Here is a 266,034-nt window from a genome sequence, read left to right on the forward strand (position 1 = left end):
AAAGCATGTCCCTCTGTCACACCTGGTAAGTCCAAACCTGGTGCACTGTGAGTTAGTGGGGATAGAATATGTGCCAAGGAGGGTGGGCTGGCCAAGGAGCCCCTATACTGGGGTAACCTCAAAGCCAAATTGTGGACAATGGCTTTCTTCTTGCTGCTGTCTTTGACAGGCATCAACAGCAGGGCCAAGGAGGCAAACCATGGGGGAGCAATAGCTTGCCCCCCCACCTTGACACCCCATGAAATTATAGAGTGCAGTGGTAAGCAAATTCAGGAAACTAAGTCACTTAGCAATTCATTAACAGTGATCATGATTGACCTCAGACTCTGTTTCTAACCACTGTGTCACACTGCCTGCAGGAGAGACTTAGACCCCTGCTCATGCCCACTGTGAGAGGCCTTGGTCAGAAGTTCTAGGAATACCCCTAGCATTCCAGTGCCTCCATGGTTGGATCAGCTCTTGCATTTGTTTGCTCCCCTCTACAAGACCCCCCAGGGTTGGCATTTTCTGTCACTGTGCTTGGCCTCCTTGGTGCCTCTGGAACCGCCCATGCCTACCTGGTCCATGGTCCCAGGCATCCTACTCTGCCTCCCACCCCAGCAGCAGCTCCTTTCCACCAAGGCATCTTTGTCCACTCTAAATTTGACCCCCACCCTCCCTGGCTAATGCTGTGTTTGGGGGTTAGACCTGAGGGCTCCAGATGTGCCTCACCTTCTCAAAAGCCATGAATGACCTTCACATTCCCACTTGCTGTGGGAAGACCATGTGAGCTGCCCACCCACTAATTCCTCAGAGCCACGAGCAGGGAAATACTACCTTAGACCCGGTTTGGGAGGTAACAAAACTGAGGATCAGAGAGGTTAAGCAACTTGTGCACAGTCACCCAAATCCAAATAGGTCTGATCACTCCAAAGCAAAATATCTACATCAAAACCTCTTAAGAAACTTTTTTTAAAAGATGCAGATTTGGGGCTGGAGGTATGGTTGGGCTGAAGAGCACTTCCTAGAACTTGTAAAGCCCTAGGTTCAATCCCCAGCAACACACACTAAAAAAGTGGATTTTTATGGCGGTGTATACATAGTAATCTGTGTATTTACAAAAGTTGCCCTGTGGGTGGAGCCTAGTACCTGCCCCACTGAGGTGTGATGTGCCTTCCCGTATCTCCTAGAGCAAGGATGCCAAAGTCAAGTACCAGGGAGGCCTGGGCAAAACAATGGTTATGACCTTCTGAGCATTTAGATGTGATGGCACAGGGCTTCATCCTCACATGGACTCCCCCTTTTAATTTTCCTTCACACCTCCCTCTGAAAGAGAGATGTTTACTGGAGAAACTGAGACTCAGAAAAAGTTGATTACAAGGCATCAAGTAAGGGAGTCAAAGCCTCTTGGAGACACTCTCCTTCCCCCAAGATGAAAAGGAGCAAGGCATGGGGTTTCTTGGATAATTACAGGTTGGAATCTTTGGGTGCTACACTAGCACAGCCTGTACCCCCCTATCATTAGACCACAGGGGGTTTGCATCCATTTCTTCTCTGCTAGGTGAGGCAGCTCCCTCCTGCTGCCTGAGTTTCTAGATCTTGAATGAATGCCCTGGGTTCATTCAGGGCTGAATCACCCCTCCTCTAAGGTCTCTAAGATCAGGAGACCCAGGGCTTCCCCCTATGCCCTCTATTGGATGCTTCCTTCTCTGGTCAAGGCCCCTGGACATGCCTATGGGGAAAGGTATGTCCCAAATTCATGTATGCCCACATATATGAACACAGTTGTATGCATGTATGTCTGTATGTTTGTGTACAAGGGTTCATATGGGAGCCTCCCAACCAGATCTTTTTAAAGGAGAGGGCAATGGCCCCACCATTATGTCAGGTGTCCATTCAGGACCCCCAAGAGTGAGGGTAGGGAGAGGGTGGAAAACCTAAGGGAGGCCAGGCAGGTCCTTGAGATGGTCACAGAACCAACTAAGGTAGTCTCTAGGAGGTGTAGGGGTGGGGCTATCAGCAGGTGAGTCAAGTCATCCACTCTGCACTCTCCCAGGAGGCAGCCACAGGAACCTGTTCGTAGCCAAAGAGTTCCCCCAGCACTTCCCTGCTCACAAGTCTCAGTGTGCAGCCCTGATAGTACCCAATAGCTCCAAAGATGGAGCCTGTCAGCACCCTAGAGAACTTCCCATGGTCAACTCCAGCTCCATAAGTCTAAGGACCCAGGGCCCAAGGGGTGTATGGCAGGTAGAATAGTGTCCAGTGTCTGCAGGGTAGCTCTCCTGGGCTGGCACGCCTGTGAAGTGGCAGCCCACCCATAGCAGGCAGACTGTGGACATCTCAGTTGGCCCAGCCCCAAGCCAGCCTCTGTCTTGGCAGCTCCTCCTCCCGCCTGCCAGAGTGACTTCACTTTGACTTCATATCTGCAGAGTGATGTGCAGATCGCTTATTCAGCCCTGAGCTCAGCCAGGGATGAGGGTGGGGCTCTGCACACAGCAGACGATAGCTTGCTCAGGGGCACCCTAGGCCCATGGTCCTGGACTTGCATACCCCAAGGCCCCATTGGCTTCCATTCCTCTATCCCTCTGCACCTAGGTGGAGACCGGACCTCAAAAGGCAGGTATGGGTTGGGTGAGAACGGTGGACTTTCTGCAGAGGCCCAGAACCCACATACAACCTTGCACCAAGACCTTCCATTTAGGGTCCAGAGGCTTCCCCTGTAAATCTATTTATGGGCATTATTTCTTTGAGGAGGGGAACTCTTTTCTGGGCTCCTGCTACCCATTTTCCTACTCTGTCATCCCCACATCCTAAGAGTTGTTCTATTTAGAGGAGGGCATGGCACTCACCCTCCAAGCACCCCATTGGGCTACCAGTGTCAGATCTCTTTGAAAGGTGTGCTCTGAGCCAGTTCGTGGTCCCATTGGCTAGACTAGTCCTAGGGAGCACAAACTAAACCTAGGGTATCCCCATTCTTTCCGCCAGAAGATATTGTAAACTAGAAACCTACTCTCCCGCGGTCCTTTCTCTCTCGTTTTCCTCAGCTCCTCTTGCCTCTGGCCTCTGAAGAGGCCAAGCTCGCACCACGCATCCCTCCTCTGAGAAATGGCGGAGAATGCGCTCCAAGCCCAGAGCCTGGAAGAAGGACGCCGGCCTAGTCTCTGAGACTGTTTGGGTGTACCAGCAGCCGGTTGGCCAGATCCTGCATTCCCACGTGGCTTCTCTGCCTTCTCCCGGCGGCCGGAAAAGATGAAACTCAGGGACCGAAAGCAGGCGCTTCAGGATGAGAAAGTGTATGTGTGTGTGCAGGTTCACGGATCCAGGAGACCGATAGCCGACCTGCACCGCACCCCATTCCTCATGCACCCGGCTCCCACATGCGCCGGGTCAGGGCTGCACAGCACGTCCCGCACCTGGCTCCTACCGGTGCCCACCCCAGCAGCACCCCGTGGTGCCCGCAACTATACCCGGAGCCCCGCCCCTAACCCGCACCCTGGCCCCGCCTGGCCCGCCCCCCCCCGCGCCGCCCCGCCCCTACCCGCTCTTCGGGCTCAGACCGCTACAGCCTTGCCTCAGTCCTGGGAGCAGAGCCCGGAGCGCAGCAGCGGAGAGCGCCCTGGAGTCGGCACCCAGGGTCCCGCCCCGACGCACCGCGCCCGCAGTGTCCGCTGTGCCCGCCGCTTCACAGGCTGGCATGGGGCGGCCGGGCTGAGCGCCGCACCCCACGGCCAAGACCCGCCGCTCTCCAGTCGCGGCCCCCGCACGCACCCGCGATGGATAAGGCGACGTCCGGCGCCGCGGGGCTGCGGCTGCTGCTGTTGCTGCCGCTGCTAGGCGAAGGTGAGTCCTGGCTGGCGTCCTCCGCGGCCCGGCTGAAGTTAGCGCTGCGCGCTGAGCGGCGGAGCGGACGCTTTCAGAACCGCGTTTGTTTGCGGTGGGCAGTGGGCAGCAGGCTGCGCGATAGCTTTTCGGTCGGCCTCAGCTGGGAGTGAGGTGGCAATGGCCGGAGGCGGGCAGAGCGCCGCGGGCTCTGTGCTGGGCGGGTCTCGGGCGAGAGCGGGACGCGGGCGGGTCGGCGAGGGGTCGGTGTCCAGAGCCCAAACCGCAGCCTCGCGTCCTAGGCTGGTCGCGCCTCCAGCCGCAGCTGCGTATTTGGAGCTAAGTGGACGAATCACGCAGGCGTTAGGGCGCAAACGGGAGCTGACGGGTCAGGTAGCCACGAGAAGCCTGCGACCTGCGCGGGGAGTTCTATTTCTGCAGAAGATCACTGTGTCCTGGTTTTCTTTTCGCGCTTCACTTCCGTGCATTCTTCCTCCAGCTCTGTTGTCCCAGCTGACTGAGTGGTGCGGAGGATCTTTCATAGAATGTTGCTTTTCTCTTGTTTTTTGCTGCCCCCGTCTTTAAAATCCTAAAAGCCTGTGGTTTCTATAGTGTCTTCCTCATGAGGGCCCGCTGTGTCCCGAGCCCCACCCGGCAACAGAGTCTGCTTGCCTGCAGGCGCACTTATAGGGGCGGTCTTTGGGCCCTAGGACGGCTCAGAGTGCTTCCAACCAACCATCTTGTGGTATATATGCTGTAGGATCCTAGTGTTAGGTGTGGCCTTGGAAACGTTGGTCACTGCCCCCACTCCCAATCCCAGACTTAATGAACCCCAAGGCTGGAGAACCATTGACGACCGTCTTGGCTGCGCATTTTAGAGTCCTTCAAACCGGTCCTAACTTGACTCTATCCTGGAGTACCAAAGCATCAAGTTTTCCGAGGAGAGGGAAAGAGTCCGGTTACCCTCCCCCACTCCTTACAAAAGGCTTTCTCTCCATGTGGGCTTTGGGAACAGAAAGCCCGTCACCCTGCCTCTATCCCCAGGTCCTGCACAGACTTTATATTCACATATCTGCCCAAGGTTTCATTTGTGGGTCTGATTCCCCAGCACAACAGAAACTGAGGCAGAATGGGTGCTTGGTAGAGAGAGAAGGCAGGGAAGAAGCCCATTCCTTTCACTGGAGAAGAATGGAAATGGGAGTCTGTTCCTAAGTTTGGGACTCTGGGTCACAGTGTGCAAGGGGAAGGCAGGCAGGAGGCTGTGCACAGTACAAAAGTAAACACAAAAGTTGACGCCTGAGTTCTGAAGCTATTCTGTGATTCTGGGTAGTAAGTTTGCAGTTGTAGGTGTGTGCTTAGTTGTGAACTGGAAGTTCATGTGCTGGGCAACCTCCCCATGCCCTTCCAGCTGGCTGCCCACCAAGTCCTTAGGGACTAGGCAGGGGGTGGGGTGGGTCTGGCCTGTGGCACTTTGGGGATGGCAGGTAGCCTTTCGTACCAAGAACCCTGGCCCTTGAGCTGAGTAATCACAGTCATCCTCCCTGATACAGGGAACATGAGTCCCTGTCACCAACCACCTGCTCTGCGATGACTAAGAAACCATGATTAGTGGCACTGGGAGTGGAATGGTGGCCCTGCATCCAAGAGGAGATAATTGGGTACTTTGGAGAGGCTTTTAGGAGCTCTTAACCAGAAGCAGCAACCCTGGAGCTGCGGAGCCTTGCTCTTATAGAGCTGCCAAAGACTGCTACTAGGGAGCCGGGGTGCGGCTTACTAGGCACACACTGATGGGGAGCAGCCTGGCCTTCAACGCCCTCTTGTGGAAGCAGTGGTCTAGTGGCCCCGCCTGTTGCTCAGGAAATGGGCTGGTTCTCTAGAGGTGATGGGCCTTCCTTAACGTACACTCACACTCACTTATGATCATCACCAAGATGCACTCCACCCTTTCTAAGGAAGACATGCTCATGATGTGTAGACATGTACTCTCACATTGTGACCTCACTCCCTACACTCTGACCTTCATGCAGGTACACCAGGAAACCCCAACCCCTCTCTACCCACTCACATATACTAGGATCTCATATGTACATATAGGGACACACGGCCCTCACCTCCTCATAAACTTGGATGCTACCCATCATCCCCAGTTTGAAGTTGTGGGCTTTTCACTGCTTAGCACAGGTACAGCTGTATCCATTGTATGGAAGAGGACGTGATCCTGGCTTCTGGGGGTCCCTTTGTATGTCCCAAGCTAACCCACTTGTACCCTCCTGCAGAACCCTAACCTAACCCACAGCTTCTCAGCAAGTGTCTTGTCCTCATCTTCCTGTCCTGACTTCTTGGATCCTTCAGAGTGGGCACCCAGGGAGTGGGTGCACTTTACTGCATTTTTACTTTGCCTCCTCTCCTGTCTTTGGCCAGGGAAGACTTGTCCTGCATTACCAGGTTTACCTGAGCCATGACCTGACTCCCCCATCCCAGCCACTGAGCCCCTCTGGTCTCCAGGAGCTGCCTTCACCCCTCATTCTGGACTAGGCAAGCTGATAGGCTCCTGAGGGTGGAGCCTGCAAACAGATAGCAAATGGGAAAGTTTATTGAGCCCATTCACTAAATTGCCTTTATTCTGTAGAATTGCTTTAGGGACTGGCTAAGTAAATCACTGTTTCCTTGGTGGTGTGAAGAAAATGGGAAGCATTCACGTAATGGGGTGCTAATGGCCTTTCAGTCAGGGGAGGAGAAAACTAATTCAAAATTATGGTATCTGTTGAAATGGAGTGTAGGGTGCCAAGGGGATGGAAGGTCTGGAAGCTGCCAGGTCCCCTGGGGCCTTCCCCTTTCTTCAGCCTAATAGAGGACCCTCCAGGTCTTGTCTTCAGTGAGAAAGGATGATGCCCGCAATAGCCTCCCTATTGGGGGCTCACAGCATACTGGTCCTTGGCATTGTACTACTGGTTTATTAGCTCCCTTTATTCTTTTGACAACTCTACAAGGGCCTTGGCTTTATTGTCCCATTTCACAGATGAGAAAACTGAGGGTGCCCCAGCCTGTGGACTCTGGAGCCCATGGAGAGCATTGAGGGATTCTTCCACCCCTAGTCCTCTACCTTTCATCAAGCCCCTTCTCAGGCCATTGGTGGAGCTGAGGAGGAGTCCTAGGAGAGGAAGTGGCCCTGAACCTAATCATCCACTCTTCAAGGCTCTAGATACCCTGGGGACAGCCTAGCTCAGATCTGGGAGTGACATGTGATACTGTGCTCATACACCTAAAGTAGGAGCCCCTATGGGTCTCAGCATAGTTCTCAGAGGGACATTGCTTTCTTTGATGGCAGAGGGTCTGGTGAACTGGGAATCAGTACAGGCATGGTCCTATGAGAGCCAGCCCAGAGAAGGGGCATTTATGGAAAACTTTCATGTACTGATGTGGTGCAGCCACGTGACCAGGATACCCAGGATGTGGCCCTCGCACCTAACATCTGCTGGGGCATCCAGCATCTGACAGAGCTGAAGAAAGGGATAGAGGGACAAGAAGTCTAGGATTCAGGGGTATAGGTGCAACTGTTCCTTGTCTGGGCCAGGCTCTCTTCCCCTGTGCCTGGGGACTGACTGGGAGAAGAAAACACCCAGTCGGTACCCAGGAAGCAAGGGCAGAGTTGAAAAGACATTTTACCTCTCCCCCACAAGGCACTTACTTCCATCATTGGGCTAGTGGCCACATTGGCATTGTGGAAGTCCCCCTGTAGGGGTGGAAGGATGCCTCCTGGTGTTGGGGCTGTGCCCCCTTCTCTCCAAGTCCTGTCAGGCTAAAGATCTCAGCTCAGACCTTCTACTTTTCCATTTCTGCTGTGCTCTCCTCCTCTTTCTCATTTCCACAGTTGTTTTCCTGTGCAAGTGACTTAATAGTAACAATAATAGTAACAATGATCAGCCAATGAGTTTGCCAAAAGAGGAAGTACACTCTGCTCAGGGCTTTTCTAGGGCTGTGGATGCACTTGGGGAGACCAGAAGAAGGACCCCTTGACTTGACATGTTGTTGCTTTTCAGGGAGAGAAATGTAAACAAAATGCTAATGCTAAGCAGCTAACTCATCTGGTGTGTGAGTGTGTGTGTGTGTGTGTGTGTGTGTGTGTGTGTGCTATTTCATATAGGTGTTTAACAGGCAGCAAGGCAAAGTTGGTGTAAGAATGAGAAGTGGGAAGCCAGTCAGGTAGCACTCTGGCCTTGAGCCACAGGTGAGGTGCTGGCATTGGGGGTCTCCTTTCTTCCAGGGTCTATGAGGGCTATCCTTTGTGTTCTGTGGTATAGGGTTGCTTCAGTCTCTGGGAGGTTGTGGAGTCAGTATGACTGACTCAGAGGTCAAACTCACAGGTCTGCCTAGGGGCTATGACTTGGTATTGCTTTCTTAGGCATGGAACCTGGGTGGGCTAGAAGGAGTTAGAAGGTTCCAGGCTTCTCAGAGTCTGCTTCTTCCTTTCCCCACCCCACAGTAGCAGCCCTGGCTGAATGTTCTAGGTTTTAGGGGAGACAGACTGTGCCTCCTGAAGCAGAGCTCGACTGCCCCTTTGTGAACCTTGGAGAACAGGGCTCTCTCCTGATTTTGGCCCTAGAATACTGGGGAGTGCTTGTGAACTGAGTCTTCCTCCTTATTTCCGTGCCCAGTCCCCCCACCATGCTCCTTCCCTGAGCTCTGGGTCCATAGACAGGTAGGTTCTGAGCAGGCCTGGGCCTCTTTCAACCTCTGACCTCATAGCTGTGTGATTGTTGCCCCTCCTGAAGACTGAAGGCTATAAAGCCAGTGAATCCCTGAACTATCCAGTGTGAGACCATGTGCAGTGCAGGGTGGGACAAGAGGAGACAGCAGGATACTTCTGTTCCTCCCCTGATGGAACTGGTGCCCCTAGAAGCTTAGCTATGGGGTTGATGACACTAATGGGACCTCAAAGGCGATTGTTCAGGCACCACCTGGACCCTGAGGAAAGCAGGTGGCAGGCCCTGAGCAAACACATGTATTTGCATTTGCCTCATGGGTAGCTCCACAAAGTACAGCACCATGGGCACAGAAAAGTCACCGGTGCACCTGGGCAAGCGCTCACATGGGGCTCTGACTGGTATAGAGTTTTCTCCTTGACCTCATTGATACCCAGTGGGGCTGGGACTCGGGCTCTGCAGCAGATGGGCTTCCTAGTTCTGAGACCTATTTAAGGGAGATGTCTATGACCCTGAGTCCCAGGTCCTGAGTAACACAAGTTCCTCTCCCAGTTTGGGTTGGTGGCGATTGCACCTCACTATGGTTCTGGACCTTGGCTTCTCTGTAACATGGAATGCTAATGTCTGGATTCTGCAAAGCCCAGGATTCCCAGGATATATCTAAGTAGTGTGACTCTGGAGCAAGAGACAGGAGAGGCTGGACAATGTTCAGCAAAACTGATTCCAATTTCCCATGTGTGCCTCTGTAATTCCACAAAATTCTTACCCTTGAGTTCCAGAGAGGGGAAGAAAAATAAACTTACCATCAATTTTATACCTCTGCACCTTTGTACCCAGCCATGTTTACAGAGCTTTGAGGTGCCAGACCTAGAGGAGGCTATGTTATTTTGCCTGTGTTCCACAAGTCAAAATCTCAACACAGGACCCTTCTTACTGCATGGGTGGCTGGTAATACAGAGAACACAGGTTGCAGGGACACATGCATGCACATTCCTTGGGGGTCTCCAGACTTTGAGTCTGTTCACAGGCTCTTCCATGTGGGCCTCTCTGAGCATTGTTCTTGTCAGCACAGCAGGGATCTGCGCTGGGCCCAGAAACGGAGTGGGAAGAGGTGGCAAATTACTACAATTTCCTTTTTTTTTTCCCCCTGAGGTATAATTCACATAATTGTTTCTCAGTCAACAATGTAGTAACAGCACTTTTAGTGTTGTATGAGCATCACCTTTTTGTGATTCCAACACATTTCCATCACCCCAAAAGTAAACCTATTCCTGTTCCTGTTAAGTAGTTGCTACCTCTTCCCCTCCCCCCTTCCCTGGCAACCACCAGTCTGCATTCTGTCTGTGGATTTGCATATTCTGAATATTTCATGTAAACAGACCTTGTATCTGGCATAACTCAGCATCTTGTTTTCAAAGTTCATCTAGTTTATAAGCATATGCCAAGATGTGATTCCTTTTTAAGGGTGAATAATATTCCTTTATATGGATACACCACTTTTATGTATCCATTCATCTGTTGATGTACATTTGGGTGTTTTCCACCTTTTGACAATTATGAACAATGTTGCCATGAACATTGACATACAAGTGTTTAAGACCCTGTTTTTAGTTCTCCTAAGAGTGAAATTGCCACCAGGTATAGTGGTGGTGGTGAATGTCTGTAATTCCAGAAGCTCAGGAGGCTGAAGGAGGAGGATACAAATCCAAAGCCACCATCAGCAATTTAGTGAGGCCCTAAGCAATGTAGCAAGAGCCTGTCTCAAAATAAATAATAAAAAGGGCTGAGGATGTAGCTCAGTGGTGAAGCACTCCTTCAATCCCCAGAACAACAACAAAAGTGAAATTGCTAGGTCCCACTATGTTTTGTTTTTTGAGGAAATATAAAGTGTTCTCTACAGTGGCATTTTACATTCCCACCTGCCACACACAAAAGATTATAATTTGTCCACACCCTCACCAAAACTTGTTAACTTTTGCTATTAAGTTTTTTGCTTGTTTGATTGATTGATTTTAATCCTAGCCTAAAGTAGGTACAAAGTGGTATCTCTTTGTGGTTTTGGTTTGCACTTCCCTAATTACCAAGGATGTCAAGCATCTTTCCATGTGTTTTATTGGCCAGTTGTGTATCTTCTTTGAAGAAGAGTCTGTTCAAGTCCTTTAGCCATTTTTTAATTGGGTAGTTTGTGATATGGTTTACTTTGATCTGTCATAGTTTCACCAAGTATGGCATCTCAGTCAGTGCCTGAGCCTCAGGTCCCTCATCATAAGGGTTCACCTGATGTCCTCCTGTGGGCATTGACTCACCATTGCCCCCTTGGAGCCTGAGGTTCTCAGAAGACCTGGACTCTAAGGCCACATTAAGTACAAATGTCCTGGAATGAATGGTGTCACAGCTAGTGCAGGAGAAGCCCGTGCCTGGAACCTCCCAATAAAGGACAGAGAAGGGAAAGTGCCAGGACTGAGCAACCTCCACCCCCACCCAACAAGGCAGACTCCATGGGGGCCCAGGACTGCCCTCTCTCACTCAGCCTCTATCCAGATTCTAAAAATAACCAGGCAGATCCGGTATAAATTGATTACCGTAATTGTAGCTGTGATGTCATGCTGCTAGCCCTGGAGCCCTGTTCCAGAGATGGCAGAGCATGCAGAGGCAGTGGCCTTGCCTTCTATGTCCCGACTTTGGAGGCCAGCATGAGGATGGGAAGGCCTTGGCCAAGGAATGGGAGGAGGCTTTTATGGGCCCCAGCAGTCTGATTTGGGAAAGGGGATTGCAGTTGAACTCTCTTGGCAGATGCAATGTGTCCAGCCTGCCCTAATGGGGCTCCCAGGAAGAGGTCCTGTCCCCCATTCATGACTGGGGATGTAGTCAGAGAGACTGAGCACTGAGCCGGGCCCCACACAAGTGGTGAAGAATGGGCTCTTCATGTCATGCTGAAATCTCTCCTTTGGATCTAGGCTCATGCTTTGTCTTATTGTCAGAGTCCTAGGCGAACACCTGTGGTCCTCATTCTATTCTGGTGTCATGTCTCTCAACCCCAAGAGGCCCCATAGGTCAGAGCCTACCCTGATTTCCCTCATACCCACCGTCCTGCCTCTCAGCCTTTGATCAGGAGGTTTATTCTGTGAATGCTCCTGCACAGATTCCACAGGGACTCAAAGAGGTGCAGAATTTGAACTGAGGGAAGCCTTATGTTTGGGTGCAACACTGATTTTGCAAATGGGGAAACAGAGTCAGAGAGAGACATGCGTTGTCATACATGGGGCATCAGTTAAAGACGTGTATCACAACTCTGTGCATGAACACTCAAGTCTTGGGGTGGGGTTCCCTTTTATTCCTGAAGTTGAAGTCTTTGTACCCAGGGGCTTGATAACACGGCCCAGATACCAATGATGTGCCCCCAGCACTGGTGTGCCTTGGTGCCTCCAGGATCCCAGCTTGTCTAGCCCCAGGTACTGGTAGGGTCAGAACCTGATGTCTTGAAGCTTCCTTATCTCTACCCTCCTACAAGAGCAGACACTCAGGCCTTCTTTGTTCCTTCCTCCCCAGAGAGACCCCTGCTTCTGCTCTAGACACTGAGGTGGCCTCCCTTCTGGAGGCCGTAGCTACCATTGTTTTTGCTCATGAGGAGGAGAATACATCTGAATCATAGGGTTGGCCTTCCAGTTACCTACCCACTCCCTGAGAACTGCAGCAGGGCCCAGCCCTGCCAAGCTTGCTGCTCGAAGACAACTTGACCCAGTCACTTTGCAAGGGTTGCCTCTTGTGGTTACTATGCCCTCAAGGACTATCTTTCCCCATTCTCCCCCTTGCCTGCTTCCCCAAGGTACAAGTTTTGTATAACTTCCCAAGTTTAAAAGCAGGCAAACCTCCATACCCAGCTTCGCAACATCCACCTTCCTATGTGTTTGGTAACACCAGGACCTAATGAAGGTAGAGGGAATAACCCCTCCATGTTTAATTAGTTCTCCTGTGTTCAGTGTGAATGGGCACGTGAGACCGTGAGACCTCTAGCATTGGATGGTAGGTGCTCCCTCCACAAAAGTGGCCATTACTGTGCCTGACCCTAGTTGGCAGGCACTACCTGAGCAAACTTCCTCCTGGTCTCACCTTCCTGGACCTTCAGCCCATTTCAGGGCTTCTCCCTCACCCCCATTTCAGTGAAATATTAAAGAGTCAGTTTGTCTAAGGAAGTTTCTAGGGGCATCTGCATTTTTGAGACTTTAGGATGATTATTTATGGTGGCATTTTTTGGCCTGGGACCTCAGGTAGGTGGGTTAGTGGCCTGGGATCCCATGTCTCAGGACCCTAGCTTCTGTGTGTACGTGTGCACAGCTGTCACTGAGCAGAGGAGCCTGGACTAGACTATAGCTTAAATCCTAGTCCACTGTGTGTCCTTGGGCAAGGTACTTAGCCTTTCTCTACCTCAGTTTACTCCTCTGTGAGACAGGAATCCTAATAGCCCCCACCTTTGACAATTGGTAGTTTTTGATGCATGTGACATGTTTTAAAACTACCCTGTAGAAATCTTGGTTAATGTCAAGCATGACAAAAAGGTACTGGGATGAGGTGTAACGGTCAGAACCAACTGTTGGCTTGAGGAGCTTCGAGATATGTGGGGGGACTGATGTGTTTAAATTAGCATGTGGACATGCTGAGTCATGGTTTCCTGCTGGGTGTATGGACAACAGCTGCCCAGTTTGGAAGCACAAGGGTCACAGCCAGTGATGTCTTGCCCCGTCACACTGGGGCTGGTGTACAATGCAGTTGACTGGAATGATGGAGCACCAGAGAAAGCCCTAGAGCCAAAGGAGTCTGGTGACCTGCACCTGGTTATTGGCAGGCCTCTTGGGTGGCCAGTCCTCTTCCAGCCATTACTTGCCCTAAGAATGAAATTAATTATAATCTAATTGGCAGTTCCTTTGCATAGAAACCGGAAGGAACTGCCAGTGAGGCTGGTGATTAAGTTGGTAGCAGCTGGGAAATCACATTTGGGCAGGAGTGTCCATCATCTCAGCAAGGCCACTGCAGCTGGTCTGGGTGGGTGTGGGAGCGTGGGTGGTAGCTGTGGTACATGCTGAGTGCAAGGCTGGGGCCCAAGCCCCTCAGCAGAAGTTAGGGTCTGAGTGCAGAGGACAGTCTTAAGGCACTAGCTCCCCCAGTGCCCATTTGCTCCCAAACCTTAGCCCTGTCCCAGAACCCTTCCTCATCTGTAGCAGAAGTGAGAAATTCTAATTGCCCCTACCCCTGGCATTTGGTGGTTTGATGCATGTGACATGTTTAAAACAGCACTGTAGAAATCTCAGTTAATATTGAGCATGACAAAAAGGGTACTGGTGTGGGGTGTACCAACTCTTGCTGATGACATAGGAGTGTAAGGAGGTCCTGGTTGCAGTTCTACAGCACTGAACAGGAAGAGTGATGTCTTCATTCTGTAAAGGAAGTGCAGGTGACATGTATGAGAAAGAATTCTACACAGCTTAGTGTAGAAGGACAACTGTGGCTCCTGGGCTGGGACTGTCCCTCCATCTCCCCTCCTCTGTCCAGCTGCTCTTCCAAGCCACCAGCCACCCTACTGGCTGGGGTCCCAATAGGACAGATGTCTTGAAATACACTGCACCCCATCCTGGGTCCCCTGCCTTACTCCATATAGAGATCCAGACTGTAGGGATGACATAGCCAGAGCCTTGAGAGTTGTATTGTTCGTGAAGTCTAGCAGATGAACTAGGAGTTTTTGGCAGGAGACTTAGAACCCTTGGGAATAGGCACATGGAGATCCCCAGAGTTCATTTCAGGAAACCCTGGCATCCTGTATGTACTAGGATAGCTGCTTGCTCCTCCCTCTGTGCTGGGCCCAGCTAGTTTGCTCTTGCCATATGCTCAGCCAAGTCCAAGATGGCCACTCAAACCTCATGGTTACCTCAGAGGCACAGGCTTCCTGCTGAGGGTCGCTCACAGAATTTTGAAAGGAAGAAATCATAGTCTAGTGCTGAGAATGTGCTGCATGATAACTAGTATTCTTATTGAGTACCAGGAAAATAGCTGCCTCTGGCAGTTACTGAGCACCCATTGTATACACTGAGCTATCTCCATCTGCAGAGGCTAGCATTCTCTTGATGATTGTGCAGACAGAGGCTTAAACTCAGGGCACCAATCCTGCTGTCAGACTTTCCACAAAGGTAACATTGGCTTGTAAATACAGCTGGGCCAAGAGCCAAAAGCCCAAGCAGTTGGTTCCCCTTTACCATCAAGTTACTACAGCCTGCCTTATGTCTTTCCTTTACACCTTCTCCAGGCCAGGCATCAGGCAAGTTTATGAGATTCAACAATAAACAAGACAGACCTACTGCTGCCCTGTGAGTCTTTACAGCCCAGCTTTCTTAACACATCTAGTGAGGGCCAAGTCTGGCAAAGTTACTTTCACTTGGAAGCCCTCATACAGCCATGAGGGTGGTAGGTGGTGATGGTGGAGGTGGTTGTGGAAGTGGTGATGATGGTGGAGAAGATGCTTGATGGAGATGATGATTGCTTATGATTGTGATGATGGTGATGGAAGTAGTGGTGATGAGGATGGTGGGAGGTACTAGCCATTGTCTTAGAACTTCATGGGCATTAACTCAATTTAGTTCCTGACAGCCCTGTGAGGTGGGAACTTTTAGATTCCTTAGGTGCCTAGGAGAAAACTGAGACACAGAACTTCTACCCCTTGCCCAGGCCTGTGCCCAACCTTGTCACACATGGTGTTCTCCATCACCCTAAACAGTCCTGTCTTACCTGGCACCCACAACTGCTCATCCTGCTTCTTCTGCCAGATTCTCTAAATTCATAACTTTCTGACCCCAAGGAGCTGGACTTCTTGTTCCAGCCAGCATTTGCCACCTGCAAATTTGCCTCCTGAACTGTCCTTACTATCTTCATTGCCTTCAGTCTCCTCAGGCCACCCCTCACACCCAGTCTTCCTGCCCCTCTGTCCCAGATGGGCACTGTCTCCTCCTCCCTGGGTGCTATACCCCTTTGGACAGCCCTCCTGCCTGCCTCTCAGGTGTTTTTCAAAATGAGCAGTTTAGGTCTGCTCAAGCCCCTGAGAGATAATGTTTTTAAACTGATAACGGAGACAGTAGTGCCACATGGAATCAAGAAAGCAGGGAAGTACCTTCTACATCAGACACACCTCCAGCCTCCACAGACACACTTGCTTCCTACACTCCCAGGCGGAAATGGCCCCAAGGCCCAGGTCCTTCAGGACTCCCAGAGCTGGTACTTCCTTTGCAGGCCCTCCTCAGCCACTTGGTGAACATAGCCATGGCCCATCTCAGACCTGCACGCAGATGGTACATCACAGAGCCCAATGCCCCTGTGAAGCAGTGTCTTCTGTGCAGAGCTATCAGACTTGGTGTGATTCTCCTCGGGGTTCATCCCCAGGATGCTTGGCGTGGAGTGCCCCCACCATCTGCAACACCCCTGGCTCCTCAGCTTGCTCCCACCCAGGGTTTCTGCCCACTTAGATGGAACAGATGCATTGACTCAGCATGACAATGCAGGCTCTGCTGACCCTTGGCCATACTACCTCTGTATCCCTTGATCAGGGTAACAACAGGGAGTATACAGACAGACCCCAGAGTCTACTTTCCTGATAGTCCTGCTGGGGGCTGGGGACATCCCATTGTCACCAGCCTTAAGTTGTAACATGTTCATCTCTGAAAGCCAGGAATACTCACCAGAGAAGGGGCTGTCTATCTGTCTATTCATCACCAGGAAGCTCCCTGCCCATGCATAGGGATGATGTGTGTTCAGGAGCCCTAGTCATGTGAGTCTGTATTTCCTGACTGAGTAGAGGCTGCCAGGATGGCTGTTCCCTTTGCTACTCAAGGAAGTGCTCAGGACCCATTTGCTGTCACTTCGTCCCATGCAGGTGGGCAGCATGGGAAATGGATGTTGGTTCTTTCTATAGGACATTCCTAAGTATCCTGGGGAGCTTTCTCTAGCTGTATCTATATGCTTAAAGGATGCTTCTGCCATGCACCAGGCCAAGAGCATTGCATCAGGGAGGGCACCCCCCAGCTCCATAGGTATTCCACTCAGTTGGGGAGGCACCAGGAACATGACCAGTCCTACCTGCTCTCATTGCAGAGACTCATACAACTCCCTGAACTCTCTAACCCTGGCTCCTTCACCCTCAAGATTAGGCTAGTGAGAGACCCCAGGAGGTTGGAGTGATGAGTGAGAAAGAACAGGTCTATTTCAGAAGCAGGGTTGGGAGACATCTGTCTGCTTCATACAAGTGCCCTGAGAGTTAAAGGAGTAGGGCTCCTAACCATCAAGGTTAGGGCTTGCAGTGGAGGTTGGAGCTGGAACAAGGGCTTGCCTGGGGCAACAGGTGGGACTTGGGTAGGTGGAGAGGATAGGAGGGAGCTGCACTCTGGAGTCCTGGAAAAGCCTGGGCAGATCCAGTGCTGAGGCCTGGAGTCAAGAGGCCTGGAGTCAAGTAGTGAGAATGTGTAGGCCACAGCTGCACATTCAGGCTGTGTGTGGGGTGGAGTGACAGGGTGCACTGGACATCTGTAAGCATGCTAGTGCCCCCAAAAGTCACAGGAAGACACCTGGGAAAACAGTTGTGTATGGTAGCTGCCCCACACAGGTGGGAAGTCAGAGGTCACTGAATCTCCAGGGTCAGAGGCCATGAGAGCTATCCCACAGGTACAGAGAAGACAGGGAATTGAGGAAATAGAGCAGGATGCAGTTAGTTTAGCATGGGAAGCCAATGCCTCGTGGCTGTTAATAGTGCTTCTGGAGTTTGCATCTTGGCATGTGTAGATAGGAGACTTGGAAGGGGAAGGATTCAGTATTAGAAGGTATTCAAGACTGACCTAAGTCTAGGCTGCCTTCTCTGTGGGACCTTAGGTGGGTCCCTACCTTCCCAAGGCTTCATGATCTGTGCTGAACCCTTTCCTCCTGGGGCCTCAGATACCCACCCAAAGCACTCAAACCAGAGCCACACCATGAGCCATGGGCTCCTTCCCCATCAGAAAGTAAAATCTAGTCAGGCACAGTGGCATACACCTGTGATCCCAGCACTTGGGAGGATCACTTGAACCCAGGGGTTTGAGACCCATCTAGGTAATATAATGAGACCTTGTCTCCAAAAAAAAAAAAAAAAAAAAAAAAAAAAGGTCAAGTTGTATTTTACCACTGTGTTGGTATAAGACAAATATAAACTGCAGGCCACTTTACCATTATATTCCTTCTCATTATATTTCTTTCTTTCTTTCTTTCCTTGGATTTTAAAATAAATTTCAACTGAAATACTTTTGTGTGTGCCCTGGGCACTGTGCACATGCCACCTGCTGAGGCAGGTGGTACCATCAGGAGCACACAAGTAGCTGCACCATTGCTGCCCGTCAGGAGCCCAGGCTGCCTCCTGTGCAGGCTTTCTGGACCCTCAGATCTTGACACCAACGTGCCAGGCCTGTGTGCCCTCAGGTCTCATGGTCCTGCATGCCATAGTCTTGTGAGCGACTAGCAGCCAAGGTAGGAACTGCAGTGGACTCCAGTGTGCGAAGGTCTTTACCTGTCCAGTGGCAGGCACCCAGGGAGCCAGGGGTGAGATGCCATATGAGCTGAGATTATTGCTTCTGCTTGGCCTCAGTCCTGGCAAATGCAGTAGCTGTGAGCACTTCTTTGAAACTGTGATTCCCCAGCAAGACACCAAAACACAGGCAACAACTATAACAACCACCACAAATGAATTGGACTACATTAAAAGTGAAAATTTCTGTGAATCAAGGATATAATCAGTATGCATTCCATATAACCCATGGAATAGGAGAAAATATTTGCAAGTCATATATCTAATACAAGTTAATATCCAGATTCTAAAAGCATTCCTATAATTCAACAGTAACAGAAACCCAATTCAAAAATATTTTTGAATAAACATTTCTCAAGCAGAGATATACAAATGGCCAATAGATCATGAAGAAATTTTCAACATTACTAATCATTAGGAAAATGCAAATCAAAATCACCATGTGATACCACTTAATACCCATTGGTATGTCTACTATCAAAAAAACAAAAAACAACAAATGGTGGCAAGGATATGGAAAAATTGAAACACTTGTAACTGATGGCAATAATGTAAAGTGGCACAGCCACTATGGAAAACAGTATGGAAGTTTCTCAAAATAGAGTTGCCATGTTACCTAGTGATTCCTCTTGAGTATATACTCCAAATAATTGAAAGCAGAGTCTTGAAGATATATTTTATACTTATGTTCACAGCAGCATTATTCATAATAGCCAAAAGGCAGAAACAATTACACATTCCTTGATGAACAAATGAATAAACAAATTGGTACATGCAGTATTTGCCATGGCATATTATTCAGCCTTAAAAAGGCAGTAAATTCTGATACAGACTATAGCCCAGATGAACCTTGAAAACATTATGCTAAGCGAAATAAGCTAGTAACAGCAAGATAAATACTGTATGATTCCTCTCATATAAAATTCCTATAGTGGTCAAAGTCATTAAGACAGAAAATTGAATGATGGTTTCCAGTGGTTGGGAGAAGAAGGAAGAAGTTGATATTTAATGGGGACAGAGTTTGAGTTTACAAGATGAAAGGAGTTCTGTGGATGGATGTTGATGATGGTTGCACAGTCAGGAACATACCTAATGCCACTGAAATGATCACTTAGAAATGGTTAAGATGGTCAATTTTGTGTTATGTGTATGTTACCACAACTTAAAATAAATTTTTTCTTTTTTTTTATTAAAATCTTTTTTTATTTTTACAGACTGCATTTTGATTCATTGTACACAAATGGGGTACAACTTTTCATTTCTACGGTTGTACACAATGTAGATTCATACCATTCATGTGATCATACATGTACATAGGGTAATACTGTCTGTTTCATTCTACTATCTTTCCATCCCCCCCACCCCATCTTCCTCTACACCATCCAAAGCTCCTTCATTCTTCTCTTCCCCCCATCACCTTCCCTCGTTATATATTGTCATGCACTTACCAGAGAAAACATTCGACCTTTGATAAAAACAGATTCTTATTACTCACTCCGCCAGATTTGTCATTTGCAATGGAGCCTCCCCTGATCTATGCTTTCTTCCTAAAAGCAAAGTTAGATTACAGTCTTGTGCAGAAGCAGCCTGCAACTGAAAAAAGCACCATGACCACAGGGTCTCTGCAGCCCTCTGCAGGTGCCCCACCTGTAGTGGACAGCTGTAGTGGACAGCTACCAGCTGGCCATGCTCCCTGGTTACCAGTAAATCATTTCCTGAGTGGTTTTATTCTCAACCTGATGCTTGTTTGCTCAGGCTGGCTGCTGGCCTCATCAAGACCACTAGTGAACTGGAAGACACTGCACGCAAGCTCAGGCGGAGCATCTGCACAGTGCTGTCTGGCTGCTGACTGTCCACCAGGCAGTGAGACCACCCCGAGTATCTGATTTTACCCACCTCCCAGGCCCCAGCCCCTGCTGTTCCTTCTCAGATTCTGATCATTTCCCAACTGTGCCCAGCCCTTTCATACCCCTGTCCATGGACTGAACCCATTTTTTAATTAGTTTATTCATTTATGGATTCATTCATTGCTTCACCCATTGTTTTGTTCACTAGCTCATAGGTGGATGTTGGTGGCTGTAATTGGAATGTGAGCTCCTAGGTAAGAGTAGGGATGAGACAAGTTGGGGGCAGATGTGGCCCAGACTCAGAACCTTGGCAAGGTATTTTATTCTGCACAAAATGGGCAGATAATGCAGGGCACTACATAGAAGGTGCCATGGTCTTACTGTCCCTGGCTTCTCTGGCAGGTGGCCTGAGGGGTTGAAAGTGGGCCCAGGAGCTGCACCTTCCCTAGGGGAGGGGATATGATGAATTGGGCTGGAGGTGGCCGTGGGGATTCACTGGGCTGGTGGAAGAGGTGAAAGAGGAGTGGCTCTGGGTGACTCAGGTGTGTGACCTGAATGGCTAGGTGGGATCATACCATGATGGGGGAGGAGCAGAGTTGGGGGAGCAGGTTTAGGTGAGGAAGGTCAGATCATCCTCCAAGCCAGACTAAGATATAGGAGTCAATGGATCATGGCTATGGAGGTACACAGCTGCCTGGGACAAGATCAGGGCTGAGAGTGAGAATGTCATGTCATCAGCATAAAGAGTAAAGGGATGACTGCTCTTTACTGGAAAAGAATATAGACAGAGAATGGACAGCTGCCAATATCTAGAGGTTGGGTCCTTATACTAGTTCATTTTTGTTACTATAACAGGATACCTGAAGCAGGTTTCTTTATAAAGAAAAGAGGTTTGTTTTGGCTCAGAGTTCTGGAGGTGAAAGGTGGAGCAACTATATCTGGCAATGGCCTTCTTCCTGGCAGAGTCCCAAAGTGATGCAGGGTACCACATGACAATAGACAGGAACACATGCACATGTGTATGTATGTGTCCATCTGGTCTGCCTCTTCTTATAAAGTCATTAAGATCCAAACATGGAGGTTCAACCTAATAACTTCATCCAATCCTAATCATTTCTAAAACACCACAGTCAAATTCAGTTTCCATCCTCTTAATACATCACAATGGGGATTAAATTTCAATGTGTGCAGACTTGGGGGACAGACACAAATCACATCTAAATAGCAGCTGAGGAGGAGGAGGCCAGCAAAAGGGGTGAGCAGACTTGAATGGAATCAGAGTAATACTGGAGAAAACCAAAGACAGAGGAGGTCCGCAGAGCAGCCAAGAGCCACAGAGCACTCACAGGGCCACAGAAGCAGAAAGTCAGGAAGCCCTACCTTCAAAGGATTAAGAAAATGACCAACCACGCAGCACATTCTCTATCCAGGAAAAAAAAAAAAAAAGGGCAAGACACAGGCTTGAGTGGGGATGGGGGGCAGGAACACTTTTAAGTGCCAGTTCAGTTGAGCAGAGGGTTTAAAGCTCATGAGTGTTCATTCAATGTAGACAGTCTGTAAAAATGTATTCTTTTGTGTCAAATATTTGACTATGGTAAAGAGAAAACAGAATGGGAAACGGGAGGGGAGCAGGGAGATAGATGGGTCATATCCTGAGAGGATGACTGCCAAGCTGTAGGCTGGAGGGACCCCCCACAGGGACAGCTGGTCTGCAGTGGGCAGAGCCGCCTCCTCCCACCCTGGCCCCTGAGGAGGAACCACTGGGGTCTGTTTCCCATTCTCAGGAAGATGATTGCATTAGGAAATCGTCTGTTAAGAAGATTCTGCTGGGTCATAATAAAACTGTCATCTGCATCGTCTGCCACTTGTCAAGGGTGGGAGCGAGGCTGGTGCCTGAGAAGGATTCTGCAGGAAGAGTCCACCCTGCCCAAGCAATGGAGTGGCTTCTAATTTCACCAAGTGCTTGAATTGTACCATTCTTGAAATTTTTTCCCTTCCTTCAAATTTCTGAATTCCAGCATTTATGTACCCATCCTGAGGATATTTTTAGTTGTGTGGAGCTGTGTTTATGTTTATGGACAGGATGGCATAAACCGTGTTCTCTCATGTCAACTTACAGTGCTTGTCAGAGTGACCTGTGAATGGCAGAGGTAGAACGAGGGCCCAAGAGCATGAGCAGGGAGTACCTGCCCAGGTCTGCCCTGGAATGGTCAGAGGGTAGCATGAGCAACACACAGTGATGGTGATGAGGTCCAAGGGGCTTTGGTGTGCCACACGTGGCTTTCAGTGGGCAGCTGGAGAAGCCAGGACTCTGTGCAGAGCTAGTGATGGTCAGCCCCTGCCTCAGGCAGCCCAGTAGGCATAACTGAAGCAGAAAGGGCTAAGGCCATGCTTAGTGTCTATATTGAGTGTACAAAAGAATGTATATGAGAATAGGTGAGCAACAGCATGAAAATCTCTCTACTTGTGTGGGATGGTGAATGTGCAACAGTGTGAAAGACTTGATTGTGAGAATGTGTATGAGTGTGTGTGTGTGCTTGTGTACAAAAATGAATATGGGACAGTATGGTGCAATGTCTGTGTTTGAAAGAATGAGTCTAAGACACGTGATATGTGTGTCAGTCTGGGTCCAACCAAGAGATAGACCCATGTGGTCACTGGAACTGCAGCAGTTTAGCTAAGAGTTCCTAACCTCTGGTGAGAGTAACCAGAGGTGTGGTAGATTCCTCTGATGTACCCTTGCAGAGGAAGGACACCCTCCCCAGCAGTGGTCAGAGCTTGCTGGAGGAGCTGGGTCACAGGATCAGGACCATTGTGGTGCATGGAGCAGAGACTGACTGACACACAGGAAGATAATTTGGGGGGTTTTGGGAAGCTCGTTGCTGGGCTTGGGCATGGGCTGCACAGGTACCAAGGGACTGCAAGCTTTGGGCACACAGCTAGAGTGGAGCATCCTGGGTATACCCACACCCCTTCCCTTCTGACTGCCAGGCAGTAAGAGCCAGAGGGTCAGAAGGCACATGCATTATGATAACCAGCAGAGCAGGATGCTCAGGTTCTAGCATGGACCCAAAAATGCACCCACATGGACAAAGTATATGACAAGGCATGTGTAAGAGTGTGTACATATATGGGAGGAAGGAGCTCAGGACTGGTTCCATAGGCATCCAAATAAAAATAAATTCAAAATCTCAGGCAAGTATAGAGTATTGGAAATGGTCTTTCCAGGCTGAGAAACAGGTACACAGTCAAATCAAGATCTCAGTCCTGTGACTATGTGTTATGGTTTGGATGTGCGGTGTCCCCCAAAAGTTCACATGTGAGACAATGCAAGAACATTCAGAGAAGTGGTGATTGGGTTATAAGAGTCTTAACCCAATCAGTAAATTAATCCCCTGATAGGGATTAACTGAGTGATAATTGAAGTGGTAGGGTGTGACTGGAGGAGGTGGGAATTGGGGCTTGGCTTTGGAGTATATATTTGTATCTCTCTGCTCCCTCAAATAAATTTTTCCTCCCCTACACTGGTTCTGGTCGGGTCCTATAGTCACAGAGTAAAAGAGCTGACTAAAACATTGTGTGTACCAGATGAAGTCATCAGTGCTGGCTAGCAGGCACTGTGCTGGGTTTACCTGTGAAGGTAGTTTTAAGGAGGCACTACCCCATCATGATATCCCATTGAATGCTGGAACTGAGTCCTTAATGAGGTGGGGCAATGTGGAAGCAGATGGTATCTTGGGCAGATGTGCTTCCATTTCCATTTCTGTCTGCCTCTTGTACCCAGCAGTTGTGAATCTACAGTAAGAGGTTGGTAATAATACACATATATATGAAATAAGGGCTATCTGCACCTGTACTGGCTAGTCCTCCTGTCCCCAGCACATCCTTCTCTGGTTCACAGTGGGAGAAATTAAGACCCAGAAGGCAGTACTCTGCAGAGGCCACCCATCCCTACGATGCTGAACACCAACTGCTCTTCCTGTGTGTGTACACACGTCAGTTAACTGCTTCATTTGTGGGGCTCCTTGTTCTAGAATCATGCAGAATTTCAAGACGGTGGTATCAGAGCATTAAACCTGGCATGAACCCTCTGAGAGTAGGTCCACTGGATTGTGCAGGCTGCACCTCTGAGACTGGCCCTGCACCCACCTCCTCAGTTCTCCCCTTGGACCATGTGTTTCCAACTAGAAGTGTCTTTGACAAGAAAGAACATTATAACTGTCGAGCCCTGCCACAGGGACTGCCTGGGAGGCATTCTAAATGCATTTAAGACTCTTTCTGTTCATAATCATTGCCCAATCCACAAATCCCTTCTGGCAGCAGCAACACTGGACCCCACACAATCCTGCAGGGCCCAGGTCTGCAAAGCGAGGGCAGGCTGGGCCCATTCTCCCCACACATGTGGTTTTTGTAAGGGGGTTGTGGGAGGGTGAGTCTATCCCACCTCCCAGCCTCTATACTACTGAAGGTAAGAGTGCATTCTGAAGGAATCATTGGGAGACTCCCAGATTGAATTTACCCTTATGGCAGGTGGGGTGTGCTGAGCAGGGCATCCCCGTGGCATGTGCCCAGCCCCTCTTCTGCAGCCTCCAAGCATCACAGAGCTCTGTGCCATTAGCTGTCCTTTCCCTGAACCTGCCCTGAAGCTGAGAGTCACCTGCCTTAGGTCAGAGAGAGGGAGGAATCTGTGGTCCTCTTGGGCCGCCTCAGCCCACTGAGCCATCTGCCCGTGCTTCCAGCTATTAGATCCCAAAGAGGTTAGCCCTAAGTGCCACTGGGGGTAAGTTTTGTCCTCCTAGGCCAGTAAGAAAGGAAAATAGCATTGGGCATGTTTGGGTAGCTTCTGCTGTGTCCCCTCAGTGAGACTTTGGTGGTTGGGGCCAGTGAGTAGTGGTCCAGTTGTGGTACTTTCTATCTAGAATTCCCCAGTGTGATTTTTTTCTTGGGCTCCCTTAGCTTCCCCCACCCTTGAAATTCTTGGTGAAATTCTTGGTGGCTGCAGGGGTAAGAAGGCTAGGGCTCAGCCCTGGCTCAAGTATAAGTCTTTGTCCCCAGAGGTCCTAGCCCTCCCTTTCCCCATACTGAGACCCAGCTCTTCTATGGAGGGACTTTCCATGAATGAACTTTTCTTCCATTCTTTGGCCACAATCAATCTATTCATTTGCCATAAAATAAATCTGTATGTGTGGTAGGGGGTGGCATGGCAGCCTTACCCTGAAGGGACAGGACCAGATGAAGGCTTGCTTCAGGTTGCCTTTCCCATCCCTGCTGTCTTTGAGGTTCTCTTTGAGAAACATTCCACAGTGCAAGAAACCTTCTCATTTTCTTACCACTTTGGAACCCCAAATGGTCTTACCTCTTGTATTTGCTTCATGGCTGTTGCACTTGAGTGTTTTCCCAAATCCCAGAAGAGAACCCAAGCAGTGGCCTAATAGGAATCCTCTGCTGGTGCCTGGAAGAAAGGCTGCTGTGAGGAAAGGTCCCTAGGTGGGAACAAACCGATTGAAAAGATAAGTCAGTCACGCAGGAGCATAGGGTTTCCCCTGTCTGCTTTGTGTGTTGGTATTTTTGTGCATTGTAGAATTATTTGCAGTTTAACAATGCCTTTTAAGAATTTTTGCCTATTTACCCATTTTTTAAAAATTCTTACTATTTCTGGTTGTGGAAAAATATACATTACATAAAATTGAACATCTTAAACTTAAATTTTTAAGGGTACAGTTCAATAGCATTAAGAACACCTATAGTGTTCACAATGTTGAGTAACCATCACCACCATCCACCCATAGAATTTTTCCATCATCCCAAATTGAAATTCCAATACCTATTAAGTGATAATTCTCCATCCCACTCCCAGCCCCTGGCAACCTCTTTCTACCTTGTGTTTTTATGAGTGTGACTACTTTAGGTTTCTCATAAGTGGAAACATACAATATTTGTCCCTTTGTGACTGGCTTATTTCACTTAGCATAATGTCCTAAAAGTTCATTCATGCTAGAGCATGTGCCAGAAATTTCCTTTCTTTTTATCTTTGCCACCTGCACCTCAGATAGGGTACTAGTTTTCAGGATATGTAAAGAACTCAAAAAACACCAAAAATCAAATAACCCAATCAATAAATGGGCAAAGGAACTGAACAGACACTTCTTCTCAAAATAAGAAATAGGAATGGTCAACAAATACATGAAAAATATTCTCTAGCAATTAGAAATGCAAATTAAAATTACACCAAGATTTTATCTCACTCCAGTCAGAATGGCAATTATCAAGAAAAGTACAATAAATGTTGTCAAGGATGTGGGGGAAAAGGTACACTCATACATTGCTGGTGGGACTGCAAATTGGTGCAACAACTCTAGAAAGCAGTATGGAGATTCCTCACAAAACTAGGAATGGAACCACAATTCCCAGTTTGACCCAGCTATCCCACTCCTTGGTGTATATCCAAAGGATTTAAAATCAGCACACTGCCACATCAATATTTTATAGCAGCTCAATTAACAATAGCTAAGCTATGGAGCCAGCCTAAGTACCCATGAACAAATGAATGGATAAAGAAAATGTGGTCTGTATACATGATGGAGTATTACTCAGCCATTAAGAAGAATTACTTCATGACATTTGCCAGTAAATGGATGCATCTGGAGACTGTCAAGCTAGTGAAATAAGCCAGTCCCAAAAAGCCAAAAGTTGAATGTTTTTACTGATATGTGGAAGATAACCCACAATAAAGCGGGTAGAGAAAGAAGAGAAATTCAGTAGACTAGACAAAGGGGTATAAAGAGAAGGGAGGAGGGATAGGAAAAGGAAAGATAGTGGAATGACTCTGACATAACTTTCCTAGGTACACACGTGAATACACCACAATGAATCCCACCATCGTGTACATCCACAAGAATGGGGGTCCTAAGTAGAATAAGATACATTCCATGCTTGTGTAATTATATCAAAATGGATTCTACTATCATGTGTAACTTAAAATTTAAAAAAATAAAATAATTTTCTTTTCAAGGTAGAATAATATTCCACTTTATGTACTACATATAGCACGTTTTGTTTTTCTGCTTCCACCTTTTGGCTATTATGAATAGTACTGCTATGAGCATGGATGTGCAGGTGTCTCTTTGGGACCTAGCTTTCAAACCTTTTGGGTCTGTTCCCAGAAGTGGAATTGCTGGGTCTGATGGTAATTCTGTTTGATATTTTGAGGAACCACCACACTGTTTTCCACAGCTTGCTGTACCATTTCATTCTCACCAGAGGTGAGAAAACTCTTACTATTAAACAAAACACTCTAATTATGAACATTATTGGACATACCCAAAATTAGCAGCACAGTTCATGAAGCTCCTTTGTAGACTCATCCAGCCATAGCCAAGGTCAATATCCCTGCTTCCTCACAGCAGCTACACTTCTGCCCATAGCCCCCTTGGTGATTCATTTTTCTGTTTTTTAAGGTAAAATTTGCATAGTTTGAAATGCACAAATCTTAGCTGCACAATGTTGACAAATGGGTCTGGCCACATGACCTACCTCCCTATCATTTACATTACCCATAAAGCCCCCTCCTGTCATTCCCAGGCTGTCAACCCTATCCCAATCCAATAGATAACTGGTCTGATAAATTACCTAGACTCAGTCTAGAATCAGACCATGTGTGTTCTTTCTGCCTGGCTTCTTCAGCATGGCATGGTATCCACGAGACCCACCCAGGCTGTTAACACCAGTGGTTCATCCCTTTCTATTGCAATGTAGGATCCCATGGTGTGGCATCGAGGCTGTTTCTAGCTCTTGGCTATTCTTAATATCATACATTTACGATTATGTCATTTGATGGATGGATGTTTTTCATTTCTGTTAGAAAATGGAATGGGTCATATAGGAGGAATATGTTTAAAGATCCACTACTTTGTTTCAAAGTTCTTTCTTTGTTTCTGTCAATTGTTGCTTGTCCTGCTTGTCTGTCAACATCTCATACCTTTGAAAACTCTGGCTCTGTGTGGTTTATTCAGAAGTCAATGTGAACTCTCCACTTGCATGTGATTCAGGTGTTATGACACTTGGGTAATTAAAGATGATATTGCAACCATTTACACTTTTACCCCTTGGTCCCTCCTTTTCCTTTTTCTATTTTAACATAGTATAATTTTAGTCAGTGTTTAGATATACAGATAATTCTGTGTTTACATTCTTTGGACTAAAAGTTAGAAATTCCTGCTAAGCCAAGCTATAGAACCAACCTAGGTGCCCTACAACAGATAAAGGATAAAGAAAGTGTGGTGTGTGTACACAATGGAATGTTGCTCAGCCATAGAGAAGAATGAAATTATGGCAATTGCCAGTAAATGGATGGATGCGAAATAAGCCAGTCCCTAAAAACCAAAGACAGCATGATCTTTTTTATATGTGGTTGCCACATATAAGGGAAGGGAAGATTAGAAGTTCATTGGACTAGACAAAGAGAATGAAGGAAAAGGAGGGGGGATGCGAACAAAAAAGACAGTAGAATGAATTGGACGTATCTTTCCTATCCTTATATATGAATACAAAAGCAATGACACCCCACATCAAATACAACCACAATAATGGGATCTGATTTGGAACAAGTTATACTTACTCTATGTATGTATAATATGTCAAAATACACCCTACTGTCATGTATATCTAGAAAGAAATATTTAAAAGACAGTTATTAAAATATCTGATCATTTAGGAAGTACTAATTTCATGACTTACAAAAACAAATTTTTTGGAATTTGGTAATATTCAGGTAATATATTAGTAGAGCTAAAATATAAGAATTCATATTGCTTTACACATGTTACAAAAAGACTTCAAAATAAATTCTGAATATACAAAAAAAGAAATTCCTGCTAAGATCATAATTTTAAATTAATGATCTTTTATTTTCAATTCATGAAGAAACCATTATTTCCACCCTCCCTCACACACCTCCTTGCTTCCTGCAGCCCCCCTGGGCCTCTATTTCTCAAGAGATGCTTACTGGGAGAGGTTGTATGTGGACCAGCCAGCTGGCACACCCCTGCTCTATGTCCATGCCCTCCGGGACACCCCTGGAGAGGTACCCAGCTTTCGCCTGGGCCAGCATCTCTATAGCGCCCACCGCACACGACTTCATGAGAACAACTGGATCCGTGTCCAGGAGGACACTGGCCTTCTCTACCTCAACCAGAGCCTGGACCACACCTTCTGGGAGAAACTCAGCATCCGCAGTAAGAGAGCACACCCCACCTCACCTCTGCTTCATTCTCAAGCCACCCTCACCAGGGCTCCTGTGGGTAAGGGTCTAAAGGGCAAGGTGAGGCTGGCTGCTCTGTATCCAGCCTGGCAAGGGACCCCCACAAGTTTGAGGGCACTGATGATCCTTGGACCTCCAGAAGTTGTTGCAAGCTCAGAGACCACTGGGAATGATTTGGGTACTCTCTCCAGGACCCAGAGGCCTTTTCCAGTGAGGTTAACAATGCAGTTATAAAAGAAGGATTCAGAAAAACTGGGGAAAAAATCCCAAGGATTTGATTTAGCTGATGACCTGGACCTTGATGGAGAAGCAGCAGTGCCAGAAAGCCTGTCTTCCCACTGACAGCAGACTACCCTTTTACCTGGTGGGGACTCGGGCCTGGCTTAGGTATCCAGGGAGGGAAGCAAAGCAAAAGGAAGACCTGGCCAGCTGCACAGGCCAGGGGTCCGAGTTGGAGTCAAGGCCACATGTGACCAGGTGGGGTGGAAGTACATCAGAGTTCTTTGTAGCGTGAAATGGTGGTTATGCACCCAGTAGCTCCCACCTTCCTAGTACAGCCCTGGGGCCTGGCCTCACTCAACCTTACAATGGCCCTGAGCCCCTGTCCATAGGTGAGAGGCAGGTCCCATGTCATGAATACAGAACAAGCAACATTGCCCAGCATTGGAAGAATGACTGACCAGTCTTCCAAATGCAGCCAGGGTCACACAATCCATTGATGGGGGTAGAGGGGAGGGGTGGGCAGTTCCCTTCCAGGGCAGTTCCTGGAGGAGGTGACTCTGATATGGGCCTTGGTTCCATATACACTTAGTTGCCCCATCTTAATCTTAAGCCCCCAGTAGGAAGCTTGAGGAACTATAGAGATTCCCGGTGGGGGTCAGGGTAGAATTTGCTATGGGCCTGTGTTTCTTCAGAGCCCTGAGCCATCCATGTTTGGGCACTGCCTAATTGAGCTGAGACCCGGACCTCACTGAAGTTACTGTGGTTCCTCGGTGGTAGAACTTGATGGAAATCCCCCTTCTAGGGGCTATCCACAGGGGGGTATGTCAACAACAAAACCACCTGGGGAAGTTTGTGGTGTATGGGAAGTGCTGCTAGTCACCACATGCTGTAGGAGCCAACCCTGAGAAGTTGCCCACCTGCAATGCTCAGAGGACCTCCCTGAAGAGGATCATTTGAGATGAGATCTGAATTGCAAGAGGGCTGAGCTTGGGGGGCACTGGTGCTCCAGGCCTTAGGGTTCTGCTAGAAAGAAGGGGAGGTAGCAACTGCAGCTGGGAGCCCGGCAGAGCCCCGTGGACCACAGTGAACCCTGGAGCTCTTGCCCCCTCCCATTCCCCATGACTTCTTCTCTCCCCACAGATGGCGGCTTCCCCCTGCTCACCATCTTCCTCCAGGTCTTCCTGTCATCCACACCCCTGCGTGAGAGTGACTGCCAGTGGCCAGGTTGTGCCCGCGTGTACTTCTTCTTCATCAACACCTCCTTCCCAGCATGCAGCTCCCTCAAACCCAGAGAACTTTGCTTCCCTGAGACAGCCCTCTCCTTCCGCATCCGGGAAAATAGGCCCCCTGGCACCTTCCATCAGTTCCGCCTGTTGCCCGTGCACTTCTTCTGCCCAAACATCAGCGTGGCCTATAGGCTTCTGGAAGGTGAGTGCTTGCCTCATGGCACTGTATGCCAGATGCAGTGCTGTAAGCACTTAGCATAAGCCATCTGGTTTACTGTCCACCACTGTTTAACAGTCCAGAAATATCTCTTGCATGTCTGCCATGGGCTGGGTACTCTTCTAGGAGCTAAGGAAGTAGCAGTGAATAAAACAGGCTGACATCCTGCCTGCCAGGAGCTTCCTTTTCTGTGAGAGATAGAACCCATGAACATGCCAAAGAAATAAGGTGGGAGGAAAAGCGGGGAGACAGGGAGTGGGGAGTGGTAGAGACTACTGTCTTTAATTGGGTGGTTGGGGCAGGGGCACTGGAGCAAAAATGAGTCAGTGCCAGATGGGACAGATGACTCCTTGGAGGGTATCACAGTGGGACACTGTGTAGCCCAAGTGGAGTGCAGAAAAGCAGAGGTTGATGGGAACAGGGTAGGTCCAGGTCTGGGAGCAACTTTCAGATCTTTGTTCCCTGAGGGACGTGGGGAGTCATGGAAGGTTTAAGAGGAAAAGTGTTGATAGGATTTGACTTACCTTTAAATGGGTTAATCAGATTCCTGTGTTGGGTATGGCTTGGAGTCAGAGGTATAGGGCAGAAGCAGGGAGAAAGAAGACTTAGGAAAGCCAGAGGACTGGGTTAGGGTAAGGCTAAAAGCCAGTGAATATGAGAAGCAGGCAGCCTGGGCACACTTAATGGGAGACTCAGGTTGATTTCTCCCTGGGCTGGAGGTGGAGTATTAAGCATGGTTCAGAGATTCCACCTGAGCAATACAGCTGCAGGAGCTGGCCTGGGAAGGCCAGGGCTGGAGCCATGGCGGTGTAACCAAGTGGGATCCCCTGCAAGATGAGAGAAGCCAGCTGAACAGCCACACATGGAGAGAATGTTAATGAAAATCTAAATAAAGCCACCACTCACACTTCATCAACATATTGGGGTTTTTTTGGTTTTTGTTTTGGTTTTTTTTTGTTTGTTTGTTTGTTTGTTTGTTTTGTCCTGGGGATTGAACCCAGGGGCTCTTAACCACTGAACCACATCCCCAGCCCTATATATTTTTTATTTTGAAACAGGATCTCGCTAAATTGCTTAGGGCCTCAATGTTGCTGAGGCTGACCTTGAACTTGTGATCCTCCTGCCTCACCCAGTGCACTGTGCCTCAGCCTCCCAAACTGCTGGGACTACAGTGGTGTGCCACTTTGTCCAGCCTTAACATGGTTTTATCATCGCTGGGGCAGGGATAGCTATCTTTCAACCAGATGGTTGGCAAAGCAATGATTTTGCATGCAGCCATTTTTTCAAAACAATTGCATAAGTAAATTTTGTTTAGCATGTTTTTGTAATCACAAGAAATAGAAGGAAAGGTTGATAAGCAGTTTCACCTGTGTGTAATTCAGGTGTAATGAAAAGCATGGCTCTGAGAGGCTGTGGAGTTGATCTTAACCTCCCAGTGGTTGACTGTGGAGGTCTTCAGTGTTGACCTTCAAGCCTTCAGCAATTTCCCTTTTCTGGGTTATTCCTGAGGGTTGGTTGAAGTGTTTGTTTTGGTTGCTGGCCCTCCCCTCACAGTATGCTATGAGTCACTCTGTAGAGCCAGGCATGTAGCTGCACTTCAGCCTTATCCCATCTGCTGGGGAGGAAGCGGAGGCAAGAGAGACAGAATGACCCAGCTGAAGTTACAAAGCAAGAGGTATAGAGCTGGAATGCAAACCACGAGTTGGGAAATCATACACCAAATGTTCACCGTGTTTGTTTTCAAGTGGTGGAACTGTTGGCTCTATTTCTCATTTTTTGAAATGAGCAAATATTACTTCCGTAATTTAAAAGTTGCTAAGTATTTTTTTTAAAAAACCAGCCAGTGCCTGGAACTGGCTCTCTGGACCTGCAACCTCCCACTCCAGATGGAGGATAGGGGTCAGATGCTGTTTGTGTGCCCCAGGCCCTTCCTGCCTCATCAGGGAAGAAGCTACTCACACTGCTTCCTCCCCATCAGCAGGAGTTAAAGCCAGAAAAGAACAAACTCATACATGACTGGAGATCTGGGCTTGGGACACTGGCTACCTGTCCCTATGGAACCAGGAAAGTAGCACACAGAGCCCTCCCACCCACCTCTGTCTCTGCCAGCACGCCTATGAGTTCTGGCAATGACTGCAGTGCCCCACCCACCCGTTCAGCTGCTCTGAGTGGGACCCTGAGGAAGGCAGTTCATCCTGTGCTCAGGCAGGCGGTTACTGGGGGTTCTGCTTTGCTCCGTGTGCAGGTGAGAGTCTGCCCTTCCGCTGTGACCCGGACAGCCTAGAGGTGAGCACGCGCTGGGCCCTGGATCGTGAGCAGCAGGAGAAATATGACCTGGTAGCCCAGTGCACCGTGCGCATTGGAAAGCGTGAGGAAGAGGTGATGGTGCCCTTCCCTGTGACCGTGTACGACGAGGACGACTCGGCCCCCACCTTCCCCGGAGGCGTGGACACCGCCAGCGCAGTGGTCAAATTCAAGCGGAAGGAGGTGTTTGTCTTGCGCCTGCATGCGCCTGTTGACCGGCAGTTCGCTCTATCTGTTCGTTGTCTTTATCTGTCCACAGTTTATTCCTTGATCTTTTAGCCATCCAACCATGTGACCAGACTTTCGTTTGCCCCTCTGTCAGGCTGGCTGCATACCATCAGCCTCTGGATCCCAACTCCACAGCCAGGGAGCCCCTGGTGACCAGCCTGAGTCTGACAACCTGGACCAAACCGAAAGGGCACGTCTAGGGCACACCTTTGATCACCTGTGTCTCAGCACTCCTGCTGGGCTTGCCAGGGGGGATACACTTCCAAGAAGGCTCTCCATTCCATAAGCAACCAGCCTTGCACAGGAGGGCTTTAAGGCGCAGGGGAAGGAACTGGGTATTGGAGAGAGACTGGAACGAAGATCCTACAGGGATCTTCCTGCGTTGCCCTGGGCGGGTCTGTGCCGGACCTTTCTCGGTCCGGTGGAGATGGAGCGCTACTGCCACCTGCTGGGTGCCGGGCCATCCTGCAGCCGGCCCTATCCCTGGGCGCAGTGAGCCACCCTTTGAGTGCGTTGCCTTTTCCTGATTCTTTGGGCACTGCAGATGCAGGTTTGGTAGGGGGTGGGATTGGGGGGAGAGAGGAAAGTTCATCATGTGGTAAACAGCATGTGATCCTGGCTGGGCAACCTTGGGATGACCACAGGGAGCTTGATGAACAGAGCTCCAAAGTGCCTTATGGCTTTACACACAGCTCTTTTTCCAGCCTGGTTGTACAGAAGGTGCGTGGGGGAGGACATTTTGGAGTACACCTGAGCTTGGGTTCTATTCTGCCTGCCCTCTGTCTGTAATGTTTAACTGACCTTCATTGTGAGGGGGTCCATCTTCCTCAGGGCAGAGTGAGGGTGCTCCTCACTTTGGGGATCTGAAAGAGACCTGTTAGCAAAGTACCTGAGTACCTGCTCTGAGTCTCATTACAGGAAGTCTGTAGATATGTATCACACCTGTTGTACAGGTGAGGCAAAATGGTCCAAGGAAGGTGTCTAGGCCAACTGGCAAGTGGCCCCATGGTGACTAAAATTCAGGTCTGTCTCCAGGGTTGGCTCTGACGGTGCTCATCTTGTCCATTCGTGGGCTGTGCCAGGTCTGTACCCTCCCAAGGGCACCTGCTCTGACTGACACACTCTGCATTCCACAGGGCACTGTGGTGGCCACCCTGCGTGTCTTCGATGCGGATGTGGTACCAGCATCTGGGGAACTTGTAAGGCGATATACAAACACGCTGCTCCCTGGGGACTCCTGGGCCCAGCAGACCTTCCGTGTGGAGCATTCACCCAACGAGACCTTAGCCCAGGCCAACGGCAGCTTCGTGCGGGCAACTGTGCACGACTATAGTAAGGGGGGCTGGTGGTACATAGTTCTTCCCAGGGCCTCAGGCTTGACTGAGCTTTACCTCCCTTGAGACTACACAACACACACACACACACACACACACACACACACCATTTACTCCTCACACAAATAACCCATACCATAAAAAACATACTGTGCATACACAGTATACACACCACACACACTACTATGCATTGCATACATATACCATGCACGCACTGAAACATCACACAAACACACCACACACATCCCCACACCACATACACTCTACACATAAACACAGCACACATCCTACAATGCCCTATACACAGACCCCTTTTATACACACCACATACACACAAGCACTACATAAATACACATAAACCACTTACCCCGAACACATTAACACACAAAACACATGTACCAAAATACATACACACTCTGTACATATATCACACAATCAGGACATACATACATACTCTCCACCACACACACATACTTTCACACCCATGTACAACACACACCTTATGCCTACACACATTCTCATCCACACACACACAGGCTGCCCTAGCTAAGAAAGTTTGGGCTTCCGTCTCAACAGGATGGCCAGCATTTATATATTGGCTTTAACTGAGAGCTGACCATCAGACATGTGGTTTGGGACCATGCATGAAAGTAGGTGCTTACACACATGTGTGCAGGGCTGCATGTCTGGGAGGAGGTATGCTGTGCCATGACATGAGGGAGCCCTCCCAGACCAAAGCAGCTTGATTGTCATCATCATATCCCCAACCCACAGAGCTGGTTCTCAACCGGAGCATCCCCATCTCAGAGAGCCGACCCCTGCAGCTGACTGTGCTGGTCAATGACTCAGACTTCCAGGGTCCAGGGACAGGTGTTCTCCTTCTCCACTTCAATGTGTCGGTGCTACCTGTCATTCTACGCCTGCCCAGCACCTATTCCTTCTCTGTAAACAAGAGGGCCCGCCATTATGCCCAGGTAAGCCTGTGGCCCACTGCCTGCCTAGGTGTTAGGAAACCCCAATGGTGGGGTTCTTATTTAGCAGATCAAAGGTAGCATTGTGTGGGTGATTCCCCTTCCCTAAGGTACCCAGTGAAAGTTGCCCAGGTGGAACCACGGACATAGGGCCAGGGAGGCAGTGTCCTGGATACTCAGAGAAGTCCTTGGAGAAACCAGGGTTAGGGGGCTCCTTAAGCCCCTCTACTTTTGCCTTTTCCTTCTTTATCTTTAAAACATTTTTGTACTGATATAAGAGCAATATAAGTATGAATGCTGACTTGAAAAGATGTTCCTGGTGGATTGTTAGATGAAAAAAGTGGTTTGTAGGTGTGACTCCATTTATGGAAAACCAAATCTTTCTTAAGAATTTGCAAGTGTGCAGACTGTGGTTAACAGTATGCCCTTCTGGGGTGAGGAGGAGGGGAATGGTTCCGCTTTTTACTTTCTATAAGACCATTTACTAGAAGTATTTTTCTGTGTTCATATTTGCCATTGGAAAATAATCATGAGAAGTGGAAAAATAAAAGTAATAAATATTTGTTAAAGAACATGAGGAAAGCAAAGGAATGATCCTTTCCCCTCATATCCGCCAGTGTTGAATATTTTGGTCCTGCACTTCCTTGAGAGTTTTTCGTAAGCATTTTTTAAGTTTACTTGCAATTTCAGCATGTATGACTTAACATACTTTCTCCTAAAAGAGCCACATGTGGTTATGTCTTTTTCAGAGTGTCATGTTTAGGTCCTTCTCCTTTTTCCCAGTTCCAACAGGTGATTCTGTTCCCCATCAGCTCCTGGTAGCAACTTGAGACTACACAACACACACACACACACACAAGGAACCCCTCCCTTGGATACATCCAAGCTCCCTGCCCAGTTGCTATCCCAAGGCCTTTCTTGGAGGAGGGGTTAGGGTTGGGAGTGACAAGGCAGAGGGGCCTAGGAATCTCTAAGAGGGGCTGGAAAGGAACAGGCATTTCTGGAGGTGGTTCAATTGTGTCTGTCTGACTTAGGAGACAACAGGACCTCAGTCGCAGTTCAGTATCTCATTCACTGTGGTACATCATCCCCTCCTTAGTTTTTTAAAGTGAATTGAGGTCCAGGGATCTGTTGGGCAGTTTTGAGAATCTCATGAGAAGATGGAAGTGAGCTTGCTCTACAAGGGAAAGCAAGGTAATCCAGGAGGCAGGTTTTGTTGTGGCATCAGGTGTGGGCTTGGAAGCACTGGTTTCTGCCCTAGCCGAAGTGCTGACCTCTAGGCCTGGTTCTGCACACATAAGCAGGGCCCTGCCCACTCCCAGCCTCTACCATCTTGGCTTCTAACTGCTGCCACTAGAACTCTTAACTCAAGTAGCCAAAAGATAAAAGTTAACTGTCCAGCTTCAGTCCTAGTATCCTAGGAAAGAGGCCCTTTGGTCTCATGTGGGACAAGCAGCCACACTGCGTTTCTCTTGTCAGAGTGCAGTGCTCTGACTCGCAGTTGGGTGACTGGGGTAGGTATGTTACCTTCACCTCTGGCTCCCAGGACCAGGGGCAGCCAGTGACTTGGTGGAGTGAGCAGACCTGGGCAGGACAGGACTGGGGCAGGTGTCTGGGTCTGCAGCTTTTGTGGGAGTGGAAGACTGATCATTCAGGAGGACATGAATACTCCGAGACCAAGTTGGGAACTGTTCTGGGGCTCTGACTGCCCCGGAGCTTTTCTAGCCATAATTTCAGGCCAATTCAAGTTGGCTAAGGTGTTCCCTGTGCCCTCCACCTAGATTGGGAAAGTCTGTGTGGAAAACTGCCAGGAATTCAGCGGCATCCACATCCAGTACAAGCTGCAGCCATCCAGCACCAACTGTAGTGTCCTGGGGGTGGTCACCTCAGCTGAGGACACCTCAGGGATCCTGTTCATAAATGATACGGAGACCCTGCAGCGACCTGAATGTGCCGAGCTCCAGTACACCGTGGTGGCCACTGACCGGCAGGCCCGCAAGCAGGCCCAGGCCCCACTGCTCCTCACAGTGGAGGGGACATGTAAGTGCCATGCTCCGTGGAGGGATGGCTGGGGGCCTGGGCCTGCTGCCCTCACCTGACTATGGCTTCCCTAAGCCTGTCCCCTTCCCTACAAATGAGAATAGCCAGTGCATACTGCACAACCCAACTGGAAGGACGACGTGGGGTTAGTGTGAGCCATCTTAACCCAGAGTGGTGAAATGTCACCACTCCTCGCCACATCCTGTATGTGCTCTTTCTTTGGGACTGCCAGATAAAATATAAGGTCCTGCTTACACTTAAGTTTCAGGTAAACAACAAGCGATTTACTGATACACGTTGTGTTCCTAATCTGAAAATCCAAAATCCAAGGTGCTCCAGAATCTAAAACTTTCTGATCCCCAACATAATGCCACAAGTGGAAAATTCGACATTTACCATGTGGCAAGTGGCAGTAAAATGCAGGTATAAAAAAAAGTCTAAATCTACCTTCAGGCTATGTGTTCAAAGTGTATGAAAGTGTAAGTGAATTTCATGTTTAGACTTGTATCCTACCCCCAATATACTCTTTATGTATATGCAAATATTTAAAGATCTTTTAAAAAACAAAGCATTTCAGGTCTCACACATTTCATATACAGGACACAACCTGTTGGATAAGTCTTGTGCAGCAGTTCTTGTGAGGTTTCTTGATAGTCAAACCTCCAAGTATGTCCCACAGAAGAGGTATTCATTGTTTATCTGAAACTCAGGTGTAATTGGGCATCCTGTGTGGTGTTTTCTGAGCCTGGTTGTCCTCACGTCCTCCTATCCTTACTCCCCACCCCCAGCAGCTGCCCACACCTGCAACCCTCATGTCCTATCCCTCATCCTATTCCCAGTGCTCTCAGATCACCCCAGATCTCCTGGTCTCAACCCTGTCCCTGATCTCTCCATGGGTACTAGCTGGATACTGGGCCCAAGCTGGCCCACCGTGACCAGCTTGTCTGCTCCCCACAGACGTGGCTGAGGAGGAAGGCTGCCCCCTATCCTGTTCAGGTAACAAGAGGCGGTCTGAATGTGAAGAGTGTGGTGGCCTGGGCTCTCCAACAGGCAGGTGCGAGTGGAGGCAGGGAGATGGCAAAGGTAGGTCCCGGGAACCTACAGGAGGGTGGTGCTAGTGGCTAGCAGGGGTGAGGGTAGCTGGAAAATACAGGGTCCTGCAGGCCCTACTGGCTCCTACAGTGATCCAACAACCTTATCCCTTATGTGACTTCACAATGCCAGGAGAGGAGAGGGTAGAAGGTCATGAGGGTCTTTGCCACCCTAGTACTAGAAATGCTCCAGGTTGGATTCACTCTAGGCTTGGGAAGGTCTGGGCCAACGTTTGGCTGTTCAAGGAATAGAATGGCTCTTCCAGGAGGTCTTAGCCTGGAGGACATGACACCAAGCAGGAGGGGCCATTGTCTGCCTCACTAAATGTGCCCATGACCACAAAGTTCCTGCTCATTGTGCCACCTAAGAGGGTTTGGCCTCATCTGGCCTCTCTGATGGAAGGCTATCAGCAGTCCTAGGATTGCCCAACCCCTCCAACCCTTAGAATCCTTACCCCTAGCATTCCTTGGGGATATTTCCACTGGTGGCTAAGATATATGTAGTATTTCTCTGCCTAGGCCTCAGTTCCCCTCTTCCTAGAAGGATGGAGTCAACTTAGGAGGCTCTGGAGGAATCTGACAAGGGTAGGACTCTTCCACATGGGGTGACATCCTACCGTGTTTCATGTCATAGGGATCACCAGGAACTTCTCCACCTGCTCCCCCAACACCAAGACCTGCCCTGATGGTCACTGTGATGCTTTGGAGAATCAGAATATCAACATCTGCCCCCAGGACTGCCTCCGTAAGCTGCCTGCTCATCCTGCGGTGGTGGAGTTTAATCATTGTGCATGGGGGTAGGGGGTAGCTAGCAGTGGAGAAGCTTGAATCTCCCCTGCACACAATCAGAGTAGCCACTTGATGTATTGGTTTGATACATCAAGCTGGGCTGTGGATGTAGCTCAGTGGTAGAGTGCCTGCTTAGCATGTATGAAGCCCTGGGTTCTTTCCCAGCACAGGAAAAAAAGTACTTTCACCAAGCATGATTCATCAAGCCAAGCCTCTTCCTGACATCTTGCTGGAACAAAACTTGATCTTTTTGACCCACAATATCACACTGACTGACTCATGGGGCTATAGCCCTCACATTCTGCTGGCTGCTTGGGGTCCCACTTTTCTTTTTGGATACCTAAGTACTACTTGTCTGCTTCTGAAAAGTAACCATATGTAGTGTTTTCTGGGGACTCAGCAAAGGCCCTGGGCAATCTGGGTTCCTCTCCTATCCCCCAAGTCCTGGGAATCATCTTGAGGACATTGTGTATGAGACCCCTGCCCAGCTGAGCAGGGCTTCTAAGATCACCACCATTGCTGGGTCTGACAACACCGATGCTTGCTGAAATCCAATGGGGGTAGGCTCTTGCCTCCTTGGGATGCAACCTTCACAATCTGGGGACTCAGGGTTGGCAGGCTACCCTCGGAGGCTGAATGGACTGTGTCTGTCCTCAGGGGGCAGCATTGTTGGGGGACATGAGCCAGGGGAGCGCCGGGGCATTAAAGCTGGATATGGCATCTGCAGCTGCTTCCTGGAGGAGAAGAAGTGCTTCTGTGAACCGGAGGACAGCCAGGGTGAGTAAGGGACAGAGGCCCCTGCTCCGAGCACCCACCCACAACTTCCCTGAACGTCAAGAAGGGTTCCCAGGTGCACTTCTGAGGTTCCAGAAAGGGAGGAGCTTACAGGGAGGCAAATGAAACCCTACAATTCTCCTCCATCCCTCTGAGCCACAGTTTCCCCATTGAGTCAGCCCTGGAGAAGGGTTGGGGACCCCTGAAAAGTTATTCTGGTCCTAAGTTTCCTAGTGAAAGATGGGACAGAAAAGCAGTTATTCCTCCAAATAATTTGTTACCTGAATAGACCATCCCTATGTAGGGTTCTTGCTGGGACCTGACTGACTGGGACCAACTCTCCTGGCCAAACCATCTAGTCACACCTTCAAAAGCTGCAGGTGTGGTAGGAGGTGCAGGCTGCACTGACCATGCTGGGGAAAACTTACATCCCTGAGCTCAGGGACACTTTCCTGGTATCTGAGTTATTATAGGAACCTAGGTCCTAAGCCTTAGATCCTTTTTTCCTCTCCTCTTGCCTTTTTTTTGAAAAACATTCCAAAGATATTTGAAACAGAGGAAAACCTGCCTTTGCTGTGTAACCTCATCAGGTTTCTCAGACTCTCTGTTTTCCAACCATGAGAGGGTAATAACATGTTACCCTCCTACCAGGGTAGGGAACACATACACAGCAGCACCTGCATTCAGTGTTTATCATTGGCCAGCTCACAGGACTAATCATGTCTTAATGACAGCAGCACCTGCCAGGCTGATGAAACTGGTCATTGTACCCCTGCTGCAGGCCCATTGTGTGATGAATTGTGCCGCACAGTGATTGCAGCAGCTGTCCTCTTCTCCTTCATCGTCTCAGTCCTGCTCTCTACCTTCTGCATCCACCGCTACCACAAGCATGCCCACAAACCACCCATTGCCTCTGCTGAGATGACCTTCTGTCGGCCCGCCCAGGCCTTCCCGGTCAGCTACTCCTCATCTGGTGCCCGCCGGCCCTCACTGGACTCCATGGAGAACCAAGTCTCTGTGGATGCCTTCAAGATCCCGGTGAGGGTCCCCAAGAGACCTGGGAGCAATGGGGAGGCTCAGAGGAGAGGGACACACAGGGTTTCCTGACTACTCAGTTGTATCGCACAACTTGGGGCTCAGCAGACAGTCTGCAGGTGTCCCCATGCATCCTTGCCCACGTACCTAGCATCATCACCAGGAGGTCCCCTGCCTGTCCTAAATTGCCCTCCAGTGAGGGAGATTGTCTGTGAGACAGGTAGAGGTAGCCCTGTGGGTGTAGTCTGATGGGTGCTGATTTAGACAGACTGGTATGTTGTCTGTGAGGGTCCCAGGGTGAACTGGGCCCCACCTGGCAGGGAAAGTAGGAACAGAAGCCCAAGGGAGAGGCCAAGTAGTAAAGTCCCCACAAGCCCTAAGGACTTCCTTCTTAGAGGCTAGAGCCCCTTGGGGTAGGAGTCAAGCACAGGAAGCCTGTGTTCTGCCATAATTTCTACTCATAATTTCCATAAATGGGAACTCTGGGGGAGCAACAGTCAGAGGTATGGGCCTGTGATAAAGTACTGTCCTATCCAGACCAGAAGTGGTGAAGGGCCAGGGCTCACTTAGAGTGCAGCCATAGGAGAGAATTTCTGCTGGCATGGAAGAAGCACTGAGGGTGGGGAGGAGCATGACAGCCAGAGCCCACAGGCATCAGTGCCCACTTACGCTGGAATCCCCCCACACCCCGGGTCCTGGCCAGGCCTCTCCTGGTCTTGCCATGCAGTCTCTGCCCTTTTTTTCCAGGTGGGTCTGCCCCTTCAGCATCCTGCTGGCAGGTATTCTAGGAGTTGGAAGCCAAGCTGGGTTTGGGGAGTAGCCCAGGAAAGTGCTCAGAGAGCCTTGAGTGTGTGAACAGAGTGAACCAAGAGTCTTGGGCAAGGAGTATTACAATGTATATACAACTATGCAAGAACCTCCCGGCAGGAACTCAGCACCCAGTGGCCACTAGGCCCAAGCAGGTCCCATTTCAGGCTTTGACATAGCTGGTGTCATTAGGAGGTACCACATTCCACAGGGTGGCTCTGCCTGGGGCCTCAGCCCTGGGACATGTTTGGGCAACACCCTGTCCTTGATCAGGGTCAGGGACACAGAGGCTCTTCCTAGATATGGTTCCTGCTGTCTCCCTGTGGACTTTACTAGTCTATGATTCCCATCTCCAACAGCATCTTGGCCCTTCAGTTGCACTCTCAGATGAGCCATCGGAATCCTCCACAAACTAAATCAGTGTGGGGTTAGGCTGCACAGGAAGGCTCTGCTGGCTGGGTACTGACTTTGTCTATGGGTTCTTGGGAAATATGAGGCACCACCAAGATGGCCCAGGAGCTCTGTGCTATTGAGAGGAAGCCATCTGCACTTGCCCTTGAAGATGCCAGAGAGGGAGACCCTAGTAGGTTCTTTTGAACCATCTCTGTGGTTGGGGGAACCTGGCAGAACCATCACAAGCAAAACCTTGAGACCCAGACCCAGCTTAAAGGAGACCTGGAGTGATACATGCCTGATGCCAGCAGAGAGGGAAAGAATTCCTGACAGGCTTCATCCCCAACACAGTTCAAGAACCTGGGCCACAGCTGGGTCTAGGAAGATGTCCAGAGCAATCATTAGTGGAACTTTGTTGGGAGGGCATAGAGGGTGGCATTCCAGCCAGAAATTAATTGGGAGTTTTGGTAAGCCCATGTGTGCAGGACGGGCCATGGGAGGAGCATCTGCTTCCACACTTCAGGGCAGAGATTTCCCAAGGGGCTCGGTGGCACCTTTTTGTTGTTGTTGGGACAACCACATTGGGAAGTTGCCTTGGATGTTTCCATTATAGCTTAGGGTTTCTGGGATAGCAGGTGGTCTGAGCCATGGGTGCCTATTTGGTCCTCTGGAAACCCCAGAGGGATCAGGGAAGAACAAGGCCTGAGCCGCAGTCAGCATGAGTACTCATGGGTGCCAAGCAGTCCCATGACTCACTTAAGAGACAGGGACTTGAGTCCTGAGTGCTCCAGGCATGTTCAGTAGACTGGAGCAGGGCAGGGCAGGCATTGAGTTCAGGCCTTCCCTTGAGGAACAGCCATGGAAGGGCTCTCAGGACCTGGCCATGGGCTTCTTTCCTCAGAAGAGGATACATCATTAGTTCTGGTTCCTGTGAAAACTAGTTCTGTGCACTTTGGTCCTTTTCTGTGGGAGACTCCTTGATTGCCTTTTCTTCTTCCTTTCCTGTTCCCTCATACTTTTCTCCCCTTTTCTTCTGTCCCCACCCGAAACCCCAATGTAGGAGGATCCAAAGTGGGAATTTCCTCGGAAGAACTTGGTTCTTGGAAAAACCCTGGGAGAAGGTGAATTTGGAAAAGTTGTCAAGGCAACAGCATTCCGTCTGAAGGGCAGAGCAGGGTACACCACTGTGGCCGTGAAAATGCTGAAAGGTACTCATCTAGGCACCTGCATGGGCTCATGCTGGAGCCACCAAGATGCGTGGGGCCCTACCCATTATTGTTCAGGAACAGCCATAGTCTGGGTATCCCCCATAGACACACAGCCAGTGGTCCTAGAGAAGCAGAGTAAGGACTTGTTCTTGGAAGGTGCTAAGGATGCTACATCTGCACTATTTTCCATGAAGCGCCTAGGGTTTAAAAAACTAACCCATTTATCCCATTATCCCATATGTGGAAAGCACCTATAAAAACTTATAGTATATAATATGTAATTACATAAAATAATATAATTGTTATAATAATTATAGTATCAACCAATATAATATGTGTAAGCTCTAGATTACAATTTCCATCCTATTTTAATGTACCTGTGTGCCAGTTTCATTGAAATATTTGCAGAATTGAAAACTTAGGACTTAATGGGTTAAAAAACCCCTTTTCTTTCAGCTAATGCTTGTCCCCATCCCAATCCATCCCATTCATTTCTCTCAGCCAAGTGTCTGCTAGAGTCCTGGTGAAGAGATCCTTTGTAAGGATTGGCCCCTAATCCCAGCAACCCCTGTGGACTTGCCCTACCTTGTGACCGGTCATGCCTTGAGTTTGATTCTCAATGTGCATGCCCACTTTCCTGAACAATACAGGTAGGACTCTGGACAGAGGCTATGGCTGCACTGGGTAGACCACATAGCACAGGGTGTTTCTGGATAGTTCCCTAGACCATCACACTAGATTCAACCCTAGGCCCTGCAAAGGGGCACAGTTAGACCCTTGGAGTCTTGGCACAGCCCAGCACAGTCCTGTCCCACCCACATCTGGTCCATGGAAAGGGGTTCCAAAACCCTATTTTCAGTTCTTCCTCTACTCCAGACAAGTGTGGAACATAGAAAGTGGTGTGACACATATTAGCCACATCTTCTGACTCCATCAGTCCCTCCACTCCCACGTGCCTGGTGGTAGCCTGAGCACAGCTCTGATCACCTCTGGGAATGTATGTGCTTAGCAGGCCTTTCTGTGAAGTCTAGTCATTTTTACAGTGTTCCAAGTACAGTTAGGCTGTCACAAGAAAGTGTGGCAAGCATTCAGAAGGCCCAGGCCAGATGTCCTGGTGTTCAACAAAAAGCCTAACCTGCCTTTACTCAGGTGTGTTCACATTGGTTTTCTGTGGCAACTAGCCCAGTGTGAGCTCCAAACACATGTGTGTGTTCAGGCACATCAGAAGTCCCAGAATGCCTATAGGGCTCTAGGCCCATGTCTCAGACAGAAGAATCCTAGCCTCAGAGTGTAGGGTCCTCACTTTTCTTCAGGGCCTGTCCCCACAAGCTGGTGTTTAGGGACATTGAAGAGTCTTCTTGCCTTCCACAAAGATTAAGGAAGGGGATTTTCTGCAGGTCTGTGACTATAAAGGACATGATACCACTTACACAACCCAGTCCTGACAAACTTTCTGCAGAAAGATCCAACTTACATGGAAGCTTGCTCCTTGAGTTCTTATTCCCTGGGGCACATGAAGTACTTATTGGTTGCAGGGAGCCTTGAGCAGCTTGGTGCTACTCTGAGGGAGATAATGGCCTATTCCCCACTCAGCATGGCCACACAAGGGGCTTCCAGAGGGACCCATGTGCAACCTGCTGTCTGTGCTACATTTCAGAGAATGCCTCTCCAAGTGAGCTGCGGGACCTGCTATCTGAGTTCAACCTCCTGAAGCAGGTCAACCACCCACATGTCATCAAGCTCTATGGGGCCTGCAGCCAGGATGGTAAGGCCAACCACCAGGGGTAATAGTCAACTGCTGGTCATGGGACAGGAGCTCCAGGTAGCTTCATTCTCCCTCTTCTCCGCTTTTTTGTCCTCTCCTCCCCTGTCCCATTTGCCCTACTTTGGAAGCTTGGGCTTCTGGCTCCATGTCCAGCCTGGTGCTTGTGTCTAGTTGTGTCCACTGGCTTAGCTGGCACTTCCTGTCAAAGGGGCTACCACCTGCAGCACTCCCTGGACCTGCTGGGGCTGCTCAGAGATCTCTGGTGTGACATCTCAGTTGTCAGCACCTGTTCTAGGCTGAGCATCCAGGGCCGAAACTCAGAATGGACAGTACATCCTGGCACCTACAGGGCACTAGGTGTGCCATGACCTCCTGGTAACCTCTAATAGTGGCCCTGTATAGCAGGAACATTAGTACCATCTCAGAGAAGGATACAGGATACCACCCCATCTGTTGATTTTCCAAGCCTACTGTGCTGCCCAGGGGTTCAAGTGGAGGTCATATGAAGAGGACAGGTAGCAATAGGTAAAGGGCAGTAGGCACCCTGCTAAGCATCATCACAGCTCAGGGATGGCCCTAGGACAGGATTTCAGCCCTGGGAGCTACTGAGGGCAGGTGGGAACAGGGAGATGGCCTGGGTGCAGAGCTGGACTGGACTAAGGCATAGTTATCAGACATGCACAGGCCTGCCTCCCCCAGTCCTCACTAGCTAGTATTTTGCAGGACCAAGGACTAAGAAAAGCATGAAGTCCTAGTAGCAGGGAAGGGTGTGTCCTAGGGCAGGGATGAGCACAGTGCCCGTCTGTCTCAGAAACTTGAAGTTCTCAGTATTTTGAAGGAAGCTGGTGCCCACACTAGCATCCTGAAGCCAAGGGAAAGTGAGTCAAGAGTGAATTGGGCCTTCTAGGTCCTCACAGTCCACAGAGCCCCAACTGCTCGCTGCCTAGGAAAGGACTGTGCCTGAGCCCCTTAGCTGATGCCTGTACTGCCAGAAGCCCAGAGCTGGTATGGCTTTACATGCCCAGGGATGCCTCTCTCTGCCCCCAGGGCCACTCCTTCTCATTGTGGAATATGCCAAGTATGGCTCCCTGCGGGGTTTCCTCCGAGACAGCCGCAAGGTGGGGCCTGGCTACATGGGCAGTGGAGGCAGCCGCAATTCCAGCTCTTTGGACCACCCAGATGAGCGGGCGCTGACCATGGGTGACCTCATCTCCTTTGCCTGGCAGATCTCAAGGGGCATGCAGTACCTGGCTGAGATGAAGGTGTGTGCCATCAACACTGCTGCTCCACCCCACCTACTCCAGCCCCTGCCCTCTACAGATTCTGACCTAAGAGTTCCTGATGTTTTCTTCCTCACAGCTTGTCCATCGGGACTTGGCAGCCAGAAACATCCTGGTTGCTGAGGGGCGGAAGATGAAGATTTCAGATTTTGGGCTGTCCCGAGATGTTTATGAAGAAGATTCTTATGTGAAGAGAAGCAAGGTACTTGCTTGTGCTCTCTGGGAACTCCTGGGGTTGGGGGTAGGGTCAGCTGCAGAGGGGGACATGTGGTAGTGCTGGGTGTCACAGAGTGGGGCAGTGCTCATAGAACATCTAGAAAAGATCAAATAGACTTTTAGATTACTGAACTTTTTCTAGACTTCAACCTCGAAATCCTTCCTCCAAATCGGAGTCCTCAGAGACTCCATTCAGGCTCTTACTGTGTCTGATCCTTCCCTTCCTGAGGTCCCTCGGGTGACCTCTAGCCTTTAATCATTGTCACTTTCCAAGGCTACCTAATTAATTCTGTAAAAAATACCAATTTTCCCCTCTCCACAGTTATCCCTCTTGATTCTATAGAATAAAAGGCTACCATTTCCCTTCTGTGTAACCTTATCTCTTTGCTCAAAGGGAGGTGAAATGAAATAAACAGAAGTTTGACGATAATTCTATATAGAAAGGAATGGAATGCTTCACAAGGAGGATCTCTCAAAAAGACCTGGGACCCCTGGTCTGCATGAGCTTGGAGGTACAGGAAGACCCTGGAGGATGGGGACCAGAGATGCATGGGAACTTCCTCCAAGCCTACAAAATATTTGGGACATCTGATTTCCCAGCATCATCCTGTCCCTTTGGCAGTTACCTTGACCCTCTTAGTTTTGTTTCTTACTCCTTAATCTTTCCAGTGACAGTCCTGGTGAAGTAAGATTCAAGGGTCCCATTGACTGGGCATTTAGAGAAAACTTCACTCAAAGAAAAAGAAAAAAAGAATGCAAAAATGCAACTCTGATTCAGTTTTACTCTAAAGCATCGGAAGCAGTTTGTGTTGCCACCCGTTGTGAGGATCATGTTTGCCTTCTGAGGTTTCCGTTGTGACAGCATATTTCAGAAGTGCCAAAGGGGAAGTGGAAGGGGCTGCTCCCTGCACCATGGAGGGTGTGACAGCCTTCTTGTTGACACATGGGTACTTCAGGGAGGCCTTGTGTCTTTGGTGGAGTGGAGATGGGCAAGGCATCACCCACAAGAGCCTCTGCAGCCATTTGAGAGCACAGGCTGCCAGGACTCTGCAGACAGTGTGTTGAGAACACAGTCATGCTTCATTAAGTACATAGGTCCTAAAGAATACTTTCAAGAAAAAGAAATTATACCAAATGTTTGGTTAAAATCCAAGGCATGCATTTTTTAAAAGCATAGGTTCTCAAGACTTATAGATGGTACATACCTTTAGTTCCAGCTACTTAGAAGGATCACTTGAGCCCACAAGTTCAAGACCAGAGTGGGCAATATAGCAAGAGTCCATCTCAAAAAGAAAAAAAGAGAAGAAAAAGACTTATCCATTGAAAAAGTATTCCTCAAGTTGCATTGTAAAAGATTGGTTTCCTGTCTTGGGAGAGGGGAGAGCCTCTTGTTCAGAGATGCCAAAAGGACCCTCAGAAGAGGGAATGTTCAGCCTCAAGAGATGTGAATAGATTTTTTCCATCAAGTCTTCTTCAGAAGAACCTTTAGAATTGGTTGCCACCAGAAATCCCCAAGATTGGGTTGGGATGTAGCTCAGTGGTTAAGCACTTGCCTAATATGTACAAGACCCGGGTTCCTTCCCCAGCAACAAGAAAAAAAGAAATCCCCAAGATGGGGTTAGTTTTCCAAGCATATGTGCCCTCAGAACATCGGGATGTATCTTGCATTTTGCCAGAGAATTCTTGGCCCACTGTTTGCCCCACCCAGGACTTCCCAGAGGTCTCACATCTCAACATAGGTTGCTTCCTTGGTTTTTTTCTCAGTAGAGATGTGGTTCATGACAGGTCACCCTGTGTGGCTGTTGGTAGCTGCCTGACTCCCGCCAGCATCTTGCAAAGCTCAAGAAGTTCAGGCTGGACCTCCAACTCCTTTGAGACTGTGCATTGCTGGTCCTATACTCAGGTCTTGGTACTCAGGACTCCCTCCAAGAGCTGTAACTCAAGGGACACAACTGACCTTCTCCACCCTTGGTTTCAAAGCTTCAGAGTAACATTAATGCCTTTCTTCCACCTCCTTTTTAGGGCCGGATTCCTGTCAAGTGGATGGCAATCGAGTCCCTTTTCGATCATATCTACACCACCCAAAGTGATGTGTAAGTGTGGATATTGCCATTCTTGGGTGGGGGTTACAGAGGCATGATGCCCATCTGTGCAACTTGGCCAGGGAACAAGGCTGGCTCTGCATACCTGTCTGCAATACCAGCCATCTACAATGACCCCTGAGCTGAGGGATCTTGACATATTCATTCAACAATTGGTTATGCCCATATAGCATTCTAAAAACTGATGGAGTGGAATCAGTTAGCCAAAAACCTGCCTCCCTCCCTTCACCTTCTCCATACCTCCCTCCTCATCTCTGGACAGACCTAGCTACACAGTTCCCCTCCTGTGGGTCCTTGGCAAGGTCAGTTGAGGCAGAACACCCTAAGCTGTTCTCCTACCCATAAGTGGATCTTGGGGAGCTTCCACTCAGACAGCTCCTCGTGTGCGTTTTGGGGCTGGTGTGTCTCAAACTGCTCAAAGGCGGGAGCCAAAATTTGTTCTTCCAGGTTGAACAAAACGTGGTTGATTCTAAAAACATAGCATGCTTGCTTCTAAAGTGTTCTTCAGTCCATAAACATGTAGATCTCCAATAACATGGCTGTGAAAATGCGATTCTTAAGCAGTTTTAAACAAGATTCCTGATTATATAAGTTGACAGTAGAAGAATTGGAAAATGCAAAGACAAATACAATAAGGAGATGAAAGTCACTTGGACTACACTACCTCAGTTACTCCTGCTGGTATCACAGGCTTGGCCATGCAGTGTCTTTGGTGGTGTGCACGTGTATACTTTTTTATAAGTGGGCTCATGTGGTGTATACAATTTGGTGATATTTTTATTTCCACTGCATAATAAGTTTTCTCTAACATTTTAATATTTTTCTATAACATTTTTTCCTCTAAGACTTTATGAAAATTTCCTGGCACGCAGAAATGGTGAAAGGAATATCCCTCTTGTAGCTGCTTCTATGGCAGTGGCTTGTGTGAGGATTTCAGCATCCCTGGGTGCCAAACTGGCAGTCCTTTCCCATGTCCATGCTGCATCCATCTGTGAAGCTAGACCCTGGCTGAAATCTATACACATTGGGCCATTCTTGGCACTGGGGGTTGATGGGGTCTGCAGCTGCTGGGGGGATGTATGTCTGGGTTCCAACAAGGATGCCCAGGGACCAGACAGAGACACTCACTGGTCCACTTGCTCACCACAGGTGGTCCTTCGGGATTCTACTGTGGGAGATTGTGACCCTGGGGGGAAACCCCTACCCTGGGATTCCTCCTGAGCGGCTGTTCAACCTTCTGAAGACAGGCCACCGGATGGAGAGGCCAGACAACTGCAGTGAAGAGATGTGAGCAGGGTTTGCTTTGCCTAGCTGCCCTCTAACACGAGCACACTAGGCTTTGGATGGGAGGGGACACAGTCACCATTCCTTCCCCACTCCTGAACAGCCCTGGGCCATCAACACTAGAAAATCTGGGTAGTGGGTAGTGACAGGACAGAAGTTAGAGAGCTTGGTTGTAGGTTAGATGCTGGGACCCCTGGCCCTGCTGGGAGCTAGTGGGCTTTCAGGAACTTGTAAGAATGAATAGGAGGAGGGTCCAGTATAGTGTGAGCTCAAGGCATCCTGCAAGGAGGGACATGTATTGGGCAGTGCCCAGGTGGAGGCCAGAGTCAGGCAGAGGCAGCCCTAGAGCATTAGAGCCATGATGCTTTGCACCAGTCCCAGGAATCCTGGTGGAAAACAGATGAAAAAAGGCCATCCAGTGGCAGAGATACATTGGTCCACTCCTGTCACAGTCTGTGCCCAACTTGGGGCAAGGCAAACTATGCCAGGGCAAGGAGGGATGCCCATGATGGCAGTCAGCCACCCAAACACACACCCATGTCATAGCCTCAGAGCCCTGTGGCTATGTGCAGGCTCCTGGGAAAGCAGAGAAGGTACAAGACAAAGATGTGATTGATTGCCAAAAGTTTTTGTTCCTTTCCACACCTAAAAGCCCTTAGTTGGTTTATTCTTCATAAGAGTTTTGAGGACTGGTGCTTCCTATTCAGCTACTATACTGGATGCAACATCTGGTTCACTATCAGTGTCTTTGTAATGAAAGACATGCTAGACCATGGGTGCCCCAAGCCCCTGAGTTCCCAGTGAGGCTCAGAGATAGCAACAATGCATAAACAGTGGCAGGGTTTAGGTGCATAGCTCCCTGGGACAGTGGTACCATGCTGGATGTGGTAGCCCTGTTGCATGGTCCTGGTGAGACCTGGCCTTGCTGGGTCATCGCTGCCTGTCTGCTCTTCCCCTCAGGTACCGTCTGATGCTGCAGTGCTGGAAGCAAGAACCAGACAAGAGGCCAGTGTTTGCTGACATCAGCAAAGACCTGGAGAAGATGATGGTCAAGAGCAGAGTGAGTCTCAGAGCCTCTTCCCTCAGGCAGTGGTGAAGGGGATTCCAGCCTCATCCCTAGAACACTGGATATAGGCTTTCTGAGTTCCTAGGGTGGGGTCATAGTAGGGCTGGCCAGAGAGAGAGGGTCATGCTGTGCATCAAGTGTAAGCAGCAGATTGAGCCTGCTCCTCAAGCCAGGCCCATTGAGCTCCTTCTCATCATGAAAAATACATGATTCTCGGTGTGACACTTAGGAAGAGCTCTCTACAGGCCAGCATATGAGGAGAATATTCCAAAACCAAAGGAGATCCTTTGCTGTAATGAAATATGAGAAAGTAGAATTGAAGCAGGCATCCTATATACATACACCCTGAGGTGTCTGGCTGGGGGTGGGCAGTAACTAGGGAATGGTGGGAACTGTGACACACAGGACCACTCCAGCCCTTCTAAAGACCCCTTGCTGTCACCATGTGTGGCCTACAGGAATAGGAGCCCTGGCTCTCAAGTCTTCTGAATTTTAAGAAGTTTATGTTAAAGGTGGGTACAGTAGTGCACACTGTAGACCTAGCTCCTTGGGACACTGAGTCAGGAGTATCACAAGTTTGAGACCAGCCTGGGAAACTTAGCAAGATCTTGTCTTAAGATAAAAAAGACCGTGGCTTCAATCCCCAGCACTGCACCAAAGGAAAAAGAAATTAAAAGGTTTATGTTATATTTACCAGTTTTGTTTTGTTTTTTTATTGTTAACAACTTATTTAAATTTCCAAAAGCCCAGTGTGGGCCAAAGGAAACTTGCCTGGGGGTCCAGCCTCAGCCTGCATGTCTTCAGTTTCTGTAATTAAATGAGAAAGTCACCAAACTTTAGGGCCAATGGTTATTGAATGACTGTTATGTACTATATTCTATCTTAGCTACAAATGAAAAAGACCAGCCCAGCACTGCCCTCACACAGCTTACACAGAAGTTTTATCTTCACACTGGCACATTTACTGAAAGTCATCTTCAAACTCAGACAGTAGGATGCACAATCTAGGCCTCCTATAACAAAACTTAACAACAGTCTTTACTTGGTGAAACCTCTGGTTTCTGTGAGTGTAGGATTGTCCTAAACAGAGGTAGTTGATGATACCAAGAGAGCTGGCCTTCCTAGAGCAGTGCTAAGAAACAGCTATGAAAATGCTGGAACTTTCTGGACATGTTTAAGTAGGACAGCATAGGTAACTGGGACACATTGTACTTGGAAGCTGAAGCCGATAGTAGCATCCTGTGCAAAACCAATATCAGTGACATATGTCAGATTTCTAAGCTGACATGGTATTCTAGATGGCAGAGGTTCTTGGAGGGAAACTGAAAAGCATCCAGCAAATTGAAGCTGCTTCTTGGCATGTGTTGCTTCAGCCTGAGTAATGTGGCCACAGTGAGTTCTCCCAGGGCCTGAGAGTTTGTAAATAGGCTGGTTTCCCCAACCTTCCACTCTGAGGCAGGCTGGGCATGACTGGATGTGGCAGACCACAGGCTATGTGGCACAGCCTGTGTGGGACTTCCCTTCAGGCTCTGGAGGTACAATGCTGAGGGAACACAGTTGTCTCCAGGAAGTGACTTTCCATGGAGAGAAAAGCAGAATAGATAACACCGAGGTCCAGGTAAGGTAGGACCTAGGGCTCAGTGCCTGCCTCCTGGGTGAGGGGCTTTCGTCTTGCAGAAGGGTTGAGTACAGAGGGGGATGCAGCCAATACCTCTGCCCTGGCATCTGGGGGACTGGATTTTTTCAGAAGTGACCCAGGGTGAAGGTGACAGGCCATTTCTCTCTTTCAGGACTACTTGGACCTTGCTGCATCCACCCCATCTGACTCATTGCTTTATGATGATGGCCTCTCAGAAGAGGAGACACCCCTGGTGGACTGTAATAATGCTCCCCTCTCTCGCACCCTCCCTTCCACATGGATTGAAAACAAACTCTATGGTAGAATTTCACATGCATTTACTAGATTCTAGCAACGTTGTTCCCTTCTGCACTATCTTTACTCTCTGTAATGCTTTTTAAGAGTGTTTCTGATCTGAATGAAACCAAAGACCACTCTGAACCTTTTTCTTTGTAAATGTCTGACTTTGCATCCAGTTTATATTCAGGCATTTTTGCAGCTGTGTCTTTCTAAAAGGATGTGAAAATAAGTGTCATTACCATACCGCCCAGCAACTTAATATGATAGAGAAGAAACACATCAGGGCAGAATTCTCAGGGGACATTGAGAAAATGATGAATATGTGATTTCCAGGGTGGGAAGCAAGACACAGTATTTCTGATTTAGTTACTTAGATAAATTTACCTGATCTGGGGGAAGATTTAATGTAGAAGTAAGCAACTGGCATCCCTGGCCTGCACTGAGAACACAGCCGAGGGATCCCCAGGCTCCTCCTGGGCTGGTGAGTGCCTCCAGGAGGCTTCTCAAGTCCCCACTCACAGCCATGTGTCCACTATCAAGGGCATTAAACAGCTGGAGCCAGGCAGGCCCTGGGCAGGCACACCCAGACTGCTGTTTTCACATCCTTCGCATCCCTCCTCCCCCATCACAACCGTTGTCACTTACAAAGCCAGTGCTAAACACTGGAGCCAATGCTTTTGAAAGAACGTAGTCTGTGGTGCTGTGGCCTTGCAATGGACAGTAAATATGGTTCTTGCCAAAACTCCTTCTATTGTCTTGGATTAAATACTTGAGATTTTTTCTGCTTCCTAACTTCATCATTGACCATTTTGAAATCTTGGAGTTTCAAGCATTTCTCAAGCTGAGATTGTTCTTCCTGCATGCTACCCAACTCACGGAGTCCTCACAGGCTTTGGGTCTGGCACTACATGCCATGTGTGCTGACAATGCTGTGGGGTGGCCTGTGTGCACCCTCCATGGGGAAACTCTTCTCCTCCATCATAGACTGGGACAACAGATGAAAAGGCCCCTTTGCATTAAAGAATGTTTTATGGAACGTTCCCACTGCAGTAAGCCATTTAATGCAGCAGTGTGCTGATGCTTTATGCTGCTTCAGGAAAGAGTTAAGCAGTTCAACAAATATACATCAGATTTGAAAGTCTGAAACTCATAAAAGTCAAAATTGATAGTGTCTATTAAATTACATTTATCGAGAGAGCACGTGATATTTCCCCTAAGTAGAACAGGGTTTTGGAAACCTGGAACTCAAAACCGTTACTGTAATTGGCACAGAAAGAACTGAGTTTGGTTTGAACATCAAAGGGAGTTTTGCCAAGGCCTTACTGTCTGCACATGAAGTTTGGGTTCTTCAGTGCAGAACAAATTATCTGTTTTCATTTTTAGGCATGTCAGACCCGAACTGGCCTGGAGAGAGTCCTGTACCACTCACGAGAGCCGATGGCACTAACACTGGGTTTCCAAGATATGCAAATGATAGTGTATATGCTAACTGGATGGTTTCACCCTCAGCGGCAAAATTAATGGACACGTTTGATAGTTAACATTTCTTTGCGAAAGGTAACGGACTCACAAGGGGAAGAAACATGCTGACAATGGAAAGTCCTCCGGCCCCTTCTTTGTGTACATCACACTGGCCAAGCCAAGGTCGGTTTCTAGGTGGCAGACTCGTTTTTAGTAGTTTATTGTAACTGATTTCCAAAGTGGTTTTACTTCCAATAGCTGGGAATTTTCCCTCCTAGCAGACATGTTCCCCTGAAAAAGTGTTCTGAGTCTTAGTGGTTAAATATTCCTTTCTCTTTAGCACCAGGCAGTGCCCCTGTTGGTCTGTGTCCATCAGTAACCACCACGCACTCTGTGTTCACATGTGTGGGTCTGCCACTCACTATCTTGTATAAGAAATTGTACCTGAACTGTTTGATTTTTCTGGTTGCCCAAACAATGCAACAAGGTTTAAACATGAAGCACACACACCAAAAAAGACAGTAAGAAAAAACTGGCCAAAATGACCTTTGTTCAGAATGAGAGGCAGGTGGAACCTGGTTAGTGATATCAAAGCTCCACCAGGGATGTAGGGGAAAGGGGGACCTCAGGATAGGCCTCGGCTCAACATTTGAAATCCTGAGAATGGTTTTTAAAAATCATGTAGCCTTTTTTTAGGAAGACATTTAGTTTTTATCATGATTAAAATGATTCTTAGATTTAGCACAATGGAAAGATTTGATGCCATCTTTGCTACGTACATGGTGGCTTGAGGGAACAGGGCTCACCAGACATATTCATCCCCATTGGGCTCACTGCATTGTCCTCATGTGTCTGTACTGAGCAACCACTATCCCTGGACCAGAACGAGATGAAGAAAGAGGGCGTTTGGAGTGGAGTATCCTCAGTCCCAGGATTGCTGACAGCAGAGGCCTCGTTCTGTGAATACCACCATCCTGCAATGCAACCCACCATCAAAAATCAGCACCTCATCTTCTGCATTAGGAGTAGGTGGGGCTTGAGCTCATTTAATTGATATCTTATCAGTTCACTCCTAAAGTTACAGTATGTTAGAAGTAGCATTGATAGAGACTAAGGACTTCTACACCTCTGTTACGATTCTGATGTGAAGACAATGTTTTGGCTCTTATAGAGCTCATGTGAAAAGGCACATGGATTGGCTCTTCCTGTGTTTGTCATTTAATGCTGCTATAACAAGACATTTTGGTTTCTTCAGTTCTGACATGAGTCATACATAAGCTTCTTGTCATTGTCCACCACTGGTTTGTGGTCACAGACACTCAGAACTCCCTCCAGGTTTGTGGGGGTGGCTCTTGGGAAGTCCCAGCAGCTCTTTTGGCTGTCCCAGCACTATCACTTCACAGGAAAGGGTCCCATTACCAAAACACTGCCTGGTCTTCAGACTTAAAGCACTGTGATAGGACTTTTAAATAGTCTTAGTAAATACTGTATTTTATAGGCATTTCACAAAAGCAGTAAAATTATGGCACTTTGTGGCCAACAAGGCTTAGATGAGTATGTGATAGAGCCTTATGGTATATGTGTGTACACATGTGTATGCACACATCCAGAGAGACTTGGAAAATACTTATTTGGACATGTAACATGGTTTTAATTTGGGCCATTTTTCAGATGCACTGTGAGAAGTTCTTCTACAAATATCTGTAGTTGTAAACTTTCAGTTTTCCGATGTGCTTAGTGATAGTTTTATTAAATGCAGAAATAAGGATAAACTCTCAAATTATTAAAAATGCCTACATAGTAAGTGTGAATTGTTACAGCAGGTTTGTTCTCATGGAATAAGAACTCTAGGTCCAAACGCTGACCCAGTAATGGGTAATTAATACTTGACTAATAACCAATTGTCTGTCTATTCCTGAGTTATAAAAGTACCCATACTTGTTAGTTCTATCAGACAGGATTTTCATATACATATTTACAGAAGTTACTAAGTATTAAGTATTACTGAGTATTAAGTAGTAATCTGTCAGCTATTAAAATTTGTAAAATCCATTTATGAAAGGTTATTAAACCATATCATGTTAACTTGCTTTTGTAATCAAGGTGACTAAGGAAATAATTTCAGTTGTGTAAATAAAATCATGTATCATAAGATGTGTGAATTTCTTTTCTCTTTTTAACTTCCTAGTTGGAAACATCAGATCTTTGATTCTGAAGTTTTCATACAGGTATTAAAATGTCACAAGAGAATGTATTATGGTAGCTACTGGGGAATGGATAGTGATCAAGGACCATGTCTCTTAGTGATGTTACTGGCCTCTCTTGCACAATATGCATATGGCCTGGCACATGGATTATAACTGCTAAAGCTCAGCTAACCACCATTCAAGGAATTCCTTCCTTCCAGTTACTTTCCCTAGAATAAAGAAGAAGCAAAGCTGAGTTTAGGAATTCAGATTCCCTAGAAATTCCTTGCAACTCATTTCTTGAAACTGGAGTTGAGTTGTATCAAAAAAAAAAAAGATCTATTACTGAGTATTAAGTAGCAATCTGTCAGTTATTAAAATTTACAAAATTTACATAGTCATGAATGAAGATCCATTAGAAAAGAAAAATTGCTGCCCTGAACCACTATGACGCTTAACACACTTACTGCTTCTGTTTATGTCTTCTTGATATGTGTTGGAATTCCATGAGAATCCTCCTCCAGTCCCTGGAGGCTGATCAGTTAAAAAACATGACTTCTTAGCAACAGAAGTCTGATCTGTGATCACACTGTGCATTGAATGCCAAGGGCCTGCATCATTTTCACTGAACAAGTGTGTACACACAGGCCTGTGTGTGTATTGCCCAGCAGCTGCCCTAGCCCTGCAAGGCCACAACTCCTGGCCCTCTGTTTCTGTATCTGCTCATGGTTTCCTCCTTCAATCTGGACCATGGAGGCTAGAAATAAAATGAATATTAAACTGCACCGGTGGCCCTGGGCAATATTTGTCCTCCAACTTCCAATGGACCTTTACTTATGACTATGAATTTTACATCTCTAAAGTCAGATGTTCACTTCAGCCTTTGTCTAAGAATGTTGAGAAATCCAGGCAGAGAAAAGCTAATAATAGCAGCCCCTTTTTCAAGAGCATAGACCCTCTGTGAGGAATGTATGTTTGTTTGTTGTTTTCCCTAAAAAATATTTTTTCCACTATGAAAATATATAAAATATTAAAATATTTGAAATATATATTTCAGGCTCCATGAAAGATTCCTTTCCTGCCAGCTTATTTGGGTAGAAATCTATTTGAATTTGTCTGAGAACAGGTCTTGAATAAATACTTAATGTATAAAAGAAATTTCAAAGGGAAAGCATAATTTCCATGTGTATAAAGAACACATTCCCCCACCCCCAGGCAGGCAAAGTACTTAAAAGTTCCTCTCCTTCCTTCAAGCATATTCACACAGCTGTCCTTGGAGCTGGAGGGTTTCCAGGAAGTCCTAGGAAATCTGTACTTGCATGTCCATGAACAAGGCAGAGTAAGAGTGGGGCTGAGGGCACATACAGCTGTGCCCCTCACATTTCCAGTGTAAAGCTTGACCTCTGTTCTTGTGTCCATTCAGAAAGTCACTGTCCCTCTTCTCCACAGCAGTGGCATTGGCTCGAACTTTATAGAGTCTCCTACCTCATTAGGGAGCTGGAACTCACATGAGGGACCATTTTAGCTAAGATCATATGAAACCACAACTTGTGTAGAGAATGGTTCAATTTGGGCATATTGCTGTGTCCTGCAGAGAAGTAAAGTAGGTGGTCATCTAAAGCTACAGGGGTAAGCTCACTTACAGAGTAAAGTAGGCAAACAGTGAACACCTAAAAAAACAGTTAATCTTTGCAACTGTGTTTTTTTTTGATATTATGTCAAGTGTCAAGATATTTTTGCAGATGTTATGGGCTCGTGTGAAATCACAGGACTTGGCCAACAGATCTCACAGCTGGAGACCAGACAGGAAACCTGATGGGGGCTACATCTCACTGTGGTGGCTACAGGGACATCAGCATTGCAGGAAGACAGCATGGAAGGAGCCTGTGGCCCAAGACTACCCCAGCCACTGTGACTTCAGCAGTTCCCACCACACCAGAAGAGACCATAAGGCTACATTGTCACAGATGACACTGAGCAATTCAAGTTAAAAATAATTGTCAGCAAGCAAGGTAAGGAAATTGCATTCTGAAACAAAAAAAAAATGTTTTTCTCAGAAAGAAATAATTTCTATATTTCATACATAAGCAATACTTTCCATGCAAATTGTCAACTTCTTGAATAAAAATACAAAGCTCATTTTAAGTGTCTGAGTGTTTTCTTTGTCAGTGTTGTAAAGAGTACCAAAGCAAGCACGTAAGCATATCCTTTTTGTCTGCTCTCATTTCTACCTGCCCTCCAAACCTTTTCTGCATTTGCTCATGGAGGAAGGGGTTTCTGGAGAATCAGAAAGGGTCTAAGTCCAAGTGAAAAAAGTACATAAGGCCACCCATGCCACCTGAGGCAATTGACTTTGACCAGAGGACTGTGGAAGCCAGCTGGTACCCATTTCATAGCCCTCATAGTGGAGTTTCCTCTCTCACCAAGGCATGCAACTTCTCCATGTTTCATGCCTTTCTTCTGAGAATTTTAAAGAACTTATGGAATTTTCTGGAGACTGTGGCTCCAGGGCCTGGGGACTGAAATCTTGGGTTGCTCAGAACCCCAGGGTAAAGGAATACATTGAAGGTTTGGGGGACTTTATCAGTATCTGAAAAGAAAAGTTAAATTACAATAAGTGATTTTTAAGAATAGGAATGACATTGAGGATGGAAGAATTCGTACTTCTCACATTTGAAAGAAGTAAAGGAAGCGTCATGGGAAATTGCATTTTTTAGGAGATGTTCAAACAATTTGCATATACTGTAATCACCCTTATCTGAAGAGATATGTTCCAAGACCCCTGGGGGGTGCCTGAAACCACAGATAGTACCAAACTATGGATGGATAACCAGTGACTAGTGGATGGGTAGTGTGTACAGCATAGACATGCCAGACAAAGGAATGATTCATGTTCTGGGCCAGATGGAGCAGGATAGTATGAGACTTCATCATGCTACTCAGAAGAGCACACAATTTAAATATGAATTGTTCATTTGTGGTTTTCATTAATATTTTCAGACTATGGTTGACCATGGGTAACTGGAAGCCTGGAAAGCAAAGCCACAGATAAGGGTCAACTACTGTGATCTTTTTAACTTTGTGGAAATAAAGACTAAAAGGAGAAACCCTTTATCCTGGTTTTGGTATATTAAAGGAGTCAGCCAGCACCACTTGTCACTTTTTGGCAGAGATTCAAAGGCAGACAGAAGAGTGGGGATGCTTTAAAGTAGGGGGGAAAAAAGAAGGCTTCAGGTATGCTGTGACTAGAGGTTGGTCGTGGAAGCTATAGGCAGGCTAATTAGCAAAAAGATATCTTACTGTTACTGGTTTAAGAAATATTTGACTTTCCTTGGTAAGTTTTTAGTTGAAAATGGGGCAAAAAATAAGGAAGCTGGCAGTTATTGACCAATCCCTGTTCGTTCTGAGCCAACCGTTGTGAGATTGTGGTTTGGTGTCCTGGACTGGTTGTTGTATTTTGTCATGGTTTCAATATTTACCCCTATCTTTCCTTACCCCGCCCCCTTCCCTCCCCTCATTTCCCTCTACACAATCAGAAAATGAATCAAAATGCAGTCTGTAAAAATAAAAATAAATAAATAAATAAATAAATAAAATTTTTAAAAATAAATGAATTTTTTAAAATATACTTGTCCTCTCCCAAACTTACCCTGATATTTAATTGCCATTGTAACATTGCAATATTAAGAAATGGAACCTTGAATAAGTAAGTAGACCAGAAGGACTCCTGCCTCATGAATGGGTTTCATGCTGTTGTGAGAGAGGGAACCCTGCACCCTTCTGTCTTTTTTGCCCCTTCTGCTTTCTGCTGCATGAAGATGGAGTAGAAGACCTTCATCATATGCCAACACCTTGATCTTGCCCTTCTATCCTACAGAACTATAAGAATCTGTAGAATTCATGTGCTGGGAATGGGACCCTGCTATACCTGCATGTTTAGCACTCTATCACTAAGCAGCACCTCCAGCCCGAAGATACATTTTCATTCATCGTAAATTTCCCAGTATCAGTTACTCTGTTATAACAGCACAAAATGAACTGAGACCATGGCATGAGTATGGGACTTATATCTGAGTTGTAATTTTCAGCCTTGTTGATTTATAGAATTAGGATCTCTGTGAAGACAGGTCTTGAAAAGCTACTCCTAAAGTGCATCAGATATTATCTAAAGCAAATAAGATACTTTGTGCCTTGATGCCCTGACCACAAAGGAGGTGGTGTTCAAAAGGAAGACATGGAAGCCATGGAAAAGGAGTTGTTCATGACGCTAGGACAGAACTATTAACAAGGTTACATATTTGGGTCTCTATCTGATATTGTAAGAATTTAACTCATTGACTTATGGAGGTTGTTCGATTCAAATCAGAATTACCTAAGGTCTGATCAACACATTATAATAATTGGTTCTTTTTTGAGAGGGATTTTAGTGAAATCAGAGATTATTTTGGTTGTAGTCATTTATCCATATTACTGCAAGTAGAAATTCCATCAGTTGTGATTCCTTGTAGTCTCCTTTGTTGAGACTGGAATTTCTCAGAGGTTTCCATTATGGGAGTCTGATGATGGATGGCATCTTCAGCAGTCAGGAAATTCAAGGGGCAATAGCTACTATTTTGGATACTTGAAAAATGGTATTATAATGTGTACATACTGATCTAACAATCATAATTGAGGAAAGAAGAGAAAGGAAAAGGGCCTCTCTCTCTTAGTAGGTGACAACCGGAAAATGAGGGGAAAAAAAGAAATTAGATAGGGGTCTTAATTCAGCTTCTTGGATGGAAACTGTCCACTATCCAAGATCATTGACATACCCCAAAGGTCTTGAGTCAGTTATCTGCTCCTAATGATGAGCTGTTTTAGATCTCTGAGATTTCCCAGTTGGAAACTTCTTTAGTTGTGAAAAGTAAACCCAGGATTGATACCCTGGAGCTTTACTGCTATACTCAAATATAAAACACATTCACATCCCATGAAGGGTAGAAGCTGGATAAAATCCACCTGAGGGTGTTCAAGGGCCTTTGAGGCTTTTGTTCCTGGCCACATTCTACCTTCGCAGTTTTTTCAGGATTATATTGTTGACAAGTGACACATGGCCCAGCTCTCTCTAAAGCTTCTCCTTCATGGATTTAAGCTAGTAATCAATTTAACTGGGTACAGTGGCACACACCTGTAATCCCAGGAATTTGGGACGCTGAGGCAGGAGGATCACAAGTTCAAGGCCAACCTCAGCAACTTAGTGAGACCCTCAGCAACTCAGGAAGATCTTGTCACAAAATAAAAAGGATTGAGGATGTAGCTTAGTGTCCCTGAGTTTAATCCCCAATTAACTCCCCCTCCAGAGAAAGAGAGAGAGAGAGAGAGAGAGAGAGAGAGAGAGAGAGAGAGAGAGAGAGAGAGAGAACATTCAGTTTGTCTGTATCTTAAGAGCAGTTGATGGAGAAATTTAGCTTAATAGCCTTTGAAATCATCTGGTGCTACCAAGCCACTGAAATTATCTGAGTGAAGAGAATAGATTTCTAGCAGATTTCCCCCACTCTTCCTTTTCAGAGTCAGAGAATAAACATTTGTATTTTATAATGGCTTGTTTGAATTCCACCAGAGATTTATCCTTTGAGGGTGTAGATAGGACCATAGCCTTCATTAAAACTGTTTGTTTGGCATAATAATCTGCTAGAGCATTTCCTTTAGCTTCAACATTATCCCCTTTTCATGGCCCTTGGCCTTCGTAGTAGTCACCTTTGTGGGAAGTAGAAGTGTATCTTAAAGTCATTCAGCTTGCTGTTTATTTTGGTGGGGGTTCTGGCATCCTTAAGTCATGTACTACCTCCAAAAGCATATTTCCTATCTGTGTATGTTTGCTCTCTTGTCTTTGGCTTGTGGACAAGCAGAAGTAAGTACCGTCAGTGATCTGGACTGATTTTCTCTCAGAGGACTATATTTTAAAGGAGAGTTTAAATTAATGTTTGATAACTTACAGCTTCAATTTTGAGATATGGTTCATCAGCAAATAAGTATTAGGTCAGGGTTCTCAAGAGGAGTATCTAGTTAATGCAAAAGAGGTTCAGAGTTCCCTAACCGAAGTAGAACAATCATGAGGTTTTTTTCTGTTTTGGGTAGCAGAGTATCAGGATTCATATTGCAGTGGTGAATAGTGATATGTGAGGGAGTTATAAAATTTCATCAGAGATTCATGGCTGACTGAAAAGCATCGTCAATACTCAGTAGTGATGTCTGTACTATATGAGGAATCATGAAGCCAATCAGAGAAATTAGAACTGGTTTAGTAGAAGTGTCAACAAATTTTATAACATAGCTATTACTCTAAGAGAAAATTATTTTTGCACCCTGGTCAAGGGTAACAAGAATGGGTAAAATCTAACTATACCCATCTACCAGGAAGTGCAGGATAAAAATTCTGTTGATGGTTGTGGGATCTGAAAAAATGATATCCCCATCCACATGGTTTTTTCAGTAAGGATAGGAGTATTATAAGAACTAATACAGGCTGTGATAACACCTTAGGATATGAGGCTTTCAAGCTTAGGCTGGATTCTTTCCCTGGCTCTGTCTTCAAGGGATATTGGGGAATATTGGGAAACAGTTTGGTAGAATCTACCTAAACTTTAATTGGTTCTGCTCCAATATTTTTCCCACAATAGTGGATTTCTTTTTTTAATATTGGTGGAATTTTGAGCTCATGGAATGCCAGGTACACTGTCAGGCTCCTTATCTGGGGTTTGCCTCACATGTAATGGAGAAGGCAAAAGTATAACCAGACCAATTTCAACATGCACATGCATACATGAGTCCTCTAGGACCTCCCAAATACTCCCAAAAGCTCTGGTAGGCATTTCCATTTGGAATGGAAATGCTGCTCCGCACGTTTCCAGTGGAGACTTTCTCACTCGTCCCTTCACTCACCAACAGCTGAATGACTCTACCTTAAGTGGGGGGGTATTAGTGGGAAAGCACTTGCCTAACATTTCCAAGAGGCCTGAGTTTGGTTCCCAGCACTGCATATAAATAGTAGGTCTCTCATAATTTAATGAGAACAAATTTATGCAGTGGTGACCTCACAGAGCAGGAAGGGATGTTTTGCACTCAAGGGCTCAAGGCTTGCATGTAAAAGCTAGGGAATAGAGAACATAGAGTAACATCCATGTTGTATGTTTAACCCAAGGAAGAGATAGAGTAAAGGGGGCAAAGTTTAATGCATAAAAAGTATAGGGATATCCATTTATTCTAGATCCCAGGAACTGCATCTACCAGAAACTGATGAGATTGTCATTCGTAGCTGATAGAATTGTGCCACTCAAAAGTTATGTTCAAATCCTCACCCTTGCAACCTGTTGATTTTGACCTTATTTGGAAATAGTCTTTGTAGAGTTAATCAAGTTACAATGAGGTCATCCTGAATTAGGGTGGGCCCAAATCCAATGACTGGTGTCCTTAGAATGTGAGACATGTGGACATAAGGAAGACACAGGGTAGAAGGCCATGTGAAGACAGAGATAGGCACTGTAGTGGTACCACTACAAGCCAGTCACAGAATGTTGAGGGATATCAGCAACCACCAGATATGAGAAACAGTTTAGCAGAGATCCTCCCCTAGAACCTTCAGAGGGAGTATGGTCTAGCCCACACCTTGATTTTGAACTTCCAGACTCCATAACTGTGAGAATAAATTTCTGTTTTTTTATGCCACACAATTTCTGATAATCAGTTACAGAAGTCCTAGGAAACTAACACACCATCTGTATTTATAGTTAATTCACCTTGAGTGTTTAAGGGAATGGTAGAATGTTGGCAATTTTTCTTTCCTTTAGACCACTTCATGATCTGAGTTGAGGGACTTTTCTTTTTTCCTTGGTTTTTATTTTGTGAGGTAGGATGATCTTACATCTCACAGTGTCCCTTCTATTTATAGTACCAACAAATGTCCTTGTGAGGAGATGGCAGGTTAGGGAATAGTCCACCTAGCTATTTTGGTAGTCCACAGGGCTACAAGTTTACTTTGGGTCCTGTTTTGGGTTTTCCCTTCCAGGTATTGCAGTTCAGGCAAAGGGACTGTTTCCTATTCTAATTTCTGTTTCCAGGGGCTGGGGAGATAGCTCAGTCGGTAGAGTGCTTGCCTTGTAAGCACAAGGCCCTGGGTTTGATCCCCAGCACCAAAAAAAAAAATAATAATAATTTCTGTTTCCGAAGTAGATCTTCTTTTTTTTAAATATTTTTTAGCTGTCAATGGACATTTATTTATTTGTTTATTTTTGTATATGCAGTGCTGAGACTCGAACCCAGTGCCTCACACATGCTAAGGAAGCGCTCTACCACTGAGCCACACCCCCAGCCCCCAAAGTAGATCTTCAATTTCAGATTTAACTCCATTGACAAAATGATAAAAGTGCTTCTTTCTAAATTCCTAAATGTTGCAATGTGTTTTCTAGCTTATCCAAAAATCTCCTATAGATTCATCTTTTCTCTGTTTACATGCTTAAATTATAGGTGTGACTTTTAAGAGATTTTACCCTATGTTTTGAACCTTTTTGTGAACTCTCAGATTTATCATGCACAGAGATCCTATGGGTACCTTTCTAGGTGAGTTCAATCAGCTTTTGTCATTCAGGATTTAGCATTGGTGGCTCTGATCAAGGTATATGCAAGTTGCTATAGACCAGGTAACCCTGAGTCATGTGCCCATCCCAAAGTATTCTAAATTATTTTATGAATAATTCCTGGTCCTGTCTGGGTTTGGGGAAATCCTTCATTATTGTTTTTAATTCAGTGGGGGTTCATGGTTTATATATAACAGTTGTCTGCATACCTGGCTCATGGGAGAAATGGGTCTTTAAAGAAACAATTGGAATGGAGTATTAGGAAGGATTGTTGGGAAAGGGTTGACACCTAGGCAAAGGGAAGAGAGGGACTCATTTAAGGACATGTGGAAGGAGATAGATCAGAAGGATACAGAGGAAATGGGGAGCTGGATTCAGGAAGACAACTGGAGAACAAAAAGGGAAAATCTAGGAAAGTGAATCTTTTATTGCTGCTTAAATGTGTCGAATTACTCATTAACTGTAACCAAATAATTTTTAGGGAAGCAATTTTTGAGTCAGAATTTCATTTGAAGACCTCTGACTACTAATTAAAAACTATTTCTCATTAGACCTGATAAATTATCTTCCATTTGTTTTCCATGGCATCTCTCAAATGAGCAATTCATTCAAGTTAGATGTTCCCAAATTATCTTTAGTGAAGTTAATGTTTCTCAGAGATTGGCACAAGAATTGGGGTTGTAAATAGAGTGCAGATGTCCCTTTTCTTACAATGAGGTTGTACTTCTATAAACCCATTGTAAATTGAAAATATCATAAGTTGAAAATGTATTTAGTATACCTAACCTACCAAACATTCTAACTTAGCAACACAGTGTACTGTGTTGTTCACTCACGTGATCATGTGGCTAACTGGGAGTTTTAGCTCAACGCAAGAAATCATCAAGCCCCTATTACTAGTCCTGGAAAAGATCAAAATTCAAATATGAATTTTTGCTTTTGCAGTGCTGGGGAATAAACCTAGGGCCTTGAGCATGCTAGACAAGTGCTCTACCACTTAGCTATACTCCCAGCCTCAAACTACAGACTCTACAGAACATATTGTTTTCTTACCATCGTAAAATCAGAAAATCTAAAGTCAGGGATCATATCAGAAGCAGGACATTTTTGTGGAACAAATGGAGATTTATACTTAGCACTGTGAGACCAGCTGACAACAGATAGAAATGTAATGCTTATGTTTCTTGAGACATAAAATCAAGATGGAAGGAGAACCTCAGCCAGATTTATGGATCACCAGAGCAAAGTCTGTCCAAGTAGGTTGCCAGTCTAGTAAAAAGAGAAAACTCATGAGTCAGTGAGACTGGTTCAAACAACAGACTTATAAGGCCCAGACCTGTTCTACCTTGTGAATTTCCTCCTTATGACAGATAAAACTAGTAGCTAGTACAACACAAAACAGCAACACAAAAGACAGCAAAAGGGATGAAAAAAAAATTAGCTGATTCTACCAAAGACACCAAACAAGTAGAAATTAGTAACAACTCCTGGGTACCAAGTTAAGCTTAAGCAGCCAGGCAGCTCAATGCAAAGAGCAGAGTTCAGACCCAATATTAACTTAACCACGTTGGTGTGGACTCTGTAAGCCAAGACTATCCAGGCAACAAAGGCTTCCCTGGTACCATACCTGGGGGAAGGATAGGGTCCTTAGTCATAATGAATGCAAAATATATGTTGGGGTCACCAGAAAAACTGGAAACAAATGAAGGTAAAACAAAGGAGGACCAACAAAGGATATTTATTCTAAATTTGCTATAACAAGGGAGTTGGCCATCATCCTTTGATTTTGGTAGAGACTCACAGATGGGAAGTGGAATGGAAATGCTTTATAGTTAGAATAAGGGTAGAGGAGGGCTTCACACTGGATGTTATTGGGAAGAAAGCTTTTTTAAAACTACATATGTCTGATATGTATTTTCACACAAGGTAACTTCTTATTTTACAAGCCTCGGTGTATCAACAACAATTATATACTGAATATATACATATATATGCATATATATGTATGTATTTGAATTACATATTATCCACCATACAAATTCAAATGACACATTTGGTACTTGGTTGTGTAAAAAAATCATAAAAAGCTAAGATTTAAATCCTTTGATGGAGGAATCTCTTTTATTTTAAAAACAATTCTAATCAGAAATTCAATAGCATTTAAAAATACATGATAACTGAGCCTCACCTGCTTCTTCGATTTCATTCCGGGTCCCATCCTAGAATAGTTTTGTATTTTTGTTTTCTTCGCTTAAACTGAGGACCCTAACCTACCCCATAGGGATGTTGAGAGGATTAAAATGTTCAGAGAGGCCTGGGGGTATAGCTCATGTATAGTGCTTGCCTAGCACATGCACACCCTTGTCTGGTTCAATCCATAGCACTACAAAAAAAAGTAGGGGAAAAAAAAGGTATAGAAAGCACTGGAGAAGCTCTTTTTGCTGACTGTGTTCTCCACATGTAACAAACATGTGGCTACATGGTATGATCAGGAAGGAGGAAGACAATGGGAGGAAATCAAATACCATAAATGAGACAGAAAACAGTGTCTTTAGGGCTTGTAGAGAGGGACTAGGAAAGAACATGCTAGACATGGAGGACAGTGTTCTACCCTGCATTGCAATACACAAAGAAGTGAGGTGGTTTGGAATTTAGTTAGTGGAGATTAAACTTTTCCTTCTGGAAGATTTACCAGCATTCATTCATTCATAAATCCAGGAAGGATGCCAGAGAATGCCAACAATAGGATCAGGCCTTGTGCTTGGCCTGGGGATGCCAGAGAGGTTAGGAGAGGCCATATCTGTGCTCTCATGGGAATGGACAGTCTGGTCCAATTTTAAGGAATCAGAAGGAAAGAGCAAGCCTAAACATTTGCCATTACTGGACATGAGATTAAAGGGCAAGGTCCAGAGGCCCCTGTGTTCCGTGGATTTCTTAACAATCATGGTGGGGAAATGTCAAATACAGAATCTTATCCAAGGGACATGTAGTAACTTAGACTTGGACTGAAAGCTTCAAATCTCTGACAGTTCAGTGAGCTGCCATTTCTATTTTACTTGTATTAATACTTCATATTTTGTTTTATTCTCTTTAATTTACCAATGTTATGTTAAATACTGTTTACTAGAGTCTCCCCACCCTCTAATTCTCTCAAGAGAGAATTAATACTACCACACCTTTACACTCACTCTCAAGTTGGGTCCTCAGACTTGTGGGATATCAATGGCAGCATCAGAGAATGGAGACACTAGAGCTTTAGACACTTAGTTTACACTAAGTAGATTCACACAAAGCTAACCTGCATACTAGAGCATAACCAGCCACCTAGGTAACTTAATCAGGAGGGGCAGTTAATGTAATCAGAAATGCCTTCAGCTCAAGTAGCTGATCAAGTGGCAGAGATGCTGGGTATGACAGAGATCCTTGCATTTTCTCATTTTAAACAACTCGATTTATTAAACACTTACTATGTGTTAAGTACTGAGATGAAAAAGACATAGTCCTTATCTCCTAGAGTTCACAGAATAATGCAGTCTGTGACTAAATGAATTCTTTATTCTTGGACCAGGTTGGGGGGAAGAGGTGTTGGAACTATAAATTTTTGCAGTTGCTCAGAAATGACATAAGAGGATTGAGACCTTGAAGTTTGGAAGAGACCAGATATTTAGCAAGCCTGGCTTGGCGGTCCAGACTCTCAAAGTCCCCAGGATTTCCCACAGGGCATTCAAGAACATCTGGGCTAAAGACTTCCCAGCACATGTCAGCAAGGAGATGGCTGTGATTACAACAAATCCTCCTCCCCTGAAATGCTATTTCTACAGTAGGATGTACTGCACAGTCACCCCAGCCTTCCACTTTTAACTAATGCATTTAGTGATGATCATAAGCACCAATTGCCTGCCACCTGCCAGGTACAGTGCCAGATATTTCAAATACAAAAGTGCATTTAATCCTTACAACAATTTTAGGAAGCACATATTATTTTTGTTCCCAAAACAGCTGAATAAATAGGCTTGGAGAGGCTAAGTCCAGGTGGCCTGCTAAGGTGACCCGGTAAGGAAAGTAGAACTAGGATGGAATAAATCCCAGAGGTGGCTTTTAGCACCGTGTTATTCCAAGACACAAGCATGCTCTGGTGCTGCTGTGCTCCTCTCACCTGCTCAGGCCGGTATTTGGGAAGACAAAGTGCCTTGAGGATGTTCCCGGAACAATCACTTGAATGAAGAAGGCATGGGAGAGAGTTTTTCCCCATTCACTAAAATCATACGACATTGAACTTTGAATCCGTTTTCCAGAAAGTGCACTTCAACTGTCTCATTTAACACGTGAGGAAACTCGAGACAAATGAAATGGGATTACAAGACCCAAAAGGTCCCAGGCCCCCTTAGATGGAGCTCCTGCTCAGCCCAGCACGCCTGAGAATGCTCAGACATATCTGCAGACTTCTTAGTCTTTAACTCGGCGGCGACACCTGCACTCGTGGCTCTTTGGGGCTCCCGGGACAGGGCGGCCAGTGCAGGACAGTGCTGCCAGCCGAGATCTGGCTGAGGGTATCAGCAAAGTCAGCCTACAGGCCGGGACTCACACTCAGTCCCTGCAGGTACTTGCTCTAGCAACAGCGGTTTCCTGACCCAGGCACTCTGCTGGCCTCCACAGGTAGATTTTGGAAGTCCACACCCAGATGTACTTTTTAAATTTAGCAATTCTACCCTAGCAGTAGTGAGCGGGTCCGAGCGGTGGGCGGGGCCGGGGGCAGTGGGCGGGGCACGCGGCGGCAGTCTCATTTCCTCGCGCGCGCCGGAAGTGGCCGTCCTCGGCGCGGCGGCGCGCCCGGCGGGTGGGCTGCTGAGGCGGCTCGGCCCCTGAGCTCGGGGCGCCGCCCGTGTGTGCCCGCTGCCCCGGAGGTAGCGGTGGCTTGGTGCTCGCGGTGCACCGAGAGGGCTAGCGCGGTGAGTACCTGGCCTCGCCTGCGACTCCCGCCGGCTCGGGCGAAGCAGCGCAGGCAACCGGGGCACGGGCTGGGGTCTGCGGGCGCTGGTCCCTGTCGGGTCACCTCAGACGAACCCTCTGGGCCCCTGTCCCTGTGTGGTAGCTACGCGGACCACCCTCTGGAGTCCGCTCGGGTTTCAGCTTTGGTTTCAGGGGAAAAGCTGCAGTTTCCTCTGAGATCGGTGCTGCCAGAGACCGTTGGTTTGCGTGTCAGTGTTGTTGTTTTGGGGTTTTTTTATCACTTTTTTTTTTTTTTTTTTTTTTTTAACTTTCTACCTCTCAGTGCATGAACTTTTTAGTCAGCTGTTACCTCTCTTTGGGGGAGTTAAAATCGTTTTCTCTGACAGCAGCACTCCCATCCCTGACAGACACCAGAACGAACACCTTTAAAGATGCACGTTTGTGTGGGAATTAGGGGGGTCGAGGATCCCACGGGACAGGGAGCCTGTGGCCTTGTCAAAAAATTCTAGAAAATTACTATATTCCGGAGCAAGTGGTAGAGAAGAAATTTGTAAAACACGTTAGCAGTGCTCCTCCTGTGGTGATGGTATTGACAACATGACAGTTTGTTCATATTCGAAGCTTTCCCCCTTAAGTTCTTGTTATACCTGAAGGTATTTTCTAGCCTGCTTTTGAGATATATATGCAATGTCGTGGCAGTTCACTGTCATTTGAAGGCTCCTGGGCCTTCATTTCTGGTGAAGTTAATGATATAATATTCATATCATTAATGTATTTAAAAAGCACCTTTGGTCTTGGAAGTGAGAAACTATTTTATGAGAATGTTCGTGCTCATTTTCATTCTTATTAGTTGTTTGAAGTTGTCATGTGGATAAAAAAATGCAAAAGATGCTGGATTTGCAGTATGTATGGCTCAGATAATTCGAACATAAGTAAGCACAGTTTTAGTTCCAAGCGATTTGGAAATTACATTTTTTTCTTAACTTTTTGTTGCAGTATAAAATAATATATTAAGTCAACAAGTATATAAATCTTAATTATATAACTCAGTGAATTTTTACATATTCATTACCTTGTTTAACCACTACATACATCATATTGTAACAGAACATTTCCATCAATTCCCAAGAACATTTCTATCATCCTCTGCTGCTTCTTCCAAGTCATTTATACCCCTATCCTAAAGCTATATTTCAACTTCTCTCATCATCTATTAATATTGTCCATTTTGAGCTTCATCTTAATGAAATTATATAGTATTCCATTGCTTGTGAAAGTCACCTATGATATTTCATGATATGATGTCATTTATGCATATCACAGTATGGTATCAGTAGTTTTTATTGCTACATTATATTCCATTCTACATGACTACTCTTCCCTTGATGAAGAAGAAGAGTTTCCAGTTGTGTTTCCAATTTTTGTATACTATGTATTTTGGATATTAAGAATGTTATGAACATTCTTGGTGAGCATGTGGATGCATTTGTTAGATGCAGAGTGATTGAATCATAAGGAAAGCAGAAAATTACATTTTAACTAAATGTGGAATATTCCTTATTTTAAAAAATGTAATAGCATCTTTTGTTAAATAATCTAATATTAAAGGTTGATTAAAAAAAGGTTGAACTATTCTGAGTTCAAGACTTAGGAAATTCTATTACTGTATTGTTATTTACCCCTTGTGCTACCTATCTATAACAGTCTTCTATCAGATAGTCATTGCTTGTTAAACAAGTCTGTTAGAGCTGGTTATGATCTGACTGAAATTTGGTATAACACAGTTGAGGAACTGTGTTACTCAACTTAGTAGTTGTTAGGGGAAATTAAGTAGTGGTTGTTAGGAGAAACAAAACACCACAAGGATATAACTAAAAATGGATTGAAGAATCATGGGATTGTAAGACAATGAATTTAAATTGTTATTCTCATACCACATGAATACAAAGTATAACTGTAAAATATAGTGTTAGTTACAAATGTGAATTTGTAACAGGAATATAGTGATTTCCACGTGTATGAAGATACTAGTATATGTATAATGTGAACCGAAAACAAAAAGCACTAAATAATTGTGGAAAATCAGTAGCAAGGAAGAGGAACCCTAAACTGAACAAAAAGAGAACTAAGCCCTAAAGCAGTGGTGTAAGAAATAGAAGAAAACCTTAAAGTAAATGTTAGTTATCTTAAATTTGGGAGAGTATCTTACCTGTTGAATATATAGAGGCTACCATGAAAAAAAGCAATTCATTTTTGACTATTAAAACATAGAAGGTGCCAGGCACAGCAGCACACACCTATAATCTCAGCAACTTGGGAGGTTGAAACAGGAGGATTGCAAGTTCAAGGGCAGCCTCAGCAATTTAGTGAGATCCTAAGCAATTTAGCAAGACCCCGTCTCTAAAAAAAAAAATTAAAAAATGTTTGGGGATATGGCTCAGTGGTTAAGTGCCCCTGGGTTCAATCCCTGGTACCAAAAAACAAATAGAACGTAGCATGTGTGGTGTCACATACCTGTAATCACAGCAACTTGGGAGGCTGAGGCAGGAGAATTGCAAGTTCAAGGCCATACTCAGCAATTTAGCCAGGCCCTAAGCAACTTTGAGAAACCCTGTCTCAAAATAAAAAATAAAAAATAAAAAAAATTAAAAAGGCTGGGGATGTGGCTCAGTGGTTTAAGTGCCCCTTGGTTCAATCCCTGGTCACCACCCTCTGCTAAAAAAAAAAGAAGTAGGAAAAACCAGCTATGACACGGAAAATAGATCAGCAGGAACCAATATACATCTAAAGAGTTCCAGGAGATTCTAGAGAGGAGTAACCAGGAAAAATCTTTTGTAGTCTGAGCCTGACAGGCATATGTATCAGCCAGAGAACAAATTATAGATCAACCTTTCCCTCTTTGGCCTCTGTTTCTTCATCTGTGAAGTGGAGATAATCAGAAGTATGCCTTTTCAGAAAGCTGGTGGAAAGATGTGTTCTGCTAACAGCTCCTGTTTCCCACTTTCCTCCCCTACCAACTCAGTAGATGCCAGATTTCCCATACTTACCACCTAGTAGAATGGAAACAATTAAAATACTTTATCAAGAAAACAGTATATATCTCAGCAGAATTATATGTTTATGAATGGAATAGATGCTCTCAGTATTAAAAGAATATTAATAGTGACACACTTAGATACATTCTGATGAGCAACACCCTTGGATACAATCTGATAAAATTTATGAACTTCATGGGTCAATATACAATATCATAAACTTTTAAAGAGAAATATGTTTACCTATATAGGAATGGAAAGCAGATTTCCAATTAGACTTGTGATTTGTAATGTAATGTTAGATGACAGTGGGATACCATTTTTAAAGTGCCATAGAACTTTTAAACCCAGAACTTTATTCCTAACCAAACTGTCCCTTAAACTGGGAACAAAATAAAGCCATTTTCACTCATATCCAGTAGAAATGCCTCAGGATACACTATATCAAAGTGAAAAATTAAGAAAAATAGATATTAATTTAAAGAAAACAATCAACTTATTTCTCAACTCCATGTTACATATAATTATAGCTAAGAAATTTGGAGTGTTAAGAAAGGATACATAAGCTAGAGAAGGTAGAACTTTTAAATCTTTAACAATCTGAAACAAAAATTTAATAATCTAGAGCACTATTTCAAAGTCAGGGTTTGGGTTTTTTTTTTTTTTTTTTTTCACATCACATAGGTAATGTGCCAATAATAAAGGAAGTGCATCTCACACAACACTGAATATCCAGTCATTACACTTATGAACCAAAAAGGATCTCAGAGTTGGTTTCCAATCAGCTTTCTGTTGCTGTGACAAAATATTTGAAATAATCAACTTAAAAGGAGGAAAGGTTTATTTCAGCTCACAGGTTTCAGTCCATGGTAAATTGGCCTATCACTTTGGGGCCTATGGCAAGACGGTATGTCATGGTGGGAGCTCATGGCAGAGGTGGCTTCCTACCTTGTGATAGGCAGGAAGCAAGAGTAACAGGGAGGGACTGGAGTCCCAATTACCCCTTCAAGAGCAGGCTCCAAATGACCTGAACTTCATTCCACTAGGCCCCACCTACTAAAGATTCTGCCACCTCCCAATAACACCACAGACTGGTGACCACACCTTCAACACTTAGACTTTTAGGGTGCATTCCAGATCCAAAATATAGCTATTGGGAACATGGGAAATAGGTGTAGGCATGTTGGAAGTGGAAAATACTGACCAATTATATATTGCAATGAATAATTTAAGTAAATTTAACCAGGAATGTTACTTCCAAGGATTTATCCTATAGATGAAATGACATATATTCAAAGTCATATATACTCAGGCTGTTCATGCCAAGATGTTTAATAGTGGTATTAGATTTAGAAGGATACACAAAAATTGGAGAAGGGAACTTAGCCTTGAGGAGAGGAGAGAGACATTTCACTGTATGACCTTTTATCATTTTTAATCTTTTTATCTCATGTTTTTATTTTGGGACATTTTAGAAGTGTAAAAGAATTAAAATTTGGACTTTGTGGTTCGTGCATGAGTTCCAGACCAGTCTGGGCAACACATTAAGGCCCTGTCAGGGAAGAAGTGTAAGAGGGGCTGGGCTGTGGCTCAGTGGTGGAGTGCCTGCCTAGCATGTGTGAGGCCCTGGGTTCGATCCTCAGCACTGCATATAAATAAATAAAAGGTCCATGACAACCACAAAAAATTTAGAAACAAAAGAAGTGTAAGACAAAATAAGGATTTAGGACTGGAGTTGCCATATCTGGTCACCTGTTTTTTTAATTTATCTTACTTTTTAGTTTGGGTGCCAGGAATTTAACCCAAGAGCATGTAACCACTGAGCAACATCCCTGGCCCTTTTTTTTTTTTTTATTTTGAGACAGAATCTCAGTAAGTTGCTTAGGGCCTCACTAAATTGCTGAGACTGGCCTTGAACTTTCGAACCTCCTGCCTTAGCCTCCAGACTTGCTGGGATTACAGGCAGGCACCACCACACCTACCACACCCTGCCATTGGCCACCTATTTTAATATGACCTGTGACCTAAGAGTAGTGTTTACATTTTTAAATACTTTGGGGAAAAAAGAAAAACAATACTTTCTGACATGTGACAAATGTCAAATTATGACAAATTTCAATGTCCCTTGAAACAATTGTGTACAGTAATTTACATATCATCAATGTCTGCTTTTGTGTTACAATGCAGAATTGACTGGTTATAACAGTATGTGACCTAAAATGTTTGCTGACCCCTGGTTTAAGGCCAAAAATATATTTCTCTAAATATAGGAATTTGGTTTATGATAAAGGTGGGATTTCAAATTAAGGACAGGAGCATGGATTGTACTATGAGTGACATGAATTGCCTATTTAAGGAAATAAATTACTTACTTTACATTAGAATTACTTCAGATAAGGAAACTAAAATTGAAAAGTCACATAGGAAAAGCTTGATAAATTCAACTATTAACAAAAAGATGAAACTTTGTGTATTGGGAAATTCCTTTCAGATTTTTAAAGCTATTGCTTCATTGTCTTCTCATTTGCCTTGTTTCCAAGAGTAATCTTCTATAATCTGTCATTGTTGTCTTTAGTGTCTTGTATATGATACATGGTTTTTTTTTGTCTGCTTTTAAGATTCTCTCATCATTGAGTTTGAGCAGTTTAATCATCATATTCCTTGGTTTTGTTATTTTGAGATAAGGTCTTACTCTATTATCTCAGCTAGTCTTGAACCTGCAATCCTTCTGCTTTCACTTCCTAAATAACTGGAATTATAGATGTGTACCACCTTGCCTGGCAGTGTGCCTTCTTTTATTTATGATTCTTATACTTGAGGTCAATTGAACTTCTTGAATCTGTTTATAGTTTTCATCAAATTCGCAAAATGTTCAGCCTTATTTCTTTAAATATTCTAATCTCACCATGCTTTGAGACCTTCAGTTACATGTACATTATACTATTTGAAATCATCACACTGCTCTGTTCCTATTTTTATTCTTTTTTCTTCTAAAGTAGTTTCTACTGCTATGTCTTCAATTCACTAGCATTCTCTTTTGAAATATCTAAACTACTATTATCCCATCCAGTGTATTTTTCACCTTGGCATTGAAATTTTCATCACCTGAAGTTTAATTTGGATCTTTTTAAATATCATATGTATCTTTACTTAGTTTTTGAATAGGCACATCTTTTTAAATGCAGTTATACTGTTTTAATGTCTTTTCTGTGAATTCTCGTGTTTTTGTTAGTTCTAGATGTTTTAATCAGTAATTATTTTCATTATGGCTGGTGATTTTTGTTTGAATGTCATATATTGTGAATTTTGTTTTGTGGTATTTTTGTAGTTCTATAAATATTCTTGAGGCTTGTGCTATTACTTGGAAACAATTTGATCCTTTCAGGTTTTGTTTTTAAGATTTGTTGGCAGGACCAGACCCATGTTTATAGCTTATTAGTTCCCACCACTGAGGCAAGACCTCTTTGAATACTCTACACAATTCCCCATGAATTTTGAGGTTTTCCAGTCTGTCTGGTGAGAACATGCCTATTTCTGGCCCTGCATGAATACTGTGTTCTGTGTCCTTGAATTTTTTGTGTGATCTTTTCCTTAGCCTATTAGTTTACATTGCTTAGCCATAAGCTTACATTGTCTGGGGCTCTGCTGAATATCCAAAGGCTGTCTTCTTCAGACCTGTGCAGTTCTCTCTTTTTGTAGCTGTCTCCTTTGAACTCTAGCTGCCTTAGTTTTCTCAGACTGTCAACTCCATTCTGTCAACTAACGAAATTTGCTGGTCTGTTCTTAAGTTCCCCTCCCTGGGCTATGGTCTGGAAACTAAGACATTAAGTTGGATAGTCATTTGTTTCTTGTTTCTCCAGGATCACTTTCCTTTTTTACTTGATGTTGAATATTTTGAATATTGTTGTTTCATATTTTGGGGTCTTTTTGAAGGGAAGGAATTTTTTTTCTTTTTGGTTGGCTGTTATATTTCTGAAATCTTTGATTTTATATTTCATTCCTTTAACAATTCATTTTCTTATCTCTGCAGTCTCCCTTTCTCTCCTCTGTGAATGAACCTAATCTGTGATATAAACACATTGCATAGAATGATGGTGATCAAGGTGGTATTTTTTTGTTTTGATTTTTTGTGATGCTGGGAATTGAACCCATGGCCTTGCTAGGCAAACACTGTACCAGTGAGTGCACCCCTAGCCTTTCTAATATTCTTAACATATTTAGAAGTGTTATAAACGAGTCTTCTAGGATTTGGTTGAAGAGCTCCCTGCAGGAACTAAGCAAGTAAGATTTTATTGAAATTTCTCTTTTCCCCACAGAAAATGCAACTAACATTTACATTCTGAGATAATTACAGCAGCTTTTCTTTCATTTCAGTGGAAAATATTCAGCTGTAATATTAGCCCATTATGGCACATGTTTTCAATTCTGCATATAGTGCAATGAAATTGGCACAGGTACACTAAAATAGGTTGGAAATCATCATCTAGAAATTACAAGTAATAATTAATATTATAATTATTATATAATTATTATATGATATATTGTATAATTCTATAATATCTAAGTTTTTATAGGTGTTCCACATCTGGAATGATGGAACAAAATGGGTTAAATAGCATATAAGGCATCTCAAATCAAACAGTGCTATCCTGAAAAAACTGTATGGAGAGTGCATAAAAATACATTTTAAATCAGGGTTTTTTCCAGCATTTTTGAATTGCAACCAAGTTATTCATTTTACATGAAGAGCTCATACATATGCACATATATAATCACAATACAAAACTTACTACTAAATGTGATTCATGCTTATATTTTTTATTTCATTGAAAAGTTAACCTTTGTAATGACCCATTTGAGTCATAGCTCACAGTATAAAATATATTGTCTGTATACAGAAAAAAAAAGCTATGAGGTACCCTATTAATACAAATGTAGTGGTGTTTAGATTATGTACTTTTGGAAGTTTCACTTCCAAACTAAGTATATAACCATACTATGGGTAAGTCTGTCTACCTTAATATTTTATACAAATTATGTCTCCACATTTTCAATTTTAGCCTTTCTTTTCTCTAACAAGTGGGCTGGTAATAACTTACAAGTAGTTAAAAAACTCTTCCAAGTTTTTCTTATCAAAAATGACATTCAAGTGATTTCTTATTGCTAATGATTATGGTTTGGGGACATGGTAAGTTCCTAGAACTAATATTAGCTTTGTATCCTTATTTTGAAATTCGATAGTATCTCTTTTTTTCTTTTTCTTTTCTTTGGTACTGGGGATTGAACCCAGAAGCACTTTACCATCTCTAGTCCCTCTTACTTTTTATTTTGAGACAAGATCTCACTCAATTGCTTAGGGCTTCACTAAGTTACTGAGACTGACCTTAAACTTGCCATCTTCCTGCTTCAACCTTCAGAGTCACTGGGATTGCAGGTATGTGCTTTCATACCCAGCTTAGATAGTATTTCTTAAAACTAAAAATGTCTTCTATTTTTTCATACATCATTTAAGATTTAAAATCAGTGGGAAAGAGGCTTTTAATAGTAAAAGACTGTTGTAATGAATTAAATTTTTTAAGATACTTGTTTATTATTTTACTGAAATAATAAATGATTGAAGGGAGTTAAGTCAATATTTGTGGTCTTCTGCATTTTATATAGACCTGTGTTACAAAATGTGTACACTGGAGCATTTTCCACAGAAATATCAAGGCTTTCCTAATCACTAAGAAACTGACTAAGACTGATGTTCCCCAGAACCTTCTTCCATAGATTCTGTTGCACTGGGGAAACCATTACTGTGAAATATCTGCAGTCAACACATTATCCTTCTTGGTTAGAATGGAAGTTCCTTTGCAGGGAAGGCCTCCCCTCTCCTAAGTTTAACCTTCTCTACTTCTAGACCTTTTAGCTTAGAAATAAACATGGAAGAGCTTATGCAACTAGTTGTAGCATGAAAGGTAGCATGTAATTTTGTAAATTTATAAATGATTTTTAAATTTTTTTCTCAGATAAACATGTTTAAAATGTTCATGTTTTTTTATTTATATAGATGCTAAACCTTTCCAGACTTGTAGGAAATCTGTTGCGTAATACAGTGGAAAAAATTATGTGATCTAACGTTCCAGTAGTCTACCAGAGAACTTTGGATATAAAAATGTTTTCTTAATGGTTTTCAGCTGTCTGTGACCTTTTGCAATTGCCTCCTCCCCAACACACACTTAATATTAAGATTCCTAGATTGGCTAAGTTGAACAGCAAAAATTAATGAGGTAGAATATTTGAATCAAATAAGTTGGAAGAAACTCTCTTTCTCCAGTAAACCATTATTACTATTATAGAAACAATTTATAGAAATTCAGTTCCTAAGTGTCGTAGCATTAATTGAAATATTGTGTTAATAGTTATAAGCACCCTACAGTTTATGCAAAAAAAAGATGACACCCAGTGGGGCCAGCCACATCCATAGTCTTAAGGTGGATCCTGGCCATGCTGGAAAGATAATTGTGTGATTGGATACTTGGAACTTTGAGACAGGTGATATCAGCTAACTTCCTAAGGGATGGGGCTGGGTACTAATAAACCACGTAGACTGTGATTCAGTCAATCCTGATGATATAATGGAACCTTGGTGGACAGTGAAGTCCACTGAGCTTTCCTGCTTGCCAAACATCAATAACACCAGGAGAGTAATGTGTATCTGAAGACATGCAAGTTTCAAGTTGAGTCCTCCCTTTACCAAAGTCTACCTTTTACATTTTTCTTTAACTGGTTCTAATTTGGATCATTTTCTTATAATAAAACTGTAATTGTAAGTATGGCAAAAAAAATAGTTATAAGCAGTACAATTTTAAAATAATTAGAAAATAGTAGAATGTACGTAACAAACTATAGAATACAAAGCATGAATATAGTCTTAATGTTTCTGTGATCAGGAGATTAAGGGTGTATAGACATACTGTTTAAAAGTATTATATGTAATATTTTAGTATTTTCAAAGGCACTTTTCTTAATAATTTCCCCCAGTACTTACCAATTATTCTAAATTATGTTAGCATCTCTAGTGGTGCTCTACATATAGTAGTTATTTAACTAAGTTTATTTAAGCCATCAACAGTTTGATGCATTTAAGAAACAAGATTCTGATTGATTATGATCTGTTTCTTCCAGAATATTCATCACCCATATAATGGATTTTATAGTTCAGATTGTTTTATTCTGGATTTCATGGTAACAAAACAGGAAGCATTCTTAATTTCTCATTTCTGCAAGTAGTCATGACTACTGAGAAAATAATTTTTTTAAGCTACAACAGAATTCATTTTGGTACCTTTTATGGAAATCCTGATTTTGTTTTTAATTTTTAATAACTTTTTGCTAAAGGTATGAAGAAGCAGCTTATCTTGTTAGGCAAATACACATTAATAAGAATGTCTAGAAGAGGATCAATCCTTCATACCCGGACCCACTGGCTATTGTTGGGACTTGCTTTGCTCTGTAGCTTGGTATTATTTATGTACCTTCTGGAATGTGCCCCTCAAACTGATGGAAACGCATCTCTTCCTGGTGTTGTCGGAGAAAATTATGGTAAAGAGTATTATCAAGCCCTCCTACAGGAACAAGAAGAACATTATCAAACCAGGGCAACGAGTCTGAAACGCCAAATTGCCCAACTAAAACAAGAATTACAAGAAATGAGCGAGAAGATGAAATCATTACAAGAGAGAAAGAATATAGGGGCTAATGGCATAGGCTATCAAGGCAACAAAGAGCAACCATCTAGTGATCTTTTAGAATTTCTTCATTCCCAGATTGACAAAGCTGAAGTTAGCACAGGAGCCAAACTACCCAGTGAGTATGGGGTTATTCCTTTTGAAAGTTTTACTTTAATGAAAGTGTTTCAGTTGGAAATGGGTCTCACTCGTCATCCTGAAGAAAAGCCTGTTAGAAAAGACAAACGAGATGAATTGGTAGAAGTTATTGAAGCTGGCTTGGAGGTCATTAATAATCCTGATGAAGATGATGAACAGGAAGATGAGGAGGGTCCCCTTGGAGAGAAACTTATATTTAATGAAAATGACTTCATAGAAGGTAATATGAAAACTAAATTGATAAATAGTTGTTATGACAAAATGCTAGTGTTTATGCTAATACGTCAGTTATTATGGATGGTATTAAAATGTTGAAGTTCCTACCTACTTCATTCCATCAAGAATTTGAAGTGACTTTTTAGAAAAATGTTGTAATGAGATCATAATAAAATTGAGAATAAGAACCAGGCAAGTACAAGAATATGAACTATTGAAGTTGAAGAGCTCTTTTGAGCTCTGTGTATATTTGCATATGTATGATTTGCATTCCTCTCATCTGATCTCAATATTCCTTTTTATGGTTTAAAAACATATAAACTAAGGCTCAGAATTTGAAAACCGTTGGTAAGGAAAGAGAAAATCTAATTTAATAGTCTAGTGGTTATTTCCCATGTGGGAGGAAGGAGAAGCAAAATATCAAGGGGGCATACACAGTTTTGCATTTGGAACATTTGGATAAGGAAATAGCCTATTTTCCTAATAAAATTCAAGAAAAGCTATGGGATTTTTAAGGTACAACATAACTCAAAGGTAAAGGAACACTGCTATAAATTTAGAATTTTTGTTGACAGATCTAAACATGAATACTTACCTATCCCTGCCCATTTTCATCTTGACACCTTCTGCTAGATATTTAATTGCAGGCTTGAAGCCATATTGGATATAAATCTTTCCTAAAAGTTCTTTTTGCTTGATTCCATAAGCAGCCTACCACATGCAGGGGTTTTTGTTGTTGTTTTATTTTTACTCCAAATTATCATTACTGTCACTTATTGTACAGTAGTATAATATATGGAGGCCATTGGAAGCTATCAGTCAGGGCATAGTGCTTTGCTAGGGCATTTCACCCTCTTTTTTCTACTGTCACTTCCTACCATTTTTTAAGGCTTTTTTTTTTTTTTTTTCCTCAAAACTTCTAGTTTTTCCACAATCTCAGCTTTTTGTCTTCTAATTCTGTTTGTAGCTTGTGGCAGAATTGAAAGATGCAGAGAAAATAAGATAATTAAGTAACATATGAAATGTCCACACATTAGATCAGCCTAAAAAGAAAAGAAACTGAGCCAGTTTTATATTCTGCAGCTTCTGTGTATTTTATAACTCTCCTTTCAGGATATTTTTCTGCATGGAATATATTTCATACCTCACTTTTCCTCCACTGTGCCTCTGCTCTCTCTCCCCTAAAATAATTACTGGCAACCACTGAGTAGTTTCTATTCCTCTTCCAGACCTTAGCTCAGATGTCACTTCCAGAAAGTCATCTCCAACCTCAAGTTTAAGATAGCTGCTCTTCCTGTATGCTTTTGTCATCTCTACACTGCATCCTCTTTCACAGGGCTTGTTGCAGTATGTGGTGTTGCCCATTTCCTAGTTTTATCGTTCCTGCTACACTGTAAGCCTTAGGAGGGTTGGGGCAAGTCTATCTTAGTCACATTTTATTACCAGATGTTGATTGGCTGATCCACACATCTGTATGTCTAACCTCTCTTGAGTGTTATGCTTAAAAATCAGATTACCATGGAAAAGTACTGGGGAACAGTATCAATCAAATTATACTATGTTCATGTACAAATATACCACAATGAATACCATGTTTTTATATAATTATAATGCACCAATTAAAAAAAGAATAACAGAAAGGAGACCAGTAAAGTAGAGCAGGGTATCAGGGGAAGGGAGGAGGAGAAGGAAGATATTGGGGAATGAGATTGATCAAATTATGTACGTGTACAAATACAGAATAAGAATCCCTACTATTATATAAAATTATAATGCACTAATAAAAAATAATAAAGAGCAAAGGAAAAAAAAAACAGACTGACCAGTAGGTTTCTATACTTTTATCCTAAAAGCATCTCAAATCACAGTTGAAATATATACTTATTTTTCTTCGACTTCACTCTATTCAGTGTCTTGTTACTATTTATTTTTCTGTCTTTCTCATTGCTCTGGCCCTTCCTCAAAACTGAGACCAGGTAATCTCTTTATATTATCAGTGATTGACATGAAGACACCTGATTAATTTTTGTTGTGCTGAACAGAGCAATAGAAGTTTTAACCCTTGGGCTCAGAATTTAATATTGCTTTAAGTAATTTCTTTGATATATGATTACTGTTATGATAAGCTCTAGTATTTTTTAAAGACATATGTAAAAAGGATAATTATCATTTGGAGGATATTTTATGAATTGATAAGCTGTTTGTGAGTGAAAAGCTGTTTTTCAAAAAATGTTCTTCTTTTAAAAGAATAGTTTTTACTGTCTGTACAGTGGGAATAAATATTTTCACAAGTAAACAAAAGCTCTACAGATCTGGTTTAATTTTCACTCTTTAAGTAAAGTCTAGTCCTGTTGAATTTGTAAATTTTGACATGAACGTGTCTTTGTTGAAAAATCTTTCCTTTAGGTTATTATCGCACTGAGAGAGATAAGGGAACACAGTATGAACTCTTTTTTAAGAAAGCAGACCTTATGGAATATAGACATGTGACCCTTTTCCGCCCTTTTGGACCTCTCATGAAAGTGAAGAATGAGATGATTGATATTACTAGATCAATTATTAATATCATTGTGCCACTTGCTGAAAGAACTGAAGCATTTGCACAGTTTATGCAGAACTTCAGGTAATTGTCAGGGCTTAATGATTTGACTACATTCTAAAAAAAAAAAATAACATTTTGTGCAGATTTGCTTAATTTATGTTCACTGAATATGATTACTTGGAATTATAGAAAATTTTTATGGACTTTAGGGGAACTTTCCTTTTTTATATTCGCCTATTTTTTTTTTTTTTTTTTTGTGGTGCTGGGGATTAGAACCCAGGGCCTTATGCATGCGAGGCAAGTACTCTACCAACTGAGTTATATCCCCAGCCTGCCTATTCTCCTTTTCTTAAAGAATGTGTAGTATGTTGTATTTCTTGAAAATTTCAACTGTGTTGTAAATTGAGCGTGACAACTATTGGAAACTAAAGTTGATGTCCTTTATGATAGTGTGTGAATTCATTTTCGGACTAGTTGAATTTTTAAGAATTACTTTATTGAGACATTTTATGAACAATAAAATCCATGTATTAAGGATAATTTAAAGGATATTTTAAGAATAAGTCATATTTTCACGACTTTGGACAAATGTATACATTCACAGACTACCCCCACACTCAAGATATAAAGGTTGCTATCTCCCAAGAAAATCCTCTAAAGAACAATTTGAGTTGTAAGGTTGAAATAAATTTAGAAATATAAACATTCAACTAAAATTGGGAGAAAGTCATTCCATCTTGGAGAGTGGAATATTATGTTTTAATTTCTGGACTTTAAATTTGGATATTTTAAAATACAGAAGTATTAAAGAATTAGAATAAGAAAGATATGGCTTTATGATTACACAAATGGTATGCCTTTACTCTATGTACAAACAGAGAAAGAACATGTATCCCATTTGTTCACAATAAAAAAAAAATGAGTCTTAAAAAAAAAAAGGAAATGAGGGGGCCAACTATGTTTAAACAAAAAAATGTTATTTACATTTGCTTGCATAGATTATACAGTCTTTTTAAAATAGTTTGTCATTATTTCCCTTTTAATCGTCCGCATCCCTCCTTCTCTCTTTGTCAAACTGCATTTACTATTCTTTGATAAAATTGAAAAATGAATGGCTGTGAAAGAGAAACATTTGTGAGTATTTGAAATGCAAAGAAATGTCAAGGACCATCAAAAATCCACTTTTATCTGGGAATTCTCTGAGTGCTTTAAATTTTGCCTCTAATTTTTTTAAAGGAAGCAAAGCAAATTTTATCTGCTCAGAGGTCAGTAAGAAATTCTGATTACTGCCAGGTGCATTGATGCATGCGTACAAACTCAGTGGTTTGGGAGACAGAGAGAATGATTGCAAAATCAAGAACAGCCTCATAGAGTTAACAAAGCCCTTAAACAATTTAGCAATACCCTGACTCAAATAATAGCTCAGTTGTAAAGTGGCCCTGGATTAAATCCCAAGTAATAAAAAAAGAAGAAAAGAAACAAACAAAAGAGAGAGAAAAAAATTCTGATTTTTCCATGAGATAATATAATCAGCTTTCTTGCTTTTGTTATTTATTTATTTTATTGCATAATAAATACACTTGGGGCTACAAGTGAGAGTCAATTCAATGTGATTCTTCATACTGTTAGTTGTTCTTGATCCTTCTGAAAATTCTACCCTTTTTTCATGACCAATGAAAATCAGAGCTCTAGGAATTACAATATAGTCATTTTCTATAATGATAAAAATTGACTTGTGTAGAATCATGTGACAGTTAGTTGAGTTTAAGAGATTATTTATTTTATGTCATACCAATACCAAAATTCTGGTTGTAGACCAGAAACCTAAAAAAAAAAAAAAGAAAGATATGGCTTTTATTTTAAATTAATAACTGTCATGTTTTAATTATTTTAATGCACTAGTTTTAGTTCTTTTTTAATCCTAATGTTTATTCTCATATTAAAAGATTGGTTAACACTTTTCTGTAGCATACCTGGAAACCGTACTTCTAAATGAGATCAGATGTATTAAAGCATTGATTTTTTAATCAAGTTTCTTGAAATTGCTTCAGAGGCTACCTTACTCTTTACAGTGGATAATCTCAGTGGTGGCAAATATTTGTTCCTTGATAATACATAAAATTTTTGGAATTATACAGTTTGAGAACAAAATAATTCTTGATCCAAAACTTAAATATTTATCTCTTTGGTTTTGAACTCATTGAACTTACTTCCTTAAATAGCAATCCCAAAGTAAAAGTTTCCGAAATGTTTTGAAATACAATGGTAATGTTAGATTCTTTCCACAGCCCTTCGAGGATTGCATTTATTGACATAGTTTTTGTGTGTTGACTTAATGCTTCATGTGATTTCATTCTTTATTGGTAGTAGCCTCATTCATTTTCTTGTCGAAGCTTCATGTGATTGCATTTTGAGTAGTGCCATCTAGATAATGTTCTTGAATGAACTTTATTTTTCAATTCTTTTAGGGATGTTTGTATTCATCAGGACAAGAGAATTCATCTCACAGTGGTGTATTTTGGTAAAGAAGGTCTATCTAAAGTCAAGTCTATCCTAGAATCTGTCACAAGGTTGGTGAACCATGTCCATAGTAAAGTCCTTGATATATAACATTATTAGAAAAATAAGAATTTCAGATATTTAAAGAGTTATTAATTTTGAATAGCTACTGCTAAGAATTTGGTGGATGGTGATGATTCATTCGTTCCTCATTTCACAAGCAACCCTACACAACTCATCTTCCCTTAACTGCTTAGCAGGCAGCCTGGCAAAATCAGGATGCTCTCCTTCTATGGCCCATTTACCTATATGTTTACTCCTTTTCCTATCTAATCCCTGCACTTTGATACCATCTCTGAGCTTGTCTATTACATGTCACCTTTCTTTTACTCCTTCTTCTCCCCCTATAAATGGTACTTAGATCCCCCATATCTTTAACAAACAAACAACAACAAAAACTCACCTGATTCTGCAGTATACAGAAGCTACTTTTTGTTTCTGTTCTTTCACAGCCAAACCTCACAGAACAGTAGATCTGTAACTAAGCAGTTCATATAGTACCTGGCACATGGTTGGTGCTCAGGTGTGAATGAATGAATTAGTAATTCCTTAATACTTAATTTTTCACTCTTTAACTTCTCAACCTTTTCCTCTCAAGTTGTAGGCCCAAAAGTACAACCCTCTACCAAATTCAGGCTTTTCTCTGTTGTCCTTTTTGACCACTTTTTTATACATTTGACAATCTAACCAGGGCTCCCTCCTTAAACCATGCCTATGTTTGTAAAACAAATAATTTTGTGAATGTAAATATGTCATAACATATCCTGGTTGAATGTCTTCTCTTACATACCAGTTCTGTACCCTTTACTTGTTTTTTACCTTTGTGCTAATTTTTGGCCATTCCCTAAGTGTTCAAATTTGGCTAGCCTTTCTTCTCCAACCATGCAATTAACATTCATTGAATACCCACCTATTGTATTCCAGAGTACACTACTTGGGAGTCTGGGGTAGTTGGAAGAAGACTGAGCACAGCTGAGTACACCCTGCAAGGGCTCTCATATCCTTGATGTACATGAACAGGGTTCATTGTCTTCCCCTTCTCTACACCAGTTGAGGGTGGCCCTCTTTCAGCTCAGAGTGAGACCATTTTCACAAACCTATAGTCCTAATGTTTGAGAGACAGAGTCTTTTACTCATCTTTAAATGTAATTACTTTTGAAGAGTTACTTCCTACTTACATCATAGGATCTCTTCTTCGTCCTTTCCTTGTTACTGCCATTACCTACCCCAGCTCCCCCTCCATTTCTTCTCTCCCTTTCTTCCCTTCCTACTGTTTTTCAATGGCCTACTAAGTACCAAGCATTCACCCCAATATTACTGAAGTTTTCCCTGTGTTGTCAAGACTCCTCTGTGGCAAATGGTAAAAACTTACTTTGAGCTTGCTTAAGGGAAATAGAAATAGTATTAAAGAATCTTGGACACCTTCCAGAAATGAAAGGATTGTTGCAACCAAATTTGGAAAAGAAAAATCAAAAGAACTTTGGGTCTTAGGGACTGGGACCAGAGAATTGAATACCATCAGAATTCTCTTGTCATTGTCTTGTCTGTTTTCTCTGCATGTTGACTTCATTCTCCTGTTGCAGATTGGCTTCTTCCACATGGTGAGGGATATGACTGTTGGCGGCTCTGGGCTCACATCTTCTCAGCTTTGCCATCAGAGAGGAAAGAGCTTTCTCCCAGCTCCAGTTGAGGAAATCCCAGGGAAGGACATTTTGCCCACTCTTGAGCCAATCACTATGGCCAGGTGGGGCAGGGGTTTTGTGATTGACCCCACTTGAGCCTGTTCCCCACTCCTAGGAAATCATGTGGTTGGGCTGGGTAGAATGAAGGGTATTCTGTAATCAGTGCTTCTGCTTGGTACTGGACATGCAGGGTGGTAATGGACAGTTTCCACAAAAGAAGGGAGAGATTTATATGCCATAAAATGAGGAGGAGAGTCATGGGCACCTAGAGCACTTAGAGTCCACTCCATGCATTATTTGAGCCTTTACTTCCATTTCTCCGTTACCCATGCTATACTGTTGTAGGAGTAATCTTCCTCACATGTTCCTGTTTTTGATTCAACTGTATCCTAGTGCAGTGGTTCTCTAGCTTTAGTGTCAGAGGCATCTGGAGGGCTTACTGAAACACAGAGGCTTAGTTCCACCCTTTGCCTCTGAGTCAGTATGTGAGATGGAACCTGAGAATTTGCATCTAACAATGTGCCAGGGGGTGCTGATGCAGTGGGTTTGAGGGCCTCAGGGTGAGAACCACTGTCCTAGCAGAAAACCATACTGACTCCCCCCTTGCCTTTTGGGTTCTTTAACCTTGCATGGTAGGTACACCTCAATCTGAGCCTCCTCTCATTGTTCCCATTTTAGAGACCCTTTGTTCCCATCTGATTTGTCTGACCTCTAAATGCTTTCTACTTTCTTACCTCTTTTGCTTTTGAGAACAATTATTTGGAATGACTCACCACTGCCTTCAGGATTTTAACCCAGGCATAACTCAAGTCCTGCTTCTAATATCTTCTCTAACTACTCCAGACATAGCAATCTCTTCCCAGAACTGCTGTTCATTCATTCATTCATTCAGCAAATACACATTGAACTCCTACTCTGTGAGGACTCTGTGTGCATAGTATGAACAAAACAAAATCCCTGCTCTCATGGAGTCAGGGAGACAAACAAATATATCTGGTGATACTAAGGAAAACAGCCAGGGAAGAGGATGGAAATTAAAGAGTGGGAGGTTGGACTACTTCTGAAATGGTATCTGGAAGTATCACCCTGACAAGGGGGCATTTATGCAGAGACCTTAAAGATGCCCTAAAAGCTCTCTTTGTGTGTATCATTCATGTAGAATTTATTATTGTTGTTGTTACTATCATCATCATCATCATCATCATCATCATCATCATCATCAAATATGATGGCTATTTTTCCATGGATGTATTTCCTATCTCCCTGATAGGTTTTTAGGATTTCAAGGGTCAGTGGCCAGTTGGTAACTAGAAGTCTCATACCACCAATGTATTTCCTCAATTGTGGGCATTTAGTGAATATCTGTCTCTGTTGATGGGAAGTTGATGATTTCCTTTCCCTTGTGTGAATATAAAACCAACATAATAAAATATTTGAAGTATAAAACATTTTGTAAGTTCTGTTGAAGAAAAAGTATTGTTAACTTTAAGTGGGACTTAGCATTTGTTGTATGTGCTTTTCCTCATAGTGAGTCTAATTTTCACAATTACACCTTGGTTTCATTGAATGAAGAATTTAATCGTGGACGAGGACTCAATGTGGGTGCCCGAGCTTGGGACAAGGGAGAGGTCTTGATGTTTTTCTGTGATGTTGACATATTTTTCTCAGCCGAATTCCTTAACAGCTGCCGATTAAATGCTGAGCCAGGTGCGTAAAACATTGGTAGATGAGCTAAATTTAGAATTTAGAACAGCATTGGCATGTCCCATGTTTTAAATCAAGTTAATTTGAGGAAAAGGAGGTTTTAATTAAACTTTAGGATTTTTTTTTCTTGTTATATTAGGCATAATTTAACTGAAATACATAATTTAACTGGAATAATTAAACTGGAAAATTTGACCCTCTGAAATTCATCTTTTGTTCTCTTGGAGCCAAATTCTGTTGGCTACATTTGAAGCCAAATAAAGAAGGCCAGGAATAGAAGACTGGAAATTGATGAGGAGGAAACAACTCAGGTCAGAAAAATAACCATACAGATGGTGTGGAGATAGATGTGAGAGTCAGAAATACTCGGCTTCAGGCAGATAGTGCTCCCCATACACGTGCATGTGCACACATACACACTTGTACACTCATGCAGAGGTCTGGTTACAGGTAGTGTTTGGTCTCCAGACCATGCATTTTAGAGTTATTTACTATACTTTGCTTTATGCTGTAGATATTTTGAAAACAAATGAGCAAATGACAGTTTTATAAATCAAGTTTTATTTTAAATGTAAAATGGCAAGTTTTCTGTATTAAAGATTCTCGACAGGAAAATAATTTCAATAAATATATAACATGGTGATTATAGTAAAAATGTATTGTGTACTTGAAAATTGCTAAGAGAGTAGATTTTAAATGTTCTTACCATAATAAAAAGTGTATGAGGTGATAGGTATGTCAGTTGGCTTGATTTAGTCAATTCACAGAATATACATATATCTAAACATTGCATTGTACACCATAAATAAATAAATTTTTTTCAATTAAATAATTTTTAAATAAAAGAATTTTACATTAAATGCTTTTTCTGTGGAACTCTTCCCATACACGAATGACTAATTTCTTATTAATCAGTTTGGAAAAAGTTGTCAGCTCTCTGAGAGCCTAATGAGTAAATGTGAGTTAGGTTTGTTTTTGTTACTTCAGACAGCATGAAATTCAAAACATGGAAATTGAAGGAGATATATTTGCTCAGTGTAAAAGAAATATTTTTATATCCAGAAATAGATCATCCTCTAAGAAGTTGAGCCTCCCCATCCCTTAGGAGGGTTTGAGTGAAGGTGGCACGATCATCTGTTTGGGATCTTATAGTAAAAAGGCTGCTGTGCTAGGCTGCTTGACAGTTATTGAGCACTTCATGCTACCATGATTGAATTCAGTCATAGCAGAGTTTCATTTTTGAGGGTAGATGAACCAGTTATCCTTTAAGGTCCTTAAGATGCTATCAGTTTGAAAGCTAATGCCAAGATCTTCTGCAAGGGCTGTTAACATCAGATATTTTTAACCCTTATCTAACCCCACTTTTCCAGATCTTGGTTTAAATCTGTCTGCAGTTTATGTTTTCATTATTTTCTACATATCTATGCATTGTACGGTATTCTCTGTATTTACTGTTTTGGATGATTCTGTTTGAAGGGTGGATTTAACTGAAGTTTCTAAGTTTTTTGGTGACTGTCAGATTTTAATTTACATCTATTGCTGCTAATTAAATGCAACAATGAGTAATAGGTGGCTCACCTAATAAATAGCTCAGAGAATACCTTTGTGTATCTCTCCGAAGTTGAAGGAAGTAAATATGTGAAGCATCCTTTAGTCTGTTTTTTCTCTGTTCTTTTGCAGTTGTGGTTTCATAGCCCGACCAACCAATATGTTACAAAATCATGATCATGTTCATCAAATTGACATAATGTTCTATAGATTGAATATTGATAAAATAAATATTCTTAAAATCATGTGATTATAAAAGGACTTTAATAAAATCTCAGTATATATAGTAATAAAGATCAATTCTTCATCTTACAACTTTATTGTATGATATAAACATACATTTTAACTTATAGGTAAAAAAGTGTTTTACCCTGTGGTGTTCAGTCTTTACAATCCTGCCATCGTTTATGCCAACCAGGATGCACCGCCACCTGTGGAGCAGCAGCTGGTAAGACTTTTACACTGCCAGTAAGGAAGGGCTGTTCTTTATGTTTGTTGTACAAATAGAAAACAGAGTTTCAGTGAAAAATGTAGTTATTGTAAACACATTCCCATAGTCTCTTTCACACTCAGTAAAATGCCTTATTGGCTCAAAATTATTGGATGGCAGGCAGGGGGTTGGGGGAGGGGTGGGAAGAGTTAGATCACAGAGAAAAACCTCATGTTCCAGAATTTGAAATTACACATATTTGCCAACTTATTTTTACTAATACTAAAACTTTAACTTTCAAAACTCCACTGACTCAGGATGGGTATAGCTCTGGCAGAATGCCTCTGGTAGAACGCATGCAGGTGGCCCTGGGTTCTATCCCCAGCACTTGGAAAAACAAAAACCTCCACTAACTAGAAATTAAAACTCCTGCCAGATCAACTAAGAAGAAATATTATACTAAGGAAATTACTTAGAAAATCATGGGCTGGGGATACAGCTCAGTTGGTAGAATGCTTGCCTCATAAGCACAAGGCCCTGGATTCAGTCCTCAGCACCACAAAAAAAGAAAAAGAAAGAAAATCATGGAATGAGGATGCCATAATCAAAACTTATGGCTGTTACCAAACTGTACTTACATATGCCATTAAAAAGTTTTAAATAAACATTATTTGGAATAATTTAAGTTTACAAAGAAGGAGTTCCTGTACTCCAGCCCAGCTTCCCTTAATTTTTATATAACTATAGTACATTGGTCAGAATTAAGAAAGTAACACTGTTGAGTTACTACTAACTGCACTACAGATTTTATTAGAATTTCACCAGTTTTCCTACTGATCTTTTTTTTCTGCTCCAGGATCCAGTCCATGATACCAAATTTCACATAGTATAATCTTTTAATGTTAGAATTAAGAAAATTAAAAACAAATGAACTAAGTCCTCAATTGAAAACTTCAAGGAAAGCAAGAGGAAAGAGATAAAAGCAAAATTAATGAAGTAAAAATAGGTCAACAAATTTAGGAGCTTATTGTTTATGTGCAGAAAATATTTTTTTAAACTATAGAGTGGGCTAATTTGGGGTAAAGAAAACCCACTACATTGAAAATTAGAATATGAAAAATATGAGAGAAATTAATTTTACATAGTAAGTTGAAAAATTCTAAATAGAAGGAAAAATTTGAGAATTTATAAGATATTAAACAAGATAAGTTCTTGTTAGAATTTTATAAATAAGGGTGAAGAACTAAGAGGGTTTTAAAAAATTAGAACAGTTATCAAAAAGTTATATTGTATGTACATAAATGTTTTGTTGATGAGTTTTTCCAAACTTTCAAAGAATAGGTAATATTAATGACTTACGGTCTACATAAAATATTTCATCTCAATACCAATACCTGGCAGAGCATGCACACACACACACACACACACATATACATACATATTTCCCTCCACTTTATCTGTAGGACAGTATTACTTAGGAATATAGACACAAAATCAGAATGACAAACAGCACTGACGTCTACCTTATCCAATACCCCAAATTCTTTAAAAATTAAAAAGAAAGTACATTAATATTGGAAAATGAGAAAAGCCATTAGTAGACATAAATTTTGAGAAATTTCTATCAGATGACAACAGTTGGCATACAATTGCTAGAGGAGAGAATAGTCTAGAACATGTTCAGGAGAGCAATGAGTGAAGAGGGGTCTGCTTTGCATCCATCCTCTGAACTCATAGCAGACAGAGTAGAGGGAACCCATGCTGAACAGCACTGAGAAGCAGACATTATAAGGATCCACCATTAGGCTACAGAAGTGCCCTCTAGTCCCTGGAGCTGGAGAGGCAGGTCAGGGTAGATAGGAAGCCCCGCGTAGACTCCAAAGATGAGCTACTGTGAGCACATTCTTCCTGTGACCACATTCTGCCCCTATTCTATTACTGGAGATAGTCTTCTATAATCATGACTGACAGCCATGGATTTTTGAAACAAGAATGAGTAGCAGTTAACCAAGACTAATCAAATGTTTAAGGAAAACTAGTACTATGAAATTTTAATAAACAGAAAAATTAACATGAGAATATGAATGTAGGTAGAAAATAACTTTAAAATACATATTATCTTTATGATCATTAGAGAAAACATTAAAAAATCTTATCTTATGATGTGTTGGTAAAAAGAACCAGACTTGGAAATTATGAAAAAATAAAAATCAGTAAATGGACAGAATAGCGGAATGATCACAGGTGAAATGGCACATATGACCAAGAGATAATGAGAGAGAAAGACTGAGACATGGAAAATCAGTTCATAAGCTCTCAAATTGTTTAATAGAAGTTCCAGAAAGAGAAAAAAAGGACAATAGGGAAGGGAGGATATGGAAGAAAACTTGGCAGAACTAAGGAAAGATAAGTCTTTCTGGCATTTGAGAGCAGTGAAGGGAAAATCCTGGTACCATCCAGAGACACTAAAAATAGCATAACCCAGCTTGTCCACAAAGAAGTAAGAATCAGATTGGCATTCACCTTTTTGATAATATTGGTGCTAAAAAATAAGCAATACTATGAAAATTCTGAAAAATAATCTTTGCTTATTAGGAAAAACTAAAACAGGGTGAGGTGAACTGTTTACTGTTATGCAACTTTTCTGTAAATCATTACAAAATAAAAAACTTTTTAGTAAACTTAATTGAAAAACAGACTAAAAGACAAAACTAAGTGCCAAGTAGTACAACTAATTAGAACATATTTTAAAAATAATAAATTTCTAAAAAGAATAGAACTTAGAAAGATAAAATGAACTTTTAAAAAAATTTTAACTGATACATAAAAAATTACACATATTTATAAGTATCATGCAATGTTTCCATATAGGTTTAAATTGTGTAATAATGTTCAAAACATATTTAAATATTTATTGTTTCTTTATGTGAAAGTGTTTAAAATTCTTTCTTCTACATTTTTGAAATATGCAGTACATTTTCATTATTTATGGTCACCCTACTGTGCAATAGCACACCAGAGCTTCTTACTCCTATCTATAATTCAGTACTCACTGATCAACATTTTCCCATCCCTTTCTTCTCCCTACTCTCCCCAACCTCTGATAAACCACAATTCTTCTTTCAACTTCTAAGTTAAACTCTTTTATATTCCACATATGAGTGAGATCAGAAAATGAACTTTCAGTCAGGAGCCTGGAAGACATTGTCTTAACCCAGGGATAAAGAAATACGTGACCATTGGTTCTCAAAACTCAATGTCATCAAAAACAAAGAAGACTGAGAAACAGTAGGCAAGAGGAGACATGACAATTGAATGCAATGTAGTTCTCTTGACTAGATGTGAAACAGAAAAAATACATTCCAGGAAAAATTGGTGAAATCCAAACAAAGTTTAGAACTTAGTTGATAGTAATGTGCCAACAATGATTCTTTAATTTTGACAAAATACACTGCCCCAATGTAAGATAGTAACATTAGGAAAAACTAAAACTGGGTGAGGTAAACTGTTCAGTGTTATGCAACTTTTCTGTAAACCATTACAAAATAAAAAAAAAAAAACTTTTTAGTAAACTTAATTGAAAAACAAACTAAAAGACAAAAATAAGTGCCAAATAGAGTAAACACAGAATAGTGAAAAGGAATGTAAGAACACAATAATATTCTTTTCTGGCTTGGAGAGATGTGGAGAAGAATGATTTGAATACTGATTCATTCTGCATGTTGCATAGCAAAATAAGTTTAAGCACTTCAATTTCTCATTTCACCACTTGTAATCTTTGCAGATTGCCTAACTTTTCTACACTTCAGTGTCCTCACTTAAGACAAAAACTTGCTCTGTTTAACGTTTAAAGTTACATTAAAAGTAAGTCAGTAATAAACACAATAGAAAAAATGAGTTAGAAACCATTTGCTAATAATTCACAATAAACATTTAAATAGTCATCCTTGCTAGAAATAAATTAAAACAGCAATATAATACTTTTTTCTGCTGTTTTTTTTTCTTTTTAGTTGTTGATGGACCTTTATTTTATTTATTTATATGTGGTGCTGAGATTCAAACCCAGTATCTCACACATGCTAAGCAAATGCTCTACCACTGAGCTACAAACCCAGCCCTTTTCTGCTGCATTTAAAAATCACAGCCATTGCAGTGAGGCTAGTGGGAATGTAGGCCAGCTCTGTGGGTCAGGAGGTTTTAACAGGTTCATACCTCTGATCCAGCAATTTTCACTCCCAAGAGTCTCCTGAGCAAATAATCAGAGCTATAGAATAGCAGTATGTATAAATTAACAATATTAAAGGCAAGCAAAACTCTTAAATAATAAGAAATTGAATTGTAGTACTTACTGTGGTGAATATTATGTATCAAAAGGAAAGTGTATGAAATGTAAATAAAGTACATACAGTAGTACGAATGTAGAGGATATATAAAATTAAAAATAGGAGTTGGTATGTATAGTTTCTGACACTTTAATGATAATTATAGCTAATATTTTAATGTGCCCTTTACTGTGTGCACAGTACTGTTCTGTTTTACCTACATGTTAATTCATTTAGTCCTCCTGACAACCTCTGCAGTAGGTGCTATTGTTACCCCCCTTTTGACAGATGAGGGCACAGCTGTGCTATGATTGAATGCAAGCCCAAGTGCATAGCCAGCTGGAGGGGGCCCCAGGCAGCGTGCTCCACACTGTCCACTCATGCACTATGCAGACCACCTCTATTGTATTAAGTCATCAAATATTGAGGGTCCATTCTATGGCAGGCAGTATTAACCTCTGGAACCCAAAACCCTATAGTCGTAGTGATAGCTCATAATGATCTTTATTCTGGTAATAGAAGATGGGGGCAGGGAATCATATAATAAATGCTATGCAGATCATTAAAACAGGCCAAGTTGTGAAGATTGATGAAGTGATTTCTGTGGTATGTTCTGTCAGAAAGGTCTTTCTGGGGACTTTAGAACATCAGCCATGGCCCCCTTCTCCCTCCCAGGAGAAATCTGTATTATTACTTTTAAATAAAACCTGCTTAATATGCTTGCAAAAAAAAAAAAAAAAAAAAAAAAAAAAAAGAAAGGCCTTTCTGAGATGCCACTGAAGGAACTATCCAATGGCAGGAACCAGCTAAGCAGTAACTGGGGCATGTGGCTCCAGGCAGAAAAAACAGCTGCTGAGTCTCCTGTGGTTGGGCAATAGCCAGGAGGCAAGGCACACGAAGCTGAACCAGTCTGTGTGAAGGTCCTGAGAGAAGTTTGAATTTTATGCAGAGTGTTAGCATTTGGAAGAAAATAAATAGTGTGCAGCACTAGCAAGAAGAAGCCACTTAGGCTTTTACAATAGTCAGGAGAGATGATAGTGACTTGGGAAAGGGTGTAATTGTGGAGAGAGGTTTGGGTACAATTTAGAGATCAAACTAACAGATGATGCTGATGGATCAGATGTGGGAGGACTGAGGATAAGAGGAGTCAAGGGAGGAGAGATCAGGACTTCAATTGGAGCCCTGGTGGGTGTTATTTTTTAGACATCCAAGGGAAGGTACCATTTGCCAACTGGTTTGATGAACCTAGTGTTCTGTGAGGGACTGAGGGCTAGAAACTCTGGTTATATGTGGATAACTGCATCTCCCACTTGCTTACAAGGCAAAAAAATTAATAAGGAATGCAAGTAAATACTACTAGGATTATGGTTAAATTTGAGTTTTCTTTGACTTCAGTAAAAATGAGTTACTTTAAAAATCAAACAAAACTAATGATTCTTTTCCTCTAGTTTGATAATAACTGAAGTTACAAGGTCATAATATTTATAAAATCAAAATTGGTGTGTAGTAGAGATGTCAAAGTGAGTGTTTTAGTTTAATACTTTGTACCAAGGTTATATTTCAACTAAAGAGATAAGAATATTAGAGTCTGGTCTTGTTTTGCCACTAAAATAATTCTCTTATAAATTCACTTATTCTTTCAACAGATACTTATTGAAAGCTTACTGTGTACCTGGTATTGTTCTGGGTGCTGTGGATATAACAATAATCATAACTGCGAAAGTTCTGCCCTCAGGGAACTTTACATTCTAGAAGGGGAAGAAGTGCCCCCATGGGTGAAAAAATGGAAAAGGAGCAGTTGTATTTCATCTGTCAGCTCCAACTTGAGCCAAGCCCTTGGGGTTGCCTGGTTCATTCTGTTCTCCAGTTGGTTCTTCCAGCACAGCACTATTTCAGACTGTCCCACTCTTATCAAAATTAGTCTCCTGTATAGAACTTGATGTTCCTTTCTCCAGAAATGTCCCTGTGGCTACCGTACAGATTCCTCAGATTCATTATGACCAGAACACAACTCTGCATTGTTCCTTTCTGGCCTGACCCTTCTGACCCTTTCCCTGGGCTCCATCTCCAAGAAAAACACCTTCACAGATCCTAAAGTCTTTCATATCAATACTTCTCTTTCTCTGTCTCTGTCTCTCTCTCTGTCTCTCTCTCTCTCTCTCTCTCTCTCTCTCTCTCTTCTCTGTCTCTCTCTCTCTCTCTCTCTCTCTCTCTCTCTCTTTCTCTCTCTCTTTCCCCGTACATACCTAAATAATATATACCACCTGTTTCCTATTCCTGGTTATATTTCTTGGCCTCTTAATTGGCCTCCCTTCTTACCTCTTCTAATCTATTCTCTGTTATCTGTATTCCAGCCAAAGCGATCTTCCAAAAACATCACATTACTTCTTCTCCAGCTCTTCAAAGAAGACCCATTGCCATTAGGATAAACCCAAAGCACATGACCAGGTACACAAGGATGTACCATGTATATCCTTGCACATTCTTCTAGGCCAGGGGTCAGCACGTATTGCTTGTGGTCCAAGTCTGCCCTTCTACCTTGTTTTATATTGCCTACAAGTTACAAGTTATGTTTACAATGTTAATGAAAAAAAAATTAAATAATATTTCATGACATGAAAATTATATGAAATTCAAATTCCAGTGTCTATAATAAAGTTTACTGGAACACAGCAAACTCATTTGATTATTTATGATGTGTGACTGCTTTCATAGTATAGGCACAGTACAAAAATTGTGACAGATTATATGTTCCTTGAACCTGAAATATGTACTCCATGGCCTTCTACAGGACAAGTTTGCTGAACCTTCTCTGCACTATAGTCACCTCTTCTACTGACTCTAGCATTTAGTCTCCACCATCCTTAACCTACCATGCTCTCCCATTTGCTGACCTTTGTACAAACTGTTCTTTTGCCTGAACTCTCCCCTAGCCCATCATCTTTCACTTGTTCATTTGTCTATCATATCCCAGCTCCAGCTTCATTCCTGGAGGAAACTATCTTAGTATGTTACAGTTTGTGTGAGGCACCTCTCTTTTCTCTTGTTCTCATATCCAGATTCTTGCTTCTTACCCAAGTCAAACACAATGGCCAGTCATATCCACAGCCTCTTTGCTGTGCACTCTTCTCCTTTTTTCCTTGCTCCTTCCAGTGTTCCCACAGAACTCCATCTCTGTCACCCAGACCACAATGCAGTGGATGTATAGCCCTAATCCATACACATGTGGCTTTAGAGTTTCAGGCTCCTGGACTGCTCTGTAGTCCTGTGCTTTACACTCTCTGTCCTTGAGGCCGCACTGGACTCTCCTACCATCCCAGCACCCTTCACCCTCCAGTTATCTTGCTTCCTACTTCACTTGGAAAAGAAAAGCAGCCAGTTCTCTTCCTTGTTATCATCTCAAGAGTTCTGTCACCCTTATTGTCTCAACTTAGCACATTCTCAATGAAATAACTGTTTGTATCCTTTCTTAAGGCCAGCCCATCCTTTTGTGATGATCTAGACTTCATCTCTCCTGTCTTAACAAGGACGTCCTCTAGCCAGTCTTCCCCTCTCCTGTCTTAACATTTTGCCTCTTCTAAATCATTCCCATAACCATACAAAAATAGTGTATACCACTTATCTTTAAGAAATATTAAAAGCCCCCTCTTGACTCAAGAGCCTTACTTCCTGCTCTTGCTGCAGTCCTTCCTTTGTTATTTGTTAAATGCTACAAGCATGTTTCTGCCAGAGTCATCTTGTGCGCTGCCCTCCCTGTCTGCAGTGATCTCTTCCAGGTAATTTGCATAGCCCCTCCTCCATTTCATTCAGGTTCCTGCTCAAAGTTTACCTCCTCAGAGAAGCCTTTTATGGCAATTATGTAAGAAAGACTTTTCTTTTGCCATGCTTACTTCTTGTCCTGGAAAGTATTGTCACCTGAAATGTATATGTATTTATTTGCTCATTTTCCACAAAGCCCTCATTTTATATTTCTTTCTCTACTTGGACTTCAGCAGTGACAACTTCATTTTTAATTTGACTTCCCTCTTGGTGGAAAAGAACTCAGCAGTTCCAAGCTTTGTATGCGAATCCTATACCAGGGGTTGGCAAACTTTTCTGTAAAGAACCAGATAGGGAATATTTCTATTCAGCTGCACCACTGTAAATAAAATAGCTTACAAAAGTAGACAGTGGGTCAGAGTTAGCCCAAGGCTGTAGTTTGCTGACCCCTGTCTTATACTATACAAAAAGAGCAAGTAAATTCTCTAGTAGTTCTCTAGGAAGAATAAGAGGGCTTTGTTTTCCAGTCCCCAACAACCCTCCCTTTTTAGCTTGTTTGCCTGAATTTTGTCTAATGCCTGTTGCAAACTGCTCCCTAAAGTAAATTGAATGAGACCATTTCACTGGTACAGAGTATTCATGCCTTGCTCAGAATCTACCAGGTGACAGGAGCTTCCCAAAGCATGAACTGCATGGGGCCAGGTAATTACCAGAACAAAACTGTACATCAGGAAGGGGCCTGGAAAATAGTGTTGGGTAGGCACCCAAATCAGGTCTTTGTATAGTTAATTATGGTGCATTGTAGTATATGTTTGTGTAACTCTTGTCCTCCTAGAATGTATACCTCTTGAGGTCAGGACCACACTATTTGATTATTAGTCACCAGCTTGCATCTTTTTTTTTTTTTTAAGTTTTTTATTTTTACAGACTGCATTTTGATTCATTGTACATAAATAGGGTACGACTTTTCATTTCTATGGTTGTACACCATGTAGATTCACACCATTCATGTAATCATACATATACATAGGGTAATACTGTCTGTTTCATTCTACTCTTTCTGAGCCTCACCCTCTCCCGCCCCATTTTCCTCTACATCATCCAAAGTTCCTTCATTCTTCTCTTCTTCCCTCGATATATATTGTCATGCACTTATCAGAGAGAACATTTGGCCTTTGGTTTTTTGGACTTGGCCTATTTCACTTAGCATGATATTTTCCAACTTCACCCATTTACCAGCAAATGCCATAATTTTATTCTTCTTTATGGCTGAGTAATATTCTATTGTGTATATATACCACAGTTTCTTTATCCATTCATCAATTGAAGGGCATCTAGGTTGGTTCCACCATCTAGCTATTGTGAATTGAGCTGCTATGAACATTGATGTGGCTGCATCACTGTAGTATGCTGATTTTAAGTCCTTTGGGTATAAACTGAGGAGTGGGACAGCTGGGTCAAATGGTGGGTCCATTCCAAGTTTTCTGAGGAATCTCAGTACTGTTTTCCAGAGTGGCTGCACCAATTTGCAACTCCACCAACAGTGTATAGAGTACATGGCACTGACACTTGAGAAAATCTTTCAAGTTGCACTTGAATGTACTGTTACCAGATTATTTTTGCAGTATTATTTTTAGGAAGGAAAAATGGAATCTACCTGCTATTTCAGTATGTTAGCACTAAATGAATCATGGTATATCCATAAAATGGGCTTTTTGTCCAGCTTGCATCTTGTAATGAGCTCAAGCACTTTTACCACTTGAAAGTGGTAAAAATCCTTGGCTCATACAGATTACTATATTTTTGTTTTTTGTAAGAAGTTAGTAACAAAAATCCTTTATCAGTAATATAAATAATAGGAGAAGAGTATCCTGTGGAAAAGAACTTGTTTCATTGTTGATTAAAACTTCTAGTTCTTGAGGAATTAAATTATTTTTTATTTTTTTAACTTGAGGTTCACAAAAAGGATTCTGGTTTTTGGCGAGATTTTGGCTTTGGAATGACTTGTCAATATCGATCAGATTTTCTAACCATTGGTAAGTATACCTTACATTTAAGGATGGGACTTTACATATTTATTATAGACTTTATGGCATTTTTCAAAAATATATCATATTTGGGTGTTTTTCTTTTAAATCATGAGTATCTGGGGTTATACTAAGAAATGTAAAAGGTAAAGTGAGTTTATAATTAATGTCTTTGATGAACAAAGATAAAGATAAAAGTTTAATATTTGCTAGTTCCTTTGAAATCAAAACACCAGTAGTTTTTTTAAAAACACCTGTTTAATATGTTGCCAAAATTGTAGTTGATTAGAATACTCTTTAAAAAGGACTCTCTATAACCTACTGTTGTATTCCTGGGTTGTTACAGCTGCAAGTCGTCTTACGTTATCTAGTTTAAGGATTTTCATATTTTCTTTAGAGATGAAGTTCATTTTAATTGTCTATTAACTGTTATGTAAAATCCCAGTGTTTAGGAAAAAATGAGATTTTCTATATAGCTCTGATTGAAGTGGGAGTCAGTGGCTAAGATGTCCATCCCGTAAGCTCAAAGTTATGGTGAAAACTATGATCTAATCTCCACACCCCTCCTCCAGCTTCAGTCTTACCCACCAAAAAAGTGTCAGAGAGCCAGGCTTAGTGGCACATGCCTATAATCCCAGCCACTTGGGAGGCTTAAGGCAGGAGGATGGAGAGTTCAAATCCAGCCTCAGAAACTTAGTGAGGCCTAAGCAACTCAGCAAAACCCTGACTCTAATAAAATATGAAGGGCTAGGGATGTGGCTTAGTGGTTAAGCACCCCTGGATCAGTCCCTGGTATCAAAAAAAAAAAAAAAAAGTGTCAGAGAATAGTTTAGGAAAGCATGCTGACCTGAACTGCATATCTCCTAATTCATTTAGTGATTCTCTTACCACATCATTGTGGAATTCATATGCCTTATGTACATTTTAGTTTCATATGATATTCATTTTTAAATTGGCCATTTGTTTTGAAAGTCCCTCCAGCTATCTCTTTATAGGAAGTAATGATAAAAAAGACTATTAAATGAAACTAATGCCCTTTTCCCTGATTTCTTATTTAATAAAACTGTAAACATTCACTATCTTTCAAAAACAGAAATACTAATCTAAAAGTTCTCTGATTCTATTTTTAGTTCACATATACTGTTGAGTTGTTCTAATGATTTTCTCATTTCATTATTTTAACTCCAGAATTTCCATTTTGTTTCTTGTTCTATATTTGTAATTTCTCTTTAATACTATTCTGTATTTGATGAGATTGTTATCTTACATTCTGATACGTCTTTCAGCATAAATTCTTTTAATAATTTGGATATATTTATAATGGCTGCTTTGGAATTTTGTCTGTGAAAGCCATATCTGGGCCCTGTCATAGGACCCTACTTTTTTTTTTTTTTTCATACTTTGTAATTTTTTTCTTGAAAACTGGACATTTTGGCAATATTTTATGGCAACTCTGGATACTGATTCCCCCTGCTTCCACAGCTTGTTTTTCCTTTTCCATATTTATTTATTTATTGACTTGGTAGGACTATTTAGTGAATTTTCCCATCCGCACCCTAACTCCCCCCCAATACGAAACCTCTGATGTCCCTCCTCAGGACATGTGCACAGTTTCTCCAGTGGCACTGGATTTAGCATGGCTCTTTTTGACTCTTACCATGCCCTTGTTGGTATTACTCTCAATGGTTAGGAATCATTGATTGCTCACTAATTGCTGTCTTGTTTTTGTCAATGTTTTTTTAGGGGTAATTTTTGAGGCAAGTACTTGGACCCCAGAAGGGATCTTCTTCCTGTTTCTGCTCTGGTTCTCTCTGGTAAACTCACTAGCCTACAGTTCATCTTTTTGCCCTCATGGAGTTACCAGCCTCTTAAGTGCTTAAAACCAAAATCTCCATTATTTTCAAAATCCCCCTTACAACTTGAACTTCTTTCTCTATACCATGTTTCAAATTAAGTCAGATTCTTTGGAGCAGTTTATTCTTGTAGACTGTCTCTTTCCTTAGAAAGAGACATTCCCACTACTCTGGAGCTGAGAATGGGGACAGTAGCACACTTCTCATAAAGCAAAATGAACACCCCTGCTTTATGAGTAGGATGCTGGGTAGGGGCAGTAAAGCCCCCAATATTTTCTACCTACCTTGTCCAGAGTAGAGCCCCTATGCTAATGGTGTGGACTGGTGAAAAAGAGAGTTTCCCATTTGGAATTTCACCTCTTTCATTTGGAGCTTCTATCTCTTTTCTTCATTTCATCTATTATTTATTAGTATTCCCATTATGTATATGTTACACCTTTTGTACTTGTCCCACATATCCCTTCTGTATCTGAATCTGGGTCTAATGATTACTTTCTCTTCAAACTATTTTTTTCCTTTTATGATGCTTGTATCTTGTTGTTGTTGTTGTTGAAAGCTGGGCTTTATGTACTGAGTAAGAACAACTGCACTGAGAACCTTAGTGATGTGGTGATGAGGTATGGAGGGAGGAGTGGTAAACTATAGCACTATGATTAGGTCTCAGTGTTTTAGTGAGCTTGTGCCTCTGGACTGTGAACTTCACACATCCTTTTCAGTTCCTCTTCTCCTCGAGGACCAGATGGCTAGAGGAACTAAAATTGATTATTTCCCTTCCCCCAGGTCATTTAGGCTAGGTTGTTTCTCCTGAGGTCATGCCTTATTAATAAGAACAGAATGCTCTGACATATTTCAAAATGGTTACCTTTGCCTCCTTCCCCTTGCCAGAAACATAAGAGGATCTTTATCTTTCTCTGATCTTCACTATGAGATCTTGGTAGAGCTTCTAAAGGTAAAACTCTCAAGTGTGGGGATTCCAATATGACTGGGGCCTCCTGAGTTTTTAACTCTCAGATTTGTCTACACTGAGCATCTAGCAGTTTGGCAATTACAGGTTTTCCTACCTCTGTACTGTCTCCTGCAGAGACTTCTTCTCTAGTAATCTATGATTCTTTTTATCTACCTACTAGTCTCTCCAAAAACTGTAGGGGGCAGAGTTTTATCCTATGACCTCTTTTCTCTGAGAGATCTAAAAGGAATTGTTGATTTTTCAGTTTGTTCAGCTCTTTATTTATTAGGACCAAGTGATAATTTCTAGGCTCCCAAAATGCCAAACCCAAAACCAGGAGTTCCCCATTTATTTTTAAATATCCTGCATTATTGTATTTGAAGAGCTTATTCATATCTATAAGGAAGAAAAGCTGAGATGTGATCAGACATAGCATTTTGTAAAGCTATAACAATTTAAAGCAATGGTTTATAGAGTTCTCAGGACTATTGTCTATCCTGCAAATGTGAAATTAAGTAGGATAGTTATTTGGAAGGAGATGCAATTTAGAAACTTAGCTCTTAAAGAATTTTTCTCAGCTTTTAAAATACTGTTTTCTAACTCTTCAAAAACTCCATGTGTTTTACATCCTTCTTTTAAAAGTCGTTCAGCTTGAAACCAGTTTAAAAATAATCTGAACTCTATTTCCCACATCATTGTCAGCCCACTGTTGTTAGCCTCTGCTCCATAGCTCTGTCAGAATTGTTCTAGGCAGGGTTATAAATAGCATTTATGCTGCCAGTATATTGATTCTTTTTCAGTTCTTAAGTAGCACACCTGACAGCTTCTTCCTTGAAGCACTTACTTTTTATTTTTTTCTATTTACTACAAGGTGTGTTTTTTTATTTGTTCTTCTTAGTAATACATGACAGTAGGATGTATTTTGATATATAATACATACATGGAGTGTAACTTCCCATTCTGGTGGTTGTACATGGTGTTGTACATGATGTGATTCACGTACATTGGTCGTATATTCATATATAAACGTAGGAAAGTTATGTCCAATTCATTCTACTTTTTCCCATTCCCATCTCCTTTCCCTTCCCCCCATTCCCCCCTGTCCAATCTAGTGAACCTCCACTCCTTCCCCCTACCTTGCCTATTTTGTGAGTCAGCATCCACATGGCAGAGAGAATATTTGGCCTTTGATTTTTGGGGATTGCTTATTTGACTTAGCATGGTAGTCTCCAGTTTCATCCATTTACCGGCAAATGCCATAATTTCGTTTCTCTTTATGGTGAGTAGTATTCCATTGTATATATATACCACAATTTCTTTATCCATTCATCTGTTGAAGGACACCTAGGCTGGTTCCATAGTTTGGCTACTGTGAATTGAGCTGCTATAAACATTGATGTGCCAGCATCACTATAGTATGCTGATTTTAAGTCCTTTGGGTATATGCTGAGGAGTGGGATAACTGGGTCAAATGGTGGTTCCATTCCAAGTTTTCTGAGGAATCTCCATAGTGCTTTCCGGAGTCGTTGCACCAATTTGCAGTCCCATCAGCAATGTATGAGTGTTCCTTTTCCCCCATAACCCTTGAGGCATTTTCTTCAGTTGACTACTGAGATGACATCTTCTCCAGAGATTTCCACTGATTTGGATTCATTTCTCAATCTCTTTTGCTGACTTACCTTTCTTTGCAAGAAATTGGCATTCTTTTTTTTTTCTTTTCTTTTCTTTTTGCTACCAGGGATTGAACCCAGAGATGCTTAACCACTAAGCCACATCTCCAGATATTTTTTATTTTTGAGACAGGGGTCTCACTAAGTTGCTTAGGGCCTCACTAAGTTGCTGAAGCTGGCTTTGAACTTACAATCCTCCTTCCTTGTCCTAACGAGCCTCTGGGATTATAGGTGTGTACCATGGTTCCTGGCTTAGAAATTGTCATTTTTTAGTGTTTAGACCTCAGCCCTATTTTTCTTATGAATTTCTTCAATAGTTTCATTCATTCCTGTGACTGTAAATCATCTGCGTATCTATTCTAGATTTATATCTCCATTTTGACCTTTTCTTCTGTTCTCCCCTCAGGAAAGTTTTCTGTAACCCAGAGAATAGTATAGGTGATTTGTATTTCCTTCTCCTTTATTGATAGTGTAAAACGTTAAAGTTTACGAAGTGTTCTCAAATATCTAATCTCATTCTGATAGTCTCGGCAACTGAACTTGAACTCTAGAGTTTAACTAAATTATCAACATGTAACTGAACTTCCAAAGTAATAGTTCAGGTCTCTGCATCAGTGCTTTTGTGCTGTATCATGCCATCTCACTTGAAGCCAGAACTTTTAAAATCTTTTTGGTGTCTGCTTGTCCTCTGGCTGTCAATTACTTACGGTGTCAATTTTGATCCTACCAGGTGGATTTGACATGGAAGTAAAAGGTTGGGGTGGAGAAGATGTTCATCTTTATCGAAAATACTTACATGGTGACCTTATTGTGATTCGAACTCCAGTTCCTGGTCTTTTCCACCTCTGGCATGAAAAACACTGTGCAGATGAGCTAACCCCTGAGCAGTACCGCATGTGTATCCAGTCCAAAGCCATGAACGAGGCTTCTCACTCCCACCTGGGAATGATGGTCTTCAGGGAAGAAATAGAGATGCATCTTCATAAACAGGCATACAGGACAAACAGCGAGGCTGTTGGTTAACAAAATCATTAATGCATAACAGTCTGAACCACAAACCAGCACTATTTATTTAGCCTTAATTCCAGTTCCAGATGCTGTGCCTCTTCCAGAAAAGACTTGTTTATTTTTCATGTTCTTTCTGACATTACTTTAGCAGTTCAACTTGATAGAAGAAAAAAACAAGTGTTTCATCACAAAACCTATTTTGCGACAATACTGCACTATGGAATAGTAGACAAAATGAAATCTGCTTGTCCCAAAAGTAGATTTGAATCAGTTTTCTACCTGATGCCTGTGTTCTGACTGTATGTGGGATTGCATGCTTTGATGGCATCTGGTGGAAGGATGGAAAATGCTGGGCTGATGGTGGGTCAATCAGCACATTGCTTGCAGATGGGACCGAGTGATACAGATGAGGTGCAGGAACAGATATTATATCTTCATTTCACCTGCTGACCACTACGTCAGTCAATATGATTTTTGGTTTGTTTTGTTTTTCTTTGTTTTTTCATGGTACTGGGGATTGAACCCAGGGACCTCTACCACTGAGCTCTATACCCAGACCTTTTTATTCTTTGAGACAGGGTCTTGCTAAGTTGCCAAGGCTGGCCTCCAACTTGCAGTCCTCCTGCCTCAGCTTCCTGAGTAGCTGGGGGCATGCACCACCATGCCCAGCAACTGCTTCATTTTGAAAGGAAGAACTTTCATTGATAGCTTAAATAATCCTTTTTTACTGAAGCAGATAATAATTAAATGACACATCTGAAATTCCCAACCCATCAAGAGAAGGCAGAAACCAAAACTCCTTAACTTAATGTTGCTTAACCCTCAAATGTCTGTTTTTAAATAAGTGGATAATAGTAGAAAATAGTTTAGAATCTATGACTTGATTAAAAATGTTATTACACTATCAATATGTTGGGGATTAGTAGTCAAAGTTGCTATTGACTGTTTTGAACAAACAAATGTGGAAGCATTTTATCAGAGCATTTAATTATATTGGAATGCAAGATACTAGCTATGTTTGAACATCAAGTTTATGTAAGTAAGATACATCAGGGCCTTCCTAAGGAGGCTCAGAATAAATGAGCATAGTATGTATTTTTGCTTTATATTATCTCATTTAGCATGGATCCATATGTATTTATTATCCTTTACTTTCTAATGTATTATATTTGCTGTATCTGTATTTGCATTATTATAATACTTTGAATTGAAAGAGAATTTTGGGGGAAGAAAAAAGCAATTTGATAAGGTATATACCATAAGACCACTTTGATTTGAGAAAAGGGAAGGAGGGGAAGGTAGTCTGAATGAAAATCTGAATTACAGATTGTTTTAGAGAAATATATACTTACAGATAGAATGTTTTAATTGACATATAAATTATATTCATGAGACAAGATGAATAAGAAATTATATTCAGATAGGACTATACTACATTATTTATCACACATGATCTTTTGCCATTAGGTTAATTGCTAGGTTCAGAAATTAGAAGGTGAAAGGCATGCATAAATTTTTTATCCTTTGATTTTTAAAAGGGACATACTATTTGTATAAAAACCCCTGAAAATTCACAGGAAAAAAATTAATATTCATTTTGCTCTGTAAATCATATTATGAAATGTTGGCAAATTCCAAATTTCTAGGTGCTACATGAATTAAATTTTACAATAACTTAACTAATTATTCTTACAAGTTTTAAGTTGGGATAGTTAGCTGTTTTTAAAGATCTGTAAAATGTTCTCTGCAAAAATAATTCAGGCCATTGTCTCCTTTTTGTACACAGTTATTTATTATTAAGACCAGTGAATTATGGTATTTAAAATAAGAGAGGGGCTGGGGATATGGCTCAGTTGGTAGAGTGTTTGCCTTGCAAGCACAAGGCCCTGGGTTCAATCCCCAGCACCACAAAAAGAAAAAAGAGAGAGAGAGAACTTATTTGTAATGGTAAGTTGCAGCTTGTTTTTTGAGAAAATCAAATTATTTTACTTTTACTCCTATTTTTTAAAACTATCTTTTAATTTAAAGATAGAAAAGATAGAAAGTAAGCAGTGGAAACGTAACTGTTTTGACCTTAAATGATACCAATAAAGTATTTTATTACCAAAAGTTAAATGAAAATTTATTTCTATCATAAAATGTCATAAATACAGGAAAGTACATAATCAATTGTGTATAAAGAATAATGAAGCAAACACCAGTATACTGCCACCTGGTTGAAGATACAAGATATCACCAATGACCTAGAGTTACCCTCCATAATAGTCACCATCTGATTTTTGTGATAATTTTCCACTTGGTTTTTTTTGTCATAGGTCTCCCAGCAGTGTATGTATCTCTATCCAGAATTCTGTTTAATTTATCTATTTTTAACTTTTTATATATTATTTCATAGTATGTTCTTTTCGCATAATATTTTTGAGGGTCACCCATATTAACCTCAAAACTGGTTCATTTTTAGTACTGAATAATATTTCATTATGTCAATACACTACAGTATTAATTTTATTGATAAATATCTGAGTTTTTTGCAACTTTTTGTTGTTATTCTATTGTTGGTAGTTATTTGGGTTGTATATATATTTTTTGTGGCTTGTTTAACTTACTTTCCAATGTGGACCACCTCTGGCACTGGGTAAATTTACTGCACATCCTTGGCAATTCTTGCCAATCTAGTGAGCTTTAGGCATGAATTGTAGTTATAATTTGCATTTCCAGTGTTTTTGCCCATTTTTACCAGTTCATAGAAATTCTTCACATATTCTAGATACCAGTTTTTCTTGGTTAAATATTTGCAGATCTCTTCTCCCAGGATATGGTTTGTCTTTTCCCATTCTTGATCATACTCTTTGATGAGTAAAAATTAACTTCAATGCAACTAATCTTTTTCCTTTATAATTTCTTTTTTAACAAACTTTATTTTTTATAGCAGTTTTAAGTTCACAGCAAAATTAAACAAAGTACAGAATTCTTCCATATTTAATAGTCCCACTTTATCTACAGTTTTACTCTGTAGTTTGAATTACCTGTGGTCAGATGATCCAAAAATATTAAATCAGAAATTTCAGAAATAAGCAATTCAGAAGTTTTAAATTATACCTTATTCTGAGTAGCGTGATTAAATCTCATGCCATCCTCTTCCATCCTGCCTGGGACATGAATCATCCCTTTGTCCAGCATATCCACACTATATAGTAGCTCTCCCAGTTATCAGATCCACTGTCTGGTACCCCAGTGCTTATGTTGAACTTAGAAGGTCGGTAGTAGCCTAACACTGTGTCACAGCACCTATGTCATTCACCTCATTTTATCTCATCACATAGCATTGTATCATTTCACATCTTAAGAAAGATGAATATAGTACAAAAAGATATTCTGAGACAGGGACTGGTGTGGTTTGGATATGAGTTGTACCTGAAAAGTTTCTATGTTAATGCAGGAATATTTAGAGGTAAAATTATTAGATCATGAGAGCTGTAAATAATCAGGCCATCCTAGTTTGAATGGACTTGATAGTAACTATACACAGGTAGGGCATGCCTGGAGGGGTGGGTCACTGGGGAAGGGCCTTAAGAAGGATTTATCTTGCCTAAAATCTCTCCTCTCTGCTTGCTGGTTGCCATAAGTGAAGCAGCACTCTTCCTCCATGCCTTTCCACCATGATATTCTGCCTCACCTTAGTCCCAGAACAATGGAGTTAATCCACCATGGACCAAACCTCTGATATTTTGTGAGCCAAAACAAACTTTTCCTCCTCTAAGTTGTTGTTGTCAGGCATTTTAGTCACAGCAATGAAAAACCTAATAGAAATTAGTATGGAGAAATGGGATTGTTGCTGTGACTAACCTGACCATTTAGTTCAGAAGGCTTTTAAAGCAGGTGGAATTTGGAAAAGTTTAGATATGCAGTCTGGAAGTAGCTTTAGACTATTGTAAGGAGAGCTTTATGGGAGATTCTTGGAAAACTTGGAATGGCCAGAATGCCAGTAGGAATGCAAACTGGGTTAATGAGATTTCAGAAAGAAATGAGGATTATATAGGGAATTGGACTAGGGGCCATTTGTGTCACATTCTGTCAAAGAACTTGTTTACTGTTTGCCCATGTCCTGAGACTTTGAAGCTACTTTTAAAAGTGATGAACTAATTAATCTAGCAGAGGAAATTTCAAGCCAGCAGTGTTTGGTCAGCGGCATGGATATTGCTAGTAGATTTTACCCAGGTTTACTCCGAGAATTGGGAGCAGAAAATAGAAATAAAAGATTTAAAAACTTGCAATTTGACCAAAAAAGTGATTGTAAAACTGGAGCCAAGAGAGGTGTGCTTGTTGAAGAGATTAGAACCCCTAAAGAAATACTAAGTATTTTGCACAGCAACAGAAGGTAAGCTTGAGGACATCTCAGAATTTTGCAAGACCACACCTATTGCAGGCTCAAAGGTGTAAAAAGAAAAATTCCTTTGAGAAGAGATCATGAGGGCCTAGGAAGTTATTTCACTGTACTTAACCATCCAGACACTCTGAGGCTACTATAGCTGTAATCCCAGGGAGCTCAGCTACTACATGAACTGGCAGCCGACCTTAGCATCATCCACTTGGTGCTGTTTCTGCAAGAATTCAGGATGTTTCAGTTAGGGGGTCAGGAAAGCTCCTGCTGAGATTTCAAAGGAAGACCTGGGAGGCCAGGCAAAGTTTAGCAGGATTAGGATCCCTATGAACTGCTCTGAAAGGACACAGCATGATGCTGTGAAGGTGAAACCAGAGCTGAAATGGAGACCCTAAGAATTTAGAGATGCCAGTAATGTGGGCTGTCTGCCAAGAAAAGTTGCTGGCTATAGAGAGAGCCAGCCTAAAATAAAGCCCATGTGCACTGCAACCAGGAAGGTGAAAGGGTAGGGCTGCCTAAGCTCTTTGGAAAGAACATCTCACAGCTGTGTGTCCTAAATACTGTACAAGGAGTTACAGAACCTGTTTGCCAACTTGGTTTTGGTCTTGCTTTGGCCCCATCTCTTCTTTCTATGCCCCTATTCCTTCCATTTGGAATGGGAATATCTACTGTGCCACTGTAGTTTAGATAACATGTAACTTACTTTTGACTTTTACATAGATTCCCAGCCAAGAGTTTGCTTTGGGTCTCACAGGGGAGACTTTGGTCTTGGGCTTTTGGGCAATGCTGGCACTGTTAAGACTATGGGATTCTTAGAGATAAACTAATTGTATTTTGTGTTGTGAGGTGGACATGAGCTTTTGGAGGCCAGGGGCAGAATACAGTATGATATATGAAGTATCCCCCAAAAGCTTGTGTTAATGCAGGAATATTTGGAGGTGAAAGAATTGAATTGTAAGAGCTGTAGCCTAATTGACCATCCTAGTTTGAATGGGTGCTAACTGTAGGCATGTGGGGCATGGCTAGAGGAAGTTGGTCACTGGGTATGAGCCCTGAAAGGATTCATCTTCCCCGTAGCACTTTGCCTCTACCTTCTTGTTGACATGAATGGAGCAGTTCTCCTCAACTATGCACTTCTGTGGTGATGTTCTCCCTCATCTTGGGCCCAGAACAATGGAGTTGGTCTACCATGGACTGAACTTCTGATACTATGAGCCAAAATAAAACTTTCACTCCTTTGAGTTGTTCTCACCAGGTATTTTAGTCACAGTGATGATAAAGCTGACTAAAACAGGGACCATGTTCATATAACTTTTATTATAATAATTGTTCTTTTTTAATAATTATTGTTACTAATCTCTTACTGTGCCTAATTGATAAATTTTATCATAGGTATAGATGTATAGCATCTTTTCACATGCTTATTTTCCATCTGTTTATCTTTGGTTAGTTGTTGGTTTCTACTTTGTATTATTGACTTATGACCTCATAATAGGGAAGGATTTATTAGAGATATTGTTATATATTATCTTCTGAATGCGTCATATGTAGCTTTGCTTTTCTTGATCTATAACCAAATACATTTTGAGTATGATCTGATATAAGGATTGTATTTCACTTTTTTCCAACATTACCTTATTATAATACTGGGAAAAAAGTGAAATACTTTTACCCAGTGATTTACAAAACCACTCTGTCATCCACCAAAAGTCCCTGCATATACATCTAGTTCTGGGCTATCTTCTGTGTCATCGGACTTCCTGTCCATCACTACACCACTACCACATGGTCTAAATCACTAACTTTTTATACAAGTCAACATTTGGGAGAGCTGTCCACTCATCTTGTTCTTAAAAGAAGTCACAGATATTTATAGACTTTGTACCTTCATATAAATGTTGGAATAAGCTTCAAAAAAAGTTTATGAATTTAACTGTAATCTCATTCAGTCTATAAGATCACATTGAGAAGAACTATCATTACAATGTGGAATCTTCCAGACCCTAAACATGACATATCTCTTTATTGTCTGTATATGTCTTCATTTTCTTCTAGTTAAGTTTATAATTTTCACACAGTGAACTTACAAGTATTATTTTTCCCCCAGGATACTTTGCATTTTCTATGCCATTACATCCATTGTTTTTGTTTTGTTTTTCTTGTTGTCTGCTTAGAAATCTAAATCTGATATTTAGAAACCATTGATTTTTGTTTTGTGTTCAGAAACATTTCCAAAATCTCTTAATTCTGTTAATATATTTCTAGTTTCTTTTGTATTTTTCCTGTTATACAACCATGTCATATATCTTTAAAAGTGGGAATTTTGAGCTTGTTTGTTTTGGTTTGCTTTTTGTTTCCAATTTTTAGACCTTTGATTTGTTCATTTTCCTGTGCTCATTAGGATTTGTTCAGTCATGATGGAAGTGGTAATAGTGGACTCCCTGCTTGTGTTACTGATTTCAAGGGTAACACTTTCAGTGTTTCATCTGTAAATAAGAGATTTACTTAGAGGGTGTTTGTTTTTGTTTTGTTTTGTATATACCCTTTATCTGGTTAGGAAGGTCTCTTATAGCATTATATGGTGAGCTTTTAGCATCTATGAGCATTTATCAAATACTTTTACCACATCAGATGATCATACAGCTTCTTTTCCTACTGTTAGTTAAGTCGATGAATTAAATTAATAGGTTTTCTGACATGCCCTTGCATTCCTGGGGCAAGCTCTTATTGGTCATGATGTTGTAGCCTTTTTTTATGTTGCAGATTTGATTTCATAAATATATACACATATGTATATTCAATTACATCTCTCTATTCATGTGGGTGTGTTTATAATATTTTTTCAGATGTTTTCATCTGTTCATGAGGAAGATGGCATGTAACTTTCCTTTCTCATTCTTGTTGGACTTTTCTGTTCAGGTATCCTAGCTCATAAAATAAATTACAAGTGTTCCCTCTTATTGTTTCTAGAAAAGTTTTTTAAACCGGAATTATTTCTTTCTTGAATATGAGATATAGCTGCCTGAAAACCATCTGGGCATGAACTTTTCTTTAGAGGAAGATTTGCGATCACTGGTTTGATTTATGTTATAGTTATATAACTATTCAGATTTTCTGTTTTTTCTAGAGTCAGTTTTGATTACTTAGAGTAAATTACAATTTTCTAGAAATTTTTACTGATAAATTTGAAAGTTTAGATGAATCAGAGTTGTTTACAGTGTCCTCTTATTTATGTGTGATATACACAGGATTTATAGCAATGTTCTCTTTTACATTTATGATATTATTTGTGCTGCTTTTTATTTTTCTATTTACTTATTTTTATTTAGATGGATTCTTGCTATTTTGCCCAGGCTGGCCCCAAATTCCCAGGCTCAGCAATTCTCCTACTTCAGTCTCTGGCCTTAGCCTGCCATGGTAGCTGGGACTACAGGCATGTGCCACCATGCCCAGATCCTTCTGTTTTTTCTTGATCGACCTTGCCAGGGATTGGCAAATGATTTTCAGTCCTTTTAAATAAATGACCTTTATCAACCATACATGAGACATCCAGTGGCTTCACATCCTCACCAGCACCATATTTACAGTAGTTTTAATTTAGACTCTTTAATTTTAATTTTTGGTAAGTATATACAGTTATCTCATTTTGGTTTTAATTTAGTTTATCATCAGGGAAATGCTGAGTATCTTATATCATGCTCAATGACTTTTAGCCATTTAGCTCCCTTCTTTTGTGAAATGTGTTAAATAAAAAGCCTTTTGCCTTTTTTAAAAATTGACTTTTAAAAAAATTGATCCATGGGAGGGAGTTACCTCAATATTCTGGATTTGAGTCCTTTGTCAGATTTATACATTATAAATATCTTGTCCCAGGTATGGGCCTATTTTTCACTCTCTTAAGGGTATCTGTTAATAAAAGTTCTTAATTACAAAAAAGTCCAGTTCATCAGTTTTATATCTTTTATAGCTAATGATTTTGGTGTTAAGAAACCTTTGTCTATTCCAAAATATAGAAAAAAGTTTCATGTTTTCTTTAAAATTATATGATCTTTCAAATTTAGATCTGTGATAAGTCTGGAAATCATTTTTGTAGGAGCCAAGAGTCATTCTTTAGTTTGTTTTGTTGTTGTTGTCATCGTCGTTTGGTTTTTTGTGTGTTTCTTTGTTTTTTGTTTTGGGGGAGTCTGCTGATAGTCAACTCCATTTTAGTTTGTCTGTAAATATCTTCATTTTCTCTCATTTAAACTATATTTTTGAAGGACAGAGAATTCTAGATTGGCAATTTTCTTTTCAGCCACACGGATGTTATTCCACAGCCGCCTCTATTTAATTTTTTCTGCTGTGAACTATTAACTTGACAGTTGGCCCTTCTTTGAAAGTAATCAGCCTTCTTTTCTCTGACTAACTGTAAGTCTCCTCTTAATCTTTGTTGTATATCACTCTGATATATCTGTATGTGGGTTTGTTTGTTTGTTTCTGATCCTGCAAAACTTTATAAAGCTCACTGGGTTGTGATTATAAATTATCAGTGGTGAATTTCCGTAACTCCATTCAGTGTTGAGGTTCAGAACAGACACTTTTTCTTAACCCTCTTGGTTGGGCTTTGGGTAGAGCATTTTATTTCAAGTTCACTGTTACACTGAGGGGTGGTTCTCTGGGATGCCAGCTTTAGCAGATAGGGTTTCCTCTTTGATCCCTCTTTGTTGGATCTAATGACACGTTAACTAACTCAGGCTGACTCCTTACTTCCTGGTGAGTGAGCAGGATCAAGGCCTCAAAGGCGGTTTCAATAGTTAATGACGATAAACCGGACCACCTTCAGGGATTGGTTAACAACAGTTCGCAAACATGATCAGCTTGTGCCTGCCATATAGTCCAATGGGACTCTTGCCTGCATGAACACCCCTGCCTTGCTGACCTTTAAGCTGATTGGTTCCCGCCTAGCCCCCACCCTACATAAAAGCTGTGTGACTCCCTCAATAAACGAGTTCCTGCTGTGACGGGTCTCCCTGACGCGTCTGATTGTCCTCTGCCAGGAGGGCTGGGAGCGGGCGGTCAGTCGGCCCTACCTATCCCAGTCTGACCTTGTTGGGGAGTGTCCCCTTCCCTTGTTCCTGATCAAGAAGAGCAATGGGGCTTAAGACCCCGACACCTCGTCTTCAGCAGGCTCAGGATCACCTTCTGCATCCCCCTGTGGTTTTAAAAAAATGGAAGCTTATGGGACAAAAAATGGATTCCACTCTTCCCTGACTTCTCTGGGTTCCTGCCTTAACTTAGATTTGTGCATTTTATACAACTTTAGGGTTTGTCTTCAGCAGGCAGTTATTCAGTCTTTCATGGTGCCAGAAATGGACAGGTGCATAATTTGCTTTCTTATATCCTTTATAAAACTGTTTACTCAACACTGTTGCTGAAGATCCATCTTAAGTGTCCGGGTTATGTTGGGGTAGATACTTGGAGCATTTTGGCAGTCCCTTACCCTCCTCACAGTGTTGTAGGACTTCTTTTGAGGAATAAAGATAGAAATTGTGTTAACATGATCTAAACTGGTCCTTATGTGGCTAAAGACTTTCTTTAGAAAGTAGTTTTAAATACCAAATTTGCAGAGATCTTTGTTCCTCATGTAAATTTGTATACTGGTTGAATTTAACAACTGAGTAGTGGCTCTGGTGATGATAATGTATTTTGACATTGATAGGACTTCAGCTGTTCCTGAGAGAGGGGTGCTGATCATAAGCCTTGCCTCTTGTTTCCCAAGAGTTGCTGCTCTCTGCAGAAGTGGGTGCCACTCATGCCCTGTGCCATCAATTGTTCCAAACCCTGAGAGAGGTGATCCTAATTTCCCCACCCCACCTTTTTTCCCCAACAGAGTGCTAGAGATTAAACCCAGGACCTTGAAGCTACTAGGGTGATCCCCATTTTAATCCTGAGAAAATGGAGGTTTAAAGAGCTAGATAACTTGTTTAAGCATCTAGGAGCTAAAGACCAACATTTAAATCCAGTAGTTTGAACTCCACTCCTCACTCTGACCATTACCTTTTTTGGCCTCCTTAAGGAACATGGTATACAGGTGTAGGTGCAGGAGATATGTATGTCACAAGTAATCTGTCACAGAGGTCTTGAACAGGATCTTAGCAGATCCTTGGCTCCTCTTCCAGCCACATCTGGAGCTCTAACATAGACCTATTTGTAAAACTTTGAGGTGAGAGGTAAAATTTGGATATCACAGGTGTTGTAGGGAACCATGTACTTACTGCTCACTGGACATAGCTACAGAGGAACTGGCCCCTTCACAGAAGAACCAGTACTAATACATGAGATGGACACCGTCAGCCTACATACAGTGTGGTGAGAAAATGGGGCAGCCCCAAGGAGCCTAGTCACCACTCCCAGGGAACACACCAGGAGGCTCACACAGACTGAACTGCAGTCTTCTAGCTTTGCAAGAATGGGAGCAGGGTACAGGAGTATGATGTGTTGGCCTGATGTATGAAGATTCCATGTGTGAGTAGAGGGTGCCTGGGAGAGATGGTCTGTAAGGGCACGCAGGAGCCCGCCCACAGCCCTTCACCTGCACAGAGCTTCTCCAACATGGTTTGCAGCCAGGCTCTGCTAGGCTTTCCCTGGATTTCCAATTCAGCAGATTTAGAGTAGGGCCTGAGAGTGCACACTTTGTTTCCCAGGACATTGCTGTTACTGCTGGCCTGGCACCCACACTTAAGAGCCACCACCCTGGAGAAACCACCTGTGGGAAAGGATGGTGTCATTGCTGACCACACAAGCTTGTGTCCAATGCACAGACATAATTATGTGCTGCCCCTTGTTTGGTTGAGGCAGGTGAAACCCAAAAATAACTTTACCAGGAAACTAAGAATGCCATTGGACTTAAAGATCTAAAACATATATTGTCATTTGCCCAAAGCTCGAGTATCTTCACATTACCCTGTATGCTCTACCATACCTGAGCACCTATTAGTGCTGTGTACTAGGTGCTGGGGGCACAGCAGCAAACAGGCCTCACACCCAGCCTTGGTTTGATGCAGTGGCTACCAGCTATTTAAACTTAATTAGACATTCAGTTCCTTGAACACACTGGCCACATTTCAACTCTCAATACCCACATGTGGTTAGTGGCCATTTTATTGGTGCAGTTACATTGTCACTTCAAAAAGCTTTCTCTTGTGCTGTGTTGGTCGTGTGGGAATGTTGGATACTGAACAAATTAGAAATGAGTGGAGTCTGCTGTGAAGGCACAGGGTTAGGCAGAGCAAGGACCACATCTACCTTGCGTCTTGTCAACAGCAGAGAATGGGCAGGCTGGAAGGGAAGGGGTCCCTATTTCCCATTTTTGGTGCCTCAATTCCTTTAGTTTCCCAAGTTTCATGTGCCCCTCAGCAAACTCTGCTTGAATGTTCTTGAATGCAACTCATTACAAGGACAAGCCTCATCTAGACCTGTGTCCAGCATATGCCTCGGTAGGAAGATGTTAAGTGCCGCCCAGCCCTCCCTGAGCCCACAAGACCTACAATGCCCACATTTGCAAGGGTTCTGACTGTGAAGGCTCCTGGAGTGAAGGAACCGTTGCGATCTTTTTTCACTAGGTGTCCTCAACTCACCTGACCATGCACTAAAGCAGCTAGTGTTATCCTTTGGGGCCAGCTTTGAGGAAGGCAGGACTAGAATACCATGCTGCCTGTTCTAATCTTGTGCTGCACATTGGAAAAACCCTTTGTCAGAATATGTTGCCCAACTGCAGATGAAAGCTCCCTGCCAGGTCACCCTTTGGACTCTTGGTGTGTCCTCCTCCTCTTTCTCCCTAGCCTGGGCTGCTGGCATCATGCATGCCACACTACATGGCACATACAAGAGTGGGGAGCAACATGTTCTTTTATTGATGCAAGTACATCCAGTCACACCAAAACTGACATCCTGTGCTATGGTACAGCTTTATACTCAGAGATCAGCTCCAAATACCAAAACATCAAATTGAGGGTATGAATCAAATTGGGAAAATAAAATAGCAAACATAGACACTGTTTCAAGTAGAACTGGTGACCTGTGAAGCACACACTGACATGAAGGCTCTTTAACACACATACAGAAAATGTTCTAACATCGTATTCCAAATATATATTCTCAAGTTTCAGCCTTTCTTTATCTCAAAGACATAAACAAAGCAATATGTACTATCAGTATACAATCTGGACTAGCTAGAATGTCTGAAAAGTGCAAACACACTGTGACAATACAGTGTAACTATTCATCTCCACCCAGGCTGAGGGCAGCAGCCACCTTGCCTCGTCATAAGGCCTGGCCCACTCATCTCCAGGCTTTCCCTCTGAGCTCTGGGAATTGGGACCTTAACTGGTCCCTGCCTTGGCTTCCTGACTCGTGGCTCCTGCCAAAGCCAGGCAAGTGGAGAGGGACAAGGGTGAGAAGCTCCTGCAAGGGAGACAGTCAGTGTGGATGGACCGCTTCTGGCTTTCTGAGGGAGTGAGCTGTCCAGTCCCACGGTCAGTAAGGCCCAGGGTCATGCCAGGAAGTCAGACATGAAAAATGGAGTGTTCTCTTCTGGTTTGGGTATAAAAAAATACTTCCTGGTATTGGGCAGTTCCATCTGAAAGGTCTCCAGCGGTTTCAGCCTAGCTAATTTTCTAATCTTCAGATTCCAGTGAGGGTGCCTCCCACCAGAGGGAGGAGGAGGGTCAGTCCCCTCGCACACTGACTTTGCTTCTTTCTCTTCTTTTTGTGCGTGGGTTTCAAGAACAGCTTCAGATGTCACCATCCCGAGTCTATGTGGTGTTCTCTTCATTACAGCTCAGTGTCTTTCAATTACAACCACAAAAACTGCAATGCTATGGCTCCCTCCCCCTTATTACTTTAGATTTTCTCCTGTCTAAAACACAATTGAAGAACAATTTGCCAGACATATTCTCACAGAAAATATGCCGCCAGGTGTCCCCCTGCCCCTCCCCTGACCCCATAAATCCCTGATAAAGGAAAATGAAAATGTAAACTTTGGAGAAACCGCACTCAAAGGTTCGTTTCCAGAAGCATATTAGAGACCTCCTGGGCGCCCCAGCCCTTCCCCCTGGAACCTCACGGCCTAAGCTGTTGAAGGTGGGCCCCTTACGGCCCAGGGCAGAGCTCACTGCAGGCTCGAACAATGGAGCAGGAAGACCGGACCCCCAGTACCCTCTAAGGCACTAACCCCGACATCAGAGACACTAGCTGGAAAGGCGTCCGAGCAGGCAGGGCTCACGTTGGTTTTGGTTGGGTTTTTTAAAATATTTTTTCATAAGATGTTAATAATCAAAAGTAGAAAATAAAAATCTACATTTCATTAGAATAAGATGTTATCATGGATGCCATCTCCCATGATACTCTTTCCCCACCCCTCCCCAAATCAGGGCCCTGCCCTGTTATTTAAAATAAACAAAAAACTTTGTAAGTGCCAAAGGTTGATGCATGAAATAATTACCATTTTCTTTTTCATAAAAGTTATATACAAAATGGACCCCAACCAGTGAGGCCTCCTCATCTCAACCCATATCAATCAAGATTTAAACTTGGTTTGTGCATGTGCTTCATCCAGTATGTGCAGGCTGCATCCACACCCTCAGGCTCTGTTAAGGAGAGTGGTCCTAAAGGTGGGCAAGGGACAGGACAATGGTCAGACCCCTGAGCAGGCAAAAAGGGTAGGTCCTTGACTTGTGAGGGGAGGGCCCAAATCCAGACCCAGTCCTCAGCCTCCCACTTCCCCAGGCGCCCTTTCAGAAAGGCAGATTGCCATGTCCACTCCCAGTCCTCTCCCTTCCTTGTGGGCTCCTTGGTCCCTGGTGTTTCCTACCTGAGGGCCTTCCAGCTGTCCTTTTCCATATGGTTCTCAGGACCTTCACTCTCAAAGGAGGCGATGAAGAGAGCTGAGGATGGGAAAGCCCTCAGAACCCACATCTCCTTGGGTGTCTGCCTACCATACCCAATTATCACTTCCAGGGGCAAAGCTAGTCCCAGGAAAAAGAGACTGTAACCCCTGGCTGGAAAATATGCAGGTTTTTACTGAAAGGGATTCCTAGACTTCTTGTCAGGGGACTTGGGCACTTCCTTGTTTTGGTTCTCTTGAGTGGCATCCTGTCTTCCTCCTTCATCTGTCCATCACCCACCCTCATGCACTCTCATGCTGCAAGCTGAGTAGTTCATATGTGATTTTGGGTAATGATCATGCCCACCTCCCAGGGCAATCCCAAGAGGACGAAGGGCCTAGGTGGGGAGTTGCACAGCTGGCGAGGGGGGCCTACTGCCAGGAGGGAGTCCTTACCTTCCTCACTGTAGATGGGTGCTGTAAGAAGGTAACTCTGAATCTTCTTGTCCTTCTCAAAGGGACACTCTACCTGTGTCCATGTCATGAACTCATGGATCTGTCTGGAGATCTCCCAAAATTTCTGAAGGAGCAGAAAACCAACAAGATGTTCATCTGTCGCTCTGAGCTTAAAACCCACAGTCAGGGGCAGGGGGTGTGGTTTCTGGTCTCTGCTGCTCCAGTCACTAGTGCCATGGGGATGGAGTCAGTGGCCCTGCATGGCTGACTCCAGGGCCATGGTGTCTTGTGCCACATCAGAGCCAGCAAGTGTTCCCTGATGCCCTCTGCTTGACCCATCAGACTGTAGCAGGGTCTGTGTATCCCTGTACAGGGACCCTGGTAGGATTCCATCTATGACTCCAGCCTGAGGCAGTATCCTGGCCACACTCAACATAAAAGCACCAGCCAGAACATACCATGATCTCACTTAACAATAGCCTGTTTAGGAATCTACAGTACCTACCCACCCACCCCTTACCTGTGTGAGCCCATGCCCCCTGTGCCTCCCCAGGCACCTTTGTCCTGCTCTCTTATCCTTGGTCAGGTGCTCTTTTCTGCTACTATTTTATCTGTGTTCAAATTCATTCTTGCATAAAATCCTTCTGACCCCAAATTCCCAGAAATAATCTCTGCTCTGTCTCTCATGTGGGGTCAGTGCTGAAACCAGGATTCTGAGTAAATATAGGTTCCCTGTGTCAACAAGCTCAGTGATCAGGTCCTGCCTCAAAAAGGGAAAGGTTCACTCCTCAAGCCTTATGCCTCATGGCCAAACAGTGACCCTGATGTTTCAGTCCTGAAGGCCTTTCCAAACCTCAGGCAGAGCTTGGGAAACCTGCAAATACTGCCACAAAACAACTGCCACATCTGTGGGGACACATGGTCTTTGCCTGCTCCACCAGTGCTGGGACCACAAGGGACTGGGCTCACCTTAAAGTTAATGTGCCCATTGGGTAGATGGTTGGTGTGGATTTTGTGCAGGAAATAGATGTCCTTAACAAAGAGGTTGAACACAGGGATGACAATCTTCTCACGGCTGCTATTGGCCATCTGGGACCTCTGTGTGGCCCCCTGCAGGGCAGTGCGGTAGTTACAGAAGTTGCTGGATGGGTCCATGTGGTGCTGTGGGTATAGGAAGGACCAGGTGAACCCCTCAGACCCACTCAGCATGCCCCTCTGCAGAGCACAAGACAACAGAAGGAGAAGGCACTGTCCCTAGGGGAGCCCGGGAGTGAGCACAGAATGGGTGAAGCCCAAAAGTGCCTGCTGAACACTGGGACCTCTGGAAAACTGTAAAGAAGTGTCATGTCACAGCCCTGCCCTGCTATGCCCAGGTCTCACCCTTCTTCCTTCAAAACCTTGCTTTGCTCTTCTATACATACTGACATCTTCAAGACCTGACCAGCTCCACAGGACAAATGTTTTGCGGTGGGGAGTGGAGATAGAATATATCTGGGTAGGACTGCAAATGCACTAAATAGTCTGCCAGCCTCTGGGCAATCCAGATGATCCAGAACCAGGGGAAGTTGACCAAGGAAAAGGCCAGTAAGACTGCTTAGCGGGTATCATCACTTTTGTCAAACTCTCCATTCTCTAACTTGCTTTAGGCAATGCTTGTTCTGCCCAATGCAGCAAGGGCCCATGACAGCTTAAGAACCCACCATCAGGCCAGCTTCATGCATGTCTGAATAAAAGGAAAGAACCCAGCCCTGCTGCCAACAGAGGACAAAGGTGAGCACTAGGCTGTGCTATGAGCTTGGGCACCTACCTCCAAGACGTCAAACTTGGCCGTCTTGACTTTGGACCATGTTTTCTTCAGCCGAGCCACTGGACTGAGGTTCATGCCAGCTGCAGGGACAGTGGGCAGGGGTCAGGGCATAGGGAGGCAAGTGACGTGGGCAACCCCCAGCCTGTGCCAGACACTCACAAATGATGGCCATCATGGAGTTGAAGTTTCCAATGTTGAAACACTCTCGGGCCACATCAATGAAAAACTCCAGCATGCGGGTCCGGTGCTTCTTCTTAACCACCTGGAAGGCAGCAGAATAGCCTCAGTATGGAGCCAGCAACAGACCACAGGAGCTGAGGCCACTGGCAGAGGGTCAGGAAGTTCCTCGGGACTTCATTTCCAGGTCTGGGAGATCCGAGGCTGTATCTGTGAGACCCAGACACATGTTCAATCCCTGCTCTGTCTCCTCAGCCACAAAAGGAATGGAGCCATTTGCCTGGAGAGGCTGTGAGGACCAGAAAAGCCCCACCCAGACTGGCATGGGACTGAGCACAAAGGACACATTCCACATATGGGATCTCTGTTGTCATTTAAGGATCACTGTATGTGGGAGCATCAGGGTAGGAGCACTATCAAGGCCCTGGCAATGGACACTTCATGTGCTTACTTTGAAAGATCTATCATCTAAAGGGAAATACTGGAGAATGATATTTGCCAAATTATATTGTTACATTGTGTGTAGGTACAAATATGTAACAACTAATCCCATCAACATGTACAACTATAATGTACCAATTTTTAAAGTTTGGAGAAAAAAAAAAAGTTCCATATAACTTGAGGCAGGCAGGGCAGGAGTCACAGCCTCACCAGGTCTGGAAAGGGGACAGCCACCCCACCCTCATCTGCTGTGGTACATGCTTACCCGGCACACCTCAGTAGCCACCAGCATACTCAGGCAGTTGAACCAGTTGTCATAGGCCTCCAGGCTGTAGGTCTTGGTCATGTCCCCTCGGCACTGGGGGATACAAAGCAAGTCACAGGGATCCCAGAGGACCCTGGTTGGGCAAGTCACCACTGCTCACACCTGCCTGCTCCTTGGCTGCCCAGTGCTCAGCTAAGCCAGTAGGTCATGCTAGCTCCCCTACCCCAAGCAGAGCCTGTGTCCCTCCCAGCATGCATCACTCTGTGTGGCCATTGCTGAACCCCCTAAACAGGTGCCAGGAAAGCCATCAGGTTTCATGATTTAACACTCCAGAGGTCATGTTGAATGAGGCTTGCACCTACCCCACACAAGGGTGTAGGCCCCAGGCTGGACCAGGACAATGGTACCCACTGGAGGTCTCAGAGTACACCTTGGGCCTCAGCTCACTCACCCTGTGGTTGTCCAAGGAGTCCATGTGGCTGATGATCTGCATCAGGTCCTCAGGGTGAATGCTGCTGACCCTCTCCTATGGGGGTAGAGACAGCAAAAGGAGGGTGACCAGCCTCCCATAGAAGAGGAAAGATAACTGCAGGCGAGTGTGACAAAGGCCTTGGAAGCGGTGGAGGCCTGCCCCGGGCACAGGCCCTTCTCCTCCTACCAGGCCAATCTTCCATCCTGGGGCTAGGACAGTGCAGTCCCACTCCCTCCCATTCACACAGAGGTGCCATGCTCACAGACCTGATACCAGCTAGACACACAGCCAGCCTGAGGCACAGAGGCCAGGGGTGGCAAGCCAGCTTCCCTGTGACAGCCCAGTCTGATTGGCAGGGATCTTGGCAACAATATATTGAGAGGGACACAGGTCTGGCAGCCCTGTCCAAACACCAGTGAATGTGGCCCTGGCCCCATCCTACTCCAGGCAAAGCATTCAGCAGCACTGACCAGCTCGATGTGGGTCAGCTGCTGGGCCAGCACCAGGGGGTCACAGCACACGCCCAGGATGTCCTTCTGTGCAGCTGGTGGCTTGGCCTTGAGGACGGGCCCTTTGTCCACAGCTGGTGGCCGGAGTTTCTCCCGCAGCTCTTGGAGCTGGCTCCGAGTGGCCAGGGATAGCAGCAGGCTCTGTATCATCTGGGTGATGGCCTTCTTTACTGTGCCATTCTCCTGTGAGTGTCAGAGAGTGGTGAGGATGCTGGCATGGGCTGGTAGTAAGGCCACTACCACCATGGAGAGACTCATCTCATCATCAGAGACATGGCTGACTTTGAGTCCACATGCCCTGTCCAAAGCTGCTGTGAGCCTCTGCTATGAGAGAGAGGGGTGCAGTGTGGGCTCCTGAGGCCCACTGGAGAGGGTGGACTCCATGAACTATCCTGCTGGCAGAAGGGCTGAGGGCAGGGCCACTACTGGTCTTCTGGGTCTGAAAAGTGTGACTTTCCCAGAGGTGGCCAGCTGAGCTGCTTGTCACTGCCTCCCAGCAGCAGGAGAGGCCCACAGCATGAGTCAAGGCATCAAGAAGGGCTTTTACCCTGGGTAGAGGAAGCCTGGGTCCCCAACCCCTCCCAAAGCTCTCTCAGCTCCTCAGGTTTTCTGTCTCCAGCAAAGGCCAAGAGTGAGCTAGGAGCTGGAAAGAGCATACAGACTCATACCCTCTCAACAGGTCCCCACCCCAGGAACACGGGTGCCAAGGACCAGAAGAGGGTCATAGCAACAATCTTGCATGCTGTGCAAGGCTGACTCAATTCTGGCCAGCTAAGCTGCATCTTGGGGATGTGGCAAGATCCAGTGGAGCCACCTTGCCACCCTCTTTAGGGAGTAACAGGTAAGGGATCCTACTAGTCTGTGTCTGTTTCCCCCACCTTCCCCATATATATCCATGCAGCCTGACCATGGGCTGAGGGAGGACCTCACCTCATCACACTGGGTGACACGGTGAGCAATGGCCTTCAGCTCCGCCATAGCCTTCTCATCCTGGAAGTCATAGGGGAAGGCCTCTGTCCACTCCTTCAGGAGCTGTACAATCTTGGCGGAGAAGGACTTTAGCTTGGCCTAGGGCGGTGGGGATCAGTGTGAGACCCCATGGGTCAGAGTGGACTGCAAAATGGCAAGTGGCACAGTTTCCCTCTCCCTTGGGACCTGCAACCCCACCCTCAGGGCCTGTGCTGGGAATGTCTCCCCACCACACATGCCACCTGTGATTTTGCCAGAGACTCCTATGAGACTCCTGTTTGGTTCCTACTTCCCTTAAGTAGACTTGCATTTTCACTTAAACAAATTAATTTCCAAAAACCTACCCTATCACTACTATGACATAGAAAATTAGTTTTACTTGCTATACTTAAATGTTACCTATAAAAAGCATACAATGAAAACCAAACAAAATCATAATGTTAAATGACTCTCATCTGCCCTCTGTTAAAGACAGTTATGCAAGTGCTGGGGGGCAGGGTGTGGACCTGAGGAGCAAGTAAGGTTGGACTCCTGGTCAAGAAAGGCAGGGGTACCCTTGTCACCTGTGTCAACTTGAACATGCAGCTTGGGGTCAGGTACCCTGCACCCTGGCACAAGGCTGAGGGAAGGAGGGTGTGGGTGAGGCTGCCCATCCTGTTCAGAGGATGCCTGCATGGCCTCTGCCCCCATGGAGTGTAGAGGAAGCAATGCAGGATGCTCTGTGGCCAAATCCCCACTGACCCACCAGAATGCCCACAGAGGCCAGAACCACTCCTGCACCCACCATGGCTCCTCCCAGAACCTGATCTGCTCCCCAATGCACTGTCCAACCCAACTGTTAAGACACAGCATGAATCTTGACTACCTTCATGACCCCTAATGCTCTGGGGACCCAGGCCCTCATACAACCCAGCCCCCAGCCCTGCATCTGCTTGGAACCTGCCCCCTCTGGATGTCATGGCTCACAGGTGCTCTGGGCTGGACCACCTGATGCCAACTACTCTGAGAAGACTACGAGGAGGGCACACAGCATTCACGGGCCTCTTCTGCAAACTTCCAGTGACAGAAGTTCTGACCACATGAAGCAGGGGGTGAAGGCAGGTCAGGCCACACTCCTCTGCTGCTCTGACAGCCTTGCCAGCTCCTGGACAGCATGTCCACCACCCTTTTTCCACACTGGTCTCTGAACTTCTGAAAGTCTTGCCCAAATGCCTGTCTCTGGGACCTCAGGGGTGAGCTATGACTTCCTGACTGCCTGAAACCTGGCTCAATCCAGAAGAGACTGTGGCCCCTATCTGAACCACTGAAAATAATATGAGCAGTGAGAGGCCAAGGACACTGCCACCCGACCCCCCACTGATGTGGTAATGACCCAGGCCCTGCTGGCTTTTCTGAAAGCTACAACAGAACCTTCCATACCAGGGAGCCTGGCATTGATCAGGAGGTCTAGCATGGCTGTGAGTGGAGCCCTCCCCTGGGAGGAGGTGCAAGTGTCATCAACAGTAGGGACTTGGAGCATCCTAGGAAGAGTTCTCAGCTCTGGCAACACCCCCTAACTGAGAGGAGACACAGCACCAGCATCCCTTCACATTCATACCTTCTCAGGTCCAGCTTCCAGTTGCTGCCTTTGCTCCAGGCAGATCTGCCCCACACGGGCCAGCAGGTCATGAGGGGGCATAAAGACCCGGGAGCTCAGGAGGAATGTGAAGATGTATGTCCTCTGAAGAAAGGAGACAGGCGAAATGCTGATCAGGCCTGGCATGGCAGCCCCCCAGGTAGGCGCATGCCACTGCTCTTCCTGGCTTGGCCCCTCCCAGGCCCAGCATCACCTGTGGGCTTCTGTGCCTTCACCTGCATGGTTTCCTTCACCTTGCATGCCTTGCTTCTCTCATACTGCTACTGCAATCCCACCCACCTTGCAGGAATAGCTGGGCTGGAATTCTCCAGCACCCTCTGTCCCACTCTACAATGGGGGCTGATCCCAGTCTTTGGATGATGGTGGGGCTCTCTGGGCCTATTGCTCAGCCCAAGATGCTCCCTGAGACAGGGTCCAGGCCTCTTGCTTCTCCAGATCCTTGCAAGCATTGCCCAAGATCAGTGGGGCACACCTGGGAGAGATGCTTTGATCAATGACCCAGGACTGTGTTGGCAGCAGAGTGGCTTGACTGGGAGTGGTGGGCAGAGCAGTCAGAGGGAAAGGATGGGGCCTGGCCATGGGGCTGTGGCCTAGCGGGGTAAGTGGAGCTGATGGGTTGGGTAGGACATGGCCTGGTCAGCAGAGGAAGGGCCTTGGAGGACAGGGCCTGGAAAGCTATGGGCCTTGTGACCAACTGTGGGCCTTGACCCCAAATGCCACACCAGGGCCCCTCCATCCCACATCCATGTGCCCTTGTCACCAGAATCCTCAAGGATTGGACTAAAGGGCAGGGGGAACAAAATCTGTGGCCAGGGGTTCTCAGGCTTTCTGTCTGCAGGGTCAGTGCCTATGGAATCTTTATACTGGCCCCTGCTATAAATGGGGAAGACTTTTGGGTGGGAGAGGCTGCCTGGGGCTCCCAGGAAGGACTCTACCCCACTCAACCTCACTGCCCTGAAATGGCTGCTGCAGGCTGGGAAATGGGGGGCCAGGTTCATTCACCCCAACTCGCAGGCCAAAGGTCAGATTTCCTTGCTCCAACCCAAGATAACAGGGCCAAGTTTGCAGGGAGTGCATGCCTCCTGGAGCAGGACACAGGGCCAGGAGTCCTCACTGCCTCCAGGCAGCCCTCCATATAGGGAACAAGACTAGTAGGAGTGCTCCCTGGAATATCAGGGGATTCACTACCCCACATGTGCACACTTCCCTTGCCCTATGCTAGGCTGCGCAGCATGGGAGCTTGGGAGTTCCAGCTGCAGGTGGGACTCTCAGTTCCCCCTTATAAGCAGACAACTCAGATACATGAGGAAAGGCACACTCTCACCTCTTGGCTAAGGCAGATAGGGGAGGAGACAATGCCAGCTCCAGGAGAAGTGAAGACTTACTGGGATGTGTGTGCTCGGGGTGCACATGCCTGTCTGGCCCATATATGTGACATGATGGCAGTGAAGGGGGAACCCAGGAGCTCTGCAGAGGAGCTGATACCCAGCTGGACTCTCCTGCCCCACTTTCTGCCCTTGCCATCTCTCTGTTCTCTCCTGGAAAGCAGTCAGGATCAGAGACACAGTGTTCTGTGAACTACACTGGATGACAGTGGAGATGGCTCCTCTGGGATAGGCCCATGGGGTCTTCCTGCTATGGCACAGGACCACTGCCCCACAGGCTGACTAGCACTGGAAGGCCACAGTCCTGCCTTGGGCTTCTTTAGGGCCTGAGGTTCCTCTTCCTGGCTCTGCCCCCAGGCACTCAGCAGCAGTATCTGTACCATCAGCACTGTCTCTAACAGGTTTTATGGGATGGACAGAAAAACAGGGGAGTGGACAATGCAAAGGCAAGTCTTCCCAAAGCCCCAGGAGGAGGGAGGTGGCCTGATAGGTGGGGAAGCTGAGCTGACTCCAGCACAGCCAATAGGAAGAAGCTGGAGACCAGCAATTCTGCAAACTGCATCTGAATAGCCAAAGCCAAGTCCATGACTGCCCTCAGGAGGATAAAAGGTCCAGGACAGGCCCTACCAGAAACTGGATGCTCAGCTCACAAAAGGAAGCAGGAAGGCCTAGAGAGCCACTGTTGCTAAGAGACATCACCCATCAGAGGCGGAAGGAAGCCACACATGACAAGGGAACGTTTTCTCCATTTCCAGAATGTCCAATACCATCTTTACGTTAAGAGGAGGGATTTGGGTTGATGAAGAACAGTCTTGCCCTTGAGGACCTGCTGCTCCCTGTGTTGGGATCTGTATACCTCAGGGTGGGACTGTCACCCTTTGTTTTAGATCGTGAGATTTATGCACAAAATAAAGTTTCTCAGTTCAGAGGTGGTTTCCAGGAAGCAAGCTGGATTACCCTCACCAGGACCTGAGTTCTGGACTTGCCCTTTAAACTCTTCTTCCTCCCCTTAGGGTTGGGTCCTTTGTGTGTCTCTGCTTCCAGGGCCTCCAGGGCCATCCCAGAAGCAGCAGGAAAGTCACTGCAGGTTCTTCCAGGCCTGAGCTGGTATGTGCACATCAAAGAGTGAAGAAGGCACAGGAAGTGGGATTATCTGGGCCTCCCTCTCTTCCCAGAAGCAGCCTCTCCTGGAACCAGAATACACCTGCCTATAACTTCCCCCCACACCCCAGGCACTTACATCAGGGTAATAGTCCACCGTGGGGACCAGGTGCTCCATCAAGGCTTCCAGGGACCCGGAGATGAGGCGTCCATCTTGGAAGATGAGGTCCCCAGAGCCACTGCTGGCCCCACCTCCCCGCTCCCCCATGCCGGGTTGCACCTGTCCACTACAGCTGGGCCCAAGGATGCTGGAGAAGACCACAGATGTCTGGGGCATAGTTTCCTACGAGAGAAGAATAAGGCCATTAGGCAGCCTGCATGTACTCAGGGGTCTATGGTGAGAGCCCCAGCAGTACTACCCAAGTGGTCCCTCAGCCACTGCATGCCTGATAAAAGTTTCTTCAGCAACTGCTCTGTGCACATCGGTGCTGGGGACCTGGACTCAAAGCCTGCCTCCTAGGGTTACAAACAGGGGAAGAAGAGAAATTGTGGAGAAAATGCCAGGAGGAAATACAGGGAACTTGTGGTCAAGGCAACCTGGGGGAAAGTGATACGTGTAAAATGGCGTTGGTCATGCAGCTCCTGGGAATAAGAAAGGAACATCCTAGTAATGAGAGACAGTCCTAAAGCCACTGTGTATGAAGGGGATGAGCAGGGACAGTGGACTGAGACTAGGCTGACCACATGATCAGAGTGAGAGGAAGTCACTCTGAACACACCAAGGGAGCCTTCATGGGAGGCATCTGGAGACCAGCATATGACAGAGCATGAAGGCAGGGTCTAGGAAAGATCTGGAACTTGTTTTTTGAACATGTGGAATCTGAAATGCCAATGAGATGTAGATGCCTGAGCAGGTGGGGTGGCATCCTGTTGGCCTCCCTAGGGCTGTCCCCTGTGGCCTGCCCTTATTGGGGCTAGAGGGTCCCCTACCTAACATTGCGACTAGGCCTCTTTTGGAAGTTCTCATGAAGCAGGGGAGACTCTGAAGTCCTCCAGGCCTAGTTTCCCCACTGCATCAGGCAGCTGGGCAAGTGCAAAAGGGCAATGCAGCTTTTGCCAGCCCCCCAGGCTCTGAGGCCCAGGCCTGGGAGTGTGCTCTCCCTCCTGTGGCTGCACACAGGGGTAGCCTCACCCCTCCCACCCCTGGGGGACAGGTGGGCATGAGGCATAGGTAGCTGAGGCCAGGTGGCAGAAGTGGACCTTCCTGCCATGACAGGAGCACAGACAGCAGCAAGCAGGTACTTCTGCTCCAGCACTGGCCCCCATGGCACAGGTTCAAAGCCACATTGTCCTCTCTCAGTGGGGGTTCCTCATATGAGGGGTTCCTTGTACTAAGAGGGGTGTTATTTGGAAAGCCTCCTCTGGCTTCATGGCCCCCTGCACAACCCATGAGGGGTCAGCCCTACCTTCGTAGACTAGGGCAAGCCTCAGTGCCATCCTAGCCTCAGTTTTCTCACTATGTCAAGCAGATAATAGCCACGACTACTGCTGCAAGAGGACCACAGGGATTGCTCTCCAAGGGCTTTACAACAGAGGGCCACCTCCCCATGACATAGCACATGGATCATATTGCCTGGGCCCCAGGCTCAGGGCAGCCTCCACTCCAGGATGGGGAGAAAGTCTGTCTCAGAGTTAGGGCTGGTGGCAGCAGCAGCAGCACCTCATGCACATTAGTTGAACATTCTCATGCCCAGCCCTGTCCCTGTTGCATCAGAAACTCAAAGATAAGCTTGACATTTATTTTCGAATAGTTCCTCTAGGGAATTCTGTGCTCAAGTCTGAGGATCACTGATGTGAGTGAACCCTTCATTTCTCAGATCATGCATCAGAGGCCCAGTGGGAACAGACTCAACTAAGGAAATCCTAGAATTTTCAATTCCTTCCCAGGTGCCTCCCTGGATTAAGCCTAGACTGCTGACCCACAAGGCCTCACCCCAACCCCTGGGGTTATGAGATGTTGTTTTCCCGTGGTAGAGGCAGGAAGTGCTATGGTGGAAAATAGGAGAATGCCCTAACACACTGCTAACACACAGCCCTTGCCAAAGAGAGACCTGCCCCAGTGCTGGGGAGGCTACCTGGGAGACCAGGAGCTGGCAGGGAGCCAGCCTGGGGACTCAGCTTATTGTGATTCTGCTGCCAGAAAGTGGACAGATGAGCCTAGTAGGAGCAGGTCACCTTCAAGGGCAGGGGCCTGGATGGAGGATCAGCAGGGGACCCAAGGCAGGCAAGGTTCAGTGGGAGCTCAAAACACTCCCCTGGGGAATTGGCAGGCCCCTAGAGGCCACATGGGAGGGAACACACAGCCTTAGCTAACACTCTCATTACATACTATGTGCTGGTGATGAACCATCATTTCTTATGTGACACCACCCCACACTGAGAGCATCCAAAGATGAGGACAAGGCACTGAGGGCTAAGTACACTCCAGGTCCTACAGTGAGATCACAGAGGACCAGGATTCAAGGCAACTAGACACAAAGGGTTTTGTCAGGATCCTCAGCCTCTTGGAACCTTAATAGGTGAAGGGAGCACTGACTACTGCAGAGGTTTGCTGGGAGGATCAAATGAGCCCTCTATTAAGGTGCCTGCACTAGCTGGTAATTACTTCCCTGGGAGCTGACTCCTACCTGTGAGACTGCTCAGCATCCCTCATAAGCCACATGTGTGGCAGGACTCAAGAAGCCAACCCTGTGCTGATGCTCTAAAACCAAGCAGCAGTAGCACCTGGTCATGGTTAATGCACAAATTGTTCCAGGCCAGGCCTGGTAGTCAAATCTGCATCTAATTGAGACATGCAGGTAACTCGCATGCAGAAAGGATAAAAGGTCACAAACCTGTCCGTCTGAGAGTTATAGCCTCCAAGTGTACTGTGCCAGCTAAACCAGGTGCCTTCAGCTGTGGTCGCACATCTTGGAGACTTTTCAAAACCATTTTGCCCAGCTCCCACCCCAATGGGAGTGGTCTAGGGGACAACTCAGGCACTGGCATTTTCCAGGAATTTCCAGGTGCAAATGGGAGGAGAAAGCCCAGGCAGGCTCTCTCCTGCCTCTGCTGCTCCTGGCTACAGAACCCATTGCCAGGCTGTAGACACTGCAGAGAGCTCAGTAAGCCCCAAAGGTCATGCAAAGGGATTGGTAAGGATGGAGCTAGCTGGTGTGGGCCACCCTCTTTAGGACCCACCTTCACCTCTGCTCCAAGTTAGATGGAGTTGGCCTAGACCAAGCAGCAGCCTAGACCAGCAATAGGGAGTAGGGAGCAAAATGGTACCCCCAGCTGGCTTCCTCTCATCTCCTAGCACCTCCTCCTCTGTTCAGGCAGAAAGGCAACCACCTTCTAATTATAGACCTAATCAACTCAAAAAAATGTGCTCACAGGGAGGCAGGTGCAATGACTCACTCTCTCCCTGAGGACAGACCTTGAAAGTTGCCCCCACTCCCACCAGGTAGGCATGAGGGACGGTAGGACAGGACAGGACTGAGGCTACAAGATGAGAGGGAGGGGCCCTCCCACCCACCAGCTGGGTAGAAACCATTTTCCATTGCTGGGTTTACCTGGCTCTTTGGGGCACCATGGAAGAAGGAGGCCTCTCTGTTTGAGAGTCGATGGCCCTTGAAGTAGGACCAGCAGTCAGGTGAGGAGGCCACACCCATTCCCCTGCATAGCCCTGCAGGGATGAGGGTGGGTGTGAAGAGCTGCCTGCAGAGGCTGAGCCCCAGAGGCCCTTTGCTACCTGCTGGCCTGGGTAACAACATCTGGTTGGCTGGAGGGAAGGTGGGCAGAGCAACCAGGCCAAGGGGCTACTTGCAGCTACACTGTTGTGCTCTCCCCAGAAGCTCCTCCCATTCACCCCCAGCCCATACCAGCACTGTGCCTGACTCTGACAGGCCCAATCCTTTAGGCTTGACCTGAGGTGCCCCACCCAGCATCTCTGTTCCCAAGAACTTGATGTGGCTTGTGGGATCTTACAGCCACTCTTCTGTGGGGCTCAAGCCTGCTGCCTGCCATACAAAGCCTGCTGCCCAGCAAAGGTAACAACCTGTGGGAATCCCCATGCAGCTGCAGCCCCCAGTCTTCTGCCTGTTGCTCCTTTAATGCCTTTGTCTGCACCCTCACAGTGACCATGTGATCAACACATGCCTGAGTCCTTTCCTGTGGTTACAGGTCCTGGACCCAGGACTATAGGGCACAGTCAGAAATATGGAGTCAAGAGACATGTTCTTTGAGTCCAAGGGGAAGCTTCTGAGATGCTCTGAGTCTCAGTTTCCTCAGCTGTCACTGGAGGTAGGGTTGTTTGTCCCACCTTCCTGCAGGCTGTGTGAGGGTAGAGTGAGGAGATGGCAACCGATGTGGCTGTGTCCCTGGAGTGGACCAGATGTGGTTGTATATCACCCGCATCTGTGCCTGGCCTCAATGGCACCCAAATGGCCCACTGTCAGCTATCACTGACTCTTACCTATGGCTTCTGACCTATGGCTTCTGACCTATGACTTCTGACCTAGGGCTGTAGGGCCATCAGACTCAGCCCAACTGCATGTTCTCACTGAGGCATGAGACAGGTGGACCCATCTGGACCCGTGTGTGCACAATCCAGAAGCAGGGCTGGCACAGGTAACACCTAGAAACTGTTAATACCTTGTGAGACAAACTTGAATCTATGGAGCATGAGAACTGATAGGAAAATGCCCCCTCCTCACTCCAGATGGACAAAAGCTTCTCAGAGCTCCCCAAAGACATTTGGTGAGACTGACAGATGTTGGAACACATCCCAGCTATCTATTGGCTCTGCTTCACTGTCTCCTGCTCCCCTGAGAGTAGGATCTTATATTTCCCAATGAAGTGTTCATACATAAGCTTTCACGTCAGTTCTGATCTCCAGGGAAGGTGGGCCTGGAGAAGCAGCCATCTTCTTGCTTCTGTGCCACTCCAATTTGCAGAATATCCACATGCTGATGGCTCCAGGTACCCAGAGCATGAGGGATCAGGAGCCCCACACACAGGTCAGCCTCCCTCCAGCTATTGGTTTGGGAATTACTCCAGCTGTGTGAGCACTAACTGACTCTGGCGCCTGAACTTCGTGGTGACTGTGAGGAGTGCAAGCATGGGGTAACATGAAGGGCCTAGAACAAACGCTCACATGCAGGGCATGCAATAGTACAGAAAGGGAACACTGCTCTCAGGGCTCCGCTCAGCCTGGAAGCTGCATTCTGGAGCTCTGCCTCAGTAAAACGCAGGGAAAGAACCCCTTTTGGGGGTCACAATCACAAACTCTAGCTTCTGAGTATTAACAGCTCCACTTTAACTCATGTGCACACACATGCACACACTTGCACCTTCTAAGGAATACAGTGCACAAGTGGAGCGTCAGGAAGTCGGGTTCTGAGAGACTTCGAGAACCTGAAAAAATTCAGAGAGTAAAAAGAGAGATCATGGGTGGCCCAGTGCCATAAGCCACTCTGGGAGAGACAGAAAGGAGGGTCTGGGGAAGATTTTGCAGGGAAGTAAGCATGGAGTTCCCTTCTGTAGCCTCTTCAAGGGACTTTCAGAGATCTTACTGCTACTCCCTGCACCGGTGCTTTCTCATGTGGTCCATGCCAGAGGCAGCACAAGTAGAGGAACATCTGCTTTTGGCCAAGAGCCAGAGCCCCAAGAGAAGCAGCCATACTCACACACATGTACACCTTTTGTGTGTTGGGATAGAGTCCTTACCTCCTCTCATGAACTCCAGTTGTCCCAGAAACATGCTCAGAGACCCCACCCCTCACCCTGTCACCCAAGGCTCTTGGTCCCAAAGCTGCAGCTGTCATAGAGACCCAGAGGGTCTAGGCCAGAGCTTCTGGCCTTCCTGCAGCAGGGCCAACCGTGTTTGGCATCTCATGTCCACACTTGCACTTGTCCAAGCCTGGTTCATGGCTACATCCTTTCCTACTTCTATGTGCTCTTTCTGCCTCCTATGCCGAGGATGCCCAGAGGATGAGAGCCCAACAAGATCCGGGATGCGCGGGAGGCCCACTACTACCCAGTGGCCTCAGAAAAGACTCACTCCCACAGCTGAAGTTGTAGCAAACAATTCACTCAGGTATACTTGGGTACGGAATATAAATGATGTTGACTCTAGAGGAGCATCTAATCACAGCACCATTCACATACAGGGTTATCCCTCCTCACACCTGTCCTGGGAGTCCTGTGCACCTGCACCTCTACCCCTCCCAGGAGGTGTCCCAGTGCTGAGTCTGCTCTCGAGGGACATGCCCTCATCTCCCTGCTGTGAGCCTCCATCTTGTTGCCTTAAAGTCTCTGGGTAAGAAGCTGATATGGGAGGGGAGGGCAGGAAGGATGGCCAGGCTGGGCAGAGGTCTCATCCTTTAGAAGCCACATTGGAAAAGCCACAACCTTTCCCACTCATGGGTTCTCTCAGGCCTTTAGGCTTTGGAGACCGAGCTATCTGCTTCCAACACCAAATCCACTTTCCTAGAACATCCTAAGAAGGAAAGGAAGAAGACAACAGCATTTACCTCCTAATATACCCAGCCCCAGGGTGTCTACATGAGCATCCTGTTCAGCTCTGGAAGGACAAAGGGAAAAATGTTGGAAGGCAGTTCCGGGGGGTAATGGGCCAGCCTCAAACATAATAAACCCCATCCAGTGGGTAGTGGGAGTAGTGGGGGTAGGAAGGGTGTTTCTTATACAACTGGACAGGAACAGGGTCAGGCCTCCTCCATTCAACTCTAAAGGGGGAGCTCTCTGGGGCACTGCTGTTTCCCAGCACACGTTCAGAATCCTAAGCCCCTTCCAGATTCTGGAATATGCAGTTTCAGAAATTTTTTTGAGAAATGTCAAAGTAACTTTTAACTAACCTTGTACTTAACTAACCTTGTACTTTCCATCATTAGGAGCTAGTTGAGCTGTATGCCAGGCTTTATAAAACTCATCACACATACATGCAATTCTCCCATCACCAAGAGATTCCCATTTCTCTGACGAGGACGCTGACACCTGTCTCATGAGATCTGCATCAGGCTGCTCAGGCAGGTAGCAGTGTGTGGATCTGCCTAGGCCTGCCTGCCCCAAAGCCCTGTGTTTTCTTGAACTCCCCCCTAACATTGCCCCTAAGCATTCCTTGCAAGGACAAGACCCATCTGAGCAAGAGATGAAGACTGAGACCTTTGCCAGGATGCATGGACAAATGCACAGTCCCACCACACTCTGCATGATTCCAGGTACTTCTGGACTCCCAGAAGCTTATCTGTGATCCCAAGGAAAGCAACCCAGCTTCCTGGAAAAATGGGACAAAAATGGCCCACAGGGGTCCCCCATGAGTCCCTGGGGTTCTGCCAGGGGGTGGAGGAGGGGCCTGAGGCAGCCCCTGCCTCTGCCAGGCTTGGCAGTGGGGGCTTCTTTCTGAGGCAGCATGGGGGCTTCTATTTTTTAACCTACTCAACAAAAAAACCAAGACTATTTTTAGCTCGGCAAGCTGCAGGGCATCACAATTAGCAACTGAAAATTACACATCCTGCCAGTCTCCCCTCTGCTGGCTAGGGAGGAGGTGGGGGAGAGAAAGTGTTCCTGGAGGGAGCTGGGTGCCAACACTATGTCCCCACCCTGCTGGGTCACATAACCAAGAGAGCATGCTCAGAGGCCACTGTCAGGTCCATGTTGGCTACCTGGACCTGGCCAGAAGACACAGGAGCCCAGGTCTACCACAGATACTACCAACAGAACCCCAACTGCCCTTCCAGTGTTGTCTAGTCCCCTGAAATTGTTTGCACAGGGGTGCGTAGGAGGTGAGGTGCTTCACAGAGCCCTTACTCCTTGTTCATTTATTCAGAAATGTTAATGAGGACCAGCCTAACCAATGGAAATCCAAATGGAGGAAATGTCATTGTTCTCTGGTGCTATGATTCACCCATTGGAACAGGTAAGGCTGGCACAGGATAACCACACAGATAAGGGTAGAGGAGGCTCAGTGCTATGGTCGGCAGAAGCAGCAGGTGGTCACGAGACTGGGTGCAGGAAAGCAGTAACCTTAACCGAGACCACCAATGAGGCTTTGCATTCCTGTAGAGGTGAGTTTTGAGCAAAGACTTGAAGGAGCATTCTGGAAAAAGAAGAGCCTAGCTACTAGAGGAAAGGGCAGTATGAGCCTTCACACACCTGCTGTCAAGGAAGTCCTCCCGGAGCACTTCCTGGCTGGCTCAGTCACTCCAAAACAAGTATTTATCGGTTATCTGTGTATATGTCATCCTAAATGTGGGTCTGTGGAGGTATACAGATCAAGGCCTCCAGCAGTGTGGGGCTGCCCCCATCCTGACTAGAGCCAGGTCACCGGTTGCCTCCACCGCCGGCACATCCCACCGCAGAGGGGTGCGCCCTGCCCACCACCTGCCCAACAATGCCCAGCCCTGCATGGGTCTTGGGTGGATCCTCTGGTCCACACATGAGGGGTAAGTTCCCAGTCCCTGGATCTCCTTGGATTAGGCAGGTGGTTCCTGATACCCTTGACAGTGAACAGTCTCAGGGAGGTGAACTGGCTGGAGGTGGGGCGGGGGGTGTGGAGAGGAGGGGACTCACTTCACACAGGATGTTGCAATTCAGGTTAAATTTGTAAATGAAATTCTTGTTTAAATGCACAAAGGAGTAAGTGAGGAGGGCACACCACGAATTCCTGTGCAAACGCAAATCTCTAGGTAAGCTTTAGTGGGTCAGAGGATTTGCATCAGACAATTTGCAGGGAGGGCAGAGATTAAACCCACCGACCCACATCACCAGCCCTATTTTATATTTTATTTAGAGACAGGATCTCCCTACAATGCCAAGGCTGGTTTTGAACTTGCGATCCTCCTGCCTCAGCCTCCAGGGCTGCTGGGATTACAGGCGTGTGCCACTGCACCCGGAGCATCAGACGATTTTGACCCAGTCCTTGGATGGGAGACAGCTCTAGTCACTTCATGCATCCCCAAAGGACAGGTGAAGGGTCAGGGTGTCCTCCTGGTTTGGGTGGAGGTTCACTGGCCTGGGAACAGAGTGGGCAGGAGGCCAGCCTCTGAGGACCTCCTCCCTTCCTTGCAGCAGGAGACATCACACTTTCTCCTCTCTCCCCAGCCTGAGTTCCCTGGTGACAGGTCAGATGGCAGAGACCTGTGCCCATCACCTCCCCTATCCTTCCCCATCTTATCCAATTCCCTAACTGGGTTCACAGACCAGAAAACTCAGGGAAAGGAGGGAGCTGGCCATGGACGGGACACTTCCCCACAGTCATTGAGCCCCCACCTGCATCAAGGGCAGTGGGACATTCCAGCTAGCAGAGGTGCAGAGTTGGAGAAGGAAGGACTCTTCCACTTGGGGCACAACCCACTACTCCCTTTCCTGTTCTCCTTTGGCTCCTGGCTTCTCTGATACCCCTATCATCACAATCCCACTGTGTCAGCATCCCTCCATCCATGCCCTCTCCCCCATCCCTGCTCCACCTTCCCACAGGCTGCAGTCTCCATCCTCATCTAGAGTCAGGAACCTGCACCCAAGTCCTAAATGAGAAATGAAGGGTGACCTGTCAGTGACTCAGCCTTTCTGGGCATCAGCTGCACAATACTCAGGTGAGCACCACCTGTGTGAGTGTCTTCAGCTTCGTTCTGCCTCATTTCTAGACACTGCAGTGGGTGCAAGAGGGGCCTGCAGCCAGGACCCTGCTGTGTGCTCCATCACCTTCTGGTGGTAGTTTCTGGATTCCAAACCTAATGTCATCCATCAGTTCCTTCACCCCAGGGCTAGAAGGGCCCTCCCCAGTGGTCTAGCCTGGACTCAGACTATCCTGTCTCAGGAACTGCAGGAAACTCCCCACAGGGCCTATCTATCCTTTTCCAAATCTAAGCTCCCAGATCTCCCTGTGAACTAAAATGTATCTCCTTTCCACAGAGTCCTGGTTCTGTCTGCTGGGGTTTCACATGGTGGATCCACAGAATCCAGCTGGAAGCATAGGTTGGCCCTGAGATGGTTGGCAGGCTAGCCTAACCCACCCACTGGGGGCCAGCACTCTTAAGATATCACCTCCAGCACTGCTCGCAGGCTGACAGCACAAACCAAAACCAATAAAGCTCAGGATAGCCTCTGTACCTGGTGATTTTTGGTTTTGTTGTTGTTGTTGTTTTGTTTTGTTTTTTGGTACCAGGGATTGAACCCAGAGGTGTTTAACAACTAAGCCACATCCCCAGTCCTTTTTATTTTTTATTTTGAGACAGGTTCTCGCTAAGTTGCTGAAGCTGGCCTCAAACCTGTGATCCTCAGGCCTCTGCCTCCCCAGCTGCTCGGATTACAGGCTGGGATTACACCCAGCACCTGTTGGTTTTTGATAGCATCAGAACTGCAGAACATTTCTGAAGGACACCTGTCCTGTTGGTTGCCTGGCTGCTGTCCTAAACACAGATTTTAAGAGCTGGCATTGCCTTCTACCTGGTCCCCTCTCATACCCACCATGCCCAGGACAGCCAACCTAGGTCCCCTGCTGCAGACAGAGAAAAGAGAGAAGCTGCCTACCACTTCTGTGCAGGTTGAGTCCTTGACCTGTTTGTACTGCCCTATCCCAAGGCATGTGGGATTCAGAGCTGGTTCTGGTCTAGAGTAGGCTGAAAGGTCTGGGGTGATACATTCCTTTGCCAATAGGTATATTAAGTTCTTACCCCCTCCTCTCTCTGAACGCCTGTGACCTCTGCAAGGAAAGTCCTTGGGAGGGCAAGGCTGGCCCCACCCCTGGGATAGGAACGAGGGAGCTCCTGCAGCCCCCATTCCCACCCTCCCAGCCCAGTGGGCATCAGAGGGCCAGAGGGTGAGGGGCAAGACGTTGTTTTTCACATGATCCAAGCTTCAAGAAATCATATTCACCAATGCTGCAAAAAAGGGCAGCATTTACCCCTCAGGGCTGGCCTGGGTGGTCCTCAGGCCTGACAGGGCTGCAGGCCAGGCTTCAGCAAGGAGGCGGCTGCCATGGGAACCGGAGTGCCAGCCGCAGCACCTCACGGGCGCCTTCTTCACAGAGGCCCAGGCTTAGGAGCGATGCTGATAATGAGACCTTTGTTACAAACACATGATTCATTTTTTTTCTTTTTCCCAATTCTTTTCTATTACCAAATACTATTTGAATTGACTGAAGGAATCTTGCCATCTCCTCTTCACACTCCTAAATACAAATTCTGCCAAGTCTGGGTTTTTTCCTCTTTCTTTTTTCCTCCTCCTTTTCCCCTTTTTGTCCAGTCAGCTTCTTCTGGTGGCTGCTCAGGAGACAGAATGTCATTGTCCACCAATAACTGCCCCACTATTGAAACTCAAGAGGCCCAGAGAAGGAGCAGGTGGGATTTCAGAGAATCCCTGCCCTTTCTAGCGGGCTTGCCTCCTTGCCTCCCACATGGCTGCCCTAGGGCCAGGGCAGGGGCTGGGGCCTCCCCATGCTCCCCACCTCTAGCCTCACTCACTCTTGGTTGACTCCTTGGGACTTAACTGGGGTTACTGAGAGCCTTCTACACTTGGGGACAGCTCTGGGACTCCAGGAGGCCAAGCTGGGTACAGGCTTGACCACAAGGCAAACTAAGATCATCTTGAGAGCCAGTTTTGTCATTACTAGGAGTTCCCTCAGGGTGCCACAGAGAAGGGAAGGTGGGTATACACCCTCACCCCAACTGGAGTTGCCCCTCTGGGGTCCCCTTCCTAGGTGGGGCATCCACTGAAGACTGCTGGGACAGGATCTCCTACTGCTGATCAAAACCCAGCACAGAGGCCAGGGCTCCCATTTGGCTCCAACAGAAAGACACCCCATGTCTTGGGTCAGCCTGAGAGCCAGACAAGGATCAACAACACTGCTATGAGAGAGAGGGACAATAAGCTGCCTGGCTCAGAGCTGCCGACCCTTGGGAGGCTTGTCTGAGGGAGGGACGGGTGAGGGAAGCCTTTCCAGGAGTGAGCAGCTCCCACTCTCTATGGGTGCTGAGATATGTAAAAAAGAACAGAGAGTTCTTTTATTTTAAAATGACATCTAATTAGACCAAGAAAAGATATTTCCTTTGCTCTTAAAAAAAAAAAATCAATTTCCCTTGCTTGAAGTGTCATCCTCCTGGCAGACACCCAAAGCAGCCCCCCTGAGATTCTGGATGCTATTGGAGCAGGGGGCTTTGTGTTTGCCAGTAGCAGGGTATGGCACAAAGGGGCATCCAGCTCCTGCTGGGCTAGAAGAACCATGGCCTTGTGGCACACTCTGGAACAGGACAGGACACATGTCCTGACACTTCCCACCACATGCTCTGTGGGGAATGGCTCTGGGAGTTCATCCCCTGACCAGTGGTAGAGTCACCTCTGTTCCCACCCAGAGCAGCTCACCTCCTGCCATCCTAATTTCCAGATGAGGGGGAAAAAAATGCCCAAAGAGCTGATATCATCAAAGAGCTTCAAAGTGCAAAGCAGCAAAGCTGTAATTTGAACCCTGTGAGTATGAACATCATGATCAGACATACCACTCAGGGAAGGCAACAAGGGGCTCAGGAAAAGGGAGGACAGTTGTGACATGGAGGTAGATGGGAGTGGCCAAAGTCCTGAGCGATCAGAAGGGACCGCCCTTGAAAATCGTATGGGGTGGGGCCATGAGTGTAGCACTGCAAAATGGGGATCTGGCCAGGGTCTGAGGGGCCCCCGGCTGAGCAGTTGGATTTTGTCTCTCCCTGAAACTGCCCAGGAAGCTCACAGCCATTGAGTGACAATGGCAGAGGGCTTTCCAGTACTAGAGTACCCCACACTTTCCCAGGAGGGCACTGCTGTCCACCTGCCAGATAAGGTACAGCCAAGGGGGCTAAGGATAGTGGAGAGCCAGAAAACTAGCCCAGGTTTTTACCTGCAGACTGGGACTTCCTGCCAGTGTTGACCAGACACAGAGAGACTGATAATATGATTTATAATAAGATATGGATCTAAGTATCTATATATAGATCTATCTAGTCATCATCCCCTTTCCTGATACACAGTTCCCAAACCCTCGGAATCTCCAAAGTGATATGTATTTCTGTATGCTAAGATGATTAGTGGCTGAGGGTTCCCGAGTAGCCTCAGTATGGGTCTGGTTGTCAGCGGAATCAACCACATGATTAGAAGGTTGAAACTTTCAATCCTGTCCCACCCCAACCCCAACCTAGAAGGAAGGAAGAGGGGCTGACGGTTGAGTTGATCATCAGTGGCCAATTATGTAATTAATCATGCCTGTGTAATGACAGCTCCATAAAATCCCAAAATGACCAGATTGGGAGAGCTTCTGGACAGCAGAACAGCAAAGGCATGGGAGATCCACACCCTCATGCTTCTCCCCATGCATCTCTTCCATCTGATATTCATCTGTATCCTTTATAAGAAACCAGATTTATTGCCAGAATTTTGTGAGCTGCTCTAGAAAATTAATCAAAGCAGAGAAGAGGGTCATGGGAACTCTGATTCATCCTGGCAGTTAGAAGCACAGGTCACAACCTGGGGCTTTTGATTGGCATCAGAAGAAGGGGGCAGTCTTGGTACTAAATTCTTAACCTGTGGAATAACTGCTGTCAGAAGTGCTGTGTTGAGTGATTGAAAGTAGAGAATAGGAGAAACATCTCTATTAGAGGCAAACTCCAGAGAACACAAAGCATCTCCTCATGGGCAAGGAAGATTGGCAGAACAACAACCAGAACTTGCTACAATTCCCAACAAGGAATGGAAACCCAACTAATAAAATCCCTGCAGTGCATGTTCTTGGGCAGGGGGGCAATCAGAAACGTTAAGGAGTCACATATGAAATGCAGGGCCACAGGAACAAAAGGGCACATTCATTCTACTGTTAAGAGTCTCCATCTACATTATCAGATATCATACCACCAGTGAAGCCAAATACGATCTCTAAACCTGTTCAGCCTGCTGGTACACTTCTATAATCCCAGCTGCTCAGGAGGCTGAGGCAGGAGGATCAAGGCTTTTCTCAGCAACTTAGCAAGACCCTTTGTCAAAATAAAATAATAACTTTTAAAAGGGATTGGGGATGTCGTTCAGAGGTAGTATTCGTGAGGCCCTCAATTCAGAGAGAAAGAGAGAGAGAGAGAGTCAGTCACCAAATCAAAATGTCAGATGACAGAATGATAGGAACATATCAATAAGCAAAATATATCATGTACAATCATAGAAATGAAAAGTTGTACCCCATTTGTGTACAATGAATCAAAATTCAGTCTGTAAAAGTAAAAATAAAATAAAATTAAAAATAAGCAGAACAATGAGCCAAAGCATGCACCTACTTGATTAAAAAACTTTTCTAAATAATGTTTGTGTTAAAGAATCAATGCAGGGCTAGGGAGATACCTCAGTTGGTAGAGTGCTTGTCTTGTAAGCACAAGGCCCTGGGCTCAATCCCCAGCACCAAAAAAAAAAAAAAAAAAAAAGAATCAATGCAAACTCCAATTATAAACAAAAAAAAAAATAAACCTTAAAGAAAATTCCACATCAAGTGATAAGAATGATTCAGTCAAAGCTGTACTCAAGAGAAAAATTCATAGACTTCAATATATTATAATAAGACTAAGCACTTGACTTAAAAATCAAGAGAGCCAGGCTGGGGAGATAGCTTAGTTGGTAAAGTGCTTGCCTTACAAGCACAGGGCCCTGGGTTTGATCCCAGCACCGCAAGGAAAAAAAAAAAAAAAATATATATATATATATATATATCAAAAGAGCCTCTAAATAAAACAAACTTGCCGCAAAGCAAACTAGAGGAAAAGAATTTCCAAAAAGTAAACAAGTGGATTTAATCAAAGAAAGTAGTACTGCTTATTAAATTCAAGAGCCTGATTCTTTGAAAACCCAAAACCCTGGCAATTCTAATCAACAAAGAAGGGAGATAGAGATAGGGTAAGAGGTAGGAAATGCAAAAATACATTGGTCATGAAAAGAGGAAATTAAGGATACGGAAGCTTTAAAAGAATCAATTAGTTAATCTAAATGATCTGAAAGCTCTTTAAACTGGTATATTTCTAGAAAATATAAATAACATAGCCGGGCATGGTGGCTCACATGCCTATAATCCCAATGACCTGGGAGACTGAGAGAGGAGGATTTCAAGTTCAAAGCCAGTCACCCTCAGCAACTTAGTGAGCCTGTAAGCAACTGAGCAAGACCCTGACTCTAAATAAAACATAAAAAGGGGCTGGGGATGTGACTCAGTGGTTAAGCGACCCTGGGTTCAATCCCTGGTACCAAAAAAAGAAAAGAAAAAGAGAAAGAAAGAAAATATAAATAACCAAAATAGACTTACACATGTTTAGAATAATCCCTTCCCCACCAAAAACCCCAATAACCACAGTACAAATTAAGTTGACAACCAACTAAATCTCAGGGAAAAAGAAAAGCAAGCTGTGGCTGAGACAGTTCCTAAAATGAGTTATTTCAGGCCTTTGAGAGTAAAATTATTTTATATGATATTTAAATTATTTCAACCACATGATTCACATTGAAAAATTTTCCTATTAATTTTATGAAGCTAACATAACATGATTTACAAATGTGACAAATGTGTCTCCTAATAGGAAATACATATAAATTCTTACCAATGAATATATATGAAATATAATCTAAGAAACAGCAACGTATCAGTAAAATGAACTTGGAAGCATTTTTAAGTACAAAAGAGACTGCCCCAGTGGATTTATGCATGAATAAGAGGATGATTCAGCTCAGAAAAGCTATAAACAAGTCAACACATTAAAAGGCCCAAGGAGGAAAGACATTTGATGACTTTTCTAAATTCAGGAAAGCCCTTGATGAAACTGAATATTCATTCTTGATGTATATGTTTGACAATTAATGTAAGAATAGGGCATACTGTGTATGATGAAGAATATCTATGGGAATATAGGGCCAATTTCAGACTTACTAAAACATTCAAGCCCGCCTCATTACAATGAAGATCAAACCAAGGACAACAGGTGTTACATCTTCTGGAAAACACAATAAGATAAGAAAATAAATAAAAGACATTAGATATGAAGAGGTGGAATATTCCTTATGTATATATAACATGATAATCTCTTTTGTTTTTCAGGAAGTCAAACTAAAAATGTATTCAAACTAACAAAGTTCAATAATCAATCATTTAACATAATTTTTTTTAAATCAAGGGATGACCTACCTTGCTTCTCTGGGGTGTCCCCAAATAGGGCATGTGGGAAGCTCACTCCAGCAACAATGGGTAGAATATGTAGATGTGTGTGTGTGTGTGTGTGTGTGTGTGTGTGTGTGTATGTGTATGAGAGAGAGAGAGACAGAGAGAGGGAGAAAGAGAGAGAATGTGTGTCTGTGTGTGAGTATGCATGTGTGTCCAAAAGTGTCTGGGTAAGAATGTGTGTCTCTGTGTCTGATTGTGTAACTGATTTTGTATGTGCATGTCTGTATATGTGCCTATGTGTCTGTATGTATCTTTCTATGTGTCTGTGTATGTGTCCTGTGTCTTTATGTGCTCAGTGTATATCTGTGTCTGTGTATATGTCTGAATGTCTATGTGTATGTCTATGTGTATCTGAGTGTGTGTGTTATTGGTGTGTGTGTGTGTGTGTATCTTATGTCTGTGTGTATGTGTCTCCTTGGACCTCCCACTGCCATCACCCCGGGACACTGGCCCACTGCCATGAGCCCAGGACATGCTGCCCCCAGTGGGCCTACTCTGCCAACCGAGTCAGCTATGCTGACGCCTTGGCCACTGCACCACCCAATTCTGGCCCAGGCACTGGTTTCCAGCCTTCTGGAATGGTCTCATCCCTCTTCTCAGGATGTCTGTTGTATGCAAAGAAGCAAGAGTCCTCCTGCTCCAGGGGTTGTTGCTATGACTTGAGCTTCAATAGCCTTGACTTCCTCATCTGTCAATATCTGTCACTGAAAGAGCAAAGCTGAAAGGGTTCACGGACACCTCATGCCAGTGACCCAGCTCCCACAGATTACTCTGGCCACAGAGGTTCTCTGACTCACACTCACCAGCCCCAGGGCAGGGGGCGGCTCACAGGGCAGCCACACTGACATTTGGGAAATGCCAGAGGCTAGGCCCAGGCAGGAAGGCACGAGACAGCGGGGGTGGGGTTGTTCCACAGGAGGCTGGGACAGTGGGTGTGCCAGCAAAGCCCCTAGTCAGCAATGCCCAAGAGGCCATGGTCAGGGTTTCAGGGACTGCAGAGCTCCTGGCTGCTTTCCCATTCCCAAGACCCAATATTGTCCTCACACTCCAATTGACTCCAGGTTCACCTGGAAGCCCCCCAGAGTGCTGCAACCTGTCTGCCTCTGAGCTTTCCCTTGTTCTGAAAGCCACAAGGACCCAGGAAACCCATAACCCGGCATACCAGAGGCATCCTGGAATGTGAACTAGCTCTGACCCCTGACCTCTGACCTCAGGCAAGTCACAGCCCCTCTGGGCCTCAGTTTCCCCACAAGTAAAACATGAAAGCAGGACTAGCCAGTCTGTACAAGCTAGTTTGTTCCTTCCTTCCCTCACTTATTCAGTCAACAAGCATCCACTGAAACCTCCCAGTCTATGCCACATAAGACTGAACAGAAGAGCCCGTGTACAATCACATCTGCCAAAGGACAGACTTAACATCACAGCACAGCAGGATCTCCTTGGCATTAAGGGTCTCTGCTGGGTGCCAGGGAGGCACAGGGGTGGGGAATGAACTCTGAAAGGAAAAGTCAGGAAGGGTTTCCTGGAAGAGGTGATTTTGAGGTAGGCTTCCAAATATAGCCAGGGGTTTTCCTGTGAATTAAGGGAAGGAAGGGCAGGGAGACCACAATTTGGTCTTCTGACAGATCCAACCTTCCCCTGGTCACTCTCCAACAGCTCCCCTGGAGGGCCATGACCAAGTGTGAACAGTATAGGCAGCTTCCACAGCCAGGCCAGCTCTCCCTTCCCCTGAGAATGTGATTCTTCCCGCAGACTTCCTGACTACCCCTCCACCCATGGATACTGCCACTGTGGTCCACTGTGGGCTCTGGGTGTGTAATGCTGTGGGTGGTGCTGTCCCACTGCTCCCTGCGCTGGCCAGGTAGACCCTAGCAGCACGTTCAGGCTGCCATTGTCATGAGATGCTGTGGCTCCCTCTCCTTCTCGGTCCTGGGGGCCACGACTTCCCAGGGGTAGAATCCTCACCCTGCCTCTCCTGGGGGAGCTCACTCAGAAGGGGACCCAAGCAGTCAGACCCCACCTGGTGGGGCTCAGGGGGGCACTGACTGAGCCAGCAGGGGCACATTGCCTGTGGCCAGGAGGTGGCAAGGAACCTGCAGGATAGAATAAACCTGGCTCCAAAGTAGCAAATCCAGTCCAGACCTCCCCTGAACTCTAGACTGCCCACCCCTGCCAGGCAAAACCTCACATCAAAGTGTCCCCTGTTCACTGCCTGCCTCTGCTGTACCTGCTACACCTTTCCCACTTTTGCCAAGATCAGCCCAACTCCTCCATCTCCAGTGCCATATCCCAGCCAATTGCAAGGCCTTTGTCTTCCCTGTAAATGTGTCAGAATCATTCCTCAGTCCTCTGCTATCTCCAGAGTCTGAGTCCCTGATTTGTCCCCTCTTCCACTGTGATCACCACTGCTGTCCTTGGCCCTTTCACACAGCTGGCTGCTGTTCCTCCTTATTAAGTCCTTAAGTACATGTCCCACCTCCGAGGCTTCCCAGGGCCACCCTTCCTAAGGTACAAACATCATCCCACATGGGTAGTCAGCACTCTAGGTACCAAGTATCGGACCCCTGTTTGCCAGGGTGAGCAAGACTGCCATGACTAGTCCCAATGACATAAGGTGGGACTCTGTGAACCCTCTGGATCTCAAGCATTGAGTCGAGAGACCTGCATCACTCTAGACTGAGTCATTTAAATGCCAGTGAGGGCCCTCTCTGCCTCCTGCCATGATACTTTGTCATCTGGTCCCAAAGTGAGGACCATGTGGAACAGGGACCAGGCAACTCTCAACAGGCATTACATGAATGAAAACTACACTGTGTCATTATAAGCTACTGGACTTGGGGTTGCTGTGTTACTACAAAATAATTAAACTCTCCTAACTGATGTACTCTGTGTATGTTCCATTCCTCTTTCCCATTTTACTTTTTGTCTTTAGTCCTTAATCATGTAACATTTCCTGAATTTTACTTACTGATTGTTCTTTTTTCCCCTAGGTGAGCCACATGAGGACAAGGACTTTGATGTGCTTGGTTCCTGCTGAACTGCAGTACCTGCACACAGCAGGTACTCAATAATGTATGTGGGTAAGTGAATGAAGGAAAGGAAAAATGAGTCCTGGGCTCACTAGGCCTGGGCTACCCACTCTTAGCAAGTCTGTTCCATGCTAGGGGAGCTGGGGATAACAGAGCTGCATCTGAGTCACAATGCCCAACATGATTCAAAGCTAGAGAAATCCAACAGTGCCCATGCTCAGGATTAATGCTAGGACCTTTCTCGGCTTCCTCCCTACAAGGTTCCTCACTCTGGAGCAGGGTCCTTGAAGACCCACTGCTGGGATCCACTCTTTAAATACATCTGCCTTGAGCGGGAGGGGGAGGTGGGCTCCTGCAAGCACTACCCTGTCCTCACAACCGCCTCTGCCTTGCTCTTGCTCTCACTCACACATCCCATATATAAACATGCCCTCACTCTCGCCCACACATACACATACACGCATACACACCTCCCACGTGCTCACTTCATCACAGACCACCCCCTCTTTCAGGCACCTCCTCCTTGGGGCAAACAGGTGGTTCTGTGCCCCCTCGATTCTGGGAAAGGATCCAGAGTCGTTCCGACTCTTCACAAACCTGACAGTGCCTGTCCTGACAGCCCCTCACCATCTCCTGCCTCCCTCCCTTTGCTGATGCTGCTCTGGCATGGGCGGTCATTGGCATCAGCAGGCGAGGCCAGGAGGGCAGCGGTAGCCAGGGCGCGGCCCGCCAGGCGGCAAGTGCCCCAGTGGAGACACATAGAGAGAGAGGTTCTCCCGTGGTTCTCCCAGCCCTGTCAGAGATGTTCCAGACAGTCGCTCGGCTTCCGGAGCTTAGAGGCGCAGGAACCCCACACCCGCAGTTCTGCAGTAGAAAAGCCGCTACCCTGCGAGTGCGCCCAGGACCACGCCTCCCTGCCCTCCGCGCCACACCTGCCACACACCACAGCCCTACCTGGGGTTCCAGAAACATCCTGGCTACCTGCTCTGGGTGTTGTCCCGCGACCCGGCAGGCGTCGGGCTACTGGAGACTTCTGGCGGCGAGGAGCAAATGCCGGCCCGCCCCCTAGCCGGCGGACTTCCCCAAGCCCTCAAAGCCACCTCCCGGAGAGAGGGGTGGGGCGGGGCCAGGGGCGGGGCCAGGGGCGGAGCCGGCAGACAGTCGGGGACCCAGCGACCGTAGGGGCTAGACCCTGAACAGCACAGCTGAGACGCAGGACACCGCGAGCAAGGGATGGAGTTGGGGATCGCACAATGAAGGGCACTGTGTGGGCAGGGCGTACGGTCCTGAGGTTAAGTTTGGGAGCACCGTGGGGTTGAGACTCAGCGCAGGGTGAGGCAGTAGTGGTGGTGACATCTGGCTCAGTTGGGCCTCGTGCGCCCAGGTCTCCTCCCTCTCCTCTCTCCGGACCCTTCCAACCTCACCTCATCATAGACATCCGGACAAAGCTACAGCAAGTGGTCAGGCAGCATTTGGTTTGAATGCCTCCCCTGACCGGGCACTAGCTTCACACAGCTCGGGCCTGAAGTGATTCACAGAACTTTCTGTGCTTCCATTTCCTGGAGTGAACACGGGGGACAGGCAGCTAGCTTTTGCGGGACAGCTAATCAGAGACCCCAGTGGATCCCTGCAGTACGTGGCAAAGTGAGGTGCCATTCCGCGCCCAGAAGTCCCAGCCCTCTGAAGAAATCCTGTCAGATGGTTGGATGGTTCTCCTCCACCATGTTCTGAGAGCTCTGGGAGTTTGGGTGGCAGAAACCAGGAGCAACCTGCTGGGAAGTCTGGAATTAAAGAAGCAGAGACTGAGCCAAAGAGGGAGTTGGAGCCAGGTTCTGGGGAAGGCAGAGCTGGCAGCCTGAGGGACCACGAGGGAGGAAAGGGATACTCTCAACTTGAATGGCACAGAGAAGAACAGGGGATGCCCAGAGAAAGGCCAAGACAACCTCAGGAGGGTTCACATCCTTCACCCACCACCTGCCAGCTCTGTGCCCAGCAGCCTTTAGGACAATTGTCTCTCCCCCAAGCACCTCTTTCTCCTATGCCTGCTCCCTTACCAGCAGCAAAATTAGGTACTAGACTATCTTTTTTGGGGGGATGGAGGGGTACCAGAGATTGAACTCTAGGGTCACTAGTCCACTGAGTCACATCCCCAGCCCTATTTCCTATTTTATTTAGAGACAGAGTCCAAGTTGCTTAGCACCTCGCTTTTGCTGAGGCTAGCTTTGAAGTCACGATCCTCCTGACTCAGCCTCCTGAGCCGCTGGGATCACAGGTATGTGCCACTGCACCCAGCTAGGCTATCTTTCTGTCTTGAGCAATTCAGGACTGTGCTGGGTCCATTTGCTGACCTCCCCTATTTCTGTCAGTACTAGTGCTGGGTCTGGACCCCATTTCTCATAGCTCCAGAGAACACACTATTCTTACCTCATAATACAGCTCCCAACAGGTGGGCAGTTAGGGGCAAACTCCAGGCAGAAATGGTGCATCAGTCATCCCCACCACTCCCACCACCAGCATCTTTCACATTGTCCTCTTCCCTTTTCTGTCACCACATCTTGTTTCAAGCCATCCAAAGAACACAAAGCTCACAATGGCCTCTGCAGTTAACTAGTGGTGTCAGGACCCATCTAAGCCTTCAGGCCATGGCCTACATGGCCCCCCCATCTCTTCAGACCACTCTGGAGTCCCAAGAGAGGTGAAACCTAGAGTCTTACCTCAGGGTAAATTTAGGTATCTGCCCTCTGCTTTCCTCATTCCTGTCCCATGTCCTTGAAGGATATCTGGGCCCCATGATGGTCATGGCATTGCCTCAGGAAGTTCATGTGGACAGTCAACAGCCCTACTGCCACATGCAAGCCTTCTCCTCTGCCTCTCTGAACATGACAGTCTAGAGAAGGGTGATGGGGGTGCAGCCCCTGCTGCTTCCTATACTGTTCCAGTTACTTCCCATCAATAGATGTCACCAGCATTGCCCAAGGACCTTGATAAGGTCAGATGCTTCTCCTGGAGTGAAAGAGAGCTGCTCTGCCCTGGTTTCTGGCAGACACAGTTGTCTCCTTTGCTCACAGGTACAACCTGAGCATTCATGTGTACATCTGATCCACATGCTTCCTTGTGCCCAAGGACTACGGAAAGGGCAGCTGACCCCTGGCAGCTGTCCTTCTGCTTGAAGCTGTGAGTGGAACTGTCCCTCTGGGAGGGCATGTGGAGACCAATGTGGGACCTCCACTGCCCTCATCAGCTTCAGAAAGTACAAAACAAGCAAGGTGTGGTGTGACCAGTGGACATCTGCTAGGACTTCCGGAAAGATAAGACACATAGGAGCTACCCCTCATTCCTCCAGGCAATGGGGGCTGGGCAGGAGACCTGGAACATTGTTTCCATCCTTAACCATGAGAGGCACTTCTGAGGAAGGGCAGAAAATCCTCATTCTGGGCTGACAGTGACCTAGTACATCCCCATGAGTGCACGACAGGAGGCTGGACCATAGGAACACTCCCAATGAGTGTCAGCATTTGCTGCCTCAACACTGCAGGCAGGGGATCCTCATTAGAATCTGAGTCAGGTTCCAGCCCTCCTCTGTCCACAAGCTCCAATGTCTCTTGCCTGATTACAATCAAAGCCAGAGTTCAGCTGTTACACTGACCTGCCCCCACCTGAGACCTCAGCTCTCTCTGCACTGTCCTGGCATGGAATGTGCTTCCCCTGGTATCTGTGAACACTCTCCCTTATGTCTCTGCTACTCAGAGACCTTGGATCTCTGTCATTTTTCCAGTGACATATTTACAATATCACCTTCCACCCTAGCAATTCTTCCTCTCCACTGAACTTTTTTCCTTAGGGTTATTCAATCTGACACTCCCTTATTTGTTAGCCTGCTCCTAAAAGAATGTGAGCTCCATGAAGGCACATCTTTGTTTGCTGCCACAACCCAATGACTAACATGTCTGCACACACAGGCACTCAGGGTATGTGTATGTCTGGGTGTATGCAGATATGGATATTGATAAAAAGATGGAATATGGATGTAGATGGGGATATTGATATGTACATGGATACAGATAAGACTGTATATGAATATAAATAAGGATATTGATATAGATATAGATAAGGGTATGGACAGAGACATAGATTAGATATGGAAATGGATATACATATGGAATGGGGATACAGATTTGGATACAGATATGTGGCTATCGATATAGATATGGAATATGGATATAGATGTAGACACGGATATGGATATAGATAGGAATATGACTATGGATATAGACAGAAGAAACATATGGGAATATGGATTGAGATATGGGTATAGATATGGAATGTGGATGCAGATATAGATACAGGTGTATACATCCAGCACAGGACTCATATGCACAATAATAAAGAACTGATAAAGTCAAAAAGTCAGAAGACCCAATTTTTTTAAATGGACAAAAGGTTTGAAGGGATACTTCACAAAAGGGCAATAAACCTAAGAAAAGCATCCAACTTCATTAGTCATTAGGGGGAGGGAAATTAAAACCACATTGTGATATCCCTGGACACCCACCATAATGCAAAATTGAAAAGGCAGAAAATGCCAAGTGCTGACGAGGAGGTGGCACAACTGAAACTCTCAGCTGCTGGTGTCCCTTCACTGGGACAGCCACATGGAAATACAGCCTATGCCTATGAGAGCTGAGCATATGCAGACCCAGAAGTTCCACTCTGGGTGTAAACCTGGCAGAAATGTTCACAGACTCACACCAAGAGATACATCAGTTCTGCTCACAATGGTTCCAAACTAGAAACAACCCAGGAGTCCTCCACAGAAGACTGAATTCCTGCCAAGCTGTGGTGTATTTGGCCAATGGAATGTTCCGAGATAATGAGATAGACAAAGACAGTCATACACAAGGGCAAGTCTCACCACCATGATGTGGAATAAAAAAATAAAATAAAATAAAAAAACAGGCACAGATACTAAGATAGAACCCCACATGTATCTAGCTCTGACATGGCAAAGGCACCTACTCCACGGGGAGATGCAGCCTAGAGGGAAAGGGCAGGGAGGGGCCAAGGGCTGCTGGGGCTGAATCTGGTTGCCCATTATCCAAGTATTCACCCCACAAAGCTGCACATTCTGACTTAGGCACTTTTCTGTACATATGTTATGCTTCAAAACAATTACATTAAGAAAACTGAAGGAGAGAGTGGAGTGTAGCTCAGTGGTAGAAGACTTGTGAAGCCTTGGGTTCCATGCCCAGCACAAAAAAGGAAGGGAAGGAAGGAAGGGAAGAGAGGGAGGGGGACAGGAAGGGAAGGGAGAAAATTGAGGAGAAAAAATGAGAAAAAGCATCCTAGTTGGGTAGACAGAAGCTGTCTGAGCCTCAGGGTCCTTCCAGGTCTAGTGTGGGCAACATCTCAGACAAGAAGCCAACTCAGAGGCAGGAGCATGGTAGGGGCACTGGGTACCTTGGCCTTCCTCTTGTCCCCCCAAGAACAAAGGCAGTCTTGGGTGAAAACACCTGCTCCCTCCTTTGAAATATACAGATGCCAGGTCAGATAGTGAGCATATGCAGACCCAGAAGTTCCACCCTGGGTGTAAACCTGGCAGAAATGTTCACAGACTCACACCAAGAGATATATCAGCTCTGCTGATGGTGGGCAGGAGGTGCCCACTGGATTTTGTAGGATAAAAGGTGGCCCAAGGCAGGCAGCAGAACTTGCAGAACAGAGGAACAGAATCCCTAGTGTTCCACAGGGGGCTGACAAGGATCACATCCCCCTGCTGGCTCACAAAGCCCCCAAGGATAAGCACATGGGGAATGAGGTTCAGGATGAGGGGCCAGGCGACAGTGGGGCTCTGGCTCCCAACCCTGCCCTGGAGCTGCTTTCTCATTCAAGACACCCTACCTGCCAGGAGACCTGTTTGAATTATTGGTTCCCAGGTATAAAGCCAGGCCCATGATGCTTGGTGAAACTTGAAGTGGAATGACTCAAACACTAGGGAAGCTCCAGAGACACTTTAGTCCCATGCTCCACACAGGCCTGAAGGTTCAAACCTTCTGCAGCTCCAGGTCTGTCCTGACCAAGCCTCTTGCATATAGCCAGTCTGCAGAGAGATCCCCCCTACCCAGGGCCATATCCTCCAAGTCCTCACTAAGGGCCACACACACTGTGGCCTATTGGAGGTCAGTGCTCCCCAGAAGTTGTCACTTATGACCTTTGGTTGTGCTCACACCTAGACACACCTAGAGTTCAGGGCAGGTGTGACCAGCTGCTAATGCTGGTAAACTTGATTTCAAGGGGAGACCCATAAGGCTCTGTCATTTCCCTAACACTGTCCTATTAATACTCCCTTTTAGAAAATAATATTCTTTTTAAAAAAAAAATCATTTGTAGATGGACCACAATACTTTTTATTTCATTTATTTATTTTTAATGTGGTACTGAGGATCAGACCCAGTACCTCACACGTGCTAGGCATGAGCTACAACTCCAGCCCCTGGAAAATAATGTTCTAAGCAAACAAGTAACTAATGGAACAAAAGGTTATTTGTTAGGGAGAAAAACAGAAGTCAACTGACCTTTTTGATGATCCTTCTGATGATTTTCCCCATATCACAGAGGTAACTGCTCTGCCTGAATGAATTACACAGTGGGGCAGCAAGTATTCCATGGGCCTCTCCCTATGGCCTCAGCTTGCCCTTGATATCATCCTGATGCGATAATAAATTAGGGGTGAGCTGTGAGACCGCCCTGGGTGTATATATACAGAACTAACCATGTGTATATAACCACATGAGTAACTAACCATAACTAATGCACTGACTGCTCAGGATAGCAGCTGTTCTCTGTGCCCAGGGCTGTCATTGCTCTCCTGTCAAGAGGCTAGCAGAAGGGAACGCAGTTCCTGAACATCCCACAGGCCCAGCCCTCCCTGCCACCCTTCTGCTGTGCACAGGGACCAAGTAGGTGGCATAAGAAAGAGGGAAAAGCATATATCTGACATCAAGGACTGGAAGGGCAATAGGGAATGAGAGAGAGGGGCATCTGCATCCTGCCGTCTTGCAGAAGGCCATGGCATGAGTACCACATTCCCCTGAGCACATAGTCTACCTTGGCTGAGCCCTGCAAAGAAGATCCAAGGGATTTCAGCCTTTTCTCAAAGACACGTGGCAGAGGCTGGTAAGAAACGGCCCTTCCTTGGGCCAGAGGCAGCTGTACACCCAGTCTGGGGCACTCACCTCTGTGCCTCAGCACCACCTCAGGCAGGTTCCAGAGCCTATGGGTAGAAGAGGCCAAGACAGAGGCTCTGAGGCTGAACCCTGCAGATGTATAACCTCAGGTTAGGTAGGCCTCAGACCTGAGGCATAACTGAAGCTGTGCTATTCAGGGATGAGGCCTGTCTATGGGCCAATGTATATTCATAATGAGCTGTGATCTCAGGGAAGAGAGAGGTCAGGAAGACCAGAGGGAGAAGGAGGAACCACTGAGATTGGCATAACCTTTCCTTCACTGTGCAGAGAGGGAAATGTACTGTGCCTTGTTCATAGATGCAGAGGCATCCAGACCTGGGGGAGGTTAAGAAGCAGAATAGCCCAGACCACTGTCCTCACCCTGCCCCACATGTGCCACAGCCCAGTCTCATTCTTGACTGATACCTGCCCCAGGACCCCCACTGGTCACCATGATGATGAGCATGAGCAGGGTCTCCCACAGTGGAACTTTTATCTGGTGTGGCATCAACCCAAACACCAGTGTAGTTTGGATATAATTTCTAGCCTTCTCACAGGCTGGGACCTGCTCAAGGCCTAGAAGCAAGGAGGTACAGACACAGGCTGCACTCTGAGCATCTTCACCTGCAAGATGGGCTGGAAATGCTTCTAGTCCTTACAATGCCTTTGTGAGAAATACAGAAAATCTCCTTGTCCCACCGGGTATGGCTGGTGAGCAGAGACCCAACTTGTACCTCAGTCTTGTGCCCTTAGTATGGTAGTCATGTTCTGGAAGGAACACTGAATATTGTGTTTCTCAAAGGCATTTGACCAAAGAGTTGCTTTCTCCTGATGTTCCAGGAGCCCCTGGAGGGGCAAAGGGAGACTCCTCAATGGCCCCCATGCTGGCTAGACACTCTTGTCCATCTGCCCATTTGTACCTGGTCTAACTATGAATCTACAGCACTGGCCCTGCCTGCATGTTTGCCTTGCCCATGTCCAGCTTCCTGGGTCAGGGCTGGAAGGGGTTCCTGCCAGCGTGGAAGCCATAGCAGAATTCAAAATAATGCACATCCATTCCCTTGAATATCCTCCTTGGGGAAAAACATTAAGGTGCCATGGTAGATTTATTCCTTTTTCACCTGAGGCTTCCAAAGATTCTCTCATCCACTTCAACCTCCTAGAGGACAAGAAGATTCTGATGTGCCCTGAAACTCTGCATCCTGGGGTTACTCTGAGCCAGGGATCCACATGTTTTAGCCAATCCAAACCAGTCAGGACTCAGGGCATCTCAGGGCATCAGAGATGCAGGAGGTAAGAAAAGGCAGAGGACCCAGCTGGAGGCTTTCTCCAGAGGAGCACTCTCAAAGCTGAACCACTCACCTGGGAACTTGCTAAAAAGGCAGTGCCCAGGCACACCCCCCCCACAGAGATCATTCCTGCCCCAGGCTGTATGTGGGAACTGGGGATGCGGGGCTCATTGTTTTGGGGGCAGGTAGTGTCAGATCTTGGATTGGGATGTGGAGCCCCTGATCCCGGAGTGTGGGGAGGCCTCTGCACCAAGGGAAGCCTGTGCACATGCACAAAGGGGACACATCCAGGGTAGGGAGGCTGAGACATGGCATAGGTAGAGGACACAGCCTCATTTTAAGGGCAGTGGACCCAGTAAGGGTCAAGAGCATCTACCTGGAAAGCCAGAAAATAGGCTTCCAGTCACCCAGGAAAGGTGGGGTGAGGCCAGGGCAGGGCTCAGGCAGGTGATAACTTGATATGAAGTGGGTCATGATACACAAATACCCTTCCTCACTGAGGCTCTCAACACCCACCCCATGGCCTGAACAGAGGATTGCCTATAAGAACACACCAACACAAAGCAAGATAATGTGAGAATGACCTTGATATCCTGATGAGAAAGATGGGAGAAGCAGGGGCAAACAAAGTAACAGGAAAAGTCCACCAGCCAGGAGCAAGCTGCTTCGTGACAGCAAAATGATGTCAAGTCCTGAGTCATCAATTTTCACCTGTGAAATCTGCAAAAATAATGATGAAGGTGACACAGAGTGTCAGCTTGTGTTTGGAGGAAAGGCCAGGGTCACTGGTAAGAAAAGGAGAATGGTAGCAGAGAGGTTCCCACATGTCCGCAGGGGAGCAGAGCTGCTCCTGGAGGCAGGCATCACCTAGGACATAACACATCCATGTTCAAACATGTAACCTGTGTGTGTGCACACACACATATGTGTGCATGTATGTGCATGTGCACATACACACCTGTAAGACAAGCAGATGCACCTAAACACCAATCAGTGTGTCAACCCCGCCCTCCCAGCCCATCTCTCTCATGTCCTTTACTCCTCTTCTCTCCATTTCTCCTTACCAAGTCTTTCTCAATTTTTCTCCAATCACTGTGAAGGGCTTTATCACCAGTATAACACATTGCATGCTCTTTTTCTAAAACCAGGATCGAAGGCACCCAGCTCTCTTTGAGGAGGCTGCCTGCAGGGCAGGAGGCAGGACTGGATCAGCTGCAGCCACCAGAGGGTCCCTTCATCATGGTTCTCATAGTCTTCTGGAGAAGGGAGACTTGTTCCAAATATCTGGGTGAATCCAAGAAAGGGAGAGAAGATGGATGGGTGTGGTTGGGTGTCAGGAACAGCTGCATCAGGCAGCATGGCCCCCTCACACACCTGGAACCTGAAAAGAGCTGTCCCTGCATTCTTTGTTATGAAGCAGATGAGTCTCCTCTGCCACCTCACCCACAGGGAACATGTTCCGGTGTGTTCTCAGTATTGCTCATTCATCACTCCTCCTTACGTTCCCCCTAGCTTCTCCCTCCAGCTGGCAGACCAGAAGGCTCCACCTGGAGCCACGCTAGGAAGCTAACTGAGAAGCAGGCAAGTGGGTCTCCCAGCCAGCCTGACACATGCCTTCCTCTCCATATAGGCTGAACGTTATTGTCTTGGGGATGTGTCCACTTGACTCTTACTTCCAAGACTTACCCCTCCAAAGTGTCCCTCTCCCTCCTCCTCTGCCCCAGCACCTTTCCAACCTACCTCCTCCTCCAGAAAGACTTTCTAACTCCTGAAGTCCCCCAGGGAAAGTCCCCTTCGGCTGCCAGCCCACTCACACTGTGCACTTCACACCCTATTCTTTCTCCCCTCACCTTTGATGATGGCCAGTAGCTATGAGAATCTGAGCTTGGAGCTCCTGACCAGGCTCCATGCAATCAAATATGCTATTCTAAATTAGTGATGTCTGCCTCAGGTATGGGAGGAGAGGAATGAGGCATGAGAACCCTGGATCCTAAGAGGGCCCAGCTCCTTATCATAGGTTCTTCAACAACTGGTTGGTATTTTGCATTCCTATTTTGCATTCCTAACTAGACCATTCATTTTTTTAAAAATTAATGAACATTCACCATGTGTCAAGATCTCACAGATATAATCCGTGCTCTAAGGGTTTACATTCCCAGGGGCTAGGCCATAGGAGGGGCAGAATAATAAACAAATGAACAAAATCCAGCTGGTGATAAGCACGATGATGACACAAAGCCTCTAGGTCATAGGAGGTATCACCTTAAGCCTGGAGTTAAGATGGCAATGTCAAGTTGGAATCATCCAGGAAGTGCCAGGCAGGGGCACAATAAGTGCAAAGGCCCTGAGGCCATGATTCTCATAGCTACTGATTCAAGGGACAGAATGACTAGTATTATGGCCTGAGGCAAGAGATGGCTGCCCTGGGAACTTTCCAGAAGTGCAGCAGAATTGTCAAGTTGGAAGACCAATGCTTCTCCGGGGACAGAAAGCCTTGCAGGCCTCTAAGCAGTCCCAGAGCAGCTGCGATGACCTGAAAGTAGCTATTTCCTAGCTGGATGGAGACACTCCACTGTTCTAGACCAGGTTTCCACTCTTCTAGACCAGGTTTAGCCATGACTGCAAGGTACACGTTGAGCTGGACACCTCACACCCTGTCCTAAAAGGTTCTACCAGGGATCATGGGGATCCCTTGAAGGGGGGCCAGTTTTGCAGATTGAGACTTTGTTACCATTTATTAAAGGGAAAAGAGGCCTGGGCCTCTTAGGATAGGGTGTGAATGGGGATAGAGGAAGCAGCACTAGGAATTCTTGCTTCTTTCTACCTCTCAAAATCCATATTCACCAGGGAAGTGGAAAAATGCTCCCTCTTACTCTTGGAATCAAAGGAACCAACTTTCCCATGTCTGTGACACTTCTACCCCCAGGAAGATGCACCATGACCACCAAAGATCACTGCCTCCCCCAACCCCTCTCTGAGTTCAGAGGGATGGTCCCTAGGTTGCTGGCCATTTGTTCTCTGGCCAGAGTCCAAATGCCCATGGCACAATTCTGGAAATATAAGCATGGCTTGTGTGGACTTTGGGTATTTCAATATTTCAAAAATGCTTTTGCAAGAAGAATAAACAGAAACTGGAATTCATAAATAGTTCCTCCTGGCATGAGATAAAGGGGCCCTAGCCAGCCTGGGACTGTGGATTAGGACCCATCACTGCACAGCCAACGTGTGGTGTGGGTGTCAGTCCATGGGAAGCTGAGCGTCCACTCAGCTGGGTGGGAGAGTTTGTTGTGAGGCCCTGGGAAAGCCCCTGCCCCTCCATGGGCCTGTTTCCCCACATGGACTGGTAATCTTAAGGTCCCTGCAGTTGACCCCCTCTGATTCTGCTGAGGGCAGGGGTGGAGCAGGCAGGTCTGGCAGGGGTGGAAGCAGGGCTGGGACCACCCTCTCCCATCATCTCTACTCTCCATGAAGCCTCCCACTGCCCCTCCCACCCTTCACACCCACACTGTAGCCTCTGGAAGGACTCTGCTGTATTGTTGGTGTCACCACTGCCTGTCCACAACCTGGCCCTCGGTCATTATGACTCAGGCATGGGCAGAATGTGCCTGAGACACACACAGGATTCTGGGGCCTGACCCTTCATCTCTGCACATCTGGCCTCTGGCTCCAAAGAACAACACATATGGTGGGATTCTACATAATCGTGTGCCCTGTCCTGGTGAGCAACGTAGCCCACAGCGTAGGGATTAGTGGGCTGGCCTGGATCCAAAAAGGGGAAAAGAGGATGCTGCCTTCACCTCCTGCACCCTCAGGTGCCTTTCCCCCAGGTGGGGGATGGACCAGGTGGAAGCTGGGTAGCCAGCCCTCTGGGCACATTCAAGTCAACTAGGCAGGGACATGACTGGTGTCAGTCATGGAGAGAGCAGCACTGTTGTGAGACCCTGGGCCCACACCCTCCCCAGGGCCTCTGCTCCAGCTCTCACTGTTTGCTTTGCTCTGTGGAGAGGGCCCGGGGAAACTTACAGGAGCCTGAAAGCAGCTGGACATCTGTAAAATGCTATGCCCCACACAAGCACAGCATAGCCGGGCCTCTCATCTGGCTGTTCCAAGAACTGGGAAGACTTCAGGGTCCTACAATCTTCTAGGGACAAAGAGGGTGTAGGAGCCAGGTGACCCCCCTGCCCTCTTCTGCCACCCAGTTGCTATCCACAATTCTCAGATAAGAGTCTCTGCTCTTAGGCAGAGTCTCTCAGATCCGCTGGTGGGCTGAGGAGGCTCAAGACAATGGGGGAGGGCTCGGAGGCAGCCTGGCCTCGTTGCTGGCAGGGGTGGGGAGGATGTCTTAGGACCAACCTGGCCTTGGTGATGGTGGTGGGTTTATGTCTCAGGACTAGTCTGGTTCTTGGTATGTGTGGGAGAGGTGGTGCTGTCTCAGGGCCAGCTTGGCTTTGTTTGGGCATCTCAGGGCTAGCCTGACCTTACTGGGATGGGTTGGGGGATCTCAGGGCCACCCTGGCCTTATTTCACTGGGCCTTAGTTTTTCTTTGTCCTTGGCCAGCTCCCAAACTCTTTTCCCAACCCCCTCGTCTCCTGAGGCTCTTCTCTCCCCGCTCCCCAGGGATCCTGTCCACTCTCCCACTTCATCCTCCCCTTTGGATAAAACCCTCAGCCATCCTGGACCCACTTCCTGGAGCTTACTCCATGGTTATGCTGGTGTGGTCTTGCTCCCCGACCCCGACTCCCTTCTCTCTGCCTCCTTTTCCTCTCAACCTTCTTGACGTGAGTCTCCCTGACCCCAGCTCTTCCTTCGTGACCTTTCAACCCTTCTTTCTTCCCCTCCATAGTACTACAAGCAGCAGCCTGCCTCTGCCTCTCCCCAGTCCATCCCTGCTCTACCTTTGCAGTCACTGGCTGGCCCATGATAGGCACCTCGCTAACCCAGGGTGCTACAGGTCAGGATGCCAGGCTGGCCTTGCTCTTCCCTCCTAAACTGCTCCCCCTGATCCCCTTCTCACAAAGCCCCAGTGACCCAGACCAGAGTGTTTCTCTGCATAGCAGTGTCCCAGGACTTCCAAGACATCTCTTCCTTTCCTGCAGTTATTTGGGCAAAGGCACACAGATTCCTCCCCTCATATCCATGGACAGCAGTCTGGACCCAGTACAGTCCCTGACCTACCTGGCAAGACAGTGAACCAAGCAGGGCTGACACAGGTAGTTCAAGTTCCACCCTCAGGAGGTTTTAACTGAAACAGCACCTATGCTCTTCTATACTTAGGCTTCTCAGTTTACTTCACGGACTAAAATATTTTGGATAGTTACACTACTTTTCTGCAGGGTGCGGGGACTGTTGGGGAACTGAACCTATGCTAAGCACATGCTGTACTAGTGAGCCACACCTCCAGCCCCAACAATACTTTTTTTATTTTTTTATTTTTTTTTGGTGCCAGGGGCACTTAACCTCTGAGCCATGTCCCCAGCCCTTTTTATATTTTATTTTGAGACAGGGTCTTGCTAAGTTGCTTAGGGGCTCACTAAGTTGCTGAGGCTGGCTTTGAACTTGAGATCCTCATGCCTCAGCCTCCCAAGTAGCTGGATTACAGGTGTGCACCATTGCATCTAACAGTCTTTTTTTAAATTAATTTTTATTTGTTCTTTTTAGATATATATGACAGTAGAGAGTATTTTGACATATTATACATTCATGGAGTATAACAACCTAATTAGGATCTCATTCTTGTGGTTGTACATGATGTCCAGTTTCACTGGTAGTGTATTCATATATAAACATAGGAAAGTTAGGTCTGATTCATTCTACTGTTTTTCCTATTCCTACCCTCCCTTCCTTGCCTTCGTTCCCCTTTGTTCTTCGGCTCTAATCCAAAGAACTTCTATTCTTCTCTCCTTCACCCTTATTGTGTGTTAATATCCACATATCAGAGAGAACATCCAATCTTTGGTTTTAGGGACTGGCTTATTTCACTTAGCACCATAGTCTCCAGTTCCATCCATTTACTGGTGAATGCCATAATTTCATCCTTCTTTATGGCTGAGTAATATTTCATTGTGTATATATACCACATTTTCTTTATCCATTTATCTGTTGAAGGGCACCTAGATTAGTTCCATAGTTTAGCTATTGTAAATTGAGCTGCTATAAACACTGATGTGGCTGTGTCACTGTAGTATGCTGACATTAAGTACTTTGGGTATAAACAGAGGAGTGGGATAACTGAGTCAAATGGTGGCTCCATTCCAAATTTTCTAAGGAATCGCCATACTGTGCTTTTCATAGTGGTTGCACCAATTTGCATTCCCACCAGCAATGTATGTGTGTACCTTTTTCCCCCACATCCTCACCAACATTTATTGTTACTTATATTCTTGATAATTCCGGCTAAACATTCTTGACAAAATAATACATTTTGTTCTGAGTCTGGGGGTAGGGTCTGGTCCCTCCCCAATGTTCTTGTTCATCATCCCAGTCCCAGGTCTCCATGCAGTCCTGCAACTTTGAAAAGATACCAGAGCCACTTTGAGGGTCTGGTGGGCACTACCCTCACCTCCTGTCTTTTAGCAGATCTGAGTAACATGCACAGGGAAAAGTTGAGCCTCTCTCTAATAGTCAAAGGCCCTGACAGCTCCCCTTCCCTGGACATCTGAGCAAGTAGGGATACAAATGTTCCAGGGAGGTGCTTTCACAGTCATTCCTACGATCATGGGTTCTTGAAGGAGGGGTATTCAGAATGTCAAGAGCAGTCAGGGTGCTTGGAATGATGTTACCATAGCCTCTCCCCTCATCTCAGATACCTGTGACTTCCTGGTCAAAGACCCCCAATTCTTGGCTTCTCTATCTTTGTGTCTATCCAAGGTCAGGACTAGATGGGACTGAAGACACACAGCTAAGAATGAGTACATGTCTTTCCACTGGAGCCACATCTCTGTCATAAGGGATCCTGGAGGAAGGTAAGGGGTGGAAATGACCTTACAGAGAAATATATTCCTCTTTGTGCCAGCAGACCTGGAGGAGGGGTGCTGGGCTCCAGAGAAGAGGAAGGGAACAAGTGTTGGAAGACTAGTGCTCACCATGTTTATGCCAACACACCATGAATTTGCACATTTAGTTTATTTTCCCTGTTTTAAAATTAACAATATTTGCAGATAAATGTATGGAATTGGAGAATATTATGCTAAGTGAAATAAGCCAAGCCCAAAAAACCAAAAGTCAAATGTTTTCCCTGATAAGTAGATGATGATATATAATGGGGGTGGGAGGGTGGGGGTGAGAGAATGGAGGAACTTTAGATTATGTAGAGGGAAATGAGAGGGAGGAGGGGGTGGGGGGATGAAAGATGGTGGAATGAGACAGACATCATAGGGATGTACGTGTATGATTACACAAATGGTGTGAACCTACATGTGCACAACCATAGAAACGAAAAGTTGTACCCCACTTGTGTATAATGAATCAAAATGCAGTTGGTAAAAATAAAAAATATAAAAATAAATTTAAAAGAGCATTCACAACAGTTTTATTCTTAATAGAAAGAAATGAAAAACAACTGTATGTCCACCAACAGGCAAATGAAGAAACAATTTGTGATACATTCATATAGTCAAATGTTACCAAGTGTTTTTAATTCTGAATCACAAAATTGTGATTAAATCTAAAAACATATATGCCAGAAAAAAAAAAAATGCCGCACTATCCCCCTCAAGCCACAGTTTTGCTTTCCACGGTTTCAGTTACCTAAAGTCAACCTCAGTCTAAAATTAAGTGAAAAATAAACAACTCATAAGTTTGCGATTGCATGCTATTCTGAATAACATGATGAAATCTCACACTGTCCCACTCTGTCTCACTTGGGGTATGAATCATGATTTTCCAGCATATCCAGGCTATATACATTACCCGTCCAGTAGTCATTTACTGGCTGTCTTAGTGATCAGATGGACTGTTGCAGTATTGTAATGCTTGTGTTCAAGTAACCCTTACTTTACATAATAATGGCTCTAAAGCACAGAGTCATGATGTCAGCAACTGATAAATGCCAAAGAGGAGCCTTAAAGTGTTTCAAGTGAAAAGGTGAAAGTTCTTGACTTAAGAAAAAATACCATATGCTGAGGTTGCTAAGATCTATGGAAAGAATGAATCTCCTGGTTATACACATTTGTAGAAGCAAAAGGAAATTTGTGTTAATTTTGCTGTCATATCTCAAACTTCAAGAGTTACCACCATAGTGTGTAAGTCCTTAGTTAGATGGAAAAGCCCTTAAATTATAGAGTTTGGTACAGTTTTATATATCTACTGGAAGTCTTGTAACATATCCTCCATGGAAAAGGGGGACCACTGTGTATGCTCATGTGCAAATACTCAATGGTACAAAGGATCATACAAACAAAAGCCAGTCCTTCCCACCCTAGGCTTTAGCCCATCCCGATACATCCACTATTAGCAGTTTCTTACATGCAGCTCTCCATAGTTTTTCTGCATTCATGAAAACTATTTGCCTGTGCGCACAAGATTCCTTTTCTGAACTAAAGGGCAATGAACATTTCACGTATTGTTTTCAACTTGCTCTTTTCTCTGGACAACTCCTCGTATTTTATCACAGCTGCAATATATTCTGCCTGGCGGCTGGGGTATCTGTCATATGTAAGATATGTTCTCTAGCAAATGACACTGAGGTATTTCCCAGGTTTTGGTGACTGCAAACGTTCCAACAATGAGTATCCTCTACCCAGGATCTTTATTCAAACATAACCATATATGAAGAATAGACTTCTAACATTAGATTATTGAATCAAAGGTTATGTGTCCTACAAATTTAAAGGGACATCACAGAAGTGCTTACAAAAGATAATAGTAAGATAGTAAAAATGATGAGAGTATGGACCTCCAAAACTCCCCCATAAAAGCAACAGGAAGACTAGCAAAATGTGTCAATCAACATTTTTAGAACTTTGGAAGTTAACCAAAGGCTTGTAGAATTCCAGGGAATATTTATTCACAAAATACAACTGAATATCAGTAAGAACCACAATTTTGTGGCATTTAAATTTGCCCTAGTCCCATTCCTGACTCTATTCCCCAGTGCTTTGAAAAATAAGACCCCACAATTCATCATGAAAACCAGTAGCCTAGCAGCCACTGGAGTGAACAGAAAAGAGATGGAACTCTTTCAAAAGCTTCATTCCCAGAAATTGTCATTATTTCACCTGTCCAGTGGTTCCCTTGGAAACCCCATTTGCAAAGATGCCTGTATTTGACCTGACTCAGAGCTCACCAAGTATGGTGGCGGGGGGGGGGGGGGGGGGGGGGGGGGGGGGGTGTTCCCCAGGGTTGATTGTCAAGAACAATTACAGGCATTTAACTTCACATTTAAAGCAATGGTTAACAGCTGAATCCAGGAATAAACTACCCAGAAAGATTAAAAGTTCCATATCAAGATGTCTATAGAGGCTTTGAAAAGTTGCTGTATATTCCTGGGAATCTAAAGTATGTGCATGCTCAGGGCTATGCAAATGCTCAGGAAAGTCCTTAGGAAGCACTAAGTTCTCACTTCTGGCTGACTCTGAGGCTCTGTACAAGCAGGAAGTGAAGACTAAGGCAGAGTTATTAACTGCCTAGCTGACAGCTAAAGGCTTGCCTCAAGCACACAGAGCCCTTCCTCAAAGACCAGGAGACTTATTGGCTCCACACAATGGAGAATTTTTTTGTCCAGTCATTAAAGGTCCACTAAGATAACTGAGCAGGAATTTTAGCATCAAACACAATAAAAGAATGCAATCATTGCAGAATTAATTTTCAAAAACCATGAAACAAACAACTATTACTACAAAAACAAACCCTGAAGATGGGTGAGACTCTGATTTCCAGAACTGATTTACTAGACAAAAACTTTTAATCAACTACTTTAAATATATCCAAAGAACTGAAGAAAATCATGCCTAAAGTACTCAAGGAAAGTATGTAAACATATAAATAAATAAAGAATACCAACAAAGGATACGAATTCTATTTTAAAAAGCACAAAGTAGAAATTCTGGTGTTAAAAATTAAGCAAATAAAAAAATTAAGGAAATGAAATGAAACATTAACTAGAGAGAATCAACTGCAGATTCAAACAGAGAGAAGACTCAGAGAAGAATCAGTGAACTTGAAAAGAGGTCAACTGAGATTACCCAGACTGAGAGACAGAAAGAAAAATAAATAAATAAAGCCTCACACACCATAAAGGATACCAAATTATGTTTAGGTGGAGTCTCAGAAAAAGAGAGGCAAAAGAAGTAGAAAGAATATTTAAAGAAATATGCCCCAAAATTACTCAATTTGAAAAACAATGTTAATCTCCATATCCAAGAAGCTGAACAGATTGATTTCCCATCAGAAGACATGAGGGCAGAAGGCAGTGGGATGATATACTCAAACTACTGAAAGAAAAGAACTGTCAACTAAGAATTCTTTATGTAGCAAAACTCTCCTTCAAAACTGAAAGAGAAATTAGCCAGATAAATAAACACAGAGAACTTGTCTCTAGGAGACCAGTCCTACTACAGAGAGTCCTTCAGGCTGAAATGAAAGGCACCAATCAGTAACCTGAATCCACATGAAAAAAATAAAGCCCATCAGTAAGGTTAGCTATATAGGTAAACAGAAAAGAGTGTAAGTCATGTGTATGTGTGTGACCTGTCTGGTTTCTATTGACATCATCCCTTAAGATATCTTCCTATAGTGAGCAAGTAGGAGGCTGGACTTTCTGCTAGAGAATCCTTAAATACCAGGATAAAAAGAACTTTATTCTGAAATGCCATATCAGACTAGCTGCCTTTACCTTCTCTGGGCAGATTACTTCTCCCTCCCTCCCTCCTTTCCTTCCTTCCTCCCTTCCTCCCTTCCTTCCTTCCACAAAATAAACCATGGATGCAGAGAACTGAGTTCATGTTCCACAGTTATTACCAGTTTGTGCAAGGCACTTATCTTGCTACAGTTTGTCCTATTGTTTCTAGATTTCTTATCTGCCTATTTCATTTTTCCTCATAAGCACCCAGTCAAATGTACTCTATAAGGTCTGAACATGTATGTATATATGAAAAACATAAAAATATACGTTAGTGTCATTTTGCAAAAAAAAAGTATAAGTGTACTTTAGGCTTGTAACCCTTTCTCCTATATGAATCAAAGACAGCTGCATGAGACAATAATTTAAAATGTGTTGATGAGTATACAAGGTATAAGAATATAAATTTTATGATAATAACACCACAAAGGAGAGGGGGCAAAAGAACTACAGAGAAGCAAAGTTTTTCTATTCTATTGAAATTACGTTTGTATTCATCTGAACTACATTGTTTCAAGTTAAGATGTTAATTATGACCTGCCAGGCAACAACTAAAGAAATAACCCAAAAATATATAGTAAAAGAAATGACAAGTGAATTAAAATGGTACACTAGAAAATAAAAGAAGGTAATAATGGAGGAAGAGAGGAACAAAAACAACAGAAGACATGAAAAACAAAAAGCAGACCTTATCTAATCAGTATTTGCACTAAATGTAAATGATCCAACAATGGCTTTTTGTGGGAGGCACATTTCCCAACTTCAAAACTCACTACAAAACTACTGTAATCAAGACTGTGGTCCTGGCAGAAGCACAGACATATAAATCAACAGAATAAAATTGAGAGTCAAGAAACAAACCCATAAACCTATGCTCAATCCATTTTGACAAGAGTTTCAAGATAATCCAATGGGGAAAGGACAGTTTTTTCAACAAATGCTACTAGGACATCTGGATAGCCACATATAAAAGAAAGCATTTGGGCTTGCACCACGCGTCATATACAAAATGAACTCCAGATGGATTAAAAAAAAAAACCTAAAATGTAAAACTACAAAACTCTTAGGGAAAAAAAAAAGCACAAGGCATGAGTCTTTGAGACCTTGGATTAGTCAATGGTTTGTTAGCTATGACACTAAAAGCACAAGCAACTAAATGAAAAAGAGAAACTTCATCACAATGAAAAATGTTTGTGCTTCAAAGGACACTATCAAGAAATGGAGGGCCAGGGCATGTAGCTCAGTGGTAAAGTACTCTCCTAGCATATGAAGGCCCTGGGTTCAATGCCCAGAACCACGGATGGATGAATGGATGGATGGATGGATGGATGGATGGATGAATGGAAGGAAGGAAGGAAGAGAAATTGAAAAAACTTCCCTAAGCAGGGGAGAAAATATTTCCATATCATGTATGCCATAAAGGCCTAGTATCCAGAATATGTAAAGAACTCATACAATGCAATGATAAAAATACAACCCAATTAAAAGTGGTCAAAGGCTCTGAATGGATAGTCCTCTAAAGAAGATAAACAAATGGCCAAAAGCACATGAAAAATTGTTCATCATCATAATTATTAGTAAAATGCATAGAGACCATAATGATACACTACTTCACATCCACTGAGATGGCTATACCAAAAAAGACAATTATTGATGATGCTGAAGAACTGAAGCACTCATACACTGCTGGTGATAATATAAAGTTGTATAATCACTTCAGAAAAAAGTCTGATAGTCCCTCAAATTGTTAGAGTAGTCATATGACCCAGCAATTCCACTCCTACATACATATCCAAGATATCAGAAAATGAGGCCCACACAAAAATTCATACACAAATGTTCACAGCAGAATTGTTGATATTAATCACAAAATGGGTACAACCCAAATGTCCATCAGTGGATGAATGAGTAAACAAAATGTAATAGAGTCATACAAAGGAATATTAAATGGCAATAAAAAGGAATGAAGTATTTAATATAGGTTACAATGTGGATGAACTTGAGAACATTATGCTAAGTGATAGGAACTTGACACAAAGGCCATATATTGTATGATTCCATTCATATGAAATATCCAGAATAGGTGAATCTAAAAAGTCATAAAAAGAAATTAGAGGTTTTTATCCATTAGCAGCTAATGGATATGGGATATCTTTTTGATAATGAAAATGTTCTGGAATTAAATAGTGGTGATGTTTTTCATAGCTTGTGATTGTATACTAAAACCACTGAATTATTCACTTAAAAACTGTAAACTTTGGTATGTGAATTGTCTATTTCAATTTGTTTAAAAAATGAGAAAAGACACTGGTCAACATTTTGCTCCCAAGACAGCACCAAATTCCCCTCGTATTCACAACAGTCTAATAGGTGAGAATGATCCCATAAGATTTAATTTGCATTTATTTAATTATGAGTGAGAGTGAGCTAAAAAGGCATTTTCTTCTTGAATTGTCTCTCTTTGGGCTTTCCCTTTATTCTGTGGATTTTTTTCCTTCTTCATTTATACAACGATTGTCTATTGAGTCAGTACGTTGCTTACATTGTCAGAGGTAGTGGTGAGACAGTCTCAGTCCACTGAGTCCTGGCCCTCACGGGGCTTCCATTGTCAAGGGAAGGCACAAATACTGACCAAGTAAATACACACCAGCTGTGTGGCACAAGTGCTGGGGAGAAAAGCAGAGCACGAAGGAAGGACCAGGAGTGACGGGGGAGGGAGGGCTTTGTCGTCGTTGTTGTTGTTGTTTTCATATCAACAAGGTGACCAGGGAAGCCTCCTCTGATCATGCCACTCATCAGCAGAGACCTGCAAGAAGCAATCCAAACGGGTCCAAGGGAACATCAAGTACAAAGACCTTGGAGCAGGAGCATACCTGGCTGGCCTCTTTAGGAAAGGTGAGGGGGCTAATGCTGCTGGGTGGAACAAGGGTGGTAAGAGGTGAGCAAAGACCAGGTGCAGTGGTGCACAACTGTAATCCCAGCTACTCAGGAGGCAAAGAAAGAATCCTAAGTTCGAGGCTAGCCTTAACAACTTAGCAAGACCCTATCTCTAAATAAAATTAAAAGGGCTGAGGCAATCATCAAGAGTACAGGCAGCAATAAACGTTTGCAAGGATATGGGGGAAAAGGCACACTCATACATTGTTGGTGGGATGGCAAATTGGTGCAACCACTATGGAAAGCAGTGTGGAGATTCCTCAGAAAACTTGAAATGAAACCACCATTTAACCCAGCTATTCTACTCCTCAGTTTATACCCTAAGGACTTCAAATCAGCATACTACAGTGATGTAGCCATGTCAATGTTATAGAAGCTCAATTCACAATAGCTAAACTATGGAACTAATCTAGGTGCCCTTCAACAGATGAATAGATAAAGAATATGTGGTACATATGCACAGTGGAATATTACTCAGCCTTAAAGAAGAATGAAACTAATGCATTTGCTGGTAAATGAATGGAACTGGTGAATATCATGCTAAGCAAAATAAACCAATCCCAAAAAACCAAGGCCAAATGTTTTCTCTAATATGCAGATGCTAATTCACAATAAGGGGGTGGGGGCACTAGGGAAGAATAAAGTTACTTTAGGTAGAGGACAGTGATGGGAGGGGAGGGAATATGGGGATAGGAAGGGTAGTAGAATGAAACAAACATTACCTGACAAACATATATGATTGTATGACCCATGTGATTCTACAAAATGTACAATTTAAAAAATGAGAAAGTGTACTCCATTTATGTATGATACATCAAAGTACATATGCATTCTACTGTCATGTATAACTAATTAGAAGAAATTTAAAAATTTTAAAAATTAAAAAAGGATTGTGGGTATAGCTAGATGGTAGAGCACTTGCCCAGCATGTGTGAGACCCTGGTACCACACACACACAAAAATAAGGACAGGGCCTGGTGGACCTTATGGGACAGGTTAAGGGCTTGTTTTAGCTTTCCAACCCCACTTTTCCATAAGGGGGTACATTTCAATACCTCCATGGATGCATGAAATAAATAGTATTAAGCTATCTATATACTGGGTATTTTCCTATATATACATACTGTGATATGCTTCTCGTCAGCATATCCAAATTGCCAGTGTCACTACTCTTATGATTAGGGTCATTATTAAGTAAAGTAAGGGTTATTTGAACACAAACACTGCAATACTGTGACAGTCAATCTGATAACTGAGATGGCTAGGTGACTAACGGGCAGGTGATATATACAGCATGGAAACACTGGGAAAAGGGATGATTCACATCCCTGACAGGACAGAGGGGTTGTGGTAGATTTCATCACACTGCTCAGAAGACTATGCAATTTAAAACTTACCAATTATTTATGAAATTTTCCATTTAATATTTTTGGACCATGGTTGGCTGTGGGTAAATGAAACCACTGAAAGCTAAACCACAGATAAAGAGGGACTACTGTACCACAAACCAGAGGCTTAAAACAGCTAGAATGTATTCTCTCAGTTTGGGAAGCTGGAAGACTAAAACTCAGGTGTGAGCAGGACTAGTCTTCCTCCGAAGTTCTAGGGAACAATCCTCTCTTATCTCTTCAAAACCTCTAGTGCTGGGACAATCCTTGACTGTCCTTGTTTGCAGCTGCCTGATTTCAATCTATCCCTTTGCCATGGTCCATGGCCTTCTCTGTGTCTCTACATCTTCCTCTCCTTCTATGGCCATCAATCATTGGATTTAGGGCCCAACCTAACCCAGTATGACCTCACTGTAACTTGTTCAATCTTCAAAGACCCTGTTTTCAAACAAGGTCCCATTCACAGGTTTCAGGTGGACACTATTTGGGGGGCACTATTCTCCCCAGTATAGAGTTCCTCCTCAGACCTGTGGCATCTCTGTGTCTGCAGTTGCCTCTGCCTCTTTCATGCGATGTAGTCAGAGTGGAGAATAACCCCATCTAATCTAAACCACTCTGAATGGAGAACAACCCCATGTAATCTAAATCATTCTGGCTTATTTGTAGGGACCAGCCTGCAGGGGCAAGAGTGAAGGTGGATACTGTTTAGAACCCTGCAAAACTCTCCGTTCTGCAGTGTGATGAAAGCTCATGCAATCCTTCTATGTCCCACGTAGGATGGGAATCATCCCTTTGTCCCATGTATATGCTACCCACCCACTAATCATTTAGTAACAGTCTCAATTTTCAGATGGACTGTCATGACATCACAGTGCTTATGTTCAAGTAACCTTATTTTACTTAACAACTGTCACAAATCACAATATTCCAGCATCTGTGCTGGGGAGGATGGTCTCCACCAGGGAGGTAGCTGGGCAAGTGGCAAGAAGTAGCAGATTCTGGACTTTATGGAGGACAGAAATACAGAATTTTCTCATCGATCAGATGTGGGTTTGAAAGCAAAAGAAATCAAGAATGACATTGCAGATATGGCCTGAGCAAAGGAAACAAAACCCTATGGGTTTGCGAGAGCACTTCCTGTAGGAAATCTGACTTCTACTTCAGGAGAGTGAACCAAATATACATCTACCCAACCTCAGAGAAAGAGGAGAGCACAGAGGAAGAGCCGTAGACAAAGGTAGGTCCCAGGTGATGTGAAAGCAACCTACATTTCTAGACAATGGAAGGCAGAGGGGTGGGGGTGGATGAAGCTAGAGCTAGAAACTCCACCTTTGAGTAGGACGGGAGGTCACATGGAGGTCTGTGACACCTAAGGGGTTTCCTCCCCTCCCATCACAGGATACAGGCAGGCCATTACCCAGCCTAAACAGGCATTCAGTATGGATCCCAGGAAAAGGCCCTCCTAATTCTGGCACCAGAGGGAAAGGTGCTGGTCCTGCATCCAAGTTTGGTTTATAGCACAGGGCTGATGCCACCCACCTCACCAAGCCATTTCTACCTCAGATTTACATGCAGGGGAGGGCTGTGGTGGGATATGGCCTAACCTCCAGACAGCAGAAGGAGTACACAGCACACCCTCTGGAAAGTAGCATCCATATGGTCTAATTCTTCAGGCACATAGTGTAAATCATGGAGACACGGCTGCCTCCACCTAAATTTCAATGGTCATCACATGAAGTTCGCCAGGCAATGCCTAGTGGATTTGTAGGAGTAGATCCATCCCTTGGGCCCCAGAGCCGCAGGACCACCAGTGTGCAGCCCCAGCTTTGGAGAGCCACAAGTATGAGACTCCAACGCAAGAGCTGTTGCACGGACTGAGCCCATAATGCCCAGGATGTGGGACAATCAAAGAAGATTGTTCCACAGTCTTAAAATTTAATGTTGTTCACCCCATTGAGTTTTGGACTCACTTGGGACTAGTTATTCCTTTCTTCTCACCTACTTCTCCTTTTGACATGGGAATGTCTATCCTATGCTTGTCCTATTATTGTATTTTGGAAGCAGGTAACTCATTTGATCTCACAGGTCTCATCTAGAGGAACGTGTCTAGAGAAGAACCATGCCTGGAATCTCACCCAAATCTGCTTTAGATGAGACTTTGTATATTGGATTAATGCTGGACAGTTTAAGAATTTAGGGTCTACTGGAATGAAATTCATGTATTCTGTATGGGAAGACATGAGTTTTGGGGAGCCATGGGCAGAATGATAAGGTTTAAATGTTTGTTCCCTCCCAAACTCATGTTGAATTTAATGGTCATTGTAACAGTATTAAGAGATGAGACCTTTGAGAGGTGATCAGGCTATGAGGACACTGGTGGGGGGGAATTCATGCCATGATGAAAGAGTGAGATTGCCCCCATTTTGCATATTTGTGTTTCTTTCTTTCTCTCCCTCTCCCCACCCTTGTTTCTCTTTCACTGTGTTTGGACCCCATAAGAAGACCCTTACCAGATGCTACATCTTGATCTTGGACTTCTCAGCCTTCAGAACAGTGATAAAATAAATTTTTGTCCATTATGAATTACCCAGTCTGTGATGTTCTGTTATAGCAACACAAACAGACTAAGACAGCTTCTACCTGTCTCAATTTCTTAAAACATTTCTATGGTTTCCACTGCATAAGAAGGAAGACAAAGCTGTTAACTTGGCCATCAAGGTCCAGATTCCCCCTGGGCAGCTCTGCTCCCTGCCTAACAGGCTCCAGCCTGCTCAGAATGGACCAATAGGTCAGGAGCCTTCTCTCCATAGCATTTCCCAGGTTGAAGATGTCCTGGGATCATTCCAGAACCACCTGTTTCTGCCAGGCATCAACCACTTCCCACCTCCATCCACACATGCTGGTTCACTCTGTTTTAAATTTTTTTAAATTTCTTTCACTCCAAGAAGGCCTTTGCTTCTCAAGAAAACTTGGAAATGCCTGCCATACCCCATGTTGCCTCAATTTGGAAGAGGCACTGGGAGCAAGGAGTTATGCCCACCCACCACCATATGCACTCCTCGTTGTGGTCTGGCTCAAGTTCCACCTCTGTGGTCACTGTGTGGGAAGGAGATCATACGCACCTCTTCTCAAAGGGAAGAACACAGACCTGTGATAACAAAGACAGCAGGAATGGAGTTCTGCTCCTCTCCTATCAGGCTTCACTGTGTGGGCACGTCCTTCTTCGGACTGTTACAGATTTTTGCTGTAAGGGAACCTTCTTTAGAATGTAATCAAAGTCACATGACAATGTATGCTCCATCCCCAGGAAAGGACCCAACAAACTCAGTGGACCCCAAAGGGATGAGGTCAAGAGTCTTGGGGCAAGGAGTCCCTGGTTAAGTGGGACCAGGAGGCATGTTCTGAAATGAAAGGGCCTCATGGCATGGTCCTGACTGGGTCAAACAGTACTCTCTGTCCAGGTCTGGGGTTGGGGCCATCCTGATGGGGAAGACCTTTGGGCTGCTGGAGAAGGGTGAGTTTATAGCCCTGAGAGATATCTGGTGACTACTGACAGCTGCCTGTCCAGAAGTGGCTGAGGGAGCCCCTGCTCCAGGGCAAAGTAGCCTCCGCCCTTCCTGGGGAAGTCTCAGTGTCTGTGTCCAGGTGTGGGTGGTACTGTGGAACCAAGTACTGAGGGTGCTGCTACCACAGCTGGAAATGCCCAAGGCAACATCCTGCTCTACTCTGAATTTGAGGCCTTCTACATCTGGTTCCAGGGATGTGAGACTGTCACTGGTGTGGTCGCCAGGCACACAGCAATGTAAGGTTCTGCCCAAGTCACCCAATAACACAGCAAACCTGGAGTGGAAATGTCAGTGTCTGCACACTGCTCAAACCAGCAGGGCCCCCTAACCCAAGGCTGGCCCTGGGATTACTACCTATTCCACTTGCCAGATGGCCAGGGCCAACTCTGCATCCATCAAGAAAAGCTTTCTGGGAAGTCCAGTGGGCAAGTGGGACTGGCATCTGCTGGCCTCTGATGAATCCTGCATTCTTGGAGTACAGGACTAAGGATGTTCCTGCCCCTACTTCAGGGAGCTAATGCAGATGGCAGAGTCTGAGAGTTCCTTAACCAGTGACAGTGCTTCTACAGATATCAGAACATATGAGATTAATACATACTTTTTAATATTTTTTTGATGGTAGGTGGACACAATACCTTTATTTTTATGTGGTGCTTAGGATTGAACCCAGGGCCTCACACATGCTAGGTGAGCATACTGCCACTAAGCTACAACCCCAGCCCAATACATATTTTAAAAGCAAGATTATTCAGTGTTTTCCTTAGATAAAGCCCTCTGAGGGATGCAGCATAGTGCCTACAGCAGGTGGAGCCAGGGCAAGGTCCCAACTCTCTCTCATCAAGGGAATCAGTGCAAATTTTTCAGCTGATTGTTGGTTTTTTCCTTCAGAAAATGCAGTGTGTGTGGCATGCACCTGAGAGAGTTTGCTCCCTTCTTCCAACACTGTACACCCACAGCCAAGGCAGAGGTCTCTGGTACCATGGTATGGGAAGCTAGGGAGCCAGATAACCTGAACACTGGGTCCGTGATAGCTGGGGATAAGAAGATGACAGAGAGGAAGGAAGTCAGACCCCATCACAGGACAACCCTGAGCAGCTTTAATAACTCCCTGATTCCCCAGTTGGTCAAGGGTGATATGGTGATCATCCCTCTAGTTGATAGCAGGACAAGAGGGAAGGCTGGGGAGGTTCCAGAAATCCAACAGAAAGAGCCATGGAAAGAGGCTCGCTCTTTCAATTGGGGCCTGCAACTTCATTTCTTTTTTTTTTTTTTTTTTTTTTTTTGGTGGGGGGGTGGTACCAGGGACTGAACTCAGGGGCACTTAACCACTGAGCCACATTCCCAGCCCTATTTTGTATTTTATTTAGAGACAGGGTCTCACTAAGTTGCTTAGTGCCTCACTTTTGCTGAGGCTGGCTTTGAACTTGCAATCCTCCTGCCTCAGCCTCCCAAGCAGTTGGGATTACAGGCGTGCACCACTGCAACCGGCCTGCAACCCATTTCTGAGACTCATTTCACATGGAGCACTCATGAGAAATTTCCCAGTGGGTTCTACAAGTCCCTGCTGCCCCCTGCCATTCCCCCAGGAATGAGGGGTCTGTATGCTGCCCACCCTCACCTCCCAGCTCTGCACCCAAATATCTAGAGGGGCCTCCTTATCATTCTGTGAATTGGGGCTCTACCAGAAGCTCCCCAGGAAGAACAATCTCTGTAGCATCAAGAGTGTAGCTTCCAGCACACACCCACACACGCATGAAAAAAAAAAAAGCCACATAGATTGATTTCCTGTTCCTCATTTGCAGCTGAGCATGTGTGTGAGGGATGCAGGCAGCTGTGAAAATTGAGACGTCAACCCGGAGCCCACAGCCGAGCTACCTCACCTCCACACGTGGTCAGGGGACGGCACAGTCCTGCTAATTGTGCAAACCCTGAGCAGACTGTGAAATGTGCTCGATGCGGCAGCTGGAGAGCATTAGTCCCATCAGGACTGTCAGGAATCTAGGTCGTTGACTCAGCACTCTGGTTTAACAGGATGCTTGTGCCTCTGCCTCCCCATCCATGGCCCACTCCTCCAGGACCATGGACAGGATGCTGCTCAACAAGGATTCATGGACAAGCCTGCTGATCCATGTTCCCTCCTTGTTCCTGTCCAGTTCAGAAGGAGATGAATGAACAGGGAGTCCCCACAACAAACTAATAACTAGTGATGTGGGAACAGGCAGATGGGAAGGCCCTGCCTGGTAGTGGTAGCATCCTGAGAATATACAGGAATGGCATCAAGCTCCTGCCTGACCCTGACCATGGCGTGTTGTCAGAGTTTTGAATGAGAGCACCTGTCTCTACCCATGCTGGAAGAACCAAGGGCCGTGACTTACCTGGGTCAAGACCTCAGGAGCAAGACCTTGGAGTCTCAGCAAGCTGAACTGGGAACCCCTCCTATCTATGCATGGCATTGCCACCCACTCACCCCCACATAACTCTCTCTCCATGTCAGCAGATAGACCTCCAGGCCAAAAGATGTCAGCAGGCAGAAAATAATCAAGACACCTGCGACATAGTAGACACCACCCTGCAGGCCAGGCCTGGGAAGGCGGAGGAACCAGACCTGGGGAAGTTGAGGGCCCTGACCTCGTCAGGCACTCAGGGCAAGGTGGGGAGGGGAGCCAGCCAGGCTGTAAATCAGGTGGGGATTCCACATCCAGCAGCCCTTTCTAGTGCACAGGGCTGCCTGGGGAGGAAGGGAGCAGCATGAACCCCACCAACACTAGGCAGGCCAATCCCCAGGGGGGAGTTGGGGACCAGATGGGGCAGTCAATACACAGGGAAGAGGTAGATAAGCCTCCAGGTAGGTTCAGATGTGGAGTTGCTTCTTGGTCTCTGAGCTCAACCTGTGACTCCCCAGAATACCTACTGCCCACTGTGGCAGCACACCCATCAAAACACCCTCAGGAAAGACTGGGGTGCAGGGCTGGGGCTGGTCTGGATGCCAGCACATGAGAGTAGCCCCAAGTCCAGCCTCACCCACAACACAGGCCAGCTCTGACAAGCCTGCTTGCCCTGTACCCTGAATACCCATCATCTGAACCCCATCAGAACCCACAACCTGTAGGCAAAGGCTCTTCCCCAAGACTCTCCTCATAGAGTACTAGCATCCCTTTCCTTCCGGACCACTTGACTTCACAAAAAGTCTGGTTATGGGCCAGATATTCATGTTTCTTCCATGTCCATGCCCCAGAGAGGAGGACTGTGTCTACCTGGCCCTGGGAAAGGCCCACTTCGGGGGTTTGGGAGGTTGCCTCCACAAACTCCTATCCCTGGCTGTTGTGAAGTTGAGCAACAGCTCAACCAGGTATGCTCTGGACTCTGAAGACACAAGACCCCCAACAAGAGGCCTTCCTGATACCCACACTCCCCACCACCTCACCCTGATGTGTCTTTCAAGGCAGGTACAATGACCTGTAAACTACACCATGTGCGGGTTCATGGACTGACTAGCTCCTCAGACTGAAAACCCCTACAGGGAAGAGGGCTATCTTGCTCACTGCATGGAAGGAATTAGCTCTCAGAATGGGTTTAGCCCCCAAAGATGCCCACACCCTGATCTCCAGGACCTGTGAATGTTTCCCTATATGGCAAAAGAGATTCTGCAGATGTGATTAAGTGAAAGCTCTTGAGATGGAGAGATTATCCTGGATTATCTAGGTGGCCCGCTCTAATCACATGGTGCTTTAAATTGAGGGGTCTACCTGGCTGTGGTCAGAGAAATAGATTTGATGACAGGTCAGGGTCAGACAGACAGCAGAATGAGAGGATATGACACCCCACTGCTGATCCTGCAATGTAGGGAGACATCTATGAGGACCAGAGAGAGATTCTCTGGGCTGAGAGGACCCTAGCTGATATTCCCCAAGGAATAGGGACCTCACAAAACAGGACAACAAACTCTAGGATGACCATGATTCTGCCCTGGTGCCTCCAGAGGGGACGGCTGCCAGTACCTGGATCTCAGCTCACTGAGACCCCAACCTACCTCTGACTTACAGAACCACAGTGTAAATGAGCTATTATGACAATGATAGGAAACAGCACAGCACAAGTTCCTGGAGGGCAGGGTAACCAGCTCTGCTCCTGAGCACTAGGAGGTGGCTGTGGAGGAACCAAGGAAAAGGGCTGCAACACCTCTGGAGCTCCATGCATGGCACAAGCCCACTCTGCCTGCTGCTCTGCTGTGTCTGGGATCTGGGCCTCCACACCCCAAGAGGCCCTGCTGAGAACTGAGCAAGACTTAAAATCCAGGGCAGAGCCAGTACTCAGCTTGGCCCACGCTCTGTGAAGGGCATCCCTCCAGCAATGCTGCTCCAATTATCCCCACCCCAGATTGCACTTCCTATAATCCAGCTGTGAAGCAAGTTGGATAAAATCATTGAAGATGGAGAATCAGGAGTTTTGGGGCTGCAGATGGGGCAGAGAACAGGGCCCTCTCACTAAGATACCTATGACTCTGAGACAGCTGTGGAGCCATGAAGGGCCTTGGAGGTACCAAGGACCTCCCCCTAACAGGGGGAATTGCCTCCAGCAATGCTAGCTGACCCAGACCTTCTCAGGTGGTGGCTTTTTTCTGCCAATCCACCCTTTCCTCCCATCTCAGAGCTCCCACCAGCACTGGTAGCCACACCACATGCCATTCAATTTCCTTGGCAGCAGAGGCTGTTGCCTGGAGGGTCTGGAACTGACCCTTCACACTCAGGTCACACCACTGGGACTCCTGGGTCTCTCAAGCCCCTGCTGTAGGCTGGAGTAGGGGGAGGCTCAGAGGTGCAACAGGCAGCCCCTACCTATAGGGTAATTCTGGTGGTGCCATTATGCAGGGTTTTATTTACTAAGCCAAGTATCTATGGTGAGCAGCAAGTCTAAAAAGTACTACCTCAACTTGAAGAGATAGAGCCAGTCACTGGGTGAGTTCCAGGTGGGGATTCTTCCTGGGGTCCCTGAAATCCTTGGCTAAACAGAGGGAACAAAGGAGTCAGCCCTTCATGGCACACATGCACATGCACAATAATTTCATTATGTCCTCCTCAGGTTTGATGGCATGGGACCTCTTTTGTAGCTAGCACACTGCCCCACAGAGACAGAGAACCCCAAGGACCACCCAAGGTCTGGCTGGAGACCCCTCTGCCTCAAGGGTTCCTGACACATGGCACAGCTGGGAAAGCTGGGGACTTTCCTCCTGGGCAGAGGCGCAACATTTCCAGGTATCCAGAAAGGAAACTGGGAAGCACTGGGTGTTTTCAGCCCCTCCTGGGAAGCCCCGTCGGCCTGGTCACTGCCCAACAGAGTCAAGCCCCACCCAGCCCTCTGGCCAGCTGGTTTTGGGCTTGGCTGGGATGGAAATGCCCAGAGGGAAGTACATTGGAATCCAGGAAACCCTCTGAACTCACTGCCCTGCACAGCCCCTGCCAGGAGTCAACACCCTCCAGTAACTTCACACCATGCTGCCCACCATCACTCCTTCCTGCTCCACCCACTGCCACTACCCTTGCCTGGCCCGCTGCCCTAGACCTGGTCTCTTCCAGGGATGTCCCAGACAGTAGAGCAGGCTGAGGAGGGAGAACTGACCCCAGTCCTGGTCTGATCTTAGGGCTGCACCCTGGTCAAAAGACATTAGTTGGTGAGGTCTATCCTCCTAACCTCTTAAAGGCTGTCTCCTTTGTTCCCACTGTTTAGTCAAGGATTTCAGGGACCTCAGGAAGAGTCCCCATCTTTTCAAGGAGCCGCCTACATCTTACAGTCCTGACCACAGGGCCCCACGGTTGTTAAGCATACCTTAGGGTTGGAATGTTCCAGAATTGAAACCTCACAGCGAAGTCAGTTACTCCTTAATACAGTAATCCCTGTGAGGAATGTTGCTGTCCCATTTTACAGAAGCACAAACAGGTCAGAGATGTGTTGGGGGCTGTCCAAGCTACCAAGTCCCATCCAAGTCAGGACCAGAGCTGAAATTAAAGACCAGACTCCACATCAAGGGCACCCCGTGCCAGGTGCTGAAGAAGGGGTAAGCCCAGTCTCTGACTCAGGACCACAAGGTGGTAGGCATGTAGTCATTCCTGGGAGCCCAAACACATTAGTTTCTCTGAGAAGACCCTTCTGAAGGGAGAGCCTGGGGCCACTGGGGTTGATTCCTGGCTCTATCCACCTACCAACATCCCACTCCCTAAGGAGAACCAGTCAAGCAGGGTGAAGGGGAGGGCATCCCTGTGGTCTGGACTCCTCTCTGTCATCTTCCTTCCTCCTCTGGTTGCCAAGCAACACTAAAAGCTGCAGCATGCATGAAAATTAGAAAGGCCCTTCCTGTCTTTCTCCTCCCCCACCACCTCTGTCAAATAATTTACCATGGAGGCTATTCCCTTCCTGGGGAAACACTGTACAGGAGGAGGCTGGAAGGGGACCCCAAGTGGAGCTGCAGAGAACGCACATCACTGATCTTCTGGCCACCCTGGTATATACTAGTGTGTACTACTTGTCCATATCTGTTTGGGTGGGCTAGGCTCTCCCACTCCTGGTCCTGGGACATGGGGTCAGAGCTGGGGGAGTTTGTGTTGGCCTGAGCCCAGGAAAACCTTTGCCAGGTAGTGTGGCACAGAAGACCAAAGAGTGCCCCCCAACAGTGATGGGCAGCATCACCTTGCCCTAGAGCACAGTTTTATAGAGGCAGCATCTAAGACCCAGAGAGGACAACTCCTCGCACAAGGCAGAAGGTGACAAAGCTGGACTCCATGCAGGGCTGTACCTTGCCATCTGTGTGCTTCCTAAGGGCCCTACCAGGGATGATTATGTGTGCTTTGGTCTTGGACAAGAGAGAGAGAGACAGGATCTCTGCATTTGTCAGAGGAACAGGGAGGAAGAATCGATGGGTGGGTCCATAGTAGTAGGGAGTCAGGATCTAGGAGTGCAATTGGCCAGGGAAGACACAAGGCAGGGGCTAAAGTTACAGCCAGCATCCCTGGGCAGGCCACCCGGGCACATCTCTGACAAAGGCACCAGGGACTCAGGTCTCACAAGGGAGACACTGATCCAACATCACAGGAGGAGTTCCCTAGAAAGTCAGGCCTGCCTCCTGCTCAGCAGTATGCACTGAACTTCCATGCATCCTGGAGAGAGCAGAGGAAGCCCTAGACGGACGGTCCACCTGAAGGCTGGGGATGCTGCGCTGCTTGTGCTGGGCCCAGCCAGGCTGACTCTGGGCTGACCTTCGTGCCCCAGAGTGCAGCATCCACTACGTCACAAGGACAAGAAGAAGGAGAGCACACCTGGGCACCTCACCCTGCCTAGCAATGACAGCCTAAAAAACTGGGGTGCTGCTTCATGGACCTAGCTCTATGGGGGTAACTCAGAAGCCAGAACTGCCTGGGGACTAGAGGGGTAGGACACAGGTCCAGAGGACCCAGGACTTTCCCCATGGCACACCAAAAGAGCTCCTGTCTAGTGAGCAGGGAAGGGCTCAGTAACTCAGAAAGTAGGACAGAGCCCAGTGGCCCTGGCAAGGGGCCTAAGTGAATGACTGCCCTGTGGAGACCTGCTGACAACCTCACTCCCTTCCCTGGACCTACTCATGGCATCTTACCAGATGGGTGCTTCCTGCCCCCAGCCCCTGGCACATCTGGGACCCAGGCATTGGAGGAGGTATCTGCCACCCTCAACAACACCATGGGCACCTCCTAATAGGTACTGAGAACCCCAGGCCACCAAGAGCCCCCTGTCTTGAGCTCTCCACAGCACCTCTCCTCCCTCTGGCAGTCAAAAGGGCAGCCTGGAGCCAGCCAGACCTTCTTTGCAAGCTTCATGACCCCAGTTTCCATATCTGTGAAATGGGCACCAGAACAGGGTTGTGATAGGACACACAGAGCAAACTATCTGAGCTTCAGCATCATTATCTGAACACTCTCCTGCCCCCTGCCCACATGACATGGTCTAAAGGAGACCCACCTTCAACACACCCCACAGGACAGATCTGGGCCTGCCCTTTCTGAGTTCCCTGCACTTACAGCTCTCTGATGGGTGTCCCTGGAGTTCCTGGGCCACTAACAGGTCTTGGAGTGCTGAGGGAGAAGGAAGGACTACAGGGAAGAGCCTGGCCTTGTTTCCTTTCCTTTTTTCTCTGGATCCCAGAAAAAGCTCCAGAGTCACACTGGTCTGGGTTTGAGCATCCTCTGGCTGTGCAGTGTCCCACGTTTGGTTTCCCCACAGGAAGTGGGTGGGATGAGGGCAGATGGCTCAGCTGCAGAGAAGGGAGGGTGGTCAGGAAGGGGTATAGTCCAGGGCATGGTGACCAGTGAGGGTGGGGTGGAGGGGGCACAGCTGCAGGGTGCAGGTAGCCTACAAGGCAGGTCATGCATGAACAGAGGCTGCACCTGACCAGAGTCAGGGCTCACTAAGGCCCGAGCAGGCCTGGGTCCAGTCATGGGGCCTTGATGGGGCTTCATCTCAGAACATCAGGCTATGGCCTGAGAAAGTTTTAGAACCAAGAGGAAGGATTTTTATTCTTGCCTAGGCCTGAACCCTAGGATTCTCCAACTCTCATGGGCACTGGAATCTCTAGGAGGACCTGTGAAAATACTGCTGCCCCCAGCCCTTTAAAGTATTTGATTCAGGAAGTATGGGCCAGAGTCCAATAATCCCCAGGTGCTACTAATGCAGCTAGCTACAGGACCCCACTTTGAGAACTACTGATCTACAGGACCCCACTTTGAGAACTACTGATCTAAAAGCAAAGCTAGAGGAGAATCTGGGAAGCAGAAGCCAAGAGGCACTGCACCCACAGAGCCTACATGTCCCACCTGAACAAGCCAGGCCAGCTTCAGGATCAGCCTGAGCCAGGCAAGGTGGGTGGGGCTAGGGAACAGATGACTCTGGGTGAGGGTCACATAGCACTGGAAGTCTGTGTGAAGCCCATGGGCTTGTCACACCCCACCTGCAATGGTCCTCCTCCCCTCCTAAACAAGGTGCTTGTCAAGGGCAGTCTGCCAAGTCCAACAACCAAGAGGCAAGAAGTCTATGTGTTGACTCTGCCCCTGGTGGATTCTTCTGGCCAACAAGACAGAGACAGCTATCTGCTTATTGCCCCCCAAGTCTAGCATCAGACCCTGCGGACACAACAGGCCAGGGACAGGGCTTAAATCCCCAAGGGCCAGCCTAGACAGGGCAGGTAATAAGCAAGGGTCTGGAGTTTGGGGGCTTGCCAGCTCACCCCTCACTCTGTGCCTTCCTCCAAGTAGGCCACAACCTGAGCCCTGAAAGGCTGCACTGGGCAGGCTCCAAAAGTGGGTACCCAGCTATAGTCAGTACCCCAGCCCTGGCCTGGGCCCTACATAAGTCCTGCCTCCCATCTCCTATCTCTCGAACTCTTTTATTTATTTATTTATTTTTTTTTTTTCTGTCTCTGGAACTCTAAAAGAAGCAGCCATCTGCAGACCAGGGAGGTGACTTCTGCTTACCATGCCTTCTACTCTCAACCTTGTGAAGGTGACTTGTTGGGGTCCATTGATAGGCCCACAGAGTCATCTGCCAAGCCTCCAGCCTCCTTTCCACCTTCTCTCCTAGAATACAGACAGCTTACATCCACCAAGAGAGAGGAAGGAGGGGACAGCTAGGACACACTCCCACCACATCCCAAGCAGGTCTCCAACCACACACCCCATTCATCCATCTCCCCAACAAGCAGGCATTTCTGCTATAATCAGATCTAGCATTCTGGGGGTGAAAGCCTCCCCAGGGTATCAGGTCACCTCTCAATATAGGAGGAACTGTTGGAAACACAAGTTGGGCTCACCTCCCCATGTATGCAAATTCATGTCACAACCAGAAGATAGTCAACCACAGCAACAACCACCAGCACAGCTAACAAGGTACACTGTGGCCTCCCAGACAAAAGGTACTATGGGAAACACAGGAGTGTGCTTGGAAAACTGAAAGGGTAACTTGACAGGAAGAAGCATGCTGTGCTAGAGAGATGAGGAAAAAAAAATGGGAAGATTAGGGGCAACTATGAAAGAATGTAACACTAGTGAAATAACCAAAAAGTCCTGGTTGATGAAGGAATGTCATTTACAGAAGGATTCCTCAAATGCATTCAGAAGGAATGATATAATTAGAAAGGTCCCATCTTGCAGTCCTTCATGCAACACTTGGTGCTCATCAATGGTTGAAACTGTCAGAACAAACAGATGCCAGGACACAAGGGTGCATCTTCCCCATGTTCACACCCACTGCAAGCAGACCTGACACAGTGGGGTCCTGCTGAAATGCAGTGTGAAGTACAGGGCAGCACCACAGAAGCATCCTTACCAAAATAACATGAACAGTGCAGAATGAAAATTCTGGTTTAGAAGAAACACTGAGGGTGAAGGAACTAGTGATATGACCCCATGAGGAAGCACAGACAAGTCATCAAAGTAGGGCATTCTACAGACAGTTCACAAAGTTTCTGTAGCAAAGCAATGGTAAAAGATTAAAAAAAAAAAAAAAAAAAAAAAAAAGCGGTGCAGAGCAGGAAGAGACCAAGGAGGGGCTGCTTTAGATTTAGGAGACTTAAGAAAAATAACCACCAAATGTCAAATGGGGATTTTATTTGGTTACTGATTTTATAAGCAATTGTAAAAAGGTCTTTTCCCAGACAATTAAGGAAAAATGAATAGGCACAGGGTATGTTAGATGATAGCAGGGAACTGCTGTTAATTTTGTTAAGTGTGATAATGAGTGGTTTTATAGAAAAATTTCCCCATTCATTTGTTCCTTTGTTTTAGAGATCCACATCCAAAGTATATGGGGGACCAATGACAGAGGTCAGGGATATAATTTAAATACTTCAGACAAAGTAAAAAAAGAAAAATACAAAAAAAGGAAAAGGAATGAAGAGAAAGGAGAAGGAAAAAACAGGAGGAAGAAAGCAAAAAGGAAGAAAGGAGAAAAGAAAGAGAGCAAGGGACAAGAAAGGGAAAGAAGGGAGGGAAGGGAAGAGGCAAAGGAGAGAAAAAAATGAGTACATGGACCAGGATGGATAAAATCTTTACTGCTGAATCTCAGTAGTGAATATGTGGGGGCTCATAATTCTCTTTAATTTTCAGTACATTTGAAATGTTTCAGAATAAAAGTTCAATTTAAAACATGGCATCAGTACACAAATACACAGTCAAAGCAACGAAGCAAGGGGAAAGTCCAGAAATAGCCTCAAACACATATGGCAGCTTAGTGAATGGTAAAGGTGATACTTTGAATCCGTGAAGAAAAGGTATTTAATAAGTGGTATTGGACAAATGGGTGGCCATCTGGAAAAAAGTAAAATTGGAGTCTTACCAGATGGATCAAATATTCACATTTGAAAAATGAAATCATAAGTCTATAAGAAAAACACATGAGAATTGCTTTATAGTTTCAGGGTAGAGAAGGCTTTTCTGTTGGTTTAATCCCCATGAAATTCTGATAGGCAACTATTTGTGACCCACAGAAACTAATATCAGAGGACTCACACGTATTGTGAATGTTACAAAACTCCAAAATCATTTTTTAAATGATAGGTAGATCTGGATACCTAAATTTTAAAAATTCTGCATGGCAAAAATCCTAACACAACAAAATGAAACAATAAATTGGAGAAAATACTTGTATCTTATCCTCAAAAGTATTTGTTTAATATACAAAGAGCTTCTATGAATCAATAAGAAAATGACCAATACCCCAACAGAAATACTACATTAATAATATGAACACCTCAAAACAGATGGATCTTATACATAGAAAAAGATGCTCAATCTCATTCATCACAAGAGAAATGAAAACTAAAGTTGCAATAAGTGATGAGATTGGCAAGGGTAAGAAATAGAGAAACAGGCACCATATACATCAAAAACAAGTATAAATTAGTACTGCTTGGAGGACAATCTAGCAAAATCTATCAAAGTGGTAAATGCTCCTCCATTTTGCCCTGTTAAAAACAAGAGCCCTATAATAGGGGTGGCGGGGTGGGGAGGGAGAGAAGAATAGGGGAACTTTAGATTATGTAGAAGGAAATGAGAGGGAGGGGGGTATAAAAAATGGTGGAATGAGACAGAAATCATTACCCCATGTACATATATGATTACATGAATGGTATGAATCTACTTCGTGCACAACCATAGAAACGAAATGATGTACCCCATTTGTGTACAGTGAATCAAAATGCAGGCTGTAAAAAATTAAAAGATAAATAAAAAAATTTAAAAAAACAGTGAGGTCACTCTACATGCACTGAAATAGGGGACTCCAAGATGCACCGACACAAAAAGTACACAGCTTGTGATATGGCCTCCACATGCACCAAAGGAATCCTACATTGCATGTGTGCACAGACCAGGAACTTCCAAAACATGTGACAACAGCCTCTGATAACGGTACCTGGAGCTGGCCTGGGGAAGAGAGGACATATACTCCCATAGGCACCCTTATTACTTTCTGAATGCTATTAAAATAAATTCAGTAATAGGATTTGTACACTGAGGAGGGGCAGAGGGCTCTGAGTTTCAGTTCTGGCATTGCCACTAATCTTCTCTAGGACCTTGGGGAAGTCTCTTCCCTTGCCTTCTCCTATCTGAGGTGTCTTCAGGACATCCAGTCCTGCCTCTTGCAGCAGCTTCCCGTGGTGAGGCAGACAGAAGGCAGCCCTGTCACATTTCCATGGTAGCAGAAAAACTGAGAGGCAGGAAACTGAGGCCGATCCAGCTCTTCCACCTACTTCCTGAATGCTGAGCCATTTTCCCTTTGGAATCCTCACATGGGAGATCCAAGGTTTCTTCACCAACTCTCTGGCTCTCCCTCTCATACCAATGGTTCTTGGACTCCAGTCCAGTCCAGACTCATTGCCCTAATACAGACAGAAGGAGGCCCCTGGTCTTCAGAAAAACAGCTTAATCCAAGAGTCATAAACCTAAGACCAGTCATGTGCCCTGGGACCACCCATGCCAACCCAGACCCCATGACAACTCTCCTGGACCAATCCCCCTCCCTGTTCTTGGTGCTGCTGATGTCCCACTGATAGATAACTTCCCCCCACTTACCATTTATTGAGCACTTACAACGTACCAGCCCCTGCACTGGGTGTTTAGTCCCTGGATGTTATTTCATTCTTCCAATTGTCCTAAGAAGTAAGGATTGATCCCATTTCCTAGATATGGAAACAGAGGTTTAGAAGCACAAAGTGGCTTGCCCAAGGCCTTACAAAATTTGATTGGCAGAATTAGGGCTGGAACCCAAGGGAATAATTCCAAAATTCACTTGTAGACCTGCTCCCTTCCATTCTAATCCCTCCTGAAGAGTAGATCCAAGGGCATTGGCCCACTCCCTGCCGTGCTCTCTAGGGATTCCTCTCCTGCAGCTAGCTGCTCTGCTCCCACAAACTCAGGGTGTGGGGGGCACACAGCCACAGGCACATAGGGACAAATGTCCGGGGCAGAAAGGAACAGTGTCACTCCCCTATGCATCTACATACATGCACGCACACACACACACACACACACACACACACACACACACACACAATGTATCCACATAAGCCTGGTAGTTCTCCGGCAGAGCATTTCTCAGACTGAAATAAGAAAGGCATTTTTAAATGCCTCTACACCAGAATTATTCAGATATCCAAACGAAATGCTTCCCTCTCACCACCATCTATCTCCTCCTTACATTTATTTATTTATTTAGTACTGGGGATTGAACCCTCAAGTAGGCTAGGCAGTGTCCTACCACTGAGCTACATCCACAACACTTCGAATTTTTTATTTTAAGAAAGGGCCTCACTAAGTTGCCCAGGCTGGCTTGAATTTGCAGTTCCCCTGCCTCAACCACCCTAAAGCAGACTACAAGAGTTTCCCACCACGTCTAGCCACCTCAGAGTTACTGAGTTTACTGTGTTCCAGAAACTATGCCAAGTGCTTTACATGTAAGATTAACATCGTCACAGTTAATCTTCAAACCAGAGAACATAGCTATCCTCATCTCTATTTGTCAGAGCAAACAGGCTCAGAGAGGTCAAAGAATTTACCCAAGCCACCTGCCTGGTTAGCAGCAGCCCTGCAGCTCCTGTGCAGCTTGGCCAGCCCCATCATAGCTGCACTGCGCCCCCTGCTGGGGGAGTGTCCACTGCCAGGCTTAGGCCCTGACCAATAGGACACATCACTGCCGCTGTGCAGGAGAAGGCAGGCCACAGAAGGCTGACGGGGGCCCTACCACAAAGAAAGTCTTCTGTCACTGCTTCCCACTCCACACACTGGGGTCAGGGGAGGCTGATTGGTATGTGACAACAGAATACCACCAGCAGACTGAGGTTGAAGGAACAGAGGCCAAGAACCCTACAAAGGAAGCAGGTATGCAGAAAAGGGCATGGGGTCTTAGCGCCCACCTAGGCTCAAGAGAGATGATGAGGGAGACACTGCACCTTCCAGGTCCTACAGGACAGGACCAAAAGCCCTGAAGGCCCAGGTGAAAGAGGAGAAAGTCACAGAAAGGAGTACATGAGAGGGGTCTAAGGACAATTAGGAGGACTGGGGGTAGATATACAGGAGAGAGGGACTTGAGAAAGGCCATGTGATCAGCCCCAACAGATGTCAGAACCCAAATGCTTACTAAATTTTTAGGCAGCAAGAGTTCTGTGGAGGGAGGGGTCATGGGCACACTGGAATCAGTGAGACTGAGGTGTGGGAGGAATAGAGAGAGAAGAAGCTGCTGGAGGAACACAGCTCAAGGGGGACTGAATACTGAGGCTACAAGCCTCAGTGGAGGGGGAGGGGGCAGCCAAGGAAGGCAAGGCCAGCTACGATGAAGCAGGAAGTACAGGCAGACAGGAGGCAAGAGGACAGAATTCTTCCATGTTTGAACTCCCCTAGGAACACACAACAGCCTGGATCCAGGCAATAATATGTGGAGAGCTTGGTTCTTGGCCTTGACCCAGCTACTGAAGTACTGAGACTAACTGTGATATCCCCAGTGCATGTGCTCAGAGAGATGGGTAGGGACTCTGGGAGTCCATGGCACAGATAAAAAAGGATCAGAGCACCAGTCCCGTATTAAATACCTGTAATCCAGTGATTCTGGAGGTTAAGGTAGAAGGATCACAAGTTCAAGGCTAGCCTGGGCAACTTAGTGAGACCCTGTCTCAAAATATAAAAATAAAAAGGACTGGGGGTGTAACCCAGTGGTATGTGCACCTGGGTTCACTCCCCAGTAACCAAAAACCAAAGGATGAGGGGAAGAGAAGACCTGTAAGGTGGCTGAGTGGGAACCCAGGGACAGAAAGGGTTGGGGTGGGGAGCAGCGAAGGATTCAAAAGCCAACCGAGGAGGCTGAGAAAATGAGGTATACGCCATCAGATGTGGAATGGCCTTTTCAAAGTCCTCAGCTGCATTTTGATTCAAGGACCAAGTCGCAGGGCACCTTACACTGCAGCTCCACGGATCTCAACCCCTTCCTACATGCAGGTTCCCAGTTCTCTCCTGGAGGAAGCACAAGGCCCTCCACAGTGAAGCTGAAGATGTGTCTCGGGTAGACTATCTCACACCATGACCCAAGCAGCAGCTCTTCCACAGGAGCCTCCGCATGCAGATTAGCCATGGAACTGAACTGAGACTCCACGAACACTGCCCCAGGCTTTTCATCTCAGGGCCTGGTACTGGCTCAACTGCCTCTAAACCCTTCCCAGAGGCCCACTTCCTGGCCCTTTCCCACCACAGGACCCACGGAGGAGACATGGGAACTTGTCCTCAGAGAACAGAGGATTCTTAGTCAGCAGGGAACTTGTCTGTTAAGTACAACAATAGTAGCACAAATTCCCTTCACTGTATTTTTATCAGTTGAACCTATGCTTTTTGTTCTTTTTCCGGTGATACTAGGGATTTAACCCAAGGCCCCTTTACCACTGAGCTACATCCCTAGTCCTTTTCAATTTTATTTTGAGACAGGGTCTCACTAAATTGCCAAGACTGGCCTCAAACACAATCCTCCTGCCTCAGTCTCCCAAGTTGCTGTGATTACAGGCATGCACATGGTACCTGGTTCTAAAGTTAAGCAAGGTTTTTTTTTAATAATTTTTTATTATTTCTTCTTTATCCATTTTTTTTACATATCTTTTAAATTTTCTAAACATGACTTGATTTTGGAGTTATCTGTTTTGTTACTAATTTCTTCCAAGACTGCATTGTAGTCAGAAAACGTGGTCTGAAGGATACTATTTCTTTGCTATATGATGGGGTTTTTCAGATTTTCATCAATGTGCCCACTGTTGAGCTGGTGGTTATTTGTGCCCTCAGGTACACCATCACTAGGGTGAGCTCAGGGGTGATGCCTGGGTTCCCTCCAGGTCTTGCTCATGTGGGAGTTTTCCAACGCGCCCCTACTCCTGGAGATGATTCCCACAGCCCTGGCCAATCAGTGATCAGCTGGGACCTCTGGCCAACTCTGCCAGCATGGACCTCCTGTCAACTCCTCCTCCCAAGCCCTTCAGTGTCCTCACTCTTCCACGAACACAAGTAGCAAAACAGGTAATTTGGCCCAGTACCTCACAGCAGACCTGACAGTTCTGCCTTGGTTGGTGTGAGCCTGGCTACAAGAGACATGGAGGACAGAGTAAGGAGGGCTTGCAGGGGGCAGTGTTGGGCAGGACTGGGCTCTCCTAGGGCAGCCTTGATGCTCATCTTCTCCCAGGCTGGTCTTCCAGGGACTCTACTTCTTATCCACTACCGCTGGGGGAGACACCCACTATTAACAATAATCAAATGAATAACTGACACAGCCTCTTGCCTCCTCTGAGCAATTTACTCATGAAAGCATCTAAACACCTTTAAGAACTCCCCAAGCTGTTTCTGTGTCTCCAACCTGCTCCAACCCTAATCTCCCAGCTGATCCACCTGCCCAGCCTCACCTGGCCTTCCTCCCCCTCAGCTCTGAGGGCAGAGAGTTGGATCCCAACAGCCAGGCCAGCCCTTCTCATGAGCTCAGGGCTGCACATTACCTCATTTAATCCAGACCATGCCCCTAGAGGAGAAAATGGAGGCCCAGGGGTCCTGTTCATAGCTCACAACCAGGATGCACTAGAGCCCAGAATTAGTCTATGGAGAAGTCCCAGGCAAGAGAAGTCTGGCCTCCAAGCCTAGGTTTCTACAGCAGCATACTGTAGTTTCTCACCCTGGGAAGCATCTGGGATCAGGGCTGAGCATGTCCCCCACACTCCAGGTAGGAAGCTTCATTTGTGGCTGGAAACCAGGCCACACCCCAATGGAATCCAGGCTCAGTGACATTCACATCGGATAGATATGGGCACCACAGGCCTGGAAAGTACCCCAGGCAGAAAGGGTAGGAAAGAATTCTCAAGATTTGGGTAGCTTTGGAGGGGGTAAGGAGACAGGCTGTGCTGATGTATCCATCAGAGCACACATACCCTCTCTCAGCACCCTCAGCTTCTGGGTAAGCCAGCCTCCTCCATGGAAGCTACTCTTTGTTAACAGTGTTGTCATGGCAACTGGATCCAGGGAGAAGCTCTCTTCAAGGTAGAGTCTGAGGGTGACACTTGGAAAAACTGAAGTGGCGACAACAAGCAGGGTGCTGTCCTCCCAGCCCTGCCCCCCACTATTCTTTCCCAGACTGGTCCAGTCACCAACATTTGCCCCAGAAACTCATCTGACCAAGAGCTCTTGGTCTGCACCCTTCTCCTCCCCCTAAAGCAGGGTGGAGTGCAGCAGCAAGTGGCTCCAGACAGGAGTCTCTGCCCTACCATGCAAAGCAGCTCAGAGAATTCTGCATATATCCCACCAGCACCACCACCATCTTAGATCTGGGGTCTGTCTGAGACCTGGAGTAGACAGGTCCCCAGAGAATCACAGAAATAAACCTAGGCAACACCACAGAGGTCTCTGAAGATGATCTCCCTGCACATCACACCTGCACAGGAAACCCCTGAAGAACAGTGGAAAACAACTGTGGGGAAGAGGCCCAGCAGAGGTCAAGACAGAGTCCTGTGTCAGGGAAAAGATCGAATGAGAAGGAGGTCATTGCAATTATCCAGGCCAGGATGGAAGTGGCAATGAGTAGGAAAGGTGGAGGAGAGGGTAGAAGAGAGGTCTAGGAAGCCAGACATGGTGGCACACACCTGTAATCCCAGCGGCTCAGAAAGCTGAAGGAGGAGGATCATGAGTTCAAAGCAGTCTCAGTAACTTAGTAGATCCCTAAGCAACTTAGAGAGAGCCTGTCTCTAAAATAAAATATAAAAAAGGGCTGGAGTGTGGCTCAATGGTTAAGCACCCCTGGGTTCAAACCCTGGTACCAAAAGGAAAAAAGAAGAGAGGTCTACAGCAAGGCCAGACTGGCTGATGACTCAATACAAGGGTGAACTGGCACAGGGGGCAAGGGAGACTGTGGCTGCCTACCTGCTCAGATAAAGAGCCTCAGGCTGGCAAGGTTCAAAGGTATGACGACACCTATGGTCACCTGGGAGGCATCCAGCAGGCACAGCACACATACTAAAGGAGCCCCCAGGTTCAGGATTGGGCTGAAAGGAGTTGGGATTGGTTCAGCATGGAGAACAGAAGCTGTGGCTAGGGAGAGGGTGTGGGCCCAGATCCTGAGAAACTGTGTCCCACAACAGGAGGAAGAGCTGTGGGAGGGCTATAGGAAGGCCAGAGAACTAGGGGATAGGTGGCCTAGCCTGAGAGCAAGGACAGTGAAATCCAGGGCATCTGAAGATGATCTCCCTGGACTGAGGGTGAATACCAGATTGGAGTGGGCTGGGAGAGTGGGAAGTGAGGATGTGGAGTGAGCAAGCAAAGAATATGTCTTCAAAGTCAGCATGCGCAGAGGAGGAGGGTGGGAGGGAGCTGAAGGAGACAAGATTTGTTGCTTTAAAGATGGAAGAAGCTTTACAAAAATAACTTCACGTCCGAGGCCAGTCACCTGTCAAATGGAGTGGTGTCATCCTACATGTGAGCAGATGGCCCAAGAGCTAGGCAAATAGAAAGGAGCAACCTGTGTGCCCAATACTATGCCCTGGGGTTGGAGCCAACACCCCAGCTGCACAGAGCTCACAAGCTCATGTGAAGTACATACTCCAGGCTATTCTGCCCAGCCTCAAGCCTCCCTTCCTCAAGCTAGCACTGATCTCTGTTCTCTGAATTCACAAAGAACCACAGCCAGCTCATGAGGCCTCAGAGTCCCTGGGCAGCACTGGGCAAAGACTGTCTCTGGCCCAAGGTTGTGCTCACATCCCAGCACTGACCAAGGGGGCCTGAGAAATTTCTGTGTCACGTGAATGAGGTGGAGAGAGGCTGCTAGGGAAGGACCACAGAGGTTTGCCTGAAGTCATGCTTAAAGGTGCCCAGGTAGTTCTTAGATGCCTTTGCAGAAAGAGCGTCCAGACCCCTGAGGCTATCTGACTGTCTCAGTATAGTTTCCCTCCCCTCTGTCATCCTCAGGCAATACAGCCACCAGCAGCATTCAGCCCCCACACCCACCCCACCCACCCCTCCCCACCGCCCCCACCCCCCTCTGCCATCCTGAGGTATCACAATGAAGTCTCTCACAGTACTCTCTTTATAGTGCCTAAGGCAACCACAGCCAGCCTGTCCCAGGACACAAATTCCAGAGGTTCAAAGTCTGAAAGGCCAGGAGTTTTTAGGACTTTCCCTCACATGGCTCTCATCTCACCATGCCTGCTGACCCTCTCAAACCCTGCTCTGGGGGTTGTTAGATGGAGCTTCCTGTTGTCCCCAGCTGAGGAGCATTCTACATGGGCTTATAGCACCAACCCACTCTGGACAATCCCTTGCATTCATTCTCTTACACATATCCATCCACAACCACAGGATCTGCCCAGAAAGGGCTGAAAAAGACATAAGTCTAAAAAGAGGGCAATGTATCCTCCCCAGACCCTCAAGGATCAAGGGGCCCTGCTGGTGACCAGTGCATGTCAGAGGCCCTTCTCCCATGGCCACTGCACCAGAAGATGCCACTTCAGTACCCCTGCCTACTCCCTCCCTTTCTCCCTCCCTCTACACATCACAGCCTTGCTAGGTAAACACTCATCCTTGGGGAGGGAGGTGGGTAAAGGAGGGCAAAGAACTGGAGAGGCAGCCTGGAATGGGTGGGAGTTACCGGAGGCAGAATTCTGTTCAGCATTTGGAAGCTCTGAGAGAAAAACAGCCAGAGCGACCAGGGCTGAAGCAGATGGCCTCGGGAAGAAAAGCAGGAGGAAGTGATGGAGGAGTCCCATCAGGGGGCAGCAAGAAGAGATTTGGGAGATGTCCTGACCCAGGTTTCCTTCCTCTTCCCTGGGACTCTGCCCCCAGCGGCCCAGGACCCCACCCCTGGGGTAGGGCCACGTAGACATAAGTATTCCACACCAGCCCACCCACCTAGCTTCCTGAGGCAGTATATGGACTCAAAGCCCCCTGCCCTGCCTTAGCAGTGCAACTTCACTTGACCTATTTGAGAAATTTGGCTTCTGTGAAATACATGATTCTGGGGCTAAAAATCAAAACCAACCTAAGCTATTACAATGCTGCTCTTTGAGGCCATCGTTCTACAGGTGGAGAGGCAGGCATGCTCAGGAGTTCCCAGACCACACCTGCATAACCCATCTTTTACTTGCTCTCCCTTAGAGGACTCAGGGGTAGGGTAGGACTGGGGTCAGTTCCTCATCTGACCAGGCGGGACAGCCCCACCCCTCCCACATGAAGGCAAGGCCCTCACATCAGTATCCAACACAAATGCAGTGGCAAGCATCATGCCTCCTTCTCCTCCTTCCCTTCCTCCTCCTCTGCCTGCAGTTGCTAAGTTACACCAAAAAACCCTCTGCTCTGTGTGAACTGTTCCATTTCTACAATTTGCCAGGTGGAAGGGAGCCATCAGGCTGGCAGCTCGAAGATGCCTCCTAGAGAAAAACAAACTCACTGGCTAGCTTTCCGGCTGGGCCCACTGGCACACCTGGGGACACCTGCATAGGCTCCCAAACCAGGGGGGCCATATTTAAAAGTACCCAGCTTCCAAGCTTCACCATGGAACCTGCTGAATCTTTTCAACCCTGTAACACCCGTCTCAGGCTGACCACCATCAAGAGGGCTGTTGGGACACGACAATCCATGATCCTAAGGACAAAAACTAGAGGGACAGAGAACCCACCCATGTGCTGCCAGGCCACCCAGCTGAGGTCCCCCACATCCTCCCACTCTGGATTTCTTCTTCTGGAGCTGGGGTCCTGAAACCTCCTTAAGGGAGGTTTCAAAGCAGTGTCACTGGATGTCACTGTGGAAATGCCTTCAGGGATCATCAGATCCATCGTGTCATTCTGCTGACAGAGAAACAGTCTGGGAGGGGCCTGCAGCCCCTCCCATGGTTCATAAGTCCCATGGTTGATAAGCCCATGGTTCATAAGTCAAAACTTCCTAGTGCTTTGCTACTGCTCTGCTCTGGAGGACCCCTACCTGGGCAGAGAAGGGCCCAGACCCAGGACAAGCTTTGCTAGGCAAGAAAGAATCCAGACCCAGGCAGGGGAGCCCAGGGGAAGGGGCAAACCATCACCTCCTTAAGATCTTGGACTCCTGGGGCAAGTGGCCATCTGAGTCCTTTCCTTTTCCCGACAGTGGAAGAATGACAGTGGCAGGGAGGGTGAACCAAAGGGGGATTCACGGCCCTGGGCAGGGAAAGCAGGAGCCCCACCATCTCTCAGCCCCCAGGTGGTTCCCAAGAGACAAGGGCCTCCCCGTAAATACCACTAGCTCAGCGCTCAGTGACAGTTAGAAATGCAGGGTGCAGGAACCTGTCAGTGCATCTCTCCCCAAACAGGACTACCCCCGCCCCGCGTGTGTGCGCGCGCTCACCCACATACACACATACACACACACACACACACACATACACAAACCATAACCAGCAGCACCTGCCCAGTCCCTGATCCCAAACAAGGCCCGGGGCAAAGAGCTCGGTCCTTCAAACGACCCTGACCCACGGGGAGAGGGAGCATCTCTCAAGACCAGGGCTCTCTTTCCTCCAATGCGGTGCTCACACCCAATTCCTCGCCAAACAGCGAGTGCGTGAGATGTCGCCGTGGGGCCCAGAACGCAGAAGAGCAAATGGAAACTTCCAACTGCGCAGCCCCAAGCTCCTTGGATTCCCCAGCCCCCTCCCCCACGCCAGGCCCGGGGCAGCGGACCTTCCAGCGGTGCCCACGCCCGTCTGCCGTGTTCTCCCGCCACGCCCGAACGGGACCTCCCCACGCCCTGCTGGAGCAGAGGTTGCAGGGGGTCCCAGCGCCGTCCAGCCCGGGGCTGAGTTCTCAGTAACTCCGCGCGCTAGGCTAGCGGTCGCCCTCCCCAGCGCGCGTCCCCTGACCCACGCCGGGAGCTAGCGCCCCAGCCCCACGACGGCCGCGCCGGGCGGGACCCTGGGCCCGCGCACGCCCCGCCCTGTCCGCGCCGGCAACCAGAGGGGACGACCCGCAGGAGGGCAGGAAGGAGGGACGAGGATCAGCGGCCGCTGCCTACCTCGGTCCGGGCCAGCGTCGCTCCCGCGCCGCCCTCGCGCCGCAGTCGGGCCCCGAGCAGCGCGCGGCCGGCGCCGGCGGCGGCTCATGCTCGGCGCCCGGGCCCGCGGCACCCGCCCACCCGCGGCCGCCCCCGCGCTGCGCCAGCTGCGGGCAGAGCAGCTCCCTCCGCAGCCGGCGCCGGGGAGCGCGAGCGAGCGCGGAGCGAGCACCGGGCACGGAGCAGGCGGGCGCGAGAGCGCAGGGAGCGGGCAGGCGCGGGGCGAGGAGAGGGAGGGTGCGGGGCGAAGGTGCAACTAAAGGAAGGGCGCGGGGAAGGGACACTGGCGAGAGAGGGCAGGCCAGTTTTTCATTTTCATTTGGCCATTTCCTTTATGAGGAAAAAAAAAAAACCTTTGGGGACTCCAGGGAGCTGCCAAAATTTTTTTCAGTGGCATTTGACAGTAAAAGCGTTTCTGTGGGCAAATTCTGGTCTCTGGAGTTATTCCCCTTCGTTATCAAAATCATTCTAAAAGGTTGGTTGGTGGGGTTTTGTTGTTGTTGTTGTTCCCATTGGACAGATGAGTAAACTAATGCTGAGAGAAATGAGGGAACCCTGCACAATCTCAGAAATGGTAAGTGGCAGACCAAGAGTCTAAAGTCACCTTGAGAGATTCCATGGCCCCTATATTTACAAAACCACTAAGTAGAGGATCCTTGTCTTCTGGCTTCTGCTAAAATCACCTGTTCCTTTGAAGGGACATCCGAAGTGACCCTTGTACCTAGGCCAGACTCAGGCAAGTGTGGAACAGGTCTAGAACCAAGAAGCCCAAAGTGTGAAGGGGTCTTTGTGAAATTTGCAGAAGAACCAAACAGCACAAGAAGCTGGGAACCCTTCTTATTCATTCAGTACATGTTTTTTGAACACCTACTGTATGCCAGCTATCATTCTGGACACTGGAATACAGGTGTGAATGTCACTATCCAGTTAGAGTTTGCATTCTAGTGGGAGTAAACTAAAAATACTATAAAATAGTTTGTGTGCCAAATGATGCAGATCCCTGGAGGAAAACACAGCAGGGAGATAGGATAGAGAATGCAGTTGTGGGGTTGGGGATTTGATTTTGGGTAACCTTGGAAGTCTCTGTTGAAAGGGTGAGGTTTGAGTCAAGACCTGAATGAGTCAAGTCATGCAGATCTGAAGAATGAGCATTTGAGACAAAGGAAACAAGTGCAAAGGCTCTAACGAGGAGTGTGCCTTGAAAGAAACCAGAGTGGAAATGAGAATGTGATAGAGAAGAGATTCCAGAAGGTACCAGGGTAGCAGATCAGGTGACTTGGTCAGCCATCAACCCATTGTGGCGTTGAATCAGAGGGAGCTATGGAGCTGGTGGAGTGTTTTGCCCAGAGTTCAATGATAGAGTACTTCCTAGCATGCATGAAACCTTGTGTTCAATCCCTAGTACTGGAAGAAGTAGTAGTAGTAGTAATAGTAATAGTAATAGTAGTGACTAATGGAATTAATACACCAAATTGCCCAGTTTCAACAAATATTATAATATGGACAATTTTGTTCCCATGTGTACCCCCACCTACCATTCCCCTTACTATTTATGGGTTCATTTTAAGTGAACTTTTAAACACTTTGTAAGCCTAACACACAGACAAAAATCAAATTTGTGCTTACTGAATTTACAATAATGATATACCTGTTCAATGAGAATATTAGTAGCATCTGCACCTGAATTTGCACTGTGAGGTTTTTAATGACAGATTCATTTTAATAGATACAGGACTATGCACTTTATCCACTTCTTCCTATGTCACTTTTGGTAAATTGAGTTTTCAAAGATTTTATTCATTTTGTCTAAATTTTCAGATTTACTCTCAAGTGTTTATAAATCCTCATATTATCCCTTGAATGTTTGTTGAATCTGTAGTAATACTCTAGATTCATTCTGATATTGGAGGTCTTTGTGAATTCATTCTTTCTTTTTTGAAGGGTGGGTACTGGGGATTGAACTCACGGGCACTCGACCACTGAGTCACATCCCCAACCCTTTTTTGTATTTTATTTAGAGACAGGGTCTCACTGAGTTACTTAGTGTTGAGGCTGACTTTGAATTCAAGATTCTCCTGCCTCAGCCTCCCAAGTCACTGGGATTATAGGCATGTGCCACCATGTCAGGCTGAATTCTTTCTTTCTTGTTTAGTCTATCTTTGTTTCTATGGGGGGGAGTATATATTGTCCATTTCTCCCTTCTTTCCTTTCTTTCTTTTTTTTTTTTTTTAAGTGCTAGAAGTCAATCAACCCCAGGTCCTTGAGCATCCTAGGCAAGTGCCCTACAACTGAACCATATACTCAACCCCCTTTGTTTCTATCTTGTTTGGTTCGTTTGTTGTGTTCCTTGTTTTGCTTTGGATAGGTACTTGGAATTGTACTTCCCCAGCCCTTTTAATTTTATTTTGAGACAAGTTCTCACTAAGTCACCCAGTCTGGCCTCAAACAAGGCATCTTCCTGCTTCAGTATCCAAGTAGCTGGGATTTCAGGTGTGCGCCACCATGCCCAGCTCTTTCTTAAGTTGGAAACCAGGTTCATTGGTTTTCAGACTTTTGTTTTTCTACTACATGCATTTAGAGCTTTAAATTTTCCTTTTAGGTACTACTGTATGATCTCTCACCATCTTTTTCATCTTTTTTTTTTTTTTTTTTTTTTTTTTTTGTGGTGCTGGGGATCGAACCCAGGGCCTTGTGCTTGCAAGGCAAGCACTCTAACAACTGAGCTATCTCTCCAGCCCCACTTTTTCATCTTCTTTAGCTCAAAGTATTTTTAAATTTTCATTTTTACTTTTCTTTTGTCCCAAAAGTTATTTGGAAGGGTATTACTTACTGTACAAATATTAGGGAACCTTCTGGGTATCCTCCTGTCTTTGAGTTCCAATTTAGTCACACAGCCTGTAGAGGGGATTCTGTATTATTTCAGTTTTCTGAAATCTGTTCTTATATTCCTTATGGCCTAGAATATGTTCTATTTTGGTAAATTCCCTATGTGCCTTTGAAAAGACTGAATATTTTGTATGTATCAATTAGATCAGGTTGGTTAATCAACTCCAAACCTTCCATATTATTACTGAGTCAAATCTCATGTTCTATCAGTTCCTAAAAGAGATATCTTAAAATCTCCAATATGGCCCCAAATCAGAAAGTATCCATAAGTCCTGCAATGAGTGACTACATAAAATTTGGTATATCCATACAATGAAGTACTACTCAGGAGTAAAAAGAAATTAGCTATTATTAAACACGACGTGAGTGATTCTTAGCTGTATTATGTTAGTGAAAAAAACTCAGAAAAATCCATATTGTATGATTTTACTTATATGTACTTATATGACATTCTAGAAAAGGCAAAACTATAGAGATAGAAATGGATTGGTGGTTCCCAAGTATTGGTAGTAGAGAGAGGGTTCAGTACAGCATGGGAAAAACTTTAGAGGGACTAAAGTACACCTATATCTTGATTTGTGGGGATGATCACATGACTATGCTTTCTCAAGACTTTAAATGACTGTGTACCAAAAAGAGCCAATTTTGTTGTGTGTAAATTATTTGTGTGCGTGGTTCTAGGGATCAAACCCAAGGCACCTCAAACAAGCTAGCAAGCAAGTACTCTACTACTGAGCCACTCTCCAGCCCAAAAATAATTTTTAATCACCAATATAATTAGAGACATTTCTGAATGCCTTGTCATCTCTTTTTGCTTAAAAGCTGTGAATTTGGGGGTTTTCCCTCCTTTTACCACCTCTATTTTTTTTTCCAGGGAAATTAGACTGATTTATTGGTGCCAATGAATATCCCATTGCCTCTTGCCATGGTTGGGATATGGCCTGAATATGTCGTGTGTCCCCTCCCCGCCCCACCCCGCCCCGCTCCAGGACTCAAGTGTTGGAAGCTCAGTTCTCAGAGTGACAATGTTGGGAGGTGGTGGAACTTTTGACATTGAACTTAAGAGAAGGTGATTCTGTCACTGGGGATACTTCCCTCACAAAGGATTCCTCCCCACTTTCTGGCCTCCTGTCTCACTCTGTGATTTCTTCTTTTTACATATGCTTCCACCAGGTTGACATCTGCCATGATGTGGCAAAGCTAACAGGGCCCTCACTAGAGGTTGAACCAGTGGATCCACTTCCTCTTGACCTTTCGACCTCCAAACTGTGAGCTAAATGAAACTTTTTTCTTTTTATATTATCCAGTCTCTGATATTTGATATAATGATGATTAAAATATTACTATGCCCCTGCTGCCATGAAGAAGAGTCTACAGGGTGTTCTGGAGAGAGCAGTTGGCAATGGTCAGATGAGGGATGAACGTGGATTAGACCAGAACAATCATAGTTATGGTGTTGAGAAGTGTTTGTGGCTGAATGTGCACCACCTATCCACCTATATAGTCACAGGTACTTGGGACAGAGAAAAAAAGGACCAAGGATGACCTGAGTGCACGTCAATCCTTTCACCCAGTCATGGTAAAATTCTGACATTGACAACTTCCGAGGTGCTGGCTTGTATTCTAACCAAATTTCCTCTGATGGGACTTCAGGAAGATCTTCTGGCCATGTCTCGGATCCAGGGCAGAGAAGCAAGCAAGCAGTCCTGAGGTGCTGCTGCATAGCAGCACATGGTAGTATTGTGAGTTGCTTCCACTGGGGCAGGCTTTAGGTTAAAGGGATTCTGTAGACTATAGGAACTCATATGTAAGGATCCAGTTTGGCATGACTATAACATTTGCTTGTAACTGACATTTTGCCCTCCCAGTGACCTTGGCATGCATTCCAAGGCCTGTAGGACAAAATCTTTAAGATAGTCAAGCATGTTGTACTGGCCACTGACACCTGAACTATTTCTTAAGTGACATTGATTATGTTAATAGTATTTAAGAAAGACCAGGTGCATTCCATTTGGCTACAGTTCACCATTGTCTAGCTTAGCATATAAACCCCTTCCTCTGTCTTGCTGTCATCCTAGACATGCTTCTGCCCATAAGTTCCCAATAAATTGCATTTTGTGCATTCCTGGGTTTGTCTGCCTCTTTCTTCAGTTGCAAAGTACCTTCTGCCTCTGTCCACTGGTTCTCGTACACCAGGACTGGGTTTTTCTGAAATGTTCACTTCCTATGTCCGTGACACCTCAGCCACCCAATATTACTGTCTACCCAATGTTACTGTCACACCAGACATTATCTTGCTCCCATCATGATTATTACACGGTCCACAGTAATATACTCCCATGGGCATCTGTGGTTCCTGACTGCACTGGTCCTCGTGAACAGGCATGGTGGTACACTCCTGCAATCCTGCCAGGCATGGTGCTGCATGCCTGTAATCCAAGCAGCTTGAGAGGCTGAGGATGGAGGAGTTCAAAGCCAGCCTGAGCAACTTAGGCCCTAAGGAACTTGATGAGACCCTGCCTCTAACCAAAATACAAAAAAGGGCTGTGGATGTGGCTCAGTGGTTATGTGTGCCTGTGTTCAATCCCCAGTACCAAAATTAAAAAAAAAAAAATCTCAGCTCCCCCAACTCCATCCAAACCTGCCCAGCATTTCAGCTTTCTCTCTCCTGACTTCACTTACCTTCCCATTCACAAGGTTTTCATAACACAAGGTTTCGTAACAAGTTTCCATACACAAGGTTTTCAGTTTTCTCTTACCAATAGCTTACATTTCCATGTTCCTTTTACCTTTGTGTCTCCCTCCATGGCAAAACTCTAGTGACAGAGGAATCTCATTCCTCCTATTCCAAATACCCCTCAGGTATCTAAGTGCTACTGTAGAGAAAATCACACAGTCCTATGGTCAAATTAAAATCACACTATGTTTATCAATGGGACTGAGAACACTACTTAGTGATCCTTCCACCTTCCTTTCCTGTTTTTAAATTGAGAATTATGTCTTACACAGAGAAGAGCATGTGAAATGTCTATGTCATCTTAAGAATAATCAAAATGAGAATACCCGCAAAATTACTACTCAGGTTAAGAAATAGGGCACTGCTGCTGAGGAGAAGCCTCTTTCTTAGACCCTTCCCCAGTGGTTCCCCCTCTTCCATTGGGAGGAACACCTTACTCCCAGAGGTAACCATTATTCTGGTATTTATATCCTTGCTTTTGCTTAAATCTTTACCCTTAGATAATATGCTGGTTTTTTAACTTTTGTAAATGGGATCTCTCACCACATATCTGCATGGGCAGAGAAAAGGTTCCTATCGGAGGGATGGGCTGACTGTAAATTAATTGCTAAGAAATTTATTTAATAGGAAAAACAACAAGAGACAATTATCTTTGAATCAGGGGGCATGACTGGTTGAGCCATGCTAAAGGGTCTGGTTCTAACAAAATGGAGGAGCCCGCCCCTGGTTTATTTATAGCAGTACACATCAAAGGGGGACCCAGAGGAGCTTCTTCTGTAAGTAACAGGATGGAGTGGAGTTAAGCAAGCCATTTTGCTCTAGCAGGTCATCCCAGCAGGGCCTGCAAATTCAAGTGGTGAACCACTGCATTTGGAAACCACATACTCCAGGCAATCTGAAGCAATCTCTCATGATTATCAGTTCCTGAGAGACAGATTTCCATGTCTGATAGCTTAACCAAGCCTGGTTTTATTTGCTGGCCATGGATGGTGCCCCGCAGGGATCATATTCTGTATATTCTCCTGTTGCTTGTTTGTGCAGATTGAGCATCCTTAATCCAAATATCTGAAATTTAAAATGCACCAAAATCTGAAACTTTTAGAGCACCTGTGGGACACCATGAAAGAACAGTTACACACCTGGCCTCATGTGATGGTTATAATTGAAATGCAGGTACTCTAAGAGTGTCATATAAAATTTGGGCTTCAAGTATACATGGAACTAAGTGAATTTCCTGTTTGGACTTGAGTCTTCCCTAAATGTCACATTTTGTATATGTAAATATTCCAAATTCAAAAAAAAAAATCTGAAATCTGAAATACTTCTGGCCCCAAGCATTTCAGATAAGGGGTAATCTGCATCATCAATATTATGTTTGTGAGAATGGCTATAATATATTCATGCTGACCATTATTTGGTACTCTGTTTTGTAAATATACTGTAATATGTCACCACAAAAAAATGATAAGTTAGTAGGGCATGGTAGCACTCACCTGTAATTCCAGCAACTCAGGAGGTTGAGGCAGGAGGATCTCAAGTTCAAGACCAGTCTCAGCAATTTAGTGAGACCCTGCCTCAAAATAAAAAATTAAAAATGGAAAGATAGCACAGTGATAGAGCACTGGGCTCATTCCCCAGTACCAAAAACTATGAAATAAAATAAGTATGTGAGTAATGTATATGCTAATTAGCTCATTTTAACCATTCCACAGTGTATACATATTTCAAACCCACATGTTGCACACCACACATATCCACAATTTTTACCAATTTAAAAAGCTAATTTTTCTCCAATTTCATCCATTTGCCTGCAAATGCCATAATTTTATTATTCTTTATGGCTGAGTAATATTCTATTGTATATATATACCACAGTTTCTTTATCCATTCATCAATTGAAGGGCATCTAGGTTGGTTCCACAATCTGGCTATTGTGAATTGAGCAGCTATGGAGAATATCATGCTAAGTGAGATAAGCCAATATCAAAAAACCGAAGAACGAATGATCTCACTGATAAGCAGATTATGATACATAATGGGGGGTGGGAGGAAGGCAAGAATGGAGGAAGGAGGGACTTTATAGAGGGAAAAGAGGGGTGGGAGGGGTGGGGGGAAGGAAAAAATAACAGAATGAATGAAACACCATTACTCTATGTAAATGTATACACAAATGTATACACAAATGATATGCCTCTACTTCATGTGCAGAGAAACAAGTTGTACCCCATTTGTTTACAATAAAAAATAATAAAATAAAAAGTTAATTTTTAAAAAACATACTGTAATGTATTTATTCAACCTACTACTAATAGACATTTGAGGAATTGACATATTTTTGCTCTTACAAACAATGCTGTTATGAACATTCATTCATTCTCTGAACAAATATTTCTCAAGCACCCACCAGGTATTGGAATAGAGATGTGACCAAAAAGGTAAGAATCCCTTCCTGCATGGGTAGTCTAAAAGTGGATGACCACAATAAGCAGAAAAAATAATAGGTAACATACATTGTATAATAGAAGATGATAAATGCTAATTGGGAATGAAAAGCAGGAAAGACCTGAAAAGTACCTAGGTGATGAAGTTGCACCACTGAGGTGACAGCCAAACAAATTTATAGGAGCTAAGGATGGTCCTAAGGGCAAAGAGGGTCCTGCAGAGGGAAGAGCCATATAGAGGTCCTGAGGCTGTTAGGCATGATGGGGCTATACTGAGGCCAAAAGAGAGGGGTCTAAGCAACACAGGGGTAATCCCCAGAGGGAGCCCAAACTTCACAAAGTAAAGGCACAGCCCCACAAGACTACCCTCACCCCAGACACCAGCTGCAAACCCAGCCATCCCCAGGCCCTTGCACTTATGACCAACTGATAACAAATTTGGAGGTTCCTACCATCTCCTAAAGTAGAAATCCACCACAACTCACAGAACTCAGGCAAGTTCTATACTCAAAATTACAGTTTTACCACAACAAAAGTGGGGAGTCAGAATGCATCACCCTTCTGAAACATCTGTGTGTAACAACACTATCACAAAACACTATCCAACAATTGAAAGATCTTTGTTAGCTTTATTTTGCAATTTTAGAACTGGGTCACACTTCATTCCATAAAATAGAATTAAGTGTTCTGATGGACTGAGCAGAAGAAATTGGTTTTATAGATAGAGAAGTTCCAGCGGGGAGGAGGGAACAGAAAAAAAGAACAAAAAGCAGACTAGTCATTTCAAAGTTACTTTCATTGAAGAAGTGACAGGAAGACAGAATAATAGAAAAATAAGTGATTAACATCAGGTTACTTCAAGTTAAAGCAGAGGGGACTTCATTATGAGATTAAAACTGGCCTGCCAAGGAAATCTGGCTATCGCATCTCTCTCCCAATTACACAGAAGATCAGATAACAACTTAGGTTAGCATCAGTGACTCCATTTTCATTTTTAGTCTTTTTTGTGTGTATATTTGTAACCTAGTCCAAAACAATGGCTCCTTATAATTTCTATTTTATAATAAACACATGGCTTTATTAACCAGAGAAAATCATCTGCACTTTTGTGTCCAGAGGTCTATTCCTGTTTTCAGGGTTTCATTATGTAGTCATGACCATCACCTGTGTAGTTTGATCTCTGTCTCCTCCTCCCAGAAGTCAGGCTGATAGCTCAATGGATGTCCCAAATCACAGGGGTCTGTCTTTCTGGCATGACCAGCCCACAATCTGAAGCATCTTCTTAGCACACACTCAGATGGGATTCAAGGGGCCCATCACAAATAACAAAGACACTCCAATCACTTGAAGAATTCCAAGGATTTAGAGGCTTCCTCTCAGGAACCAGGGACAAAGGCCAGCCAAGTCCATCTTTGTAAAATAGCTTGTGTAATCAAGCATAAAGGGAAATGAGATCAGATAGACACGACAACTAGAACCCATTGAGTGCTCATCTCCTGGTGCCCAGCTTCATGAGTTCCCCCAGGTGTAGGCTGGAGGTACAAGTCTGGGATCACAGGAAATGCACATGCCCAACTATCTTGAGAAATGTCCAACTTACTTCTAAAATGGTTGTACCAGTATCCACTCCCACCAGTAGCATGTTGAAATCTTATTGTTTTGACCTGTGGGAGATAGAATAATTGATCCAAATGTTTATGTCCTATTCCCTGAAATCTGTGAATGTGTTTTCTTAAGTGATAAAAAGGGACTTTACAGTTGTGATTACTTAAGGATCTTCACATAGAAAGGCTTTTCTGGTGGGCACGAGGCGATCATAAGTGTCCTCATAAGAGAGAAACAGGAGAGTCAGAGTCAGCGAAGGAGAAGCAATGACTGGAGTGGAGTGAGAAAGCTTTGAAAGCCACTACATTGCTGGTTTTGAAAACAGAGGAAGGGACCTTGTATAGTTTAGATCTTGAGTGTTCCCCAAAGACTCATTGGTTTAGAGAGGATCCAAGATGGCAGACTAGAGGTAGGCTGCCATCGTTGTTGCTCCATAACTCGGGTTTCAAGTAGAGGATATCTGTTTCTAGGGATAGGAAGTCTTTGCTGCTTATCAATCCCCTGCTGTTTACCCCATTTGTCCACCACGATCACCGCAGTCTGCCAGCATATCAACTATTTTTGAATGCAGATTGCTCACTCACTGTTGCCTATTATCTGCCATTTGCCTGCCTCTTGCCTGTACATTGCCTGCCTTTCACTTACCCATCACCAACCACCCAAGGTCCACCTGCCAGTCATCCACTGGTAGCCAGCAAACTGACTGCAGACTGCCAGTGGATCACCAGCTGCCTGCTGTTGCCTGGAAGTCCACTGTCACAGTACCTGCAGGTTTGGTTACACGTGACTGCCTCCATTTTGAGACAACAGCCAGGACCTGCAGGACTCCCAGCTGGACTGACCTCTCCCTGCCTCCAGGACCCCTCAACCAGACCGACCACACCCCACCCCTAGGACCCTTGGCCAACCATGCCCACACCCGAGCTCCCCATTTGCCAACACATTTGGAAGCCAGAATGGCCATCTTGGATAATCCTGGAAGCCATATCTCCCATCTTTAGGTGGGGCAAATCCCATCCTTAGATTCCTGCTGGAGGCTGGAAGTTTATTGTCAGGTACCTCTCATGCATCAGGTTACTGAAGACTGGGAGGTTTGAATATTATATGACTGTTAGTGTAGATTTCTTTTTCTTTTTCTTTTTGAAAATTTTTAAGTTTTTATTTCTTTACTTTTCTTGCTCTCTTTATTTTCCTTTTGTGTACCTGTTTCCTCAGAATCTCTTTCTCCCTTTTCTCATGCTAACAACCAACTTCTTTTGATTACACTTTCATTCTTTCTATGATCTAGAACTTCTATATACTCTTTACTTATCCCATTAACACCTCCATATCCTCCATTAGAAACTGCAGACCTTATTGCAAATCTGTTATACTGTAGATAACAATTTAACTCATTCTGTTTATTATGACAATATTGTTAACATCCTCATAGAGGCTATTTGGTTTAGGGCTACATATTGTCTATACTGGGTGCTGCTAATATTGATCTCCCCCTTAAAGAAAAGGTTTTGGGAACCTATAGAGTCACTATAAGCCTATATGGGGGAAACTGCAATACCCAGATCTGTACCGCTAGAGGGGAAGATACATGAACAACATGAAAAAACAAGGGAAGAAAATGATCCAAACAAACCTAGATTCTATATTAATAGAATCCAGTGACAGCATGGTAGAAGAAATGTCAGAAAAGGACTTCAGAATATACATAATTAAAATGATTCATGAAGCAAAGGATGAGATAAGAGAGCAAATGCAGGCAATGAATGATAATACCAATAAGCAGTTGAAAGAGCAACTGCAGGAAACAAAAGATCATTTCAACAAAGAGAGATTCTTCCAAAAAAAAAAAAAAAAACAACAAAAAAAACAGAAATCCTTGAAATGAAGGGAACAATAAGCCAAATAAAAAACTCAATGTAAAGCATCACCAACAGACTAGATCACTTGGAAGACAGAAACTTAGACAATGAAGACAAAATATTTAATCTTGAAAATAAAGTTGACCAAACAGAGAAGATGGTAAGAAATCATGAACAGAACCTCCAAGAACTATGGGACATCATGAAAAGACCAAATTTAAGAATTATTGGGGGCGGGCCAAGATGGCGGACTAGAGGGCGGCTGCATTTCACGCTGCTCCAGGACGCAAGATTCAAAAGAGGAGATAGTGAGAGACTTGGGACCAACTCAAAGCTGCCGGGTGAGTCTCTCCTGTTGGGGAGGCGTCCCGGATGGGGCAGTAGCCCCGGAACACAGGGAATTTGTGAAGTGGAGTTGCTCGGCGAGACGCCCCTCCCCCCACTGGAGCGGTAAACACGGACAACTGGGATCATCGTAGAGGAGGCGGCTCAGCATAGCGCTTGGACTCGAGCAGCCGCTGGGGCTCCGGGCGGCTGCCTGGGGAGGAGCTGCGTGGCGAGCTGTTTGGACCCAGAGTAACCGCTTCCGAACACCGGGGGGTTGCCCGGAGGAGGAGGAGAGGCCCGGCGGGTCGCTTGGGTCTAGGAGTGACTGCATCAGAGCCACGGGCGGTTGCCAGAGGAGGAGCTGCGTGGTGAGCTGTTTGAACTCAGAGTGGGCGCTCCTGAGCGCCGGGGGACTGCCCGGAGGAAGAGGAGGAGCACGGCGGGACGCTTGGTCTGGGAGTGACTGCATCAGAACCACAGGCGGTTGCCAGAGGAGGAGTTGCGTGGTGAACTGTTTGAACTCAGAGCTAGCGCTCCTGAGTGCCGGGAGGTTGCCCGGAGGAGGAGGAGGAGCGTGGCTTGTTGTTTGACCTGGGAGTGACTGCATCAGAGCTGCGGGCGGTTGCCGAAGGAGGAGCTGCGTGACGAGCTGTTTGAACTCGGAGCAGCTGCTCCAGAACACTGGTGGCCTACCTGGAGGAGGAGAGCGGTGGGACGCTTAGCCTGGGAGTGACTGCATCACAACCACAGGCGGTTGCCAGAGGAGAAGGCGAGTGGTGAGTTGATTGGACTAAAAGCAACCGCTCCGGAACACCGGTGGCCTGCCTGGAGAAGGAGCGTGGTGAGTCACCTGGTCTTGGAGCCACCGCTCCTGAACACCCGGGGGGCTACCCCAAGGAGGAGGAGGAGGAACAGGGCGGGTCACTTGGACTTGGAGTGACTGCCTAGGGCTACGGGTGGTTGGTGGGAGGAGGAGACCCAAAGTGAGTTGTTTGGACTCCTAGTGACTGCGTCGGAAACCGGGCGGCTGTCCGGAGGAGGAGGTGTGTGGCGGGTCTCTGTGTCTCGGAGCTATCGTACAGGGCTCCAGGTGGTGGCTCAGGGGAGGGGCTGCATAGCCAGGCGATTGGTGCAGAGCAGGGTCCCAGGAGCTAGGTGGCCTCTTGCTGGAAGAGCCGCACAGAGACACGCCTAGGGGCGGAGCGAAGTTTCCAGGGCGGCGGGCAGATTCTCTGGGAGAGGCAGCCTAAGGAGACTCGCCTGCGAAGGGTGAGGCTCCCAGGTCCAGGACGTAGGTCCGGGCCCCTGGGATCGTTGCAGAAGAAGACAGCCCAGCCCAGGGGGTAGTTGTAGATTGAGGGGAACCTCTAGGAGGGCAACTGACTAGCGAGACGTCCCCACCGAGTGACTCTTCCCGGCCGGGGGAGGTTTTCCCACAGGGACAGTAAAGTCAGAGACATAGGCACAAACAGGCCTTGCCTCAGCCCACAGTCTACTTCCCCGTTGGATGACCATTGGTCAACAAGTGGAGACACCTCTGACCACTAGCAAGGAATATACGCCACCTGAGGGTCACCACCCTAGAGAGGCAGCTTCTTCGTGGAGCTCTGCATTATCAACCTCCTCCAAGACTTCAGGCTACTGAAGGATAAGAGGGGATATACTAGCAATCTTCAGGGACATTATAAGTTGATAGAGGAAATCTGCAATATCTTAATGACCCACTGATCCCTGAACAATATGAGAAAACAAGGGAAGAAAATGCCCCAAACAAATCTAGATGTTACATCAATAAAATCCAATGACAGCATGGCAGAAGAAATGACAGAAAGGGAGTTCAGAATGTACATAATTAAAATGATTAGGGAAGCAAACGATGAGATGAAAGAGCAAATGCAGGCATTGAACAATCGCACCAATCGACAGTTAACAGAGCAAATTCAGGAAGCAAAAGATCATTTCAATAAAGAGTTAGAGATATTGAAAAAAAACCAAACAGAAATCCTTGAAATGAAGGAAACAATAAACCAAATTAAGAACTCCATAGAAAGCATAACCAATAGGATAGAACAGCTTGAAGACAAAATATTTAACCTCGAAAACAAAGTTGAACAAACAGAGAAGATGGTGAGAAATCATGAACAGAATCTCCAAGAACTATGGGATATCATGAAAAGGCCAAATTTGAGAATTATTGGGATTGAGGAAGGCTTAGAGAAACAAACCAAAGGAATGAACAATCTATTTGAAGAAATAATATCAGAAAATTTCCCAAATCTGAAGAATGAAATGGAAAATCAAGTCCAAGAGGCTTATAGGACTCCAAATACACAAAATTACAACAGACCCACACCAAGGCACATTATAATGAAAATACCTAACATACAAAATAAAGACAGAATTTTAAAGGCTGTGAGAGAAAAGAACCAAATTACATTCAGGGGGAAGCCAATACGGATATCAGCAGATTTTTCAATCCAGACCCTAAAAGCTAGAAGGGCCTGGAACAACATTTTTCAAGCTCTGAAAGAAAATGGATGCCAACCAAGAATCTTATACCCAGCAAAACTTACCTTCAAATTTGACGATGAAATAAGATCATTCCATGATAAACAAAAGCTAAAAGAATTTACAAAAAGAAAGCCAGCATTACAGAACATTCTCAGCAAAATATTCCATGAGGAAGAGATAAAAAACAAAGAAGCAAATCAGCAAAGGGAGGAATTATCCTAAAGGAACTGTCAAATAAAGGAGGAACCAAGATGTGTCAAAAATTTTAAATATGAACCAAATGACCGGGAATACAAATCATATCTCAATAATAACCCTGAATGTTAATGGCCTGAATTCATCAATCAAAAGACATAGACTGGCAGATTGGATTAAAAAGAAAGATCCAACAATATGTTGCCTGCAAGAGACTCACCTCATAGAAAGAGATACCCATAGACTAAAGGTGAAAGGATGGGGAAAAACATACCATGCACATGGGCTCAGCAAAAAAGCTGGAGTATCCATCCTCATTTCAGATAATGTGGACTTCAAGCCAATGTTAGTTAGAAGGGATAAAGAAGGACATTTCATACTGCTTAAGGGAAGCATAAATCAGCAAGATATAACAATCATAAACATCTATGCCCCAAACAGTGGCTCATCCATATATGTTAAACAAATCCTTCTCAATTTTAGAAACCAAATAGACCATAACACAATAATACTAGGTGATTTTAACACGCCTCTTTCACCACTGGACAGATCTTCCAAACAAAAATTGAACAAAGAAACCATAGATCTCAATAACACAATCAATAATTTAGACTTAACAGACATTTATAGAATATACCATCCAACCAAGAGCGAATACACTTTCTTCTCAGCAGCACATGGATCCTTCTCTAAAATAGACCATATATTATGCCACAAAGCTAATGTCAGCAAATACAAGAAGATAGAGACACTACCTTGTATTTTATCAGATCATAATGGATTGAAGTTACAAATTAATGAAAGAGTAAAAAACAGAAACTACTCCAACACCTGGAGATTAAACAATATGCTACTATATGATGAATGGATAACAGAAGATATTAGGAAGGAAATTAAAAAATTCTTAGAGGTAAACGAGAACAAAGAAACAACATATCAAAATCTCTGGGACACTATGAAAGCGGTACTTAGAGGAAGATTTATTTCATGGAGCGCATTTAATAAAAGAAGTAAAACTCAAAAAATAAATGACCTAACACTACAGCTCAAAGCCCTAGAAAAAGAAGAACAGACCAACACCAAAAGTAGTAGAAGACAGGAAATAGTTAAACTGAGAGCTGAAATCAACGAAATTGAAACGAAAGAAACAATACAAAAAATTGACAAAATAAATAGTTGGTTCTTCGAAAAAATAAACAAAATTGATAAACCTTTAGCCACACTAACAAAGAGAAGACGAGAGAAAACCCAAATCACTAAAATTCGGAATGAACAAGGAAATATCACAACAGACACGACCGAAATACAAAACATAATTAGAAGCTATTTTGAAAATCTATACTCCAACAAAATAGAAAATTTCGAAGACATCAACAGGTTTCTAGAGACATATGAATTGCCTAAACTGAACGAGGAGGACATACACAATTTAAATAGACCAATTTCAAGTAATGAAATAGAAGAAGTCATCAAAAGCCTTCCAACAAAGAAAAGTCCAGGACCAGATGGGTTCTCAGCCGAGTTCTACAAAACCTTTAAAGAAGAACTCATTCCAATACTTCTCAAAGTATTCCAGAAAATAGAAGAGGAGGGAACTCTCCCAAACTCATTCTATGAAGCCAATATTACCCTGATTCCTAAACCAGACAGAGACACATCGAGGAAAGAAAATTTCAGACCAATATCCTTAATGAACATCGACGCAAAAATTCTCAACAAAATTTTAGCAAATCGCATACAAAAACATATTAAAAAGATAGTGCACCATGATCAAGTGGGTTTCATCCCAGGGATGCAAGGTTGGTTCAACATCAGAAAATCAATAAATGTCATTCACCATATCAATAGACTTAAAGTCAAGAATCACATGATTATTTCGATAGATGCAGAAAAAGCATTTGATAAAATACAGCACCCCTTCATGCTCAAAACACTAGAAAAAATAGGGATAGTGGGAACATTCCTTAACATTGTAAAGGCCATCTATGCTAAACCCATGGCTAATATCATTCTTAATGGTGAAAAACTGAAAGCATTCCCTCTAAAAACTGGAACAAGGCAGGGATGCCCTCTTTCACCACATCTATTCAATATCGTCCTTGAAACTCTAGCCAGAGCAATTAGACAGACCAAAGAAATTAAAGGGATACGAATAGGAAAAGAAGAACTCAAACTATCCCTATTTGCTGATGATATGATGGTATATTTAGAGGAACCAGGAAATTCCACCAGAAAACTTTTAGATCTCATAAGTGAATTCAGTAAAGTAGCGGGATATAAGATCAATGCACATAAATCGAAGGCATTTTTATATATAAGCGATGAATCTTCAGAAAGAGAAATTAGGAAAACTACCCCATTCAATATAGCTTCGAAAAAAATAAAGTATTTGGGAATCAATCTCACAAAAGAGGTGAAAGACCTCTACAATGAGAACTACAGAACACTAAAGAAAGAAATTCAAGAAAACCTTAGAAGATGGAAAGATCTCCCATGTTCTTGGATAGGAAGAATTAATGTTGTCAAAATGGCCATACTACCAAAAGTGCTATACAGATTCAATGCAATTCCAATTAAAATCCCAATGATGTACCTTACAGAAATAGAGCAAGCAATTATGAAATTCATCTGGAAGAATAAAAAACCCCAAATAGCTAAAGCAATCCTTGGCAGAAAGAGTGAAGCAGGGGGTATCGCAATATCAGATCTTCAACTCTACTACAAAGCAATAATAACAAAAACGGCATGGTATTGGTACCAAAATAGAAAGGTGGATCAATGGTACAGAATAGAGGACATGGACACAAACCCAAATAAATACAATTTTCTCATACTAGACAAAGGGGCCAAAAATATGCAATGGAGAAAAGATAGCCTCTTCAACAAATGGTGCTGGGAGAATTGGAAATCCATATGCAACCGAATGAAACTAAACCCATATCTCTCACCATGCACAAAACTAAACTCAAAATGGATTAAGGATCTTGGAATCAGACCAAAGACCTTGCATCTTATAGAAGAAAAAGTAGGTCCAGAGCTTCAACATGTCGGCTTAGGACCAGACTTCCTCAACAGGACTCCCATAGCACAAGAAATAAAAGCAAGAATTAATAACTGGGATAGAGTCAAACTAAAAAGCTTTCTCTCAGCAAAGGAAACTATCAGCAATGCAAAGAAAGAGCCTACAGAGTGGGAGAAAATCTTTGCCAATCATACTTCAGATAGAGCGCTAATCTCCAGAATCTATAAAGAACTCAAAAAACTCTACACCAAGAATGTAAATAATCCAATTGACAAATGGGCTAAGGAAATGAATAGACACTTCACAGAAGAAGATCTACAAGCAATCAACAAACATATGGAAAAATGTTCAACATCTCTAGTAATAAGAGAAATGCAAATCAAAACCACCCTAAGATTCCATCTCACCCCAATTAGAATGGCAATTATCAAGAATACAACCAACAACAGGTGTTGGCGAGGATGTGGGGAGAAAGGTACACTCTTACATTGCTGGTGGGGCTGCAAATTAGTGCAGCCACTCTGGAAAGCAGTGTGGAGATTCCTTAGAAAACTTGGAATGGAACCACCATTTGACCCAGCTATCCCACTCCTTGGCCTATACCCAAAGGACTTAAAATCAGCATATTACAGAGATACAGCCACATCAATGTTCATAGCTACTCAGTTCACAATAGCCAGATTGTGGAACCAACCTAGATGTCCTTCAATTGATGAATGGATAAAGAAAATGTGGTATATATACACAATGGAATATTACTCAGCCATAAAGAACGATAAAATTATGGCATTTGCAGGCAAATGGATGAAACTGGAGAATATCATGCTAAGTGAGATAAGCCAATCTCAAAAAACCAAAGGAAGAATGATATCGCTAATAAGTGGATGATGACACATAATGGGGGGTGGGAAGGGTTAGTGTTGGGGTTGGAGTTGGGGTTTAGGGAGGGGGGCAGGAATGGAGGAAGGAAGGACTGTATAGATGGAGGGGAAGGGTGGGAGGGGAGGGGGGGAAGGGAAAAAATGGCAGAATGAATCAAACAACATTACCCTATGTAAATTTATGATTGCACAAATGGTATGCCTTTACGCCATGTACAAATAGAGAAACAACATGTATCCCATTTGTTTACAATAAAAAAAAAAAAAAAAAGAATTATTGGGATTGAGGAAGACACAGAGATACGAACCAAAGGAATGAACAACCTAGTCAATGAAATAATATCAGAAAATTTCCCAAACCTAAAGAATGAAATGGAAAATCAAATACAAGAGGCTTACAGAACACCAAATGCACAAAATGCAACAGATCCACACCAAGGCACATTATAATGAAAATGTCTAACATATAAAATAAAGATAGGATTTTGAAGGCTGTGAGAGAAAAGCATCAGATTACATATAGGGGAAACCAAAACAGATATCAGCAGATTTCTCAGCCCAGATTCTAAAAGCTAGAAGGGCCTGGGAATAACATATATCAAGCTCTGAAAGAACATGGTTGCCAACCAAGAATCCTATACCCAGCAAAACTAACCTTCAGATTTGAAGACAAAATAATATCCTTCCATAATAAACAAAAGCTAAAAGAATTTACAAATAGAAACCCTGTGCTACAGAATATTCTCAACAAAATATTCCATGAGGAGGAAATGAAAAACAACAATGTAGGTCAGCAAAGGAAGGAATTACTTTAAAGGAAAATCCATTCAAAGGAGAAACCAAGTCAAGTTAAAAGCCAAAACTAAGCCCAAATGACTGGGAATACAAATCATATCACAATAATAACCCTGAATGTTAATGGCCTAAACTCATCAATCAAAAGACATAGACTGGCAGGATGGATTAAAAAGAAAGACCCAACAATATGCTGCCTGCAAGAGACTCATCTCATAGAAAAGGACATCCACAAACTAAAGGTGAAAGGATGGGAAAAAACCTACCACGCACATGGACTCAGTAAAAAAGTGGGGATTTCCATCCTTATTTCAGATAAAGTGGACTTCAAGCCAAAGCTAGTCAGAAGGGATAAAGAAAACATTTCATACTGCTTAAGGGAACCATAAATCAGGAAGACATAACAATCGTAAATATTTATGCCCCCAAACAACAGTGCATCTGTGTACATCAAACAAATCCTTCTCAATTCCAGGAACCAAATAGACCACAGCACAATAATTCTGGGTGACTTTAACACACCACTGTCACCACTGGATAGATCCTCCAAACAAAAACTAAGCAAAGAAACCATAGAACTCAATAACACAATCAATAACTTAGACTTAACAGACATATATAGAATATTCCATCCATCAACAAGCGGATTCACTTTTTTCTCAGCAGCACATGGAACCTTCTCAAAAATAGACCATATGTTATGCCACAAAGCAGCCCTTAGTAAATGCAAAAAAAATAGAGATATTGCCTTGTGTTCTATCAGATCATAATGGAATGAAGTTAGAAATCAATGACAAAAAAAAAAAAAAACAGAAATTACTCCAACACCGGGAAACTAAATTATATGCTATTGAATGAAGCATGGATAACAGAAAACATCAGGGAGGAGATAAAAATATTCCTAGAAGTAAATGAGAACAATGATACAATGTATCAAATCTCTGGGACACTATGAAAGCAGTACTAAGAAGAAAATTCATTACATGGAGTGCATTCAAGAAAAGAATAAAAAGTCAACAACTAAATGATCTAACACTACAGCTCAAAGTCCTCGAAAAAGAAGAACAGAACAACACCAAAATTAGTAGAAGACAGGAAATAATTAAAATCAGAGCTGAAATCAATGAAATTGAAACATAAGAAACAATTCAAAAAATTGACAAAACAAAAAGTTGGTTCTTTGAAAAAGTAAACAAAATAGACAAACCCTCAGCCACACTAACAAAGAGAAGGAGAGAGAAAACTCAAATTACTAAAATTCATGTTGAAAAAGAAAATATCATGACAGAAACCACTGAAATACATAACATAATGAGAAGCTACTTTGAAAATCTATATTCCAACAAAATAGAAAATACTGAATATATCGACAAATTTCCAGAGACATATGATCCTCCCAAACTGAACCAGGAGGACATACACAATTTAAATAGATCAATATCAAGCAATGAAATAGAAGAAGTCATCAAAAGTCTACCAACCAAGAAAAACCCAGGACCAGATGGATTCTCAGCTGAGTTCTACAAGACCTTCAGAGAAAAACTCATTCCAATACTTCTCAAAGTATACCAGGAAATAGAAAAGGAAGAAACCCTATAAAACTCATTCTATGAAGCTAATATCACCCTCATACCCAAACCAGGCAAAGGCACATCAAGGAAAGAAAATTTTAGACCAATATCCTTGATAAATATAGACGGAAAGATCCTTAACAATATACTGATAAACTAACTATATCCAAAAACATATTAAGAAGATAGTGCACCACGATCAAGTGGGGTTCATCCCAGGAATGCAAGGTTAAATCAATAAATTTAATCCATCATGTCAATAGACCTAAGGATAAGAATCATTGTTATTTCAATTGATGCAGAAAAAGTGTTTGACAAAATACAACACCCCTTCATGCTCAAAACACTAGAAAAAATAGGGATAGAAGGAACATACCTGAACATTGTAAAGGCTATTTATGCTAAGCCCATGACCAACATTCTTAATGGAGAAAAACTGAAAGCATTCCCTTTAAAAACAGGAATAAGACAGGAATGCCCTCTTTCACCAATTCTATTCAACATCATCCTTGAAATACTATCCAGAGTAATTAGGCAGACTAAAGAAATTAAAGAAATTGATACGAATAGGAAAAGAGGAACTCAAGCTGTCACTATTTGCTGATGACATGATTCTCTATTTAGAGGATCCAAAACACTCCTTCAGAAAACTTCTAGATCTCATAAATGAATTCAGCAAAATAGCATGATATAAAATCAACACACATAAATCTAAAGCATTTTTATACATAAGTGATGAAACATCTGAAAGGGAAATGAGGAAAACAACTCCATTCTCAATGGCCTCAAAAAAAAAAATACTTGGGCATCAATCTAACCAAGAGGTAAAAGATCTCTACAATGAAAACTACAAAACATTGAAGAAAGAAATTGAGGAAGACTTTAGAAGATGGAAAGATCTCCCATGTTCTTGGATAGGCAGAATTAATATTGTCAAAATGGCCACACTTCCAAAGGTGCGATACAGATTTAACGCAATTCCAATTAAAATCCCTGTGACATTTCTCATAGAAACAGAAAAAGCAATCATGAAATTCATCTGGAAGAACAAAAGACCCAGAATAGCCAAAGCAATCCTGGGCAGGAAGAGTGATGCAGGAGGTATCACTATACAAGACCTTAAACTCTACTATAGAGCAATAGTAACAAAAACAACATGGTACTGGCACCAAAATAGACAGGTGGATCAATGGTGCAGGATAGAAGACATGGAGACATACCCACATAAGTCCAGTAACCTCAAACTAGACAAAGATGCCAAAAACTTTCAATGGAGAAAAGATAGCCTCTTCAACAAATGGTGCTGGCAAAACTGGAAATCCATATGGAGTAAAATGAAATTAAACCCCTATCTCTCACCCTGTACAAAACTCAACTCGAAATGGATCAAGGATCTAGGAATTAGACCTGAGATCCTTCACCAAATAGAAGAAAAAGTAGGCCCGAATCTCCATCATGTTGGCTTAGGACCAGACTTCCTTAACAAGACCCCCCATAGCGCAAGAAATAAATGCAAGAATCAATAAATGGGATAGATTCAAACTAAAAAGCTTTTTTCTCAGCACAGGAAACAATCAATAATGTGAAAAGAGAGCCTACAAAGTGGGAGAAAATCTTTTCCACACACACTTCAGACAGAGCACTCATCTCCAAAGTTTATAAAGAACTTAAAAAACTTTACACCCAAAATACAAAGAACCCAATCAATTAATGGGCTAAGGAAATGGTCAGACACTTCGCAGAAGAAGATATACAGGTGATCAACAAATATATGAAAAAGTGCTCATCGTCTCTAGTAATTAGAAAAATGCAAATTAAAACCACCCTAAGATTTCATCTAACTCCAATTAGAATGGCTATTATCAAGAACTCAAGCAATAATAAGTATTGGCATGGATGTGGGGAAAAAGGCACACTCATACATTGCTGGTAGAGTTGCAAATTGGTACAGCCACTCTGGAAAGCAGTATGGAAAGCTTGGAATGGACCCACCATTTGACCCAGCTATCCCACTCCCCAGTTTGTACCCAAAGGACTTAAAATCAGCATACTACAATGATGCAGCCACATCAATGTTCATAGCTGCTCAATTCACAATAGCTAGATTGTGGAACCAACCTAGATGCCCTTCAACTGACAAATGGATAAAGAAATTGTGGTATATATACACAATGGAATATTACTCAGCCATAAAGAAGAATAAAATTATGGCATTTGCTGGTAAATGGATGAAGTTGGAAAATATCAGGCTAAGTGAAATACGCCAAGCTCAAAACACCAAAAGTTGAATGTTTTCTCTGATAAGTGCATGACAATATATAACGAAGGGGGTGATGGGGGGGGAAGAGAAGAATGAAGGAAATTTGGATGGTGTAGAGGAAAAAGGAGTGGTAGGGGGTGGGGATGGAAAAACAGTAGAGTGAAACAGATAGTATTACCCTATATATATGTATGATTGCACAAATGATGTGAATCTACATTGTGTACAACCATAGAAATGAAAAGTTGTACCCCATTTGTGTACAATGAATCAAAATGTGTCTGTAAAAATAAAAAATATTTTAATTAAAAAAAAATCCAAAAAAAGAAAACATGTTACCTTTAGAGGAGCAAAATTAAGAATAGCATTGAGTTTGCACAAACCCTGTGAGCAAGAAGAGTGGAATGAAACATTTAAGGTATTTAGAAGAAGAGTATTTCCTGAATACTAGCCCTGTGCTGAGTCTGTAACATGAATTATTTCATTACTTCTCACAGCTCTAGGAAGTGGATTCTAAGATAACCCTTACTGATGAACAACCCTTGATGATGAAATTTAGGTTCAGTGATGATCAAGTAACTTTGGTCACTCAGTGTGGAGGGTGAAGTGAAAAATCAGACATTTCCAACCTTGATTAGTGCCATTTCTTTGTCATGTTTGTTATGGCAACTATAGTTGGAGTGGTATCCTCATTTTTTGTTTAGTGCAATCACTCTAATTTTTGGACATAAATCAAGTGTAACTTTATTCTCCACCTTTGCTCCAGTCCCTTCTCAGAAAGAGGATGGGATCCTGATGTTCTCCAGATGCCCTCACTTCTAGTTCCTGGATCTCCAGAATAGGGAATGCTAGTGGACTGGAACAGGCATTCTTTCTATTCCATCTTGTCCAATCATTTTCATTTTCTGGAAGGATATGGTTCTCTCCTCCTCCTCCTTCTTCTCTTTCATTCTTTTCCTCTCTTTTCAGTCCACATGGAAAAGCAGTTTATTTGGCTCACAGTTTTGAAGACTGGGAAGTGTACAGGGGCTGCATCTGATGAGGTCCATCTTGCTGATGGGAACACCTGGCAGAGTCCTGAGGGAGCACAAGGCATCATATGGCAAAATTGGGCATACAAGACAGAACCAAATAGGCTTTTATAACAAACCCACCCTTAAGGTATCCCATTAGCCCATTAATCCACACATGGATTAATTAATCCCTCATGAGCAAATCACCTTTCAAAGATCGCACCTGCTCCTACCTCTTAACACCTCACAATGGAGATTCAATTTCTTTTCTTTTCTTTCTTTCTTTTTTTACATTTCATTTTTTTTATTTCTTATTAGAACTGTATGATTATACATAGCAGTCATCCTTGCTCTCTTAACAGTGTCTCTCCCTGTTGCCCAGGATGGCTTCAAACTCCTGGCCTCAAGTGATCCTCCTGCCTCTGCCTCCAGAGTATCTGGGATTACAGATGTGGGCCACCACCACTCAGAATTTCTGATTTGTTGCTGTCATGCTTCAATTTCTAGCACTGAAGTATACTTCTCCTATTTCAGTATTCTGTTTTTGGTAATTTCAGTGGCAATTTGGAAAGAAGTTAGAGTAGCATACAAATGTAGCCATTTTATCTGGAAATCTGTTGTATCAAATACAAAAGCTAAATATTCTTCTTGCCTCTAGAGCATGGTTATAGGCAAGTTTTCCAAATGGAGATATTCTTTCTCTCATCTAGGCTAAAAGTCTGCACCTAAAGTTACTGCATAGTGTGCACCTTTGATAAATTAGCAGGGCTAGGAGGAGCTGGAAGGTAGAGGAGGTTGAGCCCTTTGAAATGTCCTCAGGCTACACTTTTCAGTTCATCCCACCTGCACCCATTCAAAGGCTGTCATTTGAAAGTTTCTTGAATCATGGTTTTCAGTGTGAATTTTATGAATCCCTGGTGGGTGGGATGAGACTGAGGGGAAGGCTCCAGGGTCCCCCTTCCCACTTCACCCAAATAGCTCTGTGGAAAGATCTATTCTAGGAGCACGGTCCAGGTCCTAGTCAGACATTATGGGCAATATAAGCATAACCGAACCAGGGGCATCCTTGTGGAAGGGGTACAGGTGCTCCTGAGATTCAGTCCGCATCCTGAGCCAGAAAGTGGGGCAGAGCCAGAAGGACGCTGACCCAGAAGTGGTGGGAAATCCAATCCCAACTAAACCCGATTTTGGGGTTCAGTTCGTCTCCTAAAGAATTTTCAATTTCTGTCACATCACAGAGTAAGGGTTGGTTTTACATGAAAATGGAAAAAGAATATCAAATCAACACTCATCTACTGCAATGGCCAAGATGGATGTACTTCTACCTTGTAAAGCTTCTGCCTCTGAGGGGGTCAGGAAGGGGAAGTGCACCCTTGCAGCTGTCCTAGACAGAAAAGATCCACACAGGACCTCAGCACTCACGTCTTTTGTTTTCCCACACTTTTTATTGGTGCATTACAGTTGTACATAATGATGGGATTTGTTGTTACATATTTGTACGTGCACACAATGTAACAATATAATTTGGTCAATATCACTTCCAGAGCTTTCACACTCCCACCTTTGTTCCCTTTCCTCTACTGATATCTCTGATTTTCATGAGATTCTCCCCCGCCCCCGACACCTTTCTTTTCCTTATTTCTCTCTAGCTTCTGCATAGGAGAGAAAACAAATGACCCTTGACCTTCTGAGTTTGACTTATTTCCTCAGCACCTCACTCAGCTATATATGAAGATTGGGAAAACCATTTAGCAGCCAGTCACAAAGGGGTGTGCCATTAGCACCAAGGACAGTACCCAGGGTGGTGAGTCATGGAATTCCTGGCTATCAGGTGTCAAGCCAGAAGGAACTCCTTATTGAAGAGTCAGGCTGAGGGTAGAGTTGTACCTAAGTGTTTTTTCGAATATGATAGGCAGATGAAAGTGCCCTTATCTGCACAGCCAGGACTATCTAGCTGCATATTAGGGACTAGGAGGTCAAACATTTGGAACAAGTTGATGAGGGAGGGTTGGGGATAGACAATATTCCTGAAGAGAGGTACGCAATGTATCCCCCAAAATGGCAAGTTTTGCTTTAACAACACAGATTGGCCTCATGGTTCTGCCTGTGAACACATTTCCCTCTGGTTTGCATACTCACACCGTTGATCCTAGGCTGTTGAGCTTTCCAAGGGCCCCTGGCATGAGAATGGAAGTGCCTTTACTGGTCTACTTTTATATAGAAAAATCCCCAGAGCAACAAGAGCTTTTGCAAGAGAAGGTCCCACTGAGATAAGGTTGCACCCTACTCCTGCCACAAGTTCAAACACAACTCTGCTATGGTCAAGGTAGACATCCATTTGAATCAAAATTCCCTGTTCCTAGCATCACCCGGTGATGCAACATGCTTCTTTGCTTCCTGAGGGGTACAGTCTACTGATCTTTTCCATATTCTGCATACACTAGTCTCTTTTTACTGACATTCTCTTTTCTGATCATCACAGAAAACTGTGAAGTGGGTACTACTGTTGTTCCCATTTTGCAAACAAGAAACTGGGACTCACAAGCTAAGTTATAGCGAGTGAGTGATGGTACTTGGCATTCTAGCCCAGGTCTGTCTCACACTAAAGTTCCTGTGCCATATTCCATGGTTCCAAGGGCCCAAGTTTCCTGAGACAAGGATTTTGGGGTAAAGGATACACTGCAATGAACCCCAGTACCTGTCTTCTCTTGGCTTTGAGAGTTCATTTAAGATTTAGGGGTCAACAAACCCTGGTCCGTGCTGAGTTTACCAGGTCTCTGTGTCCAAAAGCTGAGAGTCCAGTGAGGAATGCTAACCTGAATGCACAAATAATCCTATGATACTAACCTTTCTTGACCTGTTTCTCTCCCCTGTCTATGAGGGGGCATGACAATCATGACAGTTAATCACAGCACTGTCCAGGATATTAAGTGAGAAATTCCACTGTCTAAGTGTACACACATAACAAACATGACCTGCTTCCTGGCTCCCTGTTGGGGACCTGTGAACTCAGCCTAGTCCTGCCAGACACTGAGTCACCATCAGGTCTCCAGACAGGGTCTGGGAAGGCAGACAATGGGGGCCACCCTGACCATGTGGTTCTCTTCTTTGGAAGCCCAAAGCACCTCTTTAGCAAGAGAACTACTTGGAACCCATAAAAAGCACGGAAATTTGCAAGAAAGTACTGGTGTCCTGAACTAAAAGGTGAGGGAGCCTTTAGCAGTGCCAGCAGAGTAGAGAGTTCAGCGTTGGTCATAGCTAATTTTAGTCCCAGTGCTGCCACTTACTGACTGTGTGAGTGTAGGCAAGTTCCTAGTGCCACCATCTCAACATCAGTAAAGTGGAGAGGCCACCCCTTCAAATGAAGGATGAGGTAGCGTGTAAGACCCAAGGGAAGTGCCAACAACACACAAGTGTGCACACACACATGCACACACACACACACACACACACACACACACACACACACACACTCATATATGCACACATACATGCACACAAAACCTCCCCAAACATCTTTACCCAGCCCAGAAGGGCAAGCTCTCAGAGACTGGGTTTTGAATAATAGAAACATTTGTTTGAGAATGGATAACTTAGAAGGCTCAGAGCATTTCTCAGGAAGTACGGTTGGTGTACTGCCTCCCATATAATGTATTTGGCCTCCTTGGGAGAATGGGTGCTATGGTTTGGATGTGATTTGAGAGTCTCCCTGTTTAAGTCAGTTTTGGTTTCTTGTTGTTGTTGTTTTGTTTTGTTTGTCACTGTGACTGAAAAATCTGACAAGAACAATTAGAGGAAGGAAAGTTTATTTGGCTTATGGTTTCAGAGGTCTCAGTCCATAGAGAGTCAGCTTCATACCTCTGTGACTGAGGTAAGGCATCACGGTGGAAGAGCAGGAGAGAGAAAAGCAGGTCAGAACATGGCAACAGGAAGCAGAGAGCTCCACTCACCAGGGACAAAATATAAACCCAAAAGGCATTCCCCCAGTGACCTACCTCCTCCTGCAATACCTTCCCTGCCTATAGTTACCACCAGGTTAATCCATATCACTGATTAGGTTTCAGCTCTGATAATCTAATCATTTCACCTTTGAACATTCTTGCATTGTCTCACATATGATTTTGGGGGGATATCTTCTAAACCATAACACCCCCAAAGGTTCAAGTGTTAGGACCTTGGTCCCTAAAGTGGCAGTATTTGGGAGGTGCTAGGAACCATAAAGAGGTGGGGCCTATTGGGAGGTCTTTGGGTCATTGGAGGCCCTGAACTTGGAAGGGGTTAAGGTAGCTCTCAGGAGAGGGTTGTTATAAAAGCTGGAGCCTGGCTGCACTCAGTCTGCTTGCTTACTTCCTGTCCGGTGATGTGATGACTTATTCCCACAGAGCTCCCCGCATTGTATCTTCCATTATGTGATGCAGTTGAGAGGGCTATCACCAAAACTGAGTCAATGTGAGTGCTATGAACTTGAACCTTCAAATCTATGAGCTAAATAAACCTCTTTTCTTATAAAGGTAGACTGCCTCAGGTATTTAGTTATAGTAACTAAAAGCTGACTAATTGTGGGGTTGGTTGGTGTTGAAGAGAAAAGGACATATTCATTTGGACAGTCAAAAGATGCTCCTAGTCTATGGAGGTCTCCTTTTTGTTTTCTCTTTTTCCCTCCTCCTTGCTCCACTGGAAAGAGGGAAGTACACATGTTGTCGTGCTGCTAATTGAAGGGGAAAGAATGTTGAGCACTCTTGTCTTTCCAGAGGTTGATGTGTTTGTCAAAATCCAACTGCTGTCCCTCTTCATAGTTTAAATGACTCATTTCTACTTGAAATTAAAAGAAAAAAAACCTCTTATGTGAATAAAAAGCTCCTCGTGGGTGCTATTGTTAACAATATTTGCTTTTCATCTAAATATATCATAACTCTTTAGAAAGGTCTCTCCATCCTTCTGATTTCTCAGTTCTGAAATCCCAAGAAGCAGCCAATGGGATCTGAGTTGGAAGCGCTCAAACTAGAGAAGGCAGGGGTGCTGTGAAAGCATACACCAGAGGCACTTCAAAGGGCTGGGTCTAGAGTGTGTTGCCATGCCCCAGTTCACAGTGTGCTGCCCAGTTCATGGCAGACTTTCAGTGTGTTCATTGAATGAATTAGTGAGTCAATGAATGAATTAGTAAAGGAAGCAGGAGCAGAAGTGGGAAATGTAGAGAAGCACCATGCTTAGCTGGGCAAGGTGGCCACTCGGGTCCCAGAACATTTGCATCCCATAAGGAAGAGAGCGACCATTTTCAGAACAGACTGGAGGGTGGAGAGGGGTGGGAAACTTGCTCCAACCAATGGTAAGGATGGGGCAGAGCTCAGACTCCCATTCCCAGCTGCAGGCTACCCCGCCCCCATCCAGCCTGAAGCCTCCTTCCCCTGGCTTGACTTGTTCATAACAGACCCCCAGCCATTCTTCCAGTTTGAACCAATGTAGGAACTTCGTTCAGGCACTGGAGAGGGTGATTCCTGAACCCCAGCCCCAGAGGGATGAGGGATAAAAGAGTGAGCATCCTGCCTCACCCAGGGTAGATGGTGACTTTGCTGTGAGAAACCTGTAGGCAAGCCTCTACTCCTGATTCTCTACCATGTGTGTCCCCACCCCACTCCAGGCCCTGTCAACTGGAACACCTCCTGGCTTCTGAAGGTTCCTCCCCTTCTGGCCAGTGGAGTGGACCTGGCCTAAGGAAAACTAACTTGAGTCTGCCTCCCTGCTCTTCTCACAGCACACTGAGACTGATGTGATAATGCAAGGAACCCAACTGGGGCTGAGGGATAAAGAATTCCTTGGGAAAGGGCAGGAAAGGGTGGGGAAAGATGAAGCAGCAGCAGAGCCAACTAAGAGAGAAAAAAGAATAATTCACTCTTGGGAAGGATCACAAACTTTCCATAGGGGAACCCAGGTGTGTGCCCATCTGTGCTGGGTGCTTCACAGGGTGGAGGCCAGCCTGCTGTCTCAAGAGTACAGGCATGGGAGTAAGGCATGTGAGACATGCACACACACAGATGCATGTCCAAGTCCACCGATGCATGTGGACACATGCCCACCACAAATGAAGGCCCCAAGGCTGGTACAGGTTTCTGGAAATCTCACAGGGTTGGGGCCCAGGGTTGTAACGTCTTGGCCTTTTCTGCTTCTACAAGTTTCTCCAGGCTCTGGCTGTCACCAACAGGCCACTGTGTTACAGGAACCTCCCATCTTGCTTGCCAAGATGTGTGGGTAGTCTCAGACATCTAAATGGGTGCTCAGAGTACCATGCCAAATGTGCCCATGTTTATTACCACGGTAACTTCTGGAAGGAGAAATAGTATGCCCATTTAATAAGGAGAGGATGAAGTCAAGTAGGTCAGATTTCTAGTCCCTTATAGCCACATACTGGTGAAATAACAAAATACCTTTAAAAAAAAAAAAGGTGAAGACTTCTGCAGATTATGGGTTGTAGTCAAGTGTTCAAGATTTTGAAGGAAGGAAAAGAGGAACCTGGGATACCAATTTTGGGACCTCTTCTCCTTTTGCCCCAGGATAGGGTTAGTAGGTGTGGGCACCTGAACTTCAGAGGTCATAAGGAGCCCAAGCAACCCCACAGCCCCATTCAAGGAACCCGTACTACTAGGGTTATACTGACCCCAAGGCTGACCTCTGCCCCCATGTCCCTTGGGCAGGGGACTACAGGAAGAACTAGAATGTTCTGCACTGGTAAACAGGAAATGGCAAAGACAAGGATGACCATGCAGTAGTGAATCACTGAGATTTAACACATGCACTGGGAAAACAAACAGCACAAAAGAGAAAACCAGCGCATCCAATGGAAAACAACATTCAAGGACTCAGAGTTAACTGAGCAAACAGAATAAGACTTCAGAATAAGTATAATCAATATCCCCAGAGAGATGTGAGTGCCTAGGAAGCCAGAAAAAAATATTCAATTACAAATCTTGACAGCATTCTTCTTGGAAAGGAGCTAAAGCTATCTCTGCAGATGACATGATCTTGTATATGGAAAATCCTAAGGAATAAACACACACACACACACACACACACATATATATATACAAACTCACAACTATTAAAGTTAATAAATGAGTTCATCAAGGTTACAGGGTACAAGACCAATACACAAAAAACACTTGTTGTTGTTGTTGTTGTTGTTGTTTTTTTGGTACTGAGGATTGAACCCAGAGGTGCTTTACCATTGAGCTACACCAGCAGCCCTTTTTATTTTTCATTTTGAGATAGTGTCTCACTAAGTTGCTGGGGCTGGCCTCACACCTGCAATCCTCCTGCCTATTTCCCCAGTTGCTGGGATCACAGGCCATACCACCACACCTGGAATCAACTGTATCTTTATACACCAGCCACGAGTAATCTGAAAATGAAATTTAAAAAACACAATATTGGTTTCCTAGGGCTAGCATAACAAAGCCACAAACCTGGTGGCTTACATGTCAATTTGTTATCTCACAGTTCTAGAGGCCAGAAGTCCAAAATCAAGCAAGATGTTAGCAGTGCCATGCTCCCACCAAAGTTGCTGGGGAAGGATCATTCCAGGTCCTTCTGTCCTCTTCTGGTAGTTTCTCTGTGTGGCCATGTAAATTCAATCTTCACATTGCAGTCTCCTTATGTTTGTGTCCACATCTGAATTCTCCTTTAATATAAGAATACCAGTCATTGTTGGATTAGGGCCCATTCTGCTACAGTATGACTTTATTCTAAATTAACTAATTATATCTGCAGTGACCCTACTTCCAAACAAGGCTATATTCTGAGGTACTAGGGGTTAGGATTTCAACATGTGAATTTTGGGGAGAAACTATTCAATCCACAATAAATTCCATGAGCAATAGCCTCAAAATGGATAAAACATTTATGAATAAATTGAACCCCAAAAAAGTGCAAGACTTATACACTGAGAACTATAAGCATTGGTGAAAGAAATTAAAGAAGACAAATAAATGGAAAGATGTCCCATATCCATCGGTTGGAAGGCTTAATATTATTAAGTTGGCAACATTCCCCAAAAAGTAAATATAATCTCTTTCAAAACACCAACTGAATTCTTTACAGAAATTGAGAAGCTGTTCCAAAAACTCAAAGAACCCAGAATAGCCAAAACAATCTTGAAAAAGATGGAGAAATTTGGAGGACTCAAATTTCCTAACTTCAAACCATACTACAAAGCTACAGTTATCAAAGCTGTATCATACTGGCACAAGGATAGACATATAGATCAATGAATAGAATTGAGAGTCCAAAAATCAGCCCCCGCATTGACAAGTAATTGAGTTTTGCAAAGGTAGTCAAGACAATTCTACAAGGGAAATAATAGTCTTTTCAACAATTGGTACTGGGAAACTAAATGTTCACATGCAAAAGAATAAAATTGGATCCCTACCTTATATCATATTTAAAAGTTAACTGGAAATATATCTAAAACTTACATGTAAGAGCTAAAATTATACAACTTTAGAAGAAAACATACAGGGGAATATTTGACATTGGATTTGGCAATGATTTTTTTGAACTAAATACCAAAAGCACAGACATGGGAATCCACATACATCCCTGGTAGGAATGTTAGAATGGTGCTGCTACATTGGAAAATAGTTTGGCAGTCCCCCCAAATCCCCCAAAAAAACCTAACATAGAAATAGTGTATGTCCTAGCACTTCCACTCCTAGATACATACCCACAGGAAATGAAAGCAGGGGCTTAAACAGATAAACACCTACTTAACCAATGTTCATTGCAGCATTATACGCAGAAGCCAAAGAATGAAACAACTAAAACAGCCATCAACAGATGAAAAGATAAACAAATCGTTTATCTACAATAGAATATAATTCAGCTATGCGAAGCATGACAAACTGTTATATGCTACAACATGGATAAACAAAAACATTGTACTAAATAAATTAAGTCAGACACAAGAGGAAAACTATCATACAATGCCACTTAAATAATATACTCCGGATGGCAAATTCATGAAATTGAAAGTACATTAGAGACAACTAGGGACTGGGAAGGGGGAAGGATATGGGAGTGTTTTGTTTCATTTGGGTTTTTTTTGTTTTGTTTTGTTTTGTTTTGTTTGTGGTGTCAGGGACCAAAACCAGGTTCTCTAGGGAAAATGCTTTACACTGAGCTACACCACTACCCCTGAATAGGCATTTTTGTTTCATCAATACAAAGTTTCTGTTCGCATAATGAAAAGTTTTGGGGAACAGACAGGGGTGATATTTGCACAACATTATGGTTGAATTAATGCCACTGAATTTTACTTTTTAAAATGGTTAAAATGGCAAATCTTGCTATATATATTTAACCAGAATTTTAAAACATTAATAATATAATTAATGTAATATGTTTAAACCATTGAATTGTATACTATGTGAATTTTATATTATGTGAATTACATAGAAACATTAAAATAACTGCCCTCATAATGGGAATTTTTTCATACACTTCACTAAGAAATCAACAGATCAAATGGAAAAAAGGTAAATACATATATATATAGGTTTGTGAGTGTGAAGAGAAAGAGAATGAATAACTCCATCAAAGTCTTGAAGATTAATAAAGTTAATCTTTAAAAAGACACAAAAATTTCCCAAGATGTAGACCTTTAAGTATTTCTTAATCAAGTCCAAAAAATTTAATCCACATTCACTAGCCTCAAAACAATTAGGTTAGAGGGGGCTAGGGCTGTAGCTCAGTGGCAGAATGCTTTACATAGCACTCACAAGACACTGGGTTCGATCCTTAGCACCACATAAAAATAAACAAATACAATCAAGGCATGCTGTCCATCTACAACTACAAAAAAATTTTAAAAATAAAATAAAGTTAGAGATTAGTGACCCCCCAAAGTTACAAAACACACTTTAAAGTAGCTTTTCAAAGAATATCAAAACAAATTACCAACCACTTAGAAACGAATGACAGAGTACTCCACTTTTTAAACTTATGAAATATTTTCAAAGCAGTATTCAGAGCCTTGAAGTTAAAAAACAAGTTTGCCAACATTAAAATGAGTTCAAAAATTTTTGAATAAAGTGATTGATAGAGAAGAAAATAGAAAGTAATGAAGTAGAAATCAAATATTCAATAGGAAAAAATTTTTAAAACCTCATATCATTAATGCTCTAAAATCAAAGCAGATCTTGGAACACAGTGGCACTCTCAATTTTGGACAGATGTTGGGCAAGATCTGCCACAAATGCAAGTTTCCACTTTGGTTAGTACAACCTGGTTGGGCCCTCGGAAGAAAACTAGAGAAAAGAGAAATAGGAGGTATCAAAAAGATGAAAGAAGATAAAGGAAATTAAAGAAGTAATAGTAGGCCAGTATGTATGTATTATAAAAATGTTTGAAATCATAGGAATCATGGGGACATTTATGGGAAAACATGACTCATCAAAATGAGCGAAAATACCAGTAGATGAAGAACTATGGGAAGGCAATGGACAAAAGAGTACAAGGTTTACCATGAAATGTTGCCTAACTTTTTCAGACAATATGACTTTCTCTCTAGAAAATTGAACTAATAAACTACAAAAATAACTAGGACAAATTCAAAGTGGCAAGCCCTTCTAGCTATCAGCAATATGAATTATAATAATAAGACAAATGCCATTGATGATAGCAGAACCGTTGCAATACTAAGAATAAACCCAACAAAAATGAGCAGGATCTATATGGAGAAAATTGTAAAATATAGTGTCTATAAATGTATTTTAATCAAAAATTGCATGAATAAATAAGCATGGTATGTTCCTTGATGGAAAGATTAAATATGGTACAAATGTCAGCTTTCCCCAAAATTAGTATAGCATTTAAATTCAGCATCAACTACAACTAAACTGGATATTCCCTATGAAAGTGACAAACTAATATTCAAAGGAGAAAATGTGCAATAATAGCCAAAACAGTTATGAAAAAGGAAAGCAGTGAGGTAGGAATTTTCTGTGGCATACAAAAAATATATAATAAACTACTATAGGAGATGAAAATGTAAGGATAAATAAGTGAAATAGATGCTCCTTTTGCATGAGAATAGTGTCCTAAACCGTTTCATTCATTTAGAAATTTCCTATAAACTAAAAGACTGTAAAAATATGGTTTATTCAAAATAATTGTACTGGGTTAACGACTATATACTTGTAATATCATAAAGGCAGAGAGCTATCTCACAAACTAAAATCCAGGTGAAATGTTTATTAGAACTGTCCTAACAAGTTCATAAAATGTAAATAAAAGAATTTAAAATATGTTCATAAGTGAAAAAATAACATATTGAGACTAACCCAGTGGCACACACCTGTAATCCCAGTGGCTCAGGAGGCTGAGGCAGGAGGATCGAGAGCTCGAAGTCAACCTCAACAACTCAGTGAAGCACTAAGCAACTCAGCGAGACCCTGTCGCTAAGTAAAATATAAAAAGGGCTGGGGATGTGGCTCAGTGGTTAAGCGACCCTGGGCTCAATCTCCAGTACCAAAAAAAAAAAAAAAAAAAAAAAAAAAAAAGAACATATTGAGGTAGAAAAGTCTTTTTTTGGGGGGGTGGATATTGGGGTTTGAACTCAGGGGCACTCAACCACCAAATTACATCCCCAGCCCTATTTTATATCTTTTATTTACAGACAGGGTCTCTCTGAGTTTCTTAGCACCTCGCTGTTTTTGAGGCTGGCTTTGAACTTGAGATCCTCCTGCCTCAGCCTCCTGAGCTACTGGGATTATAGGCGAGCGCCACCACGCCTGGTGAAAAATCTTTCTTAACACAAACCAGGGCTGGGGAAATTGCTCAGTTCGTAGAGTGCTTGCCTGCCAAGCACAAAGTCCTGGGTTCAATACCCAGCACCAAAAAAAAAAAAAAAAAAAAAGACACAAATCTACAAAATACTCAAAGAAAAGATAAATATGTGAGGTTAAGATATGCCAATTCTAGGAGTGACTGCGTCAGAGCCACAGGCAGTTGCCAGAGGAGGAGCTGCATGGCGAGCTGTTTGAACTCAGAACGGCTGCTCCAGAACACCGGTGGCCTGCCTGGAGGAGGAGAGCGGTGGGATGCTTGGTCTAGGAGTGACTGCATCAGAGCCACATGTGGTTGCCAGAGGAGGAGGCGAGTGGTGAGTTGATTGGACTAGAGGCGACCGCTCCTGAACACCGGTGGCCTGCCTGGAGAGGAGCGTGGTGGGTCACTTGGTCTCAGAGCCACCGCTCCTGAACACCCGGGGGACTACCCCAAGGAGGAGGAGGAGGAACAGGACGGGTCACTTGGACTCGGAGTGACTACCTAGGGCTACGGGCGGTTGGCGGGAGGAGGAGACCCGAAGTGAGTTGCTTGGACTGCTAGTGACTGCATCGGAAACCGGGTGGCTGTCCGGAGGAGGAGGTGTGTGGCGGGTCTCTGGGTCTCAGAGCTATTGTACGGGGCTCCAGGAGGTGGCTCAGGGGAGGGGCTGCATAGCCAGGCGATTGGTGCAGAGCAGGGTCCCAGGAGCTAGGTGGCTTCTTGCTGGAAGAGCCGCACAGAGACACGCCTAGGGGCGGAGCGAAGTTTCCAGGGCTGTGGGCAGATTCTCTGGGAGAGGCAGCCTAAGGAGACTCGCCTGCGAAGGGTGAGGCTCCCAGGCCCAGGACGTAGGTCTGGGCCCCTGGGAACATTGCAGAGGAAGACAGCCCAGCCCAGGCGGTAGTTGTAGATTGAGGGGAACCTCTAGGAGGGCAACTGACCAGCGAGACGTCCCCACCGAGTGACTCTTCCCGGCCGGGGGAGGTTTTCCCACAGGGACGGTAAAACCAGAGACACAGGCACAAACAGGCCTTGCCTCAGCCCGCAGTCTAGTTCCCCATTGAATGACCATTGGTCAACAAGTAGAGGCACCTCTGCCCACTAGCAGGGAATATACCCCACCTGAGGGTCACCACCCCTAGAGAGGCAGCTTCTTCGTGGAGCTCTGCATTATCAACCTCCTCCAAGACTTCAGGCTACTGAAGGATAAGAGGGGATATACTAGCAATCTTCAGGGACATTATAAGTCGATAGAGGAAATCTGCAATATCTTAATGACCCACTGATTCCTGAACAATATGAGAAAACAAGGGAAGAAAATGCCCCAAACAAATCTAGATGTTACATCAATAAAATCAACGACAGCATGGCAGAAGAAATGACAGAAAGGGAGTTCAGAATGTACATAATTAAAATGATTGGGGAAGCAAATGATGAGATGAAAGAGCAAATGCAGGCATTGAACGATCGCACCAATCGACAGTTAACAGAGCAAATTCAGGAAGCAAAAGATCATTTCAATAAAGAGTTAGAGATATTGAAAAAAAACCAAACAGAAATCCTTGAAATGAAGGAAACAATAAACCAAATTAAGAACTCCATAGAAAGCATAACCAATAGGATAGAACAGCTGGAAGACAGAACTTCAGATATTGAAGACAAAATATTTAACCTCGAAAACAAAGTTGAACAAACAGAGAAGATGGTGAGAAATCATGAACAGAATCTCCAAGAACTATGGGATATCATGAAAAGGCCAAATTTGAGAATTATTGGGATTGAGGAAGGCTTAGAGAAACAAACCAAAGGAATGAACAATCTATTTGAAGAAATAATATCAGAAAATTTCCCAAATCTGAAGAATGAAATGGAAAATCAAGTCCAAGAGGCTTATAGGACTCCAAATACACAAAATTACAACAGACCCACACCAAGGCACATTATAATGAAAATACCTAACATACAAAATAAAGACAGAATTTTAAAGGCTGTGAGAGAAAAGAACCAAATTACATACAGGGGGAAGCCAATACGGATATCAGCAGATTTTTCAATCCAGACCCTAAAAGCTAGAAGGGCCTGGAACAACATTTTTCAGGCTCTGAAAGAAAATGGATGCCAACCAAGAATCTTATACCCAGCAAAACTTACCTTCAAATTTGACGATGAAATAAAATCATTCCATGATAAACAAAAGTTAAAAGAATTTACAAAAAGAAAGCCAGCATTACAGAACATTCTCAGCAAAATATCCCATGCAGAAGAGATGAAAAACAAAGAAGCAAATCAGCAAAGGGAGGAATTATCCTAAAGGAACTGTCAAATAAAGGAGGAACCAAGATGTGTCAAAAATTTTAAATATGAACCAAATGACCGGGAATACAAATCATATCTCAATAATAACCCTGAATGTTAATGGCCTGAATTCATCAATCAAAAGACATAGACTGGCAGATTGGATTAAAAAGAAAGATCCAACAATATGTTGCCTGCAAGAGACTCACCTCATAGAAAGAGATACCCATAGACTAAAGGTGAAAGGATGGGGAAAAATATACCATGCACATGGACTCAGCAAAAAAGCTGGAGTATCCATCCTCATTTCAGATAATGTGGACTTTAAGCCAATGTTAGTCAGAAGGGATAAAGAAGGACATTTCATACTGCTTAAGGGAAGCATAAATCAGCAAGATATAACAATCATAAACATCTATGCCCCAAACAGTGGCTCATCCACGTATGTTAAACAAATCCTTCTCAATTTTAGAAACCAAATAGACCATAACACAATAATACTAGGTGATTTTAACACACCTCTCTCACCACTGGACAGATCTTCCAAACAAAAATCAAACAAAGAAACCATAGATCTCAATAACACAATCAATAATTTAGACTTAACAGACATTTATAGAATATACCATCCAACTAAGAGCGAATACACTTTCTTCTCAGCAGCACATGGATCCTTCTCTAAAATAGACCATATATTATGCCACAAAGCTAATGTCAGCAAATACAAGAAGATAGAGACACTACCTTGTATTCTATCAGATCATAATGGATTGAAGTTACAAATTAATGAAAGAGTAAAAAACAGAAACTACTCCAACACCTGGAGATTAAACAATATGCTACTATATGATGAATGGATAACAGAAGATATTAGGAAGGAAATTAAAAAATTCTTAGAGGTAAACGAGAACAAAGAAACATCATATCAAAATCTCTGGGACACTATGAAAGCAGTACTTAGAGGAAGATTTATTTCATGGAGCGCATTTAACAAAAGAAGTAAAACTCAAAAAATAAATGACCTAACACTACAGCTCAAAGCCCTAGAAAAAGAAGAACAGACCAACACCAAAAGTAGTAGAAGACAGGAAATAGTTAAAATCAGAGCTGAAATCAACAAAATTGAAACAAAAGAAACAATACAAAAAATTGACAAAATAAATAGTTGGTTCTTCGAAAAAATAAACAAAATTGATAAACCTTTAGCCACATTAACAAAGAGAAGACGAGAGAAAACCCAAATCACTAAAATTCGGAATGAACAAGGAAATATCACAACAAACACGACTGAAATACAAAACATAATTAGAAGCTATTTTGAAAATCTATACTCCAACAAAATAGAAAATTTCGAAGACATCAACAGGTTTCTAGAGACATATGAATTGCCTAAACTGAACGAGGAGGACACACACAATTTAAATAGACCAATTTCAAGTAATGAAATAGAAGAAGTCATCAAAAGCCTACCAACAAAGAAAAGTCCAGGACCAGATGGGTTCTCAGCCGAGTTCTACAAAACTTTTAAAGAAGAACTCATTCCAATACTTCTCAAAGTATTCCAGAAAATAGAAGAGGAGGGAACTCTCCCAAACTCATTCTATGAAGCCAATATTACCCTGATTCCTAAACCAGACAGAGACACATCGAGGAAAGAAAATTTCAGACCAATATCCTTAATGAACATCGACGCAAAAATTCTAAACAAAATTTTAGCAAATCGCATACAAAAACATATTAAAAAGATAGTGCACCATGATCAAGTGGGTTTCATCCCAGGGATGCAAGGTTGGTTCAACATCAGAAAATCAATAAATGTCATTCACCATATCAATAGACTTAAAGTCAAGAATCACATGATTATTTCGATAGATGCAGAAAAAGCATTTGATAAAATACAGCATCCCTTCATGCTCAAAACACTAGAAAAAATAGGGATAGTGGGAACATTCCTTAACATTGTAAAGGCCATCTATGCTAAACCCATGGCTAATATCATTCTTAATGGTGAAAAACTGAAAGCATTCCCTCTAAAAACTGGAACAAGGTAGGAATGCCCTCTTTCACCACATCTATTCAACATCGTCCTTGAGACTCTAGCCAGAGCAATTAGACAGACCAAAGAAATTAAAGGGATACGAACAGGAAAAGAAGAACTCAAACTATCCCTATTTGCTGATGATATGATTGTATACTTAGAGGAACCAGGAAATTCCACCAGAAAACTTTTAGGTCTCATAAGTGAATTCAGTAAAGTAGCGGGATATAAGATCAATGCACATAAATCTAAGGCATTTTTATACATATGCGATGAATCTTCAGAAAGAGAAATCAGGAAAACTACCCCATTCACAATAGCTTCGAAAAAAATAAAATACTTGGGAATCAATCTCACAAAAGAGGTGAAAGACCTCTACAATGAGAACTACAGAACACTAAAGAAAGAAATTCAAGAAAACCTTAGAAGATGGAAAGATCTCCCATGTTCTTGGATAGGAAGAATTAATATTGTCAAAATGGCCATACTACCAAAAGTGCTATACAGATTCAATGCAATTCCAATTAAAATCCCAATGATGTACCTTGCAGAAATAGAGCAAGCAATTATGAAATTCATCTGGAAGAATAAAAAACCCCGAATAGCTAAAGCAATCCTTGGCAGAAAGAGTGAAGCAGGGGGTATCGCAATATCAGATCTTCAGCTCTACTACAAAGCAATAGTAACAAAAACGGCATGGTATTGGTACCAAAATAGAAAGGTGGATCAATGGTACAGAATAGAGGACACGGACACAAACCCAAATAAATACAATTTTCTCATACTAGACAAAGGTTCCAAAAATATGCAATGGAGAAAAGATAGCCTCTTCAACAAATGGTGCTGGGAGAATTGGAAATCCATATGCAACCGAATGAAACTAAACCCATATCTCTCACCATGCACGAAACTAAACTCAAAATGGATTAAGGATCTCGGAATCAGACCAGAGACCTTGCATCTTATAGAAGAAAAAGTAGGTCCAGAGCTTCAACATGTCGGCTTAGGACCAGACTTCCTCAACAGGACTCCCTTTGCACAAGAAATAAAAGCAAGAATTAATAACTGGGATAGAGTCAAACTAAAAAGTTTTCTCTCAGCGAAGGAAACTATCAGCAATGCGAAGAAAGAGCCTACAGAGTGGGAGAAAATCTTTGCCAATCATACTTCAGATAGAGCACTAATCTCCAGAATCTATAAAGAACTCAAAAAACTCTACACCAAGAATGCAAATAATCCAATCGACAAATAGGCTAAGGAAATGAATAGACACTTCACAGAAGAAGATCTACAAGCAATCAACAAACATATGGAAAAATGTTCAACATCTCTAGTAATAAGAGAAATGCAAATCAAAACCACCCTAAGATTCCATCTCACCCCAATTAGAATGGCGATTATCAAGAATACAAGCAACAACAGGTGTTGGCGACGATGTGGGGAGAAAGGTACACTCTTACATTGCTGGTGGGGCTGCAAATTAGTGCAGCCACTCTGGAAAGCAGTATGGAGACTCCTTAGAAAACTTGGAATGGAACCACCATTTGACCCAGCTATCCCACTCCTTGGCCTATACCCAAAGGACTTAAAATCAGCATATTACAGAGATACAGCCACATCAATGTTCATAGCTGCTCAGTTCACAATAGCCAGATTGTGGAACCAACCTAGATGTCCTTTAATTGATGAATGGACAAAGAAACTGTGGTATATATATACAATGGAATATTACTCAGCCATAAAGAATGATAAAATTATGGCATTTGCAGACAAATGGATGAAACTGGAGAATATCATGCTAAGTGAGATAAGCCAATCTCAAAAAACCAAAGGACAAATGATATCGCTAATAAGTGGATGATGACACATAATGGAGGGTGGGAGGGGTTAGTGTTGGGGTTGGAGTTGGGTTTAGGGAGGGGGGCAAGAATGGAGGAAGGAAGACTGTATAGAGGGAGGGGAGGGGTGGGAGGGGTGGGAGGGGTGGGGGGAAAAATGGCAGAATGAATCAAACAACATTACCCTATGTAAATTTATGATTACACAAATGGTATGCCTTTACGCCATGTACAAACAGAGAAACAACATGTATCCCATTTGTTTAAAATTAAAAAAAAAAAAATGAAGGAAAAAAAAAAAGATATGCCAATTACCCTGATCCAATCATTACACATTGTGTACACATATTGAAATATCACACTGTATGCTGTAAATGTGTATGACTAGTATATTTTTGTGAATGAAACAATATGTACAATTATTATATGTCCACTTTTTAAAATAATATGTTCAATAAAAATAAAAAATTAATTATTTGTCCAAATCAAATTAAAAACAAGAACTTCATGATGAAAGACTAACAGCAAACTTGAAAGACAAGTTACAATCTGGAGACCACATAGCCACATTTATAAAAGGCAAAACTGTCCTCCATATATCCATGAGGAAAATTCAACAACTCAGAGGTAAGAGGATATGGATAAGCAAGGCAAAGAAGAGGATCTACAAACAAGAGACATGAAAAAAATGTGCAACTGCAAGACACAATGTACGTTTTTCATTCATCAGTTTGGCAAACACTGTAAATACTAATGATATTTAGAACTGATGGGAGTATAGTAGATACAGAATTTTTAGAGAACAAATGATCATAGTTACTAAAATTAAAATGTGCAATCTCTTAGACCAAAAAAATTTCACTTCTAACACATGTATAAACAGGCTATACAAGGATGTTTATTTAGCAATGTCTATAAGAGCAACACATATGTATAATATAAAATAGCTAATGTCTATCAACATGAAAAAGTGGAAATAAATGTTCGCTATTCTGTAGTTTACAAATGAGGTCATCCTATATGCATTAATATGGATAAGTCTCCCAAGATAATATGGTCTTGAGAAAGCAAATTGCAGAAGCATGAATATGTAGGACAGCATTCATTTTAACCATTTTTGTTAACTCATGGATGAAGCCCAAAGCATGCAAAAGCAAATTAACCAAAATGGTCAAGAAGGATGCACACACCAAGCAGTTACCTCACCACCTTCAGGGAGGCCTTGGACTTGGTGTCAGGGAGCAGGTGGCTAATGCAGTAGGTTTCTGCTGCATCCGTGTGAGTTCCTTGCTTTAAATAACAGAACACATTTGTGTATTAGTTTTGTGATTAGAATATAGCTGAATGTAGTGGAGTTGGGGATATAACTCAGTGGCAGAGCACTTATCTAGCATGCTCAAGGCCCTGAGTTCAATCTGCAGTAACACCAAATAATAATAATAATAACTTTGCCAGGTGTGGTGGCACACACCTGTAATCCCAGCTGCTCAGGAGACTGAGGCAGGAGTACCTCAAGTTCAAACCCACCCTCAGCAACTTACTGAGACCCTAAGCAACTTAGCAAGACCCTGACTCAAGTTTAAAAAAATTTAAAAGAACTGGGGATATAGCTCAGTGGTCAAGCACCCCGGTAAGCACCCCTGGTACAAAATACATATACGTAAAGAGAAAAGATCTGACTTGGTTCGGAACAAAGGAAATATTTCAAAGCACCTGATGATGGGTCTTAACGTTGCTGAACATGAACTCTGGGACTTTTTCCCCAGGTTGTGAAATCCCTGGGAGGCATAAAAAGGTGAGAGAATGCAAGTGCTCTGCCAGCTTTTGGGAGGTACCTTTTTCCTGGGGCCAAAGAAATCCTTACCTTGTCTTTTCCCAAAGACAAGTTTCTCTTCCTTAATATCAACTCTTTGTGTGTGTGTGTGTGTGTGTGTGTGTGTGTGTATGTGTGTGTGTGTGTGTGTGTGTGTGTGTGTGTGTGTGTGTATGTGTGTGTGTGTGTGTGAGAGAGAGAAAGAGAGAGAGAGTGACAGAGAGACAGGGGTGCTGATGTTCATTTTCTGAGACATCAATGTCCAGGTCTTTGCACATGATGCCATGCTCTGAGCCAGGGGAGCCCAGATGATGTAGCATTTTGGAACAGAACATCTTTCTCTGGGTTCTTTGTACCCAAAGCAAGGTCTGATGCTGGCCTTCCCTTATCTTGCCAGAAGGGGTCAGCAGAATGTCTCTGACACTGCTTAGGTCTCAGGTTTCCTCCTCACGGTCCCTGGGTGATTTGTCCATGGAAACTATAAGGGCCTCGGTCCTGCAGTCAAGCTCCCAGGAGGTACGCATGCAGGAAACGACATTACTTTTAGGGATACCACCTGGCCAACAGAAAACTGAGACTGGATGGAGAGCTGTGTGCTGGTATTTGAAGTGTGTGGTTCAGAACTGAGGGAATGTGGCATTTCTCTCCCATTCACTTCAATTGCCCGGTTATGTAGGAATTCAGTGGGACTAGAAAGTGTGGTGCATTCCTGTCTTCACTTCTCCATGTGACGGAGGCAATTCTATCCCAATTTTTCAGATCAAAGAGATTGAGTCAATTCCCCAGGGGCACACAGTCATAAATGGTAGAGGCTGAACTTGAACTGGGGACTTGTGGCTCTGAACTCAGTATTCATTCTTCTCTGTTACATGTCTAAGGGAACCTTCCTGGAGGTTTGTGAGCATAGTCCCCCATGAACTCCTGAGGGCCTGTGTGTTTCTTCCTGTTCACAGAATCAGGAAGGGAGGCTGTTGGTGCCTGGGAGTGGGAGGCACTATCCAAGCTGCAGGGATCTACTTTGGTTTTGTTACCCTGACCTGTTGGTGACATTGCTCTGGACCTTTTCACACCCTATTGAAGTGGCCCCCTCTTTGGAGAGATGTTGATGGACACTAGGGTCTCTGAAAGCCTTCAGAGTTCTGTGTCTGGTAACTCCAGGAAGCAGTTAAGCTCCCTATTCCAGCACATGGGCTCAAGGACCTAGTGGTTGTGCTTGGACTGAGGAAGGGACCTCATCCTACCTGAACATCCTGGATCCTGGAGAAAGATATTGCTGCAGTTCACTGAACTGATTGTGCCAGGTGAGGAGAGTAGCCCTCACAAGTTCTCTGAGTCCAGGGAACACCCATAAGAAGAAGCCTTTGGCCTTGGGACAATGGATTCTGTCCCCTACCTTTGGGTAGCTGACCCACCTTCTACAAGTCCTGAATCCCAAAGGAGAAGCAAGAATGTGGAGAGCAGATTTCTTCTACCAACAGAGAAGTCCTCCCCAGATCCTGAGAAAAGCTGGTGGGAGGCGGGGAGAGGTGAGCCAGGAGGGCTTCCCAGAGTTGCCAGCTGCTTCCTGTAGGGCAAGAATGGTCCATAAGGGATATTGTGGTAGCCCTCTTCCTGGGGTCACCACGCCACTGCTGTAGACACTCCATCTCTCCTGTGATATCACTCTGAGATAGGAATTTGGAAAAAAAGAAAAGTAGACTAAGTCTCAAAAGAGAAATGCTATTGGAATGCAGGAAGTGCCCATGAACCTTTGAAATGTAAAATAAGTATTGGAGACAGCCCAGCCCACGTCCTTAGCCCACACCCGTGATCCACACCCTTGACCCATGCCCTTGCCTGCAAAAAGTAACATGAGAGCCAGACAGAAGCACAGGGAAAAGTGGCATGAAATTGTGTAACTCCACCCTGACTCTACTCTAGTCCTGTCCTGACAACTGTCCCGCTATAAATATTAACCCCACACCAAGGTGGTGTTGTATCTCCCTCTGGAGATGGCCAGCATTCTCCCTTCAATGTGTATCTGCGTTCCTAAATAAATCCATGTCTCTGACTGGCACATGCTTAAATTCCTCTCTGAAGTGTCAGCCAAGGACCCCATTTGTCCCCAAGCTGAGATACCACTCTCCAGGAACTCCTCTGGTGACAACCCCACCCCATCTTGTCATTTCCTGGCCCTCTTATGAGCGCCTAGCACCTCCTGAACAGTTTCACTGACTCCTGAGCCCTCCTGTCTCCAAGCCATCTCCTTGAGCACTGTGTGTCCCTCTGCCCACCCTGCTTACAGCTGGGCTCCCTTTGTAATACCCAGATCACTCTGGTCCCAATCCATGCTGGAATAGATTGGTGCTCACCTGGTCCCTGATCTCTGTCTATACTTGCATAATGGAGTTGCCTCCCTCAGGGGCCCAAAGGAGTCAGTATAAGGGAGCCTCAGCCCAGAAGTGACCTGTTGGGGTGTGAGAATTGTTCAGGATTTCTGCTATCCCTCCATCAGCCTTCCCCAATCAATATCCTACTTCCCGCCCACAACAGAAAACTGGCGATTGTGTTGCTTTGGCCAAAGAGGTCTGAGTGGAAGTGGTCTCTGCCTCCCCTGAGCAGAATGTGAAGAGCTGTTGTGCTCACCTTCCATCACTCCTATCCCCCTTCCACGAGTCCATCAGGTCCCAGGTGTGGTCTGCCTCCTCATCCTGAGTCCCTAATGATACAGACCTGAGCAGAGCTAAGGTCAACTTGCAGGGGACTTTCAATGTGGATGAGAAAAAATACTCTGCATCATAAGCTCCTGAAGTGTGGACCCAGAAATTGAACTGGCTAATAAAAGCATACAAAGGGCATACAGTTTTCTTCCCATCTCCCCTTTAGGGATGAGGAGGTCAATGTGTGTAAGTCTACACAGCCCAGAGGTAGAGAGGAGTAAAGCCTTTGGGGAGTGGCAGCAGCAAGGGGCAGAGGCTGTAGTGAAGGGGAAGGGATGGGCAGGGGAGGGAGCTTGGATGTCAGACTGAGGGTAGAGACTTTTCGCAGGAGCCTTGGGCCCTCCAACCCTACTAATCCCTGCAGCAGAAAAGAATTTACCAGTAGGTCTGGAGGTGCTAAGGCAATGGGTTGAAGATCTGGAGAGACTAACTGAAAATGACTTCTGGGTTATGTTTCCATGTAAAAATGGAACCCCTTACCTCATTTTCCAAGACTTTCGGTAATGATGAAATTTTGTGGGTGCCTTATTTGGAAGGAAAAGTCAAGGGCTCCATTTTAGATGTGCAGGTGGAGGTCATGCCCACTAACCAGGGTTTTACAGCATAGGCATGAGACTCAAGGCAGGTTCCAGGGGTACTTGGTTGGAGGCAGATGGTGTGGGTGCAACAATCAGAGGCTGGAAGCTAGAGGCTGGATGTGTAATACAAAGCTGCTCTCCCCGCCCTTTCTGGTGCAGCCATTTTCCCGCCTCCCAACTACTGTCAGTCTGTGAACATCCTAGCTAGCTATTGGTTCATCAGTCAGCTTGCAAGTATCGTTCTCTGTTATTGGTCCCCTGTTAGCCTGGCGGAATTCAACTGCTTCACGGTAGCTACCCCTGCCATCTTTTCTCTCTTGCCTTTCTCTCCCCCTGACTCACTTTCTTTCTACTCCTCACTTTCCACTCTCTAGCACGTGCCCTTTCTCTTTCCCTTTCTTTTCCTCTCATTTTCTCTCTTACCATGCAGGGAGACACTCTGTTTGCTTAATAAACTCCCTTATATGATTTCCTGTGTCTGGCATGGTTTTCGTGGGATCCCTTACAGGATGCACTGGTCAGGAGTAGGTAGAGTAGACCAGAGTAGGGCTGAATCACAGAAAAAAGGCCTGCATTTCCATCCCTGCCCCACACTCCTCCACAAGAGTCCTGGCAACGGAGCAGGTCAGTTAGAGGCAGACTACACTTTTCTTTTCAGAGAATTGGAAGGCATCTATGTGGTCTTGGCCTGGAGGAGGGAGACTTCCACTCCTGAGACTGTCAGGGCTGGGACTGCAGCAGAAGCCTGCACTTTGTCTACATTAACAAGAATATCTCCAAGAAGGGATGCTCCCCTCAGAGGCACAGGGTAACCTCATGGGGGACATTTATCTCAGCAAACATGAAGCTCAGTCAGAGAGATTTAAGTGGAAGGAAAACAGATTTCTGCTCCTTGTTAATTTCATGGTTGACTTAACCTTTCTTAAGTGATTACAATGCTGATGATGAAGTGCTTGGAAGGCTCTTATTTTATTTCCAGCCAATCCTTCTCGTTCTTTTTCCCAAAAGACTCTGACTCTTACTATAAAGTTCAAGATCCCTGGCTTAGGAATTTGTGGGCATCATTGTGGGAACATGTTTATTTTGCCTGTCCTAGGATGGAAAGCATCAGAGACAGGAGAACTAATGATGGTGATGGTGAAGATGATGAAGATGATGATTACCCGAATTCCCAAGCAATGGTTGTGGGCCAGGCTAGGCTGTGTGTGTTTTTCATGTATTGTCTATTGAATTCTCTCAATAGCTCATGAAGTGACACTTCCACCTGAGATGTGAGCTTGTGGGTAGTTTGTGGGGGCAGAGTCAACCTCTGTAACCAAGTGTTTGGAATAAGGCCTTAAGTGTTTGGAATGTAGTGGGTACTCAATAAATACTTGTTTTTCTTAAAAGGAATGTCATTATCATACACATTTTATTTTATTTTATTTTATTTTATTTTATTTTATTTTATTTTATTTTAGAAACATGGGTCCTATGTTGCCCAAGCTGGCCCAAATTCCTAGGCTCAAGCAATCCTCCTGCCTCAGCCTCCCAAGTAGCTGAGACTACAGGTGCAAGTAGCTAAGACTGTGGGTATACACCCTGGTGCTCCATCCATAATTTTAAAATTATGAAACTGAGGCTTGGGAGATTAGGATATGTGCCCCAGGGCCCCTCGTTTCATAGGTGACAGGAGTGAGAACTCAGATCTGTCAGATCCAAAAGGTTGAAATCCGCCTTTGCCATGGGACTAATTCTGCCTTGCCTCGTTGTTCAACGTGGACAGGAAAGTGAAGTTAGGGAAAGAAGAATTTATCAATGGATGGATTGTGATTTAGGCTACACATTCATTTAGGAGCACTTGCAGCAAATTGCATTTCCAAAGGTGGCTACAATGCAATCAGAACATTCAGTCCTTGACCTAGGAGTCCCTCAGTAACTGCCTTAACCAAGAGCCTGTGACTTTTGAGACAGGTCCTATAACCAAGAAGAGGTCTGATTCTCCTGCCGCTTGGTAAGACCAATGACTAAAAAGACAGAATGATGGGAGAAGAAAGAACTTTATTCAGCAACAAAAAATGAAGAAACAGGAGCTCTTCTCATAAATCACCTTCTCAACTTCAAGGGAGTAGAGGAGTTAGAGATGTGGGATAGGAATAATGAGAGACAGACTAGCTAATAAAAGGAAGGGATATTCATGGTTTTTCCTGAATTTGGCAGGGATCTTCCAGGAACTCCAGTGCCACCTCTTTTCATCCTTTATGGTGTGGTGTTTCTGATCATGGTGACTGGTAGGTGTCGTATGCCTTGAAAGGGAAGAAAAGAAACTAGGCAAGTCTAGGTCAAATTAACCCCATATTATAGTTCTGAACAAAACATTTCTCAAATGATTGGCATGTCTACTTGCAGAGCTGAGAAGAATCTGACCCAAAGGTTAAGGCAGTGAAAGAGACAGACACAACATGAATCCAGATATGCCAAACGTTTTCATCCCATTCCAATCACCCATGAGACATCTGAAGGCCCAAGAGAAGAGTCAGTGTTTTCAGCAAATGTTGCTTTTGAGTCTCTGAAAAGTAACCTAGGCAACCATTAACATCGTAACCCACACGTCAGAGGCGTTATCTACAGCAAAGCTAGTGGGAGACTAATAATATATTGCTCAGCTGTGTGACCTCCAAAATTAGTGATTTTAAAGTTAATTAAGAGCAAATGAAGCTAGAGTTTTTATTTAGGTTTTTCTGTGATAACCATCCTACAAGACAACATGGCTTTGTCCTGGACCTCTTTCTCAAAACACCATGCTTCTTGGGAGTCTGAGCTCACAGATGTGAAGTCTGGCTCCACTGAGGCCACCACACTGGGGAGTCAGGGAATGGCCACCAGATGTAGATGCCTAAGGATGCCCAATTCCAAAAACTAGCTGTTTAGGGGTGGAGGCGCTTCCATATGTAGAGAAAGAGGGGGAGTTAGCTCCAGTCTTTCCCTGGCTGATGCGGAGTAGAGAGAAATGGAATGGCTGCACTGAATCTGCCCAAATCACAACTCTGTGAGCCATATAAGTACTGCTATTTCTTATGCCCTGAGTGGAAGTGGTAGGCAGGTAAATAGAACCTGGACAGCTGCTCCACATCCTGCTTCTGTTTGAAAACTCCCAGCCTCAATGCAGAATGAATTCTTCAAAAATCATGTTATGAGCATACATAAATATACAACAGGGAACTTCCCCTTCATGCATAGGTAGAAAAAACCAATCAAATATAAAGTAAGAGATGACAGAAAGGAAGTCTAGTAGAGTAGAGGAAGGAGAATGGGAGAGGGGAGGCAGGAAGGGAAGGAAAAGGGGGGAATCATGAACCGAAATTGAATTCCATGCATGTATGAGTTTGTCGGGATGAACCCAACTACTATGTATAACTATAAAGCTGTAATTTAAAAGAAGAAAAAGAAGAAGAAAAGTTCTAACCTCCACAGGATTCCTGGTGGCTGGCTTTAATGCCAGCACCTCACCACCTGTCTGCCCGATCTGTCTCTCTCACAATGGGCAAACCCAGCCCTGAGGGAACCAGCTTCCATGGGGATCCTTTTTCTTTTTTTCTTCCTCTGCAGTATCTTTTCCTATCAACTGGGTCATCAATATCCACCTCAAACTCTCTGTGCTGTGGGCTGAATTTTGGTGTCTATGTGAAATTCATGAGCTAGAGTCTAATCCCTCATGTGTTGGTATTAAGAGGTGGGTCTTTGGGAGATCATGAGAGTAGAGCCCTCGTGAATGGGATTAATGCCTCTTATGGTTTGGATCTTAATGTCCCCAAAAAGCTCATGTGTTGAACGCTTGGTCCCCAACACAGCAGTGTTCAGAGGTGGGCCTTTGGAGGTGACTGGATCACAAAGGCTCTGACCTTGCCCGTGGGTTAATCCATTGATGGATTCACAGCTTAATCCATTGAAGGGAGGGCTTCGTTATAAAAGCAAGCTCTCTTGTAGCTTCCTGGTTATTCATCAGCTAAGCAGTTTTCCCTCATCACATGCTTCTGCCTCTCCACAGATCTGAAAGTAACTGGTCCAAGTAAACATGGACTGAAGCTGTGAGCCAATATAAATCTTTCCTCCTTTAAGTTGATTCCTTCCAGGTATTTTGTCACAGTGATACAAACTAACATAATACCCTTGTAAAGGGGGTCTGAGAAGGATTTTTGTTTTCTTTTATGATATTGGGGATTGCACCTAGGCCCCTACACTCACTAGGTAAGGGTTTTGCCACTAACCTACATCCCCAACCCTTTTTTAAAAATAATTTTAGCTTGAGAGAGCATCTCAATAAGTTGCCCAGGCTGGACCTGAACTCATGATCCTCCTTCCTCAACCTGACAAGTAGCTGAGATTACAAGTATGTGCCACCACACCTGGCCTGAGGGCAATATTTTGCCCCTTCATAATGGGAGAACACGAGAATTCCCTATCTTTAAAGAATAGAGAGAGCCTTCACCAGACACCAAATCTGCTGGCACCTTGATCTTGCACTTCTGGTCTCCAGAACTGTGAGGAAAACATTTTTGTATTGTTTATGAATTACTCAGTCTACAGTGTTTTGCTGGAGCAGCCTGAACAGAATAAGATACCTTGACAATAATCTTGCACTTAATATCCTCTCAACTCTATTTTTCTATTTTTCTGGTGCCACTTTTTTTTAACTCTCATTTTCAGGGAAGTATTCTAAAAAATTCATCTACATTCACAGTCTATGCTCACTCCCACCCTGTAACTCTTGAACCTGTTACAATTAATTTCAACCACCAAACTTGGTGGTGTAAGGTTCCAGTGGCCCCGAAATCTAACAACTAATCCTTAGTTACCCTTGACATAACCTCTCATGGGTTTCTGCATGGACTCACGCCTCCTTTCTTGAACTACCTCCTCTGCCTACCTCGTAACACCCCTCTGCTTCTCCTCTGCTGCCACTCCTCCTCGGCTTCCTTTTCTGGTTCTCTCTCATACCCCAACCTTGATGTACTGTTGGGCTCAGGCTCTAGGTTCCCTCTCTCTATATGCACCCACCTATTTTCCAGCCTGCCTCTCTCTTGGTATTACAAACACCACGTGCATGCTTTCAGGTTCAAGCTGAAATGGTGTAGGGATCTAGCTTGCCATGACTGCCATTTTGCCTGCCCAGTGACCCTAACCCATTTCTAGACCCTATAAGATAAACTACTAAGTTGTTAAGGTAGTTAACCAAGCATTTTGTGATGGCCACTGAATGCCTGAATTTTCTCTTAACTGACACTTGACATATTAATAGTTTTTTGGAAAGCCCCTGTACATTCTGGTTGGTCAGGGCCCACCCTTATCTAGCTGAGCATATAAACCCCTTCCTCCTATCTTGAAGTGCAGGGATCTTCCTGTCTTGCTGCCATCTAAGAAATATTTCTGTCTATAAGTCCCGTTGCACTTTGTACAATCCTGGATTTGTCCATCTCATTCTTCCATCTTTTAACCTTCTGCATTTGGCAGCCAGTTCTCATAAACCAGGTTTTTCCTGAGCCTTGCTGGTTGGAGCCAGAATTTCAGCCTCCATCAAGTAATGGTCTGGTTGATCCTTGTCTTGAATTCTGAGAGACATTTGTGGGATTTCATTTGTTTGTTTGTTTGTTTGTTTTTCTTTTTGGTACTGAGGATTGAATCCAGGGGTGCTGAACCACCAAGCCATATCCCCAGCCCTTTTTTATTTTTTATTTTGAGACAAAGTTTCTTAGGGTCTCCCTAAATTGTTGAGGCTAACCTCAAACTTGTGATCCACCTGCCTCAGTCTCCTGAGTCACCGGGATTACAGGCGCACACCTCCATGCCCAGACCTGAGAAACATTTGTAACTTCACATTGTCATGTTCCCAGTTTCTGATCTTCTCCTCCTACAGTTGCTTACTTCAAAGTCACTCCATCATTCTGCTTCCTCTGGCTAAAAATCATGAAGCTGACCTTGACAGCTCCAATTCTTTCAAACAACTTCCTCTGGCTTTACCGTGCAGATATGGCTAGAATCCAAGTGCTGTGCATCACACACCCTCCACAGCTACCACTCTGATCCAAGCCTCCCCCATCTTTCGAAGGGTTACTAGAGGTCCTTCCTCAAGAGGGTCTGCTCTGCCTTCTGCCACCCTGCCATCTGTGCTTCAAAAGTACTGAGGTGACCCTGTCAGAAGGTCACCAGGAATGTATACCATGCCCACACATACAGTCCCATCCCACTTTGACTTCACCCCTAGGTTGCCCGTGGCTCTTTGTTTCTTTCGTATGGCCTCCCTGCTGTTCCTCAAATATCATGCTCCCACCCAAGGATTCCTGTGTCCTCTCTACCTGGAACACTTTTTTCCCAAATGCCCCAAGACTAGTCTCCACAGCTGCTTTAGGCTCAGGTGTCATCTCTCAGGGAGGCCATCTCTGATCACCCTATTGAACAAGGACCCAGCACCCTTCTGTCTTTATTTTTCTTCTAGCCTTTTCTTTAAAAAAGTGTATATGTACATTTACTTTTTATTTGTCATGTCCCCCACATGCCCTAGAATATAAAGGTCACTGGGGCAGGATTTCTTTGTTTAGTTCACTGCTGTCTTCTCACCACTTAGAACAGTACCTGGCACATAGTAGGTGTTCAATAAATACTGTTAAAAGAATTTGCTCTGGTTCTCCAGTGTGATATTCTTCTTTGAACATTAATTTTTGCATGTCATTGTCCACAGTTGTCTATATTTGTGCAGTGTCAGGATTTGGGATGGGTTTTCCCAGGTATTCCATTATGCTCCTGTTAAACACTTTTCAGTCCAAATGTAACAGTCTAGGTGTACCTAAAAAGCAATATCTCTTCCTTCTTACTTGCAAGAGAAGGGTCTGGGATTCCAAAGAGCTCTCAATGCATGAGAGAGAAGAACTCAATCAACCCCTCTCTTTGACCTCAAACCATCCCATATTGAGGATCAACTTTGCCAGTCAGGGTGGAACCTGAAGGTTTTCTAAAAGACATTCCTTTCAATCAAGAGATGACAAATGGCCCAGGAGCAGTGGCACACACCTGCAGTCTCAGCTACTCAGGAGGCTAAGGCAAGATAGTGACATAAGGTGAGCATTTCCTTTTTCTTATAGTTGGAGGAAGTAGGTCACTGGCGCTGTCTTTGGAGAGCATATCTTGTCTCTGGCCTCTTCCTCACCCTCTTCTCTTCTTGGCTGTCCTGAGGTGAGCAACTTTGCTCTGCCATGTTGCTCTGCTCCACCACAGTCCAGAAACAATGGATCCAAGTGACCATGGATTGAAATCTCTCAAATTGTGTTTTTTCCCTCCTTTTCAGTTGTTTTTCTCTGGAAAGCTGACTAACACAGGACGATATAGCTGGGGATATAGCTTAGTTGGTAGAGTACTTGCCTTACATGCACAAGACCCAGGGTTCAATCCCCAGCATCACACACACACAAAAAGGTGGGCTTTTCAGGTGGGCTGGGAGTGGAGCCCTGTGGTAGAGAGCTTGCCTGGGAGTTCAATTCCCAACACTACAAAAAAATAAATAGAAAGAGTCCAGGTGATTTGAATTAAGTATCATATTGCATAGATTTGACATAAAAACTCACTTCTTACCTAACCCTTATTCTTTCTATTGCTTTTTTAATTGAGAACATTTTGAGTTAGAAAATATGACATTCTCAAGTTCTACTCCAATCTTTTGTTCTCTTTTATATGAAACATGTCACTTACTGAAGAATTCTTTAGCAATTGTACATTTTAATCTCACAATGTAGCCTGACAGATTGTTTTATTTTATTCAAATGGTAGTGCTTAGATTATAAATTAGCCTGTTAACAGATTGGCTTATTTCTTACCTAGGTGTACTGACAGCAGGAGTGTCTTCCACTTGTCTGTTTGCTCTCATGTAACCTGTATGACATATTCAGTCCTGGGTAGCCCTTGTACTTTCCCAAACTTGAGCCCAGCAAGGGACTGGCCTTGTGAGCTTGTGGCATTTGTGCCATCTGAGATCATGAGGACTGAAACCCCAGCATGCATCAGGCACGGGTTAAGTGTTTAACTCGTCCCATTCAATTTTTTTCTGATTCATCTGGAAAGGCAAAAAGTGGCAATCAAAGGAAATCTGCTCCTAAAAATGAAAACCTGTAACCAGGATTTTCACTATAAATGCTTTCCTTGCTCTGGGCTCAGTTCCTGAAAACAATCACTAGGATCATTTTTTGGCCCTTGAATTTCCCATCACAACAAAACAAATCCTGGAACTGATCCCAGAAAAGGTAAATCAGAGAGTTTCCTTTGGCTGTTATAGGCTTTTTGGATTTGTTCCCCTGTGAGATGACTTACTATAACTTGCTAACATTTCTAATGTAAAACCTAAGGATGGTGTTGGTGGTGGTGGCACAGGCCTTTAATCCCAGTGGCTTGGGAGGCTGAGTCAGGAGGATCGGGTGTTCAAAGCCAGTCTCAGCAACTTAATGAGGCCCAAAGCAACTCAGCAAGACCCTGTCTCTAAAACACTTAAAAAGGTAGGGGATGTGGCTCAGTGGTTAAGCACCCCTGGGTTCAATTCCTGGTACAAAAAAAAAAAACCAAAACACCTAAGTGGGGAGAGGGTTCATAACTCCGTGGCAAAGCCCTGGGTTCCAACCAGCAATGCAAAAAAAAAAAAAAAAAAAAAAAAAAAAAAAAAAAAAAAAAAAAAAAGAAAAGTAAAACCTAAGAGGCAGCTGGTGGCCCACAATATGAGACGTCAAAAATGGACTTTTCCTCATTCCACTGTGCACTTCCTTGGTCAAGGTGTGTGTGGGTGTGGGTGTATGATACCACATATACTATTTTTGCACTGATACAAATAGAAAAGCTGGCTTTTAGAGCTGGGATAATCCTGTCTGATGCCATTGACGCTGACCCAAGGATCCTCATGGGATGCCAGTGGTGGAAGTCAACACTGTTCCTTTTCTTCATGGGAGAAGTCATGGTTTGGGGCACTTCTGACCTCCTCCCTTAAAGGCAGCCCTGGCCTGTCCACAGGGACAAGACACCAGATTTAAAGGAGCCTGAGGTGGCTCCAGGACAAAAGGCAGGAAACTGGTATTTTATTTGATGGGTTTCTCAATAGATGGTCACACTGTCTGCAAGTCATGCTGGAACTACTCCTCCTCTTCTGATTCCTTCCTCTCGTTTATGGGTACCTATCACTATCAATTATCTACCTACCAATCTTCTATAATCTATTTGCCAATCTTCTCTCAAAGTCCCTAAATATTTGTTTTGCTTTGTTTTGTTGAGGAGGGTACTGGGAACTGAACCCAGAGGTGCTTACCATTGAGCTACATCCCCAGGCCTCTTTATTCTTTTTGAGATAGGGTCTCACTAAACTGCTGGGTCAATTCTCAAACTTGTGATTCTCCTACCTCAAGTTTCCAGGTCACTGGGAGTGTGCACCACCACACCCAACTTCAAAGTCCCTAAAGTTTTGAATGTAGATATTATAGGTTTTGGAATGTAACCCTTAATAAGAAAAGGAATTTCCCTTGTAGTTGACTAAGAACTTTAGTCTGTTTATTTTTCTTTCATATGTTCATGGCTAGATCAAGGTGATCAAGGTTTAGGTTTTGTTATTTTTTGTTTTGTTTTGTTTTTCCTTGGTGCCTTAAAAACAACACTCTATTTTTATAATGTTTATCCTTTAAGATTCATATTTGTTTGCTTGTATTTTTTTGTTCGTTTGTTTGTTTGCAGTACTGGGGACTGCACTCAGGGCCTTGTGCTTGCGAGGCAAGCACTCTACCAGCTGAGCTATCTCCCCAGCCCTATATTTGTTTCTTAAACTGAACAGTATCTCTTTCCCACCACAAAAAACAACCCAGGAAAGTCTCAAGCTCCTGCCACATTCCCCACTCCATATATCCTGTATCTCACCCAAAGGTTTCATATTGATTGATAAGTTGGCTTACAGTGCCTTCTCTTACCCTGGGTATTATATAAAGATACATTCATTCCTGTGAGAACTGAAAAAAGTAATCATCAGTATTTTGGTTTTCATTTAATAATCCAAGAAGTTGAACACTGTTTTTATAGCAGTCAAACATATATTTCTGGTTCTGTGAATTGTCTATTGGTGCTCTTTGCTATTTCCTTTTTACATTTCTTTTACTGTTTGTTATATAACACTTGTTGATTGTAAAAAATGACTGTCAGTTAGCTAACACTGTGACCAAAATACCTGACAAGAATAACTTAGAGAAGGAAAAGTCTACCACCCAGTTAGTCCATTCAAACTAGGTTGGACTGATTAGGTTATAGCTCTTATAATCTAATCTTTTACCTCTGAATATTTCTGTATTAACATGGACCTTCTTGGTAACATACCATATTTAAACCATAAGAATTAGTAAAAAAAAAAAAAAAAAAAAAAAAAAAAAAAAAAAAAAAAAAAAAAAAAAAAACACACCAGAAGCAGTGGCAGTCTGCAATTCCAGCCACTCAGGAGGCTGAGGCAGGAGGATGGCAAGTTTGAGGACAGCATCAGCAACTTAGAAAGACCCGGTCTCAAAATAAAAAATAAAAAGAGCACTAATGATATGGCTCAATGCTAGAAGACCCCTGAATTCAATCCCCAGTACCACCAAAAATAATTTATAAAAAGTAGAAAAAAAAATTGGCAGTAACCTAAAATTTCCCAATGCAGAGCTTAGTTATGTGACATTCTTCATTTTGTGGCCTTCCAGAAGATTCTTCTCAGATGTATGAACCTGGCATGGAGATTTTCCCTGGATGTCTACATGGCAACTCCAACACCTCCCTGTCGGGAGGATTAATGGCTGCCCCAAACAAACCCCAAGGAGATACCAGTGTGAACATGGTATGAGTTTGTTTATCCTCTGAGATTCAGGTTTATACCTTTCTGCTCTGCATCCCAGGGAGCAGGATAGCCCAGAATTGCTGCCTTGCTCCACCTATCACATCCATGTTCTGGACCTCAAGGAAGAAGAAGGGAAGAAGGGTCCACACACTCCCTATTAAGGAAAATGTGAAAGAGAGAAAGAAAGAAAAAAAGAAAGAAAGGAAGGAAGGAAGGAAGGAAGAAAGAAAGAAAGAAAGAAAAGGGAGAGAGGGAAAAAGAAAGAGAGGGAGGGAAAAAGAAAGAGAAAAAGGAAGGAAGGAAGGAAGGAAGGAAGGACAGACACCATAAACAGTCATTTTGGTTCATATCAATTCATGGATCATAGTGAAGCCAGAATTAAGGACAGGTAGTTAGTGTAGAAATAGAAAATCGGGTCAATTCAAGGAAATGAAGCCATGAAGCCATCTGCCTTTGGAAGTTGGAGACTGCCCCTGGAAGAATGGAATGTCAAAGATCTCCAGAGCCCATTGATTACCAAATTTACCTGCCTTTATCAAGGACTGCAAACAAGGAGCTGCTAATTAATGCCCCCTGGCCCTTACCTGCCTGAATCACCTTGGCCCTCCCCCTGCCCTTGGCTTCTCACTTATGCAAAACCGGGCCTAGTCACGTAGGCAGGAAGGAGAGAGAGATAAGGGGGGAGAGAACTGGAGAACAAAAGAGACTTTAACCTATAAAAGATGTAGGGTGCGCTCACTTCTTGGGACTTTAGAACATCAGCCATGGCCCCCTTCTCCCTGCCGGGAGAAGTCTGTATTATTCCCTTTAAATAAACCTGCTTAATATGCTTGCCTTGGCGTGCTTCTCTAGTGCTTAATCTTCAACATTAGAAGAAGCAGAACTCGTCACCAGTAAACGGCGGTATCAGATTTGGAGGTCCCACCGAGATTTATGCCAAGGTAAGTAAGCTTCTCTCTCCACACACCCCACATCTGTTTGAGGTGCATCTTTCTTTCTGTCTCTTTATTTTTGGAGGGCAAAATGGGCACCCGTCGGCTACTTAAATGCAGTTAGTGCAGCCGCCATTCTTAAGACTCGGGTGAGAGGTTTCCCGGCCCAGGCAAGTTCCAATCCCCTGCTCTGTAGGCATGTTGGACTGTGCTGAAGCCGTTTCCTACTTTTCTGTCCAGGCCCGGAGCGCAATTGCCGCAAGTACACAGTGTCCCTAGTCCTGATCTGCCCAGGATGCGTGGAGGTGGAGGAAGGGTTGGAGCAACTGCGGGGTTCTCGGCCCGGGCTACTCTCGGGTGGACCCCAAAGGTTCCTTCTCCAGACTCCCCCTCCCGACAGCCCTGAAGGGTATCCAGGCTGATCGGTAGACAATGGCACTGAGGGAAAGCGCCAATCACCTTTGCCTCCGTATGGGCCGCACAGTGCACAACACTCCCGCACATCCACTCCCTCCTGGATGCTCCCCTTCCCTTGCTGGTCAGACATTAGGAATTCAAGCTGTAGGATTAAGGCCTGGGATGATTAGTATGAAAAGGCCCAGGTTCCCTTTGTTCGCATAGTTAGCCTTCACTAGTCTAGACATCTAGAGTCTCCCCATTACTGTTCCCATGCTTAAATGTGCTCACTGTGTTCTCTTTAAGCTGCAAGAGGGAGGCATTTAAAAACCCCTCCCGTGAGACCCTCCAAGCAAAGGGTGTTATACGCCTAACAACCAATAGATGTCCCCTCACCCTCCGGAGATTCCTTTAGTTTACAGGGCAAGAAGATAGGCAAAAGGCACATTTTTTACTTTTGTCATCGTTTTTCATAATTAGGAGTTTATAGTGGCAGGGAGGAAAGCAGTAATGCCCTTAAGTCTGAATCCTCCAAGGGTCTCTAGCACAGGGCAAACTAGAGCCCCAGCACTTTGCCGAAGGAGGCCAGAAATACTTTGGCAAAGCCAGGTAGTGAGAGACGGGTTTTCTGGACCGGATTGAAGCTCAAACTTAGGGAGACGTCCCTGCACATAGTCGCCGGCGCGGGCGAATGAGGTCTATTTTTCTTTTCTTCCACTTAGATGGGAGCTTCACTCTCAACAGTATTGCCAGGTTCACCACTAGCCTGCATACTGCTAAATTGCAAATGATCAAGAAAAGTGCCTTTCATATGTTACCATGCTTGACAGCAATAATCTCTACCATGAGAGGAGAAAGTCTTGAGGAATCGCCCACTAAGGGAGGAAAATTGAGGGAACCCTCCCAACTTAAGATAGGCAAAAATAAATTTAAGGAGGCTTTTGGAGGATCCTAATAAATATTGAGATGTTACAAAACTTACGCCAGGTATTTGACTTCACCTGGAAAATTATGCTATTAACCATCTAGAGTACAGGCAGTTCCCAGAAACCATCCTAACTGGGATTCAAATAATGAGTAGGATGCATAAAAAAACTATTATGCAGCCTTCACAAAAGTCCTGCTATTTTCATGGGGAGACTTAGGAAAGCAATAAGAAAACACACCACTCTGAATCCTGAATCCATAAAGGGCCACCTACTTTTAAAGTATAAATTTATCATTTAGTCAGCCCCAAATATTTAGAGGAAATTTCAAAATTGGCACGTGGCCCTGATCAATCCTCAGATGATCTTCTCCAGCTTGCACCTTCCATTTTTAATAGACATCAAAGGAAAGAAAAGGGAACATATAGGCAAGAAAAAGGACTTATTAAAGATCATTCAAACTGATAGAAACTTTTAATGCCTTGCAATAGCCCATGCAATTTGCCCATTTAGGAGTTAAAAAGCAAACTGCCTAGTCCAAGACCTTAGAATAATGAAGCAGTAACTTCCCCCACCCTGTATTTCTTAATTCATACACTTTTATCTTGGATTCCAACTGCTGCTTGGTTTACTAAGTTAGATTTAAAAGATGGCTTTTCCTGTTTATGCTAGACTCTGAATAACAATTTGTTTGCCTTTGAGGAACCAAATACTGTATCTCAACTAACCTAGACAGTGTTGCCTCAGGATTTAGATGAACCTCACCTGTTCTGGACAAACCTTAGCTAAGGACTTAACAAAATTCAGAGATAAAACATTCTGTGATTGTTCTCCAGTAAGTAAAGTACATACTTTATGTGCCTCCACCCAGGAGGAATATCAAAAGGCCATTGCAGAACTCCTAAACTTCTTAGCTAATAGGAATTATAAGATCTCAAAAAAATAAAGCTTAATTATGTCATCAACAGGTTCAATACTACAGAAAATAACCACTATAGGACAATATTCTGCCCCAGGAAGGGGCCTTACTTCAAGCTCCTGTCCTCAGCTTACCTATGAAGCAAGATTTAACCTGTTTGTCACAAAAGGGGAAAATAAATCCTGGATAGGCAGCCATAGGCAACTCAATAACCAATGGCATATCTCAGTGAGGAACTTAGCAAAGTAGCTTCATTCTCAAAAGAAATGGAAAATAAGGTCTCATAATTTTCTTTGACATCCAACCTGTACTGATGAGATGGCTAAAGTACCTTAGGCACAAGGTTTCTATTCAAATCTGTTAGGTCCTTCCAGATCTCAGTCAAGGCTTACATTGAAATGTAAATAAAAGAAGCCCAAAGGCTCAGTAGGAGACCGGTCTCAAACCCAAAGAAAAAAAGGTAAAAAAAGAGCCTTACCTAAACTCCAGCAAAAGTAAATTTTATGGTGCTTTACTAAAGTAATTAACGGCCGTATCATTTTTCCAGGACTCTTGTTTTTTTTTAATTCTATATATTTTTTGAGCTCATGATTTTTTTGATAAGTTCTATTTTTTTATTCAACTACAGCTTTTGAACATCTGTTACATTGCAATGGAGATTCACCTATAAAGTTACAAGGCCTTTGATTTTGTGTTATTTGTATGTCGTGCTGTCTGGTGTTGTCTGTATCAAAACTGAGCGCTCCTAAAATTAAAATTTAAAAATGGATCCAAATACTTTTAATTCACGTGATTTAAAGGTTCAATTCAAATTGGGTAAACTAATGAAAGTAAAATGTCTTTGAAAATAACTCGCAAGTCTCTAGGTGGTCAATCTAATAAAATATTGATGTTAATAAAATGTCTAATATCAATTGTTTCTAGGACTTTCCTTCAACAGGAAAGAGATAGCAAATACTGTTCAGGACACTTGCCTGCTTTCTTGGTTTTTACAGAATAAGTGAATTAGAGTTAACATGTATGGGATTACTCAAATGTGTTTGTAGAGACATCTGATTAATTTTCAAAGTTAAAATGCTAATTGTTAAATAACATCAAGTACTCTTAACTCTTTAAATTCCATGGGGTATCATACTTAAACATTATTGGTGTTTTTATAGGTTGGTAAATAAAAGGGTTTAAACTTGCTTTGTGTCATCACTAAACTAAAAACAAGGTTACTAAGAGTTATGTCCTAACAAGTGCAATTCTATGTACAAAGGGTCCCAAAAGTTTCAACTGTGTTTCAATTAGAGTACTATAAACAACAAAATATTTAATCTTATTAAAATAGAGCAATTTATCTAAATTCAGAAATTTCATAAGAGTTGTTTCAAAATATGAACAAAAAAGGGTCAACAGCTAGGAAAGAGAAAATAAAAGGTTCTGGGTATGGAAATATATTTAGTAAAAGGGAAAAGGAAATGTTTCTGTGTGATGAAATACATGAGGGTCTAAGTAAGTGCTAAGAAAGTCTGTGTACGTAAAGGGCAAGTTTCAACAAGTTTGCGTGTAACTAAGTTGGTTGTATGTATGTGAAACAGCTAAAGCTATTTAAGGTTTTTCCTAAAGTGAAATACTAATGTTCTGATATAAACCAAAGTTTAATCTATATGGTAAAATGACATGGTTAAATGGCAAGGATTTCTTAGAAACACTAATTTACTCTTAACTTTGTGTCTATTAAGTTTTTTTTCTTTAGAACAATTAGTCTTAAAAATTGGGGTTTATACAATTATGGTTAAACAACTGTTAGAGTATTATACTGTGTTACAGAGTCTACATTTTTCTTTAAAAACTAAATTTGATAAGAAAAAAGTGTCAAGGTAATTGTGAAGTGGTCACTAGTTGTATATTAAATGTGTTCATATTTTTCAGGTATACAAGTTTTAAAGCAGGGAATTTATCCAGCTGCTATTCTCCAGATTAAACTTGTCTGTAATGGTAATTTTAAACTTATAAAGAGTAAATTTTATTGGGGATTTACTTCTATCATTTAATGTTCTATTATAGGACCTGTTATCAATAGGGTATATGTAAAATTTGTTACTTTTTACACTGAGATAAAGAATTTCAAATATAAATGTATTCATAAAAGTTAGAGCCTGACTTGTTTAAAGGTTAATATTCTGAAACATGAAAACATTTTGCCACTTTATCACAAAAGGAAAGTTAAAAGCTCTCTCAGCCTTTCTTTGATTCATGTTTTAGATACAATGTTAAATTGTATTAATTATAAAGTTTATATAGACTCAGGAAACAGTATATGTAAACTACTTAATGATATTTAAGGAAGAAGCAAATATCAACATCAGAATTAGAACACTTAAAATCTGTAAAGAGCCATGCCTTACCTGAGATAAGGCTCTGCCTCCCACCTTACTGCATGTTAGAGTGACTCCAGCTTATTTATTTGTTAGTCAGACTTCAGCTTATTTAAAGTTATAGTCAAAAGATTATTTTTTTGTTGTAAAATTACTATGATCTCAAATAGGGAATATAATGTGGTTCTCAGTCAAAATTCAACATAGCTATTATACAAGCTGAATATATTTTTACTCTTGCTAATTTCATTTTGTAAAACTGTTACCTGTTAATGTTTTGCAGAAGTAGCTGCTTCAAGAACACGCAACCTAGGTAACTTGTGATAATAAGCCATCACCTAACAGATAGTGGTAACTTCCAGAACTAATGCAGACTCCAGTTAGATAAAAGGGTAAATAACTGTAAAGTTATGGACATTAAAGTTAAAGCCCAGTACTCTTACTTTATGACTGGTGAGACTGGCTTGCTGGATGATTAAGATCAAACTTAGAGATTGGAATTAAATACAGAAGGCAAGATAGACCAGTATTTGGATCTTTTGCTCTCAGTCAGCCTGAACCCAGGGAATAAGAGGACTTCTCTAAGGAGTGCTGCAACTCTGGGTCACACAACCTCCTGATCAAGGAGATTGTTGAGACTAGAGGATGAAAAATCACTCAGTGCATCTGCTGCAAAGGAGGGTCATGGAAAAAGGGAGACATCCCTTTATGCTTCCAAAGGAAGTCACCTCATCAAGGAGACCCTACCTAACCAATAGCACTGGTGGAGCTAAGAAGCTGCTCTTAAGTTCTCTACAAGTGGCCCCTGTGGGAACTCAGCTGACTCTTTAACAAGACAGGAACCAGGTCAATTTGACCAGCTTGATCTTAGACACCCAGCAAAACAGTTAAAACCAAAATATAGCCATTCTTGGGCATTTAAAAGAAATAATAGTTAAATGTAACTTAAGATGTACACTTGTATTAGCCCACTAGAATAAAGACTGGAAGCTACAAATGAAAGAAAGATTCTTCAGCAAATGTGCCTGATAACTATCAAGAGAAACTGCCAGAGTCAGAAGTTTTTAGTCAGTTTAAGGCCTGCAGACCTTCCTAAGCTACACAGGTAGACTTAACCTATGTTTGCTCATATGATTAGCTATCCCTAAGTAACAGAAGTATAGAGCTCTCTACTAAACACAGGTTATACCAATAAAGGGATATTTTACAAAAATCAGATGACATTAAGTATAGCTTAACTATGTTTTTTTTTGGGACATCTATGACATTAAGAGTTAAATGTTGTGTTTACATTCCTGATAACCTGGACAATGTTAAAGTTCCCAAATAAAGGCCTTGTCCTTTCCAGCCTTTGCTAGGCCTAGTTATGGGAACAATTTCTCAATTCTTCCACCCGCCTGGTGAAAGATTGACTTCTGTCATTTTCATGATACTCAGTGGCATGTTCCAGATGCTGCAACATTTACTTTGTACTAATCTCATTTCAGTACTCATGTCTTTTTGTTCTTCTATCATAGAAGCACCCACCCCCAGATGACTTTACAACCTGCTCTTCCCCAACCAGACTTCTACCTTGGACCCCTCGATTGACCCGATTTTTAAAAAAGGAACTCCAAACTGCTTTACCCCTCGCTGCCCCCTTTCAGCTTCGAAGCAGCCAGAACGACCGACGCCCCCTTTTCCTTAAAGCAGTTAGGAGTTCCTATAGCTAAAGGGGGGAATGAAGCCAGAATTAAGGACAGGTAGTTAGTGTAGAAATAGAAAATCGGGTCAATTCAAGGAAATGAAGCCATGAAGCCATCTGCCTTTGGAAGTTGGAGACTGCCCCTGGAAGAATGGAATGTCAAAGATCTCCAGAGCCCATTGATTACCAAATTTACCTGCCTTTATCAAGGACTGCAAACAAGGAGCTGCTAATTAATGCCCCCTGGCCCTTACCTGCCTGAATCACCTTGGCCCTCCCCCTGCCCTTGGCTTCTCACTTATGCAAAACCGGGCCTAGTCACGTAGGCAGGAAGGAGAGAGAGATAAGGG

At 44.3% G+C, this 266,034-nt stretch overlaps 3 protein-coding genes and 1 pseudogene across 20 annotated transcripts; 2 read left to right on the forward strand and 2 right to left on the reverse strand.

Annotated features, from left to right (window-relative positions):
• Positions 1–3,558: 3,558 nt before the first annotated feature.
• Positions 3,559–57,380, forward strand: Ret (ret proto-oncogene). 3 transcript variants are annotated; one of them, XM_047554209.1, is made up of 20 exons: positions 3,559–3,819; positions 28,904–29,233; positions 30,556–30,843; positions 33,104–33,345; positions 34,527–34,722; positions 35,499–35,698; positions 37,477–37,735; positions 38,693–38,818; positions 39,461–39,571; positions 40,273–40,392; positions 41,171–41,427; positions 43,685–43,832; positions 45,490–45,597; positions 46,645–46,859; positions 46,957–47,079; positions 49,116–49,186; positions 50,345–50,482; positions 51,440–51,539; positions 53,336–53,483; positions 54,847–57,380. In XM_047554209.1, exons 1-20 carry the CDS (start codon positions 3,753–3,755, stop codon positions 55,002–55,004), a joined length of 3,405 nt encoding a protein of 1,134 aa, XP_047410165.1. In that variant the 5' UTR covers positions 3,559–3,752; the 3' UTR covers positions 55,005–57,380. The 3 variants fall into 3 exon arrangements, with proteins under 3 accessions (XP_047410165.1, XP_047410166.1, XP_047410167.1); XM_047554210.1 differs by having other exon boundaries at positions 28,904–29,167; XM_047554211.1 differs by having other exon boundaries at positions 53,336–54,974.
• Positions 57,381–70,531: 13,151 nt separating this feature from the next.
• On the forward strand, positions 70,532–124,372 carry Csgalnact2 (chondroitin sulfate N-acetylgalactosaminyltransferase 2). Of its 8 annotated transcripts, none has more exons than XR_007108843.1 (8): positions 70,532–70,671; positions 80,878–81,798; positions 84,201–84,417; positions 86,805–86,906; positions 90,106–90,284; positions 90,421–90,592; positions 92,183–92,277; positions 102,295–102,340. XR_007108843.1 is itself a non-coding variant. In XM_047554006.1 (8 exons), exons 2-8 carry the CDS (start codon positions 81,093–81,095, stop codon positions 124,225–124,227), a joined length of 1,419 nt encoding a protein of 472 aa, XP_047409962.1. In that variant the 5' UTR covers positions 70,532–70,671; positions 80,878–81,092; the 3' UTR covers positions 124,228–124,372. The 8 variants fall into 8 exon arrangements, 6 of the variants coding, with proteins under 6 accessions (XP_047409962.1, XP_047409960.1, XP_047409961.1 ...); XM_047554006.1 differs by lacking the exon at positions 90,421–90,592 and adding an exon at positions 124,190–124,372 and having other exon boundaries at positions 102,295–102,376; XM_047554004.1 differs by lacking the exon at positions 90,421–90,592 and adding an exon at positions 107,567–108,453 and having other exon boundaries at positions 102,295–102,376.
• LOC124986054 (uncharacterized) lies at positions 74,382–74,470 on the reverse strand (annotated as a pseudogene).
• Rasgef1a (RasGEF domain family member 1A) lies at positions 119,972–200,580 on the reverse strand. Of its 9 annotated transcripts, none has more exons than XM_047554015.1 (15): positions 200,390–200,580; positions 190,928–191,034; positions 147,282–147,345; positions 131,445–131,648; positions 128,781–128,903; positions 127,145–127,282; positions 126,176–126,397; positions 125,685–125,759; positions 125,234–125,326; positions 124,510–124,612; positions 124,351–124,430; positions 123,513–123,704; positions 122,544–122,667; positions 122,076–122,148; positions 119,974–121,869 (listed from the first exon to the last, which is right to left on the reverse strand). In XM_047554015.1, the coding sequence occupies exons 4-15, from the start codon at positions 131,640–131,642 to the stop codon at positions 121,845–121,847; spliced, it is 1,446 nt and encodes a 481-aa protein (XP_047409971.1). In that variant the 5' UTR covers positions 131,643–131,648; positions 147,282–147,345; positions 190,928–191,034; positions 200,390–200,580; the 3' UTR covers positions 119,974–121,844. The 9 variants fall into 9 exon arrangements, with proteins under 9 accessions (XP_047409976.1, XP_047409971.1, XP_047409967.1 ...); XM_047554011.1 differs by lacking the exon at positions 147,282–147,345 and adding an exon at positions 160,178–160,397; XM_047554020.1 differs by lacking the exons at positions 127,145–127,282; positions 147,282–147,345 and adding an exon at positions 160,178–160,397 and having other exon boundaries at positions 119,972–121,869.
• Positions 200,581–266,034: the final 65,454 nt, after the last annotated feature.

Source organism: Sciurus carolinensis, chromosome 5 (genome assembly GCF_902686445.1).
Source record: "Sciurus carolinensis chromosome 5, mSciCar1.2, whole genome shotgun sequence".
Classification (NCBI taxonomy): Eukaryota; Metazoa; Chordata; class Mammalia; order Rodentia; family Sciuridae; genus Sciurus; species Sciurus carolinensis.

What these genes read in the sequence shown, in the direction of transcription:
- Ret (XM_047554209.1), top strand. Translation starts at nt 3,753, where the DNA reads ATGGATAAGGCGACGTCCGGCGCCGCGGGGCTGCGGCTGCTGCTGTTG. An exon ending in CTGCCCCCAGGACTGCCTCC is followed by an intron (nt 39,572 to 40,272) that starts GTAAGCTGCCTG and finishes GTCTGTCCTCAG; the next exon opens with GGGGCAGCATTGTTGGGGGA. An exon ending in AGTACCTGGCTGAGATGAAG is followed by an intron (nt 46,860 to 46,956) that starts GTGTGTGCCATC and finishes TCTTCCTCACAG; the next exon opens with CTTGTCCATCGGGACTTGGC.
- Csgalnact2 (XM_047554004.1), top strand. Translation starts at nt 81,093, where the DNA reads ATGAAGAAGCAGCTTATCTTGTTAGGCAAATACACATTAATAAGAATG. An exon ending in TGAAAATGACTTCATAGAAG is followed by an intron (nt 81,799 to 84,200) that starts GTAATATGAAAA and finishes TCTTTCCTTTAG; the next exon opens with GTTATTATCGCACTGAGAGA. An exon ending in CACCTGTGGAGCAGCAGCTG is followed by an intron (nt 92,278 to 102,294) that starts GTAAGACTTTTA and finishes TTTTAACTTGAG; the next exon opens with GTTCACAAAAAGGATTCTGG.
- Rasgef1a (XM_047554012.1), bottom strand. Translation starts at nt 160,237, where the DNA reads ATGTGTTATACTGGTGATAAAGCCCTTCACAGTGATTGGAGAAAAATT. An exon ending in GAAAAATTGAGAAAGACTTG is followed by an intron (nt 131,649 to 160,177) that starts GTAAGGAGAAAT and finishes CTTCTCTCGTAG; the next exon opens with GAAACTATGCCCCAGACATC. An exon ending in CTCCATGATGGCCATCATTT is followed by an intron (nt 124,431 to 124,509) that starts GTGAGTGTCTGG and finishes CTGTCCCTGCAG; the next exon opens with CTGGCATGAACCTCAGTCCA.